Raw genomic sequence first — 262,096 nt, forward strand, 5'->3', positions numbered from 1 at the left:
CAAATATGATTGTGTCCACATACACTGCCATTTAGATTGAAAATGAGGTTGATATGAACATGGTACATGAAACCCCTCATAAATGCTGTTTGCATTGATCATCTGTCCCTATGGAAGTGTTTTCTCTTATTTGTGTTGCTTATTATGATCGATCTGAAATGGTTGAAGAATGGCGGTATATGTTTTGTAGCAATACTGAAGTATTTTGGCTGAGATTTTAAAGGCCACCTAGGAGGTACAGATATATGATTCCCATTGAAATTAATGAGAATTGTGTGTATCAGCCCCTAGGTGGCTTTGAAATCTCATTGTTTTTGCTAAATTTTATATACTTGCAATTCTCTCTGGCAGTTCCTTTCCTTAAATGTATAGTTTGTTTTCTGTTCTGTTTAGTGTTTTAGCTTCTGTGTGTAAAGCCACTTTTGCCCTGCTCCCCCAAGCTGTGCCAGCCGCAGTTGAGGCATTGTACCAGGATTTTTATTTTTTCCTAAATTCCCACACACAACAAACAACCATATACTTATGAAAAGCAAAGTCTGTGCAGGGCAGGGTCAAATAGCTTCACAGGTCTTTGGGGATCACATTCACATCCAAATTAGTTTTCACTTCTCATGTTGGTTCTTACATCTGCTGAATTATTTTTTTCTATTATGGCTTTGGAGAATTTCCATTTACTGTAAGTTACAGACGGTGTTGATGAGGTCACTATTTACTTTGAGTGGCTCCTTTATGGAGTAAAGCTAAGACAATAGCATTCAGTGAGCATTGCATGTAATATGTTATTAAATGAATCGTATCACAGCTGTGTAGAGAGGTAGCTTTAGTAGCCATAGGCTAAAAAGACAGCTGTCTAAGGTTCCACATGGAAGGGAGCACGCTAATATCATTGGAACCAGTGAGGTCACTCAGCAATCGATAAGTCCCAAACCACTTTTCTGTGGTTACAGGGAGTCTGCTTACCATCATTGCTGCATGCAACTGAACAGAAACAGGAACAATATATCGGAGGAGAAGTGATTGAAGGTGTTGGCACCTTTATTAGGGTGTCAATGCAACTAATGCTTGTGCTGCTGACATAAACGTTTCCTGTATTAAATGATAATGGATGAAACTCAAAGGATTTAGAGATTACATTCAGATGAGCACCCCAAAATTTGGATTCTTATCCATTCCAAACCTTGCCCAATCCTCGTTGATGAGGAACTCAGGCTGGCAACCCTTTGAGAACAGGCTTGCATTATGATCTCAGTATATTCCTCAAGTATCAGGGGGTAGCTGTGTTAGTCTGTATCTACAAAAACAACAAGGAGTCTGGTGGCACCTTAAAGACTATTTTTTTTAGTGTATTCTTCAATTCTCTGAGGCCAGGTTTTGGTGGTGGTTGATTTCTGAGATTTTAATTATGTCATAATTATGCTAGAAGGTCATACTTCTTTGGGAAAACAACTCTCTTGCTCACTCACCAACTGAATCAAAGGCAATTCTTAAGGAATAAAGCACTACTGACATTAAGAATGACACAATCTGCTCCTAAATACACAACCCAGATGTGGGAATTAGTCACAGGAAGAATCCCATGCACTGCTACAGAATAGGGACTGAGTGGCTAGGCAGCAGTTCTGCAGAAAAGGACCTAGAGGTTACAGTGGACGAGAAGCTGGATATGAGTCAACAGTGTGCCCTTGTTGCCAAGAAGGCTAACAGTATTTTGGGATGTATAAAAAGGTGCATTGCCAGCAGATTGATGGATGTGATCATTCCTCTCTATTTGGCATTGGTGAGGCCTCCTCTGGAGTACTGGGTCCAGTTTTGGGCCCAACACTACAAGAAGGATGAGGAAAAACTGGAAAGAGTCCAGTGGAGGGCAACAAAAATGATTAGGGGGCTGGAGCACATGACTTATGAGGAGAGGCTGAGGGAGCTGGGATTATTTAGTATGCAGAAGAGAAGAATGAGGGGGGGATTTGATAGCTGCTTTCAACTACCTGAAAGGGGGTTCCAAAGAAGATGGATCTAGACTGTTCTCAGTGGTAGCAGATGACAGAACAAGCAGTAATGGTCTCAAGTTGCAGTGGGAGAGGTTTAGGTTGGATATTAGGAAAAACTTTTTCAGTAGGAGGTGGTGAAGCACTGGAATGGGTTACCTAGGGAGGTGGTGGAATCTCCTTCCTTAGAGGTTTTTAAGGTCAGGCTTGACAGAGCCCTGGCTGGGACGATTTAGTTGGGGATTGGTCCTGCTTTGAGCAGCGGGTTGGACTAGATGACCTCCTGAGGTCCCTTACAACCCTGATGTTCTATGATTCTATGATAATGACATTGAAGGGGATGTTACTGTATTTTTTGCAGATTAAAAAAATGCTAAAGAAAACATATTTCATGCAAACACATCAGTAACTCAAAATAATATTAGGTGTGAATATAGAGCAACACTTAACCTCCCAGTGTTTAGCAATAACATTTCGTTCTTCTAGTAATGAAATAGAGTCACTTTACCTTTCATCCAGCCTTCAGATAGCCAGCCCATCATAAAAATAATCTGCTGTCTTCCTATCAATAGTGGTTTCTATTTTTTGGCTAAAATGAAATTACCAAGCATTCTAATGGAAACTGACCTTAGAAGTGTAAACAAATCTTATTGCAGGAAAAATTATTAAATCTATGTTCCTTTTGCAGTGCGTCTTTGAGAAAGTATTTGAGGCATTTCTAGTAACTTGTTTTTGTTTAATAAAACATATTTTATGGCAAATAGCTATTTGATTAATTCATTTTGGGCATAAGAATTTTTTTGACTAATATAGACTGAACTTATTAAATGGCCTAAGTAAACTTCATCTCCAGCCCTTGCTTCATAAGATTCTGTCAAAAATATGTTGATTTTATAATATTTTCTTTGTGCCCTGCTTGGTGGACTCTTTAGTCAATGTCTAATGCATATGTATACACACAACTCTCAGAAATATATTTACTGATGCACAAATGCATAAGTTCATACCTCTGATTTATGATTTTTGATCACTATGCATTGCTCCTCTGTAAGCATTACTGTGTCTGGTTCAAAATAAGAAAATGGAGTTAGAGATTTAAGTTAGCAGTAATATGAAAATAGAAAGGCAACATTAAATTGTAGCTAGGAACACCAAAACATTCCTAAACTACAATACAAGAAAAAGTGGTATAAACAAGAAAAAACCCCAACTGTAATACTGCATTCATTTGGGGGCAATTTTGCTCAGTAAGAATGTACACATTCTTGGAGAAGCTGAAAAGAAAAAACTTATGGGCCAAATCCTCAGCTGGTATGAATGGAAATACCTCCACTGAACTTAGTTTTAGAGGAACTGGGGGTTATTCTTCAAAGTCAAAAGCCCACCCTATATTCAGCTGATGTGTCATGTCAGTTTCCATAGCCAACAGTACACAAAGGAATGATGTGGCTAACACCATGTCCAACCATCTTTGACTCCCTTAACACAACAGATTATATACCCATTCGCTGCTGAATGGACTAGAGGCAGCCTTTCTGTGTGAGACTGAGCAAGACTCAAACCCACAACTTCCAGGATTATAGCCAAGCAACTGAACTACTCAGCCATCAGACCTCACTGGGGATTAGTTTTACAATCCAAAAATTTGAAAATACAGCTTACTATGAACAGGGATCTTCCTAGGAACAAACTTTGCTGTACTTGCTTCAAATGGTGTCTTTAAATCTGGAAGCATGCTCTTATACATATACACATATGCACAGGCAGATCTGATTACGTAATATGGAAGAAACGTCAACTTGAAATAGCTTCAAGAAAGATATTATAAGCAGGGAGCTTGGTAAACATAACAATAGATGGAAACAATTAAATTTCTGGTTGTACATCTTAATTGTATATCTTGGCAATGTAATACATACCCTTTTCAAAAATATGGCAGTACATGTTCACCTTCAAAGGATACACTTACATGAGCAGAAAATATTATATAGTAATCCTAAATGATTCATGACTTTCATCTGTCATTCAGGTCATGGGATAGAAAGAAAACTGGTGTGTTTAACAAAATTTGGCTACATGGGTAGGAAATGTAGAATAATCATAAATGGAAAGTATTCAAGCTAAAATGTTATTAGTGGAGTATGACAGGAGTCTGTGTTAGGGGTCCAGCTTTGAAATATTTACACAAATATAACTTGTATAGTGATGTGGAAAGCATAGACTTCCAAGTTTGCAGATGACACTTAATTAGTGAGTACAGCAAATAATGAAGTACCACACAGCCGGAAATGAGACATTTGGATGGAATGAAATCTTGACAGGAGAATTAATCTATTATAGCAAATTTTGCAGGAGAAGGCAGAAGAAAGTTTAATTTTTTGAAAATATTAAACTTTCTTGGAAAATAGCAAACCTTTAAATACATCAGCAACTGTTTTTTGCATAGCTTACTGATGTTTCTCAGAGGACTCAGCATTTAAGATGGCAAAGAATTTGCTTCTGATGAATGAGTCACTGCACCAAAATCACTTCACTGCTGCTCATAGGAGCTGTACATTCAGAGTCACTAAAAGGAAGATGGTGAGTGCATTTCAGAGCTGCGCTTGATTAGGTTTTATCCCCTGAATTACTACAGTCTGTGAATGCTGAAAATGAAAAACCCACATTGCAAAAGGACAACAATCAAAAGACATTGCAGCATTGCATGGGATCCACACACAAAGCTAGGTTTGGACTAGAAGACTAGAATCCTCTCTCCCCTCAGTGACGTGCTTGATAGAGGAGGGGGAATTTTTGGAAAATATGTAGTTATTGAAAAAGTAATTATATTTATTTTCTTATATCTGCCTACAAGTTAGGCACCAGGGCAACAGTGCCAATGTCTTTATTCATTCAAATGCCACTGTTTAACAAGAAGATTTTTCATTTAATAACAAGTTTTCAGTAGTTCTAAGACAGCAGCTACCACTGGGAACTCAAAAGAAGAAAAACCACAAAGAGAACACTTACTAGGTAGCGTGACTGGAGGAATTAGACCTCACCTAGAATCCTGTTTGTACTTATGGTATCAACCTGAGATATGGCACATCTTCCCAAAGGCAATGTGCAGTTCTGTAACAAATAGCAACAAGAATAAGCACAATTTTAAACTTAGAGCATGACATTGACTCAGATCAACTCATAACAGTGGCTAAGAACACTGACGCATAAGTATTTGAGCATTGGTACTGGGTGCTTGAGAATTGCTGGTAGATCCAATAGATGATGAAAAATTAGCATGAGCTTAAATGTAAGAAGTTTTTAACAAAAGATCCTGGTCTAGACAGTCAAGGAATGATGTAGTTAACAGTGCCAATAAGGGCCAGTATAGGAAAGATTATGCAGCACAAAAGGTAATGGACATAAGCAGTATTGTAACCGCCCCCCCCCCCCCCGCGGGTGTGGTGTTCTGTCCTATCTAGTGGCACCGAGACCACTGGGGTGGGCGGGGAGAGAGAGCGAGAGATTAATGAGTCTTCTCTATATCCTTAGGTAATAGCCTGTTGGCTTTTAGCTCATGCAGTAGAGTCTCATGCACTAAGCTCTAAAGGTCCCAGGTTTGATCCCACCCACTAACAAGCGGGATCTGTCTGTGTTACAGTGTCACTCGATTTCTTTATATATTCTGATTACAAATCAATTTATGTATATGTATCAGATCAGAAATCTTGTGATTAATCAGTGCATTTGAAGACTCTCAAAGGGCTTGGAATGATCAAGTTAAAAGATAAGCCATGACACATCTTCCGTATGTCCTACTGTGCCACATAAAATCCTATCCTCACATGCATCCTACCCTTCATGTAGTCATAGGCCACAATGTTTTACCTTGGTATCTAATTGCCTAAGAATTTGTCACAACAATATCACTTTACTGTTAAATCTAACTTTACCAGATGAGATCTCCTGTAGTAAAGTGTCTGCAACATTTCATATAACAAACACAAATAATTTATACTTTCTCTTACATTGGGGACATACATTTGCTCTGTTTAGTGACTTTATCTCAACTGCCTTGAGTATTACCCTTTAATGTGAAGTTGCACAGTTGACTGGCAGGTCATTAAGTAGGCTTTTCTTACAACTACAATGTTCTATATTCTTACAATTTATCATGTATTATTCAGAACACGAGTCTGATACTCCTCTAAGTGGTAAATCAGGAGGAAGTCACTTGAAGTCAAAGGATTTGCCCCAGAGTAAACACAAATGAGATGGAGAAATGCGCCACATATTTCCATACATTAGTAAAATATGCATGACATCTTCCATTGTCTTACCTTTATGAGGAATGAGTAAACTGGAAAGGTGAAATCAATCACTGGGCTATAATTATTAACCTTCATCAGGCTAAATGCAAAAAATAAAATAAAATATAAAATAGGGAGGATTAATACTTCATTCCCTCAAGCACCACCATCTGATATTAACTTTATCTTTGGCAGAAGTGGGGAGTTGAGCAACCTTATGTGGGAATACATATAGTGCTGCTTTCCAATAACAAAAACAACAAGGAGTCCTTGTGGCACCTTAGAGACTAACAAATATATTTGGGAATAAGCTTTCATGGGCTAAAACCCACTTCATCAGATGCATGGAGTGGAAAATACAGTAGGGAGGTATAAATACACAGCATATGAAAAGATGGGAGTTGCCTTACCAAGTGGGAGGTCAGTGCTAACGAGCCAATTCAATTAAGGTGGAAGTGGGCTATTCTCAACAGTTGACAAGAAGGGGTGGAAATCACTTTTGTAGTGCTAATGAGGCCAATATAATCAAGGTGGCCCATTTCAAACAGTTAACAAGAAGGTGTGAGTATCAGTAGGGGGAAATTAGTTTTTGTAGTGACCCATCCATTCCTAGTCTTTATTCAGGACTAATTTGATGGTGTCTGTGACGTTGCACCCCATAATGCTTTATAGAAATATGCTAGATATGCCATGTAACATATCTCTGCAAAGGTTATGATCTACTGAATATATTCATCCTATTTGTATGCATGTGTCATTTTTTTTATTCCAAGTTATGAATATTGGCTATGTACTTGTTTGATTTTAAGTAGCCTCAGTAAAGCATTTGGTCAGCTTCTTGAGAAAAGACTATTCTCAGTAAGTGCCCAATCAAGAAACATTTAAACTGACGATGGACTTTCATAGATGCCAGTCCACATCTGAGCTTTCCTGGGAACCATGGCATCGGCCTGTAAAGAACTGAGTCATACATACACATGTGACTTGCCCATGTGACTACAAAACTCCATCTTGTAGCTGTGATGCTGCATAGGAAAACACAGGGGGTTTCCATCCACAAGAGGGAGACTATATAAAGCCCTGGGAAATCCCTCCATTTGTCTTCAGCTGGCACCCCAAGGAGATGCCTGAAAGAAACTGGAACAAAGGACAGTAACTACAGGGATGTGAGTGATTGCTGGAACCAGACTAGGAGGAAGCCTAGTCTGTCAAAGAAGCTTATTGTAACATCTCTGAGGGTGAGATTTACCTGCATTTAGTTTCTTACTGTATTAGGCTTAGACTTGTATGTTTAATTTTATTTTGCTTGGTAATTCACTTTGTTCTGTCTCTTATTACTTGAAACCACTTAGATCCTACTTTTTGTATTTAATAAAATCACTTTTTACTTATTAATTAGCCCAGAGTAAGTATTAATACCTGGGGGGTGGGGGGAAACAACTGTGCATATCTCTCTATCAGTGTTATAGAGGGTGAACAATTTATGAGTTTACCCTGTATAAGCTTTATGCAGGGTAAAATGGATTTATTTGGGGTGTGGACACCATTGGGAGCTGAGTATCTGAGTGCTGGAGACAGGAGCACTTCTTAAGCTGTTTTCAGTTAAACCTGCAGCTGTTGGAGGACGTGGTTCAAACCTGAGTCTGTGTTTTTAGCAGGCAAGCATGTCTGGCTCAAACAAGGCAAAGTACCGAAGTCCCAAGATTCCAGGGAAAACAGGCTCAGAGGTAGTCCTAGCACATCAGGTGGGAGTCCCAAAGGGGCTTCTGTGATCTAACCCATCACAGTGTCCAGTTTGAAAATTAATTCCAGTTCTGCAGTTTCTCATTGGAGTCTGTTTTTGAAGTTTTTTTGTTGAAGAATTGCCACTTTTAAATCTGTTATTGAGTGTCCAGGGAGATTGAAGTGTTCTCCTACTGGTTTTTGAATGTTATCATTCTTGATGTGAGATTTGTGTGTATTTATTCTTTTGCATAGAGACTGTCCAGTATGGCCAATGTACATGGCAGAGGGGCATTGATGGCACATATCACATTGGTATACTAGTCTCTAAGGCACCACAAGGACTCCTCAATGTTTTTGATGATATAGACGATCACGGCTACCACTCTGAAATCTTTCCAATAACACTAATTCTAAAAGACACAGCTGGACCTAACAAATGGCTAAACAAGTCTTTCCCTATGCATATTGTGAAATTTATAATCCTGTGACCAAAAAACACATTTAAAAGATTAAAAACTGGTACTAACAGCAATCTCTCTATTACTGACAGAATAGCCCAAATACTGGTAATTAGATTTGTTCAGCAAGACTTCACAATAAACACACTTTATATTTTCCTTTAATAATATAAGTGCTTATAGTGTATGTCCAGTTTCACATGAGGGATATTGGGGTAAAATCCTAGCCCTATTGAAGTTGATGAGAGTTTTGCTATTGTTTTCAACGGGGCCTAGATTTTACCACAGAAGTGGGATATTTGTTCAATTATCTGATTTTTTTTTCCAGCCAGTAACATTAAGAACAAGCTCAACCACTAGAAACTAAAGTACAAAGTGTATATATTATACAGTCATACACAGCTTAGGAAAACTACTGATGAGTAAAATGTGGATTTATTGTGATCGTCTATAGTTTGGTGAGCGCAAAATATTTTAGTTGGTTGTGCTTCCAGAGGAGTTATTTTTCTAAAATGGTAGAGTGCACCAGTCAGGTTGCAAATGCAACAGTATTCTGACTAGATTATCATAATGGTCCTTTCTGGCCTTAATAGCTATTAATCTAACTCTTGTTTACAAAATTCAGAACAGTCAAGTTCATATTTATTCAAAAAATGTAAACATTAATCATAGGTAGTATACTATTAATGTGGTTATGGAATGAGATACACTCTTATGCTTGGGCATCTTCTGATAAAGACTTAACCTTTAAGCTGTGGAATCTCTTTCCTAAGAACTCCATAGAAAATTTGGCTTTGAAACGCTAAAACAGATGCAAGAACAGTGCACACAGTTGTGATAGCTTGTTTTGTTTTTTCAGTTGAATTAGTATGACCCAAGCCCTATTTAGGGCAAAGCTTCCTTGAATGAACTTGGAAAGGTTTTGGACCCTGTCACGATTCCACTATCTTTTTCCTCCAGTGATTAATGAAAAAAGCCTTTTTTCAGGGTGGAGTATAAGGAGTGTTTTAGAGCTGTATTGGCAACAACCAATTTCCATTTTCTTTCTATTTTGTTCAGCCAGATAACTTCCCCAAGAGAAATTGGACTGAAGAACAAAATGCTAAATGGTATATGCAGTCAATTAAAGTTAGTAATATCAGCCCAACACAGTTGAGGGTAAGAGCCGTACCTTTTTAAAAAAAAAAAGTAGAAGTTTTAATACTGAAATACTAATGGTTTCCTTACTAGTCGATATCTTACCTCCTTCAGTGAACTCTGGATAGAACAGCAGTACCTGCATGGCCTTATGTCACACATCCTCATGTTGCCATGGAGAATTGTGCAGCTCATCTGTACTTCAGGGAGGTTCCACATCTTCTGAGTGCACACAGTATGCTGTCAGTAAAGGCACACAAAGAATTTTTAGTCAGAGACAAACTAGTGGGCTAAAGTAAAATTAGTAAAAAGCTACCACAGATAGGCAGATCCTGATTCACCACCGTGATACTCCACGTTTACACCAGTGTAAGCCCATTGATTTAACAGCATTACACTGGCTTAAAACTGTAGTCATGCAAAGGCCCTAGAGTAGGTTAATAATTAAAAATCTAGGTTTGTGAATGGACTCGTGAATCCAATTCCTGGGCCTGGTATGCTAGTGTTGATTGCTCATGAATATTGGCACAATCAGCAGGTATTTATGAGAAAGTTTGTACATATTTTGCAGATTATAGCATGACTTCTTATTATCCAAAAATTCTTACTGGAGATTTGTTGTTCATTATTCTCTAGTTGAAAAGAGTTTCAATCGTCCTCTCAAGGACCGGGATAAACTATATCATATTAACTCAAAAGGAAACATATGGTCACTCTCACATTGGGTTAATCAGATCTAGAAGTGGATCTAATGGTCTTATCTGATGTAACCCAACAAATCTAGATGATCTTCCAAATGTATTACAAATAGCTTCCTCAACAGATAATGGTTAACCACGTAGAAAAAAAGAGATCACAAAAAGTGTAGTTGGCCAATTTACAGACAATTGTTTTTTAAACAAACCAATACTGGCTCATAAACAGAGGACAAACTCTCATCCAGAGTCTCATCATCTCATGTCTCAATTATTGCAACATCCTTTTCTCTGACCTTGACAAATGAAATCTTACCCTAATCATATCCATTCAGAATGCTGTTGCAATTATTATTCTCCTAGCCCATCTCTTTGATCACATTATCACTCTCTTTGAATCCCTCCGCTGGCTCTCTCCTCTCTATTGCATCAAACATACGTTTCTTGTCTTCACATTCAAGTAGGGTGACCAGATGTCCCAATTTTATAGGGACAGTCCTGATATTCAGGGATTTTTCTTATATAGGTGCCTATTCCCCGCCCCCTCCCTCCCCCAGCACTTCCCTCCCCGCACTCTGTCCTGATTTTTATACTTGCTATCTGGTCTTCCTACATTCAAGGCCATTTATGGCCTATTCTCCCCTACGTATCATCTCTCATTTACTATTGAACTATTGACTCCTGTCTCTGATCAACCCATGAGGCCAGCCTCCATCGTCCACTTGTTAAATTTTCAAACAAGCACCTTCACGCTTTCTCCCATGCTGCCTCTCATGCTTGGGAGGAGCCACCTGTAAACATCTTCAAAACTACCTCATTATCCACTTTCAAATCTCTCCTTAAAACGCTCCCACAATAAACTTGTGGTGTGCTGCCCACAATAAACGTGACAATGGTTCGGCTGCTGATGTGTTGCAAACACTGCCAGTCATGCTGACTGATGTCTCACTGTTTCCTTGTACTCCGCTGTCTACCTGTGTGTATCCATCTGTTCTTTCTTGTCTTATGCTTTTTGTTCTGTGATCATACAGGGCCTAGAACAGTCAATGAGTAGGAGTCCTACATGCTATGGTAATACAAAACAATAAAGATAATAATTAGAATATTTTTCATTACTATTAGTGCTGTTTATTAACAGCAACAATAAAACTACCTCTGATGTGGAGTGCAATCATGACTTGGCTGAAGATTTTCTTCAGGTCTAAGGGTCATTGCATAATTTGAACTTCAAATTGTATGCTGGCACAGGGTTAGGTACACTGTGATTAACAGAGTTCTAAGACTTCTGATGGAGACTTTCAAAATAAGGATAGTTAATTACACAAACAAAAACAAACAGAAGCAGACATAAAAAAAGATTTCCTTTTCAAAGCATGGGGACAGCCATTCAGGCTGACACAGCTGGCAACTTTACTGAGCCCTTGGCCTTGGGAGGCTAGGTTTGTGTATTCTTGAGCTTTGGTCTATCTAATCAAGTCACAGGGCTAGAGGCAAACCCACTAATCAAAGGCAACTGCTTCCTGGTGGTGCCTTTCATCTCCACTCTACACCACAATTCCCCACCCTTTTCCCACAAACCGAAATGATAAATAGGTACCAATGTTGAACAGCTGGGTGGACCAATTCAAGTAAAAAAATTAACAAAATGAACCTTCACCCAAAACTCAGACTGAATCCCAATGGAACCTTTTCTGAGATTTGAAAAACAATGTGGTTTACTTTCTTTCCCTGTTTTTGCAAGGTTCTGCAAACACTTAACTCCAGGTGGGACTTTAAACTGAAAGTACCCATATACCTAAAGAAAGAAGTTTTGTCACTGGAAAGTCTGCCCTAATGAGATGTTCAGGCCAGTTTTTCATAACAAAATACTGTTCTGTAGTTTGGATAACATCCAAAATGTGGGTGCTAGTCACAGGGGAATTCCAAATCTCTTCAGGTGATCACAAACCTTTCTCAAAGGTGATCTGTTTTGAAATGCTCTTTTGGGAATGAACTATCGTTTGATGGTCTCTTGTGCCCTTCATCTGAATCAGCCTCACTGCTGGGAACTTTCTTGATATTGAATGCATGTGCCCATATAAAACAGTGATAGAAAAGTTCATATAAAATTGTAATAGCACCATTTTAAAAAGGGAATTTTAGTGATGGCAGTAAGACTATATTTATACACCTTGCTTACTAAATGAGAAAAATATGAAATTTCTAGTCTTCTGCTTTCCATGAATAATTGGCAACAAATATATATTTTTCTCCTTGTTTAGTGTTTAAATGAAGGTATGTGATAAAAAAAAGGAATTTGTATATGTCCTTGTTTTTATTTAAAAATCAGGAAAATAAACAAATAAAAAACAGTGCTTGGTTGCGTCATATGTTCTCCTGTATTATGAATGCCAACTGAGAAACAACCTGAAATTCAAAAACTGTTGAACCATTGCTGCACCACCTGTATATAAGGAAGACAGGTGAAAGGAGTCAGGCATTCCTTCACTAGCTAAAAGTTATCTTTGAGTTAATCAGATGTGTACAATATTTTCCTTAGCAATAGTAACTAATTTCATGTTGAGGGCACAATGTTATTTTAGTTTGTGTATTTAAAATGGTATTTTTAAAAAATTGTTTATTGGCTCCAAAGTTTTAGACTGATGCAAGCTCCAAAAAGGGCATTTGTGCACATACTTTCTGACTGACAAACAGAGAAAGAGAGAAGAAAAAGGAAGAGAGATGAAGAAAATTGTCCTGATATGGGGAAACGATCATTTTGAGGAAGCTTGCACTATGCCTGCTCATGCTGTAAGCGTTTTGAAGAAGCACTCTGACAGTGGTTAGCATTTAATGGCCTGTGTGGAATGAGTTCAGTGGTCTCAGTTTTGTTCTGAGTGGATCTTGACCCATGTTAATTTCAGGGAAAATACGGAAAGCAGCAGTAAAATTAGATCATCTCATATCTTTTGCTATTAGATTGAATGCATACTCTTACAGTTATAGAATATTTTTCAAAATGTTTACTGAGGACATGCAATCTTAGGAATCAACATCCCCGAAGAGTATGTAAAGACATGTACAAACAGAAAGATGTTTCTAAAATCTTAGCTTAACAAGTGAAGAAGCAAGGAATAGCCAAAGCAAAACTTTGTACTTCAGAGCACATGGAAAATATTAAAAATATTTGTGCACTATGGATATTACAATATGTTCTATAAACAGAGAATTAATCATTGTGTCAATAGAGCAAAGGGATCAAGGGATTTCACAGTACAATGTTTGCTCTCTGTTTACTGATGAACTATTTATAACCAGACAGCAGGGCCAGACTTTTAGGTGAAGCTGTTGTCAGCAAGCAAAGTTATTTAATAAGTCATCTGAGGTTCTGTGATAGAGTGACCAGATGTCCCAATTTTACAGAGACAGTCCCGATATTTGGGGCTTTTTCTTATATAGGTGCCTATTTCCCCCCACCCCCTGTCCTAATTTTTCACACTTTTTATCTGGTCACCCTATTCTGTGACCTCCTGCTACAAAAATAAGTCAGATTAAATTGCATGTCACAAAGAGAGAGAGTTGCAATAATTCTATTAAGCCAGTTAATGCATTGGTAGCTAAATTTGCTGTCTTATGTATCAGTTAACAACTAAGAAGTATTCTGGGTAAGAATGCTGCCCAGGAAAACCACTGCTGCACCACCCAGTATATAAGGAAGACAGTTGAAAGGAGTCAGGCATTCCTTTACTAGGCATTGTAAAGCAATTTCCATAAAGGATATCAAAGACAGAGAAAAATCCCTCACTTTAGCCTTATACAGAAAATTTACTTTTCAGTTTTCTACACTGTATGTCCAATGGAGGAATTAATCTGATCAGCATATCATGATAAAGTGCCATTCTCTAATGTTAGTGCAACAAACTTTTAAATTTTCTTTTTCTGCCTTTAGAATATTTAAGAGTTGGCAGACCCTCAAGAGTGGAAAATAAAATCTGTAATATATGGCTTCAAGCCAAATTCAGTACAATGAACCTCTGCTTTATGCTGACCCACCAATCACCTCCATATTGAGCTGGCACAAATATCCCCTCAAGGCAATTCAGTTTTGTACTGGCTTTCAGCTTCAACAAAACAACACAGAGAGTATGGATGACTTATGGGCTGGGTGTCATATAGCATTCTCAGTACATCAGCCATATTTCATTTAAATCCCCAGTGGAAGTGGATGAGGAATTCCAAACATTCATTTTCAAGTCACCCTAGCTGCTTCATCATGAGATCTGTTGATGAATGGTTAAAGAAAAGCTATAAAATTGATGTTTGTGACCATAAGCATAATACCTTAATTTTGCAGAATTATCTTCCAAAGTTTCAGCCTCATCCTTCCTACCCTCTTGACATGTGGTGGCTTCACAGCAGAGCAGAATACATTTGAATGCAAATCTCTCCCAAAATGCTCTGTTGTTCAAAACACAGGCCAGTCCGTTTCATTTGCATCTGATAGTGAGGAGGACTATCTGGGGAAAACATTGCCATTATGCTTTCATGACAATTTCAGCTTCCAAGCAGACTGATTAAATGTCTGTAAGTTAGCCTGGTTTCAAGTCACCCCATCACTTCCACTAAGTGGAGCAGATTGGTCAGCAGGATGAGAAACTTGATCAGGTACCTTTACCAACTAAAAACTATTGAAAGCTGAGATATGGTTTTATTTCTATTGCATTAGTTGATGTTTTATGTACTGTTATAAAACTCCTCATCAGTAGAAAATACGGACAAATATCAGAAGGGGATATTTAAGTTACACAAGTTTTTTGTTACAAAGAGCAGGCTGCTGAAATGATCATCCAAATGGAGACAAGGTCTTGTCCCTGTTAAGTGGATTTCTCTCTCACATTCTTTTAAGTCAGCTCAGAAAATCAAACTCTACTCTCACTTTCACTGGTGAGCGAGTGCTGTTGAACTGGTGCAATTCAAACCAGAATTTGGCCCATTGCCTCGCTTGATATCTTTGCCTTCCTGCTGTGCTGAGGAGGTCAAGCATTTAACCTCCAGGGTCAGAGATCAGCTAAGACTTGCCCTGGCTTGGCCCAAGTGAACCACAATAACAGCACATTTCCAAAAGTCTTCTCCCTAGCTACCCAGCTACAATGATAATTAACTGGGTACTTGGAGAGGTTTAAAGCCATATAGAAATCTGCACTGTGCCTGAGGAATTTTAATAGAAGCACAGCTGCTTTCAGGAGTCTCATGCTTTGTGTTTCTTCTCTTTAGAATTTGACCATTCCATCCCTCATTGTTTGCTGCCTTTTTTCCCCTTCCATGACACAATATATAAACGGATCTCTGACTTAGAAAAAATGCTTCTTGCAGAAGGAGTAAGTTCTTTAAGGAAAACCATATTTTTCAAAACAGTAGTAGAAGATTTTGTGAAAGGGTCTAATTTAGAACCCTGAGCTTTTTTGGTTATTAATTATACAGAAGCAGCTTCAGTTAATGATTTAATATGATGGTTCAGAGTTTCTGCAGCACGGTGTTTCTGCTCAGCACAACAGAGAGCGGAGGCTGTCAGGGAGCCAGTTAAAATTATCAGAGTGGATCTCCACTGGCCCCAGCATAACTCTCAGAATGGTAGTCCTAACATACACCAGATACCAATGGTCCCTAAAGAGTATACTCTAACCATACCTCCTCTCCTCAAACAACATGAGTCCTATGCTGGGGCCAATTGGCAGGTAGTGCAGGACCTTAGCATTACAGATGATAGCTCATCCACATGGAGAGAGGCAAAGGGCCAGAACACACCGGAATCTATCCTAAAATACTTATTACCCAACTTTCTACCCAGAAGGAATCCCAAAGAAAGGGCTTTGCAAACTCATTTACAAAAGTATGTACAATTATATATACAAAACTATACATAAACTGGCCTCCTCTAAAAATATCTTTACCTTTTCCCACTTCGCAAGAGGTGGTATTCCCACATAAATGTATATTAGTCTGAAGTTCAGGATGGGCAATATTCATTCTGACACCAGTGAGATGGTAAAGGCTCAATCTTACCTGCCAGAAGGACTTATATGAGAGTGTCATATAAGTGGAAAGAGAAGATTTACAGCTCATCTGAATGCCTAGATCACTCTTCTCTTCTTGTCATTTATCTTGCCAACAGGATTACAGGAACTCACATCTCCAAATAATTTCAGAATTGCAATCATACCATATAACATTGGTATGGAAGAAGTTTACTAACATGTTTACATAATTTTAAAATGAATTTAGCAGTAGTAAAAGATTGATAGCTCTGGAAAGTGAAGTCCTCTATTTTTATCCACTGAGCAGGTATAAGCAAAGACAGGGGGTTCTAAAAGCATCACTTACTTAGTGTTATATTGATGTACCTTAACTTTCACCTGAAAGAGCCACTTTTAGGGATGAGAGGATAGTTCAGTCTCCATGTCCAGTCACCACTTCTCCTCTCTGCTGAGACTGCACACAGAGGTGCCACACAGTGTCAGCTTTGTTGGTGGTACTGTGGTATAGTCACTGTTGAATGGGAACTGGAATGTGAGTGCCATCTGTTTTTTTAATAGACCAAACAGCCATGGCAACAGCTTTCATTCATTACTGAGCTGAGGTGGAGTTAAAAGTAAAATCCTTCAGTTATCCAATTAATAATCCCTGACGATATTCAGTGTCCTGTAACAAGCTGCTAGAGCCTATTTAAAATGTTTTTGCTATATTTAAAAAAATTGAAATTATGAAGAGGCAAAAGTTTCTCAGAACCTATAGAAAAGAACTTCAAGTGTTTCTGGATGCTATTTGTTAAATAACAGAAAGAGAAAGCTGGTGCAGAACCTACCCTTGGTCTGGGAATGTATTTGCATATTTTCTGAAAATGTGAACACAATTTCCATTACCCCATCTGCACACAGACCCCATATCTCACCCTTCTTAGCTCCCGCCTGTAGATTTGGAACTTTTCAGCATACCACAGGGCATGGACTTTAGAGAGAAAAGAATGTTTGATGAATAGCCAGTAGCAGCACATCTTACCAGTGTTCTTGCCTCACCAAGTTTGCCAATGAAGGGGGTACTACTTAGACAAGAAACAGTTTGTGCATCTGGCAACACCATCTGGAATCAGTTTTGGTTCAATGAAAATTTTAACATGTTCCATCACTTACTCCAAGTACTCTCCCAGAAAGAAATTGTACAGTTTTTAAACTGGAAGATCCGGGAGGTGTTAATGATGAGGTGCCCACAGTAGGTCAAAAGGAACCAAGAAAATGTGATAGCCTGTGGGGATAGCCTGAACTTCAGCTGGTACCAAGAACAAATTAATGAGATGAGGATGGAAAAATTGAAGAGTGAGCTTATTGACGTTACCAAGGGCACTTTTTGCCATATACTAGCTATGGTTTCAGCAAATTACAATAGCAGCCAATTTAGATAAAAGGATCAGAGGCTGAAATACAGGAGATAGAATTAGGAATAAAGCACAGTCTTAATTGTCTCCCTCTCACCAAGACCACTCCACCCACAACCTTCCAGCAGAGAGCACTGCATACTCTGAAATAGAGAGACATGCTTGGGAGATATTATCATATCTAGGCTGAAAAACATATCAGTTCTCTAACATCTGAAGCATGTTCCTTTAGCACTTAGGGCCCAATGCTGCATCCTTACTCACACTGAACATTACTCTGCAAATAGTCCTGTTGAACTCAGCAGGATTACGCATGGACAGGGAGGCAGAATTAGGCCCTCAGTGAAGCTACAGGATAAACCATAGACTGCTGCTTCCAAAAGGATGAAATAGGATGGTGAGTAAAGTTTTCAAAAGCACCTAAGTGTTTTAGGAGCCTAGGATTATCATCAAAAGTGACATAGGTATTTTGGAGCCAAAGTTCTATTGACTTTCGATGAGAGTTAAGCCTCAAAGTGCTGAAGTCATTTTTGAAAATGAGAGTGAGGATCCTAAATCACTAAATCAAAAGTGATGTCATCATTTAGGAGCTTAAGTCTCATTGGAAGTCAAAAGAAATTAGACTCCTGGGTATGCATGTCACTTTTGAAAATGCGACTCAGGTGCTTTCCAAATTTTTACCCTTTATTTATCGTGTTGCCCACTTTTCACCACCCTTGTCTATATACATTTTTATCTGATTGTCTTGCCACATTAACAAGAGTATACTAATTTGCCAAGGTCAAATTGAAAATAGCACAAAGGTCTTCTGGCAAGGCCACATAAAAGTTACAAAAATTGATATGGTCTAACTCACACATGCAATTCTTACTCATGCAGGTCAGTGCATTGAAGTCACAAGGTGAAGATTATGCAGGATCAGGTTCTAAAAGATTTACCGTATTTGGAGAAATCCATTCCAGCACAGAGCTGAAATGGACAGGGATCTTTTGGCTCTAGATGTGTCAGGGCTATCTAGAGCAGCAGTGATTGTGTTTTTTACCTGTAAGCAGAACCTGTTAAAAAAAATCTGAAAAGTTATTTTAAGTAGGTTCGTTTTTCAGTAATGACCAAGAGTCACTAGCATCTGAGCGCTGTTGGGTCTGGTAAATAAGTCAATAATCTTAGGTCAGCTACTAGCAGACAGGTCTCTGTTTTACATACAAAAACCCCACCCTGTACAGCATGCTTGTAGGCAATTTTAATTAAGACATTGAATGGGCCTAGAAGTGGTCCCTACAAGGACAGGTTAGGCACATCCCTGGCCATTGCTATATCTCTTCTGTGGATTAACAGCATTCAGTTTCTGGGATTTTTATGGAGCCTTTTCATAAATCCTTTTTTTTTTAAATGGCTTCAGAAGTCATCTCCATGCTACACTCTAAGTGCTACACACACCAGTCTCTTATTGTCAAATATACACTAACATATCCACTCTGATAACATTGATATAAAAAAAACAGGAGTAGCTTCTGATGCCTCAAATTACAGAGAATTCTTCCTCTTCTCTTGAGTCACGTAGCTAGCTGCAGTGCATGATCTAGATCAGTACAAGGTAGCAAACTATCCTCTACCTCACCCACCCAAGTTCTAATCTTCAACATTAAATGGATTAAAACCGGTGTGTTTCCAGTGGGGGTATTGCATGGATCAGTTCTTGGCCCTATGCTATTTAACACTTTTATCAGTGACCTGGAAGAAAACAAAATAATCATTGATAAAGTTAGCAGATGACACAAAAATTGGGGGAGTGGTAAATACGAAGAGGACAGTTCACTGTATCAGAGTGATCTGGACCACATTGTAAATTGGGCTCAAGCAAATAATATGCATGTTAATACAGCTAAATGTAAATATATACACCTAGGAACAAAGACTGTAGGCCGTGCTTACAGGATGGAGGACTCTGTCCTGGGAAGATATGACTTTGAAAAAGATTTAGGGGTCGTGATAGATAATCAGCTGAACATGAGATCCCAATGTAACTCTGTGGCCAAAAGAGCTAATGTGATCCTGGGATGCATAAACAGGGGAATCTCATATAGGTGTAAAGAGGTTATTTTACCTCTCTATTTGGCACTAGCATGCCTACTGCTGGAATACTGTGTTCAGTTCTAGTGCCCACAGTTCAAGAAGTATCTTGATAAATTGGAGAGGGTTCAGAGAGGAGCCATGAGAATGATTAAATGACTAGAAATCATATATAGTGATAAATACATTAAGTGCTATAAGTCTAACCTAAGAAAGAGAAGGTTAAGGGATGAATTAACTACAGTTTATCAGTATCTACAGGGGAAACAAATATTTCATAATAGACTTTTCAGTCTAGAAGGGAAAGTTGTAACATGATCCAGTAGCTGGAAGTTGAAGCTTGATAAACTGAGACTGGAAAAAAAGACATAAATGTTTTAACAATGAGTGTAATTAACCACTGGAAAAAGTTATGAACGGTCATGGTGGATTTTCCATCACTGACAATTTTTAAATCAAGATTGGATGTGTTTCTATAAAATATGCTGGAGGAATTATTTTGGGGAAGTCTTCTGGCATGTGTTATACATACAGGAGGTCAGACTAGATGATCACAATGGTCCCTTCTGGCCTGGGAATCGCTGAACCATTTCTTTTTAATGATCTAAAATGAGCATCCATCTAGATTTATAAAAGACAGCTGCCATGTGGACAAGGATTTGGGAATGACAACCTACAGATGGTGTGGTTTATGAAAGATTGATCATATGATGTGACAATCATTGAGAGCATGAATCTTACTACATCTAAATGAAAGGGCTTATTGTACTTGAGGTGCTAAATTTCAAGAATTCCACCATTCCCATCCTCTCAAAAGTCCATGCACTGAAAGTCTCTGAATCACAAAAGATACATAAGCAGATATAAGCTGTTTTGAAAATGCCAAATTTGATACACTTAATGACACAGCTCAGTTTGTTGATGTGTGTGTGAAATCAAAAATTGATCCAAGTTTGAATATAATTAATGGCTTTGGAAGAAAGAGGTGGGAGGGACAATAGGAAGGAATGAGAAGCGTGGAGTTCATTTTTCTACTTTGGGCTATTACCAATAGAAAATGTCATTTCCACAGCACCATCTTGACTCCCCCTATTTATTATTTGAATAAAGTTCTTTAGCAGCCTCTTGCTTTGCAGTTCAGCTTAGGCAGGCTGACTTATGTTTTTGCTGGACAATTTATCAGATAACTCAGTCCATAAAACTAGATCTGCCATTTTAATGTTCCACCAAGACTATGCCAGAAGCTCAGGTAATAAAACCACATACTATCAAGGTAAAAATCAATGGAAACAAATGTGGTTTCACACCCAGACATTACATTCCTTCAGCCTACTTGCTGATCCGTACCCTGCCGTGGTGTTTTCAAGCCCACTCGTCTCCTTCACACATTTCTAACTGTTAAAACATAGCAGAAATCCATTTCCTCCCATTTGTTTTCCTTAATACCAGTCTTTTCACAAACACTGAATTGTCTGTCCTCACTTTCTACACAATCCTTGCTCGCTGTATGGACATTGAACTCAATGGGCCCAATTCTTCTGTGGCAGTTGAGGGCACGCGGCATTTCGCAGGACTGGGCTCAATAGGAGTTTTTCCTAAATAAAGATTAAATGAGTTCAGGATTTGACTCAGTTATAAAAATGCTTGATATCATTCATACTCTACTGGCTGTACTTGTCTATCTTTTTAGTGATATTTCAAAAAGCAAAACAAGTTATGACTGCTGCACATAATTTGACTGAATTTTATATTGTAACCAGAACTATAAAGTAGCATATCTTCCTGTGCAATAGAGGAAATGAGTTGGAAAATGTTTAGCATGGATTGAGTCACATTTTCTAGGACTGGAGCAAGCCAGATTGTGATCTTACTTTGTGCAGTGTGGTGCTGATTCCTTCGCAAAATCATTCACAGAGCAGGTCTGAGGGATGAGAGAAGTGTGGCTGGTAGAATGTGGTGCCCTCTTGGCATGACAGCTGAAGCAATTCAGGACATTCTCTTCTCTTGGGAAAGATGGGAGCAGCCAGAGCCCCATGGTAGCAGAGGAGATGTGAATGGTAGGAATTTCCTGGTGCAGCAAAGGGTGAAGGATATTGAAGGACATTCTCTTCATATAGCTGTTTTTACTTTTCTTTTAGAAGCCTGTAAGACTAGCCATTAATCAGTAAACACAGAGATTATTGGGTCCAGCATAGCCGCAATGGCAATGCTTATATTTGACTAGAGCAAGTCTGAGTTTATATAAATTCTGAACCTGCATGAAGTTTATCTGTGTAAAGATGAGCTCTGAAGTTCATTTGCTAAAGCTGTTGTGTGTGAGTGTTTGTGGTGTGTGTGTGAGAGAGAGAACACAGCCCCTTACACAGTGAGCATACCACCAGTGCGCTTGGCCTGGTCATGTATCTGAAGCAATGGAAAGGCATGTTACATATGACAAAGTCACTGGTGATAAAAACTGGGAAGGAAATAAGAAATCCATAGATTCTGATTATGGAAGCTGAGGATCAGGTACAAGACTGTGGCTGTCTCACTTTACACTCTTCTTTGTGATGTTATGATAATTCTGAAGAGGTAGAGCTGGTTTAATTTTAGAATACCGTATCCCTGGGTTGGGGAAGGGTCTCTCTCCCTCTCTCTGGAAGCTGAAACTGTTTTTTAGAGTGGTTCCAAAGAAAGCAGGTATTTTTCTTGAAGGGTTGAATTTCAGATCTGTCATTTGGGCTAAAGGCAGACAGCCTGATTTTTGGAAGCATGGAGCACCCAGCTCCCATTGACTTGAAATGGAGTTGTGGGTGCTCAACACCCCTGAAAAAACACAACTTTTTTCCCTCTAGCCACTCTGCTCTGAATGACACTATTACTGTAGTGCAAAACTGACAGATGTGTGTGTCTCACCATAAAAAAGAAAATTTGCCTACAAGTACCCCACAGTCATGTCCAACTGGATCATAGGGAAAATCTGTGCCATGTTGGATAGGATTCTGTACCAAATACTGATTTCTTCAATGGCAATCAATGTCAGGAACAGCCCTGAGAACAGAGGGTGAAATCTTGATTATATTGAAATCAATGGCAAAATCCCATAGTCTTCAATGGGCCCAGGATTTCACCCAAAGTTCTTAGAGAATTTAACTTTATATGGTGGCGTTATCCAATTATTGAATTATTTTTGAGACAAATCGCCTTACACTGTTCTAATATATTGGATACGAGAGCATAGTTATCTCCTGGACTCATAGTATTCAATATCAAAGTTCACCAAGCCAGACCCAATCCTAGCCTGGCCTCCAGTTATTTTCCCTTACAGTCCAGATTACCATCAGAGCAAAACAAGACCTCTTTCCATATACAAGTGACTCTCACAAATCTGAGACATCCTCTCCATGAAATATTAAGCAGGCTCAGATGCACAGGAACTGTCTACTATTCTTTGCTTATACATCACCTACCACAATGAGGCCCTGATTATGATTGGGGCCTCTAGGCAACACTATAATACAAATAATAAATATTAATGAGAAGATGATATCTGTGTTATAGGCAATGAGGTTTGCTCTTACAAAGACAGGGAAATGTAATAACACTTCCTACCATTTACAATCTACAACTTCTTTCCACATTGAAACATTTGTATCAATCTTTAACACACTTTGTTCTGTGCATGTGAATGTTCTGTTTCCTATAGTAATTTGTCACTGTACTTCAGTGGGTCACAACTGAGAATACCAAATTTAGGACAAACTGCTGAGCAATAGAGTAGGCACATCCCAAAATGTTGGTGGTTATTCTTCTATAAGATATACCTCACCAGCAACAAAAGTAAACTTCTGTCTCACCACACTGGCTAATAAGAAGTCAGAAATGCAGCCTCCGTAGGTATTCCAGACCCAGATTCAACATCCAGACACTAGACTTAATGATGAGCAGTTATTTAAAACCAGTTTTGTCAACCAAAGGGTTCTTCTGATCCCAAAGGACCAGCCACATACCCAGGTCAATATATAACTCAGATCGTACCCAGTAATCACACTGTTGCCAATCTTTTAGTATCTAATATCTAACCATTTATTTATAAGAGAAGAGAAAGAGGTGAGTTACAATTGGTTAACGAATCAAATAGATACAATAATTGCAAAGTTCTTGTATCAGGTTTGAAGCAGTGATGGCATAAACTGCTGGCTTGTTAAGTCTCTGGTTGCTTCCAAAAGATTGGAAGATCCTCAGTCCTTTGGTTAGAATGCTCCCATTAGTATAAGTCCATAGTCCAGAGATCAGAGCAGGAAAGAGGCAAAATTGAGTTGTTTCAATGTGCCTTTTACAGCTTCTGCTAGGGAAACCCATTGTCTCAGTTTGTGGAAAATTACAGGCACAAGATGGAGTTTGGAGTCACACGAGCAAGTCACATATCCATGCATGTTTTGATGAGTCATAGCAGAGGCCATTACTCATACTCTAGTTAGAACATTCACATGGAAGTCCATCAGGTGTGGCTCGGCTTCTTACATGGTCCACTATGTTCATTAATGGGTCATCAACTTGAATACTCTATTCACAATGTGTTGACCAGACTGGATGCAAATTACCCTGTGGGTGTTACCACAAGAGCAAACACATTTGAAATACAGGTACATAGTCAATATTCATAACTTCAGATACAAAAATGATATACATACAAATTGGATAATCATATTCAGCAAATCATAACTTTTTCGTTGGCACCTTACATGACATACTTTGTACAATATTTATTGCAATTATATAACAGTGGTAGCAACAATGATCTATATGGTCAGATTTTAATCATATAACATCACATAGCTGTTTATATTGTCTCTGGTTACATTTTCTGCTGGCTTTCCAAAGAAGAGCATGGATGCTGGCAAAGGTGTCCTCTGCTCTAGGAAGCCTGAGATCTAAGGACTAATTACAAGGGGCATGCATGGGGATATCCTTTGGAGCCCACTTCACTGCACAGGAGCAGCATGTACTCCCAACTGCAGCATATGAACCAGCCATCAGAAAAAGCTGACATCCCCTCCTTGCTAAAGACAGTGCCCTCTTTGGATCATTATGTGGGACCAACTTGATTGCTGGAGCATTCTCCCAGTATTTCTTGGAACTCTAGGGAGAGATCCTGATCCACTGTTCACACAAGGGGATAGAATCTGGCTATTCTCTCTTTTCACCTTGTCCACCAGGACAGCAGAAGGAAAGGTCTAGCCCTCAGTAGTTAGCTTCCACATCCACCTTGCCTTCTGTTCAAAAGCAGAACCACAAAGTCGACATTGCTTCAGGCTTTTCAGTGCCAGAATTTTCTATTGAAAGTAAAGTTTTCATTGTTTTTAGCCTCTGCTTGAACAGTAAAACAGGTTATATTTGGAAAAGAAAAACTGTTGCTTGGTGTATTTTTCCCTTCTCATCCTGAAGACACTGTTAGTAAATCAAATGGGAAAAGAGTTATCAAAAGGAAATAGACTTTTGATTGAAAAAAGAATGTTGCAAACCCACATTTCATATGTAAATTACATTTTAATGGCATCTACTGTAGCACCATATCTAGACTTAGCAATTTTCTTATAAAGTATAAAACATACTAGTTTCAGGGCTGAAAACAGATACCAATATTTTATTTGAGTCTGAATATATCATATAACGTTTCAGTGTGTAACTGGAAAAAATTATGTAGGCATGCATTCACACATTTTCAAATACATCTGTTTACACATTTTTGCCATAGCACAGAAGAGAAAGGAATAGATGTTTACTTATTCCATACACAATTTGCACTTAAGCTCAAATGTTCAAATGGAGCTATTTAAATTTCACCTGAAACATGTATGCATATATCCGATTGTGCATGAAAACCCCATACTTGCATATGTAAACAGGGATTTACATGCATAAATAGATGCATGCACAGAGTTTGTGGAAGCAATTTATGAGAGACGTGAAAATTTGGGCCTTAATGATTTCAAGGTAGCTTGAGGCTGGAAGGAAGGCAGAACCCATATACATTCATTTTGTGTGTGTTTGTGGAGGTGGGAAGAGGGTTGGGTGTAAGAACTAAACACTTGACTCAGCCTTTGTGAGACACCACGAGGATGAGGTTATAGTTGCTCACATGTATTCTGGCAACACAGGGATTTCACCTCTGGCTCATCTCTATTATGTGTGGAAGGGAGAAATCTAAAATGCTGCAGCTGTGAACTGGAGTTAGAGAATAACATTGATGGTCATTACTGAATTGACCTATGTGACTTCTGGAGTTTATTCACTGCCTAACTATTCATTCCTTTTCCTGTTTAGGTTTCATTATGCTAACCTACAGGAAAGGTATGGAAAGAGCAGACAGTAAAATATAAAATGTAGCTCCCAGTCCTTGTGTCACTACCGTAAACAGAAAAGCAGCTATATTTTTGGTTTTATGAGAGATTTGTTCATAACAATCTATTTTCACCATATATGCATATAACAACTCTTATTAAGAAATTTTGAGCACATGTGAAAGAAACTAGGGTCCCAACCTAAGAAACAAACACTTCTGTACTTTGCTGTTAGTAGACCTATGAGGATAGCAGTCTATGAGCTCATAAAAGAAGAAATTTAAAAACAGAGGGTCAACAGACTCTCAGTCTTTCCTGTTTCCTGCCTAAAAGCTCTCCTATAGGGGCTAACCATTGCCCCTAACTGATTTCCTGGCTTGCTGTAACCTAATTCCTTTGCTCACTCTAGCTGTCATATAAGCTGATGGAGCGGGTTCTCCCACTGGAGTTCTCCCTTGCTTGGTTCTGCACTCCTATGCCAAACTAAACTTTCGTATAGCCTTTCTCAATTTTCCTTACTACTCTCAGTGTTTAGTGAACCCATGAATGCTTGGCGGAGCAACCACTAATTTGACCCCAATTACATTAATATGTAGGCTTGAAAAATTAATGGCTAGTGGGCTGTTTACCTGTTCTTCACCTATTTTTCTCTTTTAGAAGCCTGCCAAGGGTCTGTCATGGACTAAGCTGCTTAGAAGCTGATTTACTGATCAGCAGCTTCTGTTTGGTTCTTCACCATATGCAGGTGATAGAGCCACAAAGTAAGAAAATTAAAATGTTAAAAGTCAAGAATCTTCTTAAAAAAAACAGTCCAGCTCAGTAGTGACCAACAGTTTAGGCCAGCTAATGGCTGTTCAATATCCTTTGTGAAAATAGATGGATGGACAAAATCCAATTCCTAGGTAATACCCTCTACCTACAAACACACACATAACATATTAGTTGGTATGCTCAGCAAGGAGGCCAAGCATTCTATGTGCCTGTAGAATGAACTACCCTTTTATTTGCAGATGTGGTTTCCTCCACAGCAGGGTTTGGACAAACTGTCAGCGCCGTATAAGAAGCTTGCACTGCCACTGTTCATATCATATTTGTGCAGTGTTTTGATCAGGGCCAGCTCCAGGCACCAGCATTCCAAGCAGGTGCTTGGGGCAGCAATCCGCAAGGGGCAGCAGTCCGTGTGTTTTTGCTGCCCCAAGCAGCGCGCCGAATTGCCTCTGCGGAGGGCGGGGGCAGTCCGCATGCCATTAGGGCAGCACGTACGTTTCCACAGTGGCAGCAATTCGGCGGCAGCTTCTGTGTTCAGCTGTCTGCGGCAGCACATCTTCTATCTTCCAGTTGAAGACAGAAGCTGCCACCGAATTGCCGCCGCCGCGGAAACGCACATGCCACCCTAACAGCACACGGACTGCCCCCGCTGTCTGTGGCGGCAATTTGGCGCACTGCTTGGGGCGGCAAAAACAGTAGAGCCGGCCCTGGTTTTGATACAGAATTTCAAATTTGAGGGCTGGCAGTCAAGTACTTTTCACAATTGACTAAATTTACTTTTATTTTTAAAAAAAATCCTTGTAGACTTCCCCTTCCCTGTGGATTTTTTCTGCCAGAGACTTGACCTGGGCCCATAATATATTACATTTCTTAATTTATACAATTAATTTTTTTCATAAATTATAGTGAGGAAACTGTTGTATTTGTCAGTTTAAAAAAATGTTTTTCTTTCACTTTTTAGAAACAGCTTTAGTCCAACATAATTATACCTAGTACTTTCATATGTACATTTTTAAATAAAGCTCCTATACATATGGAGATACTCTGGAATTCAATGGTGTCTCAAATTTTATGTTCAGATAGTATCACACAAACAAATGTCACACAGGTACCAAAACATGAAAAATCATTTTGTGGGTTATCACAGTCACTTGGTACATCTCCAGCTGTAACAAAAATTAGGAAGCAATCCAGCCAATTAATTTGAATAAAAAACTTTCATAGAGATGATTCATTTCCACAAATGCAACATTAGAATACAAACAAAAACAGACCCATGACTATCTCCACATTGCACATGCATATGTACAGATGTGAACGAAATGACAATGTACAGAGACTAATTCTCTTATCAAGATGGCCGTTGTATTCCCATATGTGTACTCCCATACTGACTACTCTGTTAGTGTGCTCAGTATCCTATGGATTGGCAAGATCATCCCAACAAACACTCGAACAAAATAGCCCAGGTTATAGCCGTGAAGAGGCTATTCCTACCTGCAGGAGTAGTGGAACTAGGTATTCTGGGGGTTAGGCAGCACACCCTGGCTTGAAGTAATAATAGCAACCAAATGCATGGCTTCCATCATATAAAGCATTTACAGTTTCATTCAATAGCTTTCAGCACCTCCACCATAAAAGCTATTCCATAGCTCCTATCTATCTGTTTTGCCAAGGCTGAGAAGAGAGATCATAGGAAACGCAAAATCATTACTGGACCCCCAGACCTGGAAAAGGGTGTGGGTTGAGTGAATGGTCAGAGACTGGCCAGTGTGTTAACTGGGGCTGAAAGGTTGGCAGGGAAACACACAAAAAAGCATGTTGCGAGCAGGACAGTATGTTTCTCCCAGAGATGGAGTTTAGTTGGGCCCAGGGGAATTTACACCTTAATCTTTTCTTGCCAGCTTGCGTAAATAAGAGCCATGTATATATAGCTTTTATTATTTTTACCCTTGGCTCCATGGGCTTTGTAGCTTTAGGGGAATAAATAAACAACACTTTCTTTGAAATGCTGTTTTTGAGTCTCTTTAACCAACTCGCTGGTCACAGGTTCCCAGAGTGAAACAGTGCCTGGGACCTGTGACAAGTGCCTGGGGCCTGTCTCATTAGCGTGTTTGGGAAACAGAAGGGCTGCAGGCCAGAAATCCCTTCTAAGGTGGTTGGACTATATGATTCCACCCAGAGTGAGGTGCAGGAAGCCAGGCCTGTCAACTCAGGGGTCCACTTGAGAGAGGGACTAAAAGGGGGGAGTTTGATGCACAATTCATCGTGACAACCTCATTGCCAGAATTGTTTACTATGGTCCAGTTTTAGGGCTAATCATTTATGGCCCTGCAAGCCCACTGATGCAAAGGGACTGCAGAGGTGTCATCACAGGCATGTCATGTTGGTTGACGTCAACACTGGTGCTGACACAGAAAAAGGAAAATCCATCCTAGATTGAATTTTCAGAGCTGGCAGTTAGGGAAAAAAACTTGTAAACTGAGCAGTATTGGTCCACAAATCAATGCAAGATAATACTACCTCACAATGCCATTTTACAGTTATTTTTCAGAGTAGAACCATGTGTTAAAGTATTAGAGACTTATAGAGCCTGAAGCTGAAAGGTGTTGAGCACCTTCACCTCTGTTGAAATCACTGAGAATTAAGTACCTCAGAGAAAGACTTAGTACCTTACAGAATGTGGTCTTATATTTTTATACAGGAAACAGATTGCTGTTAGTCTGAGCAGCTACTAACAGACTTTGTATTACTTACCATAACACTCCCTGGTTATCCAAAAAAATGAAATGATCATATTGAGCCAACTGTATTACAGCTTGAGTGCAAGGATTCAGAGTGCAGGGATTTGCAGGTGCCATTACAGGATGGAGTTCACAAGCTGAGATGGGTCCGGTTGGTGACCATTTGGATTAGGAGTTTTGAAGGCAATAGTCTATCAGAACATAAAGTTTTATAGTAGTAACAGCAGAGCACAGAGATGTAAAGAGGGAGAACACATGTCCTGCTTTGAGCAGGAGGGGGTTGGACTTTAGATGACCTCCTGAGGTCCCTTCCAACTCTGATATTTTATTATCTCTGTACTGTAGCAACAACTTGAGAGTGTGCCCTGTTAACTCAGTAACAGCAGTTGTATTCTGGGCTTATCAACTCCTGGGCCTTCAGTTACAGGATTTATTTCCTACAAAACCTCAGCCTGTGGCCTCAGTGTCTATTTAGCTCAGAACATGGTTATTAAGTTGTAAGCAGAGAGAACTCTTCAGTTACCTTTTAAATACAAAACACCAATACAATACATAGGATCAGACGCTGATCTGACTTTAGCCATACTGAATAGTTCACAGGTAGTCCTAATTAAGTAGTACACCTTGAGGAGTGAGGTACTACTCAGTGTGTGCAAGGGTAGCACAATCAGGCTGTAAAGAACAAGTAAGTGAAAGAAATGATGATTTGCAGACTGAACAACTGTGATAGAATAGTTTATTACCTGCACTCTAAGTTAGGTTGACTGTTTGCAGTAACTGAGCATGTTTTTGTGAAAAGGTGTAGTTTGGTTTTGACTCTGACCCCTCCCCCAGAAATATCTTCTTTTAAAAATGATCGCCCACTCGTCTGGATTGCAGTGGGGAATTCATAAAGGAAAACACCACCTATGGAGAACTGAAAAACTAAAAATTACCCTCTTTGTTTTTTGTTATTGTTGTTTTTAAATGCATTTAGTATCTTTTTCTGAGTGAATTAACTGAAAGCCTATGTGACTTCTCTTTTGCTTTGGGGTGAATTTGGCGTCCATTAGAGTGCTTACTACCTAAACCCAAATGTATCCAGTTACTTACTTTGACAAATGGCTATACCACCTAATTTGTTTTCCTGACTGTACACACTTAAACACTAGCTCTCTGAGTAGAATGCTGGCCTTGTGCCATTTACTCATGTAAAGGCACCAAGACTTTGGGAAATAAATAATCCTAATGATTTTATCAGGCATCCTATGTTACAGCATGTTGAAACCTACAAAAGGAAACTAGATTAATGAGGTTTTTTTTAGCTGGCTGTTTTGAAAATAATGGCAGCGTGAGCCAAGTAAAACGAAGGTCCCATCTGAGAAGACTACATTGATGTAGCCTGTATAGCTGACAACATAGAGCCACTGTTCTGCATAACAAGGCCTTCAGCAAATTACAGCTAACTTATTCCCTCAGAAAATACTGCCCTTTTACGCAACTGGAGAGCCAGGGTTCAACCCTCTGCCTGGCTGCTTTATGCCACTCAGGCAGTGCAAAGTGGCCAGAAAGCTGCTCTAGAAGGTAGCCAGGCCACAAATGGTCACATTACTCCTTGTCCTGCAATAACAGCAGTCAAACAAACAGTAGGTAATAGCCCAGGAGCTAACTTTAAGACTACATCAGACTTTCTTTGGCAATTAAATAATTATGCAAAATACAAGCACATTTTGATACAAAATTCAGTTTGCATTTTCATATAAAACCAATCTAGTCAGCTTAAATACCATAAGAGCTAAGTTACAGTAGTGTAATTCCACTGACTCCAGTTTAAGCGTGACTAGAATCTGACACAGAGAATACAAAACAAAAAAAGAGACAGAGAGGCAGACCCAGGACATTAAAAAAAAAAAAAGAGGATAGCATCACCTTAAGTGTCCTAAATATAGTGAAGGGCCCATTGAAACCTCATGAAAAACTTTAAAAACAATCTTTTCAGAGACAACTGGGCTTATCCGTATTTTCTGCATCTCTTCCCCATTCTACTTTAAAAAAATCTGCATAAGAACAGGATCTGAGAAATTCATCTGTGTGCATTGCTTCTCTTTTAACTGATGTCATAATCCTATGATGACATCATTATTTTTACTGCAATTATTAGTAAATCACAAAGTCTATGGCCTGATTCTTATCTTACTTCTACCAGCTTTGCACAATTGACTTCAGGAATAACTCCACTGTTTTACACTGGTGTACGACAAAACAGTATTGGTAATGTACATTAAGGCAAGCGTGCATTGATGCAGGATGGGGAAACTTAGTGTGCCAATGTCTGTGCCTGTATCTATTCATCCAGGAGTATTTTCATCCTGACACTTCATTCACTTTAAAAAACACAAATAAAAACCTTTATGTAGTTTTAATTCCAGAAAAAAATTCACTAAGTACCACCCTAAAGCTATTTTTGAAAAGTATTTTCTATTCTTTTGCCAGCGAAAGCCTCGGATTCCCAGAGAGACCATGCGAAGAGTTAGAGAGCTAAATTCTGTTTCAGTTACATCAGTGTAAATACAAAATAACTCTGATAAAGTACATTGAATAACACCAGATTTATGCTGGTATAGCTGAGAAAAGAATTTGCTCCATAATCTCTAAGGAGAGCTAAGAAAAAGGTGATACATAAAGCATAGAGATTCATCCAAAAAAAGCTGTTGCAAACTGGGAAATAGCCGTATTATTTTTATGAATATGTTGAGGGTTGTAACAGTGAGGCCCATTGATGCCAATGGGCAAAGGATTCACTGTAATTTACAAGCAACTCCGTATTAGACCTGACAAACTCACTGCACCACTTTCATGGTATTTACGCATGAAGGGGAGCATGTGCCGTCTCTGCTGAAAGCTTGTAGCTTATTGATACTCAAAATCATTGTGTGTGTATGGGTAAGATTTAAGGAATAATATAACTATATTGAAAACGATGGCTTATGATCTTGGAGTAAAACTTAGGCACCAGGAAGTCATATCTCTGTGATGGCCCATTTAGCTGGGAGGGAGTTTACCCCTCTCTAGTGAGCCGGTGATGTAATATAAGGTTCAGTTGTCTGCCCTTGCTCCATCCCAGAACTGTCAATGGAAAACCACCAAAGACAACTGCAAATGATTTGAAGGTAAAAAGGAACATCATAACAGACTGGGAATCACCCTACCTGTCAATGAAAACAAAAGACTGATTCAGTATATCCCAGGGTCGAGAAAGATACTCTGCAGCCTTTCACTGAGGTGAGGTGACAGTTTGTCGAGTGGGGGAGTTTCATGACAGATTGGATTCTGGTTTCTGAGAAGCCAGCCAGTTCTGCAACAAACTGAATTTTGGGATGGAGGGTAGGGAACCTACTTTATTAGATAGGAAAGGTAACTATTCATAAGTGTGGGTTCTAGTTCATATTTTATTATTTTGTTTTGTATTATAACCATTGGTTTCCATCACTCTCAAGTGGAATCTCCATTCTTAAATAAACCTTCTTTTGCTTTATTATAAGTGCTTACTGGTGCTGTGCATCATACAGCAGTTGGGACTTAAGGCAAAGCTAGTAAGCTGGGGTACTCTGCTCCTTTGGGAGCAGAGATTCTGGGATTTCTGTGAGTAGCCAGTGCCAGGGGCTGGGTAGCACAGAGGAATGCTCTAAGGGGACTTGCGTACACCTCATGTTAACCTACAAGGCAAAGATAGGGTACTATAGGCCAAAGTAGAGTCCCTGAATGGCTGAAAGGCTGGTGGTGTTGGGAAGCTAACCGTCAGCTACCACAGGCAGGACTCCCTACTCACAGTCCTGGGTACCCCAAGAACCATCACTCTTTGTGTTTGGTTACAATAGGTCACTTGCTATGGGGTTAGATCAAAATGGGTCATTAAAGAAGCCAAGCAGGAAAGGTAAAACAACGACACAGAAAAGAGGAAACAATGAAAACACTGTTTGAAGTACTGCCTGTCTAGAATGGATTACGTCTCCTAAGGCTAAAGCCTGGGATCAAGGGGCATCCTAAACCTCAAAAACCTCTCAGAAAGGGAGGTGGGTGAGCTCCAAGAGGCTGTCCAGGGTGTGTCAGTGAATAGGGGATGTCTGCTTCTCCCTGCCAAAGGTGGTGTTAGCAGGGCTGAGGGGAACTTACAAAGGTGTAAATATTACCTACGTATGGAGGCCTTTTATTGTTGCTACTCTCTGCTCCTTATGAAAAAATAATGCTTTGTTTTGAAAACACTGTTTCCGGAGCATGGTTAACGTATATAGGATATTGTTAGCCTTTTTCCAGAGGGTATAGCTGGAGAGTCTTGCCCGCATGCTCGGGGTTCAGCTGACCGCCATATTTGGGGTCGGGAAGGAATTTTCCTCCAGGGTAGATTGGCAGTGGCCCTGGAGGTTTTTCGCCTTCCTCCGAAGCATGGGGCAGGGGTCGCTTGCTTAAGGAGTGGGTGGATTGGCTTATGTGGCCTGCATCTTGCAGGAGGTCAGACTAGATGATCATAATGGTCCCTTCTGATCTTGAATTCTATGATTCTATGATTCTATGTATACAGCCACAGGGTCCCAAAGGGAAACTATTACTGGTGTCAAAGCAAGTTGAGTCTGTATTGTTAATGTGGTTGGGAACCAGGGGGGGCTACAGCCCAGAGATCCTGTCTCAAACTTGTAGGACCATGTTGTTTCACCCAGCAAGGTGCAGGAAGCCAAGTTTGTGATCTACACTCCAGGGGGACTGAAGGGGTCTAAGGCATAGTTCATTCTGTAGCCATGACAGGTGGGACTTATGGAGTTCTCTGAAAATGGTCATATTCTGGATTAGACTCATCTCATCTGGAAATTGTTCCAGAAATGAATCCCCTTGATTGAGGATTGAGGTGATTTACTTACACCTCTATATGTTTTGTTGTGAGCTTCATAAACTTCATTTCATCAGAGGCATGCTCCTACCTTGTTCTGTCATAGATAGAGATGTAGCCAATGATATAGCAGGGTTTGACTTGTTGATGCCTTTGAAGCCCAGGTCCAAGACCATGAACTGGCAATGGAAGAGGATTGGGAGCTTGTGGAGAGATCAGAGCACAGGGAATGATTTATGTGTGGGAGGAGAAGATAGTAGGTTGCTGCACTGTGCATGTCAGAGGCTCTGTATTGCTTCCACTCTCAGACCAAATACTGTTCAGTGAATTACAGCAATCCAGACTGGAACCTGATGCTTGGTGTATTAGTAGAATGCCTCATGTTGATGTTAATAGAATCTGGGGAGGGGTCAGGTACTCAGGGCCAGATTTTTAAAGGTATTTAGATGCTTAACTCCCATTGATTTAAATATGAATTAGGTGCCTAAATACATTTAAAAATTTGGCTCTGAAGAAACCCTAAGCACTGAGTTGAGAATATACCTTTTAAAGTCATGAACAAGAACAAATGGAAATACCAATCATATGTTTTTTGCAAGAAACTAACAGAATAAATGACCTTACCCTGGAGATCTTTAAAACAAAACAAAAAAACCCAGTTCTCATTTCATTTCCGTCAATTTGACTATTTTCATACATATATACATATTTTCCCCACACTAATACAGATAAAATTCATTCTTTTAATGCATAATCCTTTCACTAACACTAAGTATTTAATGATGCAACTTAATGAAACTGCACAGAAAAAAATAATTGGGTATACAGCATGGATGTTATAAAGCCAGTTACAGTATGCATGTGACTTCAATGATTTGCCTGAGTATTTAAACCGGAGCGGCCCTTTTTAGGATTAGTTAACATCCTAGGGAAAGGGGAAATCTTATCAATAAAGATCCTCTCATGAATTGACTCTTTTCCCTACTTTCCCTGTGACATTCCCCAGTGCTCATCTCAGACTAATTTCTTTCTGTAGACCCATCACAGAATATTTGTTGGGCTCCTATAATTAGAGGACCACTGACTGGTAAAATTCAGTCATTTATTCAAAGAGAGAACAATTTGTGTTATACCTACCATTTCTCCCTTAGGGAAACATTGATTAGAAAAGGCTGCTTTGTTAGCCAACCTTAACTATACAATATAAACAAGGTAATCAATTTATGTTGTCCTTTTAGTGTATGCAATTAGTACACACTTAACATAATAAAGTGGTAGAACAGTCTGTATAAATAGCTGATGGATTGGTGGATAAGTACGAGATGATATCTTTATTAAACATATATGCAGTAGTTATATGTGCACCTTTTCCCGCTCCCAATGATTCAATTACCTAACAGTATAGAGCACTACTCTATTTCAGTATTCTAATGTAGGTACAATAGATAAGTAGCAGTGTTGACAGTTGAGTATCTATCAGTTGAGTGACTCTATATCTGTGGCCAAGATGATGTATTACTTATGGAAGCATCACCACTGAATTACTCTCGATTCCCATAAATACATGCACTATACTATATTGCCTATAGCAATATCACCTGAAGCTGTGATCTCATCACATCTCAGACTAAGCAGTGGCAGGTGTAGGGAATACTTAGAAGAAAGATTTCCAAATAAAACCACGATACTGCAGGAAGAGATACGGTTGACTCAGGCCTGGTCTACACTCAGGGTGGGGGGGGAAGGACAGAAGGGGAATCAATCTAAGTTACGCAACTTCAGCTACGTGAATAACGTAGCTGAAGTCGACATACTTAGATCTACTTACCACGGTGTCTTCACTACGGTAGGTCGACTGCTGACGCTCCCCCGTCAACTCCGCTTACACTTCTCACTTCAGTGGAGTACTGGAGTCAACTGGAGAGCACTTGGCATTTGATTTATCACATCTTCACTTGACACAATAAATCAACCTCTGCTGGATCGATCCCTCCAGAGGTAAGTATAGACATGCCCTCAGTGACCAGCACTCTTTCCTTTGAGGCACTACTGAACTGATGTATTGTGCTAGCAGGAAGCCTCATTGCTGGAGGACACATGAAGCCTCATTTCTAAGGACACAGGAAGCCATGCACCTGGTCAAATTATACTTAAGGAGCCCATGGCACTTTGCTCAAGAGCAGGATTAGCAACCCTGGTCATGGCTAAATTACAATCTAAATGTCTCCAGCAATTTCAGTTAGGGAAGTCAGTCTCCTCCCTTTTTAAAAATCAATAGTATTAATGGTGCAGAATGCTTGCTGTGTTCCACACCAGAGGTAGCTGCGCTGGAATAGGTAGTAAAGTTAGATTTGTGTAAACAGCCTGTAAATCACATTAAGATGGGTCTCGCTGAAAGATGGAATATATTAGATATGATTAATTAAAAATATACAAAACATTCCAGAATTAGCCACAAATGGGTATGTTTTACTACTGGAAGGCCTAATGTCCTGACCTGACCATATTTCAGTGATCTATGCAGCCATATCAAGGAGAGACCTATGTAAGCATTCATGGTGAGAAGGCAATTTATTCCCCACAACTCCTGTCTCCATCAGCTCTATACTAATGAGAGAAGAAATGCAACAAAGAGAAATGCTGTTCAAGGTGAAATAAAAATCACCTCTTACTGTTAAGTGCAGTATTTTTGGCTGGGTACAAGTAACCTTAATGAATTAGATAAGGGCACATTGAAAATGTACCTGAGTAAAAGCATCTATTCAATTCAAAAGAAGGCAATTGTGAGCTTGTGTCTATGGCCAAAAAGCTAATGTGTAAAGCACATTGTGAATCAGAACAGTTCTGTGCTATACACGGAATGTAAAAAATGCAGCTTACAACTGTGTTAAATTCTTGAGGTATCCAAAAAGATCATTCTAAGCAGAAGCAGTGTTACAGCATCAATAAGAGCCTGTACTGAGCTGATACATCAGCTGAATGACTCAGCAGTCATGTCATTCCATATTAGATGTGCTATCTACTGCAGAAGAGAAAAATCTTTTCAGGTAAATCAGACTGCACTTGTCTCAAATAACCTTCCTTTACTTTTCTGGTATGTCTACTAGAAACTTGACCTCAGCCAGTCAGCAAAGGGACAAAACATCTAGGAGGATTGTTCAGACAACTCACTGTAGTAATGACTGCCATGTAAAATCCTAATGTGGTGTTGTATCAAGCAGGCAAGGTACTAACAAGCTTCAACAGGACTTTATTTTTACAGTGGAAACCTCTTTACCAACCTGCTGCTGCACCCTCTGTAACTCTCACTCTGCCTCCTCAACTCCTCCCCTCTCCTTCCTGTTTCCTCTCCTTTCAGACTCCCAACAGCCAGTGCTCCCAATTCTAATAATTACAAGCACATCTAACCACCACATGTGGGTAGTGGGAGGCTTGTAACCTGGTCATAAAAATTTGCTCTACAATGAAATTTTCCAGAGAAGCCTTCTGACTGGAAGTTAAATCATTTCCACATTATAAATAATAATAAGATGAATTGAGTATATTTAAGCTATACGAATTTGAATGTTAAGTGGCTAGTTCAGGGGATTGGTAATAGGATGTAGAGCTTGTCACCATTATGTTAATAGTTCAAATGTACACAAATCTGGTACAAAGGAAATGTTGATACTGTATGAGAACAGTTTGTTGGCCTCTGTAGAATGAGTTCAGAGGTTACTGTTCAGTTCTCAGTGGGCACATGTTGCTGTGAGGATGCATTATCACCTCAATGATAAAAGAAAGGGGAAATATTATAGGAATACTTCCCAGCTAGAAGGGAGAGAGATGCAGCATTTGACTTTCAAATTGCCATTTAGGGCTGGAACTACTTGTCTCTGACAAATTTAAAGGGCTAGCTACAAGAAACACATGCTGGGAAAGATTCCCATAAAAGTGTGATTCTACAGTAGGAGTTTCAGTACTGACCAGCACACAGTCTTAAAGAAAGATAACTTTGGGCAAGGAATTGAATTCTCCCCTCTCTGAGGACAAGACATTTGGTTGCAAGATAACCCCAGGTTTTCAAGCTATAAACTGGTGTTCGAAATAGCGGTGTCCTTTGGCTGATACAGTATTATGTTTCTCTAATAAAAAGCAAGGCACAATTATGATATCAGCTCCTGCCATGCATCTAGTGTACCACCGCTAATGCAAGCAGTCCCTACCAGTACAACATTTTGTGACTACTCATTAAATCTTTAAAACCACTTTGTGTTGAGTGTGTTCTCACCCTGATGGTGATCACTTTCTACAGATATTATCACAAACCTCTTTATTGGCAGGAGTATTTGAAGAAAGAGGATTTAAAGTGAATTTGAGCAAGTGTTCAGAAAACATGGATTCTGAATATGTAAACTTGAGTACTTACATTTGAAATCTGATTTTTAAGGGTTACAATCATCCAGTTAGGGAATACAGCTATACCATGTGGCTTATGTATCCAAGCAACACAACTCATCATTCAAGCCTTGACTCAGGCAGGCAAGTCTAATTTGAATTTAATGGGTTTGAGTTCCCTGAGGGTGTTGTCTGGAAAAGAAGTGCGAAATTAAGAGCTTAGTCGTGTAGATTTGATTGTAGCTCTGAACACTAAAATTACATTGAAATTTACCAGATTGCACTTATCTGAGGATAATATATTTGTACATCTTCTGGGAAAATTTCTACTGCCTGTGCAGAGAGGCAGTCAGACTAGACTAGATGATCATAGTGGTTTGTTCTGGCCTTAGCGTCTATGAATCTATTTTGAAACCAAAACGCTTTGTGAATCTTTCACAGAAATATAATTACTCTATGTTCTTCAGTGGTTCTAATATGGAAATGGACAAGCCTATTCTTTGCCAACAGCTCAGCAATCCTAAACCTTCATTTGGCTGCATAACAGTTAGAATTTGTTCTTATATATTAATTTCCAAGCATCTCACATAGCTGCAGAGGAGTTTTTGTCAGCAAGTTATTTAACTTTAACTCTGAAGAGCACTTTTGAATACAATATGTGCTCATAACACTAATCATAAAAAGGTGTATTATAAAATACAGCTGACATGAGGGCTCATTGTTTGGCATGCAAAGTGCTTTAATTCAGTAGATGAAACTAATCGGAAATATTTGACTACTATCTTTTATATGCTTGCCTACATAATCAAAAAACAAACAATTAGAGGATATTGTGTCTCAGATAAAACCAGACTTATTTTCACTTCCTTTCTTTGTAAACATTCACATTTGTGACTAACTACAGCTTCATTACTCTCAAAGGTATACTTTTGACGTCTCTTACCTAAAAACATAGTCATGAAGCTTCTGAAAGGTCAGCCAAGGGGAGACAAACTAGGAAAGACAGAATCCACCACATACAAATTCCTAATCTGTTGCAGGAAGTATGAGGTGAGGGAGGGTATGAAATTAACAAAAAACACAGCTAATGTGTTTTTCATGTCATATTGCAAACTACAAAAGATACAAAATGTTTGCAGACAAAAGGCAATGCTCATGGAAGAAATGATTCGGTTACAATGAAAATAAAACAATTCTGGGAAAGTAATAAAACCTTTTGCCAAACAAAGGAGTAATAAATAACCCCACATAAAGAGAAGAATACTATTCAAAGAATGTCAATGGGAAAATTAAAATTGTGATGCCCATTATTAAAATTGTTCTCATGTAAAAAAGTGTCTGCCATAATCTCATATTCATAACATTATCTATTTATTTAGTACTGATTATTGGAAGATAAAGGATACATAGGATTGTGCTTACGAAAATTGTGTGCTTCTAAAGCATCCACAAACAGATAGTCAGGAACACAAAGACTAGATTTGCATGCACAAATGTTCATTTTCCTATATAAATGTTTGAGGTTTTTGTATAAACAAAACATAGTCCTCTACATCCTTATGGGTTGATCTCTTGTGATCCACTTTTCAAAATCTGGCCTGATTTTGTAACCTATTTATATTGTCTTCAAATACCCCTGCTATCCCATCAAATCACAAGGGTCAGCTAGAACTCAGGGAACCTTGGTTCAGATCCCAGCAAGACTGATCCAATCCTCTGACCCTTGTGTGGTGGAAATATGGGGTTCTATGCTTCCTTTCATACGTGGGTATTTTAGATGCAACATTTAAAATAATAGAGGACCTGTTTCTTCTGTGCTGACTTTGATGTTTCCTTGGCATTTTAAAATTAGCAATTTCTCCAGTTTTGTCTTATGCTGTTAATATTCCCCATAGTTGTACAGTATTGCTTTGTACTGGTTGGTTGTCATCCAATGGAGCAGTTTGCATGCAGATACTAATTCTGCAAAAGGATCCCCAATTCCTGATGCTTTCATCCATGTAACATTCTATTATTTTTGTTGATGTCATCAATAGAACATCATGCAGAAGGAATGGTTTGCGCCTGAGAATCTCTTTGCAGGATCAGGGCCATAGTAATGTGCTGAAGGAAGTTTGTGAAGAAAGTTGTGTTATAAATGTAAATTATTCCCTGAGACTGATTTTTGTTGGTTTGTTTCTCTCCTTGTATTCAAATTCACTCTTAAGTTTGTTCCAGGTTCTCCAAGACTCAACCACTTCCTATCATTAGGAGCATAGATGACCATTTTGTAATCTGAAAACCACGGCTCTTCTATTGCCCTTTCCCATAATCTCAAAAGGCAAAGAACATAGTGGCTGCAGTTGGATATAGTGTCTTCTCCTGTACTCTCTACCAAGCAAAATTCGCATTCACAGTGCTTACTAGAACTCAGTGTCACAGAGCTAAGCCTTTCATGGCCGAGCACATGGAAGAATTTTTCTCAAGAACTTTTTCTTCCCAAAAAAGATGTTATGTAAACAAACTTGCCCTGGAATGTTTGGCAGGAATGCATATAGCTTTCATATCCTCACAATAGAAACACTGGACAGATAAAATTTGGTAAGATCTGTGGCTCATATGCTGCAGTGATGGGCACCAGTAAGGAACATGGAGAGACAGACAATATTTTAAATAACAACTGTATGTTATAACTAAAAATGGATCTAAATCAAAACCCTGGAATCAACCTCTGAACCGGTGGCCTATGTAGGTGAGATGATGATTGGAACTCTGTGTGGCTGAAGCACATCTACATAAATAAATTATTTGTAGGGTACAAACATTCTGTCTGAAGAAATTATTTTTTTTTTGATCCATGTGCCTTCTTTGCCTGTTTTAGTCAAATAAACCTTAATGTTCCAATTTAAAATGGGTGTGTGGTCTCATTCCATGGAAAATGTGGCAGGTTTCCTAGCTAGGTCATGACTGATAAAATGTGAATTATATCCAAATCCAATAGAATTGCAGGTCAGATTGTTTTCATTTAGTGTGTACACTTCCCTATAATCAAAAGGGTTCTTTAAAAATAAATAGGACCAGCTGTATTTTTCATCAATACAGATGTGCTGTTGATTGACAGTTACTACTTGATTGGGTTTTTTTAGACCCACATCTAATATGGCTAATAGCATAAATCTATTTTATGTATAGGTGAGATGTACACTGACAAAACTGGGACAGTACCACTACAAAGTGATGCTGAGTACTCACAACAAAAATTGCAAGCCACATAAAATTTATTTTTAAAATCCCTGTTAAATTACAGGTATGTTTATAGCATTGTAAGACTACAAATCCTGACTTGTATTTTCCAAGAGTAATAGCAATAACCAGGGAGCGTATTGTATCAGACTACTTCATAAGATTTAAATGTTAACTTTTTTTGTCTTTTTATTAGCAGCATGTTAACACCTTTTTACTGGTATAATACAGAAAATGCCATCATTAATGATTCCATAAGGATCTGGATAAAGGTTACTGGTGCATAGCCAATTTGAATTATTTCTTTTTGGCTCTATTATTGTACTATGGATTATTCAAATCTAAAGGGCATTTTTTCTGGAATAATTCTATCCCAGAATAACTGTAATATATGTTCGCTATATATTTTATAACTGGACTGGGAGGAAGGGTGGCACAGAGAAGTGGGATTATTCCAGTGTAAAAAAACCCCAAAACAATACAAATACTTATATACATTAGGAAATATTACACACATAAACTGTGTTAAAAGAACATTATTATGGTTACAAAGTCAAACACTCATGTTAAAAAATGCCAGAATAAAAGTTGCCTGCACATATTCAGCATGAACATTTTCAACCCAAACAGTTAGTTTGGCAAAGCTAAAAGCAACTGAAAACAGGGTCTTATAATGGAAAGTGTTAAGTTACCTGAATAATTGGGACAGAGGAAGGAGAGATGAGTCAGGGCAAGAGCCCTGCTGACCTAGAAGGTGAAAGCGAGGTGAAGGGGAGAGGAAGGACAGATTTCCCTGCCCCCTTTTTTCTTTTAACAATTATTTTTTAAACTTGACCTTTCTTCAGTTTCACATCCCCTTTTCTCTCTTAATGGATTTTTTTGGGTCATCTTTATGTAAATATTGAAGTTTTTCTGTGGGGAAAAAAATGGGCAGCTTGGTCAGCATCTTGTTTTTTGGCAACAAATCTTGATCATTCTGAGCCCAGAAGCCAATCAAAACAGAAGGTTTATAGGAGAGAGATTTTCATATTTACATTATAATTATTCAGAAATAACCATAACATGATTATGAAATTCTCTTCACTCTGAGTGGCTGATAGCATCTCAGAGAATGTGTGTTTGTAAATTGTCTTTACAGTTAATGCAAAAAAAATATGATTAATCTGCAGATCGGACAGTGCAATCTGCACAGTTAGGTGTCAGTAACGACAGAATGTCACTGCACTGTGTGTCTCAGACTGCTCCACTTCACTGTAAAATGGGATATACAGCAGGAAGTGCAGTTTATTTTCACGGACATTCATTTCCTAAATTAAAGGGGCATTTGATGTGTTGCCATGTATTTTCCAAACTTCGAAGCTCAAAATGGAGAGTCCATCCCTTTCACAAACTGTATGAGCCATAGGAAATGGAAAAGGTCACCCAGTACAGTACATCTCTGTCTCATAGAAGCTAGTCATATTGTACTAGATTAAATATAGAAAAACAGGCTATCCTCCACTGTCTTGCTGGCCTCATTTGTTTCTTTTCTTCTAAGCCAGGTTGGGGGAAGCAAGCCACAGGAGAGGACCTGCTCAGTGTCATACTGTACTTCCAGTGTCAAGCCATCCTCGACTCTGCATGCCTGGATGACCCCAAAGGAATCTGTTATTGGAACACTCTTGAAAACTGCTTTCTGAGTCTCATCTAAAATCCATTAGCAAATATTACGTTATATATCTCACCTGATATTATGTGGGTTGCTTTGGGTTTTTTTTTTTTGACACTTTTAGTATGTGGCCTCCAAAGTGTTCTCAAACAAAAGGCAAATTCTAGGGTTTGTTTAACTCCCATTAATATCTCTGGAAATTCAGTAAGTGCATTAACAAAACTAAATAGGAAGTAATTTTTTTCACGTTACTGCTTCAATAAACCCCATTGAGACAGAGAGAAAAAAAATAGTGGGAATAGTCAATTTTCAATATAGAAAAAAGGTGTTTGATGTTGTTAAGAGGGTGAGAGGGTGACCAGTGACGTGGCAAGTTTTGAAGATGAGAAAAAATCATGTAGGTTAGTGGAGACTGTAACTTCAGGTAGCCTTAACAAAGCTGGGACAACGGGCAGCACAATGGGGAAATGAATATGGCTGAAATGCTAACAAAAATATGATGAAAAAAGCAAGCACACTGCAAGGAATAATTAAAGCTACTCATACACTCTGCTGGATTCTAAATTAACTGTAACTACTCAGATAAAAGTCTTGGGCATTACCAAGGCATCAGTGAAAACCTTTGCTCAATCTGCAATTGGCTTCTAAAAAGTGAATGAAGATTGAAGTCAACTAATGAATACTGAAAATATGGCCACTTCTTCCCATTGTTCCCAATAGGAGTGAAACCAAATAGCTCTCAGGGAAGATACTAGCTCCCCCTGCTGACAGGAGGCAGAGAGGAATGCTGTGAGGAGCAGCTGAATGAAGGCAGTCTATGGCTTCAGTTCCATTGAGAATTGGAGATGATGGCTATTTTGAGAGAGCTGTTTTAACTGAGGTCAATTTGTAGCCTTAGTCCCATGGCTTATAATATGAAATGGTCATTTGAAAGAGTTTCTTAGTCACTTTCACAGCAAATATTACCATGAATCATAAAAAAATAAAAAGTTACCCATTGCACCACTTTTATTCAAGATTTGGTTTTCTTCCAATTTTTGAGTATATAAACAAAGCCCTAGCTTGGATTCTTAAAGGACCCATTTTAAATGAATTAACACAAACTACTTAAGAGATTTCCTTAAAAACATAGGGCTGGAAGGTATCTCCTAGGTCATCAAGTGCAGTTCCCTGCAATCGCAGGTAACATGTTATATAATTCCTTTCATAAACTTATCAAGCTCCATCTTAAAACCAGTTAGGTTTCTTGCCCCCATGATGCCTATTGGAAGACTGTTTCAGAGCATCACTTCTCTGATGGTTAGAAACCCTGTTCTAATTTCGTGCCTAAATTTACATATGGCCAATTTATATCCATTTATTTTGTGCCAATACTGTTGTTTAGCTAAGATAGCAATCATATCTCTGCTCACCTTTCGCGTCACTAGGCTAAACAAGCTAAGTTCTTTTAGTCCCCTTTTACAAAATAGGCTCTTCATTCCCCTAATCATCCAGGTAGCCCTCCTTTGAACCTGTTCTAACATGAATTCATCTTTCTTGAACATGGTTGACCAGAATTGTACATAGAATTCCATCTTAGGTCTTACCAGTGGCTTGGACAATGTATTAATACTTCCCTACCTCTACTGGAAATGCCTCACCTGATACATTTGAGGATCATGTTTTGCCTTTTTCACAGCCATATCACATTGGTGGCTCACAGTCATCCTGTGATTGAATAGCATGCCCAGGTCTTTTTCCTCTTCTGCCATTTCCAACTATGGGCACCCAGCTATAGAAAAAAAAAAACAACCTTGTCAGAGTGTAGCTGGACCTCTGAAGGGGTCAGTGGCTCAGTCCACAACTGACAGACTCCACAAGGGGGAATGAGAACTCAGGTTCACCTGGGACTAATTAACTCACTGAGTAGCTGGGAGGAAGGCAGGAAAGTACCTGGACATGATAAAAGGAAGCTGCTCCCAGTGGAGCTAGAGCAAAGTGGCTCCTGGGGAGAGGAACATGGGAAGAGAAAGCTTCCAAGGGGAGGGCTTCTCAGGGGGAACCTGCTGAGGGAGCTCACCAGGAAAGGAAACCAAGGAGCCATGATCCCAAGTGAGAGAGGGTCCGAAAGGAAAGAGCACTGAATGCCAAGTCTCAGCAAAATCTGCCCCCCAGGGAAGTACTTCACCAAGTAGCAGGAGAGGCTGCAGATCAGAGGAATTATGTGCTGTTCTGAGGAGGGTTGTTTGTGGTTTGACCTCTGTGAGGACCTTGACCTCTGTGAGGACCTTGACCTCATCCCTTCTATTACTCTAATCCCCAGGGTCATCCAATTGTTCCTCTATAATAATCAGACCCTACTCTGTATTGGCAATGTCTCCCGAGTTAGTGTCTTCATCAAATTTCATTAGCATTCTCCTACTTTTTGTGTCAAGGTCACAAATAAAAATATTTTAAGATTGTTCTTAAGACTTGTAAATCCACAAAATATTAATCATATTATCAAAGAGTAAGTAATTCATAAATAACAAAGTGCTTAAGTGCCAAACTCAAATTCAGCCTTAACTACGAAGCTGCAACTGACACCTCCATAATACAAGAGCAAGGAGACAGTCTATGAACAAGTTTAAAAGTGATACAATACTTTTTACAGATGGCATAATTAACCTGTGATGTGTTGCTACAAGAGATCATTGAGACCAAGAGTCTATTGGGATTCAAAAAAAGCAATAGACATCCACATAGGTAATAAGAACACTCACCATTATATTAGAGGATAAAATATTATAAGGAATATAAACCCCTTCTACTTCAGAGTTTATGCCAACCAGTAAATTACAGATATTGGGAGAAAAGTTGCTGTATGAATAGCTCATTTCATTAAGAGTTATTAAGCTGGGGCAGTGGGGGGGTTACGTTTTGCACCTGCCACTGGCCACTGTGAGAGACAAAACACTGGACTAGAGGGATCAAGTGGGAGCCTCATAGACTGATTTGGTTAATACATTAATGTAATTGCACTACACTTCTTGGAAAAGATCTGTAAGATGTAAGTTTAGCCGCAATTCATATGACGATATAGAAATGCCAGGAGAGATCTCAAAGAGACAAGGTGGGTGAGAATGGGGTAATATCTTTTATTGGACCAACTTCTATTGGTGAGAGACACAAGCTTTTGAGCTCACACAGAGCTCTTCATCAAGAGAGATCTCAGTCAGTTGAGATTTAAAGTAAATGCATAGCAAAACTGGCCTGAAAATCAGTAGTTTAAATCATGTCTACACCAGCAGCAGATATGTTTCTTAAGATTTAATGCAGTACATTGCTATATTTCTACTTATCACATAAACCACATGTTTTATACAGTGATATTGAGTGATGGGTGCAAAAGTATATTTTAATCATGCTGGTGCTGAATTATGTTTAGAAACACCTACATCAGAGCTACCTTTCTCAATAAGGAAAATAAATTGCTCAAAAATGTGACTATTCCAGCAAGCACACTTCTAACCCAAGTACAGGGCAGTGGGATGTAAAAACTTGCTTAAAGTTAAGCATGTATATAGAAACTTTGCTGAATCGATGCCTATGTTGTGTGGGGTGACACCAAAAACTTTACCTCAAACCTTTGAAAAGGACAGACATCTACCCAGCTATATACCAGCTCAACACACACAGCCTAAGTTTCAGGTTTTATGTGGGAAAGCAAATGATAACTTTTGAGCATCAGCTTGCCATCCTCTAACAATCTAGTTAAACCAAATGTTGGTGTTTTTTCAGCAGAACTTATAAAATGGAATCCAATAACTCTTGAGATCTGTGACTGATTATAAATGAAACCAACACAAAACACACAAAATTCCAAGAGTATCGAATCCTGTGGCACCTTATAGACTAACAGACGTTTTGCAGCATGAGCTTTCGTGGGTGAATACCCACTTCTTCGGATGCAAGTGGTGGAAATTTCCAGGGGCAGGTTTATATATGCAAGCAAGAAGCAAGCTAGAGATAACGAGGTTAGTTCAATCAGGGAGGATGAGGCCCTGTTCTAGCAGTTGAGTGAAAACCAAGAGAGGAGAAACTGGTTCTGTAGTTGGCAAGCCATTCACAGTCTTTGTTTAATCCTGAGCTGATGGTGTCAAATTTGCAGATGAACTGCAAAGAGAAACTGCTGAGCTCCAGTTCATCTGCAAATTTGACACCATCAGCTCAGGATTAAACAAAGACTGTGAATGGCTTGCCAACTACAGAACCAGTTTCTCCTCTCTTGGTTTTCACTCAACTGCTAGAACAGGGCCTCATCCTCCCTGATTGAACTAACCTCGTTATCTCTAGCTTGCTTCTTGCTTGCATATATAAACCTGCCCCTGGAAATTTCCACCACTTGCATCCGAAGAAGTGGGTATTCACCCACGAAAGCTCATGCTGCAAAACGTCTGTTAGTCTATAAGGTGCCACAGGATTCTTTGTTGCTTTTACAGATCCAGACTAACACGGCTACCCCTCTGATACAAGAGTATCGAGGGGCTGTGGTAACAAGAGAGATGAATCTGAAAGTTTCAGAGAAAATTTCAATTTCAGGATGAGCTAGGAGGAATAAACATATAGCACACGCCTTGATGAAATCTCCAGTTTAAGTCTTGCCAAATCATATAAATTCTTGGAGAATGGTTTGACCCTGAGTTCTGAAAGTAGACTTGCACACAGATGTATAAACTGTGCACAGACAAGTGTTTTTTGTTAAAGAAATAGAAGTCCTTTCATAAAACTTGGCCCACAAACCTTGTTAATCTGTCTTATATTGTACCCTGTATTTGCAAAAATGATACTACAGTGCATCCTTTCTGCAGAAAGGAGACTAAAGCTATACAAATTCCTTGGATGCTCTGTTGATTTTGTTGAGTTACATCTGAAAAAAAGACAGCAGAAATTCAACTTAAAGGAACATCCCTGCAGATCACATGGTTTTCCTAGTTTCAAGACTCCAAAAAACAAAAAACAAACAAAAAAAAACAGCTCTGATATTTCTGGAAATATTATATTGTGGTCCAGCAGGGAATCTTCGTGATATCACTTGCACTTGAATCTGCAAGGTCCTGTAGTGTCTGCCAGTTGACAGCCTGGCACTACAGACAATTTAATGATTTAGTAAACTCTCCACATTCAGTGTTTAAACTCAAGGTGTGTATGTAGTTCCTGGACACTAACTGCTACTGAGATTCAAACTAAGAGCTTTATGGTCCGAAGGTAACAACTCTACCTAATACAAAAGGGATCCTCCCTGGGGATAAGCCAGCATGAGCTGTGCTATCAAACTTATCTCATTGGGCAGTCTCTCTTTGCATAACTTCCTGATCCCGCCCAGAAAGCACACAAATGCACTGGCAAAGAAATAAGCACAAAAAAGAGGTTTCTTTGTTCTGAGTTGCAGTACAGTTTGACAACAAAGATACTCTTAGCTCACTGAAGCTTAATATTTATGAGGTGGTATTTTTTATTTTCTATATCAATAGTAAACAAACACACCAACCATATGAACAAAAGTGGAAGATTAATGCCAATCCAGAAGCAGGCAAAGATAATGTTTGAGCAGTATCCAAAGTATTATCCAATTGCTACTCTGGAGTGAAACCATTTCCAGAGTTTGATATGGGACAAAGATTTACAGTGTTTTTTACTTAGTTCATGTACCCAGTGCAAAATCCAGGTGCCAGTTACTTGAGGATACATACATCAATTTTCAAATTCTTTGTTGCCCAAATACTTTCTCTCTCCAAAAAGAAATGAGTTTTTGTATTAATAAACACATTTCCTGAGAACAGGAAGTATTTCACCAAATGGTCAAATTGCAGAGAATATGTGAAAACCCACAAGATGTTTTTCAGTCTCGTCAACAGACAACAGATGTAGATGAAAAGATTAAAATAAACTTCAATAAAGTCCTTATTAAGCAAGATGTAGATTTTGTTTTTTAAAATGTCAAATGTTTCAAAACTAAGGGCTTGGCACTGCCCTCAGTATATGTGTAAAATTGTTACCGGAAATGAATATCCTTATTAAAAACACCACAAATTATTCCCAATCTTAATGTAAGACTATAAAAGGGGTAGATTACATGAGGGTTGTTTTCATTTTAATAGAATTGTTACAATACCATTGTAAGCAAGTGCCTTTTCAACCTATTCCCAAAGTCCATACACTGTAGAATAAATATTTTTCCCCTTCTTGGAGCCTGGTTTTAGTAACACTGCAATAAACAAAGTTCAGCTAAGGCCTTTCTTCCAGGCTTGACTGCTCCTAGGGTTCCTACTTCCAGACTGCCTAGCCCGCACCCAGTCACTTTGGCCAGAGACTCACTCCTGTGTGGTTAAAATAAATTGCAACAGGAATGGGAAGCACTCACCATGCCAGCCTAAATGGAGAAGTTATGGGGAAGTGATGCTTACTTAAGCCAGGAAGAGAAGAAAAAGCTCTCTTGCTCTGCTTTAAACAAAAGTAGAAGAGCTGCACCCTAGCCCCATTTACCCTCTCTTCTCACTTAACTTTTGCTCACATCTAGGTGATGTAATGAGACAACTGCTGTTGTGATTCAGCAGAACACACTTAGCTAGTATTTCCCTTGCTGGGAAAAGGCTAACAGGGTAAGGTGTTTTGGGTAGACATTGCCAGCCTGTTACAATGATAGTCCTAGAAATGAAGGCTGAAAGGGTCCTTAAGAGGTCATCTAGTCTAGCCGCCTGTGCTGAGGTAGGACCAAGTACTCCTATGCCATACATGGCAAGTGCTTGTCTAACCTGTTTTTAAAATCTCCAATGATGGGGATATCACAGCCTCCTGTGGAAGCCTATCCCAGAACTACCCTAACAGTTAGAAAACTTTTCCTGTTTTCCTGATATCCTGTTTTCCTGATATCTAACCTAAATCTCCCTGGCTGCAGATTAAGCCCATTACTTCTTGTCCTTCTTCATTGGACATGGAAAACTATAACAGCCCTTAACATATTTGAAGACCATTATCATCCCCATCCCCCACCCAGTCTTCTTAACCAAGGCAAAACTGGCAGCTGCCAGTAGATGACTACATGTTTTCTGAGAGAAGAAAGGAAAGAAATTAGAAGAGAAACTGCTTCTAGAAGTTACAAGTAGAATTTTGTGTGAAATTGGAATCTATTCCTAAATAAAGCCTCAGAAAGGTGAATTCTGCATCTCAGACCTCCTAAGATATATTAGGGGATTTTACCTACAGAATAAAGGAAGGATATGACCTCTAGGTGCACTAAATTACAGAAAAATGCTTTGCACAGACATTTAAATTCACCCCTGTACAGAGAGCTAGCACAAGGTTAGGAGACAGGATGTGGGAAAATGAGAGGCCACCATAAACGAGTGTAAAGCGGAGATGCAAGTTGTTATGCATAATCCCGCTGGACCATTTGCTATGTGAACTAGAATATTTGCCTCAGCTATAGAGCAAATCCTTTCTGCTTTTAACCAATCCTCTGTGATTAATAACAATGAGCCAACATGATAAATTAATTCCTTAACAAAAACCACTGATAGGTCATCTTGAACTCAAAGAGAAAGGACATAGGTTTCTTTGAAAAAAATACCCAAAACTAAGTTTATCACATTTCAACCATTTGGGGGAAACCAAACCAAAATATATTGTCCCTAGCAAACAAACAAAACCTCCATTGTTCACTGTGCTCTATGACTGTCTGCAGCAAGAGGACCTCCCCATGCCTCTCAAATCACCAACCGCAGCAGAAGAAGTCCTGAATCTTCTGAGCAGTGACAGCAGCAAGACCAGCAAGTCACAAAGTGGCAAAATCAAAACAAACACACACACACTAAAACCACCTTTCTCAGAACCAGCATCAGCTGAGACCAACCTTCACCTCTCATGCAGATCTGGGGCGCTTCCTGCATCCCAGTTTCTCTCTGCTGAAACTGTCATGGAATCTTGATACCACTCAAAGCAGCATGTTTGCTCTAGTGTGAGCTGGTCACATGTCTGCCAGGTCTCCCTCCCCTACAATGCAGATGATGGAGGGGGTTATATTTGAAGCTATGGAGGCAGTGTCAGAAGATGAAAGCAAGTATGAGCATATGGGTAGAGCACAATTCTTCCCCTGTATCTTCTCACCCTGAAGTTCTACCCTCTGCCCATCCCTTTTATCTCAATCCCTAAATTGTCTTCCTCTTTCCCTTCTCTGTTTCCCCTGAGTTACCTTGGTACTCACCTGTACTCCTTTCACCCATCCTCTTTTTGCCTTCCCCAACCTTTGCCCCATTTATTCTTCAATTTTCCAATCTAAGACCCCACTTTTCCCTCTTCTTTTCTCCCACTCTCTGCCCCCTTTCTATCTACCAATTTTTTTCCCACTCTGCATTGTGCCTTTATCTTCAATTTGCTGCCCTCCAATCCTTCCACAGGTCTCTCCCTAATGTCTGCTCCTGCCTCTGTTGCCTTTTTTCTCTTGATAGTTTCTGTCCCCTCTTTTTCTTCCTTTCTGTTCCCAGTTTTCAGTTTCTCCTTTACTCTCTTCTGCCTCCATGGTTTCCCTCTATCACTCATTCTCTGTCTCACCATCTGCCTCACAAAGTGATGGATGACAGATTTGAAGTAGTTACCCAGAATAGAACTCCAGGAGTTCATTACAAGGGTCTCTGAAGGAGTCATTAGCTAGGCATCCAGCCACAGGTGTTTTAAAAGCAGTGAAAGATGGTGCCAATCCAGTGTTCTCTTTCTCTGTGGACAGATGATCACATAATAGAACTGATAAGAACTCTTGACACATATATACATTCTCTCTCATTCTGCTGGCTTATTTAAACCAATAGAATTGCAGCAGTTAATTTAACTGGAGAGGAAGGGTGATAATAAGATGAGTTAATTATGATGTCACCTCAAGTCACCTTGGCAAGTACCTCAGCACTTCATTTGTACAGATTGAAAATAGGTATTGGCCTATGTGGGCTGTTGGAGAATCTGAGGACAAGCTCAGACACTAATGCTAGCATTCTGCCCCCAGAGAGCCCTGAGAAAGGAAATTCCCAGCCTTTTGTCTCCAGTATTTCATGGCCTGGTGAGCAATAAATGGGTCCACTGTGGAGCCAAAGTGAGTCCACTGTCAAGTCTAGTTTATGACCTCTACCACATCAGCTGTTCTTGAGCTCCTCTGTGCCAGGCTTTTTAGTGGTTGGAAATTTAAGTATCTTCACTCCCTTTTTTTCCTTCATCCAATATATTGTGCAGAGGCTTCAAAGCTGGGTTGACAAGCCACTAGGTTTCCTCTCAAACTGTACAAGGGCACAAAGCCTATGAATCCATGAATCCATCCCTTAATCTGTCCCTGTGATGCTACATACATGAGGATGAAGCAGGAGGCAATGGGATATGGACAAGATTAAGATGAAGGAGGCTCAAGGGAGGAATAGGGTAGGTGCAACCTTCATACTCACTCCTCCACTACCTGTTTTGAGTCAGAAATCCTCTGAAATTTTATGTGCCAAATGGAGATGTGTGTTCTGAAAAGTCAAATCCTCTCCCATACTCAGTGACTCTTGGATTTTTTTTAATAAGGCCCACATTTATTAATGAATCACAAGGGCGAGAGAGAAAAAAATCTTAGAGAAAAAAACCCTTTGTTTATTCTTCAAATCTATTCCATCACAAAAACACAACATCTAACAGTTAAGGCGGCTCAACTAAAGCAACCACTAACATCAAATCAACAGGAAATCCACACTTAAAATTATGTCAAACACCAATTAACAGAGCAGCCCCCTTCCACACCTGCCAGCTGTCATATTCAGATGCCAATACCACACCAATAAAACCTTAATGTTTTTGTGCTTTATTGTCATCAATGAAAATGAGCATCAATGAAGATATTCTTCATGTGTTTTCCAAGAGCCATTGTTGTTTAGCTGCCTATTGATCTTTGTCATTGAGCATATGATCACTTGAAAATGAATTCAAAACATTTCCTGAATTGCATTTGTATGTCACATCTGGAAGTTTTCATTCACAATTTGTTTAAAGTATAAACACTGATTTGGATAACAAAAATCCTGTAAAGATCATTCAGCTTTGCAAAGATGTTAATTTTACTACTGATGGCCCGCAGCTTTGGCACTCAAGTTTATGGTTTTATGGTAAGTATGAGATATGGTGGGTGAATGTGTTTGTTGTGCTGGGAAAGTTGTGTTGATCTGTGCTTATGTTGTTTTATCCTTGGAGATTTGTGCTGAATTCTGCAGGTGGCGAATGAGGGGTTACACGTGTTTGGAGTTATTGAGTGTGTGGGTGGCTTTTGAAAAACTGTGACAGCTGGGACAAGTAATCCATTATCTGTGAAGTCTCCCTCATACAAGCAATGACACTGTTGCATGCAAATTAGCTGTTACATAAGGATGGTGATTGGCTAAATTAGCTGTGATAGCACAGTGGTCTAGGACTCTTGGAATGGCATAGATACATGCCTAACTGTAGCTGAAGGCCCATGCTGTTGCACGGGTGTAACTCTTAGAGTCAAAATAGCTGTCATCTTTAAAGTGAGACCACAGCAGACTACTAATCCCAGTGATGACTGAACCTAGTGATACCTGAACAAAAAGAGCTCTTAACTATGCTTGTAGCTGTTTCCATCACTTCTCACTGATTCAACAAACATTCTGGGCTTCAGACTGAGATTCAAACAGAGTGACAATTCTGGAATCTTATTATATAGATGAACAGCACAACCCAGCCAAATGACCATATTTGGAAATGTTGTTTAAAATGAACTGAGACTATTAATACAGTTTTGGGGGTAATTTTCAATAAAACTAAAATACTTCAAAAATAGCAGTGTATGGGAGACTGTGTGGCTGAATAGATAACACACTGTGTGGCTGAATAGATAACACACTGGTTCTAACCCTAACCCTAGCCCAGCCACTGGCCTGATGGTTGACCTTGGTCAAGTCACTTCCCCCTCCATGTGTCTCAGTGTCCTTAAAGGTGTTATGGGACACCAATTTTCTCTGATATCTGCTACTATGACACCAGAGACAATTGCTACAGGCATTTCAGGCACTAGGCTCGTCAGGCTATAGCTGTTGGTGGGGTCACCAAAATGTTCACATACTTCAAGCAACAGAGGACTCTAACACACCCTAAGCACCATTTGAAAACAAAATACATGGGAATATTTTGTTTCACAAAAATTCCAAGAGTTCTACTGTTGTCTTGATTTGGGAATGACACAAGACTTCAAAATTCTGGAGTTTCCCATGGGTTTGGAATTCTGATTTTTGACCAGCTCAAACTGATAACAAGAGATGACAGGAGCACAACCATGGGCTCTAGACAGCTGATCCACCACAGCAGCTGAACAGTCCAGTGGAGAAGTAACAGCAAAACAAAGAGTTGAACATCTTACCAGAAAGCCACTGAGATTCAGACATATTGTATGTATTGGTTCGTAGCTACAGTGTTATCACTGCTGTTATAATTTATGTTTTAAGTTTTATTTTATTTTGATTGTTAAAGAAAGAATGAAGACTTAACAGTAGCTTACTGTGGATACTAAAATCAAGTATTGCCAACCCCAAAAGTTCAAAAATCATGAGTCTGACCCCCCAAAATATGAGATTGGCCCAAAAATATATATATATTTTTATAAAAAGAGATATTGTCTCTTTTGATCTTCTTGAGTTTGACCTCCCCCTACCCAGTCCCAGTATGTCTGAGACAATTAGCTCCCAGATTGACTGTGTCAGGTGATTTTGACCCTCACTCCAGGAGCTCTCCCTGGCCCCCTGGTAGTGCAGCACTTCCAGCTTCTCCCCAAATTCCAAAAGTCTAATAAATTAATTCTGTGTCCCCTTACGCCCAACATCTGCCTAACCCCCAACCCACCAATTTAATTAAGCAAACACCAAATAAATTCTGTGCCACCAGCCCCCATTTGTGTTTTGCCCCCAGCCTTATCTCTGCTCCTCCTGCAGATCCAGGGGCTCTTTACCCCTAATTCCTTTCCTGGCCTGGTGTTATGAGGTGAGGGTTGCGGGGAGGAAGAGTCACAAGCAGATTGATCCATTGTTCACAAGAGGGAACAAGGAGCAGGGCCACTCTAAGCTGCTAAGGTCTTTCTGCTCTCACCTGTTCCCTTCCTCCTGTGACAATGGTGTCAACTACTCTTCCTTCCCTACCCAAAACGTCTTTGGGTTTCTGAGTGGTGGGAGGCACTGTCTGACTCCTGCAGCAGCCTTGGTTGACTGCTCTTTCCCAGGAGACAGGCAAGTGGGGAAGGCAGCCAGTCAGAGAGGGTGTTTTCCCCCATAGAGGGCAGAAATTCATTGTGAGATTGGCTCCAGCCCCAGTTGAAATCATTTTACTCATGAAGAAATCACGAGAATTGGAAAGACCAAACTCCTGTCATGTGATACAGTATTGCCCTTTGTCACCCTGACCCAGGTCATGTAACTGAGGATGGGAAATAAAGTCCAGTTTCTTAATTGCACTCCTATGTACCAGGCCTTTATTAAAATCAGTCTGCAGACAACAGGGAGCAAACAAAAAACAACTGCTCCTTGGAGTGGGAGTAATTTTGCATTCACTAAAGAGAACAGAGGGGAAGAAAAATAAAAGCATTGCACGATGGTGTGAGCGGGATTGTTTTTCTGTGCCCTTGACATTCTAAAGTGCTACTATCATCCTCACTCCCAGGACCACTTGTATCATACATATCATTGGAAAGTGAAGCATTATTTGTTGATATTTTTCTTCTTCTATGGTCTGCCTAGCATGTCACTTACTGCCATGGCAACATTATTTACAGGCACAGTTGCCTGCTCCGATGAGTAGTTCTTGTCACTGAGGAATTTAATCCATGAATCCCAATGGAGCTACTTTAAAATGGTATGTGTTCCTGAGTGCATACTGTGAGCGGCTGGCATCCTGGCTCTGTTTTCATGACCGCCTAGTTTTAGAATGAATGTTAGGAGGTCACTTTCTCATGTGAAAATTGTCATCTTCCTTGTTTCTTGACTCAGTATTTCAGTAAAAACATCACAAAACACATGAAGAAACTTTGTATTCTCTACACAAATAACACCTTTCCAACACTCATCTACCACACTTGAAACTAGAAGCACTCTGCATAGTATTTGATCCCTGTGATCTTAAGCATACAGAGGTGTACATTGATATAGGAGTAAGATTTACTGAATGTTTAAGCATGAACACTTGGGGCCAAATATTGCAACCCTTATTCAGTTTGAATGGTACTTCTTCATGAAAAGTCCTGTTTAAATCATTTTATAATGACTGGCTGAAGTCACGGGCTACTTTCATGTGTAACTATTACTCAGATTTAGTACAGGTTGCTGAATTAGACTGTGTAATAGTAGTACTGCTTGGTACTGACTGAGGGGATAGAGTCAAATTAGAAGTTTCAGAGCAAATACAACTGGTCCTACATCACTTCATTTCAAGCCCACTTTAGTATCTGGGCATCAGCTGGCACACACAACAGAAAGTCATGCCTCTCAGACAGGTCCACAGAACCACCATCAACATTTTACATATGCCTGTTGTAGTAATTTAAATGGAATATATAGGCCCAAAGAGCCAAAGGTGGTAACATGACCACAAGACCCTGCCTGAACAGCAGGGGCGTAGCCACGGGTGGGTCTGAGTGGGCTGTGGCCCACCCACTTAGCATCCAGGCCCACCCAAATCAGGGCTGGAGCCTCCCCAATCCACAGGCTGGGATTTCTGACCCCAACTTGCTGTCTGCCAGCCTGGCCACATATCTCTTCTGCCAGTGCTGCATGCTGCTGCCCCAGTCTCTATCCCTAGTGCTAGCCCCCTGGGGGGGGTGCCTCATAGGGGTGGGTCTGGGTGGGGCTAGTGCTGGAGCCAGAGACTAGGGCAGCAGCATGCGGTGCCAGCAGGAAGGGGACACAGCTGGGCTGATAGACACCAAACTGGGGTTGGGAGGGGCAGGCAGAGTTTGAGACCCAGCAGTGCCCCCCTCTGCCCCATGGGCACACCCCACAGCCTGTGCGCCCTGGGTGCCTGTTGAGCAGTAAGGTGGGGTGGGGGAAGGTGGGCTCTCCCATCCCTCCTGCCCCTTCCCCAGTGCACCAGATAGCTCCTGCGCCCCTCCCCTTCCTGTCCCCCATCCCCAGGGCCCTCCATCCCTCCTGACACCCTCCCCTCACCACCCACCAGTCCACTCACCTGAAAGCCAGGGCCCACCCAATTTTCCTGTCCTAGCTGTGTCACTGATGAACAGCGATAAAGGTTGGGGTCTGGTACACAAATAGCTCAGCCTACTTAGTATCATGGCAAACAAACCTTCAAAAATACTTTAAACCTTTTATTAAAGATACAGAAAAGTACAAACAGTTAATACTTTAAATTTGAAATGCTTTAAGTAAGGTGTTCATTTTAATAACATCCCTTGTATCTTTTCCCTTTAGCTGGAAAGGGACTTTGACAGCTTTTGAGGGGTAATAACTATCCTTTGGGGGTCGAGGCAGGGAAGACGTGAGCTGAGATGGGCTGGAGTTGTTATTACTGTTGTTAAAGTCTGATCATGTCTCCTAGAAAACAAAATAAAGACAAACACACACAAGAGGGAAGAGAAAAGAACAGCAAAAAAAATGCAGCTTCTGTCTCTGGTGTTGACTCTCATTTGCAGCTTTACTCTTGGAAAAACACAGGCATAACTCATGGTCTTATCAGCCAGTCTGGGACCTGGCAAACTTCTGCCAGCATTGAACTGTGTAGGGCATTGCATTTAGCTGTCTCTTTCTGGTCACAGGTTTACAGCAATGTTGCAAAATATGCAGTCTTGGCTGGCTAAGCCAGACTCTTTTTAGACAGAAGGAAAAAGGAGAGAAAAGGAAAGATAATAAATAAGGTGGGGAAGGAAAAATACAGGGGGAGGAGGGAGAGGAGGAAGACAAAGGGCAGGTCTTCACTGCCCACCAGATCGGCAAGTAGTGATTGATCTGTCGGGGGTTGATTTATCGTGTCTAGTGCAGATGCAATAAAAATCAATCCCCGATCATGCTCCCCGTTGACTCCGGAACTCCAGCTCGCAAGAGGCGGAAGCGGAGTCAACGGTGGAGTGGCAGCGGCCGACTCGCCGCCGTCCTCACAGCCAGGTAAGTCGACCTAAGATACACTGACTTCAGCTATGCTATTTGCATAGCTGAAGTTGTGTATCTTAGGTCGACCCCCCCCCGCTAGTGTAGACCTGGGACAGGTCTCACATCCCAGGTGGTATTCAGGAATTAGCTGCAGGTGGCAGAGGTGATGATGACACCTGGATCCCTCTCTCTGGCCCGGTTCAGTCAACATCTCTTTCAGGATTAGGACAAAGGTCCAGGATCCTAGTAGATGGTGAGAGTGGCAGCTCTGATGGTGAAGCTCTCTTCTTCCCCTTTTCTGGTTTTCAGTCAGCCAGCATTGCAGTCTGTTAGCTTTGAGACCAAAGTCTCTTTTTCAGGCCCCCCAAAGGGAGTGATGAGTGGAATAACCCATCACCTCATTATTTAGTTCACCAATTAGACCTGATTTCTGACACACCAATTTTTGTTCACTGATTTCTGATCCCACACTTCTCTTGTTTACCAAGAACGATCTTAACACTGTCCTTTTATATGTCAGTAGGCGTTTTTGTTTGGACTAATTCAAGCTTTGTCTTTCTTTTATACCTTTTCCCATCAACATTTGTTATTATAGGTTGTGGTGACATCTTTTATAGTTGAGCTGACATTAGGGTATATTTGTAGGCCCAATTATCACAACAGGCCATGGCACTTTTAAGGCACCAATGAAAAAAGAACAATGAAATGGAATCTTTATCCTTTCCCATCTTCTTGACTCCCACCATATGTGAGAGAGTGATATAATTTAAAGAGACAGTGAAAAAAATTGGTATGAAAAAATATTTGGTTCTGATTTTAGTAAAAAAAAATTATTTCTAAAACAAAGCAACGAAAAAATGTTGATAAAAAGTCAAGTTTATCAAATACTTTATCAAAACAGTTATAAAATAGCTATATTTTTATTTACTGAAAACTGCATTATTTAGTGAAACTCAACTGAAACCATTTACTGAAACCCAACTGAAAAAAATTAGATATTTTTATTGTCTGTTTTAGCTCTGCAAAATGGAAACAATTTTGAATTGTTTCCCAGAGGTGTAGTTGTTGCTATTGTTGGTAGTGAAGGTCTTCCCCCCAACTCCATTTTTGGACTAGCTTTAATTATTTATCAGTTTCACTGACTGTGTTAGAAAATAAACTAAAATATTAGTAGTTCTATAGAATTCTACTAAATCTCTAGGTTACTCTTGTGTCTACGAGATCTTAAGTTAATTGGGAATAAGAAAGATTATAAATAGTAAAGATAGTGGGCATTGTTTAGGCTGAAAAAAAGCCTTGTAACTGAAGTTAAAAGTTAAACAGTATGGTACAGAGAATAAATTAAGTTAAACCAATGATGATTTTTATTTCTTTACAACAAAAATTATTCTGTACCACTTTTATAACCAATTAAAAAGGTCAGATAACTTTCTATTACACAAGTTTCTTGTAAAATGGAATATGCTTTTGACATTTTGTATGTTCTAAATTGCTTGGTACACAGAACAAATTGTTGTCTGATGTAAAATGAGAAACAGGCATCAGAGCAAAGTAAGTTATAGTGGTTTCAATCTTTTATGTTAGACTGGATCTGTAAACAAAGGAAACTAAATTTATTCACCCCAGGTTATGACTTTAAATGACAAGCTCTGTTATTAATGGTAAAGAGTGATTCATCAGTTTTGAATGGCCGCATAATAACAGTACTAGACTAGCGGATAGGAAGATTTTGAAAGGGTCCTGCAGACATGCACTGAAGATTACTTGATACAGAAAGATTAATTAGTATTTTATGAGGAAACTTGACTATTGCAAAGTCATTGAAGTGGATATGACAAGGGTCATTTTAGGAAGTACAGTCTTCAAAGGGAAACTAATGTGAGAAAAAAATGTTTTAATATGGATTTAAAGATGAGCATTTTTTGTGACAAAAAGAATAGTTGGTGAACAAAAATTTCTGAGTTCATAAACTTATGAGTTATATAAACTGACAAAAATTATAGCCATGCTTTTTATCCATGAGTTAAATGTATTGCATATATTTTTGCTTACCCTAATAAACTGGCACTAAAATCAAAGTTTCGGGAAGATAAAAGGGCTAAGCCATTGGTGGGTGGAAGACTGGAAAATGGCCATTCATATTTGATAATGTCTCTGAAGGAACATTATGCCTTGGGGAAATGTTCCAAATTATGCAATCCTAAAATGGTTCCAGTCAGTTCCAGCTATTGACATACCAGTCTGGCACCTTATCAGCCAGTAATTAGGTCTATAAGAAACAGGCCCAACCAGCAAAGTTTGGATGTAGAAACAAATTTCCCCTCTGTTCGTGAGTATTCTCATATGGAGTTTTGGTTAAAAGCTGTGTGGAAATATAAACAGGGAATGAATTACCTCATGGGAAATTTACCTGGACCTGCAGGACCGATTTCCCTAAACAATCATACTCAGGGAGTGTTTATTTACTAAAGAACATTGAGGCCACACACTGCTGACTTTACAGGAAATGTTGGGTTCTGCACAATAGCCTCACGTCTGGTCTGGCAGATGTTTGATAAATACATTTTACTGTTTTGAAAATATTATTTAACTGACACAGTGGCTTATCTTAGGCCTGCTGAGATTTCATTAGTTAGTTCTACAGTTTGGAAAAGGTTCTAAAAATGTGCTGTGTTCCACAGAAGAGGGATCAGGAATTTGAACCTGGCTTTCCCATAGCCCAAGTGAGTGCCCTAAGCACCAGCTATTGGCTATTCTGAGGTCTCTTTCTGTTCAAAATGAAAGCGAGCATTTCTACCCTGGACCAGAGGAAACCTTCCTGGTGAAAGTTTAATCGAAACTAATACATTTCTGTGAAAAGTTTTGGTTTTGTCTAAAGTTTTGTTGAAAAATTTCAAACCAGTTTTATTCATAAGTATTACAAATCTAATATTAAGGGACAAATTCTGCTGTCCCATACATGGCTGTAGAGTAGTGGTTCCCAAACTTATTCTGCCACTTGTGCAGAGAAAGCCCCTGGCAGGCCGGGCCAGTTTGTGTACCTGCCGCATCTGCAGGTTCGGCCGATCACAGCTCCCAGTGGCCGCAGTTCACTGCTCCAGGCCAATGGGAGCTGCTGGAAGTGGTGTGGGCCGAGGGACATACTGGCCGCTGCTTCCAGCAGCTCCCATTGGCCTGGAGCAGCGAACCGCGGCCAGTGTGAGCCGCGATCGGCCAAACCTGCGGATGGGGCAGGTACACAAACCGGCCCGGACCGCCTGGGGTTTTCCCTGCACAAGCGATGGAACAAGTTTGGGAACCACTGCTGTCGAGCGTAGATTGCAAAATGAGCTCTGGTATGTGTATTATAGGTAGCCTATGAATACCAGCACAGCTTAATTAGTAGCACTCACACCTTTGCATCAGAAAGCTGTAGGTCCAATTTTTCATTAAGATTTCTGTTTATAGCTCATTGTGACAGTGTGTGTTCTGCACTGTGAGGAATGCAGACTTCTATTCTCCTCTTATGACTGTTTTTCCATAGACTTCATCTGATTTACTTCTGATTTCCACCAGCATAAATGAGAGGAGACTCAAGTTTGCTATTTTGCACATCAGACATTAAACAGAGATCCCTTCTGCTACTCTCTGTAATGTCTGGCTTGCTGGAAGTTAATGGTCCCATGATGCTCCAAGAATAGATCCCATTTAGGACAGGACGTGAATGCTATCAGTCTAAGAGAAACTTGATGGGGATGATAATTACTCTAATTGGAATTTACCTAGAATAATAGCACTGTAGTTCTTATTTTTATGGATAGGCTCCTTAATGATCACAAGTCTGGGCATTAGTTTTACATCTCATCCAGAAGATGGCTATGATTATTAAGGTCTGATTTTCATTTTTATGTCACTTTTGTTCATTGTGGCTAACATTGCAATTTTTACATATTCACATCAACTTTGCCATATAGCATGATTCTCTCTAAGACCCATTTGCATCATTTTCCAAAGAGGCCTTAAAGTGGGTATCAATGCAATTTATGGACCCTGTAAGGGTCCCTTTACCTGGACGCAGTGTGTAAAGAAGCTTTAATACAACTGAGAATCAGGCTACATGGCGGTGCAATATGATGGACAATGACTGTAGAAAAGTTGCAGTGGTGGACAAAATGAACAAAAATAAATAAATAAAAAATCTGAGAACCATAAGGTAGATGAGACCTCTGCTTTCAAAGAGCCCTGCTTTTTCTTCAGTGTAAGGCAGTGGTATAAAACAGATAGTGATACCAAACTAGTTACACCATATAGTTACAAAATAAAATACACTTGACATGGGTTTTCTATAGTTTTGCTTTAGGGAAATCAGACATTTACAGGGTCTTTTTTTAATCTGTGTAGGTGGTGTAGAATATTTGAGGTGCAAAGTCAAAAGAAAATTGTGCTCTGCTAATAAGAAAACAAAGCACATAAGAACAATACCAAAAAAGATGTAGGTATTGCTGCTTTCCATGTGGTTTTTGGTGCAGAAGTGATTCCAAACTGACTGTTGCTTTCTTTATTTTCTCATCTTGCAAACTGTTCTGTGAGTTAAAAAAAGAGTCTCAGAGGCCAAGAAGAAATCATCTGCAAAGTCCATTTTAATGATGAAATGCAGTGTTGTTTGCTTTCCCCTTGCGTAGGTTCTGCTTCTTTTCGCTAATGTAAACATATCTAGAATGCCATTTCTAACCATCACTGCCTGACTTCTACATTTCAGTTTAAATTCCATGTGTTAATTGAAAGATATCTAAGATGAGCAGCATGCTTGTTATGTCTGCTGGGAGTGAAAATTTGAGTGCTACTGCTCTTGCACAGTCAGTAGAGGTCAGGTCAATATTGCTCCTCCTCAGGCTTTCCTGGAATAGTCTCCCCTAAGAAATCTGCCATCCCTATTATCAGTTTTTATCTCTCCTCATTCCATGTCCCTGATGTCACAACAATCAACTCATCTCTCCGGACATATCTCCTAGGAAAGGCAGAGATGAAATTATTTATCTCTTTATTTAATGTTTTAAAAAACCCATCCGTAGCTCTGGACACTGTACCGTCATTATAAAACATATTACTCGATAGATTAAAAAGCCCTCCTCATCCACCCTAACAAACTGCTTCTCCATCCCAAATTTTAATCATCCCTCTAACCGCCAAAAAACTTGGGAAATAGATAGAGTGACCAGACAGCAAGTGTGAAAAATCAGGACAGGGAATAATAGGTGCCTATATAAGAAAAAGCCCCCAAAATCAGGACTGTCCCTATAAAATCAGGACATCTGGTCACCCTAGAAATAGATGGGTTTTGCAGCATGTCCTGCAGGACTCCAACTCTTTACTAGTCTGTTTCTGCATGTAATCTCTCACTTATGTCAATAGGAAGTTTGTGTGCATGATACCTGCTGGATAGGAGAGGAGTGATGTAAGGCATTCTCCTCCTTCTCCTACAGCTCCTCTAGATGATGGGATCCTTTTTTTAAAGTGAGAAAATCCTGCTGCCACTCACCTTGACCATGGAGTTGTAATTCCTCCTACTTAAACCACAGGCCAATACCACCACACTTCTTTCTTTACTAGGGACATTTTTTATTATTTGCCAGCTACAATCAGTATCAACGGAGGGAAAGGGAAAAATCTAACAGTCCCCCCCCCATCCATTATATTTAGCTTGACCAAGCTTTGCTTTAATGCCAACTCGGCTGCACTTAAGCCTTGTTTACATTTGAAAGTTTTGCTGCTTTAACTATGCCGGTAAAGTAAAAGCGGCAAACTCCCTCTAGAGTAGATGCACTTATACTGGTATAAAAGAGCTTAATAAAGCAAAATAAAGGAAAATAAGATATACTTATATAAAGCACCTTGTACCACTATAACTGCATCTACATTAGGATGTTTACTGGCATAAGTATTTTGGCAAGAAATCCCACCTCTAACCAACATAGCTATGCCAGTAAAACTTAAGTGTAGACCAGGGCTAAGGTGCACTAAATGCCCTTTACAAATGATCTCGGATTAGCTGGAGCAGGCCACTTAGAATAATTAAGCTTTGAACTTTGTTGGTGAGTCAGCCCCCATAGGTATCAGGAGGAAGGATATACAGTCGTTCTAGAGCCAAGTTACATATCGTGGAAATGCACTAAAATGAGAACCAACTAGATTCTACCAGAAAGCCAGAAGATGCAAATCTAAAAGCTTGCTTTTGTCTATGAGGAAACAAAGAATTAACAGTATGTGGTACAGGTGGTCTGACTCTTGTATACACTTTGAAACATGCAAGTAAATGGAAATGAAATAGAATATCAGGGTTGGAAGGGAGCTCATCTAGTCCAACCTGCTGCTCAAAGCAGGACCAAGCCCCAGTTCCCTAAACAGCCCCCTCAAAGATTGAACTCATAACTCTGGGTTTAGCAGGCCAATGCTCAAACCACTGAGCTGTCCCTCCCCCCAGTAAGCACTTAGGCAGAGGCACTGTGATCATTTAGTACAAGCAAGTAGTCAGGAAACCGTTTTGAATAATTTTAGTCTTATAAACCAGTGTATCAAGTGATCCATGTAGGAAGTAAATGACAAAAGTCTAATCTTTTCACATGATTAGAACATGAACCAACACCTACACCTCTGAGATAAGAGAATGTGTTTCTTTCAGGCAATGACCTTTGCAAGATATTACAAAGGGAACCTTATATTTCAGTATGTCACTAAATTCCGGATCTGGATTACTCATGGGATTTATATTGGGATATCCTCAAATCCATCTCAGTTTAGTAGTGATCTAAGGTCATTATCTATCTAAGGGTATGTATACACTCCAGTTATAGGCCCACAGAGTGCCCATGTCAGCTGACTCAGGCTTTCAGGGCTCTGGCAAAGGGGCTTTTTAATTGCAGAGTTGATGTGGGCTTCACTCCCTTAGCCCAAGCGCCCGAGTCAGCTGACACGGGCCAGCTGCAGGTTTTCACTTGCACTGTAGACATACTCTTAAATACTTATTGGCCCCATATCGGATCTGCTTTACAAGCTTTAATGTGTTTATTCTTACAACACTCCTCTGAGGTAGGGAAATATTAGCCTCATTTTACAGATGGAGAACTGAGGCAGAGAGAGACAAAATGATTTGGCCCTTGTCACACAGGAAGTATGTGGTGGAGCAAGGACTTAACCCTGGTCTTTCAAGTCCCAAGTTAGTATCCTAGCCACTAAACCATCCTTTCTTTTATTACAGGACCACCTGAAGGCTGTGATGGCCTATGTTAAAGGAGCTTGGCACTTTCCATCTAATTCCAAATAGACAAATGACTATTTCACAAAAATGATCATTCCATGTGTTTCTGAGGGACATTCTCACAAACCCTATTGTGGTAATCGGGCCTACAAATTTACCCCACTTGTAAGCTCTACTGTAAAAAGTGAATTCAAGTTCATAAGATGTCAAAATAAACTAAAAAACAAATGTTGATGGGAAAAGGTACAGGAAAACTGAATTAGTCCAAACAAATAGGGCTACTGTTATAAGTCAAGGACTGTGTTAAGATCATGCTTGGTAAATAAAAAATATGTGGGGCTGTAAATTAATGAACCAAAATTGGTGGACAAAATAGTGAGAAGATGGGCTATTCTGACCACCATTCACTTTGTGGATTTTTAAAGAAAGGGACTTTAGGGAGAAAAATTGTCTGCTGGAGTGAGTTTCACCATCTTGGCCACCCGCACTGTCTCCTGGGATCTCAGGCCTTCCTCATCCTAATGCTGAGAGACACCCTGACCAGACCAGGCCAGAAAGAGAGACCCAGATGACATTGCCACCTCTACTGGTGCCAACTGAACCCCAAACACCAGCTAAGATTAAACGGGATCAGACTTTAACAGCAACAACAACAGCTGCAGCCCACCTCAACTAAGTTCTCTTGTCCCCAAAAGACCGTTATTACCAACTTTGATACCATCTAAGAGACTGTCAGATGAGGGGGAGTTTCCTTCTAAAAACTCTCCAGCTAAAGGGAAAGGGAACAAGGGATGTTAAAATAAAAGCCTTATTTAATACTTTACCTTTCAAATACTTTAACTGTTTTTCCTTCCTTTCTGTATCTTTAAAGATTAAGAGGATTTTTAATTGTGTTTGTGCCATGGTACTAAGCAGGCTTGGGTCTTTGTATAACAGACGCCAAACCATGTTCAACACTGTTTAATGGTGGACAGTTAGCACTTTTTTGGCCCATATATTTAATCTAAATTAATTAATACAACAATCCTCAGCAGAGAGAGTGAAGACTGAATAAGCTTTGGCCATCAAGCTGATAATCTGCACTATTTATGAATACTAAATTCATTTAAAAGTATCTCTGTACCATTGAAGGCATTGCCAACTATATATTAAATTCATACCTATGTACCAGGCGGGCACAGATCTTATGAATTACTTACAGTGCACTTTGGTCCTATTTTTGAGGAGTGAGTGGGACTGAAATGGTACCTCTAGACTTTGTGTTGCCCCTCTGCATAGAGGTGAATTTCATCCTATCATTTTAGGAAGAAAGCTTTTACAAAATACTTTTGTAAATACATTCCTCAGTACTCAGAGCCTAACTGAAGCTTGTCACATACAATACCTCATTTTGCCCCAAACTACCTAAGAACTACTAAGCCATCACTTTATCAAAAAGCTTTAGCTGGGATCAGCTGGTTAGAAACTGGAAGAAAACAAATTGATTATCAGGCTAGAAGTGGTGCTTTTTTTTCCTACAGAGAAATAATAATTCCCATTTTCAAAGCCATTGTAACTTTACTAGGAATTAAAGACCAACAGAAAGACCATCACAGAGAGTCATTCTTTTGAAATCCCATGTAGAAGCAAACATCCAAAGAAGTGGTTGGGTGCATTGGCTGAAGCAGTTTAACAAGCTTAAATAGAGAAACAGTGAGAGAACTTTTAGATGTGAGCCCAACAGTGACTGCACTTTTAACATCTGGGTCTGGTCCATTGGGCCACTGAATTCTAATGAGCTCAGTATTTCTTCTGAAAGACATGATTAAATCACTCCCATCTAGCCCCTGGAAAGGTATCGGTATGAGCAGGTAGAAATTTGGGATCTAACAAACTGAACAATGGGAAAAAATATTCTCTTGTTTAAGTTTCCCCATGGAGATTAAAAAAATGAAAACTTAAATCCTGGCAGTGTGAGTGCTACTAATTCATCTGTGCTCGTATACATAGGCTACCTATAACTCTAATGAAAAGCAACAAAGAGTCCTGTGGCACCTTATAGACTAACAGATGTATTGGAGCATAAGCTTCCGTGGGTGAATACCCACTTCGTCAGACGCAGCTAAAAGGTGCCACAGGACTCTTTTTTGCAGTTTACAGATCCAGACTAACACCGCTACCCCTCTGATACTTAACTCTAACGAAGTGGAATGAATGTCTAGTCTCATTGTTTTCCAAGTAAACTCAAGTGTATAGTATCTGATGTTTATGCCAATTTTAAAGCCACAAACCATTAAAGATAAATAATTACCTACATTTATTATAGGCACTGTTCATCTTGAAGACTCTTAATTTCACAGCTGAAATACTGCTACATCTGGAGTGGAAGTAAGCAACAAACACCATATTTTGTGGGAGATATAGAGAGAAAGAGAAGGGACATGAATACTTTACCTTATTGATACTAGAGAGGAAATTTCAAGTAGGCAGAATGGTCAAGATCCTCAAATGTGTTTAGGTACCTAATTATAGGAGTTAGGCACAAGTTACCTTTGAGGATCTGGGCCAAATTATCCAGGTTGGAACTTGACCCAAACATTGGGATTAATATTTGTATTGTTGCAAAAAGTACCACTGGACCTTCTAATGATCACAAGCGGTTAGTATCTTATTTCTGCATCTCTCATGAAAGACCTGCAACATCACACTACCTGCCAACACCATGTTGAAACATTGATTCTGACTGATAGAAGAGTGACAAATACAACTCCACTTCCTATAACACCTGGATTTCTTTTTGTGGTCCTTTACACAAGCACTGACCAAGCAGGACCCTGTTTAACTTAAGGTTATTGTTAAAGTTCATATATATTTAAAAGTATCTTTGAAATTTCCTCTCCATCAGCAACACTCATGACTTATGCATGATGCAGCCAAAGCTATCATCATAAGTATGTGTGACATACCATTCCAATGGGAATAAAACTGAAGAAATGCAACTCTCTTTGTAGAGAGGCATCAGGTGGCTTACTTTTCTTTACAGAGGTAGAAAGAGCTCTGTGAGCAGAAATTCAGTGGCTTAGCCTTGGAGACGGGTAGGGGAGACTATTCATGGTTTGAACAAAACCAGATTACAACTTCTTTTTTAAAAAACTCAGTGATGTGGTTTGATTTTGCACATAATGGGATTTTCAGAGACTGAATAACCTGTGTATTAGCCAGTCAGACTTAAGGAATCATTCCATTCTCCTTAGGGCTGTTTCGAAATGTCTTAAAAATTGCACGTCACTAGAGCTTTTATCAGGAAGAGGTTATCATTAATCACAAGAAATTGCATATATAGTTTACTTTAAAATAGTTTCTGTGACTATTATAAATTTAAATCTTAGTCATGCAGTCAGAATTTGATTTATGATGATAAGAAGAGGCAAGTATATTTCTGCTAGCTTATAGGGTGAAAAGCTTTTCTTCATTTACTTCAGTGGGGCAAATTCATACTCAGAAACAAAGGGAAGAGCTGTCAGTGTTGGGAGGTGAGGAATTGGTTGATTAATTAATGTTTAGTATTTTTTATTTAACCTTCAACCTTTCCTTCCCCAAATCCTGCATTTTTCCTTTCAATAAAATCCCTCTTGTAAAATTGTTATTTTTCGGTGTGTCATTCTGTGTGGGGTTTGTGTTGCTGTACTTTATTGTTTTTTGTGTGCAGTGCTTTATACCACTTGCCCATTAGCAGCATAATTCATTTTCCCAAGGGATAGCACCTCGTGTGTCTTGGGCACAGTGAGATGTCACCTTGGGTGGAGTTGGCAGGCATCAGAAAAAAGAACCCAGGAATTGTTGTACTAATTTATATATGGGCCCAAAGAGTCAATGGTGTTAACATAACCCTGTTACTGTCCAACATTAAACAGGGCTGAGGGCTTGCTATTCAGAGACCTAAACTTGCTAAGTATCATGGCAAACACATGGTTAAACATCTTTTTAACCTTTTATTTCAGATATGGGAAAGACGGAAAAACAGTTAAAGCATTTGAAATGTCAAGTATTAAGTAAGGCTTTCATTTTAACACCATTCCTTGTTCTCTTTTCCTTTAACTAGAGAAAGTCTTTATAAAAAAAAAGTTAAAATCCCTTACTTAATAGTCTTTTAGACTTTTGGAGAAAAGAGAATAAGTTAATTGAAATGGGCTGTTGCTGCTGTTAAAATCTGATTCCATTTCCTAGAAAACAAGACAAACACACACACACACACACACACACACACACACACACACACGAGGAAAGAGAAAAGAACAGCAAAGATATAAAATGCAGCTTCTCTCTCTAGTGTTGACTCTCACTTACAACCTCACTGCTGGACAAACACAGACATGGCACATGGTCTGATCAGTCACTTTGAGACATTGGCTGTTTAGGGCATTGCATTGATCTGTCTTTCTGGTCACAGGCTTTTAACAGTGTTGCAAAATACAAGCTTGGCCAGCTAAGTCAGATTCTTATTAGACAGAAGGAAAAAGAAGAGGAAAAAGAAAAAGGTGGGAAAGGAAAAGAATAAGGGTGTGTGTGTGTGTGTGTGTGTGTGTATGTGTGTGTGACAAAGTCTCACATTCCAGGTTTATATCAGTAGGTCTAATTCAGTCTTCCTGTCTCCTTTTAATATCTTTCCCCATCAACATTTATTGTTACAGGTTATTGTGACACTTTATGGACTTTTACTTACTTATTCCAGTTGAACTCTCAATTAGGGTAAATTTGTAGGCCCAATTATCAGAACAGTCTCAACCCATGGAAAAATAAGGGAGAAGCCACTTCAGGAAAAAAGCACTAGGGAGGCGGCTTGAGAGACATCTTGTGGGAGAGGCTACATCCCTCAATTAGTATGGAAATTGGTATCCTTTTTGGGATCTCCTCAGGGATGGCATGTGAGATGGTCTATAAAGTCTGAATACTTCAAATAAATCTGTTCACAAGACATTCTCAGTATTGCCAACATTTTAAGAGGAAACAAAAAACAAAAACAAATAAAACAAATGACAGGGATAACATTTTCCAAAGCTTCTAAGTATTTCAGAAGCTTAAGTCCCACTTTCAGTGACAGTATGTGTGTGTTCAGTGCAAAGTGAAGGTGCATTCGTAGCACAGACAGGTGCCCATACTAGCTTTAAAGTAGCTAGCCCAGGTAACACTCGTAGTGAAGACATGGCAGCACGGGCCGGCTCATCACCCAAGCTCAAGACTGCTGGAAACTCCAAGTACAGGCTGCTAGCCCATGCTGAAGCCACATCTTTGCTACTATTGCTACCCATGCTAGCTAGATTAACACTAACCTGGGTATGCTTACCTGTGTTGCAAGCATATCTTTACTTTCAGTGAAGACATACCCTTAAGCATGAAATCCTTGCGTTATTAAAGTCAATGGCAAGACTCTCATTGACGGTAATAGGCCAGGATTTCACCCTTCAGCTCTCAAGTGACTCAGGGCTTATCTACATCCCAGTGCTCTGTGCAGATCCCGACAGCATTCTCTGAAAGGAACCTAGTGCACTTTAATGTAGTCCTGTTTGAAATTATGTTAATGCAAACTAAAGCACACTGGCAGGGTCTATGTGGGGCAGTTAGAGCACAGCATGTTAGAGCACTTTACCAATCAGATCTCTCAGGTGTGCCTCTGCACTGTGTAGACAAACCCTAAGTCCCATTTTCCAAAGTGACTTAAGGATTTTTGGAAAGTTCACTCTTGTACCTGAAATTGTGAGACCAAAGATAGAAAGGGAAAGATCCAAACGCTGTGCTCCTCATTGACACAGAAGAAATAAAATGCATGAAATCCCATAAAATTGCCTAAACACTGATCCTCATAGCTGTCAATATTAAGTGTTTAAAGATATGGAAAGTCAGGTGTTTTATTATATTTTATGATATCATAGAACCAGATGAAAGAATGAATGTGGCTGGATACACACCGTTATTAGTTTATCTTTGATCTACTTTTCCTATTGAAGAAGAAATTACCTTCTGCAAAAGGCTTCGAAGACTGCACCCCAAATGAGCACCTATTCAGCTCTTGAGAAACACACAGCAGAAACAAGCACTTATGGTCTAGCTGCATTAGGATCTATATGGCTATTGACATGCAACTGGCAACAAACAGTACAATCCTGAAGTGAAGTCAGACAATCTCTCTAAAATGCTATGTAATTTGTTGTGTGGGTGGGTAGGTGTAACATGCTATTGGGGATGTCCAGAGCTGTGAGCCACTGTGTTACCCCTCTGTCTCAGCAAGAGTAAGCTTTGCTGGAGATTAGATTGTGTCAGCTCCCTGCTACACCTGCCTGTCTGCCTCACTGACAAATTCCTCAAGGCTCTCCCTTGCCTCACAGGTAACAATAAGACAACTCCAGATCCTGAGCTCCTCAGAGATGTTTCTCTGCAATGTATAGCTCTTATCACTATTCATTCACAGAAAGATATTATGTTTGCTGCTCTTTTCAAGAATCAGTACATCACAGTTTATTAACTTAATTCACGTAAATACTCCCTTCCCTTCAAGCACAGCACAGAGCTTGTTTGTAATAAAAATAAAAAGTTTTTTTTTAAACAAAAGGACATAGGTCAAGTGATACCAAGTAGCAGGGATAAAAGTAGAAATGGTTACAAACAAATAAAACTGAACACATGCATCTAAAGACTAAAACTTAATCTAGCAAGATACAGTTTTTGTTCAAGATGGTTTCTCTTACCCCCGTCTCCTTTCCAGATTTTACGGGCAATCTGTCCCAGAATCCATCACAGAGATCCAGTCACTTGATTCCTTTGTCTCCTAAGGTGAGAGATAAAGATGGAGTCTCTCTCTGTGCTCCTTAGATCCCGAAAGGATTGTTTTTGTCTTACAAGTAAGGAATGTCTCCTGGGTATTCAGTCTCATGGGTGTCTCTGGGTTGCTGGAGTCATGTTAATTTTCTGTCTCTTGACTTCAAGACCAGGATAACCCTTGCTGGATTAGCTTAATGGCTTTTTCTGATAATATGTAAATTGAAGTAAATTCACATTCCTTTGTCTATCACCTTTACCTAGACTAGGCTGTCTGGTCTTAAACATGTTCTAATAAGATAATACAGATAGAATTAATAATTTACCATATAATGTTAACATGTGCATTTACAATGATATTAATAATCAGTGTGTTATTAGTTTTCAAATGATACCTCACAAGGCACAATTTATACTAATATCTTATGTGTAGGTACAGTAGTGGTTGCCCACCTGGTGTTTTTATTTACAGGCTGTGCTCCCACCACCTTTCCACCATACAAGTAATCCCCTCCTTGCAGTCCACCAGCAGGAGAGAGGGGGGAAGCTATCTCTCTCTGCTTCCCCTCACTGCCTTTCCTCTACTGCAGCTTTCCTCTTTCCAGCTCTTCCCCCCAGCTTCCTTCCCTGGGGGCTCTTATCCAGCCCCAGCCTGATGAGGCAGCAGCTGTTCAAGCTTCCGCAGTCAGGGTCAGGTGGTCTACCCAGCTCCAGGGTCACCCGGGGGGGGGGCAAGTGGGGCAATTTGCCCCAGGCCTCAGGCCCTAGGTCTTTGGCAGCATTTAGGTGGTGGGGGGCCCTTCAGTCGCTCCGGGTCTTTGGCGGCATTTCGGCAGCGGGGGGCCCCTCAGTGCCGCTGAAGACCCTGACCACCGCCGGGTGAGTACAAGCGCCGCAGCTCCCCCGCTTTGCCCTTGGCCACGTGAATCCTCTGGACAGCCCTGCCCAGCTCCAATTCACCTCCCTTAGTTGGAGCTGGAGTGACAGAGGGTTGGCTAAGCAGTTTTCTGCTTAGCACCCTGTCACAGCAGGGTATGAATACAGGGGTGCCAATGGTCACAGTAGGCAAATCTTGAAACTAATTAAGGGCTGATTCAATGCCCATTGAAGTCAATGAAAAGGGACCTGCTCATTTCAATAGGTATGGAATCAGGCTCTTATGGTGAACTGAAACCCTGTACCAGTATGCGCTACAAGAAATTCTGAGAATGGTAACTCAGGGTATTCATTAAAAAGTAGCAGCTCATCAGTGATGCACAATGAACTGGGCATTAAGCATGAAGGCTTACTGATTGATATCAAGGTTTACTGGCTGTCAAGGTGACAATTTTTGAGCAAGTTTTTGAAATATGAGGACCAGGCAATTTATTGCCTGTGAACAATTTACGTAAGGGCTCCAGAATGAAAGGTTTGTTGTTGTTTTTGTTTATCTTTCAGATATCTTGTTTTCACCATACCCAATTCTTCACTGCAAAACTTTAAAGAAAACAACAATGCTTTTTCCTACTGCCTTAGAAGACTATGGACAAATGTATCTAATTAATCATATGTAAGTTAAACAAGGAAATTACAAAGTAAACATGCATGAAAATGTTTCAGAATCTTCATTGATGTAAATTTGGCAATCATGTAATCTTGGGTAATTGCCATTTTAACACTAATTCCATTAACAAACACAGCCTGATGTATTGTACCAAAAAAGAAGATCAAAGAGGCAACCTGAAATGCAGACAGGGCTCAGTAGATTTTCACAGCTCTTTTTAGGCAAGTTCTGATTTTTTTGTGTGCGCGCGCGGGGGGAAGTGGGGAGGGGGTAATTTGGTTTAAACAGAACAAATATGAAACTTGCCTAAAAATAATTATTGAAATCTCCTGCTGTCCTCTGTGTCTCTGTTTATAGTTCTGATCTTCCAGTCCAGATGCACGTCATCTGGATGAGAATATGGTTGTTCTTTGCTTCATTATTTCATAATTAAATTTTGTCACAGATAGAGCATTTTACGATTAATGGTTGATGGTGATTTAGTCATGATTTACATTGGATCAAGTAATTATAAACTATTTTATACTCCATTTCAGATTTTTTTGTTTAAAGGTGAAGTTACCAGTCTCATGGAGACATTAAGACTATAGAAAATGAATGCAGATGGAAATAGAAAGTTTTACCAGTCCATCCTCTCCTGGAATGTCACCTATACTCTCTGATAATCAAATTGCTGAAGAACATTTGATACATCTTTGTGGTCAATGGTAAAACTATTTGTCAGACATTGCATAAGAATACTTGCCTGGGTTATTGATGTGTTCACATCTTAAGATGCTGGACAAATAATATTTTTCCAGCAAAACAGGAAGATCAGTTTCTGGAACACAAATGTGACATCTTGGAAAGTCAAACAAAAGATTACACTGTGTAAAAGTGGTTTGTTTCACCTGAAAAAAGCAGAACTTTGGAAGACAGTAAGTAGAAAAGGGATCTTTGGTGACAAAGCAAAGTAAATTATCTCACCGCTTTCAACAACGTATTTGTAGAAACTGTGTGTTCTCATTTGGGAATTCAGTTAAAACAAAGCAATGATTATATTGGCCCAACTTAAAAATGGTCACATGATGTCTTGTCTTTGTCTCAAATGACTTCCTATGAATGTGCAAGATTACAAGTCCCATTCTGAGAATAACAAGGAGTCCGGTGGCACCTTAAAGACTAACAGATTTATTTGGGAATAAGCTTTCGTGGGTAAAGAAGAAGTGTTTTTTTATCCATGAAAGCTTATGCCCAAATAAATCTGTTAGTCTTTAAGGTGCCACCAGACTCCTTGCTGTTTTTGGGGCTACAGACATTCTGAGGATGTTTTTGAGCTTCAATCTGAATATTAATCATATGTTGATGCTACCTATAATTAATCTTAGCATGATTTTAAGAGTTCCTCAAGAATTCAAAGAATAAATGAGATACAAGCCTGATTCTGCTCCCAGTGAAGTTATTCATGCAACTCACTGGCTTCAAGGAGATTAGGACTTGTGTTTCAATAATTATTTTTGACCGCTCCTTACATGTCCTTGTAAAAAGCTACTCTACATAAGCATAGCGTGATGGACTCAATGTTCAGGGGCAAATCTTATCTCGTCTTCTATTAGTTTAGAGGACCTTCAGGCAGTGCAAGTGCTACAGTCCCTCTCCTCAATGGAGGGGAAGAATATATGGATGTCACAGAGCGGTACACATTCATTTTTTGGTTGTGAAGCCCAGAAGTATGGGGCTTAGTGGTGATTTGGTCACACTGGCAGAGGATCCACTGCTATGCTGTGCTCCAGTCTTATCCCAGCCCCCTCTCAGAGGGCTAATCTAGCCATCAGGTTAGAGCAGCTTCTGCAGAGTGTCTCCTTCTTCTCTCTGAGGCCTGGCAGAAGGATTCCAGCCTCCCGTTCCCCCACGGAGATCTCCATTGCCCAACTGGTCACTAGGGAGAAAATTTGCCCTTAAGAACATTTGCTTTACGGTGCAGTTCATAGCCATAATTATGGATAATCAATGCTTTAGTAAAACAATCCCAGGTGTTGCCTGATCTATTTGTTAGCTATTATTTAGAGTTTGTAATTTAACATTCCACAACAGGGATCATTTGCACCTAGATTGGCCACAGTATTATGGTTAGTGTGGGACTGAGGACCCCAGTGTATCTGGAAGAGACATTCACGCTTAGGGAAAATCTTCTGAATATGGAAAAGTTTTATTAGCACAATCAACAACAGCACAAACAGTCCAATGTAGCAAAGTAGACAGAGACAATACAAGCATCCAGAACTTGCATATTCACATCATCCTTTGCGGGTAGCCTGCAGGAGGTAAGATGACCCATGAGTAGTCCTTGGCCTGCCAGGTTCTGGGAAATTTCCTGGGAGTGCATGGGCTTGAGTGCCAACTTTTATCATAGATTGCACTAATGCCTACTATATATTCAGTAGGGGGTTCAGCCCCTTTTCCTTATCTGTATTTCCTCAACCTACTAACATTGGGGTGCCTTCTGTAAGCCTGGCTTGACATAAATAACTTTACATAAGTAACTTGCCTCACTTCTCAGTAAGAATGATTGGGAAAGTGAATGGAAGTTTAAGTTGTCATAACAAGCAGTATGCTGGAGTCAGGACAGCTAGCTAAGGTCAGCAGGGCCATCCTGGCATTAATAAATAAGCCTAAATATAGGATAAGATAGAGGTCAGTTTGTGTATGGACAGCGCATGGACTGAGCATGCTTTACAGAGATGGGTTCCTAAAAAGTGACCAAGTCAATTCCAAAATGTGTGATATAATGTATAGTAAAGGAAATGTAATGTGTAAGTGTATATAAAGGAAGAGGTTTGATGTGTAACTCTGGATGGGTGGTACTCACCCCTCTATGCTTGAGTCTCATCAACTCAGGGTAGCTTTGGTGTATGTATGAGTAACAAAATCTGGAGAAGAACTGAATTTTTGGGAAGCTGAGTGGAAGGAGGTCTGGGAGGGAATCCCAACACCTTCTTCCATAGCTTACTAGGCCTTTTCCCTCAAACTTATTAGCATATACATAAATTAGTTACTGTGGTATTCTTGTGGTTGGACATCTACTGATGCTCCTAATTTGAATATTTGAAGTTGGTATAAACTGGCACCTGGTGCTTATCTGTCAGCAGTTTAGCAACACTTGCTTATAACATTCTATCTTATAGCATCTTGTAATACAGGGTCATTGCTATCTTGTGACAACTTCTGATCTAGGGTCACTTACTGGTTAGTTGCTTATGTCAAGGCCAGCTTCAAAATAACTCAGAACAAACACCTTTGGAAATTACTGTAATGAATAGGCTGCTCAGTCCTGCTGAGTCCTTTCTGTGATAGCAAAGTTGACCCCTGGAAAAACTCTTTCCTTGGCAGACTTTTTTTTTTAAATGTAAAAGCAGTTCATGCAAATATCAGGAATCAAATAAGTTCAAAAGGCCTTTGGCTTTTTACTTCTTCTTGTTCCTAAGACTATTAGAGCAAGTGTCAGCATATATCCACTGTATATTATAAATCTAATATTATTCCTGGTATCGACAATCATCCACTCTACAGTAAAATTAATCTTTTGTTAAATTCAAATCCCCATCATATCCCAGAGCTCTCCATGTTATGGTGACTAAATTTAACATTACCCATATCTGAAACATAATGTAAATGAAAAGTCCAGCTATAAAAACCACTAGCTATTTACTATAATCTTAACTTGACATAATTGAAACAAACCAAGTAATATCACATCATGAATAATAGTAATATTTATTTACATTGTACTATGAATTTACACTGCCTTTTCCATTAATTTCATAGGCTTTGGATCCGGCCCTTAGACTAGTTATTTACCAGTTACAAACTTTTAGTTATTTTCTTTCATCTTTCATTTGTGAATATACAAATTAACCAGAATGATTTTCCATTCTACATTTTCTCCAGTAGGTGACACTGGCCTTTTCTATGCTCACTACGTCAGCTGAATAAGTATAATAATACTGTAGTAATTATAATTAGCATGTGTTTGCCCATTTTAATCTTCAGAATGCTTTAAGAGTATTAAATAATTAATCTTACTAAAGAAGCACTCCCTTTCTCCAGCTAGTGCTTCCATTTAAAAAACAAATATCTCATTTCTAGAAGGTTTCTTATTTACTTACTATACGCTTCACAATAATGTTCAAACAGACTGTAGACTATTAACCTGAAGAAGAGCTTTGTGTAGCTTGAAAACTTGTCTCTTTCACCAACAGAGGTTGGTCTAATATATTACCTCACATACCTTGTCTCTGTGGAATATTAAGACATTTAATGTACATGGTTTTAGAATTCTTTACTAATTTAGGGTCATACATTGCAGGACTCTGTCATCTGTTTAGCAGCTGTATGTCTTTTTCAGCCTTCCAGCTGATTTGATTCTTTGTTTACTAAACAAGACAATGAGAAACAGTTTTCTTATATACATTAACGTAATTGTTAGGCAATCCAACACATATAACCTAAATTGAAAACAATGACAAATAGTTTGGACCATTTAAAAACAATAGGCTTAATAATATCCACCAGGGAACTCATGAGAAATGTCTAGATCAATCAAAAAATGGCTCCTTCATTACATAGACATGCAAAATGCCACCCAGCTGCCTTCAGAAGGAAGATACTCCACTTTAAATTCATCTTGGTCAATTCTGAAGTCCATATTAGAATAAATCTGTCAGCTTCACTGCTACAGTATTCCAAAACTCTGCTCTCACAGACTGCCCATTGTGAATGATGAGCATGACATAAATGTCTTGATAGAGAAGTTGAAAAAAAAATGGTGTCCATGCTGGAAAGGCACTCCATGGACCAAATCCTCTTGTAAATTATACCAGTGCAACCAACTTGACTTTAATGAGGCTTGTGTAAATGAGCAGAGATATTTGGCCCAGTTTCACAGAACTGTGACCAAGGACAAAACTCTGCTTTCAGGTCTATGTGATTAATCTGTTTTGAAATGTTGTGCTTTCTATATGAACAGATCTCACATTGACATCAGTGGAAGATATGTGCATGTAGAAAGAGCACAACAACAGAGATTAAATCTGCCATGGGGAGCTCATTGGAGAATTTTGCATTTAGTGAAAAATTCTTAGGCAATTGATTAAACACTGTCCATCTAGGTTAGTGGCCCCCACCAATTTCTGCTAACTGCTAGTTTAACTACACCAAGACCTCAGACAGCATAAACAAAAGAGTTGTCTCTCTTCAATTCAATCATGTGAATTATAGCCCATGGCCCTGTGATTGCAACATTGGAGTTTGGTTTGGAGTAGCCCAAACTCCACTGTAGCCACCAGCCATTCATGTCCCTATTCACACAACTGAATGGGAGGTGGGCAGCAGTGGTCCACTGGGCCCCAACAGAGCAGATCACTGTTAAGATAAGGAGTAGATATCTAGAATACCCAAGGCCTTAACAGACTTACTCATGCCAGACTCATATCAGCAATTGGGAAATGTTGGTAGGTACTATTGTAACTGGCACTATGTCCATATCTAAGATGGTAGAAGTATAATTCTAAACAATTGCTTTAAAATTTTCCAATTAATTCTCTATTGTCAAAGCAGTTTGGTACCTGCATTTCTGCAATCTCCCCCTTTGTGTTCAACTCCACTACACTTTGAAGACATACAAAGAAATGTTATTATATTATGTGGGGTCAATCCATAAGCATCACTCTGAGTCAAAAAGGAAATGGGCCTTGGAATTGGACACTGATCCTACTGATGCTTACCAGTATGGGACAATGATGAGGCATTTGATACAAAATAAAATGCTGACTATACCAGACAGATTATTCAAAATGAAAAATTTGTACTCTGCCAGCTGTTGGAGATGTCAGCTAAATTCTTTCCTGAAAACCTCTTTTGTATTCTCATGTGATATGAGAATATTGATTAATTGTGGGACCCAACTCTGGGACCTGTTTCTACTTAACTTTAGATGCCAAATAAACTCTTACAACTAGCTGTGTGCCTTCAGACTGTATGAGAAGACACCTTGCCAAGCTACATATAAGAAAGTATGATCTTAGCCTTGGCTTTGGTTTTAAAAAAAGTGATTTAATGAAGGCTTAAAAAATGGTTAGGATGGGAGGCCAAGAGCACTTATGACAGTTCCATTCTGAATAAACCCAAACTCTTGTGACCTCAGACTTGGAAGATTTTAAATGGGGGCATTAAGATGTTAATCAAAATGAGATGTGATCATATTAATTTTGATACCACATTATGTCTTGACACCATGTCAGAAGATTGCATCCTTCCATGAGATCATCTCCAAAACACAACTCTCAGGAGAGCAATGGCCACCTGGGGAAAAGGCCACCCAAGATGTGCCTGAAGCTTGTCTTTAGAGATAATGGAAGTGCCATTACAGAAGCCTACCTGTACAACTCGGGGAGAAAGTTTAGTGCTTCCTCAAAGCATTGACAGTCTGACTCACATTCCACGGATAGTCTCCAGTGTATAAGCTTTTCTGGGCTATGCAATATCATGTTATATATGGCAATACAGTTGAGATTTAGATGAGGTAATGTTTCCACAGAATTTCAAGTTCTAGCTAGATTGACCTACCCCTATATTTAAGTTACAGAAAATCAAAACCCTATCCCCTCTTGTGGTTTCTTAGAAGACACCTAAAGACTCACAGGCATGCTTGTGGAAAATTACTCTCTGTAACAGACCTCTGGTACAATGGAGACGTGTGTCTTGGCTTTGGCTTCCTTGCAAAATATTAAGTTTGACATAAAATATAATCCCTTACATTCTCACATAGAAATATTAATTCACACAATTCTCTGTTGGGCAAGGTTAGGAGAGAATCATTGTATTGCCTGGTTAAGGGTAATATTAAAGGAACTGGCACATTAAATTGCAAGCCCGTTAGCCAGAATTTGTAATGAAGCAGTAAACTCAGGGGTTGTACCGTACGACTGGAGAATTGCTAACATAGTTCCTATTTTAAGAAAGGGAAAAAATGTGATCTGAGTATCTATAGGCCTGTTAGTTTGACATCTGTAGTATGTAAGGTCTTGGAAAAAATTTTGAAGGAGAAAATAGTTAAGGACATTGAGGTCAATGGTAATTGGGACAAAATACAACATGGTTTCACAAAAGGTAGATCGTGCCAAACCAACCTGATCTCCTTCTTTGAGACGGTAACAGATTTTTTTAGACAAAGGAAATGCAGTGGATCTAATTTACCTTGATTTCAGTAAGGCATTTGATACATAACAGATCCATAACAGAGCAGAGAAGAGACTTGTTTAATTCTCACACACATACCTCATTTATTTATCTTGTAACATCCCTTCCCTCTGGTTTATAATGAAACATATTCAAAGTGTAAACTGTTATTCTCCTTCAAGCAGAACTGAGTTTTAGTTTTGGCACCAAATTTACGGAGAGAAGGCCTCCTCTGAACAGAAAAGGAGTTAATGTGAAAGAATTGTAGGGCCTGCATTGCTGTGAACAGGAATTAAACAGGCATAGGACACTACTACTACAATCTTACTATTTGCCTTTAAGGGCCAGAGACAATTTGTCCATTAACACTATAAACCAGACCCATTAGACCTAATCCTGCAATCCTTATGCATAAAACACTCATATAAACATTGTTTTTTTCTTTTCTTCCAATACTTTATTTGATTAGTTTGACATAAAACATATAAAGAATAAGTGTATTGTTACACAATAACAGCTATGTGAAGAATGGTCACACATACCTAGGCAATGAAAAAATGAAAGGAAAGATGCAGATCTTTTACCAAATACCGAGACTGTGAGTGAATACGTTCCTGGATTCCTCAAGCTTTACCAGTATGTGATGGAAATTACTAAAACTGAGGACAGTGAGGGAATAAATTATGGCTTAGAATTAAACCAAACTATTTAAACCTTAAATCAGTCAACTGGCAAAGAAGACAAAAAGGTATGAAGAGCAAGGAATTCCTGAAGAAAATGAATGGATTTGAAAAGGAGATTTGTACTAGTGGTATGACAAAAAACAAATAATTTTGTCTAGCAAGACTAGACTATTTGAAAGCCCACTTAATGGCCAAGGGGACATGTGTAATTCATTCATCATTTTATTACTTTGGGAGTTATGCTATGTTTCCCATATGGCAGTAAACATGCCACAAGTTAATGTTCTAAGTAGCTCTGAAAATACTCAAGTCCCAGACATATTTTCAGAGCAAATTCCAAATTTGGCTTCTCCATTTAAGAAGATACCAAAGGACATGTGGCTCGGATTATCTCCAGACTGGCTGTGATACCTAGGAGGAGTTCATCTCAGACTCACTAATTCCTTGGTAAACAGGCAATAAGAGAGCAGTAGTTATATTTTTGGAGACCCTGGTTTTGATCCACCTTAAAAAAATGATAATGAGTTTAGCAGTTTTAAAATCAAATGCTTCTGGAAAGATGTCCATAAACAGGTCAGCATGGAAATATTTTCTTGTTGGCTAAACTTCTGCAGCTTTTATTGTAAAAGAGAAAAATATAGGATTGCTCATTTATACCAAAAAAGGACAAGCTTCGAAGTCAGTGTACTCTGATCCCAAAATATACTATTTGTTGAATATAATGTGACAAGCTAAATCATACCCTTGGTTTCTTTTGAAAAAACCTAATAAATTATCACAACATTAGATAGCTTGTTTGATTGGAAGGGTGTAATTTCCAAAGCAGAGTGTGAGGATTTAGATGCTTGATTCTCATTAAAGGAGACATATCCTACTGCTGGATGGATTTGTTGAGATTTTAAGAATAAGCAAAGAATACTGGTATTTAAAACTTTTCTTAATAAGAAAAAGCTTATTATTAGTCTCTGATTGCCCAATGAAAATTAAATTAAAAATGCCAATTTCATATATTTTTTAAAAACATCAAGAGAGAGAATGAGAATGGGAAACCTTGAGAATGCAAAGGGGGGCTAAGGAAAGTATGCAGACAAGCATAGACAACAAGGTCTACCTACTCGGTAGGACAAAAGGTATGGCTTTCTACAGAACATCTCTGCAAGGACAGACCTTCTTGGAAACTAAACTACTGGTTCCTTTGCCTGTACTGGATTCAGTGACAAATCAGCTCAGTCAACTTAGAGCTCCAGCTCCCTTGATCTCTTAGAGTCCACCCCATAGTCCATGTTTCATTTCTAAAAGCCTATGCTGAGAACACATTTCCCCATACAGCCCAGTCATGCCTCTCACCAGGGCAAGTACAAGGGCAGTAAGAATAAGTAGTCCATGAAGACCTTGATTCTAAGATCAAGGAGCCGGAGTGCGGGGGGGGGGGGGGCAAATTGTGGTACCTAATTGACCGGGAAGGTTACAGCCTGCAGGAACACAATTGGGAGCCAGCTGAAAATGTTCATGCTCCTGTCTTGGTTCGGGCCTTCCATAGGAGACACCCTGAGGAACTTGGACCCATGTCACTCACAGGGCACTTCTAGGGGAGGAGGTAATGTCAGGATCCATGGCTCTTGAATCCGGGTCCACAGAAGAAACCATACTCCACCCTCCACCTGGCAGCCTGCTGACAACTGCTTACTTAGGACCCATGAAGCTCAGTCCCAGTTTGAGGCTCTGTCCCTGAGGTCCTATTGGCAGAGTCCCAGAGCAGCTGAGTGGTCCACTGGCCCTACAAAAGCAGGCAGCAGGAACAGGAAGCTGTTCAAACAACTGGGCTCCTCACTGGACTGTGTGATTCCTGGTTCCCTGGCTTGATTTCCTGGTACCTTGATGCCAGCGTGACTCCAGGCATCTTATTCATGGTTCTTATCTCCAGTTTGGCTCTTGCCTCTAGCCTCCTGGTATCCTGAACTCACCAGACTCTGGCTCCCAGCTTGTGGTTTTGATCTCAAGTTTATCTCCTGCTTCTGATCTCCCATTATCCTGACCCAGCTGACTCATGACTGCTGTTTCATGATTGTGGACTCAGGTTCTAACTGCTAGGTCTGGCTTCCCCAGACCCGGCCGTGACAGTGTATGTGAAAGTGCCCAGAGCTTGGGATCTGCACTTATTGTCATTTTACAGATGAAAATAAATCTGTCCAAGGTTAAGGCATCTATCCTCCTGATATGAAAGCACCATTATCTATCTGTAGAAAAGGCCCATCATGGCAAGCAGCAATAAAAGCCCTGCAAATATGATCCCAGTTAACCCTGATTTGGAAAGACCTCTTTATGCCCTTTGTTCTTTCCTTTGAGATTCCCAATAAGAGTGCTAAGGATGGCCATGTTTGATGACAACTTTTTTAATTTGGGCACTTGTCCAATATGAAATGCATTGAGACTCTGTCTCAAGTCTTTTCACATGGGCATACTAACAGCTGACAAGCGGCAATACATTCCATTTCTGAATAACCAGGGCTAGATTCAAGCCAGTAGCCTTCTTTGCAATTCTTGTTGCTTTCAGTCACTTACAATATTTTGGCTGAGGTATGTGTTTTGTGCAAACTCATGTCTTCCATCCGAGCTATTGAAATAGCACAGCAGGAGGTAGAGATGCTGTACATACTTGTGGGGTTTTAGTTATCCTCACATTTTAATTATTTTCACATGATGGTATTTTGTGGGTTTCTTCTTCTCACCAGATTTTAATTTGTTCCCTAGCCTGCTGTAACACAAGTGATACAAACTATTGATAGGCTCTAGCACTGTATGAGCAGAGGTAGGATGATTTTTTTTTTTAGTTTTGCTAATATTTGCTAATTATTTTGTTAATTTCCTGCTAAAACTCTGCCCCAACAGCTGCATTTACTGGTAAAGAAAGAAATGCAGATAGAAGACATCTGATCTGAACTTTCTAACGGTAATTAGCTAATCTGATACCTGTGAGAAGCAGGTCATGTCAGTATTGACTGCAGGTGGCTGCCTACTGTGATATTTCCACTATCAGCAGATCTCTAATATTACTGTAGATTTTTTTTGTGAAGAAAAGAAATAGAGTCCTATATTAGACAAAAGAAATGGAGTATAACAGGCTAGTCAAGTCAATCCCCTCTTCTGTTCATCTCATATCCTGAAGGTAATTAATATCTATTGTGTTTCTAAATCAGACTGCCACCTGTAGCTATGAAGAGACAAAAATCTTTATTATAGAGGCACTATTCTCACTGGCATAACGCTATGTCAATGTTTTCATTGTAAAGCCTCTTAGAGAGGTTAACTGTAAATAAATTAGTTTCAGAATAAAACGACTAGATGTTGTTAAGTTGCTTTCTTTTTAGTTAAGAATGAAAGATATATTTGGCAGTCCTAGATGCTTTTTTATTATTCTATTTAAACTTTAATAAATAGCTTTTTAATGAGATCTTTCAGATCATTAACTCAAGTATACACCAATCACTTTAAGCAGGCTGACCTTTTGTTAGACAATGGTTGCTTCAAAATATGCTAATTACCACTTTTCATACTAGTTTTTTAATCATAAATTTCATATTATGTAGCTATTACAATGCTAATCCATAAAATTCCATTAAATTGAATTGCATTTTATCAGTGGAATAGCTTCACAAAAGTAACACATCACACAAGCAGTACAAGTTAGTATGAATTTGATCTATAGTATAGGCAAAACACATTTGAAAGCTGGCTAGTACACAATTCTTCTTATTATTATTATTCACTCCCTGTGGAGCATAAGGCGCCAACCACTCTCCTCCATTCATTTTGTTCTTGAGCGAGACAGCAGATTTCATCCCACTTCATTCCCATACCTTTCATTTCCTCTTCAATGGTCCTTCGCCACGTCCCCAATGGTCTACCTCTCCTCCTTCTTCCTTGTGGTGTCCATCGTAGGGCAATACGAGGGTGTCTGTCAGCATCCATTCTCAACACATGCCCCAGCCACCTCCATCTTCGTTGTTTGGCTTCATCCACTATATTGTTGATGCCCGTTAATCGGCTCACTTCAACATTGGTGATACGCTGCGGCCAATGTATGTTAAGAATTCGCCTAAGACACCTTCCTTCAAAGCCCCGAAGCCGACTTTCTATCTTCTTGTTGGTCCTCCATGTTTCCACCGCATAGAGCAACACAGAGCAGACATTCGACCTGTAGATCTCTACCTTGGTTTTCATTTGCAAGATGGTTGACCTCCAAATATTCTGAAGTCTATAAAATGCATTTGCTGCAAGACCGATTCTGGTAGATAGCTCCTTCTGAATATTGCCATCAGCCGATATGTAACTACCAAGATATTTGAAGTCGTTCACCTCCTCCAATTCTACATCACATAACACTGTCTTTGTTGCCCATAAACTTTCTTCGTCTTTCTCAATTTTATCTGAAGCTTGCTCAATACAAGATGATGGTCACCACCTACATCTGCACTTCTATTAATACGAACTGCCAAGCATTCCCTGTAATGTTTTGTGGGTCATTTTGGTGACAGTATGAATCCACTAAGAATAATATGCAAACTCCGCATAACACTACATAAAAAATAACATATGAGTTATTTTCTCAATATGCAAACTCAATACCAGCTCCAAGTACATCACTGTTATCAAGAAGTGTTGCATTTTTGTGTGGGTTATTTGTTACTGTTCTCAATACCTATTCAAAATACTGTAATAGCTCTGGATCAAATCATGTGAATATGTATTTATAAGCAAAACTATTGTCCAGCCCCCTTAAATAATAATTCTCTGCTTTTATTACCACCAGTCAGATATTAAATAGAATAGATAGGCCACACTTTATATTAACGGTACTTTTATAAACAGATGTTATAAGCATGTTACAGACATGGTGAGTGTGAGTTATAGATAATTATAAGCCATGTATATAAGTGATCTTTTGGCCTGTTGGGCTCTAAAACAATCTTTAAGAATTGATTAATCATTTGTTCACCTTTCATAAACTATAAATAGGCCCTTAATATAAAGTGTGATCAATAAAAGTCTCAGCTATGGCTGAAGAATATTTTGTGTACATCTGAGAAAGAAGGGTACAAAGTAGCTTTAAGTTAACTTTGTGCTCCCCCAATCCTGGGGCAGTTCAGCACTGAGCTAGTTCTCCAAAGTTTTACTGGCTGCCTATATGAGCCTTTACAGCCACTAGCAATCAGCATGGTAGGAGGATGTCCTGGCCATACCCACCTGCACCAAGCACAGGATGGGGGAGAGGGGGAAAATCAGGGCTGCTAAGAGCGGGTTTGGGCCCCGGTGAAAAAAATTTTTGGGCCCCCCAGCAAGGGCAGACCGCCTAAACAGGGCCGACGAAGCCGGGCCGCAGGTAGGGTGACCAGACAGCAAATGTGAAAAATCGGGACAGGGGATGGGGGGTAGAGGGTAATAGGTGCCTATATAAGAAAAAGACCCAAAAATCAGGACTGTCCCTATAAAATCGGGACATCTGGTCACCCTAGTCCCGGGCCCCCTTCTGGACCACTGGGCCCCGGTAATTTGGACTGGCTTCCCCCCCTCTGGTCAGCCCTGGGCGGGATGGGGGATGGCAGAGTCTCACTACAATGACTTATATGCTGTTCATTGTTCCCCCTAAATCTGAGGGAACCCCCTAGCGGCTGGGTAAGCCAGCACTGGAGCAACTTTGCATCAGTCGCATGGTGTAGGTAGCCCTAGAGTGGTCCAGTATCTGACTTAGTTTTTTTTAGAGTCTTCATAGGTCATGCTTTCTTCATATTGAACATTTTCATTTAGATCTTTAGTTTATAAAACTGCATGGATATAGCCAAACATTTTCCACAGGTATTTGCTTGAATTGAAAAATGAATTTGCTTAACTATTCTTGTGGTCCATTTAGGATTACTTTTTCTGAACTATAAATATTTAAGTATATTGTGTATGCATATCTAATGAGGTGGTCTGAATGCTTTCAGCATCTGACGTATGTGTAGTGGCTCCAGCTAAACTTGATGGGAGTTGAGTGACTTCTGTACCTAGCTCCCTGCAACCTAGTATAACCTGGCCCAAGGTTCCACAAAGCATTTCAAGATAATATTAAAATATTAAGATAATCTTTAATCAATGCTTGGATGGCAGTTCAATGCAATTTTAACATATATTATATATATTTCCTTAATGTCATTCTCCTTTATTAACATTGATACCATCTAAATCTGAATGTGAATACTTGACATACAGTATCAGAGTTAAATGATATGCAGGATTAAAAAGAGTAGCGTGTTTTGACCATGATGAAGACAAGAATTCCTACTTTACAACAAGGAGTTCTCAGAAAACATTTAGATACTTACATAATTAATGTTGCGTGCCATCCATTCAAGAGAAAAATAATTCACACTTATAACCCTAGGCTATTGCAGATTCTTGGATAATGTATAATTCTGCCAGACAAAAACAAAAAAGGCATTAGGCTGTTCCTGTGAAATATGGTATTCACATGTAATCTGAAGCTATACAACTTCAAGTTATGATCTTGTCTGATCTCAAACTAAGTACAGTTGGATTGGGTCAATACTTGGACAGAAGACCTTTAAAGAATACTCACCCACTCCTTGAGGCGGTTAGTTATTCAATAGGTGGCACTCTTCCCTTTGAGTCAGTACTTAATCCATTTCTTAGCATGGTGCTACCAGAATCTGTGCTTCTGGAGGTGTGGTACTTTGGATGAGATGTAAACCCAATGTCCTTCTTTCACCTTATAGTCGTTAGAGATTCCAATTTCATGCTACTTCGGGGGGGGGGGGGGGCACGGGGGAGGAGTAAGAATAGAGATGTTAGACCAGTGTCATGACCATTCCATTCCATTTTCTATTAATTATAGTTTTCCAATCTAAATCCTCCTCACAGTTTTAACTAGTGATGGCATTATTCCCCACTTCTTCTTCTGAACGGTTCTCCAAAGCTCTGCACTGTACTGTGGAACTCCATCATAGCTGTATGTCAGTGGTGGTTGAAGCTATTCCTTTATACATAGTTGAGAAAACACTTTTTTGGTGGAAAAAACTTCTGTAGAGAAAAAGATGTTAACTAATAATCCTCGGCCATATTTATTTTATTTGTGCTTTTCAACATTTATAGAACACCTGCTATTTCTAAAGTCACTCACAGCTATAACTAGCAAACTGAAATGTAAATAGTTACATGGGTCAGTTTCTTGCCTTCCTTCCTCATGATCTGTCAGTAGAAAGAAGAGAAATATGACAAAATACTCTCTCCCTCTAACATGTTTATATCTGCCATTAGCTTTCCAATAGATCCACTGAGCTTTCATTCATAACATGTGCAAGTCTTCATTATATTCATTAGATTATTTGTTGGTTGTTTTTCTTTCACTGTTCACTGCATGAGTTTCCAAACTCATTTCTAAGTTATTTTTGCATTCGCATAGGGTCAAAGAGAACACAAGTAGGAAAACCTCAAGGATATAAAAGGTGAATGACTAAAGATATGACTGCCTGATACAAAGCAAATAGATGACCCCTATATTGAGGCCAAAGTAAGGCATCAGACAAAAATAATATTACATAAAATGGACTTACCAGCAGCTATTTATGACTTTTCTTTTTTGGTGCTAAGCACAACTGCTAGGATTTTTGGAGTGAATGCTCAGGTATTTTCACCTTCAAAGTCTGGTCACTCTTAAGTTAAGCTGATTCAAAGAAAGTGGTGGGAGAGAGGATTCAGGAAAATTGCATCAGTATTTTTTCTTTTTTTAATTTAATCAAAATTTAATAAATAAAAAGAATTCTCCACTTTTGCAATTTTGTGCATACACAAATGGGAGCCTAAAAGAGTTCTTAAGTATATGCCTAACTGTAACTACTGTTTTTCTTATAGAATTTAAGGAGCAATTCAGTAGCTCAGCAATTTTAGAGCCATCATTGACATCATCCCTATCTATTTACCTTAAGTTTATCTATAGCATCCATCAGTGCAGTAGCTAAATCCCCCATTTCATTATTATTGTGCCTTCTTTCTCTTTAATATTTATCTTCTTAACCATGTTGGCTAGTTTTAAGCCATTTTCACCCTTGTCTTATAATGTTAATGTCAAGGGCCCCTCTATCTCCCCCTTTATCTTATGGCTCACCAAATTTGCTGAGTCAAGGTTCCTACACCTGAATCTACTCTACCTCTTCATTATCAGTAATAATTTCCCTAGCCCTGACTGCTCACTCACAAACAGAGAAATGCACAGTGTACCAATCAGCTCTTCATTTCAGTTTCTCACCAGAAAAAACTCAGTATAAATGGTCGGTAATGTTTCAGATGCTATTTGGATAAACAGCCCACTTTTTGTGTGATTATCTACATCAAACCCCTGAGGACTATCCTATTATTAATTCACACACACAAGCTCCAAGGTATTGTGGTTGTCTTTTGCAAACACAGGCCAAGATTTTCAAAAGTGAGTAGTGATTTTGACTGTCCAACTGGACGCCTCAAAGGATTCTCATTTTCATAAGGTGTTGAGCTTCCACCCTCCAAAAATCAGTAGCCTTTAAAGCATCTCAGGTAGGGCACCCAAATACTGAAGCATGCCAATTCTAGTCACTTTTTAAAATTTTGGCCATATTGCATTGTGTTTAATCCAGCTGCTATTTATTCATTAGCAAATTTATGATTCTGTATGGAACAATCAAGAAAGGACTTCTTTCCAATTAGATCTGAATGAAAAGATCTGAAGTAACTTAAGCCTTCGTTATGTTTCAAGTTCAAGGAGCAACTATGATCAATATTTATAAAAAATCGCTATGGCGATGCAAAATCTTGGCATCAAACATATGTTCAGTGGTCACCATTAAAAAGTCATCCTTTGCCAACAATTATGACATGATAATATTTTTCCATCTATCAAATCTATCTATGTTAGGTATTTCTAGGGTACTCAGCACCTAACTATCTAAGCACTATGTGTGACATAACAAAGCAACAAAGAATCCTGTGGCACCTTATAGACTAACAGACGTTCTGCAGCATGAGCTTTCGTGGGTGAATACCCACTTCTTCAGATGCTGAAGAAGTGGGTATTCACCCACGAAAGCTCATGCTGCAGAACGTCTGTTAGTCTATAAGGTGCCACAGGATTCTTTGTTGCTTTTACAGATCCAGACTAACACGGCTACCCCTCTGATACTTGACATAACAAAGTTGTTCATTCATATCCTTCATAAAATTTGGTGTGTAAGACTGGACACAGTTCTCCAGATGAGACAAGTAGAGCAGACAGTTACCTCTTGTATCTTACATCCGACACTTCCGTTAATTTATTCCAGAATGACATTTGCTCACCATTAGCTAACAAAACCACCAAACCAAATTTGACATACACGGGAAGTTCACCTTTGGCCTGAGGACAGGCATATATACAGTATTTCAGCAGAGAGGATCATTTTCTTCTGAAAAGTTATAAGTACCGGTACTTATTATCAGAGGCTTATAATAGAAGTGCTTTCACAACAATTACGAACAAAGAGAAAACAACCTATGCTGATACACCAAACCCGCAGCTGCTGAGATAAATTACATTTCTGGCTCAACGCTCATTGTATACAAAACAGTTTAAGACAACTTTGTGATGATTTTTTTTAAAATTGCTTTTACAATGGTTATGATATGTTGACAGTATGTAGTTTATTTTGAAGAAGGGCAGAAGGAAATGTTCTTTACTTCTGTGTTTATATCTTTGGCCAAGTACTTAATTGCCTATGAAGGATGAGAAATCACTATCTGATGACTGAGAAACACTATACTCTCAACAATCCTCAACAGTATTATAAGAAACACTGGCGAAATAGTTGCTACCCTACGTCAGTTCAAATTTTTCCCAGACCTATGCATAAAACTGAAAATATTTCACATAAAAGTAAATGTGCAATACACTGAGCAGTGCAGTGTTGCTTGTATACAACATAATATCCAATTAATGCTACAGGAGTATATTACAGGCCAGATTTTAAAACTCTGCCACAAGTTTTGAATCCACAATTACTTGAGAGTGCAATTAATGTTACTTTGAAATGTAAGGACCTAGCGGTGCCTAAAGAACAGGTGCCTAGACATTGGAAGTGACGTTAACTGCACCTGCAAATATTTGAAGAAAGTTGTGTCAAAGTATTTGCACCCACAAAGCTACAAGAGCAAAAATAGGTGCTTATTTAAAGACAGATTGAAAATTTGCTCCAATGCCTAAAGCTGAGTGCAATCATTTTAACAAAGCACATATTCAGTGAAAAATCAGTGTCTTAAAATATGGGAAAGAGAACCTACTGATAAGATTAGCTGAAACTCCTGGAAACAAAAACCATGGCATTTCCCACATCCTCAACATAATAATCCATGATCCTTCCACATCAATTTACCAAAAGTTTACTATTCCATCAAACATATGTCAGCAGCTTTCCATTCAACCATGTTTGAATACAATGCATATGGTTGGTGAAGTACCACTTAGCCTCTCCATATCAATTTTAGTTAAATGCTTTACTAGTCATATGAATAACCTTTTCAAGAAGACAATTTTACTGAGAAGGAACTGAAATTGGTGGTCTTCCTGTCTGGTCCAACAACTGGAGAAAGGAGTGTGTTTTACTGTTCTCATCTGAATCCACTGCCTGATAGAAACTAGCATGGCCTGTGAGTTGCAGAGCTTGCTTGGGAATCAGGACCATGAAAAGGCAGTAACACAAGCAGCCACTTGCTTTGATTATGCTTAAGACCAGTCTTAATTTCAGTGGAGGTTATGGTTTTGAGTCACACTACAAGGATAGGCTTGTACAAAAGAATTTTAAAATGTGGGCAGGGAATACATAAATAAACTGCATTACAAAACTACAATGAATCAACTCAAATATAACACATACAATGAGTCAGTCTTTTCAACTATCAGAGTTTAAATTACTTTTCAACTCTAGAACTCTAAACAGAGGAATACCAAACATCTAAGCCCCCAGACATGACAGATCTAACAGAGATAGGATCTAGGAGTCTCAAACTTCAAACATGATTTGGTAGATAGATATGGAGATGTTATTCTGAGATTCTGCACAAGATTGCAAACTCTGCTGATGTATCTCAGTCCCCACAACACTCTATATGTGACAGATGCAATTAATAAGAACTGGGCACCAAAGAGATCTTGATGAATGTGCTGGATTTTACTATACAAAAATGCTGTAGGTGCAGCATATCTCCCACAAGCCATGGAAAGTGAGGGTGGGAATATGAAGGCCCATATAATAATCAGTAAGGTGAAACAATGCAGAAGGGCACTATTGGCTATCTTTAAAGGAGAGGACGTGTAGGCTCATTTCAGAATTATTTTATTTAAATAATATTTTTCTTGAACTAGTTTGAAAGTTCACCTGGAACTTTACTATGGTGCCTATATTATGTTTACTATTCATTCACTTTTCTGGGAAGTCAAAGGGAAAACAACATAAATCAAAGAAAAATATTTGCAAATCAGGCCTTCTATATCCAGGCAAGCCACAGCAACATCACAGTCCTTGCAGGCTTGGCATCGGGACAATGATCCATTTAAAAAACTTTGGCACCCATGATCTTTTATGTTTCTCTACAGGAGGACAGGGTGCCAGCTCTTCTCAAATGAGAGATTGTTATGCCTATTCTTAAGAAGTCATCCCTTGGCAACGTTGCCAGTTATTGCCTTCTTTCTGACATTCTCTTTCTGTTTAAGATTGTTCAGAAGAAACAACTTTGTATCTAGAGTCCACAGATTCCTTGAGCCCTTTAGTCTTCCTTTTTTATCTGAATATGGATTAAAGATAGTGTTATAGCCTCACTTGCCAATGGTTTCTATCTAGCAATATACAAAAGGCTCATGCTGGTTCTTGTAGATCTGCCAGCAGTCTTTCATATTATTGAACTTAAGATTCTGTGGACTCTCTTGTGGACCTTAGCTGGACAGACAGGATTATTCTTAAGTAGATCTATTCTTTACTCCTACATTCTGGACAGAACTGTTGGACAATTGTTTATCTGCCTTAAAGGTTATCTCATGGATTTCCACAAGGATTTATTCCTTTATCCTGCTTGTTCAATGTATATTGTATGGCCATTGGGGAGATAGTGATAACACTTTCGCTGAGATGCCATGAGTATGTGGATGACAGAGCTCTATGTCTCTCTTTCGGTGAGACCTGGTGATGTAATTACTTTGATCTTCTGATGCCTGCCTGAGATTGGGACATAATGAGAGTGAACTGGCTAAAGATCAACCCAGACAAGATAAAGGAGGGATTAATTAAAGCATCAATATATAGATAATATGGTAATAGGTGACTTAACCACATACGATATATCTGGAAGTTATGGTGGGAATGGTATCTGTGCCCTCTATGCAGGCTTTGCCCATCTTTTGTCTAAGAGGTTCACATGATGGGGGTGCTTGTGGACTCAGTTGCTTCTTTTGGCATTAGCAAAAGTGTTTTTTGTCGTCTGTGTCTGGTACATCTATTGAGACAATTTTCTTGGATGTAGTTCTCGCTACAGTTTTCCTTACCTTTGTGACCTCAGTTGCAACAAGGTATAGATAGAGTTTTTCTTGAACACTTGTAGGTTCATCAACTGCAGCTAAGTCAAGAGGTACTTGAGCTGTTGCAGTGGTGGTGCTTAGTCTGCAGGACTATTTTTTGAGGGACACCTACTTCAATCCATCTTTCACCACCTTCAATCTAAGGTCAGAAAACATTATTTTATCAGTGGAATTTTATATTTTAATCACTGTAGGCCTATGTGTAGAACTCTCCTTCCACCTGTTTTCAAATAATACATTGTTTATTAAATATGAAACATTTATTAATTAAAAATAAATATTTAATCCATTTTATATTATTTTATTCTTTTCATTGTACTCGATGTTAAATTGTCTTTACAGTGTGGTAAGGTCCTGGCTGAGGCAATGGTGGTGGTAGGAAAAGAGGAGAGTGTTTTGTAAAATTTATACTGCACCAAATACCCAAGTAAGGACTTTGGAATTTTGCCACAAAGCAAAGTTAGAGGTTGAGTTGAAACTGCCTGAAAATATTATCTATATTATCTAACTCTGAAGGATACCAGGACATCTATATTTCTGGCTATTCCTGTAAAGATTAAACACCTCTCAAGACAGCTAAAGACTTTCTTCCTATAGGTCCTATTACCACCACATGCTCCAAAACTGTCTTTAGTCCAGTTCCTGAAATCCTTTCTCAATCTCGCATATCAACATAACTTTTCCCTTTGTCTTCCTAATAGTCAACAGTAGTAATTCCAACATGTCATAGTTGTGAACCAATTGAAAGATCTAAAGAGAGTTTAATAAAAATGAATTAAAACAGTTCAGCTCAGAGCAAATCTCAAGGGAACATAGGACATCTCACAACACATCAAAGGCAAAGTCACTCAAGGCATCATTTTCAGCTAATTCTTATGTCACTAGCTGGCTGATGTTTTGAATTCAATCAAGAATTCATTTGAGTTCAAGGTACTCATTTGAGGATGCAATGGTTGAAAAATTAATAAGAAATAGAGAATCTTCATTCCATCCAAGAAACACAGCTTTTCACATTAAAAATCATCATTGTGTATGATTTTCCACACCGCTGTAAATGGCAATCTCCTTCTGTGAGGGTGAAATTTGCCCATAGCCTGAAGGCCAGTGCAAGGCCCCTACATCACTGCAGTTCTACTTAAGACCTCAAAATGGGGTATAAATGGAAGTTAAGTGATGCATAGGCCTTGGGCTCTCTCCACACAACGATGAATTTCACCCCAACGCACAGCTACATTAGGATTTCAATTTTAAAAGCAGCAATATCTACAGGCATTTTTAGGAGTGAATATAATGCCCATTAACTACAAACATTCCATCCATCACTACTGACAGTAAGAGGAGAATGTGCCACCTAGAAAACAGATTTTACTGAAAAATGACAGACCATATCTTTTAATTTCAGATGTGTCATCCTCCACCTCAGGTACAACTCTCATTTTTGTACTGTAGACAAATTCCTCTGAGTGCCAGGTGTTCAATGATAGTCATATTCAGTCATGTTGGTTGTTTTCTTAACCTGTGATTGTAACACACTACCTGAAAGGGGTTTTTGAGGTGCTTTATGTGAGATACTATACCGTGAATCACTGACTGATTATAATATCACATGCCATGGTCTGACAGATTTGGGAATCAATTGTTTGTCTTTTGTGTCACTTTAAAATTTACAGAAAGTTTCACATGTGAATTAAAAGTGGAAAGTTTTTCTTTTCTTTTTCTCAGTTGTACCAAAGCACAAAAGCCTTGGCTTTTCAGCTGGCAAAAAGTTCTTAAAGCCTGGATTTCTGTACCCAATTGAACTGGATTTCAGCTGTATCGTTCTTATAAAACTCAAAGGATAAAGTGCAGGATGAAATCCAATGAAACTCATACACATTTAAAGAACAATTGGCAGAGCTCTTGTAAACCACAACTCTATTTAAGGAGCTCAAAACATCAGTGTACTCCTGGTGCATAGTGCTATGACATTTATTTTGCTCTTCAACAAGTAATGGCAAGGATAAACCATAGCTGAATAAGCAACATGTCATACGTGTTGCTATTTCCTCACAACTTTTGCCACAGTCTTACAAATGAATTAAAGACTGATCTGAAGGAATGTGCTGCACAATTGCAAAAATTATGTATGCATCCGAGAAAGCAAAACTACACTAAATTCCACTGTTAGAGCTAAATGTGATAAAGCCCAGTCTTTAGAATGCTCTTTGGGTCAAACTCTGTCTGCTTCTGAGGGTGCATGGAGCCTTCTATTCCTCGTTTCCCCTGCATTAGAGCTGCCCACAACTGTAGTCCCTGTGTTCCCCTGAGTGCTGGGATTGTCCATATTAACATCCATAGGGATATAAACCATCCCAAAACAGTTGAGGAAGAATTAGATTTATGGTCAATCCACACCAGCACTGACATGTTGCTCCCTTTTAGTAGGTAGTCTTTCTGTATTTGCATACTGAACCCTTTCACTGGGGAGCTCCAGGAGGTACTGCATTTCTCTCAGTCATAGTGATTGCTGGCACTCTCTTTAGGACAGTGTAGCTCTAAACCACCCCTAAAGCAAGATGGTAATGTACTACCACATACTGGCAGTAGATAAACCCTGGTCATTTTCTGCTAATTAGAAACGGGAAGTTCAGACAGATCAGGATCTGGACCCTGGCTATGTGAATAGCCTTTATCTCAGTGGTGGGTTGAACCAAAACCCTAGATCTAAACAACTTTTGGAAAAGTTGAATCCAATCCCAAACCTTTCACCTCAGGCCCATCTCTAGTAACAATAAGTCTTGTTTGAAACTTATACTGAACATATTTTCCTCAAACATGTTTAATTAAAAAAAATTCAACTGTTTGCCTACCCTTTTTATGACCTCTTGCTGATAACATTTTTTAAAGTTTTTAAATGATTTAAAAAAGACTATTGCAGAATATTCATGGAAACAATTTTAAATTTGACCATGCAGACCAGAAACCTGCTTCAAAGAGCTACTCTCATCCAATTAAGGAAGAGGAACACTACCATATGAGCTAAGCAGCAATCAAAATCAGCTCACATTTTTAATGTCTAATGATGAATACTTGCAATGAACTGTTCACAAATGAGCTATAGATATAACTAAAAAAATTAAGTATCAAAGGGGTAGCCGTGTTTGTCTGGATCTGTAAAAGCAGCAAAGAGTCCTGTGGCACCTTATAGACTAACAGACGTATTGGAGCATGAGCTTTCGTGGGTGAATACATGCATGCATCCGACGAAGTGGGTATTCACCCACGAAAGCTCATGCTCCAATACGTCTGTTAGTCTATAAGGTGCCACAGGACTCTTTGCTGCTTCTAAAAAAATTATTCACTGAAATTAACTGGTAGGCAAAGTTTGAATAATGAACACATCTGAGAAAATTAATAACTGTTTGCAGACTATTTGCAAACAGAAAAAGAGAATAAACTGAGTCTATGTTTTTATATACATTATTAGCTCAGCTCTAGCAAAAATTCCATAGACATATTGGATAATGGCATAAAAGACTTTTCAATACAGAGGCTCTGTGAGGACATTCTAGAATTCAAATCTCCTGTATGTGGTTACAATTCAAAGGACTGAAGAAAAAGCTTCTCAGTTCTCTGGGGGACTGTGTAATAGTAATTCCTTTTACAAAAAGATGCCACCTGAATTCCTGCTCCGTTGTCTGTCTTCACCTATGTAATTAGCACAGTTTTCCAATAAAGCATCTGGTACTGTACTTCTTTCTGCCTCTGGGTTAGATTGGTTTTTAATTTGCTATGGTCCTTGACCTAAAAAAAGAAAAGAAAAAAGAAAAAGAAATGTGTTAAACAGTCTGAAGAAGTCAATTTAATTATTTTTCTATAAAAATCAGAGACAGACCACAATGTTATGCCACATAAGCAGTAGTATTGTTTCTGCCATTGTTCTTTGATAACAGTTTGCCTGTTTAACATTGTTATTTCAACCATCATGTTTTGAATTTTTCAGAAGAAGAGGGGAAAATGCAATTTACATATATGAACTTTTCACCCCTTTTCTTTTGCATCCTGGACCCTGGCATAAATTGGTGTTGTTAAATATAAGTGGGTTAGTTTGAGAAAACATCTCTGGCAAGAAAGGCAACTGTTTGCTGTTAGGGGTGTGTTTTTTGGGGGTGGGGGTGGGGATTGTTTGTTTTTGAGGCTGCAGGGAAGTGGGATTATGGAAGAAGATAAGGATTTAGGGTTGTCAGCTTGGCAGCACTGGAACCTGAAGTTCCAGATCTAGCCACAGAACAGAACAGTACAAACAGTGGAAACATAGGCTTCCTACATTTGTATTTCCTCAATTCCCCAAACTGTCAGTTTGTCTCAATCCTGATCTGGAGGGACCTCCTCTAGGAGTAGGGTGACCAGATGACAGATGTGAAATATCGGGACGCGGGGGGACGGGGGAGGCAGGGGGTGCCGGTGGAGCAACAAAAAAACAAACAAACCAAGAGCCAGCAGTGGAGGAAAAAAACAAAAACAAAAACAAAAGCAAAAAACAAAACAAACAACAAAAAAAGAGCTGCTGGAGCATAGGAAAAATTGGTGGGGGCTGAGCAGCTCCACGCCCCACTCCCCCGCACCAGCTTGCCTTCGCTCTGCCTCCACCTCCCCTGAGCTGGCTGCCTCATCCTGCTTCTCCACCCTCCCTCCAGCCCTTGCACTGCCATACAGCTGATTAGTGCAAGCTTGGGAGGGAGGGGTGAGGAGGAGGAATGAGGCATGCTTGGGGAAGAGACAGGGCCAGGGCGGGGATTTGGGGAGGAATCCAATAGGGCAGTGAGGGGCGGGGCTGGGGGTGGAGCCAGGGCATGGATTTGGAGAGGGATCCAATGGCGGATGAAGGGGCGGAGTCAGGGCGGGGCCAGAGTGGACTTGGGGCAGGGGGGGTCAGCTCCCTCTGCCTGTGTGCCGGAGGGCAAACTATTGGGACAATTAATGTCCCAACCGAACATCGGTCAGGATGCAGGACAAACAAGTAAATATCGGGACAGTCCCAATAAAATCGGGACGTCTGGTCACCCAATCTAGGAGGTAAAAGGGTAGTTCAATTTTCAGTCCCCCTCTGCTGATACTGCCAACAACCTAGCAAGTAGGGTGGCCAGGTGTCCGGTTTTTGACCGGAATGCCTGGTCAAAAAGAGACCCTGGCGGCTCCAGTCAGTACTGCTGACCGGGGCGTTAAAAGTCCAATCGGCAGAGCAGCAGGCCTAAGGCAGGCTCCCTGCCTGCGTTGGCTCCATGTGGCTCCCGGAAGTCACAGCATGTCCCCCCTCTGGCTCCTAAGCATAGGGGCAGCCATGGGGCTCCAGGTGCTGCCTCCACCCCAAGCGCCAGTTCCTCAGTTCTGTCTGGGAGCCACGGCCAATAGGAGCTGTGGGGGTGCTGCTTGCAGACAGGGCAGTGTGCAGAGCTGCCTGGCTGCACCTCCACATAGGAGCCAGAGGGGGAACATGCCACTGCTTCTGGGAGCCACTTGAGGTAAGCGCCACCCAGAGCCTGCACCCCTGAGCCTCTCCGAAGTCCCAGCCCCTGCCCCAGCCCTCATTCCCTTCCCCCCGACTTTTCAAAGTTCCTTGCCAGATGGTACTGCTGTGTCTCCTCCAGGATTGTGGGGGCCACTATAGCGCAGGCCAGGTCAGAGCTCCTAATTACTGCATTGTCCACACCATCCCTTCTCCCTGCTGTCTAGATAGGAAGCAGCAGCTATGATCTAGGCTGGAACTGAGCATGGAGTAAACCAGGCCCCAATTCCTGCCTTGTGCCAGCCATCCCCGCAACTCCCCAGGATAGGACCAGCATGCCATCTCCCCACCCCCTGCCAGGAAGGGACCAGCCCACTAACACCTTCCCTCCAGCAGTCACGGCCTCAGTGGGGAGGTGGAAGAGGGGATGCTAACACAGCTTTGTCCCTCCCGCCCCCAACATTTTTCTGAAATGATGTCCCCGACTGATAGTGAAGAAACGTAGGGCTTCATGGACATATTACAACATTTTTCAGACTAAAGCCCGACTTTCAAAAGCTTCATAATGTACTATGGTAGTTCTGGCAATTGTGAAGCAAGATGAGATGCTGGGTCAACACTCAAAGGTCCCTTCCGATTCATCATACATTTCACAGAAGTGATATGTTCCAAGGTGTGTGAACAAAATGAAAAAATGGGATCATATTACTTTCATATGGATAGTGACTGGGATTTAATAAAATATATGACAGAGCAAAATATAATACTTTTAATAATAATTAAAAACACTTAGAGTGATATCTGGGATCTTGAACTACTCCCTCCATTTTCTCTTTCAATTGCTGACCTCCACCGAGCTTTGCCACTGTCGGCAGACTATATACAAGTTGAGAGGATAACCACACAGGTAGCAAAGAAGTAATAGAAAGACTAATGGGAGCTGGATCCAAGCTCTATTAGAAACTCAGTTGAAGTTTTGTCTTTGACTTTAGTGGGAGCTGAATTAGATCCTTAAGACACAGAGGCATTATCAATAGTAGCTGAAATGATTGCCAACAAGGTCTCAAGAAAGCACCAGGACTAGACCCAGGATGCAAAAAAACACTGTTAGGCAAACTCAAGATAGACTAGAGTAGCAGGAGTACTTGCAGGTTAGGCTGGAGCAATGTGGAAGAATATTCCAAAGCATCTAGCCATACTGTGCCAGGCAATTGCTTGTGGTGTGAGTTTTTCAGCTGCCTGAATGCTTGGAATCACCCTTGCCTATTTTAAGAACAATAAGATAAAGTCAACACAAATGAATTGCTGACTGGCGTTCTGCTTGACATGCTTCATGGGACGTACTGTTCCCTCTTTCTCAAGTTGTTTTGACATTAGAGTAAGATCATCTCTTGAAATAAGGGAGATGATTGGTGCCAAGGAATGCTAAAGCAATTTGTGTGCTGCGGCGGGAACAGCGATAAATATTCATTAAAGAATTTTCATTTCAAATGATAGTTTTACCATCTTAGCCCCTAATTGAGCAAAGGACCTTGCCTTTTCCTGAATTTTCTACCATAAATATTTGTTAAAAGGCTCCAATAGGTTTGATTTACATATACATGTAATATAAAGCCCTGAATCCCCAAGTTTTTAAAATTCCATCTGGCATTCCTCCCATGCTTTGAGGCAAATACTAGATTGCCAACAGTTAGCTGTGGCAGCTCTTGCTACCTTAGGCATTTACTTGGAAATCCAAGGGATATGTTTCTGCCAAAGAAGGATCTAATGCTATAATCACTGTTAATCATTAGGATATTTTTTTGCCACTGACTTTAGCATTTTCTTTTTAATTAATTTTTACAGTCCTGGTAGATGGGTTGAAGACATGATTTATTTTAAAACAGTGAATCACCACAAACAAAATAATATTCAGGTTCAAACTGGATTGAATGCTTGCAAATAAAGTAGATCAAAGGAATGAGTAATAAATGTACATGGATTATTATTAGAAAAGGGTCAAAGCCATAAAGTTTAAGGGACAAATTATTAGCTGGTATATAGCAGTGTAGCTCCAAATAGCACCATGTCACTTTATACCATTTGAGAATTGGAGGATTAAATATGGACTTCCTTAAAGTCTGAGGTAGGGTCTGTAAACTAGTCTGGATATAAGAAGAACCAACCTGATTTTCATTGAAACTTGAACAAAACTCAGTTATTTTTTAGTTTTAAAAAATGTTTGCTTAACTTGAAAAAAAAAATCTTTGAATGTCTTAACCACCTCTGACTTCCACCAGGATTAAAATACTGAAATACCAGGAGGAAAACATCTATCATGATATTTTCTACTTGGCTGAAGCCAGAAAGTATTTGGGATCTCTTGAGAAATTATGAGATGCTCAACTATTTTTTTCTGAAGTTTAAGAGGTTCAGATATTTGGATACTTACCTGAACTGTACCTTCAAAAATTGTGCGTAATGTCTTTAAACTACAGATATGTGAAAAGCCAACAATGTAATGTTTATGTTAACTGTGGGCAATAGTGTTCTCATTTCCATTCTTGTTTCACTAATGATCCTCATTAAATATGGACATTAGGGTTTGTATATTACTCTTACTTGTGTCCCATTCCTCTGTCTTTTGAATAAGCAATGTTTTATTCTAGTAGTTTTCAACAGAATGCTGATCCATTTTAATAGAAATGTCAAGACATACTAGCTACATCCATGTGTACTGGAGGAACATGCATTGCAAGTCAACTTAATAAGATATCTGCTTTCATGCTGCCGGTTCAATTAATCTCTCTCTCTCTCTCTCTCTCTCTCTCACATACAATGAATGCAATAATTTTAGCCAATGTATTCTCTAAAGAAAGACACTAGAGGCCTAGCTGTCATTGTGTCAGCAAACCCATCGCTCCAGTCTTGCTGTTCTCCAAATAAAACAGTACAGAGTATTTGTACTTGGGCAATTTTAATTAGTGCTGGTGGCAAATTGGCAGCCAGACAACACAGACCCACCAACAGCAAGAATTTTCAGCACAACCCAGCAAAAATTCTCTTCCAGACAGGAAAATATCTCAAGATTCTGATCTCACTGAGAAGAGTTTCAGAGTAGCAGCCTTGGGAGACAGGCCAGTCCTCGCTTACAGACAGCCTCCCAACCTGAAGCAAATACTCACCAGCAACCACAAACCATACAACATAAATACTAACCCAGGAACCTATCCTTGCAACAGAGCCCGATGCCAGCTCTGTCCACATATCTATTCAAGTGACACCATCATAGGACCTAATCACATCAGCCACGCCATCAGGGGCTCATTCACCTGCACATCTACCAACGTGATATATGCCATCATGTGCCAGCAATGCCCCTCTGCCATGTACATTGGCCAAACCAGACAGTCTCTACGCAAAAGAATAAATGGACACAAATCTGACATCAAGAATCATAACATTCAAAAACCAGTGGGAGAACACTTCAACCTCTCTAACCACTCAGTGACAGACTTGAAGGTGGCAATTTTGCAACAAAAAAACTTCAAAAACAGACTCCAAAGGGAGACTGCTGAACTCGAATTAATATGCAAATTAGATACAATTAACTTAGGTTTAAACAGAGACTGGGAATGGTTGGGTCATTACACTAATTGAATCTATTTCCCTATGTTAAGTTCTCCTCACACCTTCTATGGATCATCTCAATTATCACTTCAAAGGTTTTTTTTTCTCCTGCTGACGATAGTTCATCTCAATTGATTGGACTCTTCCAGTTGGTATGCATACTTCCACCTTTTCATGTTCTCTGTATGTATAAGTATCTACTGTCTGTGTGTTCCATTCTATGCATCTGAAGAAGTGAGCTGTAGCCCACGAAAGCTTATGCTGAAGTAAATTTGTTAGTCTCTAAGGTGTCACAAGTACTCCTGTTCTTTTCACTTAGAAGAGTTACTCCTGATTTACATCAGTATAAGTAAAATGAGAACCAGGCCCATTGTGTATAGATTACTTCTATATACAATTTCTTAAATGCTCAAAGATTAGGTCATATTTTTTTCTAACTTAGATGCAAAAAGAATGAACAGAATCACTTTCCTATCCCAGACAAACATGCACAGCTGATAGTCTCAATTGCTTATCTTTACTGGCTCTTAGGAAAGCTTTGGCTTTAATATATTCTGGAAACTTTGAGGGTAAATGTTTCTGAAGTGTTTTTCTGTTTTTTATGAACAGGCCATCTCCACAAATTACAATCAGCTCAACATAGAATGATACCATCACTTGATCAGCAATGCAGGCTCCTCAAACCAATAGGTAAGTCAATGCCTCTGACATGCCAGGGGCAACCAGTTACCACTTCATCTTCCAGACATTGGAATGGAGTCTTCATTCCAAACACCCTACATTAATGAAAAAATAGTTTGTCATGACACACATAATTTCCCAGAAGAACATTTGATCTTTTCACATCAAGAAAAGCTGGGAGAGGGGGAGGAGTGTTGCATGAATGCAATCCCCCCCAAAACTGATCTTGCTAATATGCTCTTTATGAATTAACAGTGAGATCCATCACAAAGATGAATTATAAAGAGTCAGATCACACAATTTCAGTTTATTCAAAGAAGCCTAATACTAGTGTATATTCAAGTGACCTAACAGCTGATCAAACAGAGCTCCAATGCCTATAAAAAGGTATTGCACCTATCTGCATTATATCTAGCAGGAATACTTTAAAAAAAAATTGTGAGGCAAAGTGAAACACTAGATTCAAATCTAATTTTAAAAGCAACAGAGTGACTCCATTTGTATATTTGTATGTTATGTGCTTAATTCAGCCATTCTTTCACCGAGAGACACAATTTATTGCATCTTAGAGGAGATTAGGCCCCTGAAATGGGCCAGTGGTCTTTACACTGCCACCTTCCATCAGGAGTTCTTCTGAGTCAACAACTTTAAGTGGGTGTAGGAGCTCAGATAGCAAATACGGCTTAGAAAATGTTCTATGTTCCCGGGACCCCATGGCCATGCCCCTTCCCATGTCAACCCTGTCCACTTTCTGGGGTATACAAGCTAACTTCACTAGTGGTCTTTCCACAGGTAGAGACCTATGCCTCACTAACACAACCTGGCAAATCCCCATATCTGTGCCTAGCCATAGGACTTTAGTGAGATGGCAAGGAGGTATTTGAGGGCAGAATCTCGACATAGAATCACGACAAATTCAACATTTTCTGACTCTCACCACACTCTTGTCTAGAGTACTGCAACTTTCTCGGATTGTAAGCACAGGAATATACTATGGTATATCAAGCACCATGCTGTGGTAATTTGGGGGCATTAAATGGGGATCACTGTAAATGTTTGATTCATAAAGCTAGAATGATATATACCAATTAACAATTAAGGTAGGGAAACAGTCACTATAAATATTTTTAGCTAGTACACATTATAGGATACACAGTTCTGTCTGTATAGTTAGTATTTCTAACCGTTAGACTCATCAATATACAATAGTGTTGGCTTTGTTAGTTGAAAAACAGCAAAGAATTGATATATAAATAAAATTTACTAAACCTGTATTATGCTACAGTGGTATGATTTGGGGAATTACAGTATGTGTTTTGTATAAATTATGGTCACCGGGACTTGCTAACGATTATAAACTGGTCAGGAGTGTAGGGCTCAGTGCTGTCCCTTGGTAACAGCTCTTGGGTTAGGACATTGCAGTGACACTTCCAAGGGTGGGAGAAGAGTAAGCATGGTGGTGTGCTCACAAAATCTCCATCTGGTGGATGGTTTAGAGAAGTGTTGAAGACACTCAAAGCATTTGTCATCCCTTGTGTGTGTGAGGCTAGATATCACAGTGGTACAGCATGTTCATGGGCAGGAAAAAGGAGGTTCTAGGTCTGTCAGGCTAGAGTGAGGTCATGTATCCTGTAGTTTAGACCACCCATGATTTGAAGCCCCTCTGTTAGGGACACAGAGACACTATTAAAAAACATATCTGACTGTGGAGGTTTTGTGTATGAGGGAAAACCTGTGCTTTGGTGTTTGCCACATCACAGGGGGAAAGAGCAAGTTAACATAAGGCACAATTATTTAAATTAATAAGATTTTAACTTTCTCTCTCTCACCCTCATGAAATACATAGAAGAGACTTAGCTGCCTCAGACATTTGAAGGACGAGTTATGTGCTAATGCATTCTGGAGAAGCCTAATTAAGGCTACAATTTAGTCATGGGTATTTTTAGTAAAAGTGACAGGTCATGGGCAATAAGCAAAAATTCACAGCCTGTGACCTATCCATGACTTATACTATAAATACCCCTAACTAAATCTTGCGGAGGGGTGGGGGGACGCTACTGGGCAGTATGCTGTGGGGGGTCACTGCTGGGGGTGGGGGACAGGGCTGGCCAGTACCAGCAGCAGCAGCTCCGACTGCCCCGGGACCGCTGCTGGAGGCCACCAACAGTGGTTGCTCCTACCACCCCTGGGACCGCTGCTCAGGGGCCCAGGGCTGCCCCAGCGGCTGGCTGCAGTGCCACTCCTGCAGCGGCCAGTGTAGCTGTCCCCTGGGGTCAGCCACTCTGGCCACTGCAGAAGTCATGGAGGTCGCGGAAAGTCACTGAATCTGTGACTTCCACAATCTTCGTGACAGGCAAAGATCCCTAGTTATAATACATTAAGCCCAAAACAGCCTCTCAGTCATATAGTAGAACAACATTTATCAGCTATTGACATGTAGAAGTTCAGTGCAAAAGTGTAACCCCCCTCTCCTCGGATGTGTTTTCATTGATCAATATAATCAATGTCTAACTCAAGGCTGAATTTGGCAACACATAAGACTGTGTGGAAAGTGTGTGAGATAGACACAGGGTGGGGCTGCTCAACATCAGCCTCTTGTCTCAACAAGATTTTGCCACATTAATCCCAGTCCAATAACCCAGTCACTACTGGAGATATAGAGAAGCCCTTTGACTCCATGGGAGTTTCAAAAGGCAAGCTTCTGAGTACATTGAAGCAAAATTGGGGTCAGCCACAGATGTGCTTCCCAGGCTTGGTAGGCCAACTTTAAGTATGAATCAAACATTTGAAACAAGTATTGAGTATATTTTATTTGGATAAAAATTATGTCAAAGCTGACCTGAGGAGACAAATTCTTACCCTTCTTATGAGTGGCCAGTTCCCGTCACTGACTCAGAGCTCTAAGGTGGCACTTTGCTCATCATGATGGAACATGTCACCGATCCTGCCTTATAAGGACAAGCAGAACACAGTGTCAAGTACCAGATGTTTGTATAGATAAGGATAGCACTGCAGTTACGTTAGCTAGGATAAAATTGCAAGAACAATCAAACTTTGTGATCCAGGGCATGCTTTAACCTATAGTGGTAAGGAGAAAGTGTGACTTCCTGCATTTTAAAAACTCAGCAAAAGTAATATCAGACCTGAAGAAGAGCTCCTGTGTAGCTCTTCACCAACAGAAGTTGATCCAATAAAAGATATGACCTCACCCACCTCATCTCTCTAATATGCTGGGACCAACACGGCTACAACAACAGTACAAACAAAAAAATACATGCCAGTTCTCTTTACCCTAGTCTCTTCCCCCAGCTCGTTTCTAACCCCTATCTACAAATTGGAGGCAGCATTTCAGCTCTCTCCTATGGCATGGAGGTGGTGAATGGCTCTCTCTCTCTCTTTCTTACCACCTGCTCCAGAGTACCCAAATGCTCACACACTGCTGGATCTCTTTGCCAGCTTACTGGGCTATTAGCCAGGATACCGGGATTAACAATGCTACTGTTCTCTTGCAAACACTGCCATGGGATAGATGATGCTCACAAGCTGTCAGGAGGGATCTTTGTTCTCCATCTCCTAACTTCCTGACCCTAACAACTAAAAAATGTCTCGGAAGTGAATAAGATCATAGGAATCACCATTAATACATTTCTATCATCTCTACAGATGAACATTTATCTATTCAATACCCCATGGTGTACACTGCAGGATTCTGTTTCTGGATTGATTTTGTATGTCTGGATGACTTGCTGACTTTGAGAGACAATGATAATAATGTTGCTGTCAAGCCCTAAGGCAAATTTCAAGCAACTCCAGTATTTTTCTGATGCAGTTGGCACCATTAAAAAAAAATCACCACAACCCTCTACAATACTGGGAAATCTTGTTTAAATTCCATTAAAATAGATTAGATCTTGCCAATGCAAGTGTTTGATTAATTTTATTAGTATAATAAGAAGAGAGACATTACATTAGACTTGGGAACAACATGGGATAAGTTTTATCCTGCATTGCTTTTGTTAAACATCCAACAAAAATGGGGGGAAGGGATGGAGTAGATTAGTGGCAAAGATTGATAGGCAGGGAAGCATTATGTAAGGCTGCCTATGTTTTGTAATGCTGCTAAGTACTAAACAAAAGAAGAAAACGAGTGATGTTCTGTACAGTGCCTAGCTTAGTGGGGGCTGGCCCATGACTGAGGCTCCTAGACTACAGTAATACAAATAATAATAAAATATATGGCTATAGCAAACACATATGGCCCAGCTATGAAAATAACCTCTTCAGGGCAAAGACCGTGCCATATTTTGTGTTTATAGTGCTCCTAGCACAAACTTGGACGGTAGTGAAAAGCAGTAAGTTTAACAAATAAATAGCCACACCAACATGGATATATTGTCTCACTGTTTTTGATAAGATTCCTATAAATTACGTGTGCTGCTAAAATATAGAACTGGATAACGAATGTGATGAGGATTACAATATCTATTTACAAATAATTGAAGAGGGAATATCAAGAAGAGTGACATACCTGCTTAGAGTAGGAATAACAGGATAAAAGGAACGGTTAGGCTGAATGTCAAGAAAACCGAAGGGACACAGTTAAATGCCCCAGGATCTGAGTTAATTAAAATTAGATTGGCTGGTGAACCCAACACTCCACAATAGGGAATAATCCCTCTTTAGTAGCAGAGTGGTGAGTTTGTGAGTGTAACCCCCTCAGGGTTTAGAGAGGACAGCCCCCTTAAAACCTCTTCCTGAGGCAGAGGACTCTGATCGTGAATGAGCTACTGTAACATGACCATTCTATTAATATGATAGGAGTTTTTAAAGATCTTCCGCAGTTCTGAGGCAGAGGACAGGCTGGTGGTTCCAGGTGAGGGGGAGCAGAGAGGGATGGAGAGCGACAGGTGGGGTGTGTCTGGAGCTCCCAGCAAGAGGGCCTAAAACAAGTAGGCCCTCATATTGCAAAGCAGCGGAGAACCAGCCTGAAGCCCAGGAGGGAGAGCAGCCAAATGGGAACTGTCACCCAGAAACACAGATTAGCTACTGGGCCTACGGGACCTATGCCCAGGGGCCCCAGCCAACCAGGGACCCCTGGAGCCCCAGGCATGCAGGGAAAGCAGAAGCCAGGGGGCTGCAGGGGAAGCCCCCCATTCCCCCCAACCCTGTCCCTGGCAGAAGCTGGGGGGGGGTGTAGCAAGGGAAGCCCCAGCACTGGGACCCCTGCTGTGGCCCCGGGACGGAAGGAGCTCTCAATATCTGCCACAGCCTCAGGACTGGGAGAGCTCTCACCCTACAGTAGGGGCAGGGCCGGTGCAAGGAAGTTTCCCACCCGGGGAGACTCGTGGCAGCTAACCCTGCCTGGGGAGACTCCCCCTGCCCGCCGCGGCAGCTAACCCTGCCTGGGGAGCCCACCCCAGCTCACCTCAGCTCCACCTCCTCCGCTGAGCATGCCGGCGCCGCTCTAATTCTCCTCCCCTCCCAGGCTTGCGGTGCCAATTGGAGGAGACTTAGAGTGGGGTCTGAGTGCTCAGCAGAGGAGGCAGAGTGGAGGTGATCTGGGGCGGTGAGTGGTTCCCCTGTGCGCCCCCTCCCCCGTTACTGCGGGCAGCCCTCACCCCCCCCGCCCCAGCTCACCTTCACTCCACCTCCTCGCCTGAGTGGGCTTTTAGGTGCCCCCAACCACTAGGCGCCCACCTAGTTTGCCTAAATGGTTGCACCCGCCCTGAGTAGGGGGACAGAGCTTCTCGGGTCTTGGGGCTGCAGTGGGGGAGAAAAATGGGGGGGGACCCTGGGTGCAACAGGGGCAGGGGCCCAGGGAAGGAGCAGAAAGGGGTGGGGCCATGGGTGGTCACATGTGGAAGGGGTGGGGAGGACTTGCTCTGTCCTAGGGCCCCAAGAAACCTTAATCAGCTTCTGCAGAAATGTATGGGGCTGTGAATATTGGGGCTTGTGACCTTGCATTGGGAATAAGGAGGGAGGTTGTAGCTAGGTAAATGGGGTGGTTATCTACTGGGTGGGTTTACAGAGGGCAGCAGAAGACGGCATCAGAGGGGTTTGTTGGGGAAAGTTTTCCTGGGGCTGAAGACGACCAGGAGCACCCAGGACTCACTACTGGAGTGGAACTTGGCCCAGGATTCCTGAACTCAGAATCTAAACACATTGCTAAGTGTTTACCCTTTCATACTGTGGTACCAATGGGCCTGTGGGTCCCTGTATTGGATATAACCTTGTTTTACTGCTCCCCCTATCTTCTCCCCCTGTTGTTTTTCTGCATTCATCCCTCTAAATACATTTTCCCCTGTCCTATATTCGTTCTATTATTCTCCAGTGTGTGTGTTTTTACTCCACGGGGTTTGAAACAGGTGCCCCCAGGGTGGAAAACCATTTCCTTGCTGTGTTTCTGGGCACAGTTTTTCATGGCTGGACCCACCCCACACAGTGGACTCCATCTTGGCCAGGAGGGCACTATAGTTACATGACATTAGGGGGAGGAGTTACCAGGTGGCGCTATTACAGATGTCTTTGATACTGGAATCCAGTTTAGTTCAGATAGTACGGATTGGGATTGAGAGGGGCATATTGCTCTCTCTTGAGCCCGAAAATTAACACAATGGCTCTGTTCAGCAGTTCTAGGAAACCCCCTCCCCACCCCCAGGGCATCCTTGTGGAGTTTTGTCTCACTTCTCCATGTTATTTCCAGGGGAAGGGGTATCTAGGCTGAAGTTTGTAATATATTTTAGATTACAAGGGTTTAAAACAGCCACTGCAAATACGCTCAGGAAGGCTGAGGTGGGATCAGATTTAAATATCTAATCCCGGACTGTCCTTTTTCACCTGATTTGACCTTCTACTTACTTGCAAAGCTTTAGTAAACTCCAAACTATTTTGTGGATTTTGAATGCCTTCTAAAAAATCCTTAGAGATTTACTTTTCCAAACCTGCCATGTAATTTTCATCAGCTTTCTTCATATTATGTTGGATTACACGTTGTCTCTTGGGCCACATTTACTCTTTTCATGTAGAAATAAAAGAACAAGCTAAAGTCCCAGCAAGCACTGCTCAACCAGGCAAAACTCCAAGTGAAGCCAAATTTTGCCCTGACTTAAAATCCTGGTAGCCCTGCTGGCTTCTGGGGATTGCACAGGTTACCTGTCATTGAAGAATTTGTCCCAATATGTTTGGTTTCAGTGCTGTTCATCTCACTTTCATAAGCATCAAATTCATACAACAGGGAGACAGAAAAATGTTTACAAATTCTCCTTCCCCCCATCCCCGAGACAGAGAGAAGGAAAACCAATGTAGAAAGCTAGCCAGAATTACTAGGTAAAAGGAAGTATTTTTAAATATTTCAGTTCAGTGACTGGATCTGTGATGACATAGCTGATGTGTTATGGGACTCTGATCATAAATCAGCTACTACAACATGACCATTCTATTAATATGATAAGAGGTTTTAAACATCTTCTGCAGGCAGTTCATTAGCAAAACTGATTAATAACATGGCAAGACTACTATGACATGATGGAAACTTAGTAATTCTCTATAAAGGAAATGTATTATTACTATGATTCATTTAACTCCCTGAGCAATAGTCATTCTTAATTTCCATTATCCATCTGCCCAATCCCCAATATCAGATATTTACACAAAAACTTTACATTCCTAATACACTACTGCCGGTAATGGCTTACAATAGGACACTGTAATGTACTCTGTGGGATGGAAGGAGCCATATATGCAAAAAAACTCAAAATATTCAGCCTGCATTTTTCAAGGCATTTTTTTGCACGACTTTATAGCATGCACATTCGTTTAAACACTAAAACAGGCAAAATGAAGGATAAAACAAAAGTAAACAAGAGAGACCAGTAATGTTACTATATGTCACACCTTATACAGTGATTTAAAAATAGTAATCTGAAACAAAAAATCAGTGCAGAGAAAAGTGGGAGTGAGCCATACTCCCTCCTGCACCCAACTACTTAGCCTGAATGCTCCTTTTCCAGCCTTGCACAGGACTGTATTCTCGAGGGCCATTTTAGCTGGCTTTGTAACCAACAGCTGTAATAGGACCACAGGAAAGCCCAGATTTAGGCCCAAAGAATTTCTAATTTTCTTAAATGCTGGCTCATCACTTTCTCTCACTAGTGAAAAAAAGTTGTCAAAAATTCCTGGGATTTTAAGATAGGAATATTCATCATCTTCAGAAGTGTCACTTTTCATTCCTATTAGTATTTCTATCATCATCTGTCTTCTTTTGTCACAGACCACCAATGAGTGTATAGTGGCAATGCATTTCCTCAGCATAGTCATGGCTGTGTCTGGCTTTATCCTTTTTTTTTTCTTTTCTTTTTTGGGCAAGTCTGCAACTCTGGCCTTTAGCTGACTTCAAGGAAATATTAAGATCCATCACACTGTTGCTACTAGGGAGGCACTCTGTTTGAGGGGTTGCAGGGAAATGGGAACATACTTGCAACACATGGTGGTTCTGTCCAGGAATTACATGGTTTTGGAGGAAATTAGTGAAGAGATTCGTCTTATGACATAATGTCAGCTTTCTAGTGATCTCCTGACCTGTTTACTTAATGATCCAGTAAAGGATCTACATTTTAAACAGAATGACAAATTAATCTCATTTTTATTGTTAGCAGCAAGACTCTGTATTGCACATTACTGGAAAATGTGACACCCCCTCCCCTCTTGTGGAATTGTGGTATAGTAACATTTGGACTGTTCTTGTAATGGAAAAGCTTTCACACCAAGTATTACACAAGAGAAGCGCCAAAAGAGGATAGATATTTAGAAATGTGGTCACCCTTTTTACTGAACTCAGAGGAAGAGGGCTACCTAGCCAGAAAGCCAGAATCCTTAGCCATGTTCTTTGAATATTAACTTCATCCTGAATAAGTAATGTATGATGTAGTATGTTTAATAATAAAAAATTATGGAAACTGAACTCCCTGAAGATGAAATCATGGCTTTTGGAGGTGTATACATCACAAGTGTATAATGGGTGCATTCAAGAGAAGCCTCTCTTACTATGCTATCCTTTGGTGATGGATCAAGTAGGTGACTGGGCTAATAGATGGTAAAAACAGTTCAGTGTAAACAAATGAAAAATAATTAGTCTTAGAGTAACAAGCAATGCACCCAATTCTAATCCAGCTGACAATTAACATACTAAAGCATTTACACAAGGTTTATCCAAACCAGCCTATTAAATGGTTTAGGAGATCTTCAGATTTTCCCATGCACATTTTCTCGTGCACACTCTAGAGAATTTTAAGTGATATGATGTTATCTGTAAACATACTTACTGCTAATCAGATTACTCATTTCTGGATAGAGAGGCCAAGTCTGTAAATTTAGAAACCATGATCAATTCCAAAAACTCCGTTTCCCTTTAGGCAATATACAGTTTCCTTTCTCATAAATGAAAACTTTTTATGTGACCCGACAAACGTGTAATAGGTTTAAGTAGTTATATTTTACTTTGGTTCTGCTAAATGCAGAATGACCAAATTGCTGTCTGACATACTCCAGTTCTGTAGAGAGGAGCTATTCTGCTCTCATATACATTTTCTCATTTACTTATAAGAAGTTAGTAAAACAAATGCTCTTGAGGTAACACTGGTGTTGAAACTTTTTCTATTTTGCATTGAGAACATTTTCCAAAGGGTCAGATCGAGTTCATTTACCTTGAAAAACCACACAACTGATATGTGCCACAGCTGCTGACCGCATTCTAATGAGGCATGATTTTATTTTAACTTGGCTGTAGGGTTTGCTTCTGAAAAGAGTTGGAATCTCTGTTGGTTCGATTCTGTGCACTGTGGTCCAGTGCTTAGCACAGGGGACTGAGAATTAGCACCCCTAGGTTCTCTTCTCCCAAGTACCAGTGACTTCCTATGTGAACTTACATAAGTCACTTACAGCCTGTTTTTAAGATGTGCTGAGCACCTGCAGCTCCCATTGACTTCATTGTAGCTATGGAAACTTGGGACTCCTGAAAACTCAGGCTATTGACCTCTCTGTTCTTCAGTATCTGCATCTGGAAAATGGGGATACCAATATGTACCTGTCATAATGTGCACAAATTATAAGAGATTTTGCTTGACAAATATGATAAATTATTTTAAATAAGGCTGAAAATGAGGGGAATAGGATGTGTTAAGCAATAAGGGTGGCTTGTGCTAAGTATGAACCTGTTAGTAACTATTGTGTGCCTCGGTGTTAATGTGAAATGCAGTAAGCTAACTAGTACCTAGAAGGTTTCTATTGATATACAGCTGTAACAAATAAATGGATGTAATCTAAACACTTAGTTTTTAGAATCAGTTTCTTTTAAAATTTGATTCTTAAATACCAAATGATTGTACTTAAAAAAGCAATTTATTGTGGGAAGAAAAATAAAATCCTGCTTTAATCTGTCATATTGTGTGAACAGTAAATACCATTTCCAGTAAAAGCCCAGAGTCCCAGGGGTGGGAGGGGAGGATATTAATTCAAATTGTCATATTCCTTGAGTTAAGTTTAACTTGTCCATGAAAGGATTCTGGAATGATTAGGTAGCTGTAGAGCCAATAAAACCACAAAAGCTCTTAAATGATTCTCATAAAGCTTCACAAATCATATGTTTGCTTGATTTGAATCCAGTAAATCACTTTTTTTAATCTAACACATTGTTTTCCTTGCCTAGTGGCTTTAGGGTGACCAGACAGCAAATGCGAAAAATCGAGACAGGGAGTCGGGGGTAATAGGAGCTTATATAAGAAAAAGACCCCAAAATTGGGACTGTTCCTATAAAATCAGGACATCTTGTCACCCTAAGTGGCTTTATACTCTACTGCAATACACACTCCTGCAAATCACATGGATATGGCCGTTTGAACCAAATAAGATCCTTTTAATCTGCCTCTCTGTAATTAGTCAACAACTTATTTTTGTAGGTTTCTTTCTTTCTTGAGAAATGTTTTTTGGCTTGAATCTTGCATCGAGGCTCTGCTGACCTATTATTTTTTAAGCCTAATGGTTACCAAGAAATGTAGTGTAGAAGATAAGCCCCGATCCTGCAACCGAAATCAACAAAGCTCTGTGCAAGTATAGCAGTCTACCCATATTTTTTCAGCTGTAAAACCAAAATCATAGATTTTATAGTCTTTTCTTCCTTATTTTTAACACTATGCAGTGCCATTTGCTTCCTGATCTTAATAGCAGATTGATTAAGATTCTAAAGCTCACACAAAGAAAACTGATGAGTGGTTTACAACAGGAAATCTTCAGAATTTCTCATACAGTTTTCTAGTAAAGGCTCTAGAGAATTTTGACTGATTTGATGTTATCTGTAAACATACTTACCACAGATTGGATTACTCATTTGTGGAGACACAGGCCAAATCTGCAAATCTAAAAAAAATGCATGAATAATTTAAAAACTTTTCATTTTAGCTTTTGAACAGTTTTGTATCTTTAAAACAAACATTTTATAGACTATTAAAACTGTGTGCCTTAAATTTTCTCTTAGCACACTAAGTATTTCTGTATAAGCACATTGATTGTCTCTTCGTTAATATATTCCATTCATTATACAGTGTATAAAAGTTTAAATATCATACATTTTACACTAGTTTAAATGCTGTACTGGGCAATCTGGAAGATACATTTTTGATGAACTCCTAGGGACCTAATTTAACCACTTTTTATTCAGAAACATATACATCACATAGGACAAGTACATAAGATTTTTGAATAGGGTCATTTTAATTGGGTCCACAATGACTCTTCATATACTTCCAAATTGTGCTAGAAGAGAATCTGCCTGAAACAAGGAACGATGGCCTATTTTCATCAGCAAGTCTAACTTCTATGGTCAATCCAAACTCAGACCTTAGCTATAGATATAACTGTGGTTGTGGACCAAGAAAAACAGGCAGATCTGGTCTGTTTTTTTCAAGTGAATTATTTCAGAGGTATTTTAGGTTTAGTTTGTTAATTTAAAACAACCCTTTCCAAGTGTTTTTAGGCTTCTCTGATCAAATAGATTCTGACATAGGTTAATACTTTTTCATGTACAAAACAAGGAACACATTAGCTCCCTTAATCTCTTCTCTTTGTGGCCTGAACTTGCTCACTCAGAAGTCAGGGAGAGTGGCCCAATATAAATCTAACACCTATTATTCTTGCTATTCTCTGTGCTTGCTCAAATGTCTTCTTGCTGTTGATTGCAGTATTTCAGGTGCAGTCTCAAAAAAGACATAATGCCTCTCTATGTACTTTGGGCGGGCAGAGGCTTGGTTCCTCTGCCAAATTGCAAACTTATACTTTGTTGTTCATAATCACACCTGTGTTAAAGTACTCCTGCTTTCTAGGTTTCTCCGTTCCATTGACTATCTTAGTTTTAGTGCTAACTTGTACTTTGTCAAATATTACTCTTATTTCTCTCCCCTTCCTATATTCATTTGTATTTAAGTATTTTTATTTTCGTTAAGTTTGTCAAAACTGGTAAAAATATTATGGCAACCATTACTCAAAAAAATTGAATAATTACAGTACAAAATAACAATCAATGCACAACACAGCAAACAAAGCAGGGAAATGCAGATACATCTGGACTATTCTCCTCCCCACACTACCATAAAGACTTTTCTCAATATTCTTTTCTTAGCTTATGTGGTAGCAATTGCCATGTCTTTTGACGTTTTAATTGGCATCTTAATGTTCACAAACTGTGGAGTAAGAATGGTTCTGAAGATAGCACTGTTATCCCAAATGTTATCTATACTGATAGATGTTTCTCCTTGCCCGTCACAACTCCTGCAAATATCATCAACACTTTGTCCACATTTTAATAACAAACTACATTAACATGTAGCACTTTTATAGCCCTTTAATCCTGCAAATGCTTAAACATGTGTGACTTTACTCAGGCAAGTTGTTCTACTGATCTCTAAGTGTCTACACATGGATAAAAAAACCTGAGGTTGGCCTGGCTCAGCTGACTTGCGTTCCCAGGGGTCAGGCTGCAGGGTTGAAAACTTGCTGTGTAGATGTTTGGGCTTGGGCTTGGACTTGGGCTGGATCTTGAGGCCTGGGGCCCTGTGAGGGTGGACAGCCCAAGCCTAAATGTTTACATGCAGGGCTGGCTCTAGCTTTTTTGCTGCCCCAAGCAGTGGGGAAAAAAAAAAAAAGATACAGCCCCAATTGGCGGTACTTCGGCGGCAGCTCAGCCACGCTGTTTAATTCTTCAGTGGCAACTCAGCAGCGGGTCCTTCACTCCGAGAGGGACTGAGGGACCTGCCGCTGAATTGCCGCCGAAGACCCGGACATGCCGCCCCTTTCCATTTCCCGCCCCAAGCACCTGCTTCCTTCACTGGTGCCTGGAGCCAGCCCTGTTTACATGGTGATTTTTAACCCCGCAGCCTGATCCCTGTGAGCCACTGTGACCATGCTGCCGGTCTCTTATCCCTGTGTAGACATACTCTAAGAGACTACTCATGCGTGTAAAGCTATGTATGTGCTTAAGTACTGACAAGATTAGACCTAAAAGATGGTAAGTATTATTATTTTAATTTTACAGCTAGGTAAACCGAGCCACAGAGAGAGTGGGTGACATACCCAAGAGCACACAGCTGTCTAGCCAATTGTGAAGATGAAAATGGAACACAAGCCTCCTGACTCTCGGCTCATTGCCCTATCCAGTGGGCTACACTGCCTCATCATTTCTCTTATTAAATGTATATGCAGGGATTCAATAGCTAAAGTCTCCTATCCAAAGCATGTTTCTGTTTCCTTTTGTTCAGAATTCAGATTCATTTTGTAGATTTAGAAAGTAAACACTGAATCTTCCTGAGACAAGCTCAGCTATTCTGATTCCTGCCTCTCCTATTTCTATCCATTGTATAAATGCCTTTGTATTATTGTCTCTGTTCCTGCTGGCATTTGCAATATTTCTAAGTGACTTGCTAGCAATCATTTAATGTAGGATTTACTAGTAGGAGTGATGTGTTTTTACTCTTAGCTATGCCCTATTTCAGAATCCAGTTTATCCAAAGGGGGGGGGGGTTGATTTCTTTTTTGTCAGTGGGTGACACTACCCTGCTTTTCTTTAAAAACAGCAAAGGTCCCTCAAAGGATCAGTGCTCTAGGACTCCCTTCAAAATTGTCATCTTTGACTCGGGGTCTATTTGTTTTGTTTTTCAAAAGAATAATGAAGTGGAAATGTATTTCTGCTTGTGACTAGTGGATTGACAGCCCTGAAGAATTACAGCCATTATTTAGCCAAGGAATGGTATATCACATGAATCGGCAATGCCAATTTACTTTACATTCTCTTACCAATATGTCTTAACCCTGACATGGAGGCTAGTAGGCAGTTCAGTCTCCAGACTGACTTAATCCTTGGCCTCTCTGCTGAATCAGCCAACAAACATGACAGCTGAAACATAGATCAGAGGACAGGCTGATGAGCCATCTCACTTGTGTCCCTCACTCAAAGATGAACTAGAATATCTTGTTTGTTGCACACACTGCAAGTCTGAATTCTTAAGGAACAAAAATCTGGCCTTGTGGACAATGGAGAACTAGCTTTCCTCTCCCAGATGACTCTACAGCTGTTAGCCAGAGAGGGGTTTTGTTTGAAGTTGGGAGCTTCTATGACAGACTGACCTCCCACAGAATGAGGTCTGAAATATTTGGATTACGTAACCCACAAAGCTATAAATATTTTCTGCTGGACTGGGCCACAAAATCATTTCTCCAGCATTCTCCAGTGAGCCTATTACTTTCTTGGGCTGGCTACCAAGGGCCAATTAAGCAGTTAATATCATTAGAGATGTTTCTTACTGTCAGTTCCTGGAGTTGAGCTCTCCAGGGCTGGTGACAGCTTTCTCTGTATGCAGCTCTCATTTTTGGAACTTGCAATCCTGGGCTTTCTGCCAGAGCACAACTTTATTGATCTTCAGAACACAACATAAATCAGCACGGTCGATTTATTTTCACTCATGGCCATTTGATGAATTTTATATTTAGTCCTATAGCATTTAAAGTAGCTTCTGTGTTGCCCAATGAGGGTAACATTTTATTATTTGTAAGCTTTTAAAATACTTAAATATTTCACAGCAATTAATTAAAAATTAATAAATGAAATTATTGGATGCACAAACAGAGGTATCTCTAGTTCAGTAGAGAGGTTATTTTACCTCTATTTGGCACTGGGGTGATTGCTGCTAGAATATTGTGTCCAGTTCTGGCATCCACTGTTCAAGAAAGATGTTGATAAATTGGAGTGGGTTCAGAGAAGAGCCATTAGAATGATTAAAGGATTAGGAAACATGCCTTACACTGATAGACTCAAGTTATATTAAAAAAAGAAGGGTTAGGGGTGAATTGATTACAGTCTATAAATATCTACCTGAGGAACAAATATTTAGTAATGGACCCAGTCTAGCAGAGAAAGGTATAATGCTAGCCAATGTCTGGAAGTCAAAGGTAGACAAATTCAGACTGGAAATAAGGCATGCTTTTTAACTGTAAGAGTAGTTACTGAGTGTTGTGGTGGATTCTCCATCATTGACAATTTTTCAAGATTAGATGTTTTTATAAAAGATGTGCTGCAGGAATTATTTTGAGGAAGTTCTCTGGCCCATATTATAGAAGAAGTCAGACTGGATGATCACAATCTTGGAATCTATGAATAAAATAAATAAGTAAACCTGATTCTTGTTATCAAAGTTACTCAATGTTCACAATATGGAGCTTTGAAAACACCTCTTGAACAGCAGAGAGCACATCAAGATTCTACACGTAAAGCAGGCAAAGCTCTCAGAAACCAACTGGATCAGCATTACAGTGTCTAGCAGATAAACTTTTAAAGTTATAAATACAGATTCTTTTTGCTGAGAGTTCAACCGCATTACAGCATGAGCAACACCTTCTCTCTGTAAGGGATCAGGTCTTGGGCAGTCTTGCCTAGCAGTCACACCTGGGCTGATGCCCACAAGTCAAGGATGGCTACAAGCCAGGAGTTAAGACGCAGGGGTCAGCATAATCGCTAGAGCCGGGATGTAGTTCTCAGACTGGAAATAGGAGGCCAGAGTCAAGGTCACAGCGAGGCTGGGTCAGAGGCCAAAGATCAGAGATAGTTACACCAGTTGGCAAGAGTCAGGGTCAGAAGCAGGCTGGGGTTAGGGACTGGAGATCAGAAAACAAGGTGAGGTCTGGAGTAACAGCAAGCCAAAAATCTGTATGGCTGCCTAGATAACTGCCTGGGGTACTCTCCAGTGTTAAATAGTGAGCATAGACAAATCAGAAGGCCACAGGGTGCTGTCAATCTGGACCCTTTTGGCAATACTTCCTAAGGCTCCTAATCTCCACAGTGCTGCTTGGAGGGGACACTGCATGAGTTCCTGGTGGTAATGTTGGACTGTCAGCTCTCCCACGCTCTGCACACCAAGGTTTTGGTCCCATAGATCTTCACACCAAGAGCAGTCTATTTTTTGTCAAGATATAGTCAAGGTCCAGACTCCAGAGAATATAATTTGAAAAACAACAACATTAATAAGTAGATAAAAAGATTTTGGGGTCCATTCAAAAGTGTCTGGCAGTCTGGACTTGGCCCGCAGTCCGCTTAGTGACTACCCCTGCCTAACACTATCTCCTCAAAGCTGATAGAAATGATGGTAGACAGTCTGAAAATTACATGTAGATAGTAGAATTCCTTGCCAAGAGTCTTTCATCAGGTGTTCATCCTGAATTGGTGCAGTATTTGAGTAAATCCAGCTCAGTGCTGTATTAACTTATTAAAGCAGAATCTTTGTAAATGGGATTTGGATGTTTTTTTGGCTACAAATAATGAGGCCTGCCGTGGGAGAGCACAGACACATTTATTAAAATAAAGCCTTTGCATTGAACCCCTTTAGATTTTCTTGTAAGAGACCTCAGTAGAACAGCCAAAAGTATGCGTCAATAGTCTGGCTCAGTTTCATAAATATACAGTAGGCTGCTGACCTAATCTGTAGGCCTGTTCTGTGGTATTCAGACAGATGTGAGGAGATGGGACCTGATTCGAATGAAAAAATGAAAAAAAAAAAAGGTTACTAATCTTCTCGTAACTGTTGTTCTTCAAGATGTGTTGCTCATGTCCATCCAATTAGGTGTGCGTGTGCTGCATGCATGACAGCCAGAAGATTTTTCCCCAACAGTATCCATAGGGTTAGCCTGAGTGCCCCCAGGGGTCGCGCCTTCATGATGCTCGATATAGGGCCCTGCCGACTCTCCACCCCCTCAGTTCCTTCTTGCCAGCTACTCTGACGGAGTGGTAGGAGGGTGAGTATTGGAATGGACATGAGCAACACATCTCGAAGAACAACAGTTACAAGAAGGTCAGTAACCATTTTTTCTTTTCATGATTGCCTCCAAAATGTAGGTTTGGAAATCACCTAATTGGAATTGACATGAGCAGAGTCGGAGCTTAAATGTTCGCTGATTGAAGCTTTGCTCTCCGAAAGGCTGCATCGTCTCTGGCCTGCTGGGTAATGGCATAATGCAATGTGAATGGTATGAATGGAGGATCCCGTCAATGCTCTGCATATTTCCTGGTTTGGAACATGTGCCTGCCGCTGATGAAGCCTATGCCCTGGTGGAGGGCACTATCAGTGGAGGGGCAGGTACCTTCACCAGGTCATAGCATTCCTAGATGCAGGACGTGATACATGATGAAATCCTTTGGGAGGAGACCTGGAGCCCTTTCATTCTGTCCACTACTGTGGTGAACAAGTGAATGGACTTCGGGAACGGTTTGATTCGCTCAATGTAAAAGGCTAACGCCCAGTGAATGCCTAGCGAGTGAAGTCTTTGTTTCATTCTGTTTGCATGCAACTTAGGGTAGAAAACTGGGAGAAAGATATCCTGGTTGACATGAAACTGGGAGACAACCTTAGGGAGGAATGCTGGATGGGGTCTGAGCTGAACCCTGTCCTTGTAGAACACAGTCTAGAGAGGCTATGATGTTAGGGCCTTGAGCTCAGACACCCTCCTGGCTGAGGTTATCGCTACCAGAAATGCCACCTTGTACGAGAGGTAGAGCAGAGAGCATGTTTCCAGCGGTTCAAAGGGCGGCCTACGTCAGCCTGGAATGGACCAGATTGAGGTCCCAGGCCAGGACCGGCTGTCGGACAGCTAGATATAGCCTGTCAAGACCTTTCAGGAAGCGGCTGACCATAGGGTTGGGAAAGACCAACTGGTCCTCTGTGCCTGGATGGAAGGCAGAGATGGTGACCAAGTGAACCTTTATTGATGGCATGGACAACTGTAGCGGGGTGGTTACCCGCTCCTGCCCTTTTGGGGCTTTAAAACAGCCCTGGGAAGGGGCTTTAGGCTGGGCTGATTGGGGAAGTGGCTGCAGCTGGGGCCACACCCCAAGCTGAGCAACAGGGCCTTATAAGAAGGCCAGGGAAGCCAGAAGCCAAGAGAGTCTCTCTCTGCATTCAGAGGGAGATGGGCCTGGCTGCAGGGAGCTAGACTAGGTACCTGAGTGGAGCAGGGCTGGGGAAAGGCAAAGGAGCGGGGGAGCTCCAGCCTGGAAAGCCCCAGGCTGCTGCCTAGCAGAGGGCTAACAGGTACTGGGGGTTGCAGAGGCAGCCCAGGGGTAGGCCAAAGCAGCAGGTCCAAACCCTCCTTGCCAGTGATGAATAGGCTGATACTGCAGTCTGCCCCAGGACGTGGGGCTAGACAATGACTGGCAGTAGCCCTACACTGAGGCAAGGTGGGGATAGAGGGTGGGGGTTCCCTGGGGAGGGGAGACTCTGAGAGAAAGGGGTTACTGCCAGGGGGCAGCACCCCATGTAAAAGGGCACCGGGATCCAGGGAGGGACTTGGGGTCAGAGAACAGGCGGATCACTGGGCTGCAGAGGGCGCTCCATGCTGGAAACCGAGCTAATTCCCCGGGATCACCAGCAGGAGGTGCCGCAGGGGTGAGTCCGACCCGTTTACAACAACCCTTGCTGCTTATGATGGAGAAGGTAGTCCAGTATAAGGAGAATAGTCACAAGCATTGGAGACAGACAGTGTTTCGCCGACCAGATTGAAAATCTCTTTCATTTGGCCAGGTCGGTAGCCCTGGTGACGAGTTTCCTACTGACAAGGAGGACTTTTTTGACTGGATCCAAACAGGAGAGCTCCATTGGGTTCAGCCATGGAGCTTCCACACCGTGAGGTACAACAACTTGAGTTCTGGGTGGTGGAGACGGATGTGATCCTGAATTATTAACTCCATGAAGAGCGGCAAGGGGACCGGGGCTTCCACAGACATTTCCAGGAGAGATGTGTACCAATGCTGTTGGGGCCAGGCTGGTGCTATCAATATCACTGAAGCTTTTTCCCCTGGATCTTGAGGAGCACCTTCTGAACAAGAGGGATGGGTGGGAATGCATATAGGAGACAGCGTCCCCATGGGAGGAGGAAAGTATCCATGATGGAGCCTGGGCTGTGATTCAGGAAGGAGCAAAACTGTTGGCTCTTACCATTGCATCGTAGTGAACAGATCTATCACTGCCAAGAAAACGTGCTTGCCAAGGCAAGAGCTATGGGACATTCCAGCTAACCATCACTAGTGATAAGAAGGAACTGAGGAAGTGGTGGGTCAGCAGGGCCCTGTATTGAGCACCATGAAGGCACAACCCCAGAGGGTGCCCAACCTGACCCTATGGATACTGCTAGGGGAAAAATCTTCTGGCTGTCGTGCATGCGACATGTGCACACCTAATTGGAATTGACATGAGCAATCACTCAAAGAAGAACACAATCAGGTAAGAGTTCCCTTCAGTTTATGAACTGCAGCTCAAGACTATGGCAGGGAGATAGCTACAATGTCTTAATGCACTTTCTGTTGACGACGCTGGTTAAAATACCAAGTAAGATTATACAAATTAAATGAGTTTTGTGATCTCAGTTTAGTTTCCAGTGCAATCTAGTCCTAATCAGAAAGCCAACATGCAGTTTGGCAAAATTTAAGACAAATGTCTATCTCATATCATATAGGACCATAGACCTCCACAGCAGGCATTTTACAGGTGAGTAAGGAGGTGTGTTGTTGAAGGTGTGTAGCAGAAATATCCACAAAGTTCTACATTCTTCTTCTTTTCCAAATATTAAAATTTACACACACTCACACACATGTAATTTTCAAACAAAGAAGTGCCATACACTTGATGCATTTTTTTGCCACAAATATAAAATGAAATTGAAACTATTTGTACTCAAAGAAATGCTAGTTGGAGAATACCTAATCCAAAACTGTAACAAACTGCATTCATCCCATCACAACTTGAAATCTTGTGGACACAAGAGTGCCAATTAGTACCATGGTGTAATATAAACAACAGTAGGGCCTCAATTTCCCCCAATGATAATCAGCATGAAGAGAATGAGGGGTTCACCAGAAAGCCTTCATCCAGACTCCCTGGAAGGGGTGATGGTGCCACAGAAGTTCTTACCCCTTCCACTCAAGAGGTAAGAGATCCATGAGCAGCAGGAATTCTGCAGGGCACAATTCCCACCTTGGAATTTAACTACAGTACATCCTTTTGGAATTTTGGCACTACAATGCAATTTGGAGGCTTAACCTAACTCTTTTTCTTGCTGGACGGCAGTTATTTGTTTCTACTCTTTGAAAAGTAAGCAAAACATGAATATTAACAGGAGCAAAATCCTCCTATCAGATCTACAGGTGGGTCTCCCCAAGAAGAGGCTTTCACTGTTAATGAGACAAAAAAAATCTCCTTTATTGTCTTATCAGACAGGGTAACCAATAGTGATTACACATGGACATTTGGACAAGTACTCCTTTTCGTCCATTTTTATTTGCTGAAAGGCAAAACTATATGCATTAATCAAATAAATGACTGACAGTAAAGCTTTTTAGTTACTGAAACAAAGTAAAATAAATGTTATTTTACTACAATATCATCAAACTAAAAACTTGGTTAGAAGCTAGGTCATGTTCCCTTAGGGTTGCACTTTGCTATTTACTGTGCTCTGGGTTCACCAGACTCAGAACAGGATGTCCAAAAGGGGTGGAATTTTCAAAAACACATACATGATTTTGGAGCACAAGTCCCTTTGAAAGTCAACAGGAGTTGTGCTCCCAAGTCACTTAGGTGCTGTTGTAAACCCCAGCCAAGTCCCACACTACACCTATTTACCACTTTAGTCCAACTTAAGACTTCAAAATAGGGGCTGAAGGGGATTTAAATGGTGCATTGGCTTTGGGTAGATCCTTTGCCATGGGGTGAATTTCACCAATAATGATGAATTAATGGCTGGTTTCCACAAAACCAATCATCACTGGGCATGGTGCAGTTAAAGGAAGACTACAGAACAACTTCCTCAGCTAACCTCACCTTAGTTATCCAAGATGTGGGGTTACACTATACTTTCAAATATCCATTATTCAGCTGTTATTAATTAACTGATTGTTCTTATTTTACTTAAAATGAATTTTTAAAAATGGAAGTTAGTAAACTTTTGCCATTTGTCAGAAATAATACATTTCAAAACATGGAAAGAACCAATAAAACATATACATAATCCAATAAATGAAACATTTTTTCTAATACAAACTACTTGTAGAATAGACAATTACTTTACAATTAAGAATTACTATTTTGGTGTAATTTAAAATGTTTTTATTTAGGAAATCCACAGACTTGAACCCCTCCCATATGTGGGGATGACCAAATCACTAGTGAACTATGCATTAGCACCAAAATTCACCTTTGTTCAGAGGGCTGCTGAAAGGTCTCTGAACTACGTATGGCCCAATTAAGCCTTCACAACAAGACTTAAGAGAGAGACAGGGTTTTTGCTGGCCCCCTGCCCAAGGATGTCTTTCACTCCTACATCTTTAGTTCTGCAAAATATCTAATGCTAAGTCAACCTTTACTCAAAGTCAAAAATAAGAGCAGAAAATGGTTCAACATGAATTGTTCTCGTGACAAGGCCCGGGGCACAGAAACAAGCATTCTAAGTGTAATGGATTCTTACTGTGATCTCATGGCCCTTTTCACATCCCACTCCATTAATGTGAACCAGTCTCAATTTATGGTTGTTGTTCAGTGATGAGTATGATGTGACAGGCCCAGATGTTTAAAGCTATTGCAGCAATTCACAGAGTTTAAGTAATAAATTACAATAAAAGGCCATTTTATTTCAATTTATAGTGGATTTGGCTCTGTCAAAAGTATGGAATTTTTAACTGAGGCGCATAATACAGGAAATGTGTGATTTAGGGAACATTAAAAGTGAATCAGTTTAGGGCTGACAACACAGTGGTAGAGTTTAAATTCCTCACATCTTTTAATCAAACGTCTCGGTATTGTCTCATTCAGTATCATTGCATTAAGTCTGCTTGGTCTTGAAACAATTATAAGCAAAATTCTTTGGAAACAATGCAGTGGCTAAGAAGTGACAAAAGGGCCAAATTTTGCTCTCACATCAATATAAATCTGCAGCAATTCTATTGATTTCACTGGCATGACTGTGTTGCAGATTTACGCTGCTGTCCATTAAGTATTTCAGTTCATAAAGAGGTTAATTATTCATCTTATAGGCGTCCATCCCAGGCACTGGTGCCCATACTATACCCAAACAAAATTTCATATAAATATCGAATAGTAACTGTAATGCTGTCTGCAGTGACTCAAGAGCATGAGTAACAACCTCAGGGCAGACAGTTAGGAAGCAAGGCATAGGCCCCAAAATAGTTGTGAGTTCTAGACTTAGATTTCACCAACCAATTATCAAGCATAAACTCTTCAGGCGCTATAACAGCCTTAACATGGAATCACAGACAGTCCCCTTGACTACTCCAATCTATCTCATCACCCAGCTGAGTATACCTTTGTGATAGATGGTCCCTTTCACCAAGAATCACAGCAATATTCAGGTTATTCTCAATCCCAAAGGACCAGTCACTTACCCCAGGTCAATTACACCTTAGAGCTCATGCCAAAGACAATGCTTGCAGCCAAACCTATAATAAACTATATAAATATGTATTAAATAGAAAAAGGAAATTAGTTATTTTACAAGGCTAAAGCAGGTATGCATATATACACAAATAAGTTACAATTAAATTTCAAAAGGTAATAGAAGCTTCTATAATCAGCAAGCACTATACATCTTTATTAGGGCTAATCCAGGCTAAACAGCTGGGGATCTCTGGCTTATTCCTAGAAACACTTTGTCCCCCAGAGTCCCAACAGCATAGGGATACCAAATTCCTTTTGTTTGTGGTTTTTAATCTCCCTAATGGCGTGTGCACAGAGCTGCAAAGTCAGCTGATGGGGGGAGTCCACTTGCATCTTCATGGGGAGGAGAGCAGAACAACAAAAGTCTTTAGTCCTCTTGTTGATGGTACATAGTGAAATTCCAGTTGCAATGACCCACGATAGTCCATCTGGTGTTGAGTGACCATTGCTTTTAGGAAGGGCATAACACTTTATATTGAAGATCAACCCTTCACACTAATTAATGTCTCTCCTGTCCGGTGATTTACACAGTCACAGAGGTTCACAATACAACCACTCAAATATTACCTGACAATATGGGATACAGATGTTATAAGTGAGATTAATGTGTGTAGCAACTCACGATCATTCAATAAAATCTAAACACTAGACACATTCTTATAATTCTGGTACCTATTTTAACAATACCAACCCACAGATGAGCCATACTAATTCCAGCCATGTATTTGTCCATGTTCAATTGAGACATGGGGGTCTTGGCATTAGCCGGTACCTGGTCTGCCAGCATCACAGTAATATAGGCTTCTTATCTCTCTGCAAGTAAGGAACTCAGTGAGAAAGTCCTCCAAGCCCAACACCACAGTCCTTTGGATAGTCTTATCTTCAGTTGCCTAGAAGAAAAGAGTATGTGGGAGATTAATAAATCTGGGCTTTGGCAGATCAATGGGGAAGCGAACTCCAGAGTCCAGGGTCTTAATAGATAGCAGGAAGCTGCTCAAAGGCACTATGTATAAAGGGGTTTCAGCTCAACCACTGCTCTTGCCTCTTTCCCCTGGCCATGCTGCCATACTTGCAGGTTTCCAGGTCTAAAACCAGTTTGGGTTTTAAAGGGTAAAAGCAATGCCTTGAAGTCCACCCAGAAATTCAAATGGCCTGAAGCTCTGAGAGCACAATTTGGCCAAAGAACTTTAAACAAGCAGGAAATTTACATTTACATGCAGCTAACCAATATATTATATCAAATAAAGATCCCAGAAAGATGATCCACACAAATAGACATTAGTCAATGCTTACCTTTTCTTGAAAACATATACACTTTACCTAAGCTGGCTGTTAGAAATAAGATCTCACTGAAATGCCTGAGCCACATGGATGCCAGGGTATAAGAGGTATGTATAACTATTACAAAGAGGAAATCTATATGTCTATATAATGATCAGGTGCATTGGTTTTCAGGTCTCTACCAATTTAGCCTTTCCTCATTCACTGCAGACAAAGGATCACCTTACAGTTTTATCCTTGAGCTGAGATGGTTAATACCACTCTTTCACAAACCTGTTTATATTATTCCTCCATCAGTTGGAGAAGGTGATTATTACAGAGTGAGACAAGACTTTTCCCATTATCTTCAGAACCAGGCTTCCTATCTCCTGAGAAAACTCCACCCCTGATAGCATGCCCCCTGCCCTCTGACACACTTCTTGTGAAATGGTATCTGCTCCTGTTCTCTGCCCTCTATGTGACTAAGATGTATATTACAGCCAGTGGATGTCTCTTCAACAATAACCAATTGTAAAATAGCAAACCTACTCTTTCTTTCTAGGCTGGAAATTGAATTAAATTTTAAAAGCACTGGTGCATGAGGCCTTTATGAAAATTCTTTGGGACTATCTAGAAGAGTGTTTATTCTAGTCCAGCTGAATATCAAGTTGCTTATGACTACAGGGATAATCTAGTTAACCAAAATCACAGACTTCTCCCTCATTGCCATTCTCTCATTCCTTTGCAAGAGATTTGAACCTCAGCCCAGAGAGCAGTTTAGAAAGTAAGAGAGTGTGTTTGGGATCTAAAAGTATCCTTTAGGGCAGATTGCAGTTTGTTCTCAGGATAGCACAAATGTCTTAATCATCAATTGTATCCTCTTCCCCTGTGTAATTGCATAATTTTATTGGATATTCTAAGAAATGTGTGGTATTTAGTGATGTATACAATCTGTAAGTCATTTATCTTTTTGTATTTGTATTATTTCTTTATGCAATTAATACAAAATTTAACCACAAAAAGCCTGTCTTAATATTTTTTCTTTCTCAAAAAGATGTGCAGATGTAAAATGACCAGCTGTATTCGTATTACTGTTTCTGAAATACTATAGACATTTTATTTATTTGCAAGGGGCCCATACTTTAGGGCTGCATGCATGATATTATGCCATTATGTTGCATCAGGAAAAACACTTGGAGAGTTTTGAAATACTAAAAAACAGAAGCAAATCAAATTTTAATACTGACCACATATTGTACAGGACATTTCACTTAAATGAGATGTACTCATTTGGAATGTCGCTGTATTAGGCTGTCTTCCCATGAACACATCTAGCCTAATGATAATTAATGATAATGTCTGCTGCTTAGCTGGGGCAGAATTAATCTAAAGTCTGCATCACATGAGAGTATTTGGCCAGGATGATGTAATTAAGGGTACGTCTACACTACCCGCCGGATCGGCGGGTAGCAATCTATCTATCGGGGATCGATTTATCGCGTGCAGTGTAGATGCAATAAATCAATCCCTGATCACTCTCCCATTGACTGTTGAACTCCAGCTCGGCGAGAGGCACTAGCAAAGTCGACGGGGGAGCAGCGGCCATCGATCCCGTGCCGCGAGGACGCGAAGTAAGTGATTCTAAGTCGATCTAAGATACGTCGACTTCAGCTACGCTATTCTCATAGCTGAAGTTGCGTATCTTAGATCGATTCCCCCCCGCCCAGTGTAGACCAGGCCTTAGTCAGTGTTTCCCAGAGGGTTGTGGGTTATAAGAGAACCTCCAGAGATGGGCACAAAATTACAATAACCAGAGTCTACGACTCTCCCCAATCCAAAAGTGCTCCTGTAGCTGTAGGTAAAGCAGCAGGTAGCTCCTTGAAAGCTACCAGCCTTAGCTGCTGCTCCCACAGGGCCCCTAAAGCAGTTTGCTACAAGAGCAGCTGGCACATTCAGTTCTAGAGGCTCAGCATCAGCCAAAAGTCTAAACATCTTTCTTTTGGTCCCATGGCATTCATCTAGCAACATGCAATGCAACCCTCCACCCTCTACCAGCATGTAGATCTTCAGCTGAATAGGGAAGAAAAAGAAAAAGAAAGAGAAACTGTGCCTGGGAATAATGTAAGAGACCATAAATGAGTGGTGCCCACTTACTGATCCATCTCAAAGAGGGCACCACTACAAAAAGTTTGGGAACCTCTAGGTTAAATTCTGTAAAAATATGCATTTAAAAGTCTGAACTTCTGTAAAGAAAAAAAAAGAACTAGATAAATTCATGGAGGATCGGTCCATCAATGGCTATTAGCCAGGATGGGCAGGGATGGTGTCTCTAGCCTCTATTTGCCAGAAGCTGGGAATGGGCGACAGGGGATGGATCACTAGGTGATTACCTGTTCTGTTCATTCCCTCTGGGGTATCTGGCATTGGCCATTATCAGAAGACAGAATATTGGGCTGGATGGACCTTTCATCTGACCCAGTATGGCCATTCTTATGTTTATTATAGAAGTTGTTTCAGTTAGAAATGTATATTGGCACCCCTGTTCTCACTTCCTACTCCTGGGCAGCCTGGCTCCATAAGAGCCACACTACCAGGCTTTCCCTGGTATTGGAGGCAGACGAGGTTATAGAAAAATTACCTGAGGGTGCATTAACTTTTTTGAAGATTTGCTACTAAGCACCAGCAAGTGGAGCAATGCTTTACCTCACCTCCCATTCTGTCTCTTTCCCAACCTACTGATTCCCATCCTCTTCTCATGGTACCATGGAAGTAGCTGGCCCACCATATATTAATGCAGAGATCATCGAAGGAGTGTGAACAGGGTTCCTTCTGCAAGCAAATGATTTCTCCGGTGGCATTATTACTCTTTAGTGTTCTTAATAGTACTCCTTATGTATCCTGTTTGGTAACAGCAGTATTATTATTTGACGCAATCCGTTTAAAATTTCAAAAACAAATAAAAAGGAATGTAAAATATTCTGAAACAAACTGTAGTAACTGGTTGTAAATCAATTGTGTTTGACCTTTGAGGGTGAAATATGTAAAATGAATAAGGGAGTTTAACTGCTAAGGCTTCTGCAGATGAAGATAATAAAGTTAGAACTTTTCAAGTGCCATCTGTCATGATGCCTTCAGAAGCTCTTAAGCAGGGATCATCCAAGAGACATAGTGCTTACTGCTGTCAGTCAGCTACCAAGGACGTGATGCAGTATAAGAATGAAGGACGAACATCTATATTTTATGGTCCTTATGGAAAAGTCTGGCAGAATTCAATAGGGAAAAAAACACCATGATTAAACAGAAGTGTAATAGTGTTCTATAAAAATTACGCTGCCCATCTATGGAATTTCATAGAGAAAGATTGTCTTTTTACAGGATTATTTTTAAATCAGTGTACAACATTTTATAAAAGGGATATAATTGTTTAAGGAATTCCATAGGATTTTTTTTTTAATTTCATCATCATAAGGGTACATTTTAGGAACTATTTAAATGGGACGTTCTCTTGGCAGAGAGGTGGGTGCGGTGGGGGAAGGGGGAGTGATCTTAATTTTGTAGCAACCTACTATGCATTACAAGCCAGATTGTGCCTGCCTTCTGCATCCCCATCACCCAGATGTGTAATGGAGGACGATGTCACAAGGAGATTCCTGTCTCTTTTGCCCTCACACAAGGAGAGTTTGGGGAGCTCAAAGACTCTCCAGGGCTATCGCCACTAGAAGCCCTAACTTTTGCAAAGGGAGCACGGAGGAAGTAGTCACTAAGATTGTTGCTGCTCTTGCTTTTTATACTGAATGAATCCCCGCTCAGAACCAGGAGTCTTCTGCTCTGTGTCATCATGCCATTGATCTTAGCAACTTGGTTTTTGTTTTAAGGGGGCCCTCTACTTATTGTCTTCAGTTGATTTCATGGTTATGGGTGTATTTTCAGTTAGGTGCAGTCACATCCTCCCAGATCGCAGGCACAAATTTGAATATTCACAAGTTTCACTACTTTATTTCCACTTGCAGTCTAGTAACTACACCTCTACCTCAATATAACGCTGTCCTTGGGAGCCAAAAAATCTTACCGCATTATAGGTGAAACCGCATTATAGTAAACTTGCTTTGATCCACCGGAGTGCGCAGCCCTGCCCCCTCAGAGCACTGCTTTACCGTGTTATATCAGGTCACGTTATATCGAGGTAGAGGTGTAATAATGCAACTCCTCAGATTTGAATTTTGGGGTGAAAAATGTATCTCCAAACAGAACAACCAATTTTTGAAAGTTTAATCCTGTGTCTCCTGATTTGAGCACCATCATTTTGTTTCACTGTTTTTTTTCTAAACTCATTTGAATCCTCTATGATTTTATATCCCTCTCCTTTTAAGGAGACTAGTGTTGTTATTTAAAGACTTTGCCATTTCACTTTTGCACATCTTATTCAAAATGTGTCACTATTTTGACCATATAAAATAATTCAGTTTCTCATATGATAAAATAAGGAAAAAAAATCCATTTACGATCAACTAATACCATTAAGATAGCTTTTTGAGATGCCAGCTCCATGAATGTTATTCTCAGATAGAAATGGGCTAATATAAACAGTAGATACTTTTATTATGCTACCTTTAATATCTCTTGCTGAAAACAGTTTGCCACTGGGTCAAATGCTGCAAGTGCTTCCTTAGTCAAAGATCACTGGGAGTCTTACCTGTGTAAAGATTGCAGAGGTTTGCTCAGAATAAGCTAAAAATGTATGTAAAAAAAACAACTGATGTATGACTTTTTAAGGGTGATGAAGTTGCATGTGGCACATGGAGGGCATTTCTAGAGACACGTGCTCTGTACATTTGCCAATCAGATGGCTCAAATCATCTCTCAAAATTCCAATCAGTTTATAATAATTTTCTACCAGTACAGTTGGAAAAGTTAAGACGATCTAACTGAATACAACTTCCTTGTTGTTTGGAGAAGGGCTGTAGGTGCCGTGTTTGCCAACTCTTGCAGCTCCACAGGAAAGGCTACAACTGAAGGTTTTTGGAGGGTTTTGGTTGTTTTTTTTAAATACAGAATTGTGGTGGTTTCCTCACTGCCTACTCCTCCCCTGTCATTTCTTATTAGCTAGTCACTCAAAGCAACTCTTATTAATTTTCTCTTTCTCTCACTTTGCCACACAACCCCACTCCCCCCCACCCCTTTTTACAAGGTTTGGAAGGAGAGGGACTATTGGTTACAGCTGTCTTTTTTGTCTTAAGTATCCACCCAGAGAGTCCCTTTTTTGTGAGCTCCTCCATGCCAGAACATCTCAAACATTTGCTTAGAATAAGTGTCACCACTCAGTCCTTCAAAGAGTTTTAACAACTGCCAGTGAAATTCAAGACTATTTGCAAGATGGAGACATTTACTGGAAAACAGGAAATGATTAATAAAATATTGCTGGATATGATTAAATAGATTTCCAATCCTAATCAAGAAAATGTAGAGAGTGTTAGATCCTCCTTAGATTATGCATGTTTGTGCATCATAAACTTTCCCTTCCTAAAACATGACCTTTTCATTGACTTTTTTCTGGATGGGGTCAATAGTAAAACAGAATTTCATAATCTGTGACTATACTTACACATGTTTCTATTTATCGCTATTTGAGGCCAATGAGGTGAACAGGATGTCTTGACATTATTTTCTTTGATCAAGCAATTGTGCAAAATTTATATATTTTTTTCAATTTGAATTTTTTTTCCTACTTCCATATTCTGTATCAGATATGTAAAAGCAAGTAATTCCAGAAAAAGCAATGAAGTTGCAGCAGTGTAAATGTAGTGTGCAGTATTGCCAATCCCAATCATTCAAACATGAGTGAGGCCACAAAAATCATGGCTTAAAATAATGAGAATTTTAAAAATAATATAATTTGGTTTCTTTACATTTGTCTTCTAGTTTTGGAGCCAAAACGACTCATTTCATTTTCAAGCTTGCCTCTGAAACCACAAGGGCTAGAAACTAAATATGAATGCTTAGATTCTCAGATAATCATAGGATTACAGAATCTGGGGCGCTAAGAAAAATACCAAGTATCATGAGTAGAGATGGTCAGGAGATGCCAGGAGGAATTTCTGAAGAAATTTTGATTTTTCATTGAACAAAATCAAAAATCCCAAAACTGAAGCCAAAAACCATACATTGTTGGCCAAAAAACAAATATATTTGGTTTTCAGACAAAAATTTGTTTTTGCATTTGCTGCTGAAAATTTTCTAAGAAAGCAGACTCTTGACACAAAAATTTTCATTCGAAAATCTAAAAATGTCCAAAAAAGTTTAAATGGAAAATTATTAATAAGCCTTCATCTCAAGACAAGAGATAAAATCATAAGAGAGCTGGCAATACCAAGTGTGATGAGAGTGATAGAATTATGCCCATGATGGGTGTGGGTGTTTTCAAAAGGGTGATGACTCACTCTAGGTAGGGATGTGGCTAGAACTCTCAATTATTCTCGCAAGTCTCTAGGGTTTTTTGTGTTTGTTTTTTTAAAGAACATGGAATATTACCTGGTGGAGATATAAACAGACATGTGAAGGTGGAATGACATCAGAGGTAAGATATATTTCTGTTTCCCTCACAATACATCGGCTTACAAAATTTGGTCATAGGTATCTAAAAGTAGAAAATGTCACAGGTATGTTTTATTTTGCTAATTCTGGGTATTTTTAAATTAAATGCTACTGTTAATATTGAAATATGTATATAACCTTCGGAATTTTCCTTTAAGAGGAACTATACGTGCATATCACCAGCAGAAAGGACACTTGGACTAGGTATCTATAGAGCTTGGTTTTATAAAGTTAAGTCACTTTTAGTTATTGTGAGTTAAAGTGCTCCACCACTTTTCACCACCCCAGTACAAATAATTTTTAAACATACCTTGCATTGTGTGTATGCACTGAATGTCTCTAGATTCACACTCTTTTTAAGCCTATTTAAAAACATGCCAAATATTTATTTCCTCTATTTCAAAAGCTAAGGTATAGTTTGCTCTCTCCTGTGGTACAGTCTTCATTTTGGGAACCAGGCATTCTGAACCTATGTATGGAATCAGACAAGGAAGTGAATTCATAGCAGAAGCTCAGCAGAGGAAGCTGACTACTTCTATTCATTCTTCATTGCTGTTTTCTTATTAAAGATAACTGAGTAGGAAGTAGCAAACCAATAGACTGTACCAGATTAGTTATAGTTCTGCACCAGTGAACAGCAAAGATAGAGATGGGACAACAATAAGGACAAGGGACGCACTTCTGATCTCAATAAAGTCAATGAATTTATACCAGTGTATATAAAACTGGTGTAAATGAGATTAGATCATGCCCTAGATCATCAAAACTGTGTGCATATAAGTACAGAATACATAGCTGTGCCTAATTTGCATGTCCAATTACAGTAACAGAGTATGCAAATATCCAGTTACAGTATGTGTCTAACTGTTCATTTACATATGCATTTCCTACAATTGTACAAGTAGCACAAGCAGGGAGAAATAGCTGAGCCCTTCCCTGTGCCCAGGGCCGGCTCCAGTTTTTTTGCCACCCCAAGTGGTGAGACAAAACAAAAACAAACAAACAAGCAAGCAAGCTAAAGCCATGATCGCACTTCGACAATCGCACTTCTACTGCACCGCTTCATTCTTCGTCGGCAATTCAGTGGCCGGTCCTTCTGAGGGACCCGCCGCTGAATTGCCACTGAAGACCCAGACATGCCGCCCCTTTCCATTGGCCGCCCCAATCACCTGCTTCCTTCGCTGGTGCCTGGAGCTGGCACTGCCTGTGCCTCAACCCCATTCTGGATGGATCCATTAGAGATGAGAGGATTGTTCGAAGCTTGATGCCCATTCAGTCCTTGGCTCTTCTGCGGAGACTGCCAGCAAACATGCCAATTACAATAGTGGTTTTTGTTTTTCAGTTTGGACAGCTGTCCACTGAGAGCTGGACTGAGATGAAATTCATTTCACATAGCTCACCAACCAGCCACCAGTTGACACTAGATCACCTGTGCAGGCTTGCAACCAAATGACAACGATAAGAAAAACTTATATCCCAAACCACAACAGATTTCTTCAGACTGGATGCAGATTTGTTGGACTAATCTGAGAGTTTCATCCCTGGGCAATTCTCTTTGGCCTTCCTTTCCATTTTCTGGATCCCATCCATCTTACCATCTGTTTTCAAGGCTTTCTTTGCAAAGAATTCTGTCAGCTCCTTGCCCAGTTTACTTACAGTACCTGCTCTTTTTCTTTCTGCGCTTTGAGGATTTTGTCTCGTTTTGCTACATTGAATGATCTCTCACTCTCCCACTCCCTACCTCACCCCCTCAGCTAGTTTATATGGGCCCTGAGCAGCCACGTAGGAGCAAAAGAACAAGCAGTTAGGTTCAGCAATCCAGACACACCAGGGAACATAGAGACTGCTTGCTCCTACTCTTTAGGGGAGCTGTTCTCTGAAAAGAGAATTCAAAGGGGCTAGGAAAACTGGGAGCCCAGAGGAGAAAGGAGGAAGGGGGTGCAGATTGCCCAATCCATGTGTATGAAGATGGCCCAGATCGAGGTGCCATCTCTCAACCTGTGTGTGCAAGGAGCAGCACCTGCCCGAAGCACAGTTCCTCTAGTACTCTTTCTAGAGCAATGCAGATACACACTGCTTCATGCTCAGGGCAGTGACATTTTTTTTCCATCTAAAATGTTTGTGAAACAATGTTCCATGTTTTTCATCCAGCTCTGGTGGCTGGTTGTGGATCAGTGAAGAATCACTAAAAATTACACTCTGTAATTATCTATTAAAGAAGACCATTAATCACGAGCTCTATTGGACAATTATTATTGGTGCCCCTTTGGCCAGAGTGGTTAGGAGGAGAAATCGATGATACTAGTGAGGTGCATTTTTGGTGTAATCTTGTTTACAAAAAAATGCACACAAAGATCTGTTTGTTGGAACATGTAGAAACAAACCAACAGCTGGCATTTTCCTTGCTCAAAAATCCACAAGTCTGCCATTCCAGTGAGCTCTATGCCCAAGAAGCTCTGATGCTTGGCTTCCTCTCAGGGTCAGTCACACAAATGCTTCTGCTGGCTTTCTGCCTCTCCCAGACACAAGCGGCAACTAATACCCTAGCCCCTGACCTTGCAACCAGGGAAAATCCTGGGTTAGCTCTGTTCAGGCCTTGCCATGCGGCTTAGTGCCTTGGGGGAAGCATTCACTGTCTACATCTCTTTCACTACAGAAAGTGTCTTGATCCTGGAAGAATGTTTTAATTGGCTTTAATGAAGTCTGTGACTGTCTTTGGATAAAAGATCCCCATGATAGCAGCCATTGGCACCTTCCAACATAACGTTACTCTTTATTTGTGTGCAACTGGCACCCACAATGTGCTGGTTGCAGTCATCTACCCTGAAGAGCGTACAGTCTATATAAGCAAATGTGGAAGCAAAGAATAAAAATAAATATGGATTGATTTGTATGTATGTGTGTACACATTTTATAAATGTTTTGAAAAAGTAAATACACATCAGCTATAACCCATAATTATGAGGCTCCATTTAAAACTCCCCAAAAGATGTTCCTATAAACTCCACTCCAAACTATTGAGGGGGGGGATGAATCTCATAAGGCTCAAGTGACTGGTTCTCATAAAATTTGTGTGCTGTCTCCTGAATTTACAAAACTGGGCTAAAGATCTCGAGTATACTTTCTATTGCTTCCTGTCAGGCCACAAATACCACCAGAATCAGCTTGCCTTGTGAAATTTCACCAGTTTCGAAGGACAAAGGTACATGCAAAATAGACACAGGTCAATAGAAGAGTTCACCACTCATCAAAATTCAAAAAGAGTGGTGTGACAGGGCAGCTCCTCTTTTTAAGGAACAAGCAGCTCATAGACCTTCTTCTGTTAAGCACCTCATGTGATTTATTTCAGTTTCCTTCCCCACCCCCTTTATAAACTTGTGTAGCCCCATATTTACACTAACACAGAATCCTTAGCTCTCTTGGCCATGGCAGGGGGAAGGAATGGAAGGGATCTTCTCCCAGAAGATCTCTCTAGGCTTTGCCTCTGAAAGTGTCTCTCACACTTTGCAGTTCCTTCCTATGTCTTTTTCTTTCTGCTTAATGAGCTAATTAGCCTCTTCCCTCTCTCTTCAACCCAACCCAATCCATCAATTAGGCAAAGCTCTTCTTAATCAGGTCTATTCTAGAGCAATTAGAGTTGCTGTGAACAGAGCCCTGAATCAGCTACTGTTGCGCACCACTCTGTCCCAGGTGGCCATTGAGTTGTTTGGGGTTTTTTGGAGGAGGGGAGGTGGATCCCTCGCCCCTTTGATTAGACCAGGGATCGTCAACTTTCGACACGCAGCCCATCAGGGAAATCCGCTGGCGGGCCGGGACGGTTTGTTTACCTGCAGTGTCCGCAGGTTTGGCCGATCACAGCTATGCCTGGCTACAGTTCACCATTACAGGCCAATGGGGTTGTGGGAAGCGACGTAGACTGAGGAATGTGCTGGCTGCTGCTTCCCGCAGCCTCCATTGCCCTGAAACAGCAAACCATGGCCAGTGGGGGCTCCGATTGGCAGGGGCGGCTCTCCGAATTCCGCCGCCCCAAGCAGGGCAGCACGCCGCTCGCACTGCCGGGCGCTGGTCCTGCGCCTCCGCGGGACCTCCCGCAGACGTGCCGCTGGTCCCGTGCCTACGGTGGAGCTTCCGCAGGCATGCCTGCGGGAGGTCCACACGAGCCACGGGACCAGCGCACCCGCCGCAGTCATGCCTGCGGGAGGTCCGGTCCTCCCGCGGCTCCATTGGACCTCCCGCAGGCATGACTGCGGAAGGTCCGCCGGACCCGTCTGCCGCCCTCCAGTTAAAATGCCGCCCCACGCGCGCGCTTGGCGCGCTGGGGTCTGGAGCCGGCCCTGCCGATTGGCCAAACCTGTGGACGCTGCAGGTAAACAAACCATCCTGGCCAGCCAGCGGATTTCCCTGACAGACCACATGCCAAAGGCTGCTGATCCCTGGATTAGACATTATTAGTAAAGACAGATGGAAATGCGCATACAGCAATGAGTAAGTGTCTGGGTTAAAGAGTGGAAAGTCTAAGAAATGAGCAGTCTCTGTTCTTTTCGGCTGACACATACTAATTGCAAATGTTTTAAATCAGTTGACATGCTATTTGTGGAATTTACAAACAAAAATTTACAAACATTATTTGAAGCTTACTTCCAGTAATACTAATAGCTATTGTGTTACCACATGTGACCTACTTGAATGAGTTCTGGCTTGGAGTGTGAAATAACTCTGTTTTGATAGAGGCACCTGGCATGCCAAAAGTAAACTAGTTGAACATCTAAAAGAAACTACTACCCTGAAGTCTTGCATATGACCCAGATCAGACATGTTCTGGTCAGTCTAAGCCCTGGTCTACACTACAAGTTTAGGTCTAATTTAGCAGTGTTAGATTGATTTAACCCTGCACCCGTCCACACGACAAAGCCATTTTTGTCGACTTAAAGGGCTCTTAAAATCCATTTCTGTACTCCTCCCTGACAAGGGGATTAGTGCTGAAATCAACCCTGCTGGGTTGAATTTGGGGTAGCGTGGATGGAATTTGACGGTATTGGCCTCTGGGAGCTATCCCAAAGTGCTCCATTGTGACTGCTCTGGACAGAACTCTCAACTCAGATGCACTGGCCAGGTAGACAGGAGAAGCCCCGCGAACTTTTGAATTTCATTTCCTGTTTGACCAGCATAGCGAGCTGATCAGCACAGGTGACCATGGAGTCCCAGAATCACAAAAGAGCTCCAGCATGGACTGAATGGGAGGTACAGCATCTGATCGCTGTATGGGGAGATAAATCTGTGCTATCTGAACTCTGTTCCAAAAGACGAAATGCTGGAATATTTGAAAAACATCTCCAAGGGCATGAAGGACAGAGGTTATAACAGGGATCCGCAGCAGTGCTGCGTGAAGCCTTCCAAAGAACCAGAGAGGCAAACGGACGCTCCAGGTCAGAGCCCCAGACATGCCGCTTCTATGATGAGCTGCATGCCATCCTAGGGTGTGCCCCTACAACTACCCCACCCCTGTGCTTCCCTCCTCCTCCACCCATCCCGGGCTACCTTGGCAGTTTTCCCCCCATTTGTGTGATTAATTAATAAAGAATGCATTAATTTGAAACAACAATGACTTTATTGCCTCTGCAAGCGAAGATCAAAGGGGGAGGGGAGGGCGGTTGGCTTACAGGGAAGTAGAGTGAACCAAGGGGGTGGGTTTTCATCAAAGAGAAACAAACAGAACTTTCACATCGTAGCCTGGCCAGTCATGAAACTGGTTTTCAAAACTTCTCTGATGCACAGCATGCCCTGTGGTGCTCTTCTAACCACCCTGGTGTCTGGCTGCGTGTAATCAGCACCCAGGAGATTTGCCTCTACCTCCTATCCTGCCATTAACGTCTCTCCCTTACTCTCACAGATATTGTGGAGCATACAGCAAGCAGTAATAATGATGGAAATATTGGTTTTGCTGAGGTCTAACCAAGTCAGTAAACTGTGCTAGCGAGCTTTTAAATGTCCAAAGGCACATTCTACCACCATTATGCACTCGCTCAGCCTATAGTTGAACTGCTCCTTGGCTTCATGAGCCATGGGAGCAAGGCCCAGGCTGGGGTAGGTGCGACCATGTGGTGCTGCCGACTGGGAGAGCAGCCTGAGGCAGAAGCCTCCAGCTGGCATGATATTCCAGGCAGGACTGAATCTCCATTAGACAAAACTTAAAGAAGAGAATGACCTGGAGTCATTCCCATTTTTGTCCAGGCGCCCCCGACTGACCTAACCAAGGTCGGCCAGGAGCACCCGTGGGATGACGACAATGGCTAGCAGTCGTATTGCACCGTCTGCTGTCCGCAAGGCAAGGGGATGCTGCTGTGTAGCACTGCAGTACTGTGTCTGCTAGCAGCACCCAGGAGACATATGGTGACAGTGAGCTGAGTGGGCTCCATGCTTGCTGTGGTATGTCGTCTGCACGGGTAACCCAGGAAAAAAGATGAGAAACGATGTTTTGCCGTTGCTTTCATGGGGGAGGGGCCTGACGACATGTACCCAGAACCACCTGCGACAATGTTTTTGCCCCATCGGGCATTGGGAGCTCAACCCAGAATTCCAATGGGCGGCGGAGACTCCGGGAACTGTGGGATAGCTACCACAGTGCAACGCTCCAAAATTCGATGCTAGCCTCGGTACTGTGGACGCACACTGCTGACTTTATGGGCTTAGTGGGGACACACACAGTTGACTGTATCAAATTGATTTCTAAAAAATCAACTTCTATTAAATTGACCTAATTTCGTAGTGTAGACATACCTTAAGAGAGGTGAAGGGAGCTAACTATAAGAAGAGATGTTTGAGGCTGAAAGCACACCAAAAAAATGGTGTTTCTCAGAAGTTCCTTCCTACATAAAGTTAGGAATTAATGATAAAAAGGTGTTCAGATGTAAGGGTTGGGGTTTAGCCATGTCTGATTAATCTCAGAACAGACAACAATATTTACACAAACTTCACCTCATGACACCTGACCATTAAAGCTCATGCTCCAGTGATAGCACAGTGGTGGCAGGAGAGTGTAAGCAACATAGGGATGCTGCCAACCAACTTCTTCCCACACTCCATGGATGAGCTCCTAAAAGTCAGAGGTCTTTCCAGCTTTCTTCTGTCCTGTGTGGCCAGCCTCCTTCTGGCACTGGCAGACTGGGGATGACCTTCAACAATGTGGCCCTTTTCAGAGTAGCACTGTAATGCAAATGCCGCATACAAAATTATCACATAACATCATTATGTCCCAAGAATGGATGTACAGAACTCAGACTATTCAGACTTAGTTCTGCCAATAAGAACCTGCTCCCAGTTAGGGATTTTCCCTCAAACCTTTCACTCAGTCCTAGTTAAAATGTAGCATTGTCATAATTCAACTGTTTTGTTCACTTAGTTTGTTACTTATTCATAACTAAAGCTGTGATTTAGTCTCAGAGGTCACAGGTTTCGTGACTTCCAAAGACCTTCGTGACTTCAGCCAGCCGTGGTCAGCAGGGAGGGACTCCCCGGCACTCCTGGCCACTGTGGGTGGTGGGGAGGACCCCTGCAGCTCCCAGCCCCCATGGGTGGGAGAGGGCCCTGGAGCTCCCAGCCCACCAGCAGATGCCCAGGCTCCCCATTGCTCATGGGTAATTTTAGTAAAATTACCGGACTGGTCACAGGCTTCCGTTAATTTTTCTTTATTTCCCGTGACCGGTCCGTGACTTTTCCTAAAAATACCCATGACAAAAATCTTAGCCTTACTCATAACTAAAGCCACAGACAATGCCAAGTCTGAAGACACTCTCCAACAGAGCCGTAAAGGTCTGACTCTTGATGATGTGTACATCCACTCTCTGTCATTCTGTTCATATTTGCATACATACACAAAGATATGGGGAAATCAGATTATCTGAATCATTAGCATGCTGGAACAGCAAAAAGGACAACACCACACTAAATCTGTCATCACATGCCATACTAGGTCAGTGCTAAGCCATAGGTGAATAGCTGCAGAAGAGACAGATTTCAGTTTGATTACTCAATCACTTTGGCAGCGAGGGCTCTGGCTGAAATAAGGTTGTTTCAGAAGACAACTATATAATTGGTTTTTTAAAGAGGTAGCTGCTGCACAATTCACAAGGGAATAACGCAAAGATCAAAAGGGTAACTCACCCTTTAGCCGGTCACAGGCCCTACTATTTCTCCATTACAAACTGAAGACTGGTATTCTGTACTATTGTCCACAGCAGAAATCTTGCATAGGAAGTTGGATCTTTTGCACACAAATATTTACAAGAACAAAGACTAGCTGAAACAAATATTTGTTAGCTTACCAGTTTTATTTAAATTACTGGGGCTAGTTCATGTTCGGAATCAATTTCCACTTGTGGTAAAGATAATAATTAAAACAATCTGACCTTCTCTGGATTTCCCTAATTAAAGTAAACTTTGGCAGAAGATAAAATCTAATGGTGTCACATAGTGGCTGCTTAAGTAGTAGTGTGGACACAAACAGGTAATCATGAGAGAGCATCTAAAATGAACCACTCACAATAATCTGTGATGTTGTTGGGCATATTTGCAAGGAAAATAAGAGACAGAAAACCCATTCCATGTCAGCTACAAAACCATTGCACTGGGGGGAAATTTCCAACATAAGTTGTCTTTCTATAGACTGCCAGATAAAAACATTTGTTATTTGAAGGGCTGGGATCCTATCTAAAATACAAAACCAGCTTCCCCTCCTCTGTCACAGTGGGCCTGGGACACACTGGGTTGCTTATAGACCACTACCTCGTATTACAATGTTGCTTATACACCGCTACCTCAATATAATGCCACCCGATATAACGCACATTCGGATATAACGCAGTAAAGCAGTGTTCCGGGGGGCTGGGGCTGCGCACTTCAGCGGATCAAAGCAAGTTCAATATAATACAGTTTCACCTATAACACGGTAAGATTGTTTGGCTCCCAAGGACAGCGTTATATCGGGATACAGGTGTATCAGTACATAATACTTTTAAAGCATTGAGGCATATAAGATTGTGCCTGTGAAAAAACACTCTCCTAAACTGTCATCAGTGACATTGACCTTCCACTAGCTTGGTGTAGTTTTTATTCAGCTTAATAATGAAACTTTCCTTGAGGAAATTTATAAAACCAGTAAACAATGGAATGGAAATCCCCCGTATGATTGAAATTTCAAAGGGTGATGAATTGTGTAAGGCAGGATTTTTGTTTTTGTTTTTGGAAGTGTCTGAAAATGAATAACCAGTACGAATCCTCTGATCTGTGGAACTGTGGCTAGAGGAAAGAGAACCTTGTAGTTAAGGCACAGAACTAGAAGTCAGGAGATCTGGATTCTGTTTCTGACTTTTCTATAGTCACTAGGTGACATAAGACAAATAATCTTTTTCTATTTCAGTTTTCCAAGTGGGAAATGGGTTAATAATTTCCTGCCTCACAAGGACGCTGCAGTTTAACACAATGCAATATTCAGACTACAAAGATAGGTACCATAGAAATGCCATTTCATTAATTAACATTTATAGTAAACATTAACTTGTTGCAATTTCCTGCTATGATACAAAAGTGTACCTTAATGGATACTGCATGTAACAATTAATACACCTCACTAGTATCATTGATTTCTCCTCCTAACCACTCTGGCCAGGTGGGATGGGGATATTAACACACTTGTAAAGGGTTGGCAGGTGTTCTTCCTCAGGAAAATTTTTGAAGATACCTGCTACTTAGTGCAATGTGGTACATTTTAAAGGCAAACAACTCAAACTGCACTTAAGAAGCCAAAGCATGCCTTTTCTACGTGGGACACACCTAGTCACATTACTGGAAATAAATAATAAGCTAGTGATAATAGTCTCTCCCTGAATGGTTATGTAGTATCCAGAAGGGGTAGGGATGGACAGACTCTACCAGGATAAGGGAAATTCTCCCTCTCCTCCTCTTTCTCCCTGATGCACCATTTCAATCCGAATACCAGTTACATGGTCATTGCTCTCAAGATGTGTCCTTGTTACCTCAGAGTGAACTCACATGTGGTGAAGGAGCGGAAGAATGAAGAGCCGAGGAGCGGTTCTGAAAACATCTTCTTTCTGCATCACCTTTGATAAAGGTTTTGTATCTTCAATATGTACAGGAAGGGGAAGTTTTCAAACTGTCCAGTAGAATAAATTGCACAGGGCTAATATGAGAAAGCTATTAATGCATTCAGAGCAAGCCATTAGTGAAGACACCATTTCTTTTGCGATTTCTTTAAAGGCCACACCAGTACTGGGGCTCTTCCATCAGAAGATAGGTCTTTGGTTAAGACAGGGCATCCATACTAGAAATTCTCACTAGTTCTTCTTCTCTCTGTATAATTCCAGCTTCTTTCTGTTGCTTCTCTAGTGCCATTGTTTATGCACAAGGCTGGAGGAAGGAGTGTGATACAGCAAGAAAAGTGGTGCTGAAACTGTGTAATTTACAAAGTAAAGAATTTCCCTTAACAATGAAGAATGATGGTTATGACCCTGCTCACTGAAGTAGGAAAGGAGGATTCATGATCACTAGTGTGTGCAGTCTCACAGATCATCAGTACATTGTTCAGAGATAGGTAGCGCCTCTCATGGAAAGGGTTAGCAGAATTATGGAGATGAAAAATGCTGCCTTTATCTTTATATTACATAATAAAATCCTACACCAATTGCTATTTAAGCAAGAATTGGTCAATAATGTTGCTCCAGAACCTTCAAATCTATTTTCAATTTGGAGAAAATAAGCCTGGGAATATTTTTATCAATTTATCTCGGTCTCTGCATCCTCCTCATTCCTTAGCCTAAAATGTGTTGTCACCTTGAGCAAGTCACTTAATTTCTGTATCTCTGTTTCCTACTCTGAAAAATCAGCATAAGAACACTTGCCTAGCTTGGTATTTTGAGATCAATGGATAAAAGAGTAAAATTATAGATGGTGTTTGACAAAAAGACAATTTCTAATTCTACATGTTTTTTTTAAAAAGTGTGTCTATGTTGAGGAAATTTTGTTTTAAAAAACACTAAAAACATTTTTGATGTTGACATATCCCCATTTCAACATTTCCAGATCAGAATGTTATGATTTTTGTTTCAAAAGGACTTTTTTAAATGAAATGTTTTAAGTTTAAAAAGGTCAAAATTAGAATGAAAGGTTTTGATTTTTATCAAAATGAATCATTTTGATTGACCCTAAATTAATTGTTTTGTAGGAAATTTTGAAACATTTTGGTTTTGTTCAGCCTCAAAATGAGGAAAAATTTTCAAAAATTGTGGAATTTCTTGTGAAATGGAAAAGCCATTTCCTGCCCAGCTCTAAGTATGTGCCAATTATTACTACTACTGCCTGGCTCACTTCAGTCTCCTGAATTTATCCTTATAAATGTTCTCCTCTTTGCATGTTTTAACTGTAGTATAAAATAGGCTATCCATTATGAATTTTTAGCATACATGCCCTGTTTGACAGGCATTAGCTTGACTGAGTTTAGCTGGTGTCTGATACACTAAATCTTTCTGTTTGGCAGCATAGCCAGCATGCCTACAATTCCTTATTGTTTGGCTTCTTATAGGTGATAATAGAGCTGGCATTCAATTTCCTTCCCCGAATGATTTCAGTGAAACTTAAAAAAAGGCTGGTTGAAACTCCCCGTATTATATAACATTCTTAGTTTCAGTGTGCACAGAAGTGTGTTCTTGTTAAATACCTTATCTCTGGATTTGTATTAATAATTAAATGAGTCATGCTGGGCATCAGACATTGGTGTGTTTAAACATGGTACACACTGAGGATTTTTTCCACAGAACAGAGTTTAATCTCTCTGCGAAGTCCATGTCAACACATTAACTTGATTATCACTTGGGTGGCCCTTAATTTACTTTGGATGTGGCCCTGATGCACTTGTGTTTGTAGGCAATCAAACATTACATTGAAAACTGAAGAGATGATCACAAGCAGATTGCATTAACCACTACAAAAATTAACCTGGACAGGTAAACTGTAAGTTAAGACTGAAAAACCATGGTATCAATAGTTAATAAATCAGGGCTCAATCCTGCAAGGTGCTTAGCACTCAGATCCCAGTCCATCAAAATACTGAACTATGTGCTTAACTTTAAGTCCATCAGTAGTTCCATGGACTTGAATGGGACTGTTCACATGCTTCAGTGTGCGTGTGTCATGCAGGGGGTGCTAGGCAGCCTGGGGTCGGGTTAGGGTGCCGGGGTGCTAGGCCTGCCTGGGGTGGAGTTAGGGGAGGTAGCAGGGGGCCTGGCGATGGCAATGGGGGTTGGGCCCAAACTCACCGGCAGGAAGTATGTGTTGTATTTGTTTTTCTTGCTTGGCCTCAGGGAGCTCAGCCTCGGTCTCCAGCAGCAGCAGCGACCCCAGCCCTCCCTACTCCGCTCCGCTCCGCCTCGGTGGCTCCTGGCGACACCTGCCACCGCACTAGCTGCCAGCATCCTAGTGCCGCCAGAACACACCAGGGCCAGGCTGAACCCATCCATATCCCTTCCAGCCCAGACCTCTCCCCTTTTCCGGGACCTCCCAGCACAGGGGGCACCTCAGTCCTAGCACAGGTGCCACTCTGTGACTCTCCATCGTCCCTGGCCCCCCAGCACTGGTGTCCCCTCCCCACACCAGATTTCACCTGTATAAAAATGATCAGGGGGCCCATACAGGCTGATTTGTCCCAGGCCCCGCACCCCCTTAGGGACAACCCTGGATACAGTTATCTTTGCAGTGTGTGTGTGTGTGTGTATTGTATATTATCTCTATATCTATCCTGTGGTACGAATATTAGTAAATAACCATGACAGACAAATACATCCATCACAGTGAAATTTCTCAGTGTGAGTGGATCTAAAACAATATATTAGAAGGTTGAAAAAACATATAAAGTTTGTGCAGAGACGCTTACTCTTAAAGAATCAAGGAAAGAGTGAGAGCAAACAATCTGGTACAGGATGCAAAAATAACAGATGTCATGCATCCGACAAAGTGGGTATTCACCCATGAAAGCTCATGCTCCAAAACGTCTGTTAGTCTATAAGGTGCCACAGGACTCTCTGCTGCTTTTACAGATCCAGACTAACACAGCTACCCCTCTGAGACTATTCTGAAAAACTATCTTCAAAATTAATTTTAAAATATGTATTACATAGCAAAACATCAGACACCTATGGGTTTGTGTTGCTCTTGTTCATTTTAATTAATGGAAGTTGTGTGTGTAATCCAGGTGCATTGAGCTGCAACTATCATGATTTGACGTTCAGGAAGGTCAGATTTGGAGCGAGATATATAGATATATTATTGCTTTTTTTAAGTTACATTTGAAAGCAGAAAATATTTCAAACTCCAGAGCAGTTCACTGGAACATTAAAAAAAAACAAATCATTGCCAGGTATTTCAGCATGATGAGACAAGGATAAGGCATGCTTTGTCCAACATCTTAATATATTATTTCTGTTATAAGATTTTACCATGAAATAGAACGTATTATGAGGCTTTGCTAACAGAGAAATATTGAAAACATCAATGGTTCATCCACTACTTAAAGAAAGTCTTCCAAACATGCGGACTGTGGATTCAGTTGTCCCATGATTGTCTGTTTTTAGTCATTTCCATTAGTTTCAATGGGATCTATGCACATGAATCAAAGTCCACTATATTCACACCTATTTATGCACTTGCTTTCTCTGCAAAGTTAAGTGTTTCACTGTTATAATATACTGAAGTCCTTGATTCAACTTCAAGATGGATCACAAGTCATCTTAAATTCACTTCTACAAGCCATAAGTTGTGAAAAAAAACTGTTGTTGCAGAAAGGGTATTTAATAGCACCTATCTAGCACTATTCAAACATGGAGCTCAATGCAAATTTAAAAGCTAGGTAAGTAACACTGTGTATTTTAAATATAAGAAATCTGGACCACAGAGAAGTTAAGAGATTTTACCCAAGATAACAGAACAAGTCCATGGCACAGCTGAGACTAAAATCCCAGATCTCCCACATTTCAGTATCAAAATATTCAAACTTTACTTGGCTATCTAAATCTAACTCCATATTTCCATTCCAAAAAGAGTAACCTAATTTTCAGAGGTGCTGAGTGACTGTAGCTCCCATTAGTTCAAAGAAAAAAAATAGAAACAATCAGGCCACTTACTTGGAAATTTAATTAGGATTTTAGCTGCCTATTGTTAAAACACATTGGCCTTGTTTTCTCCCCCAAAGAAAAGTCCAGTACATTACTAGTTCAGTGATCTTGGTCCATTTTATACTGCTGTCCACAAGAGGAAAAATGCAGCTGCATCAGAATGCAAACTGACCTCAGACAAACAGCTTATTCTAAAGATGTTTGTTTAGTTTAAAGCTGCCTGGGCCAACTAGCACATTTAGACTCATCCCCATAACCCAGGCCCATGGCTGTAGGTGTAGAAAGTGCCAAATGGACATCTATGCAAATAAATACACATCTACCAGTACGACATAGCTACCCCTAGATAAAGATCTATGAAGAACACAGCTTAAAAGTTGCTGTGAAATAAAGCATAAGGTTGTGAAAAAGCAAACTGCTATTCCATTGCTTGCAGTTAATTTCAACTGTTTCTTTAGAAGCCCAGCTGTGTTACAACAAACAAACCAGTAGTAATTTTTAATACCGATACACGTCTGATTTCGTTATGTAGACTGTAGTGGATGCATAGCTCTTTTAAAAGCATATTAAAAATTCTTGGCACACCGATGTAAACATTTTGCAAGGGAAAAAATATCAATATGAGCAAGCCTTTGGGTCTTATTTGAACTTCTCTTCCACACTCCCATGATTCCCCTTCCCTCTTTTCCAGATTGAAAGAAGTAGTTATTTGGACTAGTCTAAAAAGTGTGTTATCTTAAAACAGACATTTTCCAACAGTATTTCTTATTAAGTAGTTCACACGAACACTTCAACAACTGCATTTGAAGGCAAGTACTCCGTACATATATATAAATGCAAGTATGCATGTGCTTACATGTATTGCTGATGACTCCTGGAGAAAAATATGATCAATATTGCTAGCATGCTAATTATTAGAGTTTAAGCAATCATATTATTGAACGTAACTGCCATGCTCCCAACACTGCTATACACTGAGTTTATTGTAGACAAATTTCTTATGCTGGAAGGGAGAAGGTATAGCTGGTCTAAATAAGTATTTTCCATTTTTATTGATCAGATCATACCATGGATTTTTAAGCAGCACTCTTGTTTAAATTAATGGGGGATTCCAACAAGGGCTGCTTCTTAAAAATTCACAGCACTACATGGTTCTACGATTCAATAACAACAGTAATAGCTTACATTTTATAATGTCTTTCATCCCAAAGAATTAAAGTACTAGGGACCCCATTCTTAAGTCCTTATGCAGAAAGAAGTATTGAAGTAAAGGGGCTAGATTCGCAAAGGGACTTTGGTGCCTAATTGTCACTTTAGGCCCCAAGTCCCAGATGTAGGTGCCTCTGTTATTCACAACCCTCCTGCTCAGCTTCTGCCTAAACTCACTCAGCAGATGTGTTTTTGCTGTAAAAGTTCCCCAGACACCTATGTTTCTGCCTCGAGGTATGTGCATTGCTGCCTCACTCTAAGGGTATGTCTACACTACGGGATTATTCCGATTTTACAGAAACTGTTTTTTTAAAACAGATTATATAAAGTCGAGTGCACGCGGCCACACTAAGCACATTAATTCGGTAGTGTGCGTCCATGTACCGAGGCTAGCGTCGATTTCCAGAGCGTTGCACTGTGAGTAGCTATCCCATAGCTATCCCATAGTTCCTGCAGTCTCCCCCACCCATTGGAATTCTGGGTTGAGATCACAATGCATGATGGAGCAAAAACAGTGTTGCGAGTGATTCTGGGTAAATGTCGTCACTCAATCCTTCCTCCGTGAAAGCAACGGCAGACAATCATTTCGCACCCTTTTTCTCTGGATTGCCCTGGCAGACGCCATATCATGGTAACCATGGAGCCCGTTTAGCCTTTTTTCACCGTCACCGTATGTGTACTGGATGCTGCTGACAGACGTGGTACTGCAGTGCTACACAGCAGCATTCATTTGCCTTTGCAAGGTAGCAGAGATGGTTACCAGCCCTATTGCACCGTCTGCTGCTTTGGAAATTGGCGATGATGGTTACCAGTCATATTGTACCGTCTGCTGCTGTCATGGGTGCTCCTGGCTGGCCTCGCTGAGGTCGGCCAGGGGCGCATGGACAAAAATGGGAATGACTTCCCAGGTCATTCCTTTCTTTATGTTTTGTCTAAAAATAGAGTCAGTCCTGCCTAGAATATGGGACAAGTCTACTAGAGAACCAGAGAGCACAGCTGCTCCGGGTCAGAGCCCCAGATATCCTGCAGAAATGATGAGCTACGTACCATTCTAGGGGGTTCCCCTGCAACAACCCCACCCGTTGCTTCCCTCCTCCCCCAACCCTCCTGGGCTACTGTGGCAGTGTCCCCCCATTTGTGTGATGAAGTAATAAAGAATGCAGGAATAAGAAACACTGACTTTTTAGTGAGATAAAATGAGGAGGAGGCAGCCTCCAGCTGCTATGATATTCCAGGCAGGACATCTCCATTACTCATTAAAGGGGGGGGAGAGGAGCACAGCCTCCCACTGCTATGATAGTCCAGAATCTCCATTAGATATGAAAGGGAGAGTGGGGAGAGGAGCTCAGCCTCCAGCTGCTACAATGAGGACGGTTACCAGCCCTATTGCACCATCTGCCAGGACTGAATCTCCAGGACACAAAGCTTAAAGAAGGGAATGACCGGGAGTCATTCCCATTTTTGCCCAGGCGCCCCCGGCCGACCTCACTGAGGCCCGCCAGGAGCACTCACAGGATGATGACGAGGAAGGCTATCAGTCATATTTTACCGTACCGTCTGCCACCGGGGAGGGGAGAGGAGAGGATGCTGCTGTTTAGCGCTGCAGCACTCCGTCTACCAGCAGCATCCAGTAGACATATGGTGACATTGAAAAGAGGCGAGAAACAATTTTTTTCCCTTTTCTTTGAGGGGAGGGAGGTGGGGGGGGTAAATTGACGACATAGTCCCTGAACCACTGGCGACAATGTTTTTGACCCTTCAGGCATTGGGAGCTCAGTCAAGAATGCAAATGCTTTTCGGAGACTGCAGGAACTGTGGGATAGCTCGAGTCCTCAGTCCCCCTCCCTCCCTCCATGAGTGTCCATTTGATTCTTTGGCTTTCCATTACACTTGTCACACAGCACTGTGTTGAGTCCCTGCTGTGGCCTCTGTCTATCATAGCCTGGAGATTTTTTCAAATGCTTTGGCATTTTGTCTTCTGGAACAGAGCTCTGATAGAACAGATTTGTCTCCCCATACAGCGATCAGATCCAGTATCTCCCGTACGGTCCATGCTGGAGCTCTTTTTGGATTTGGGACTGCATGGCCACCCGTGCTGATCAGCGCTCCATGCTGGGCAAACAGGAAATGAAATTCAAAAGTTCGCGGGGCTTTTCCTGTCTACCTGGCCAGTGCATCCGAGTTCAGATTGCTTTCCAGAGTGGTCACAATGGTGCACTGTGGGATACCGCCCGGAGGCCAATACCATCGAATTGCGGCCACACTAACCCTAATCTGACATGGCAATACCGATTTCAGCGCTACTCCCCTCATCGGGGAGGAGTACAGAAATCGGTTTTAAGAGCCCTTTATATCGATATAAAGGGATTCGTTGTGTGGATGGGTGCAGGGTTAAATCGGTTTAACGCTGCTAAATTCAGTAAAACGCATAGTGTAGACCAGGCCTAAGTGTATGGACACCTTAGACCCAGTGCATTTCACAAACTGGAAGAAGATAGGCATTCCTCTCCTAACTCAGATGCAGGGCCCAGTCTGCTAGGCATGCTCTGAACATACTAACACCACACAAAAGTCTGGAGTCAGAGAAAGCGAGCATGAGCAGGAGAATGATTCCATAGTCTGATGGTTAAAGCGCTAAGCCAAAATGCGGGAAACCCAGCATCTAGTCTCCTGCTCCCAATGACTCTCTCATGTTTAACCAAACTAGAACAGCTTAAACAGAAGAGACTGAGGAACCCCACATCAGAATATCACATAACTGAGTGGTTACAGCACTCCAGTGGGAGGTGGCAGCTCCTTGTTCAAATCCGTTCTCCCCCTGAGGCAACAGGGGAACTTGGATTGGGGGAGTCTCTCAACTTCCAGGTAAGTACCCTAATCACTGGGCTAAAAGTTGAGTGAAGTCCTTGTCCTCCTCTTCCCTCTGCCCCCCTCCCCACCAGCTTCTTGCAAGAAACACGTTAGGCGCTTAACTCCAAGAGAGGGTTCACAGGTGAGAATCCCAAGCAGAAATTAGGATCTCCCTCCAGTCCAGAGTTAAGGCATCAAACTCCCTGAGAGGAGCAGGAGCAGGATTTAGGGCACACCCCTCTCCTTGGCATCTCCCATTAGCTAACTTAGGTGGCTCCCCATCTAGTGTACTGGCTTTTGTGGATCCCATTCTTAGGCACCTATCTTCCGCCATTCATTGTAGAGGGAGCAGGAGCACCCAAATCAAGCTTTGTGAATCCCAGTGATTATCTAGGGGCCTGAAAGTTAGATGTTGTGACAGTGAGCATCACAATGCTTAAATCTGCTTAAAATTTGTTAATCTAGCCCAATGGCAATTGCCAATACAAGGTCTGCATGATCCAGATCCTCTCCACCACTTTCATATGCACACAATCACAGGAATAATTTCACCACCACTAAACTGCTGCCACTTCTGAGGTGGAATGTGGCATACGATTAAAAGTTCACAGGAATACCGCAAAGTAGTTTAGAAAGGGAATTAAAATAGTGCATCTAATTGAAATTGCAGGACGGATTTTAGACAGGTAAAATACAGTTAAATATTTTCATAATTGAAATTTGGTGAGAACAATAGTGTTAGCATCTTTACTCTTGCAAAAAGTGGCATGGATCTACACTGACAAGTAGCCAGCACTGTAATTTAATCCTAAATAGGAAATTCGATGGTTATAAATATCTTAAATCTTTTAGTACAGATATCAGAATTTAATATCGCAAGCTCTTCAGATCACATCCAATAAACTGACTGTAAGCTGTCATCCTGGAGACAATGCTTCCCCCTTCCCCACCACCCTCCTTGAATTTGATCAAAGCCATTTGAGTTCTAGAGTAAAAAAATGCCCATCCTAAAGAAATTGATTTGTGTAAGGCCTTTTACCATTAGTTAAATCCCTGCATATTGAGATTACCGATATATTTTACAGTAATGGTATAAGACACTATCTTACAACAAGGTGACCAGTGTTTTTAGACCAATAAGAAAATTATGATGTTATTTTTAGGTGGGAAAAAATACATCCAATGATATAAACAGAAAATGGCAGAATACTTGTAGGAATACTTTATATCCGACAGGGAAATGAGAAATGCCCGAACAACTTATTGACTTTACAGTTTTCAGATTATTCATTAAAAAAATACTTTCTTAGGAAATAGTTAAGGTTGCAGCAATGGAGCCTACTTAACACCCAGATAATATATCATCATCTTCACAGAATTATTAAACATGACCTCAAAAGTCTGAAATGAGCAGTAAAGGGCTACAGACACATCTCTCTAAGTTATTTAAGCACTCTGCCTTTCCCTGTCCCCCATGTCCTCAACATACCTCTACTGGTCCCCCAGAGTCTGCTCATTCACACTCTACACTTTGGAGGTCCTTGCACTTCCTTCGCAAACAGCCCAGTATCCTATCCCTCCCACAGTTCCCCCATTTTTTGACCAGGAGACCTGACTCCATTTCACCCCTCTCTGTGCCCAATATCTTATGACCTTCCTGGTTTCCTACCTTCCGCCTTGGCCGTCTCCCAGATTGCTATCCCTCTGAATTTTTCCCTGTTTGTCTACCAACAAATCAATGGCTTCCCAAAACATTTTGCTTAGCCCAAAAGCTGGAGTCAGAAGGAGGTCAGTTTACATCTATAAATATTTATATTTATCAACAATGATCTTTATACACTTAAAAACAACCCTTTATAGGAAAAAGACACTTCTCAGCACAGCCAGCAAAACAAAACATATCTGGGGTTTCTAGGTCAAGTCATTTTGGAGATATCATGAGCCAAACTTTAGAATAACTTTTAAAAGTAAACTATGGGCTACATTTTCAAAACCCCATAACTTTAAACCTGAGGAGTCTGATTAGTTACAAAACTTCTCAGAGTAGCGTTTTCCTGGGATGATATGAGGAATTCAAAATTGCTTATAATAGGGCGCTACGATTAGCCTTAACCATAGAATCTTCCAAGGATCTTGTGGCTTTGGCACTGCATTGGGACCCAGGAGATCTGGGTGCAATTCCCAGCTCTGCTATAGATTTCCTATGTGTCCATAAGCGAGTCACTTATTCGCTGTGTTTTAGCCTCACCCCACCACATGTACCATCTATAAAATGGGGGAAATGAGATTTCTTTTGTCAATCCTGTCTTTTTATTGCTGGGGCAGGGGCTGTGTTTGTACAATGCCTACCACCAGAAACGCTGACTTCCCCAGTTCCCGGGGAGTGCTTGAGCCCCGCTCTGCCCCAGGGCCCGCCCCCACTCCACTCCTTCCTCCAGCCCCCACCTCCACCCCTTCCCACTCCTCCCCCCTCCAGTGCTTTCTGCATGCCGCTGAACAGCTGGGAGGCGCTGGGAGGGAGAGGGAGGAGCTGATCAGCAGGGCTGCCAGTGGGTGCTGAGCACCCACTATTTTTTTCCCATGGGTGCTCCAGGCTAGAGCCCCCATGGAATCAGCACCTATGCCTAGCACAATGAGGACCAATGTCAACTGAGGCCTCTAGCTGCTACTCTATAGTTATTCATATTTCAGAAACCGTCATTGATCCAAAATTTCACCAGATAACACTATAAACATTCATAATGTGACTAATCATATTATGAGTTTAATATTATCTATAACACTATGACTGTTTAATATTGTTAGAGCCAGTAATGCTGCCTATTATGAATGTTGTCCAAAACTTCCCATTATAAGACCTTGTTTTCAGTTGCTTATAACTTTGCCAAACTTTAACCATTTGAGCTGAAACCTTCCATGGTAGGTGTTTGCCTCAGGCTGAAGTTTTCTGGGCAAGTTTACTGTTCCTGTGAAAATTTGCCCAAATTAGACTACGTTATAAGCTTCTGGAAAAATCTCAGTTCTCACATGTTCAGTAGAGACTTGTAAGAGCTTGGCAGCTAAATTCTCTGAAGTCCATCAGCGCTTGAGCACAATCTGTCCTCTCACAGCTTTTACGTTTTGACTAGACTGTGTCTGACTCAGCATGCTCCATCCAGGGTCTGCAGGATTAGAGCCAGACTCTTCCCCAAATTGCTCCTTTTAGCAGCCAGATTCAATGAGTTGGCATTTTCCAGCAGAAGTCTGTTTCCTGACTGTCTCTAATGACAAAGCATATGCATAAGGGGGCCAAATTAAGGTTGCACAGGCATTTCCTAATGTTTGAGTGCTCACTTTTGCAAACTTCAGAAGTAAACGGCAACAAAATTGGGGCTGCCCATGCTTGGATCCCACCAGGCTGAACGGTTTACTTTTCCCAAGGCTGAATGCCAAGGATCAAATGGGATCCTAAACCTTAAATATGTTCATCTTGGTAAGGAGTGGGAGCAAGTGAGATGTCAGCAGCTGGATACGAGCCGCTAGCAGACAGAGAGACACAGGAACTGCAGCACACAGGCTTTCCCTCCAAGCCCAGAGATGGGAGTAAGCTGGATCTACCTGAGCTATGGCTAGAAAGGTTAATCTTAGATAATGAAATATATATATATATGTGTCTTGTTTTAACCTGTTTTCCTAAATGCGGTGTTCTTTTTGGCAAATAAAGGCTACTTTGTTTTGAAGAAGCTGGTTTTGAGTTACTTCAATCAGCTGCAGTCACAGGTCCCTGGAGGTAACCGGCCTAAATATGCCAAACTCAGGAGGTGCTGTCAGGTTAACACTGTCAATTAAGAGGGGGTCTGCAGCCCAGAGATCCTATCTCAGGGTAGGTTTACACGTATGGTGGCTTGTAGAGTACAGTGACTGCACACCCGGCTAGCATGGGTATAAACAGTAGTATAGACAGTGAGGCACTACTTAGGCAAGTAGAGTACAGACACACTAGAACCCTAGGGTATATATCCTACATGGCTCTCTACATGACCAAGCAGTGACTCCTTCATCTCCATTGCTATTTTTAGCAGTGTGGCCTCCCCACTGCAGTGAAAGACTCCAGAGCTTTTCTCCACTGCCTCAGATTTCCTTGCCATGTGTAGCATGGTAGGAGACTGCCTTTCAGTGTGGTGTGTAGCTACACTTATCCTGCATATGTCCACAAGTGTAGACAAGACCTTAGAGTGGTTCCATGCAGAGGAGTTGTCTGTCTCTTGAGGGGTGCCCACAAGCATGACTGAAAGCAGTCTAAAGCACACCACACCCTAACCCATGACACTAGGACGAGGTATTTCAAAAATATCATAAGCCAAAAAAGCAGTAAAGAAACTTCAGAAGTAAACTGCAACAATTTTTTCAAAGCACCATGGATGTGTTGAAGTCAATGGGAATTTTGCCATTGATTTCAGTGGAGCCAGGAATTCACCCCATAATTTTACGACTCTGCCTGATTTTTATCTATGGAGCAATTACTCCACTCCACAGTAATCCTGTGCTTCGCTTCTTATGTCATTAACATTCTGAATGTTTGATTAGAGGAGGTAATAGATTTTTTATGTCATACCTAGCACTCCGACTTTTCAAGATCCCTTGAAAACAAAAGAGACGCGAGTTTTAGAAGATCCCAGAACTTGGGCTGCAGAAATAAATCTGCTTTGTGCTGACATATTTTCAGAGAGCTGTTGTACCACTTGTAGTCAAAATTTCTGTATCTTCATTAAAAGGCTTTAGCAAAACCTATATTTACCAAACCAACTTATGCTTTGGGGTAAAATTCACCCATGCTGCGGATGGCCAGCACTAGACCCACACTACTTATTCAGGAGGGATGACAGGTGACTCAAGTATTCATAGGTGCCTTCATTCCCTGCACACGGTGCCTCAGCTGAGGTAGGTTGAAATGGCAAGACAAGGGAGTGGCTGCAAGATCTATATTTTTACCCATAACTTTATTAATCTATGCCACTGGTGCAAAAGAGCTGTAGCTGCTCTTCTCTCACGTCAACCAGAACAAGAGTTGCTGGGGCTGTACTACAGACCAGCACCTTAGCTCCAAGTTATGGTGAGCACTTTGATCCCCCCGCCCCCCATTACGCCACTCACAGAAGCACTAACTGCTTGATTTTTATGTGAGTAAAGTGGACTTTACTCTGAGGATTAACAGCTAAATTAACTGGAACACTGGTAGTCTGTAAGGATAGTATCATGACTTGTTGCTTGTAGGTACAGTACTCGCCATCACCGTTATATTGTGATTTTGTTGGCACCAGGCTAGGATTTTAGATTAAATACAGACTGATTTATGGTTCAATGGCTTGACTATTTCATGCTTGTTTGCACTGAGAAGAACTGAAGGTAACCTGTTAAGAGTGTTATGAGAAACGGACAGAAGAAAATATCTTTGTTCTTCTGATCATTGTTTAGAAAGAAAAAAATCTTGCAATACTGTATAAAGAATCATTGTGCCTCAGAGTGGTGTTAAGCAACAAGAAACGAATACCTGAACTATTGCCAGTTACTCACTGAAAGGAACTAGTGGCTAGAAAAGATAGGCTATTCTGCTCATTTGGAAAATGACCGGTGAGCTTAGCCTATCTCCTTCTCATGCTGTTCTCCAGATGCATACATAATAAATTATACATTGTCTGGGGGAATAGGCTGCATTATATCACAATAATGAATTTGGGCCTACCCCACCAACATCTTCTTGAATTTTTTCCCTTTCTTCCTACCTATCACAGTATAATGAAAAGTGAACATCAGTTTTGGACCTCAATTCAGAAAAGCACTTAAAAACATTCTTCACTTTAAGCCTGTACTTAAGTGGTTTGCTGAGCTAAGGTGGTCTTAAGTGACAGTTGCCAACTTTCTGACTGCAGAAAACCAAACACCCTTGCCCCACCCCCTGCCCTGCCCCTTCTCTGAGGCCCCACCCAACATTCACTCAATCTCCCCCACCCACATCATTTGCTCTCCCACACCCTCACTCATTCATTTTCACCAGGCTTGGGTAAGGGGTTGGGGTGTGGGAATCGGTATTGGCTCCAGGGTGGGGCCAGAAATGAGGGGTTCAGGGTGTGGGAGGGGGCTCCAGGCTGGGGCAGGGGGTTGGGGTGCAGAGGGGAGTGGGGGCTCCAGCTGGGGGTGTGGGGCTAGGGTTGAGGGGCTTGGGGTGCAGGAAGGGGCTCTGGGCTGTTGCCAAGGAGTTCAGCATGCAGGAGGGGGTGCAGGCGCTGGGGCTAGGGATGAGGGGTTTGGGGTGCAGGAAGGGGCTCTGGGCTGTTGCCAAGGGGTTCAGCATGAAGGAGGGTGTGCGGACTCTGGGAGAGAGTTTGGGTGTGGGAAGGGGCACAGGGCTGGGGCAGACAGTTGGGGTGCAGGAGGGGGTCCATGTTCTGGGAAGGAGTTTGGGGGCAGGACAGGGTTCAGAGCTGTGGTAGGGATGCAGGAGGGGGTTCAGGGTGCAGGCTCCAGGCAGCGCTTAGCTCAGGCAGCTCCCAGAAGCAGCAGACATTTCCCTGTAGCTCCTAGGTGAAGGCACGGCTGGGTGGATCTGCACACTGCCCCTGTCCGCAGGCACCACCTCCACCGCGGTTCCCGGGACCCTAGGATCTGGATATGCCAGCCACTTCTGGGAGCTGCATGGAGCCAGGGAGCCTGCCTTAGCCCCACTGCGCTGCTGACTGGACTTTTAATGGCCCAGTCAGCAGTGCTGATCGGAGCCAACCAGGCATTCCAATCGAAAACTGGACGCCTGGCAACCCTGGTGTACTTAACGTCCATTAAAACCGTATGACTTAAGCATGTGCTTAAGTGCTTGGATCTCTGGAAGCTGGGTTTCAAATTCATTAATGACTTTTTTCTGTTATAAAAGAGGAGTTTATAAGCCCTGTACATTTTCTTTGGAAAAATATTGTTTAAAATGAAAGTATTCCTTGGTGAGGCTTCTGCATGTACCAAGAGCCTCAGAAAAGAGCTGCATTCTAAATCGCTGGTTTGGCCCAAGTACTGGCACGAGAGCTCAGAGCACAGCACAGTGTTTTCAACCAGACATTTTTTCCATTAATAAGTAGCACAGCTAAAAATTCTCCTGAGCCAGGGGAAGGCTGGAATACTGGATTATAACAGGTAGTGTGTCCCAGGTAAAGAATCTGATGGAAATTTGAGATTATCTGTAGGTGCTGGAATTTAAAGGAAGGAATATTCTTTGTAGAGTGAAGAATTGTGGGAAAACTGCCTTAAGGGATAAGAGCCCAGATCTCTTTAAATACCACATAGGAGAAAGAGGTAATGCAAGAAGGTTGTGATAAAATGGAGTAAGGAGATATATAATAGGATTCTTTCTTCAATCTTCTGCATCATCCAGGGGATTATTTCTGAGTCCAAGATCCTCAGAAGTATTTAGGTGCCTATCGAAATCAATGGAAATCAGGCACATCTACTGAAGGCTATGTGCTTTCACAGTAGTCACTCCTAATTTAAGATGAAGAATATTAATAACTGGGAATGATGCACAAGATGGAAAGAGTCTGGCTGGGCTCTCAGAGCCAAGGATTAATCAACTGGCTTTTAGGAAGAAAAACAAAACACCACAATACCACACACATTTGTAAACTGAGCACATTTGAAATCACTGGTGCACAACAAACATGGGACCCCATGACACTGTTTTTACATAATCACTTTTCAAAGTAGAACCTGTGAGATCGGACAAAGGGATACGAGTTTATCTGAATGAATTTTGTTTAAAAATACTTAAAACAATAGAGTATTAAAAATAGTAATTTCACCTTTGATTAAACACATACGTTTTTAGGAAAGGTTCATTTTGCTCATGATTTTTTTTTTTACCTTTTGTTATTGTCAATTGTTATTTTCAGCAGATTTACTCTGTATCAGGAACAAGAGTAGAATCCTCAGAACCACAACCAGATATTCTTTCTAGTCACTATACAATAGCTAATGAAAAATATGTATCCCGCGGGTGTCTGAGTGCAGTCTCTTACTAATAATTCTGTCATTATAATACCCTTGAAATTAGTCAGGACAGAGAGTTGTATTGAGAAATAGTCTAACACCTTCACTCCTGTTTTTGTATAGTCTGTGTAATTCCTACTGTCTGATGAATCATCCTACTCTGAGTCTGGAAGGAAGACAGAAAATCCAAGGGAGTGAATCGTTTTATCTTTAAAATTAGGCACTTGTAGGTAACCAAACTGATTGTCTAGCACCAGAGCTGGTTTCCCCTCCTCTTGCCATGCATTTTCCTCAGCCACTCCCTTGTTCTGGATCAATGAGGCTTGGCAGGGCTCACGAACAAGTTGCTTGGGAGCTATGCCAAGTCTGGCCAATTTGCCAGGAGTAGTAAGGGATACATGAAGGAACCCAGCTGTAATCCTAGACAAATCAGTGTGGGCATTTTCTAATCTTACAATAAACAGTATCCTCCTGGATTATTCTCCCTTCCTTCCAGACTGGAAGCAGGAGGATTCATCAGATTACAGAGAGAGGAGCGAGACCCCTGTGATATTTGTGGATGCATTTTGGGGGGCACAGCTGCAAGGCATATCCATTGAGGCAGCTTACCCACAATTCTTCAATCTTATCTTCTTCACATATACTGACAGCTACAGAAAATACTCTTGTGGTGAAATAAATTCATCTGACAGCCCAGGAAACAGAAATCCTCTATTCCCAGAACAGGAGCAGCACAAGCAATGGCTGCACAAGCTTCTCAAGAAGGTACCTGAATCCTGACATGTCAAGAGACCATCTTTAGAAAGTGAGCTAGCCTCTATCCCCTACATTATTTGATTTTTAACACCTCTGCTGAACTCAGAGCAGTGGTTTGATTTCAGAGGTTTCTGAGCTATGACAAGTATCATTAAGTCAGAGAGTTAGTGGCTGGTGAGTGATATACAGCAGGACACAGCTCTAATCCTAGATAAATCATTCAGAGTATATAGCTACATTGTAAAAAATAATTAATTACCCTCTCCCCCTAGGTTATTCTCTCTTCTGTCCAGCGAGACAGCAAGATGAGTCATCAAATAAAGCAGAATTTACTCAGACTACATAAAACGTGTAAATCTCATTGGAATATTTCTCAAGGCATTTCTTTATCCCAGATAGGAAGAAGGTATGATCCAATGACAAAGTACATATGATCCAATAGAGCAACTGAAAATTTTTTAGCTGAATCAGAACACAATGTCATGCTTTGATGTTGGGAGTAGAGTCCGACCCTCCCAGGGGCATTCTCTGCATTCCACCTTCCAGGCAACCACTCCCATTGCCCTTCCCTGTGCAATCCATAGGAGAAAAGACTGAAGAGATTGGGACTACGTCATTTACTATATTCACCTCCTCTGTATAGACATAAAAAATTATTAATAGCACAGGGAAAGCAAAGTAGGCACTTCTGGAAATTAGGGCTGTCAAAAAGATTAATCGTGATTAATCGTGTGATTAATTGCACTGTTAAATAATAGAATACCATTATTTAAATATTTTTGGATGTTTTCTACATTTTCAAATATATTGATTTCAATTACAACAAAAAATATAAAGTGTACAGTGCTCACTTTATATTTATTTTTTATTATAAATATTTGCACTGTAAAAAACAAAAGAAATAGTATAGTGCAATTCACCAAATAGGACTGTAGTGCAATCTCTTTATCATGAAAGTTGAACTTACAAATGTAGAATTATGTACAAAATAAACTGCATTCAAAAATAAAACAATGTATTGTAACACTTTTAGAGCCTGCAAGTCCATTCAGTCCTCCTCCTTGTTCAGCCAATCGCTCAGACAAACAAGTTTTTTTTACATTTGCAGGAGATAATGCTGCCTGCTTCTTGTTTAAAATGTCACATGAAAGTGAGAACAGGGATTTGCATGGCACTGTTATAGCCAGTGTCACAAGATATTTACGTTCCAGATTTGCTAAAGATTCATATGTCCCTTCATGCTTCAACCACCATTCCAGAGGACATGCGTCCATGCTGATGATGGGTTCTACTCGATAACAGTCCAAAGCAGTGTGGACAGATGCATGTTCATTTTCATTATCCGAGTCAGATGCCACCAGCAGAAGGTTGATTTTCTTTTTTGGTCATTCGGGTTTAGTAGTTTCTGCATTGGAGTGTTGCTCTTTTATGACTTCTGAAAGCATGCTCCTGATAAGATTTTGGAAGGAACTTGAGATTCTTAAATGTTGGGTCAAGTGCTGTAGCTATCTTTAGAAATCTCACATTGGTACCTTCTTTGTGTTTTGTCAAATCTGCAGTGAAAATGTTCTTAAAACGAACCACATGTGCTGGGTCATCATCCCAGACTGCTATAACATGAAATATATGGCAAAATGTGGGTAAAACAGAGAAGGAGACATACAATTCTCCCCCAAGGAGTTCAGTCACAAATTTAATTTTTGGATGGAAGCATATCCTCTGGAATGGTGGCCGAAGCACAAAGGAGCAAACAAACGTTTAGCATATCTGGCATGTAAATACCTGGCAATGCCAGCTAAAAAGGTAGGAGCAGATTGGGAGAAGTGATTATTCCCCTCTATTCAGTCTAACAGTGGCAGTAGGATTTGCCACTGGGTCAGTGGGGATCCTGACTGCAACACGCTGACCTATGCCCAGGCAGTGCTGCAGCCAGACTAGGGTCGGCTACCCCTGGGCCACTTCCTACCTCCCCCTCGGGGTGTACCTGGTCCTGTAGAGGGTTGTCCACATCGTCCAGGTAGAAGGCCTGTGGTAGTGCTGGCAGCTCCTCTGCGGTCAAGTCAACGTACGGCTCTAGCCAGGGGTGGCTCTAGGGATTTTGCTGCCTCAAGCATGGCAGGCAGGCTGCCGCAGGCGGTTTGCCTGCAGAGGGTCCGCTGGTCCTGCAGCTTCGGCGGCCGCCTGCGGGAGGTCCTCCAAAGCCGCGGGACTAGCGGACTCTCCGCAGGCACGCCTGCGGGAGATCCACCGAAACCGCGGGACCAGCAGACCCTCCGCAGGCAAGCCGCCGGAGGCAGCCTGCCTGCCGCCCTCATGGCGCCGGCAGGGCGCCCCCCACAGCTTGCCGCCCCAAGCACGCGCTTGGCGTGCTGGGGCCTGGAGCTGCCCCTGGCTCTGGCCAGTCCTCAGCCCCCAAGGGCTGGCAGCAGTCTCCCAGCTTGGGAGCAAGCAGGAGGCATCTGGCTCCACCGGCAGCTGCAGCCCAACTGAGCTTTCAGACCTGCCTTTTATACTTCTTGTCCCACCCACTGACTCTGGTGGGAGGGCTGAGCACAGCCTGGCTCTGCCCACCAGGGCTCAGTGAGGGGTTTCTCCCACTCTAGGTCCATAGGAGGCCAGTCCACCCCACTGCAGTCATCAATAAGTATAAATGTGCAATTGTGGAGACCTTCTAGTCAAAGGAATGTCAAGCAATTAGAGTATTATTCCAAATAGGCTATATATCAAAAGTTTATTTATATGATTGTGCAACCAGGAAGAAAATGCCATTTCTTTTTTTTAAGTGGGTCCTCGGAGTTATGGCTTCCAGAAGGGTATGTTTATTCATCCAAGAGTATGGTGACCTTAGCAATTGTCTCATCACATGTTGATAGATCATTTACTCAACATCTCAAAACTAGAGCAACTACTTAAAGAAAGGTACAGTATCCAATAAAACCAAGTAATTTTACACAACCATGAATGGCATGGGATAAAAAAAAAGATTATGTATTTTACTTGAATTTCATTTTCTCAGCTTTGAGTGTGACTATGTCTCACATTCTCTAAAACTAAACACAAGAATGTACTTTGAGACATAAGAGGCTGATGGTTTTAATAATCTACTATTGACCCTTTCACTTCTAAATCACTTGCTCATCTTTCGACTGCATCAGTAGTGACTAGTAATCATCTGATGGCAGTTGCAATAAACAGGTGAAATTAGTTGGTGGATAAAGTCCACTCAGTGCATAAGGATCCACCTCAGAAAAGCCACTACTCACATTTGTAAAAGCAGCAAAGAGTCCTGTGGCACCTGTGCCACAGGACTCTTTGCTGCTTTTACAGATCCAGACTAACACGGCTACCCCTCTGATACTTGACACTCACACTTGGCATCTTTTTAAACAGATGCAGGTGGTATGACCCTCCAGCTCATAATTCAGAGTTTAAGGCCAGAAGGGACCATTAGATCAACCAGTCTGACTCCCGGTCTAGAACAAGCCATTACATTTCACCCAGCGCTTGTCTATGCAAGCATTTAGTGGCAAGCTGAGGTGTGAATCTACCCCCGAGTCAGGGCTGGCTCCAGACCCCAGCGCGCCAAGCAGGTGCGTGGGGCGGCATTGTCCCGGCAGGGCGGCATTTGGCTCTGGTGGACCTTCCGCAGTCATGCCTGCGGGAGGCCCACCAGAGCTCCGGGACGAGCGGACCTACCGCAGGCATGACTGCGGAGGGTCCCCTCTTCCCGCGGCTCGCTGAGCTCCGCAGGCGCGCGGCTGCGGCGGGTGCGCTGGTCCCGCGGCTCGGACGGAGCTCCCGCGGGTATGCCTGCGGATGCTCCATCGGAGCCGCGGAACCAGCGCACCCGCCGCAGACACTTCTGCCCCGGCCGCGGGACCGGGGAAGGGCGGCGAGCGTGCCGCCCTGCTTGGGGCGGCATAATTTCTAGAGCCGCCCCTGCCCCGAGTAGTTGCTGCACACTAAATGTCTGTGTGGAGCCTGCTGATGCACATTAACAGTTAGTGAATACACTTCGATCTGGTCCCATTTCAAAAAGGACTAGAACAAAACTATAAATGCACATCAGCAGGGTCCACATGGACAATTCATGTGCAGCAAGCTAGTGCTGGATAGATTCGCACTCCAGCTTGCCACTAATTAACTGTTCACATAGACAAGCCCCAGTTACACTTTACTGACTGCAATAACTTGTGTTTGACTAAACCATATCTTCAGAAAAGGAATCCAGTCTTGATTTGAAGACACCAGGGAGAATACACCACTTCCCTTGTCAGTTTGTTCCAATGGTGAATCACCATTCAGTTATGTTGCTGGGGCAGAGCGACAAACATCTCTGTTAGAAAAACAGAGGACTTGAGTTTCCAGAGTTCTGCTAACCTGGCACATTTAATCAGCACTGTTAAAAAATAAAGCCACCGTCATGTAAATAAAATTTTCTCTTACATTTTTGACCTAGGTAAATATTTTCCAAATATTTAAGAATCTTTTAACTTTTTTCAAATCATTCTATAAAATGGAACAGAGCACCAAAGGCTGCACAGCTAATCAACAGAAGCCTGTTTAAAATGTAACTTGAAAACTTTAGATGACTTTTAGGCCGTGACCTATGTCATTCAGAGTGCTGTGTGTGAATGTGCCAAAGAGGCCTGGGCAGCTAAGGAGCAAGAGAAACACTGAGTATCCTTCTCCAGAGTGGTCATCATACATCATGATTGTATAAAATGCTAACATTGGAACATTTGGCTCTTTTAAGGCACCTGTTGAAGTGTCTGGAATTTGGTGTTTCCCCATCTACTTTTTGGCCTTCGATGTCTTAGATCTAAAACAGGTGAAAGAATCTGAACTATTTCTTGATTTGTTAGTTTTATTTCTTGATCTGAGGATTCTCCCTCACCCCCCCCCCCCAAGCTGACTGATTTTTTTTACCTTTTTTTTTCCTGGGCTTTGTGCCCACCAGCAAGTCAGAAGAACTCTTTCAGTGTTGATTTAAAAACCAAGGACATTCACATTCTGAAATCAATAGGTAATTGATTCCAGGAGAGCATTCCTCCTTGGTAGAGTCTTAAGACTAGCGATCAGAAGAGAAAGAGTGTGTGTTGTTATAGGTGAGGCTGGTGGCCCAACACTTCCCTTTTTTCAGTTACTTATAACTTTGCCAGACTAACTGTTTGGGCTGAAATTTTCCGTGCCAGGTGTCTGCCTCAGGCTAAATTTTTGGGGAAACTTCAGCCAAAAAGGGTTCGGCCATTTCTGAGACTGAGGCTAGGAAATGATACATTGTTTTCTCCATTTAAAAAATTTCTGGGAACCTTTACTATGGAGCAGGAATTTGAAATTTGGCAGCTGGATGGCCTTTGTGTGAGCAATATGCCTTTTGCCATCCTGCAAAAATCTTCCCAAATTTGACCTTCGAAAAATGGCCTTTCACACATAATCAGTAGAGACGACTTAGTATTTAGCAGCTAAATTCCACAAAGATTCCATCCACTGAACATGTTCCAGCCTGGAGCTAGGACTTTCTCTGCAATGGTTGCTCTGAGCTGCTGCATGCCAAGGCTGGGCACTGGAACTGAATGCAGGAATACTTTCTCTCCTGTGATCTATATCCTTCCCCTCTTGCTGGACCCAGGCAATGTGAAGGAGGAAAGTGCCTGATTTAAATGCAGAAGGATCAAGAGACAGACCAATGGGAAAAGGAGCCTGGAGATGGTAGAGAGAGTGAAAATGGGACAGGAGTTTGGGGTGGGAAGAGACTAAGACTAGGTGGGCCAGGAGACAGGGAGGGAAATGGGAGTGATGGTGGACAGAGAGCCAGTGGCAGGGAGAGGGGAGAGTGGGATTGAATGGGGAGCCAGGTGGGGAGAAGGAGACTGGCTGGGCAAGGAAATTAGAAACCGTAGGGTGTAGGGAGACAGAGGTGCAGGGAAGGGAGGCAGTTCTGATGAGGAGCCAGTGAGCAGCAGGAGAGCTGGGACTGTCTGGGCAAAGAGATCGGGGATGTGGAGAATTAGATTGGACTAGCAGCCAAGGGAGGGTAACTGAGACTGGAACCCTGTGGGACTGGATACTGTGTGTGGGGGGTGCAACTGAAGGATGGGTGAAGAAGAGAAAGATTGGATGAGGAACAGTGGGTGGGTACTTGGCCTGGTTGGGCAAAGGGACTGGGAGATGGGGAGACCCCAGCTCGCTAGGAAAGGAGCCTGGGACTTAGAACAAGAAACCTGAGTGGTTGAGATTGAGACAGTTTGGAGAGGATGGACAGAAGGGGTCACACTTGGAGTAGAACAGGCAGAAGAGTCTGTGCACAGTGGAACATACACCCATCGATGCCTGGAATGGAACCCAGAATTCCTGAGCATTAACATTCCTCTGCTGACAGCCAATATCTGTGAAACCCACTTGGAAAGTGTTGCATTCCTCTAATGCTGGTCCAGATAAAGGATGAAATTACTGTTTTCATTAACCTCTGAGGACAGGACAAGATGTAATGGGCTTAAATAGTGGAAAAAGGAGGTTTGGGTTGGACATTAGGAAAAACCTCCTAACTGTCAGGGTGGTTAAGCACTGGAACAAATTGCCGGAGGAGGTTGTGAGATCTCCATCATTGGAAGTTTTTAAGCCCAGGTTAGACAAACATCTGTCAGGAATGATGTAGTTATTACATAGCCCTGCTCTGAGTGCAGGGGACTAGACTAGTTGATCTTTCGAGGTCCCTTCCAGTCCTACACTTCTATCAGTTACTCCATTAGCAAAAGTCAATTGGCAGAGGACTGTGTGGTACATATAAAAGTTCCAGTCCTGCTGACACCCACACGGTTCTTCAACATGATGCTATATAATGGCATTTCTTGTTTTTCAGTGAGGCGCTGTGTGTGTCTTTGTGTGTAATTTCCTAGTTTATTTAAAAAAAGCAATGTTTCTTTAAAAAACAATGACAAGACAAAACAAAATACTGAATAAGGGCACTTGAAAACTAGAATTCCATTTTGAAAAAAAAATTGAGGCTTTGACATTAGTTTTCATTCTGCATTGGAACAGAATTCAGACCACTCAAAAATATTTTATGGAAAAAAGATAGAGAGAGCGAGCCAGTGAGAGCCAAAACAGCCAATTGCCCAGTGATTAGGGCCCTCCCTCAAGATGTGGGAGAGCCAGGATCGTGGCCTCGCTCAGCTCCAGGCAATGCAGGGACTTGAATCTGAGGGCATGTCTAAATATACAGTGCTGCAGCAGTGCAGCTGCGTCACTGCTGAACATCTGGTGAAGATGCTCTATGCTGATGGGAGAGAGTTCTCCCATCAGCATAATAAAACTACCTCCACACTGGGGTTTAAGTTGGTGTAACTTATGTTGCTCTGAGGGTGGTTTATTCACACTGCTGAGCAACGTAAGTTCTGCAGACATAAGCTGTAGCACAGACATAGATGTGGGAACTCAGGCTAAGAGTTTTGACCCGACTTTCAATCCTGAACCCGAAAACTTTTCCTAATGAAAGTTTTGTCAAAGCCAACATGTATCTGCAAACAGTTTTGGTTTCAACAACTCAGCATTTTCAGATAAAAAAAAAATCCATCAGAAAATTCCTGACCAGCTCTAATACTCACTAGCTGTTCATTAAGTGTGCACTGAATGAGGCACAGGTTCTGGGGGCAAAAATAATATGTGATCATGTAATTAAAGACTATCATAGTAGATACATATGATACTGCCCAGGCAACCTTAATTTTGGCATCTACCTTTTGAGTGCTTGACTTTGCACTGTTGATCATGTTCTTTTAATGTACTATTTTTAATGTAATATACAGTATAAAGCCACAATATTAACCTTTTTAGGGATTATGAATGAGAAGCTGTATCACCTTTACATTTTCAGGAAATAATTTAAAAAAAAAAGAATATTTAATAGTGATGGTAAAAAGATGGCAAAGAAAAGGTTATGTGTGTAATCAGCAATAAAGAATGTGTTTATAATATTAATATTAATAGGAACCAAGAGACATCCATTTCCTCAGAAATAAATTAACCATTAGCCACAGACACGAATGTTGGCCCTTCAAAGAATCCATGGTTTTAGTATGTCAAAATAATCCACAGTGATCTGGAAAAATATGATCTTGAGGGTGAGGAAATATTCCTCAAAGAATAATATTAATCAATACTGCATAAGGAAATGGTCTGTAAAGAAGGCAAGAAAGGGGCTGGTTTTTTACACTGAAAATAATTCATTTTTGGCAAGCCTCACCAGATGTGCATCAATAAGAGCAATAAATGGTGTGGGGTTTCATGTGCACCCAGGGAAAATTATGGACAAGAGTTGTAGGTCTGATATGATAATGATGGAAAAGCAAGTTACTATGTTTAGAAATCACAGAAATCCTGGGAAATAATTTTACCAAACATCAGACATCAATCGGTATAAGGTTATCAACTGCAGAGAGATAGTGTGAGGATTTCAGTATTCTCTCTGTGGATGGATATGGAGCACATAGCAAAAATTTAACATCTGCTCAAGAAATTCTTACAGCAGTTACTGACTTCACTCTTTATCTTGTAGCAAACTGCAGCATTATTACCTGGGAATATTTCACAGAAGCCATGTCAGCCAACAGTCTATATTTTAACAAAGAACACGCTAGGGGTATTTTCATTTAAAATTGTGTTCTATGTGTCCATAAATGAGTTTTGATACAATGTACATTGAATTTTAAATTGATATGCAATTGACTTTTTGATCATGCTAGAGCTAAAATATGGTCTGATTTTAACACATTTACACTTTTATAGCACTTTTCATCCAGAGATAAAGTGCTTTACGAACATTAATTACATAAACATTTCAGCACTCCTTTGAGATAGGAATTATTATTATAACCATTTACAGATGAAGAAACTGAGGCACAGAAAGTTTAAGTGATTAACCCAAAGTTGCACAGTGAGTCAGTGAGAGAGTATGGGGTTGTGGGTTGTATTTCCCAGGCCTGTGCTCTAACTACAAGACTGTAAAATAGTGACAGTGCATGCTAGAGCTCCTCCTTAGTGTTTCTGAGAGCTCATTAGAGAACAGATTTTCCTCTCCATGGAAAATTTCAGTGAAACCAAAACTTTTCAGTGATCTTTTCCATGATACTTTTGATGATGAAGAATCAAAAAAACCAATTAGCCTTGAGTGACAAATTTCAATTTGAAAAATCAAGCATTTCTATTTGGAAATGCTGCCACGGTGTCTGATGAGAGTTGTAGTTCAAGTGCCTTGTGCTTTCATTCTCCTTTATGGCCCAGGACTACATCTTCCATGATGCACATTGGTCTCTCTTTTTGTGTGCCACTATATTACAACTCCCATGATGCAGTCTGCTAGTGAACCTGGGCCCACAGAGGAGAATGGAGACAGGAGGCACACAAAGTACAACTCCCATATTAGATTCCAAAACTGTTGAAGTAAAGTGTGTCAACTGAATCGAGGTGAGCCTCAGGACTAACTCAAACAGCATATAGAATAATGAGCATCCTTGAAGCTAGGCTATTTTTTTTTTTTTTTTTTTACTGTCTGGGCCTGAGGATTTACAAAGACAAAGAAACCCCAAGATGAGTGCCTGAAGGGGGAACCTCCAGGGGGTAAGAGACAATAGTCTGTAACTGCATAAAAAAATAAAAAGAGGAGACCAGATTTTATCCTTCACCAAGGAGAGATGCTGACAGTGTGATTGTCCCATGAAAAGAGGGTCACAGCCCGCCTGGAAGTAAAGCTCTGGTGAGCAATACTTTAGACATGAAAGTATCTTGTTAATTAAGTTGAGGCTCTAGAATAATATATTGAGATATACCTATCTCATAGAACTGGAAGGGATCCTGAGTCCAGCCCCCTGCCTTCACTAGCAGAACCAAGTACTGATTTTGCCTCAGATCCCTAAGGGCTCCCTCAAGGATTGAACTCACAACCCTGAGTTTAGGGGGGGCCAAAGCACAAGCCATTGAGCTATCCTTTATTTTATAAGTTAGCATTATGTTTCCAATGTTTCTACTTGCTATTACTTGATCACTGTGTTTTATTAAATAAACCTACATTGAATTTCACTATAAACATCTCTAAGTGCTGCATGTTAAGCAGAGCAGTGATCTGAGGTGGAACTGATGAGCTGGGTGTACTGCTCCTTTGGGAGCAGTGAATCTGCGAATAACATGAGTTGTCAGTGGATCAGGCATTGGACACTCCAGGGGGACGTTCGGAGATTGGAGCTCGCCTATTGCTAACCTGTAGAGAGACTGTATGCCTAGCAGCAAATGCTTGTGTTGCCCATGGACTGCCCCTCCCTAGGAGGCAAAGGCAAAGGCGCCCTCACACTAAGGGCAGTTGGAAATGAGGTGCTTCACAACCCTGGCGCCCCCTGGAAGCATCACACAGCAGCCCTACGGTTTTTATTTCCAACATACCAATTTTCTGTATGTAAGCATTCAGACTGAATAAAAGGTGCACTTCTAGGGCTCCCAAGGCACTTTTAGCATGAGGCCAAAATGTTTTATTTTGTATTAAATGTAATTTATAGCTAAAAATAAGCAACTCTGCCAGCCTTTGTATTTACTGGCTTTTATAGACACCATTATAATATTACCTATAGCCACTCAGAAGGCATCACTGTATTCTGTAAATGTGCTGCCAACCAAGTCTGGACTGTAAATACTAAAATTTCACCAAAACAGAGACAATTTCCTAATGTACATAATACTTCTTGGTGATTCAATCATACATAAACTGACAACACCACTTCCTAATCTAGAATTACCCTCCTATCCCCTTAAAGAATTGAACAACCTGTGAGGCAGGAAACTTCCTTGAATCAGAAGCCTCGGTTCTGACCTCACACCACATGCAAATCAGGAATAACACCCCTATAATTAATAGAGTTCTAAAAGTCATTAGTGAGTGCAGGTTCCTAGGGGTTTACTTAGATTGCCCTGGTTATTGCAAAGGCTTCAGAGCCTCAGGTAAATTAACCCCAACCATGGAAAAAGCACACTGTGACTATCATACTTGGAACTTGAGGACTGCTGGGTGTGAGAGGGGAGAGAACACAAACCAAGGCATTTGCTTTTCTAGAGCACCTTCTTTCATGAGCAGCAAATTCCTCTCTCACGAACCTTCTTTGAACAACTTCATGTATCCAAAGCCATAGAGACCTCTCTTGGGATTTATGTAACTAACTTGAGTAAAACTTTATGGTTATAAAATAAAAGCAATAACCCCAGCTGGATACAGCAGATTGATTCAAAATTCAGTATTGACTTTAAAACCACGTACGGGTCTAAAGCCATTTTATTATGGTGTTCTAGGGCTATTCCTGCCAAACCCAACCTCCCTTCTATCTTTTAAAAAAGAAAAGCAAAAATATATCCCTTCTTTTGGCCTGAGTTTTCTCAGGCTTAGTATAAGGGTGTGGTTAGTCCTCAGGGAGCACTGGCTGATTGACATGAGGATGTGTCACATTGTCACAAATAAGAATAAGGGAAAATCATAGCAGAAATTTAAAAAAATAAAACTTACCAGCTAGAGGAGAGGAAGATGTAACCTACAGCCGTCAGAAGCAAAATGGCCACTTAAGGGCTGGCCTGCTTCTCCCTCCCACATTTAAAGGACCAGCTACAAAACAAGCATGCTGGAAAAGGTTTTTGTAAGAGTGTGCAGTGACAAGAGAGAGTGTTCCTGCTGATTACAGAGAAAGTAGTTTGCACAGAAGAAGGTGAATTCCGACCTTTCTGCAGGCCAGAGATTTACATAGAAGCCAGGGCTACAACCAGAATTTTCCTGAGGAGGCCCAGAGCTCTCCCTTCCATGCCTGGTGCCCTCCCTTATGTCCCTATTGTGCCTCTAGTGGAAACTGTCCTGAGGTTTTTCTGAGTTAGAACCTGAGATGTTTGAGATACAGTAACTCCTCACTTAAAGTCATCCCAGTTAACGTTGTTTTGTTGTTATGTTGCTGATCAATTAGAGAACATACTTGTTTAAACCTGTGCAATGCTCCCTTATAATGTTGTTTGGCAGCCGCCTGCTTTTTCCCTGTGTGGCAGCTGCCCAGCAGGCTATCAATTGCCAGCAGTTCAGCTGTCCCTCCCTTCACTGCCATGTGCTGTTCCTGCCCTCTGCCTTGGAGCTGCTCCCAGGAGCCTCCTGCTTGCTGTGCAGGGGTGTGGGAGGGGAAGAGGGGTACTAATGTCAGGGTGTCCCCAGTGATGAGCTGCCAAATTTTTAACAACCGGTTCCCTCCTCCCTCCAAAATTTTAACAACGGGTTCCCTCCTTCCCCCCCCTCCGGGGGGGGGGGGGTCGTGCACCATCCAACCCCTCATGTTCCTTGACACACACACTCCGAGACCCCTGACCCATCCCCCCCTTCCCTGTCCCCTGACTGCCCCTTGCCACCACCCAACCCCTCCTCTCATTCTCAGTGGCCCCCCAGAACCTCTACCCCATACAACTACCCCTTCTCTCTGTCCCTGAGTGCCCCCACCACCTCATCCAACCCTGCTCTTTCCTGACTGCTCCCCGGGACCCTTGCCCCCATTCAATCCCCCTGTTCCCTGCCCTCTGACTGCCCTGACCCCTATCCACCCCCCCACAACCCACCCTCTCCCTGCCCCCTTACCACACTGCCTGGGGACCGGGTCCACTCTGCCAGGACCACGACCGGCGCCGCGGGGCCCAACTCCCCGAGCCCGTCCGGACCAGAGCAGGCACCGCTCAGCGGCAGCCGCTCGGCCCGACTCCCGGGCGGCACGAGGCCGAGCCGCTCGGCGGCAGCCGCTCGGCCCGACTCCCGGGCCGGCACGGGCTCAACGCCGGCGGCAGCCGCTCGGCCCGACTCCCTGGGCCGGCACCGGGGCCCAGCCGCTCGGCGGCAGCCGCTCGGCCGGACTCCCCGGGCCGGCACCGGGGCCCAGCCACTCGGCCCGACTCCCCGGGCCGGCACCGGGGCCGAGCCGCTCGGCGGCAGCCGCGGGGCTCGACTCCCCGGGCCGGCACTGGGCTGGAGGGAGACGCGGTCTGGGACCGGGAGCTGCTGAGCCAGCCGCACCTCCCCTCCCCCTCCGCGCCCCAGCTTACCTGCCTCCATGCTGCTTGTTCAGGCTTCCCGCGAACATCTGAGAAGGGGGCGGAGCAGGAGAGGAGCGGGAAGTGAGTTTGGGCCGGAACTTTTGTTAAATTTAGCAGCCCTTAACAACCGGTTCTAAAATGGCTGCTAAATTTAACAACAGGTTCGCGCGAACCCGTGCAAACCGGCTGCAGCTCACCCCTGGGTGTCCCCCTGCCCCCTGCTCCTGCCTCCCACTTACCCCATCTCCATAGAGCAGTGGGGGGCCATGACAAGGTTCAGGACGGAGGGAGCTTGCTAGCAGCAGCTGCTGTCTCAACTTGCTGATCTACTTAAAAAGGCAATGAACTTCGAGTGGCATCAGCGTACTTAAAGGGGCAATGCACATCTCTCTCTATCTCTCTTACACACAGGATGTGTGTTTCTGTCTCTATCTGCATGCTGTCTCCCCTCCCTCCATTTGTGCTGTCTTGTAGAGTATGAGGCTACATTAACAACAATGTATTAACGCTTGAGGGCTCAGCCGAGTGCTAGTTCATCATTCAGCACTAAAGCATTCCCTGGGAAATATTGCACCCTCTAACTCCACCACCTCAACCAATCTTCACGGCTGTGTACAGTATTAAATTGTTTGTTTAAAATGTATACTGTGTGTATGTATATATAATGTCTTTTGTCTGGTGGAAAAAAATTCCCTGGAACCTAACACCCCCCCCCCCCCATTTACATTAATTCTTATGGGAAAATTGAATTTGCTTAACATCATTTCGCTTAAAGTTGCATTTTTTCAGGAACATAACTACAACATTAAGCAAGGTGTTACTGTAGTTGTGTCCTTATGTTTTCCTTTGAGATTATGCCACTAATTAGTCTTTGGCGTGCACAGGTGTAACTCCATTGACTTCAAGGGAATTATACCTGATTTATGCTCCGTGACTTATAATGAAATTTACTTTGTGGACATTAGATGGCTGAATCCCCATTGTGAAGTATTCAGATCCAGATGACGTGTGTTGAAGTTGTCCTTAATGATCATTAAGGTATGAGAGCAAACACACTTTATTATTAACTATATTGGTATTAATAATTAATCGCAGTCCTCAAGTCGCATTACACTTCACCCATTTTCTAAGTACCTGCCCATAGTAGTGCTGGATGTTTTTAAAAAATTCTTTACTGTAATGCCAGCCTTTCAGATAAGGCTGACAGGAGGAGAGGTGAAGCCATTGATGGCTTCCTGCCATTGCATTTCTACATATCCCAGAGTTATCTCTGAGAAATATAATTCTTCAACCTATCATTACCTCAATAACTGCACCAAAATAATGCAGGTTTTCTCAAAATCTAAAATCATCAACACATGGCATCCAAAATACCCCTGTGGAAGAGTAAAATGTGGGACTGTCAATAGGACAGTGAAAGGACTCAGCTGGCAAATCTTTTAATCCATATAATCCTCCTCAAAACCAGCAGATGTTATGTAAATTTGAGAGATTATAGCAAAAAAATGGTGAAGATTGGCCAAACCTCATCTACTCTGTCAGTGGGCCAGTCCTGGCTCCATAAATTAAGCCAAAAAAGAAGGTGATGCAGGAGGGTGAAAGACAGGAGACATATAATTAGAGCTGGTCAAAAGAGAGCCAGTCTTTCATGAATTTTTTGGGGGAAAATAATTTCATTTTTTAAATTAAAAACTGAAAAGTAACACTGGGGGTTTAAACATCTTTTTTATTTAAAAAAATTGGATTTTCATTTAAAACTGGAAATTTTCAACCAGTGTGAAATGTTTCTGGAAACCATTAACATTTTTGTCAAAAAGACACATTTTGTAAAAATGTTTTGATGAAAAAAACATTTAAGATTTCTACTTCTGGTTGCCACCTGGATTACATCCAGTAAATAAGTAGCCAATAAAGTACACATAAGAACACATTGGTAATGCAGACTTTTGCCAGGAGAGCAATGGATGGTTCACATTGTGTCTAGTATTGTTAATCTGGCACACAGCTATCAGTTTTTGTGGGGTTTACAGAATTTATGCAAGGGTTATAAAGCTTCATCTTAGAGGATGAGTTTGTTTCAGTGGTATTTCTCTGACAGTGTTCCAGTATTGTTGGTACTTCCATTGTTATTTTAGTCTACACCTATTACATTATGTTTTCCACTTAGAGAATTCTATTGCATGCTATCAAACCTGATAGCTTGCAACATATTTTAGCATACATTTCTGTTTATGCTTTTTCATGCACAAGGGTATTATATAGCTCTTTATCCTTTGTTGTAAACACGCAGTATCTATGTAGTTAAATGCCAAATGCTTGCTATTTTATTAGAACCAGTGTCATTTCTACTTATAGAATTTTCGTAAAATGAGATAGAAAGTCTTGATACTTGGTACTATATGTGAAGGACCTTTTGACTTCCAATATTTACTGATAGATGGATTGTCACATGAAAAACATCCTGGCATTCTCTTCCCTCCCACCTGAAGAATATATTCTTCTTCAGCTCCTTGACCCAGGGGCGGCATGCCGCGGGGGGCACTCTGCCGGTCGCGGGAACAGCGGACCCTCCGCAGGCACGTCTGTGGGAGGTCCACTGGAGCCGCGGGACCGGCGACCAGCACAGCACCCCCCGCGGCGTGCCACTGTGCTTGGGGCAGCGAAATGGCTAGAGCCACCCCTGCCTTGAGCTCTTCTTGACACCTTTATGACAATTCAATATCCTCCTGTAGCAAGACATGTATGCTTGTCCTTTGCTCTTAAAGCTCATACTGATTAGTGGTCAAGCACTCTGAAGAGCGCACTTTTGTTTCATTTCTATACTTTTAATGCAGTGAGTAGATTCCTTACTATGATTTTTATTACAGTGGTACCTAGAGACCCCATTCTTAGTATCTAGCAAGCCAACACCATTTGCACACAATGATGCAAATTGAAACAGGGCACAGGGCACTATTAGTGCAGCTTGCATATTTTATGTTAAATAATGCATGTCAAATCAATCCAGTTTAAAACCTGGACGAACCCTTAGATGATAGATTCTACTATAATTTCTCTCTGAATTCAAGTTATTCTCCCAATCTCCCCCATGCTGAGATTTTGAAAATTGCATGGAAGGAAAACCCTCTAATTCTAAACTGTCCTTCAGATCTAAATAGTAAAATAGTAGCATTAATAAAATGTAGTAGTCAAAAACATTTACCACCCCTCTGCCTAACTCCTCACTCTGCTTTATGGATGTTCCAAGACTTTTTAGACTGTATATGCCACGATTATTGCAGATGGACTTGGAATCTTTATGAGTTTATCTGTCTGACAATTGGTTTCACCTACACAATTCCACTATATTTCTGAAGACACCTGTTATGGAATTCAGGTGCCAGTGCATAGGAGTTAGGATATAAGATAACCAATGTAGCGACAGATACAATTGATGGCTTGAGAGCTGGTCCACTTATCTGTGACGATGTAACTGAACACCTTTCAGCTGACTTCTTCTACAAACCGATTTGTATATATGTCTTCGAGGAGATGAGCATTTGGGGGGGGGGTTTCCCAATTTTTTCAAAAGTGCCCAACAAAACAGAGGAATGAGGGGCATGGGGTGGAAAATCACAATCTACAGAAGAAGTTTAGCTCCAGCAACTATTCTCTCTCTTCACTTACCATTATCTGAGCACAGTATTCAGCATCAAACAATAGAATGGGTCAGTCAGCATCTTTATTTAAAAGACCACAAATCAGAACTTCACTCAGCAGAAGCAAATATGGATGCAGATTTTGAACGGCTCAGAGTCCTGAGTTCTTTGTACATACAGTTTTGGTTTCATAGTGCCAACTATGGAGCTTTGATCCTGATCTTCATTTGGATTCCAAAGTCCCTCCCAAAATTAGATATCAGCCTGGATCCACACACTATCACAAATTAAAGAAAAATGCCTATAAAAATATAAGATCAGGAAGCTGAAGCATTAGACCCACTCTCTTCTGCTAGGATCCATGTAGAATCAAATCTGATTTTATTCAGCCCAGCAGCCTGTCTATTTGGAGGCATTTCTTCTATTACTAAGGTGGTCTGTTAGTTTGATCAATCACTTTGAATGGCAGGCATCAGTGACAATATCCAGAAGTAACACAAATATCAGGGTGAGCCATGAGAAAAAAAATCTGGGTGGGTAGCACATCTGCTTTCCTGGGCTAGATCTGCAGCTGCAACAGGGATAGGCAGTATAGCTTCATAGAAGAGGACTGCAAAGGTGGCTTAAAGTGCCCAACCCTAGTCCCAAAGGGATTTTATGGCAGAGTGGGATTGCTGGTGCACAGCCATGCCTCCTTTCTCTAAGGCCTCAATACCAACTCCAGAGAAGGGGTTGGCATAGTGTCTATGGCATCTTTGTCTAACCTGAGGATCTTTCTACGTGGGATGACTCTCCTGTGGCCAGCTAAATGGGTTTTAAAATAGCTCCACCAGTGCAAAGATAAGATGTCCTGACACATGGGAGGATTTGGACCACACTACTCTGCTCTACAACACTTCACCCTTCACTCAAGTTTGGTGGACGTCAGCTATTGCATAGAATTGTGTGAAACTCAGCATTTTTGTTTTCCAGGAGAAACATTCTTTTCATTCCCCTCCCTGTAGCATTGCACTTGCTGCATATCACTTTGAGCCCAGGCTTCCCATGAATTCCAAATCCAAGATGTAAATCAGGCAAAACTGCATTTGTTTTGAGGGTTTTTTTGCAAGTTTTAATACTATTCCAATGTAAAATCATAAGTTGGCCCTCATTCATGGCAAGGGTCTTGAGCTTTCCCAAAACTTTCAGCAAACCCGGGAGAAGCTTTGAGCTTGTAATAAAACCTGAAGCCAATTGAGTTTCACTTGATTTCAGATGCCTCTAGTAAATATTCTTCACATCTCTGATGCAGCAAAGAGCTTCTCAAGCACAAGAAATTTTTCTTTGTGCAGAATGTGGTCTCTATAATCTTATGAGACAAGTACCTCTGAGCCAACTGAATGTGTTAACAGACAGCAAACTAGCCATATAATCCCCCTTTCTTATATTCTCCTTATTTGGAAGTGCAGGAATTTTTCTCAACCTGTTGGCCATCAATTTAAATTTGTAAGTGAAAAACAAATAGGATGACGTAGGTCCAGGGCTGACCTGATGTTACTTTGGTTGGATTTTGCTTTCACAATCTGCTTGTGCTTAGTATTATTGTAGCTATTTCCAAATTTAGGCTTATGGAACTAATGTATTCCCAATAATATTCACTGAAGCCCTGCCAAGGACTCTGCACACTAGACAGCACAATGTTAAAAACTATAGTCATCTTATTTATTGTTCATTTAAGAAACCACAACATTTCATCATGGGCAAGAAAAAGCATTCAACAAATAAAGTTTACTGACAATTTACATTTTCTGTTAGCCAGAAAGTTTGTTGATGCCTTTCTAGACACATGGATAGTCACAGTACGACACTATCACATAGCTGCTAGCTATGACAATGTACATGCTTTCAAATTCCATAACACATCTATGTATCCTTGCACACATCCACATGTGTGGTAATGGTAGTGCTATGCATGTGGTGAATTGCAAAGCCATGTAATGTACTATATTTATATGGCTTTGACCACTTCATCCTCTTTCTGGAAAGAAATCTATTTCCCCTGGAACTACTAACATTCCAAACCTCTGAGCAGTTTCAAACCACCACTGTTTTGTTTTTTTTTAAATATCCCAGCCTGCCAAAAATGCAATATTTTGGAGGGAAATTTCATATTTGGGGGAAGGAAGAAAACATTGTCCAGATGCCCATGATGGGTATCATTTTCGCACCAGTGACAGGCTTAAGGTCCACTGTTTTGTAACTTTAGAAACAGGAGATCCAGATCATTGAAGCAGGACCAAAAAAACCATCCTTGTAGCCTCGGAAGGACCAAAGACAATCTCTTTAAATTCCGTATGACATTTTTATGTGTAAAAAATCCATTTTAAAGGTCAGATGTTTTAGGTTTATTGATCAAGATTTTTTTTAAAACCATGTTCCTAAATTCAGATGTCTATATCTATATTTAGGCACTGTAACCATTTCTGCTCACAGTTGTAGTACCTTCTTGCATCAGGAGTCAGTATTACACAGATTAGCATCTCTAATACCTCTCTGGCTGCTTCCTCTGCACTGCACCAGCTTGTCCTTTGTGTTCTGTAACTTAGAGGACTTTTTTAACCTCTGGAAGGGGGCTGAACTGCAAATGTCTTGGCCAGAGGTCTAAGTCCAAAGCTAAACATCCAAATAACAATTCTTCCACCCCTCTCGAGCGCTACTGAAGCTCTTTCTTAAGGGCCTCCCCAAGTCTTTCATAATTCTTCTCTCTTGCTTCTTATCTAGCAGGCATTCCCCCTGCCAGGGACTCTGGCAGCTTCCCCTAGGGATCTCCCTACTCCTTGTATCCCCTACCTCAGGCTTATCCTACTTCTGGTGAGTCCTCCTACCTGACTTCCCACCTGTCCGAGTCCTAGCTCAGGGCTCTAAATCTGGAGCAACCCACAATTAGAAACTCTCTTTTAGAATGACATGGCATTGGAAAATATTTCATTTACGCTTTGGTCTCAGTATAGTTGAAAGCTATTAGGAAAGGAAATATCATGACAGCTCCTGTTCACATAGTATTACTTAAACCAATACATTTAACATTGCAAACTATGATGTAAGGGAGGAGTCTGCAGAAAAGATGAATATGTGAAAAAGAATTTTGGCAAGGCCCTGCTGCTGGAAAACCCTTCTGACAGAGCTTGAGGAGAGAAACAGACTTCAGTAGCAGGACAAATGAGAGAGGATGTTTTGCCACACAACACATTGTGCAAGCCTAGTGAGGAAAATAGGTGAGAATAGGAAATGTCTTTTAGGATAATTACTACTTTCATAATGAGAGGAAAAAAATAGACTCCATTAGGGCCTCTTGTTCCAGGTAGACATGTGAATCCATTGCCTGACTGTCAAGATAAGCAAAGACAAGGAAAGAAAAGCAAAACAAGGATACACTAGGTTGGAGTAGTGGACACCACTGTAGCCTGGCATGCAAAGAATTTGGAAACAATAGGCCACTGTGAAAAGTAGTCCTGCATAGAACAGGAAGATCTTAATTAAGCCTCATCCTAGTAAGATAAACACTGGAGCACCAGCATGGTGATCTTCAGCTTGGTGAGGCCTGATGATACCTGCACAAGAGCTTCCTAGAGATAACAATGCAAAGAGGGTCAGCTGGAGATCATGGGACAAAGCAGCTTATGGCAGAATGGACATTGACTCCTCCCTTGAGCAAAGGATGAAGAAGCTGAAGTAATAGGAGGGAAGAATCTTCCAGAAAAGGGTGCATCAAGTTCAAGCAGAAGTGATGAACTGGGATCAGATCTCTGAGGAACAAGAGTTGACAGGAGAATGACATCAAAAACATTGCCTTCAAAAGTGGGCAACTCAGCCCAGCATAGTACAATAGTAGAGCAGCAGGAAGATAGCATTTTTTGAAAGGAAAGGAAAAGAAATATGAAACATTCTTTTTAAAAACAGCATGAGATAAGTTGCAGAGAAGGTGGTGGGGTGAGAAGAGAAAGAGGAAAAGAAAAGCAAGACGAAACATTTAATACACTGAAATGAAAACATGCAAAACTTTTGTTTGCATTTATTCCAGATGTCCCTATGACATTCAAAATCATCCAAGGAAAATATACAATAGAGACAAATTCAGCTATGAAGACAAATTCCAAAATCAGAAGGAAACACTCAGCACTGATTACATCCCCACTAGGAAATGGTTGACTTCTTAATAACTGCTGCAAGGCAGGCATGAAGGGTAGAATCCACACAGAGACTTAGGTATTCCAACACAGAGCTCCATGGCACCTAACTAAGCACCTAGCGGGGAAAAAATCACAGGAATGTGCTTCACAAAAGCCAGCATGTCAAGCAAGGAGGGCTGCCTAAGTTAGCCAATGAGAGACACCAATGTGCTAAGGTCCAGATGTAGGTACCTGAGTCTAGGATGCAGGGAGGTAACTAGCTCTGCTAGCACTCCACAAACAGGAACCCCTCTCCTGGTGTAGGGACCTATGTAGTTTCTTGTGGGAACGAGTTAGGTGTCTGCTTCATTACACACAAAATGGCAGGAGCAGCCATAGCTTTGTACCTTTTTAGCCCAGTGGTTTGAGCACTCACCTAGGAGGCTGGAGACCCAGGTTCAGTTCCTGCCCCCAGCAGATGGGGAAGAAAGAATGAGGTCTCTATTCTCTCAAGAGAGTGCTCTAACCACTGAGCTACAGGATATTCTGATGTAGGATGCCCCCAATCTTTCCTATTGAAGCTGTTCTATTGAACGTAGGTTTCCCACCCCCCAGGTGAGTGCTCTAACCATTGAGTTAAAAATTATAAGGTGGGCACCACCACCTCCTCTAGCCAGCTTTTGAATGGGGCCCAATCCAATAGATGTGCTCATATAACACCTACCAGATCAGGCTCCTTGGGCAAGTTAGGTAGCCAAACACCTATCTTCCCTAGTTTGTGAATTGCTCTGGGGCTTAGGCAGGAGATAGGCATTCAGACACCTAGAGTGAAGCAGCAATGTGTCTGCCCAGAGGCAAAAAACCTAGGTACCTAGGGAATTTTTATTTTGAAAAACTCAGGCACTGAGGGAATTTAGGTGCCTACAGGGTTCAGTGGGAGTTTTGTGAATCACAATGGGAGACTTAAGCACTTAAAGCCACATTTAGATCTCTAAGCAGCACTGTGGATTCTACCTTCAGAGCCTCTTTCAAAGTCCAGTGAAGTAAATGGAAACTCCCACAACTTCAGTAGGCTTTGGAAGAGGTCCAAAGATCCAAACAGGGGACCATGACAGGTGATCCATTGACTATGCTAGGTCCACAGTTACTGCCTCCCAATGCAGAGGGGAGGACAGAGGCAGCTACTGAGCAGGAGATGTTTCTGTAGGCCAAAGATACAAGGCCTTTACTGATAACTGAGGACCCACAACTCCATCTGAAATCAGTGGCTGCAGCAGGTGTTCAGACCCTTTGAAAATCAGGACCTAAGGCCCAGATCCTCAAAGGTATGGGAGTCAAGTGACTAACTAGCTTTGAAGAGCTAGGCCAGTGGTGGGCAACCTGTGGCCCACACACAGCTCGTCAGGGTAATCAGCTGGCGGGCCGCAAGACAGTGTTTACATTGATTGTCCAGAGGCACGGCCACTCGCAGCTCCCAGTGGTTGTGGTTCGCCATTCCCGGCCAATGGGAGCTGCAGGAAGTGGCGCAGGCTGCAGGGACATGCTGGCTGCCACTTCTCGCAGCTCCCATTGGCCGGGAATGACAAACTGTGGCCACTGGGAGCTGCAGGCGGCCATGCCTGTGGACGGTCAATGTAAACACTGTCCCGTGGCCCGCTAGTGGATTACCATGATGGGCTGCGTGCACCCCGCAGGTTGCCCACCACTGAGCTAGGCCCAAGTCTTTTTCTGAAGCCAGTGACTGGGCACTAAAGAGGTAAAATTGCAATAATATTTTGTAGTGAACTAGACATTGTAAGTATTAAAAACAGTAAAACAGATAATCTAATAAGACTAAAGTTATTCCTTTTTGTGGTATTATCATATGAAAACAAACATGCATTTATGAGCAATGAACCCTCAAGAAATTGGAATAAAAACAGTGAAATAATGGGCCAAACCCTGAAGAACTTAGCCTGTCCTGAGGCAAAACTTCTAACAGACTTAATTATAAATTATTTAAATTCCATTGGAGAGTTCAAGCAAATACCTAAATCCTGGAGCTAGAGCAAAACAGTATTTTGGATAATTTTAGTCTGAGAGAAAGAGTCCAATAATAACAGAGAAGGGCCATTATTTTGTTAAGAGCTGCTTTTTATTATTGTTTCAGATTTCTTCACTCAGAATTGTAGAGTATGTCGCTTTTTTACCTGTTAAAGTCTTCAACTTCTCCATTGAAGGCCGAGGGAGCTGTGATGCACAGCTTAGGGCATAACTTGCCCTTAGAGCTGTTCCCTCAAAATAGAAAAATCAGAGCAAGCTATCTATCTAAAGTACTTGCCTGGCCTCCATTGATATAACATCTAAGCACCTTGCAATCTTCAATGCACTTAACCCTCACAGAACTCCTGTGAGGCAGAGAAGTGCTATTATCTCCATTTTACGAATGAGAAACAGGCAGACATAGACTAAGGGCCAGATTTTTAAAGGTATTTCGGTGCCTAAATGCAGAGCTTTTCTAACCCATGTGTAATGGTTCAAAGAACAGATCTGGAATGTGGAGCACTTGAGAGCTCTTCATAGAACTATCTTGGCGCCTTCACTGCAGAGGTAAGTCAGGTAATCAGTCCCTGGGTATAAACAACCACCTTGCAAAGCCATACCTGGGTTACTGTGTCCTCATTGGTGCTGCACTCACCTGAGTGTATTGCTAGGACCTCTGGAGACATATTCCATGGTTCTCTGTGCTGCACTTTTTCAGTGAATTATGGGAGAACTTGTTTGTTCTTCTGGGCATATGGGGGGATTGTGGAGGACTATGAGCAATCAAGTGATTTATCCTGCATCCTCACTGTGGGTGGGTGATCAGCTCAAGTGAAAGGGGTACCTGAGCTCCAGCCTATACCCCAAGCTGGGTCAGCTAGCTCAGGTTCAAAGTACCACTAAACTTGGGTAAGAGGGTTTGTATGTGGATGGGAGGGAGTATAGGAGTAATACCTGAGCCCATGTTAACTCTGCAGTGAAGACAGAGCAGAGCTATCTGTACCCAAATTAACTCTTCTCAAGTGAGAGTGGTTACACTTCAAAATAACCCTCAAGTGCCACAGAATGATGATATTAACACTAACTCAGGCAAGAACTAATACCCCCAGATATTTGCCAACTGAAGTTAAAAGTACCATCCCACTCAACTTAAGAGTTTGTGTGTGTGGAGGAGACTTGAGTGAAGTTAGCACTAGAGAGAAGACAAGTCATGAAGAGGAAGCGCATGTTACTGTTGAGATAGAAGCTGGTAGTAGTAACACCAGCACAAATTGAACAATTGTTGCTGTTTGTTTTCAGAAGGGACTTTTGTCTCTTGAATGAATATTTTGTATTGTAATATGGGTTCTGTTTCTTTATTTTGAAAGTATGGCCACCTTATCTATACTATTATAAAGTCATATTTCTCCTCTTTCCCGTGTGTCCAATGGTAGATGTGTGAGAGGAAAATTCCATAGAATTTAATAAAAAATTAGACCTTTTTATAGGTGTTTTGAGCCATCCTATAGAACTTAATAGAGAATTATGTCCTTTCTGTAGAATTGTATATACAGTGCAGAAAATATTGATTGAAGACATTCACATTAAGTTTATAGGAGTTATTGTACAAATTAGAGTCCAAAGTCTTTAGAAGCACTGCAGGAAAATCTTGTTACTGCAGTTGATTATATCTGAATTATTTCCCACTAGCCATAACATTTTTTTACCCAATAATACAACTTCTTAAGGGTTCAGGATGGCAAAGGTAATAAATGTAAACGAAATCTAGGAAATTAAGAGCAAAACAGGAGACTGTCTTGAACCTACAAATTCCAGGAAATCCAAAGCTAAGGCTGTTAGTCTACTAACATACACAAGCACTCATCAACAGCATGAATTAAGTATAGTCATCCACATTCCGTCATCCTTATCTCTGACTTTTGTGGATTTTTGTTAGTTTCATTTGGACTTTTTAGTGCTTTTTAGACTTGAGAGTTTATTTTTGTTTAAAGAAAAGAAAAACTACTCTCTTTTTGTCTAGACAATGTTGTCTTTAACCAAAGCTTCTGCTGAAATAATAGTAGCTGATGGAGAAGAAATGCTGAAATTGGCTTTGTGTAGTGCTTCTGATATTTGTCTTTAGGCTGGAAGTAAGCTAAAGGAAACCAAAATATAACAGATGTATCAATTACTTCCCAAGGTGTTTAATCAGGGCCCAGTGTTGCCTTTTGCCCAGAACTGAGGCAAACTGGTTCTGCTAGTCAGGAAGAATTGCCAAGTGAAGTTGAAAAAGACCCCATATGATTTTTCTAAATCAAAGCAGCATGTCTAGTTTTTGTGGCTCTCAGAGTATGTCACTTGATAGGCTGCTGTAGACCTTGCTGTTCAAAAATGTACTGTGGGAAGATTGCACTAATTTAATCTTCTATTTGATATGGTTTGGGGCTAGAGTGGCTCTTGGTTATGAGAAGGAAATGCTTCCTTAATACCACCTACAGAGTTACAGTTTCCGCAAACTGAAACTGTTTCCCTTTCATGGCGCCCTTTTTTTTTTTTTTTTTTGGTAGCATGAATGTTCCTACTGTAGAACCAACTTTTCCATGTCAATTTAAATATTGCTGCATAAGTGGCAACCATGAAAATCTAAAGATAGTTCCTTTTGGGTAGAGGCTTTGAAATAAAAAGATCAGTTGCCATTTCTTTAAAAGACATCAAAACAATGCACAATTTTAAAGGAAAATTAGCTCATTTTCTTCTCCATAGTTGTCAGCTGCAGATAATGAAGGCCCAGGTTCTCTGGTGTGGCCAACCTATGTTCTGTGTAAGACTGGGGAGTGATGGTGGGGCAAGGTGGCTTTAATTCATCTTTGAGCTCTGTCAATCTTGAAATTAGACGAAGGTTTCTAACCATTAGAGGAGTGAAGTTCTGGAACAGCCTTCCAAGGGGAGTAGTGGGGGCAAAAGACATATCTGGCTTTAAGTTGATACGTTTATGGAGGGGATGGTATGATGGGATAGCCTAATTCTGGCAATTCTGACTGGGGGCTTGATCCATAATGGCTGCTCTAACTTACACTTTATTACCAATGGGCTCAAGGGCCCCCTATGGCACCAAGAACCACTGGGGCAGGGGGCAATGGTGTAGGCATACTTAATTTAAAGCAATTTTTTATTAAATTAAATTTAAATCTCAGTGCTCCACATTGCCTTTTTAATCAATATTTCCAGCTAAGCACCATGCCACACAAAAGTGACCATAAAGATAAAAGGCCAAAGGAAGGTTCAGAGAAGAGCCACAAAAATTATGAAAGGATTGGAAAACATGCTGTACAGTGACAGACTCCAGGAGCAAACAAAGAGAAGGTTAAATGGAGACTTGATCACAGTCTAAAAGTACCTACACAGCGAATAAAAATTTGATAATGGACTCTTTGGTCAAGAAGAAAAAGGAATAAAGATCCAATGGTAGGATTTTGGAAGCTAGAAAAATTCAGACTGCTAATGATACACATTTTTAACAGTGTGAGTAATTAACCATTGGAACAACATACCAAGGGCTGTGGAGGATTCTGCATCAATGGCAACTTTTAAATCTAGATTGGATGTTTTCCTAAAGCAGATGTTCTAGTTCAGGCAGGAGTTAATTCAGGAAAGTTCTAGACCTATGTTATAGAGGAGGTCAGGCTAAATGATCACAGTAGTCTCTTTTGCCTTTATAATCTATCAAAATTGTCAATCTTGGGTGCTTAAAGTTAGGCACATAAAGCCCTATTTAATCACCAAAATATAAGTGGCCCAAGTTTCAAAGATGCTGAGCATCCATAAACCCCAGTGATTTCAGTTGGCCTTGTGGTGTGCTCAGTGTCTTTGAAAATCAGGACATTTCTACGGAGGTGCTTAAATATGGATTAAGGTGCCTAACTTTAGGTACATGGAGTTGTTGTAGCCATGGTGGTGCCAGGATATTAGAGGGAGTATGGGTGAGGTAATATCTGTCACTGGACCAACTTCTGTTGGTGAGAGAGACAAGCTTTCGATTTTACACAGAGCTCTTTGTCTGTGTAAGCGCCAAAGCTTGCCCCTCCCACCTATAGAAGTCGGTCCAATAAATTATATTACTTCACCCAATGTGTCTCTCTAACTTTAGGTACCTACTTTTGAAAATCTTGGCCAAGATTAACATATTATTCACACAATTTGAGTCCCTTAATTAAAGCAGTAAGGGGTTGATATCCAATACAGAGAGAATTCTAATGCATGTGGAAACAAAAGATCTACATAATTTTATAGCAAAATAGAATAGGGATTTAAATAAGTAAATACAACGCCCCTCCCGCCACTGCCCTTGTGGCTACAAAGGTCCCCTTGGCAACTGACCCTGCCCAATAAGTCCAATGTGTGAGCCTGATCTAACTCCATTACAGTCACTGAACAGACTCCCATGGACTTCAAGGGGAGTTGGTTAGGGTTCTAAATCCAGAGCTCAGAGCCTTAGCAGAAATACCACTGTGGGTTGTTGGGGAAGGGGGGTTAAGATTTTTATTGTGAAATGTTCCTTTGGTCTTATAAAAAGGAAAATGCTTTGCATTTTTTTTCTTTTAAAAGAACAGGTCCCAGACTTTTGGAAGCAGTCCCTGTGCGTCACAGGAACAGAAGACTGAAAAGTACCCCTTTATGAATCAAACATGTTCAGCCTCACAGTGTGATGTACATGTCGGCACATCAGATGCACTATTTTGGGTGTTCCAAGGGCAATTTGAGATCAGACATGGTCTTGGCAAGGTTTGCAGATCATGTCTCAGCCTGACCTGAAACGTCAACCTCACAGAGCTGGAGCAGCAGCGTTAAAGTTTCTCATGTCAATGAGCAGCAACCTTAATACAGAGATTCAAACACATCAAAGAATTCTTTGACTGGAAGTTGAGGAGACTCCCCTCTCCCAAGTAAAGGGGAGTGGGGAGAGAGAGAGACAACCTATTTGCTGTGTTAGCTTTAACAGTCACACACTGTTTGTGGATGGGGGTTATCTTGTGTCCACACTCTCTGATCTAAGCTCTAATGTTTGCTTACAGAGACTGTAAAGCAGGCGGGCTGGAGAGCAGGAATGTTTCACAGCATTACATGTGGTCTCCTCTATAAAGGGGCCTTTGATATGATTTTTGAGGGGGAAAAAAATCACCTGTAACTGCCACATCAGGAGAGGCCTATTTACAGGGAAAGATCTACCTCCATTTGGAGGGGGCTGAGTGACCATTTGAATGTATATTTTCCCTTCGGGGCTTTAATGGAGAGGGGAAAATAAACCACAAAGTGTATTATAGCTTGGGCTGAATCATTTATACAGGTGGTGGCCCAGTGCATAAAATCCAACACTATAAGCCATTTACTCACACAGTGTTTCCCAGAAACTTTTTCCTTTCTTCAACCCACCTTGGATGGCATCTGGGATTTTGTTACCTATAATTTGAAAGAAAAATAACCTCCAAAAAGTCTGGCATAAACAAGATCTAATACTTAATGTAAATCTCACCAAAAGAAATCACTTTTTACCTAAATAAATAAATAAATAGAACCTGCAAAGTACTTGGTTTGTTTTAAAAAGTATCCGCCTCCTTTGCTCTTCTGTACTTTTTTTAAAAAGTTAACCCTTCCAAAGGCAAAATATACCTTATCTGTAGCAGATAAATGTTGTGGCTACCGTGACTCCTTTTACAGTCTAATGGACACTGATTTCCAAAATGCAGGGAAAGCAAAGGCTGAGAAGTGCCCCTTTATGAAATCACACACAGTCAGCCTCAGAGTGCGACACACATGTCAGCCCAGTAGAAGCACAAGAGGGGTCCCTTTATGCAAAAAAACCAAAACACTGAGTGTCACACATGAATCTTTGTCTTCCTCTTTCCCCTCAGAGGAACCACAAAGCTTTCTGCAGTACTGCCCATAACCACCCCAGAGCTGGAGAGAGGTGAAGCAGGTTTTGGCTCCCGCAGTAAGTTTAAAAAAAAAGTGAGTACTCGGCAGGCAGATGGGGATAGTGGGCTTTGTTGTGTTATGTGGGGAGGAATCTTTGCATCTGTGGATTTGCTTCCATCTTCTCAGCTCTTATCCAAGCCATCAGTCAGAAGGTGTCTTTGAAAGCTTGGCCCATTCACCTTGTCCTTGACTGTCTGCTAGGAAGGACATCTGGGAGCACAGCTTGTGCTGACATCACTGTGCCCCAGCTGCCACATACTGCAGTTGGGGGTAGGAGCTATCTCAATGCACTAGAGCACCCCCGCCCTTCCCTGAAGTGGTAGAGGTTTGGCTGCCACATCAGTGCTATGTGGCCACCCTCAAAGTGGGGCAGAGGGCATCCCCCTTCTGGGATCTGCAGTTGCAAGGCTGTGTGCCAAGCCTGTGTCAGAGCCGGGTTTTGGGTATGTACTAAATGTATTATGGTAGCACCCAAAAGCTCCAATCAGGCTCTCATTTGTACATAATCTCATTTCTCTGTGTCAGGTCACAACAGCTTTGCATACCTACATATCCATTCTGATGTGCGTCTAAGCGCATATGCTCTTTATTAATGATGAGATATTAATTGGTTACTGCTGTTTGCTAATCTAGGATTTCTCTGTTATTTTAACTAGTCACTTCATGAGATTTTTAAGGGCATTTTTAATTTGCATCATTTAGATTAAATGTCTCTCTATTATGAGAAAATGTTAATGTCACTTCAGTGTCAGTCTGTTGTATTTAAATACGAGTCAAGGGTTCTTTGCCTATAATTCCCCATATCCCTGTATCTTACAAAAGTTTTCTTGCCAATTAAAAGTTGCTTTGAGGAAAAAAAATAACCTGAATGAGCCCAGTGCTGGTGTGTGGTTTCTAGCACTGCAGTGAACATTTGGATGGGGAGTAAAGGGGGTTAAAATATGGTTTTACTTATAGCAATTTAACAAAATAATTTATTAAAATGTTTTAATTACAAGTATTTTTTTATAAAATCCCCTCAATATCCTAACTCCGGGGGCTATTCCATCCAACGGTGTCCTCTTTCAAGTGCTGTGTAGGCAGAGGTGTGTGATTTGGATAAGGGGTACATCACTGTTAGAGTGACATTTAACAATGTCCAAGAGCATGTAAGAAACTACATGACTTCTCTGTACTTGAGTGGTCTTGAAAGAGGTCTCCCTTGTGTTGTATTTGTTATGGTCCAAAGGCCAGTCACTAGAGCCCAGTCAGAGTAGTGGGTTATATCTTGAGGTTCTCCCTAGGGGACAATTTTGGAATAAGAAATCATCCACCTCCTGTAGACCAGTTGCAGAACTGCTCAGCAGCTGCATCCCTGAGCATCCCCACCCCACCCAGTCACAAAACACCCTCGTCTCCCACTAGGTGCTGGGCTCTGCACCACACACAGTGTACACACATCTGTACAGACCATCATATCTTGCTTGCCCTTCCCCCTCCCTATGTGGTTCCTCTGGACCTCATAAGAAGGGTTAAGAATTCCCCTTGAATGACCATATGGCCTGTTTAGTGCCAGGTGCACATGTCTGAGTGTAAGCTCTCTGGGCCAAGAACCATACTTTTGGCCTGCGTTTGCACAGTGCCTAACACAATGGGGTCTGGTCCATGATTAGGGCATCTATGCTCTGCCACAATACAAATAAATAATGTATTTGAAAGGTATGAAATGGTGATTGTTCTTTCCCTTTGTGACCTCAATTAGTAAAATGTAACTGTAATATGAACCAGACGTTTTGTTCTCCATAAAACAAATGCCCCAAAGGACTAAGCAAAGTGGAATTCTGTAACATTTCTGACTCCGTCAGTGATATTAAATGGACAGGAGCCAATTGTGTTTCTCTCTTCCTTTCAAAAAAGTTTTGGTCAGATTTGCCAAGAAAACAGTTTAATTTTGTGTTATTCATCCTATTAACATTCCAGCCTCTGGTAGGGAATGTGATCCCTTAGGGGTACCAAATTATACCTGCCCTCAAAGACAAAGACCTGGGAACTGAGTAGTCTGTCTCAACGTAAGTTGTTCAAAGAGTAGCATTGAACTTTTTGTAGAAAGTTGGTTAGGGGACCAGAGCCTCATGAGGTGTTAATCAGAGCAACTCCACTGAGGCCAAATTATACCCATTTGCAGCAGCTGAGGATCTGACCCAGGCTTTTCAAAGCGTCATCGGTTATTATGGTGCTGTCTCCAAAAATGTTAATTTATTTCACATTCTCAGCCATAACTTGGCAGGTCTGACTAATACAGAGCATGGAAGTGATATCCTTTCCTTTCAGTTTCATGTAATAGCTGTTTTGCTGCAATTTTTTCCATTTGCGTATATCTATTTATCACATTTTGATACCTCTCCCTTCACCACAGTGCCAGAGCATCTACTATCCTAGACAAGCTATACCTCACTCATAGAAGGAACCAAAATAATGTCCTTCAAGATCAGATAATCTCACAGTTTGCCCATGCTGAGAAGTGACATTTTCATTTAGATAATTGTGAAAAATGTTTCCCACAAGCCAGATAAGCCTTGAGATTTTCAAAAAGTCATGTACACCAGGATGCTATTTCCAAGTTCTAAAATGTATTTTGTTGGGTTCACTGGGCTCCTCTATTTCTGAAATAAGGACTGAGTTGGTGGTGCTGTGGGAGGAACAGAACTGGACTGGGACTCAGGTCACCTGAGTCTTGTTTACAGATTTAGTGCATGTCCTTGACCAAGTCACTTAACTTCTCTTTATCTCAGCTTCCCCTGCTGCCTAATGAAGATAATGATCCACCCCTACCTCCAGGGGTGCCATGAGACCAGACTGTTATTAGTCATGGCACTGGTAGGATGCAAGGAGCCTTTTCCCTATTGTGCAGTTTGCACAAGAGGACAGTCACAGTTGCAGTCCCTGCATTTAGGTGAGAGCAGGGTCTGTTTCCTCTTATGGGCCCCTGGGGGCATTCATCACCACCCAAAGAGAAGGGACTATAGTACCAACCCCTGTGCTAAGTACCCCTGGAGTGGCAGTGTGGTCTAGATAACCTCTGTGCACTCAGGAATGGGGAGAGAGATTGTGCTTCCCTGAGGCACCACCTTATAGGTTCTCCCTTGTCTGTATCACCCCTTAGTCGGGGTGTGCCCTAAAGCACAACTAGCCTTGACTGGTTATGAGGCATTCTGGTACTATGGCGATGAGTGTCATAGATATACCTCCACATAAATAGAGCAATCCAAGCACAGCCAGTGGCCTATTCATTAAAATGATATTGTTCATGGTAATATGCAGACTGCCCTCTATAAAGACTTCAAGAGCTCTAGATGGAAAGTGGGACTGGCTGGCTAACACCCGACAGCGAATGTAAAGTAAGAGGGCCAAGCTTGGAATTTCATTGGTAGTTTTACTGTGAGGTCTGGTTCTGCCTCAGTTTCTATCATTCACTAAAATAACAGAAAGACTAAGCCAAGAACTCCCTGAAGGTTCTTCAATGATCCTTTTTATGGTGCGAGGCTGTACAGTGGGTCTGCTGCCCAGAATGCATGCTGTACTAGTAAGAACCAGCCACAATTTCAGTCTAATCCCAAAAGCCTCTGAGCATTCATATCTCGCACTGAAATCAATGGAGTTGAGGCACTCAGCACCATGCGCTATCAGACTCAGCGAGAACTTCAGGGATTCAGTATGCAGCATGAGCCGAGTGTTAGACTCCTTTTCCCTTTGGAATGAAAAACCAACACCAGAGCTTCTCCAGCCAATGCTATTTTTTACCACCACGCAGCACATAGAACTTCTTTAACAAGACGCCAATAATCATTGCCAGTTACCTTTTCCTAACAAACTGCTCGGGAATTAGACTTCCCAAAAGGTTCTGTTTCGAAGCACAATGGGGTTTGGAACAGATTTTTCACACTCCTCATTCTCGTTCCCATCCTCTCTTTGATTCTGCAGCATGGATTGTTGATGTTGTTTTAAGTGTGTTAGCTGACATCTGAAGAAGCACTGTTCCCTTAGGAGAAAAGGACACTGTGACCAGATATTAATTGTAAACACGTTTTTTAAAATGTGTTCCTCAGAGGTCCACAAAGACTTTGAAGTAACAAAGTCTATGGTAATTTTCATTAGTGCCTTTCCTTCCCCTCACTCCCCCAGCATTAAAACTATAATTGTAGCCAGGAAGTCAGCTGTCATAAAGATTCCAGTGGCTCTACATAGGTTAGTCCATCTACTTTCCAACAAACACATTTAATAAGATTAATATAGTTACAAAAAATAGCAATGTCATTAATACCAACTCACTTATTGCCTCATTTTACAATCTTTAACAACACAACTATTTTTCAAAGACAGGTAGGTATCATCACCTCCCCATTTTACAGGTAGGCAAACAGACACAGAGAGATTAAGTGATTTCCTCAACATGGCAAGGGAGAAAGGAATTGTATGCAACCTGTGACCCTGACCTTTAACATCTATCACTTGTGTGGGTCTTGCTAGAATTTAAAGGGATTTGAAACAACAGTGGGCCAAATTGTGGCTATTAATAACAATACAGGGAAAGTGGCATAATCCCTTAAACCATCAAAAGGACAGATATAGAGACTGAAAAAGGAGTTGGTTTTGTGTCTGCCCATATTCAATCTGAAAGCAAATATACATTTAGCTCTCTTCTGCATTCTGCTCCTGCTAGGAGCAGGAATAATTTCCACACAGTGCACAGGAATGACTGCTTGGTTCAGGCAGTGACATATGTAAATTCAGTTAAACACAGGGGCTATAAGTACTTCCCCCTGCTATGTCCCTTGTAGCCCTCATCACTTGCAGAGGTTTGTGACTTTCCATAGGAAGCAGAAACAGGGCAGCCAGCAGCCACAGCACGCTCCTGCTGCACCCCACAAGATTTTGATGTGTATGTACGCTCATTGCCAGCCAGAATTTGGCCCTTTGGCTGTAAGTTTTTTATTTGTTGAGCACTGACCTGTTGCTCACAACATTCAGAACCAAAAAGGAGTCACAGTCCCTACACCAAGGACTTTACAGCCAAAGAAGTAAAGCACATTCGTTAACAAAACCGAGGAAGCACCGCTCACCGGAGGCATGCCGCAGATTTTTTTAATGAACCCTCACAGATCAGGAGGCAGTGGCTATGTCTGGCCAGCTGGGTGAGAAATGTATCTGTCAAAGGAAATTAAAGGAGTGCATGAGTGGAGCTCACTTGGCTAGGATGAGAAAAATGTTCCAATTATGAATGTTAATGTGAAAGAAGGCACAGAGATGGGAGCGGGGTCTGGGGTATCAGCAAAGCTAAGTGAGGGAATTTGTGAGAGTAAACAGGGATGAGGTTGATCACGCAGGTGGCAGCAGAGTTTTGCAGAGCTTAGAAAGTTCATGGTCTAGAAGGCAATAAGACACACATGTACTTTAACCTTTAGCATATAATACTGGTAGAGTTCAAATTCCGCTCAAGGACAAATGTCTGGGTTTGGGTTCTCCAGAAACAGATACTTCCATAAAAAGCTATTAAACCATTTTTCCATGGAGATTTGGGAAGAGGGAGTGGGAAGTACATTTTAAACTCCTAATCCAAGTTTGTTTTGTGCAGCATTTCTTTTATTTGAAAGAAAACATATGCCAGACAAAATCAAATATTATTCAACCACAAAGCCAAAATAGTTGACGTCCAGCCCTCTGTGCCTGTCTTCCATTCTAATGGTCATCTTTAAATATGAATATAGTTTAAATAGTCTTGCTTTTTTGAATGCAGAGTGGAATCCTTTGTACAGGAATGTAGGAGACCAAGGTGTTCTGGTTAGTTCCAAAAGGATAATTCACAAAGGAAACAGAAGACTGTTCTCTTAGAAGGAAAGTTAAAAAGAAGAAAAGCCCATTGTATCCGTTAAGAAGCATAGTCCCTGAACAAACCTATAAATAATAATACCAAAAGGCATTTTAGTTCAACTTTGCATATTTCCAATTGGATCATGGAAAACACTTTCTATTTTCGTCCAATAAAAAAGAATGATATTAAATACGGCTCCAGGAAAAGTGTCAGATTTTGTTTCTATTAAAAGATGAAAAATCTATATTTACCTTAGAGTTTTCTTTCCATTTTCCAATATCCTACTCATTCTAGAATTAATAATACCCTCTGCACAGGAAGGATTACAATATGTGTAGAATGATACTTGCCAGCCAACTTAACAAAAATATAACCTTTTGGAAATGTTAACAGCTCTATAACAGTTATTCTAACCTTTTGTTCCTCTTTGATACAACAACATACTTTCCTTTTTTACATAAAGCAGCACAGATAAATTCATCCAGCTTCTGTGTTACATAAACTAGTTGTAGGGAGGTAGATTTTCTGAGGCTAGTAACAGCATGGAATCCAGATGAATTTTCTGCCTTGCTTAGTACCTGCCACATTGTCAGTACTAGAACTTTCTCTCAATAATGCTCATAAAGACTTCAGTCCTGTAAAGCTCTTAAGCATGTGCATAATCTTACACACATCAGTAGTCCCATTTACTTTACTGAGACTATCCACATGCATAAAGTTATACACTTTTTTGTAAATTTTTATATAAATATTACAAGAATATACACTTATAAAACTTTCCTTTTGTTTTCAATAATATTTCTAAATCTAAAAGAGATGGTGGCACAATACCTATACAGTAATAGGAGATAGACACAAACCTATATGGAAGGAACAAGTGTATGCTATTCATTTTGAAATAATTTATTGTCATTACCTATTTCTTTTCAAACTGGTCCACATTCTGCATTCTTGCTGAGACTTGCTCCATTAGAAGGCTGACTCTGGTCAAGTTGAGAGTGTATAGTTCTTTGTGGTCCTGCTGGGTTTGTCCATCTTATTGGGATTACTTTTGGATTGGGGCCAAAGGGACTGTTGGCTAGCATCAAAGCAGAGAGACAGAGAGTCAGGACCAGTTGGCTCTGCTCTTAGGCCTGGTCTACACTGCGGGGGGTTGGGGGGACGGCGAGGTTGATCTAAGATATGCAACTTCAGCTATGAGAATAGCGTAGCTGAAGTCGACGTATCTTAGATCGACTTACCTCCTGTCCTCACGGCGCGGGATCAACAGCAGCAACTCCCCCATCGACTCCGCTTCCGGCTCTCGCCCTGGTGGAGTTCTGGAGTTGACAGCAGAGCGTTCGGGGGTTGATTTATCATGTCTAGATGAGACACGATAAATTGATCCCCGATAGATCGATCGCTACCCGCCGATCCGGCTGGTAGTGTGAACATACCCTTAGTTCTACCCTGACTTATGTAACCTTAGGCAAGTTGCAAACCTCAGTGTATTGATTTGTAAAATGGGGATAACAACTCTTGTTGCAAAATTTAATGACTCAGTATTTGAAATCACACTGAGAATCTTTGATAGAAAGTCATTAGTATTAGCCTTGAGGAAATGGAGTGCAGAGAAGTGAAATAACTTGCCCAAGGTCGTATAGTCTATAGCAGAGTTTAGCCAAGCATAGAATCCCGGTTTCCTGATACCCAGTCTTGTGCCATAGCTACAAAAACTTTCTGCCAGCTATGGTACCTGTGGCCCTGCTTCACTGGAAAGCCTCCCATTAATTTAAATAGAATTTGAATCAAGCGCTATTGTCTTTTATCATTGCTTAGAGTGGCTTATTTCAGATAGAGGAAAAATAAGTGAAAATTTTTATACAGGTGAAATTGTGAGCTTGGGTTTCTTTTATATAGTTCTTGAAAATATTTAGTCATTACAATTACTGAGAAAGCTAGTAGAATGTATAAACAGCTGAATATGAGAGAGGGTCCTTGTGTCATTTTATATTTTTTCTACAACCTTTGAGTTGTTTCTATTTTAAAAGTAGACTGTTAAAGATCCTTTTCTTCTAAATATTGGTACTTCATGGAATATGTTTTTTTTAATTAGATATTCTCTATTCAAAACCAATTTTGCATTTACATTAAAGGCCAGATTCTGCCATCCTTACTTAGAGTGAGCAGTACCTTATTCCTCAAGTAGTTCTAACAATTTCTGTGGAACTAGATCTGGAGAAAAACACTGCTGAAACAGAGTAAAGGTAACAACTTCAGGCAGATTTCTGATAAGGGCATTTAAGCAGTAGAAATACCCCTGGGCCAACTTTTGGCTGCCCGTTGTGCATGGTTGTCCATTAGGGCCTGGGTTCTGCAGACATGTAACACACAAGTGAGTTTGCACATGTAAGTAGCCCTGCAGAGCTGTGTGTGTAGAGTCAGGGCCTAGAAAACCTGAAGGCTCAAGATGAGCAGAGAGTGGATTTTTTTTTTGCTGTGATTCTGGCTCCCCACAAAGTCTGTGGAATGGCCACTTTGCAGGACTATTGTGATAGTGTTTACAGATGAATATTCCAGGGCATGGCCTGGAGGTCAGTCTACATGTTTGGGCACACAGGGTCTGTGAGCTGGCAATGGGAACAATGCACCCAACCATGCATAGATTATTTATGTGGAACTTTGAAAATTTGTTTTTAAATCTACCATTCCATTAGCGATTTTCTTTTTAAAAGCAGAGCAAGAACCACATTTATTCTTAGGCTTAGAGTAACACAATGTCCTCCTGAGCTCTCTGTGTTGGCTCTACAGCACTAATTAACTGCTGAACCAATATAGAACAGTGCAGCTATTACTGGCAATGCTGGAATAGAGAGAGAGAGAGAGAGAGAGATAGGGCTAGATTCACAAAGGGCCTTTGGCACTATAGGCACCTAAATCCCAGAATCATGTCCCGTTAGGGTACACACAACCCCTGCTCAGCTTCCCCCAAATCCTTTAAGGTATCTAAACTCACTTGGCACCTAAATTTTTGTAGTAAAAGTTCCTTAAGTACCTGTGTGTCAACCCCAAGCCAGATGTCTGGATGCCTAAGCCCCAGAGCAATTCACAACCCAGGAGAAGATAAGTATTCCTCTGCCTAAGTAGCTGGTAGGGACTGACCTAGTAAGTGTGCTGAGAGCTCGCCTACCAGATCAGGCCCTTATAGGCAAGCTTATGTATGTTGGGAGGGGGGCCTGGGATGGGCAGAGGAGGAGGAAGACCTCCGCCATCCACATCTAAGTTCTAGCACAGTAGTATCTGGGAGGTGGGAGACCCAGAATCCAGTCTCTCTGCTTCAATGAATTTTTTTAATTGTTTATCCACAATGGACAACCTTAAGCCTAAACTGCCTGAGTCCAGGAGAAAGTTTCTCATCTGTGGATTGCTAACCAGACATAGGCACCTCACTGGTGCCCAGACTCAGGTGCCTATTTCCAAAAGCATCACCACACCTACTTTCTTTGTGAAGCGAGCCCATGTTGTAATCACAAGATAAAAAATCCATAAGATATTGTTAAACAAAGCCATCTTCATTAACCATCAACTGTACTCAAAGAAAATGGGAGAATAATCAAAGAGTGACAAATAAAAAAGTAATTAAAGAAAAATATGTTCATGCTTCTAAATAACTGAAGAATAGGGACCATTATAAAGTGCAGAAGACTCTTGAAAGTTAAGAGGAACTTTTGCACAATATAAGCAAGTATATATAAAGAATTTAAAACATCATAGAAAGGGAAAGGTGAACAATGATGAAGAGATCTACAAAGTGGTTATAAAGCAATATATGAATATACATCAGGAACACTGCAAGTGGCTTATGAGAGATGCTTACATTTCCCTTATTTTCCTTGGCCAACTGGACTTGAATCAGTTTGGATTGTTCAGATATTCCTGATAGTGTCATGAATTTCTACAAGGTTCAATTGATAATAACTACATAGCTGTGTGATCTTCTTGGGCCCAGAAATCAGCTGGAAGTCTCATGAGGACCAGCTCTCTGAAGAGATTTGCATCATTATCATATTTGCTTCTGGGAGAAAACCACTCCTTATAGAAGAGACCTAGAGATTTTTTTAAAATGCAAAAACAACCACTTTTCTGTAGCTTTTTTAAGCCAAACTACAAAACTCTCAGATATAATTGTCCATTGAATTCTCTAGACATAATTTGCCATTCAGTTCTTTAGACCCTAAAACCAATTTCTTCAAAACCTTTTTGGTTTCATCCCTATTGAATACTATAGGACATTTCCATAAATGAGGAAACAGATATGCAGGAAAATGGAGTAAAAAAAAAAAAAAGAATAACCTTATGTCTCTAAAAGTTATGGGCTCAGAACTGGTATGAGCTGGAGGTGAAAGTCTGAGTTGGTTCTTAATTTGCCCATCACCATTTTACACCCTACTAGCTGCATGAAAATTTCCCCCACCGCTTGCTTACTGCAGAGTTAGCAGTAGCTCTGTAACTTACACAATGAAGCGAGATGTTTCTAATCAATTCTTGGTAGCCTTTGGTTTAGGGAGATTTGGAAATGATGCACTTTTTCACTCTGGTACACTGACACAATGCGCCCCGTAGCCATGATTTAATGTTTAATTTAGATTTGACAAAACAGATGATTGGACTGTAGCATTCTCCAGACCTGGACACAGTGGAATTGGAAGAGTGAACTAAGTTCAATTTATGGGTTAATATTTTTATGTATTTTTCAAAAGATTACAATTTCTAAGTTATAGAAGAATGTCCCCATTTGGGAAAAAAAAGTTTTAGTAACAGAGAAAGAGCTTTTGATATTTCAGCCTACTATTCATTGTCAGTTTAGTTTTTCAAGTGAATTTTGTTGCCCATTAAAAAGGTTGCTAGATGAGAAGACTGGAGACTCAAAGGCCCATCCACAGATCATGGGGCTCCCCAGGTGGCTCAGGGCCATATATGCAGAGGTCCTTTGCATCCAAATGAACTCCTTAAGAGTGTCCCTCTTAACTGTGGTCCCCAGCAAGGATAAGGCTCCACACAAAAACTTAACACAGTTTCTGGTGGTATTACTGTCCTCTTCAGTTCATGCTGGGTAATGGATGTGTACATGGCTAGCCCACATTTTCTGTGGTCTCCCTATTTATGAATTGCTGCACTAACAGAAAGAATCTTCTCTGGGGTCTGACATAAGGGGAGAAAACCTCCACAAAAGTGGTTGATTCCTCCTTTCCCCAGGGAGAGAGATCCATCCATAGACAGTGTCCGTTTGCATGTGGATCCCAGGGGCATGATCTTCTCACTATTCTACAACAATACCATCCACACCAGCAATATAAAAAGGTGGTTAGAACATAGATGTCCCTAACCCTGGCAGAGGTGTGTATTTGTGAATAGTTAAATGTGAAATATGGGCAGACTCTATGGTAAATCCATTATTCCACAAAACAATCTATCACAGGCAGTAGCAGTGCAAGCTTGCCCTAGCTACCACACCATTGGCCTGACTGAAGCCAATGGAGAGGCTCCCATTGAATCAGGCAGGCCCCTTTTATTTTAACCCAAGTTAGAAGGACCAGCTCTAGGGGTGAAAAGGTAGTTCACTGTCCAGGCAAATACTGTATTTGTCCTTGCTGAGGCTGAAAAGAGTGCAGATTTTATAATATAGACATTTGTGCCTCAAGAACAGGATAGAGAACAGTAATTTATTTCACTTAGACTACCAAAGAGATTTCAGAAGATAAACATTTTCGGTCACAACTCCTAAATCTCATCTCAGATAATGGGGGGAAAGAGCTATGCAGAGAACATTCCCAGAATCTGTAGGTTTACTTTCATGGACAAAAATATCTATCTGGGGATTCCAAATCAAAAGCCTTTTCACATATACTCTGTTGTGCAATATTTGTTTAAAATGTTAGGGTAATGCAGAACATATGTAGAGAGACTACTTACATAACATTTCCCTCTGAGTCTGTGTTCTGTATTGTATGGCTTCTAGAAATAGCTTAAATTAATCTTAGAGAAAGAGTATATTCATCTTTCAGAGTACAGAATGTACTGGATAGATTACCAAATTCTGCTGCATCATTGTGTCCTCATCACAGTCCACATCCCATACTAACATGCAACTGATAAAGGGATGAACTTTTTAATATGATTCCCTCACTGGAAAATTCCAACTTTTCTATATCATAGAAAATATAAACAATGTAGCATAAAAAAGGGACCTTGGTGATCATAATTCTTTCTTTGTTAAAAGACTTATGAGGTCAGTTAAGGCCAAATCAGCTTTTAAACTTGAATCTGCAAGTCTCTGTGTGCACATTTTTATGTGCATTTATTTTTATACAATTCACAGATGAGTAAAGACTTATCAATGCAAGAAAGCATCTGCAGATCAGGCCCTTAGTTATGATAGCATTGTGTAAAACAATCTTGTGAGCAATTGACAGAGATCAAATCAATAAAACATTTCACTGGTGCTTCTAAATTACGTTGTAGAGCTCCTTGTTCTTATGTTTTAGTAACATCCAAGTAACTACGTAACTAAGTTTTTTTTTTTACTTCTTTTTCTATTCAGCTCAAGTTCTTATACTATGCCTGCTGCCATGGTATCGGAGCTCATAAGAACATAACAACCACTATACTGGGTCAGGCCAAAAGTCCATCTAGCCCAGTATCTTGTCTTCCAACAGTGGCCAATGCCAGGTGCCCCAGAGGGAATGAACAGAACACGTAATCACCAAGTGATACATCCTGTCACCCGTTCCCAGCTTCTGGCAAACAGAGCTAGGGGACACCATGCCATTGTAAAAAGCATTGAGTTATTTTGGCAAAATAAGATAAAGCAGAATGAGTATAGCTGAGAGGAACTGAGCTAGAGTCTATCCCTCCTTATGTATCATCAGCAAAATCAGTTACTAAATTCCAATCATGTAAACCTGTGTGATCCCACAGAAGGGTGGCATGGGTGACATTGAAGGGGGAAGAACATGAAGAAAATGGGCTTGGACAAATGTGAGGTAGTGATGCTCTCAGAGCCAGAAGTTTGGATACTTAAAACGTCTAAATAATTTGAGGAATCTTTCTTAGAGTTCAAATTTAAACCTATAAAAACAAACTGGGGACAAATGCAGAGTGATTTATATTGTGCAACTCAGAAAGCTGGCCTAGGATCTAAAGCCATGGCTTTATTATGCATTACCATGCGTATGATCCAAGTTAGAATCTCAAACACATCCCAACTACCACAAGTTTGTTTCCGGGCTGATAAGGATGGGAGATGATTCAATTCCTGGGGAAGATTTCGGGTGTTTGCTGGCCACTTGAGGTGATGAGATGACACTCACAAAAGCTTTAATACCATCCTCTTAGTGTGGACAAAGGGGAAGCAAAGAGCAGACAATCATTAAAGTATTAATAGAAACAGCACAATTCCTTGGTAGGGATGATAGGTGTATATATTGAAATATAAACAGTGGGATAAACTGAAACAAAAGGAAAATAAAATAAAGATGACAGTCCCTGACATGCCACAGACCTCCCTTGGGGAAGCCTCTGGCAAGCTGCAGTCTAGCCTAATGTCCTCAGGTGAGCTACCAAAAAACATTTTGAGGCAGTTGCAGGGAGTCCAGCCCATCTTCCTTTCAAGGGCTCAGACCATCTATGGTCATATGAGCAAGCTCTGTCCTCAGCCAGGCTCCCTCCTAGGAGCTGAGGAATAGAGGTTTGTACTCCTTCCAGGCCTGCCTTCCTTGGGGGTCTGACAGGATCCATCACTCACCTGCGTCCAGTTCTCCATGCCTGGGCAGCACAGTTCTAGACATGGGAAACTCAGCCCATTGAGATCTGCAGGAGTCTACTTCTTCTGGGGCTCTCGCCATTCTCAAAAGTGGCAAAGAAAAGAAAAACTAACCAATGGAAGCCAGCAAATGCTGCTGTTTCTCATTAGATTGATTTATGTGACAAATGGTATTTGTGGTACTCAACCAGTTTCATAGCTAGTTGAATAACATTCATCAAATGAATTCAGTAAAGAGCAGTATGCATCAGATAATTTATTTGATGACTAAATATTTCAGATGTTCAGTCGGCTATAATACCAGCACATATGCAAGTATCTCCCCTTGTTTAAATATAATTTTTAAAGACTGAATTTATGCCCCTACTTTTTCAGTTGCTGAGTTAAGTATAAATAGAGATACTCAGAGCCTGATCTTCATTTAAAGTAAATTGTCATTGCTCTAAGGCAATTTAAGCCAAATGAGAATATGTCCCTCTTACTTAACCATTGTGTAATTCACGGCCCATCTGGACTGGGCTTTGCTTGTCAAACTGCCAGCATTGCTCCTTGGCTGAATTGATCCTCTGTTTACCTTCCAGGTTCTCTTATCTGTGCAAATATTATTCAGTGTCGTCTTCATTCACTATCCTTAAAATTCCTACAATGTGTGTAGCTTTTTGGGAGGAGGGGTGATATAAGTTTGAAAGGGGCAGATCCTGAGATCTTTGTCTTCATTTCAAGTATGCTGAAAATGTTCCGTTTTGTTAACTACAAGCTGAACACAGCCTTCTGTAACCTGTCAGACATCTGTTTATCAGAGTCCAGTCAAGACATAGATTTTCAGGGTGACCAGTAAAATTTAATTGTTTACACAGCCTGAAAACTACATTAAGACAGCAAGAATTAAAGTAAGGCTGACAGCATTACTGTAGGGTACCTGAAGGAGTTACAGTTCATATGAAAATAAAAAAGATCACACCAAATATGCCAATACCTTACCTCCTTTGGCAAATGGGCATTGAGATTTGAAACAGTTCTGACTATGTTTCATTTTACATTTACCACACTGAAACTGACAATACTTTCTAGGAAATTATAGAGAAAAAAGCTAAAGAAACCTTTTCACATATGTTCAGTCACATATGGAATAGTTCTATAGAATTTTATAGAACATAACATCTCCATATGTTTTTAATCATTATATAGAATTTTAGAGAATGCCATCCCTGTTATAGAATTCTATAAATGTGTTCAAAGGCAAATAGAAAGGCGATCACGCTAGTAAGTTCTGTACAGCCTGGTTGATTTCATCCCTCTTACATTCTATTGGAATTTTACAAGTGGGGTAAGAAAAAAAAGACACTTTAAAGTGCATCCAGTGTGAGATTTGAAGATAATAAACTTCACCACATGCAGGATGCTCATGTTGCTATCAGGGCCCAAATGCTTCTGCTGAAGTTTTTATAAAAACTTGCTTTTTGATATTAAGCCCTTATGGGCTGGCTAAAGTCTGGTTTGCAAACACTGGGTTAAATTCAAATACTGCTTTATACCCTGCTGAAGTCAATAGGAATACATGGGATGTAAACCTGGAAAGAATAGACCTATTCTTAATGCATGGCTCAACCACCTTCACTACAAACTTGCCTTCACCCCAGACCTTTCCAGGGGTTTTACTATGATTGTAACGTATGTTCATACTGTAACATTTCACTACAGCTAATCTAGGTTTGCTCTCCAATCCTGGGAGTTGCTGCAAGACATTTTCACACCATAAAAGCCATTTTAGGGCCACATTTTATCATAGTTCTGCATCACATATTCTAATGAAGCCTTAGTTGGTAGCCCTTCTCCCTCATTCTACTCTCTCACTTCCTTTCCTTTCCAGGCACCAATTCTTCATTCCATACCACAGTAAGTAGTATTGACTCTTAATATACATCCTAAAGGTATACCCTGTCCCCCTCCCCCCTTTGTCTAAAAAGCAAGCCAAAGTTTTAACTTAATTCTCCGGTAATGGTTTCTCACCCATAGGCAGGCATACACATGCTGATCCAATCCTTTTTTTCCCAAGAATGCTGTCCAATCAATTGTTTCTGTAAATTATTAGTAGTATACAATGGTATAGTAAACACATTCAAAAGAAAAACTTCTGCTTACAATAAGATACATATATTCCTGCGGGTATTATGGTTGCCTAAAACAGGAAATCCCACGATGGTGAAAAGATGGACTTCATTAGGAAGCTTTTAAGCATTAAGGACCAAAGGCAGGAATTTTTGCCTCCAGGGTTACAATGCAGTTAAGACTTGGAAACAATTCAGAGAATTCCAACTGTTCCTTGCAAACTGTGAGGGATGGTTTGTGCCCAGTAACTCCATGTGAAGTGTCTAAACCAAGGACCACTTTGGGTGGTCTTCTCTCTAACAACTGCTCTTAGGTAGCAGTTCAGTGCATTCCTTTAAAGAGACAGGGGAAGGGGACTTGCTTGTATTCCTGGCCAGTGGAGTAGTTTAGACAGTGAAGGAATTCCACATGGCTGAAGCCAGGGCAAGCAGGAGGAGGGAGGAAATATTTTATGCTCCTGTCAGTAAAGTGGATTCCTTTACTGACATTTTTTGAACTCTTGCCATTCATGAACAGTGAGTTTCATTGCAGAGCTGGCGTTACTTATTTCTGAGAGTTTCCATAAAGGAAAACACTCCTGGGTGTTTTCCCCTCCACTTTTCATTGCTCAGATGTAGACAATAGATTTCCATTCCACACAGGCATGAATGCAGGTTTGCGTGCATGCCCGTGTGCCGCCCCCACCCCCCTCCCACACACACACACACACACGCAAGTTTTAGGATGCCAGCTTTTCATTAAGAAGTCTTTATCAGATTCACTTTTATGTTGCCCAGTGGCTTCAAAGGCAACTGCACACACCTAAAGGCAGAATTTGACCCTTAACTGAAACTTTATTTGACTTAACAGCTGTCAATCAACCAAGACCCAAATGCAGCAAAAAGTCCCTCCAAAAATAATAAATAGTATTAATAATGTCAGAAAGACCAACATTCTGCGGGATTTATTTATTTAGGGTAAATAATGTATCTTAGTTTCACTATTCAGGATATCTGATAGCAAGAATTTATAGTATCGAAAGGGAGATTATATAGACTTTCCATGATATTGATGCTTATTTGAGGCTAAAATGAGGGAGGCCTCTTGCAATAAGGAAGTTAAAACATGTTATACCTGCTTCCCCCTCCCCCTTTAAAAAAAGCCCTCATGGCTGTGAAGTAAGCATTAGGTTAGGGCTAGGGGGAAAAAAAAACACAATTAAACTTGGAACTTGTTGCCTATGGTTGAATAGTAATAAAAGCCCCAGATGCAAACAATGCAAAAGTAGACTGTTTATTAGTTTATAAACAATAGTCAGTGGTATAATGAAAGTGTTTTTCCAAAACTACAATAAAAATCAGTCTACTTTATTTCCTTTAGCTTTCAGGAGTAGAAGATAATTCAGTTGATAGTTTACTGACACTCATGGCTCTCCACACCATGCCACAGAAGGCAAAGACTATTAATGCAATTTCTGCTCCTGTATCATACTGTACAACCAGTATACTCTGATATTACCAGAATAGGCTGCCAGGGATGGGAGGTTCAAACTTCCATATAACAAACTCAGTGGAAGGTTTCTCCTGACAAATAGCAAACTTCTACGGTATTGTGCCATGAAGGGCTTCTGAGAACTATGCATTGATCTTAGACAATGCAAAACATCCTTTACATCATCTTTAGTTTGTATTTGGGGCACAAGATTCAGCAGTCTGATGGAAATTTAAAGAAAAACCATTATAGGCCTTAGTTTTCATTCTGTTACACCCATTTTATGCTAATGTGGGGCTCTTAGTGTAATAGTGTGGAGAATCGATCCCTTTTTACTTAAAAAGTAAACTCATTAGTTATACTCATTTCATCCACACAATCCTATTTGGCATGAGTGCTAAATCTTGCCTACCATCTTTATAAATGAGAAAAAGTTAAGATGAACTGAAGCCAGCCATCAGCTTCTAGACAATATACTAAATACAACAGAAAATGGAGAATACCATGGCATCTTGTTTGAATTTCTGAAACCATTCTCTACTCTGACTGCATTACTCCAGTTTTATGTCACTGAAACACACCACTGACGTCATTACATCAATGGAGTTACACTAATGTACAAATGGAGCAAGGCAGCACAGAGTCAGGAAAAGTCTCCAAGTCATCTATTTCACAAGGTAATTGTTTTAAGGTGCAATGGTGTATGTGAAGTATTGGAAACATCATTAGTATTTCTAAAAGATCTTTAAAAAGTGACATATTCTGGGTTTGGTTATCTCTGATCTTGCTTGGTCAGTTGTTTCTGAGCTTTCTTAGCACATTTGTAGACTCTGATAGACATGATACTAACTGCAGTGTCTGTCTCATGCTTAATGTCTAAATCCGCTTGGAAGAGTTTATGGAGACAGATTAAGTGTTCATCAAAGAGCGTGATGAGCCACCATTACTTTACTAACCTCCTTTCACAAAGCACTTCTTGGAATATTGAAAAAAATCAAGCAGTGGAGTTGTAAGACCATGCACAAAGCTGTGAAAAAATTATGTTGACTTTCGGGAAATGCCTAAGCAAAGAGTAAAACAGTTATCACATAAAAGGGATGGGTTGGATGTTGGAAAGAATGTCTTCCATTAATCACAGTCTCAGGTTACTACAGGTCATGGAAGATTCAGTGCATGTGTTAGCCTTTTATTTAAAAAAGGAATAGAAAAGTATGATTTTTCTATGTAGGAAAAATAATGCTCCGCAAATTAAAATTTCCTCCTGTTAAAACTTGTGTCTGTATCTAACTATATCTTTGGTATTTTTTAAACAAATCTCATTGATTGAAACTTAATCAAGTGACCAAATCTAAGCACTTGCTTGTTATTATGGATGGGAGGTGATTGCCACCTTTCAGTCAGGATATATGTAAAGAAGCTTAAACAATAGCAGTAGTATCCAAAGCAGGCACGTGGAAAGTTTGAGTAAAAGCTGAAACATGGGGCCCAAGGGGTTATCCCATGGCACTGATAGCAAATGCAGGGCTAGGTGATTTTTTTTGGTGGAATCAATTTTCTCTATGTGAGAGAAAAGGATCCAGGGGAGACAGAAGCAGCCAGAAAGCCAAGTAGACAGTAATAAAAGTGCTGGTAACATGGCCTTGAGAGAAAGCTGAGAGAGAAAGCATTTGGGGCACAGAGTGCAGGCTAGAAAGGCAGGTTTGGAACAACAGGCAAAGGAACAGTCTCCTGAGGTTTGACTCCTACCGTGTTCAGGACAACAGGACTTCATACATAATGTTAGTAACTTACTTGGCTCCATCATCAATTTCTTCTAGCGGAAACAACCTGTAGGGCCCCAAACTTTGGTTAGCCACTAGGCTCAAAAGGAGTAACATGCTATTGTATTCAAGTGCAATCATCAAGATGGAATGCTATCACTGACATCTGAAGTGGCACCATGGGCAATGGAATCAGGTTGGCACAGGTAACTGGAAAACCAGGCACCAGGAAATAAAATGAGGGTGCTCCAGCCATGAGGATCTATTTAAAGGGTAGCCCCTACATCTCCCACAGGGAAAATGAGCCAGCACCAAGGTCCCTCTTTTGGAAAGAGAATTAGCCTTGAAGCCCTGGCCCTTTTTTTCCAAAAGACAAATTACTGGTCTAGGGAGAGGGAATATAAAGTGATGGGGAAAGAAAAGTCAGTCCAATAACCTGTCCATTTCCTCTAAGATGGCTTCTGGCAATTAGGGAGGGTCCATAGATAGTTTCTCTTTCCTAAAGACCATGCCTTCACCTTACCACAAAGGCTTTTCTTGCCTGAGGAGAAGAAAGTCCTGGAATCCGGCCAATGACCCTTGAGGGCTGATCTTGCCAGAAGGAGAGAAGACCCCACAGCCTTTCCCCAAAATGTAACTTAGTGTTATAATTGTGGGAGGGGGGGATGTAAGTGGTGGTAGTGGAAAATTCTTGTATACAAATGAATACACACCACTGTTCTAGGAATAGTTATGTTACATATGCACAGATCATCCTGACAGCAAGGTCATTGAAATCCAAGTCCTTGCTACAAATCGTGGAAAATTATCTTTCAGGTGTCATACTCTTCACCTAGAAGTTCACCTATTACTGTTCATGTATAAGGAATCCCCAACATCTCTCTCTAACTGACTTTTCTAAGTTTTGGCATGGCACATTAAACACAGATGAATCATTACAGTTTCAGTTAAATCCAGACATGAGGGATTTTCTTGTTGTTGACAAAAAGGCTAAAATGAGTCAGTCTTTATACGCAGTACAAGAAAAAAAATGTTGCGATAGTTCATTATTTTTTATGCTAAGGTTTCTTGAGTTCATGCTGTCTCCCCAGCAGTATTTTAGCCACCTCGGGTAGAGAGGGTGTTTTTAATTGCAACTGTAATAGATACACACACACACAAGAATTCAAACATTCAGTAAAGAAAAAAATATCCTATTAAACAAGACTGGAAACAAAGCATACCAGTTTTACACTGGAATAACTTCAGATTTATGCTAGTGTAATATCACTGAAATCTGGAGTAACAGAGGTGAACCAGGTCACACATCAGTGAAATTGCACACTGCTGAATGAATGAATGAATGATATGTAAATACACAGGGGAAAAGAAATGGAGTCTAGTAATGTGGCTATTTACTTGGAAGAATGTACTTGTAACTACTTGATGTCCAAGAACAGAGTGACATCTACTTAAGCTTTTACATCTTCTTAGTCATAAAGTAGCTGATCACCCTTAACCAATCTACATCCCCCAGACCGGTGGACTAATCTGCTTGTAATTCTTAAAAGTTTCATATGTATTTTTAAGCACAGCTTCTACTGATAATTTACAGTTTTATTTCCTAACATTGGGTCAGCTTCTCAGCTGGTGTGACTCACCATAGCACCACCGACTTCAATGGAGCTATGCTGTTTAACACCAACTGAAGATCTAGTCCAAAATTGTTTGATTTCATTTGAATTGCAAGGGGACAAAATCCCCTCCGTTGCACTAGTGCAAGGCCATGGAAGCCAATAGGGGTGTACCTGCATAAAACAGAAGAGAATTTGAACCTTTCTATTCAGTGACATTACTGCAACTGTGTTAGGCCCTGATTCAAGAACGCACTGAAGCACATGCATTACTCTAAACATATGCTGAAGACCCATTGACTTCAACAAGACTTGAGCACCTGCTTAAGTGCTGTCCCGAATCGGTGTTTCCCGAATCAAGGCCTTAGTGCAGAAGGACAAAGAACACAGTAAAAGCACTAAAGGTTTCTTGGCCCCGGTCTACACTACAAACTTATGTTGGAATAACTATGTCGCTCGGGGGTGTGGAAAATCCTCACCCAAGTGACACAGTTATACCAGCCTGACTCCCAGTGTAGACAGCACTATGTCAGTGGGAGACCTTCTCCTGTCAACATAACTGCCACCTCTCAGGAAGACAGAGTATGCACACCAATGGGAGAAACTCTCCCGTCGGCGTAGGTAGCATCTTCATGAAGTGCTCCCGCAGCTGCTGCAGCGCTGTAAGTGTAGACAAGCCCTTGAACTTGTTACTGCAGCATTTGGTGGGAGAGAACTTGTCCATGAGGCACTGCTATTTCTTCAATTGGTCTGTCCACTTGGCTTCATTTCCACCAAGACAGACCGTGAATCTCTGACTGTGTGTTTTCTCTTTTCCCTTCGGAAGTACTGTTGCTTAGGAATTATGATGGACATGGCCACTGTAAACATGTGCAGTGCATTTTACCCTTGAAAAGCCAGCACCCTCTAGTGATAGATGGGAAAGCTCCTCCAAGCACTTCTCCCAGTCTGGGAAGGGTTTTCAACTGCTATTATCTGAATTTTTACGCTTGTAATTTTGTATTAATGTCATGTTCATGTAAGGTTCTGGATTCCCAACACTGGAGGCTGAAGGGCTCTACAGGGACAGCGTGGGCAGCAGCAGTGCAGCTTTCCCCTACAATCTCTCAGCATGACCCTCGCCCCAGAGCAGAGACTTGCCTCTAGGGGTGAGAGCATAGGTCAGCATCTATTTCCTCATCAGCCTCTCTCCTGAGACTGACAATGAGAATGGCAATTAGTTCCAGCTGAGATTGTGGACTTAGAACAAGAATGAGGCCATCTGTTTATTAGCTTTCTTTTTGTAAGAGCTTCTAAAATGAGGTGACTTCAACAAGATGAAGTTTAATTCATTTAGGAAAAAGAAACAACACACCACAGACACTAGCTACAAATGACAGGGCTGCCATCAGACCATTTTTATTCTCTCATTGTACTTGCCATCTCTTCATTCATTGGTCATTCCCAATCCAGCACAACAGCTGTAATATCAGATTATAGATGCATGAATTCACTCGAGAGATGTACATTTAGGGATAGGCCAGGGGTTCTCAAACTGGAGGTCAGGACCCCTCAGGGGTCATTAGGTTATTATATAGGGGGTCATGCGCTGTCATGACCCCCTATATAATAAAAAAGTATGTTTAATTTATAAGGGGGGGGTCACACTCAGAGGCTTGCTACATGGGGATCACAAGTAAAAAAGTTTGAGAACCACTGGGATAGGCTATAAGCAGCTCTAATGGGGACATATTTCTAAATATTTTTAATTTAAATTATGCTACTAAACTCTTTTGTTACCTCAGTACTGATGATTTACAGATTTCAGAGGAAGCCTACTATCAGCCAAGGCATGATTGCACAACCAAAGCATCAGGCCAATTGTTTGCAGGACAAACTACAGATGTCATTTGGGAATGCTCAGAAAGTTGCTTTTATATATATATATAAAAAGACAGGCATTCTGCTTCCAGCGGAACCATGTCCTTATATGTAGCAGCGTGGGCAGTGACTTCCTATGACATGCAGCAGAGTTACACAAATGGTGTTCCTTTAACTTACCAAATTTGACAGGCTACTGCCTGTTCTTTGATGGAAGGAATGTCATTGCACACGTTCTGTGCTGTTCCCAATGATGACCCTGATCAAAATTTCCACCTGAAAGGGAATAAAACTGTAGAACGTGCTGTAGTAAAACAATAACGGGGGCAGAGGGAGGGGGAAATTGAGTAAGAGCCAATAGTTATCAGCTCTCTTGGAGACAATTCCTAATCCTTATGCCTTGTTCTGCATTACAGCCATTTACTTTGTAGCTGTAAGAGCTTGAAAACTGTGTGTGTTCTTAAATTCACATTCAGGTCTCTCCTCTGATCTTTTGCTCTTTGGTATGCACTTACACAATTGATATATGCAGCTCAATGCCCATATATTCTGTCTCTTGAATAAGCCATATGGAGAATACAGGAGAGTTAAAGCTCAGAAGGAATTTTAAAAACTGCTTATTGTATTGATTTCAATTTTTTGCAAGGGAAGGAGAGTGGAATAGAAATAGAAAGCCATAGAAAAATGTAAACAAATAATTTAAAAAATCTTCAAAATGTCTTAAGTTTTATAGTGTGCTTATCATCATGGTAACCAAGAATCTTCATAGTATCTCAGAACCTTCTAATGTTATAAGTATTGGGAATAATTTGGATAATAAGTTCCAATGAATTACAGTTCTAGGAAAGAAAGTTATTTCAAAACAACCTGCATATGCTGAATAGTAATCTATAGTGTCTATTGAATAGTGACAACTGCTTTCTATTCTTACACAGAAAAATAGATATCCCTACCGATATTATATTTTAATAAGAAAGTACTGATTCTAAATCATTTACCATACTACAGGTGGATGGGCTTGACGAGTAATTATTGACCTGTGCAGCTTTTCTGGAATTATTTCTGTTTTATTAATTAAATCAGCAGTGCAGCTGAGCTGAACCTGTGAGAGACATTCTGGTATTAGCCTTACGTATGAGAAATAAAATGTTAAATTCCATTAATGGAAATTCACAAAGGAATGCATCACCATGGAAATCTTCACTAGGAAGGTTACCACATCATAACCATCTCAAACCTGTGACTATTTACCTGGTAGTTCCCCCTCCTCTTTCTTCCAGTTTGTTTTTCCTCCTACTAGCTTTCTTTCCAAGCCCCCCTCTCTCTCCAATCTTCTATTCTGCCTCTTTAAGATCTTGCCCCGCCCTTCTCTCTTTTCCAAATATCATGCCTAATGATTGGATAAGGTACATTTACATCCCCCCCAAAATGGCAAGTGCAGTCCTTGAAATAGTGTGTCAATCCTCAGCTGGTGGAAATTTAGCTACTCTGATTTCCACCAGCAAACAATCTGGCCAATTGACTAATCCTCTTGGTTAAACTGCTGCTTTGTATTATTTGTGTTGCCCTGGTACTCTTCTCCTGCAAAACCGGAAGCATAAAACCAAACTAATGCCCATAGTACTGTAATTATGTTTAATTTGAGCTTTTCCATTCAAAGGAGACCTTTTCAATTCAAAGAACACTAAAACCATGAAGGGAGGTAGAGGTGAATCAAATCAGCAGCATATGTGAATTTCTGAATGAATGTTGTCTTGTGTAGGCACAGTTCAATAAATTGCTTCTGCAAGTCTGCTGAAGCTTAATAGAAACTTTAAAAAATTAGACAAGAAATATCTATCTGATGATAAATTTCCAAAGGAAGGAAGGGGAGGAAATGGTCAATGACACGCACTTTGAATCAAAGCAGGTGATTCTACAAATACATGTGCCAAACTTATGTCCTTATATTGATCAGATGCAAATGAAAAAATAGCAACACTCAATGTATCAAAAAGTTAGATACTATTGCTACAATTCTGATTTCTACTCTTGATGCATCTGCTGCTGGTTCAGTTTCGTAAGTGAAAGAATTTCAAGGGTGAAGGGCAAATTCAACTGTCCCTATAACTCTAGGTAAAAACAGAACAGCTGTTGCAGACGGAACTAATAATATTACAACTAATGTTACTTCATGGGGCTCAGGTACTGAGAAAGGATACCACAAGCCAGCATATTTTTCTTTGTTTGTTCATTTGTTTTTAAAACTTTGCAAAGATAATTGATGAACAGAAAACAATAGCTGGGTGTTTGGGTGTTACTGAAGCATCTGCAACTATGTCACTTGAAATTTTACTCTCAAAATCTATTTGTACCCTCTTGACTATTAATACTGTAATGTAGGCTGAAAACTGGCTACAGGGCTAACCTAAACAAAGGGGTCATGGATATTCCATGGGTAGAACATGAGGTAAATTGCAAAATAAACTATTCATGGTAAAATTATTTGCCCATTTCTAATTCCAATCTATAAAGCCTTATGGTTCAAGTTTGCCTCTTGTTGCATATTTGAGACAATTGGCCAGATCCTCACCCATCTATCAGTGAATCATTTCAACAGTAGAAGCCATTTGGACATTTCCACTAATAGCCATTGGATTTGAATTCTAGAGGACTGGGAGCAGAATTTACTCTATGGACGGTCCCTCAAATCTGGAATTTGCTTCTCTTTTTGATTTGGCAAGCTAGGTTAGTTGACCTTCAAGAACAGGACAAGTCGATCTAGTCAAAAAAATGCAATTATTTTTCCACGGGGAATTTTTGAACATTTTCATTAAAAAAAATTCCTGTGAAATTTGATGTTATAAAAAATCTAATCAAAAACCAAAACAATCTGAAAACCAAAAACCAAGTTTTTTTAAATCAGAAAAAAACCCAAAAGATTATAAAAATACCCAAAAATATTTACTGAAAAGTTTTTTTTCCTTTTTTTTTTTGGACAAAGATGGAAAACTTTGACCAAAATGAACATTTTCAGTTTAGTCAAAAAAATCATTTTTCCATCTAAAAATTTTTTTTTTAATTACTATGAGATTAACTTTGAGACTTAGGTATTTAATCAGATTTTTGCCTGAAGGTGGGTGATGTGTCTATGTTTGAGAAAAGTGTTTGATACTTTTATGGTTGTGTTTTAAATGTACATATGCTCAGAGGCTTCTGGTGAACCGGTTTGTGTTAGGCTACCCAGAGAACCCATAGTATTCTACCAGGTTACAGTCCAAAGGAGGCCATTGACTCAGAGAAGGACCCCACGGATAAACACAATTACTACTTGCAGCCAGATATGTTAGGAGCTTGTTTTTAGAAAAGGACAGATCCCCCTACAATGAATGTCATGGAGAAATAAAGTATGAGAAATCCATTCAATGGGAAAATGTGAGAGCTTTACATTAGGCTCAAGTACATTTCATAATCTATGGTTACCAATTTTGGAATTTGCACAAAATAAATACAAAGCTAATGATAAGAGGTTGAACAAACACAAGTATGTCTTTTAAAGATAACAAATACAGGTTATGAATAAGATTTGGTAATGCTTGTATAGAAAGTTCATGTGTGTCAATAATGACTTTTTTTAAGTCACTGTAGGCATTCAATTCCCCACCTTTCACTTAATCCCATATCTTGACTTTGTCTACATTTTTTAAGTCAATTTTCCCTAGAAAGATTTCAGGGTTCCAGCTCCCTGCTAGTGTGACTATTGGATTGTAGGAGGTCTCTTCAGCAAAATTGGGGTTTATAGGAGAGCTAAGTCACATTTATTCTTGTAACCAAGAACATTTGTGTTTTGTCCTTACCAAGTTCTCATCGCTTCCCCCTGACCCTTACCCTGTAACAACAAAGGTACGTTAATAAATGTCTAGCAGGATAAAACTATCATTAAAATGAGGTGTCATGGGGGCTTGCTATTTTGCTTTTTAAAAAACCAAAAAGGGCTAAATAGGAAAAAGGAAGGTCACACACCACACAGGAAAGAGTGTGACATGGAAAATCCAAGCACTTCCCAGAAAGGATGAGAAAGTAGTGTTGTAAGGCAGGAATTTTTCTGAAAGCAATCCTGTCATGTTTATGATGTCTGTCCATCCTATGGGTAGCTGAAGTCTGTATCCGGGAGGAAGTGCATGAGATGGAAAATTGAAGCTGAAGAACTTGAATAAAAGTTGCCATAGCATTTGGGAAAACATGTAAATGTTGTCAGCCTGAGGTCACTAGGAAGATGATAGAAGGGCTGGTAGTTACAAGTTGAAGGTGAAGACCAAAAACCTTTTATGGAGTATATACTCTTGGGGAGGTGGAGGGACAGAAATAACCATAGAACTGATCCAAAAACTGATTAAAGCCAATGGGAGACTTCCCATGAACTTTAATACGTTTTAGATAAGGCCCCATGCCATAAATATCATCTCACAAACTTAATTAGATTGTATTTTTTGCCCCTAGAGCATCCTTCCTCTTCTACCTTATTATTTAACTTTCATAGCTGCATGATCTATTAGTGGTAAATTGCATTAATTCTTGTTTGTGCACATTTTTGTAAGACGATGATTAACGTGCTTGTATGCCCCTCAGAGTGCACCATTCTGTGGTACATTCACTCCTTTTGTTTTGTTTTTTTAAACACATTCTCTGTTTCAGCAGAGATAAATTATAAATTTTGTTATAATCATCCAACTTAATCCCCTGAGTTCATTGTCTGGGCTTGAGGGTAAAGGAAAGTAGGAATTTCCAAAACAGATAAATATGAAGTACTCAGACTCAGACTGTAATGCCAGAGGGGACCATCATGATCACAAGCTGACCTCCTTACACACTTGTGGGTCACAGAACCTTGCACACCCACTCCTGTAATAGACCCCTAACCTCTGGCTGAGTTATTGAAATCTTCAAATCATGATTTAAAGACTTCAAGTTACAGAGTATCCACCATTTACACTAGTTTAAACCTGCAAGTGATCCATGACCCATGCTGCAAAGGAAGGCAAAAAGCCTCCAGGGTTTCTACCAACCTGACCCAGGGGAAAATTCCTTCCTGACCCCAAATGTTGTGATCAATTAGACTCGGAGCATGTGGGCAAGACCCAACAGTCACACACCTGGGAAAGAATTCTCTCTAGTAACTCAGAGCCCTCCTCATCTAGTGTCCCATCACCAGCCATTGGGGATATTTGCTGCTGGCAGTCACAGATCGGCTACATGCCATTGTAGGCAGTCTCATCATACCACCCCCTCCATAAATGTACCAAGCTCAGTCTTGAAGCCAGTTAGGTTTTTTGCTCCCCTTGGAAGGCTGCTCCAGAACTTTACTCCTGTGATGGTTAGAAACCTTCACCTAATTACAAGCCTAAACTTATTGATGGCCAGTTTATATCCATTTGTTCTTGTTTCCACATTGGCGCTTAACTTAAATAATTCCTCTCCCTCCCTGGTATTTATCCCTCTCATGTATTTATACAGAGCAATCATATCTCCCCTCAGCCTTCTTTTGGTTAGGCTAAACAAGCCAAGCTCTTTGAGTCTCCTCTGATAAGGTAGGTTTTCCATTCCCCGATCATCCTAGTAGCACTTCTCTGCACCTGTTCCAGTTTGAATTTATCTTTCTTAATCATGGGGGACCAGAATTTAAAGAACTGCACACAGTATTCCAGATGAGGTCCCACTAGTGCCTTGTATAATGATACTAATGCTTCCTGGTCTCTACTGGAAATACCTCACCTGATGCATCCTAGGATTCCATTAGGCTTTTTCAGTCACATCACATTGGCGGCTCATAGTTTTATAGACTTTAAGGTCAGAAGGGATCATCATTATCATCTGGTCTGACCTCCTGCACATTGCAGGCCACAGAACCTCACCCACTCCTGAAATAGACCCCTAACCTCTGGCGGAGTTACTGAAATCTTCAAATCAAGTCATCCTGTGATCATCGAATACAGTAGGCCTTTCTCCTCATCTGTTGCTTCCAACTAATAAGTCCCCAGCTTATAGCAAAAATTCTTGCTGTTAGTCCCCATATGCATGACCTTGTACTTTGCACTATTAAATTTCATGCCATTTCTATTTCTCCAGTTTTCAAGGTCATCCAGATCTTCTTGTATGATATTCCAGTCCTCCTCCATAGTGGCTATACCTCCCAAATTTCTGTCATCTGCAAATTTTATTAACAAACTCCAACTTTTTGTGCCAAGGTCAATAATAAAAATGTTAAAATTAAATAGGTCCCAAGACCAATCCCTAAGGAATTCCACTAGTAACCTACCTCCAGCCTGTCAGTTCACCTTTCAGTATAACCCATTGTTGTCTTCCTTTAACAAGTTCATTATCCAGCTTTCAATTCTCATATTAATCCCCATCTTCTCCAATTTTAACTAATAATTTCCCATGTGGAACTGTATCAAATACCTTAGATACAATCTACCTGGATCTCTAAAAAAATCAATTATCTTCTCAAAGGAGATTAGATTGGTCTGGCACCATGTTGTATTTTATCCCAACTACCATTTTACTTCTATATCCTCAACAATTTTCTCTTTCAAAATTCATTCCACTTCACAGAATTGTAGATCCCAGGCTCCAGCTTGTATCTGGAAGTCTACCCAACAATGAACCAGCCCCACAGCCCTAACTGGCTGGCACGGGCCAGCCACAGGTGTATAGTTGCTGTGTGCGTAGACATACCCTGTGTGACTTGAAAGCTTGTCTCTCACACTAATAGCAGTTGGCCCCGTAAAAGATATTACCTCACCCACCTTATCTCTTCATCATCAGACTGGCATCTATCTTGTGGATCTGAACACCCACAGTTAAATATCCTGCTAAGTGGTTATTCAGGCTGATGCACTGTAATAAAGGAAGCCATATCAATGCTTCAGTCTGTTTAATCACCTGCAAATATTGCATCTTTCTCTTTAAACAGGAGCAGTTTATATAGAGGATTGCAAAATGACTGATGCAAAACGAGCCTCAAACTAGAAGGAGGATGTGGTGGTGTGGCATACTGGCACCTCCCTCCAGTATGTATGATCAAAGTTGGAGTATCTGCACCATCCACTGGGAATGGCATCTTACTTTGACCACTCAAGTGAGGAAAAGTACTTGTAAGTTAAACTTAAAAGAATACCACTACCTTTCCGCCCCCCCCCCCCCCCAATTTGATTCCTGTCCAAAAAAATACAATTCTGATAATATGGAAAAAAAGAAACCCAAAATTTAATGACACTTATTTCTTTTCTAAATCTAGGGGTTTGTTTGTTTGACCCAACTTTATTTACAGATAATGTGAATGCCAAAGGAATTAGCTCATGTGTACTAAAAATATAGTGCAGCGATTAATGTTGGGAGGGTGTTGTGTCACATCCTGCCCCACTGTGCTTGTTCTGTTACAGTATTTCCTTCTTTCTTGCCACTAAAAGGTGCAAGATAGAGAATAGGTGAAACAGAAGGGAGATCAGAATCAAGTTCACAGTCCAGAGATGCTAGCCAGGTGGAATAGCCCTGCTCGTCTATCACATTAGACACTGTCCAAACCCCTAAGACTCCACAAGGTACAAGAAAGTTTCAGAATTTGGTTGAACCTGTTTATGTTGTCCACACTCATATCACGCCTGCATCTAAGAAAATTCAGTGCTGTTAAGTGCTGCATGCAAAGAGCTGCATATAAAAATCTATTTTGCAGTTCACAACAAGAAGTTGTATTGGTCCTATAAAACCCAGGAACTGTGCTGCATATTCTTCAGTGCCACCTGCTGACACTATCTGACTATTCACCCCCACACACCCTACCTCTCTTTTACAGAGCACTCACATAACAGATGTCCCGTAACTATGTCCCTAGAACCCATTTAATGGTGAAGTTGCAAGGCATTTATACCTATCTGTGTCTTATTTGGGGTAGTATAGAAGAAGCTCACCTGTTGGTCAGAAGCTATGGGACAAGAGTACCTTATACACCTAACCCAGGTTTCCTGTGGTCATGTCATCCCACTCTGTAGATGACATCTGAGTGCAACAGGGAGTTGATACTACAGTGGAGCATCCCTTGTGTAACCCAACTTTTTATGCCAGAGAGCTCCTGGTAGTAAGGGGAAGGGCTACCTCCCTGATGTCCATCTTGGGAGAAGTCCAGAGGTGGCAGAAGCTTGCTTTGGCAGAGGAAACATAGATCAGCCCCTACAATATTTCCATTCTGGGGGCACTAGCCCCCAGTTCCACCTCCCCTGGAGAAGCCTCTCTATCGGATGACATGAAGAGAGGCTTATGGAGAGGCTTTTGTGCCCAGAGAGCCCTGGTTCCATTCCCAAAGGTGACTCAGGTAAAGGCATTGTTACATACATATCACACACATCACTGAAGCACAAATGTAAATTCTCTCTCCCACTTAAAGCTTAAACCTGGTAGCTACTATCACCACAAGGAGGATACTGACAGCAAAAAAGCAGCTGAGTCTAGGTCATTTTAAATACTCTACTTTTACACCTCATCCCTATAATGTGGCCCTGTGTTGCAGGTTTTCACCCAACTAGAGGGAGCTCTGCCTTGTTACTCACAGACCCTAGGAAAAGCTCACATACGTGTTAGGCAAGTATTGTTTAAAATTGGGAGGTTGCCTTAGAGAGTAAAGGACAAAAGGCTGAGGTCAATTGGATGAGGAGCTGTAGATCCTAAATTAAAATGGAAGGCCCTCTCACAACCAAGCTTCCTTCCCGTCTTAAACTCAGTTTGGCCTCCTATGTCTGCCTAGTCTTGAGTGGGCGAGTTTTTTTAGCTTGCTCTTTTTACTGGTGCAGTAATTACCTGCAGATGAGCCTAGCCACATTTCCCACAGGGCTCAGCTCCCTGGCAATCCCTGCAATAAGGGCAGACAGCTGTGATAGCTTCTCTACTCTGCTTGTTAACTGTCTCCTTGCCACCAACTGCATGCCATCTATAGGCCCTGTCACACTCAATACGCAACAACAATGTCCTAGAGGCAGTAGCTCATAAGCAATCCTCAATATTTATGAAATGCTGCAATTTCAAATGCATTTGACACAGAGAAGCCTCCTTAAATTGGCCTGGTTTCGCTGTTCTGTCTTGCCAGGCTTGGGGTATTTAAGATAAAATAAATATGAGCAAAACAAATGCAAGCCACTAATGAATGCAAAATGGACCAGAGGATAAAAAGGAGAAAGGACTTTGAAAACCAAGGCCCATGTGTGCCATCTGTTCTGAATTCATTGTGTTATTAAAGCCATGGGAAAATGCCATTTTCCTCAGTCAGGAGGATTAAAGGGGCGCTGGGGTAGAATAAGGGGATGATTCAAAGGGTTTCTTCTTCTAAGAGGGATTTCTAAATGCATTTGCATCCATACCTGTGGGACAGTCTCTTGTTTGTTTTCCCTAAAGGATTTAATGCATTATGGATATTGACATATGGTACAGTCATCCCACTTTTTAGGCACTGCATATTTTTAACATTCAACAGGATAGAGGTTTATCTCCTGGATTGCTTATGTTTAGCTTCAGTCTCTTGCTTGGCTACTATATAGTACAATGGAGATGTGTTTATTTGCCCACTGGGTGACATGCAATTTTGCTACAGTCCATAAGTTTAAGCTATACTAAACAATGGAACGAGAAGTGAACCCATCATGCAAACAACCATGATCTGGTTGTATTTTGTGATGTCTGGCAAGACAATATGTGCTATTTTGGCAATGCCTCTGAAAATGCTCTGGTAAAGATCTTTTTTTGTTATTATACATTTGCAAAGCACACTTTCCCTTTGCAATAATCTCTCCTGATTAAACCTAAATAAATTGATATTTTGGAATTCTTGGGCCAGCTCGTCAGTCAACTTTTGTCAATTGGCATAGCTCCATTGACTTCAGTGCCAAGTACCTAGTGCAAATCGCTGAGTACCATTAACTCAGGTCAAAGAGCAGTCAGCCAGCACCGTCCATAGTGACAAGACACCAGTTCAGCGTACAGGTGAAAAGAGATAGCTTTGGGAAACATAGTAATGGAGGGGTAGCCGTGTTAGTCTGGATCTGTAAAACACAACAGAGAGTCAGACGCATGACGAAGTGGGTATTCACCCATGAAAGCTTATGTTCCAATACATCTGTTAGTCTTAAAGGTGCCACAGGACTCTCTGTTGCTTTTTTGGGAAACATAGGCACCTTGAAAGACCTATATTTTTCACATGCCTTTCCTACCTGTTCTCTTTCAATCCATTTTCTCATCTCTCCCATCCTTTTGCTCTCCCTCTCCTCTGCTTGTTCCTTTTTCACATCCTTCTCTTTCTCACTAGCCACTCAGCAATCAAAATTAATATAGGATCAGAATCTTGAATGACAGGGATAGCTCTTGTCTAACCCCTGCATCAAGTAGAGAAAATTCCCCTTCTTTATTCTCCCTATAACCTTGCCTACTTTTGTTTTGAACATATGTTGTACCTTAACTATCTCAGCAGACAGGTCCTTTTACAGTGTGATTTTTGTTGATGATAGTAAGGATTCCATCTTAGGCTATTCAGACGAAGAACCAAATCCTGTTACAATTGAATGGGAAAGTCCTCAAACACTCTGCCAATATCATTTTTATAAATGAGAGAATAAATCTTTGTTCAGAACACAGGTGCTATCTTCCCAATGCAACATAATATTTTTTCCTTATCCAGCAAGTTCCCTCCCCCAATCTGTCTGATGAAGTGTCACAGATAATTGACTGTTCATCTACTGCCGACCTTTTTATCTATTTACACTAGTGCTCACAGAATCTTGAAGGGAAGTTATGTGCCCTATTTGAAGGAGCGGCTCTAATGTCACTCCTTCCATCTACCAGGCACAGGGGATATGCCCAGGGCATCCCTAGTGGCTGGTGGCAGCCAGTGCAGGTTAGAGATGCCCTGAGGCTATACTACAAGATCATGTGATTTTGGTGACCAATCACACAGCTTGCATGATGAATGGCAAATAAATACTTGTTATAAGCCATTCACTAGCAATCCATAGTCCATTTGTTCACATAAAGAGCCAGATCCTCAGCTGATCAGCGGTGAAACTCCACTGGCATCTCCATTTGGAATGTGGAATTGAACAAATACAAATTAATTAATTCAGAAAAAAAGCTAATTAATTCAGAAAAATACACAGTTTGTTTAGACAGTTCGTAAACAGGAAAAAGGAGCTGGATCTGTGGAATAAATAGTTCAGTTTGGACACTTCAACCAGCTGTACTCATGATGAAATAGTGAGCAGAAGAGCAAAATCCTTAGTATTGCTGTCTATAGTCACCATTGTCAGTTACTATAACATATCAATCTAACCACATGTGACTTGGTAAGATGTTATGTTCTCCACCCTCTCCAGTCCCAAGTTTTATTTATATTCCATATCAGGCTAGACCATCAGATCAATGTTTAGAACTGTTTATATAACTCGGGTGAATGAACTGAGAGATAATATTATGGTAATGAAAATGAATCAAGTATCTCTAGAAAGTGGATTTGGCTCTTGCGACAGTCTTTTCTACTGATGCAGGTGTCTAAAGGAAGGGGAAGGGAAAGATGTCAACTTTTGGTGCAAAAAAACCCCAACCCAAACTTTTTAATAGGCTTTGCACCAAAACTGAATGTCATTCTCATTCAAATAGCAGCTCACATTTAAGCTCTTTGGGGTAGGGACTGTCTTTTTGTTCTGTGTTTATACAGTATGCAGCTCAATGGGGTTCTGATTATGACTGAGGATCCTAGGAACTATCGCAAATACATATAACAAATCTCCCAAATAAATTACCCTCAATGTTGCCAACTTTTGCAATTTTTCACAAGTCTCACAATATTAGGTGTTATTCTTAAAGCCTCAACTCCAGGAGTCATGTGTTTTCCTGAGAATCTCAGCTTTCATTTTCAAAAAGTAAGTTTCAGTCTTTCAAGCTTTTCTCCACAACCATGAAATGCGACTTGAGTGCACCCTCAAACCAAATAAAAAGAACCCAGTGTGTATTTTAAAAAAAACAAACACAAAAACACACCATCATTATTTTAACCCAATCTCATGATTTTTGAGCATTTTGGGTACATACAGCCCACAGCAGCAAGCCTTCCAGCCAAGGTCAAGATATTCAGTTTTGCAGAACTCACATCAGTGCTCTAAAAACTGCTGTGTAGACAGTGCTTTGAAGCAACAGCCTGGAGTTGGACATCCCACTCCCACCCTCAATCATCAGAGGCTGAGCCACAACTTCAAAGTGCTGTCTACATAGCTATTTTTAGAGTGCTAGTGTGGGCCCACAAACCTGAGTCTGTTCACCCAGGCTGTATAGACAGGCCTTTAGTGTTGGCAGTATTGTACCCTACTCTTCAAATACTACATTCCAGCTGAAAATAGTCATTTAATGCTGGGTATTGGACTAAATGAGATGAGAAATGCATATTGAATGCCTATTTGATTCCTCCCTCTCCCTCCCCAGTGACTTCTCAGTGGTTTTTTTTCCAGGATTGTTTCAAGAGCATGAACTTTTTGGGTCAGGGATCAATTTTTATTATATCTGTATTACAGTTTGTGGGAGAGAAGAGCCCTCCAAATTTGTAGGTGCGGATTTGCAGGTGGGTAATTCTGGCCCAAATTCAGTTCTCAGTTAGGTGTGTATGAAGTAAATGGTATTTGTTTTAACAAATGATGGCAAAATTTGATCCTTAATCTGACTAGTTATATTAGTGATAAAATATACTGACATACCGTGTACGTCATATACATTAGACAAGTAATTATTCCAATCTTCTGCTAACCCATCATAAAATAAGTACTTCAACACAATAAAAGTATCCCAACTAAGCTTTGTAAACTGGGGTAAAGGTTGCTCTCATCTGCTCTTAGGAATTACAGACAACAGAAAATCATTAACCAGCAGGCAACTGAAAAACATTAACCAATATGAGGCTAAAAATATTTACAAAGTCTTGGTAGATTTTGGAGGGAATGTTTAAAGCCTGCAGTGAAAGTTTGACAAAGATTAATTAAGCTCCTGGGTTGTATAACAAATAAAGAACAGATATTCAGCACAGTATTCAATGACTTACTGTACTGTCTTCTTAACATGAAGGGAAAGTGTCATTTTGTGTAGGTAGCAACTCTAATAGAACCGGTCTTGTATTTCTTGCAGTACCATGATCTATGTTCCGCAACCCTATCACACTTGAGGGAATACAATGGTCAGAGCCCGGCACCAATATATTCAGTGCCAAAAGTTTGCTCCAAAAACATATCAGAAATGTATAAATACATTTTTAATATATTGGAGAAATATTTGATCATGTCAGTAAAATCTCAGCTGTGATTATTGAAAATTGGTATATTAATTTAAGGTGCTATTCTCCCCAGCTCCTCTCTCTTAGCTAGTATGTCACCTTTTTCTGTCTGACTTTATATCTTTGCAAAATTTTGGGATTGTTTTCAGACAGGATTATGGGCTGGAAAAGCAATGTTATATTTTTGTAAATCCTCAATGAAATGGAAAATTATCCAGCAGTTTGGGTTCTCGATATTCAATATCATCCTGTAAAATGGTAATTTCCTGTTTAAAAAATAAACTGTTTGTACTTCTTTGCATCCCTAAAGATTCAAAACAAATTTCCTCCTGAGGTGATTGTTTAAACTGCAGCTATCACCAGTCAGAACAAAAACATACAGGATTTCAGGAATCCTGTTCTCCTTTGTACCTGATCTGTGTTAAAAAAATAAACAGATAGTAAATTGAAATATAGCAGTTTTTATTATTTCCCGATTGTATCATCATATATGTTCCTACAAGGAGAGTCTTGTTATTTTTAATGTTGCAAAGTTATTCCACACTTACAAAAACAGCTGTATGGAACCATTAGAATTCAATTTAAATGGGCAAAAGTTTGGAAATTCTCAGTTAAGGTTGTTTATATTCTCTCTTATAAATATATTTGAAAGCTAACACTTAAAAACTGAACTCTAACTTGGTCCACATTTTTCAGAAATAGATACTGATTTAATTATCCCGCTTTTGAGACAATTTGGGCCTGATTTTCAGAAGTGCTAATCTCCCACAATTTCCATTAAAATGAGTTGGACTTTCAGTGGTCAGCATCTTTGAGAAAAAGGCCCAACATATCAAACACATAGGCACTCAAAATCCATGGCTACTTTTGAGATGTAATTGCACATTCAGAATACTATCCAGCAAAGGATCTCACCTGGGTCTCTGTCCAAAAACATGCAGTCAGGACTAAGGGAAGGAGAAGAGAAAGCACTGCTATTTAGAATAAGTATAAAAGATTAACATTTGTCACAGTTGCAAGGCTGGGGAAGTAGAGAGTAGGGGGAAAAGCCAGGGTAGAGAGACCTGAACACCGTAATATCTGATTGACTTATAGGGACAAGAGGGGCAGGGACAATTTGATCTCCCAGAACATTCAAACTGTCAGCAGAAGCAGCTATTGGAATGCCTTGTCTTTACTTGGGCCAACATCTTCTGCGAACTTGCAAAGCGTGCAAGAAAGTTATTGAATATTCTTCTTATGTTGTATACTTACTACTGTAAACATATTTACTGCTGTAACATAAGAGGCCCAAAGTGAGAGTGTGGCCCTGTTATGTTAGGCACTGAACAAACACCGTGAGAGATACAGTCTCTAGCCCTGAAGAATTTACTATAAAAATAGAGAAGACAAACCTCAGGAAGGAAAACAGACACAGAGAAGTGACTTGGTCAAGGGCACACAGCAGGACAGCAGCAGAACTGGAAATAGAATCCGGATCTCCTCAGTCCTAATCCAGTGTCTGTTCACTGGACCATGCTACCTCTAACAACTACAGTAGAACCTCAGAGTTATGAACACCAAAGTTATGAACTGACCAGTCAACCACACACCTCATTTGGAACTGGAAGTATGCAATCAGATAGCAGAGACAAAAACAGAATAAAAGCAAATACAGTACAGTACTATGTTAAACTATTGAAAAAAAAGTGGGTGGGGGGTAAAAAAAAGATTTGACAAGGTAAGGAAACATTTTTGTGCTTGTTTCATTTAAATTAAAATGGTTAAAAGCAGCATTTTTCTTCTGCATAGTAAAGTTTCAAAGTTGTATTAAGTCAATGTTCACTTGCAAACTTCTGAAAGAACAACCATAACAACATTTTATTCAGAGTTATGTACAACCTCTGTTTCTGGAGGTGTTCATAACTTTGAGATTCTACTGTATCAGCAAGTGCACAGCATAAGAAGCTGTTAACACAGGGGTGGGCAAACTTTTTGGCCTGAGGGCCACATCTGGGTGGGGAAATTGTATGCAGGGCCATGAATGTAGGGCTGGGGCAGGGGATTCAGGTGTGGGAGGAAGTGCGGGAGCGGGCTCAGAGCAGGGGGTTACGGGGCTCAGGGTGCAGGAGGAGTTTGGGGTGTGGGCTCCAGGCTCCAGGGATCCCTGCCTGCCCTGGCCCCACACTATTCCCGGAAGTGGCCGGCATGTCCAGCAGTGCCTCCTGGGGATGGAGTGGGGCAATGAAAATGATTAGGAAACTGGCGCACATGACTTACAAGGAGAGGCTGAGGGAACTGGGTTTATTTAGTCTGCAGAAGAGAAGAGTGAGTGAGGATTTGATAGCAGCCTTCAACTACCTGAAGGTGGGTTCCAAAGAGGATGGAGTTCTATCATCTGCCACCACTGAAAACAGCCTAAGGAGCAATGGTCTCCAGTTGTAGTGGGGGAGGTCTAGGTTGGGTATTAGGAAAAGTTATTGTGGCGTTGCACTCCATATGTTTTATGGAAATATGCTTATGAGTGTGAATATGATGTAATTGAAATATGCTTTATGCAAAAGGTCTCTTGTAAGGTATCATAACAAAGGTTATAACCTACTGAATATATTCCTCCTATTTGTATGTATGTATCATTCTTGTGTCTGAAGCTAGAAATATGAAGTATAATTCTAAGGGGGTGGAACAGAAAAAAGGAGGCTGCCAGTCATGAGAACACCCCTGCTTTCTACCTAAGGGTAGGTTTACACTTACCTTCCGGGTCGACGCGGTGAGTTCGACTTCTCGGAGTTCGAACTATCGCGTCTGATCTAGATGCGATAGTTCGAACTCCGGAAGCGCTGCGGTCGACTCCGGTACTCCACCACTGCAAACGGCGGTGGCGGAGTCGACGGGGGAGCCGCGGAGTTCAACCCCGCCACGTCTGGACGGGTGAGTAGGTCGAACTAGGGTACTTCGAATTCAGCTATGCTATTCACGTAGCTGAATTTCCGTACCCTAGTTCGACCCCCCTTCTTAGTGTAGACCAGGCCTAAGATGCCTGTTGGAAGTAACAAGAACTGTACCAGGGGAAAGGATTGGGCCCAGACTAGGAAGGAGTCTAGTCTGTGAAAGAAGTTTATTGGAACATCTCGGAGGGTGAGATTTTACCTGTAATCAGTTTCATAATGTATTAGCCTTAGATTTGCATGTTTTTGTTTTATTTTGCTTTTGACTTACTTCGTTCTGTCAATTACTTGAAACCACTTAAACCCTACTTTTTATACTTAATAAAAATCACTTTTGTTTATTAATGAATCTAGAGTAAGTGATTAATACCTGGGGGAGCAAATCGCTGTGCATCTCTATCAGTGTTATTGAGGATGGACAATTTATGAGTTTACCCTGTATAAGCTTTATACAGAGTAAAATGGATTTATTTTTGGTTTGGATCCCATTGGGTGTTTGATGTCTGGGTGCTGGAGATAGGTGATCTGCTGAGCAGTTTTTGGTTAAAGTCTGTAGCTTTGGGGGCGTGGACCAGACCTGGGTCTGTGTTGCAGCAGGCTAGCATGTCTGGCTCAACTAGGCAAGGTTCTGGAGTCCCAAGCTGGCAGGGAAAACGGGCTCAGAGGTAATTTCAGCATGTCAGGTGACAGTCCCAAGGGGGTCTCTGTGATGGAACCCATCACAACTATTTCACTAGGAGGGTGGTGAAACACTGGAATGGGTTACCTAGGGAGGTGGTGGAATCTCCCTCCTTACGAGTTTTTTAAGGTTTGGCTTGACAAAGCCCTGGCTGGGATGATTTAGTTGGGGTTGATCCTGCTTTGAGCAGGGGGTTGGACTAGATGACCTCCTGAGGTCTCTTCCAACCCTAATCTTCTTTAATTCTGTTTCTCCATTTTACTCACTCCATAAATGCTTGACAAGTGCTGAGAGCTGAGCTGTTATTAAGGGACTACTGTTGCTTGTTATCTCTAATTTTCAGATGCAGTACAGGCTAGTGCTCTATTCCCCACACTGCTCATTGGTATCAGGCAGGACAGAGAGTAATAAGAGAATTAACTGAGGGACAACACTAGGCCAGCAGCTTGCAAGTATGCAGTACTAACATGGCACCAAAGGACTGGACCCCTGCAGTCCAAAGGGTTAAAGAAAGAAAGAGAAAAGTAAACTTTCTAGCTCCCTTAAAGGAAAAAAAGGATTACACAAAGAAGAATTAATTGTATTAGGGACACGTCTTGCTATGCTGCATTTAGCATCAGCGAGGGCCTCACAGATCTGAACCTTAAACATTAGATGGCAGGAAACACGGACAGAAAAACAAAGCATGTTTTTGTAGATCCGTGTGGGATGAATACACACATGTAAAGAAATTAACCACCAGAAGATCCATGGAAGCCAAAAAAAGAGCTATCTGTAAAGGACGAGCCATGTAGGAAAGCGTGCGGAGCAGAAAGCAGAGAACACTAAAGCAGTGTGGCAAGCATCTCACACAGCCGCACATGTGACGAGCCACATGAAAGAGACTTAGGGTTCTCTGCAGTCCAAACTATAAATACCAAACAAAACCAGGACAAGCATGAGCAAGCCAGTGGCAATGAACACACATTACAGATATGCTGGTGGCAGGCAAATATTGTAAATATGCATTAGAAGTGGAAACTCAGTGTCAACACAGAGGAGAATTGAATCCTAATACTGGTTGCATGCTACCCTGACCCCGAGCTAGCAAATGATCACCTTTCCCTCTCAGGATACCCTCCCAATTTTCCCTTCGGAGGCAACAGATGGCTCTTTGGGCATTTGCAGGGGGCATGAGCATTTGCATGGAAACCCAGGGCCTCCATATCTTTCCCGTTGTCTGTCTCTTTCTCTTGGCAGCACAGCTTCCTCAGGAAGCACAATGCCCAGAGCCCCTTCCAGCAACAGCACTGAAAACATCCTCTTAATCAGGGACCTCAACCACACAGGAAAAGCCGCTGCTGATCAGCTCAGCAAAGCTTTGCATTTTCTTGCCAAAATTTGCTACCCTCTCACTACACACTTTAGGGCAATCTATGCCCAATTTTCTACAGCTGTTTACAACTTATGGATGAATCTCCATAGAATCAGCATGAGTAAAGCATTCCAAAATTCAGCTGCTTACTTTATAAATCCAGACTTATACACTTGAACCTTCAGCTCAGATCAGCACACCATGTGTAAGATCTTTGTGGTAGTGTCTATAGCTGGTTGTTAGGAGTCCCAAAAACACGCTGTTGTTGGTTCCTAATAAATACAATGAGATGGTAATACCTTTTGTAGAGCTGGAAGTCTTGGAAAAGTCAAAACCGTCTTGCTACATTTGCAGCTCTTCCTAGTTTCAGTTGGGCTAGAATTACTACCCAAACAGATATTTTCATGTAGTTCTGTACTTATGTTACTTTAAGTTAAAACCCCAAAGGGCAAACTTAAACAGTTATCCAAACTTGTAGAAACCTGAAAACCAGTTCCCATTTTAAAGTTAAGTGTTGTGGTTACTGTTTTTTATCTGAACCTGTTCAACCAACCCAAGTCCCTATTATTATTCTAGTTCTGATGTTATTACTCAGAGAAAACACCCATTGAAATCAATGGGAGTTTTTCCATCAATAAGGACCTAACACAAGCTTCTGGAATACAGCTAAATATATAAATAAAACCTGTAAGCCCCACTTTGAGTTTTCCAGCTCCTGGGACACTGCCCTGAACCCCTAGGGCAACATTTCTCAAATGTGGCCATCATTGCCATATGCGGCCACTAGGGGGATTTTCTTGTGGCCACAGCCTCCTGGGAGGTGATAGGGGGAGTGGGAAAAGCAGCAGCCCCTCCCTCAGGGCCACCAGCTGTGGCTGGGCTCTGCCTTTCCCCCCTACCTTGACACACAAAAAGCTGGAGGAGCAGGCAGCCAGTGAATTCCCCACCTTCCTGGAGGCAGAGAGGTCGGGCTTCTGCCCTGGGGTGACTGGAGGCAGGCTCCAGCCACGGGACTTCAGGCTCCAATCCCCAGCTATGCAGTGGAAGGCTCTGGCCCTGAGCTCATCCCCCACGTCACTGCTGGCCCCCACTGCCTCCCCCAGTGCCCTATCACCCCCTGACCCTCACTGCCTCTGTACCCACCTCCCCATTCAGGACTTAATTTGTCCTCGGGTTTGTCGGGGCTGAGTAAGTCTGCTGTGAAAAGTGATATCTGTATGTTAATCTCACTTTTCACAGCAGACTTAGTAGCTAGCAAGTCTTTTACAAACAAACAAACAAACAAACAAATAAATAGCAACCAAAAGAAGCAAAAGAAACAAGAAAAAAAAAAGACAACATGCAAAGCACCTTATTTGTGTTTCTATTCTGTTTAGGTCCAGTAAAGCATAGAGACAACTGTACATTATTTTTATTATTGAGTCTGCAAAAAACACTCTACATAAATAAATTACAATGATTTGGACATGTATATGTGCATATTTATTTGTTTTTCCCCAAGGATAATTAAGTATTTTAGGAAACATTGTCAGAGTGGCCAACAGCAAAAAAATTGTTGTGAGACCCCCTGCCCTAGGGGTATGTCACGCTGCAGCTGGGAGGCTCTCTCCTCCAGGTCCACAGACTTGTGCTAGTGTAAGCCTTGCTAGCACACTCAGGGCAGGTCTACACTTAAAAACACTGCACCAGCGTACCTGCACCGCTGTACACTTCAGTGAAGACGCTACTACACTGACGGGAGAGAGCTGCTCCCACCAGCGTAGTTAATCCACCTCTGAAAAGTGAACATTAAGAAGGTGCCATTCATTCCTCAGTAGACCTGCTTTGGGGGCACATTCATTGTCCTTTCTGTTTACGTTGCCAATGCTATATAAAAACAAAACCCCACCTTTCTTTGAAACCAAAGAGACGGGATACATCCCCTTCAAAAATATTCCAGTATTCCACAACTATGCTTGTCCCATCCTCCTTTCCTTGTGTTTGTGGTTATTGCAGGACCTGTATTAATAATACCTGCTTTACACACTTATACCAATGTGTGCCACAATAATTCTCCCTCCCTATTCTGCACACACACACACAGACACACACACACTGCAGTCCATCTTACTGAGTGGCGACACTGCTGGTTCCACTTTTATGTCCTCCCCACTCTATTTTTCTGTCTCTTCTCCAACAGCTACTGACAGTCTTGAACAAGGTCCAAGAAGTGCCCAGAAGTGGTGAGCATTTGCTCCTTCTCCAAGTCCACACACGTTGGCTGTGACCATACACATTGCCTGACGTGTCAAAGGTGTACATGGGTTCCATGCTTTGGGCACTGTTACGCATCCAGCTTCTCAGAACAGGGATGTTCTAGGGCAGTCACCAGGCTGGGAGTTGTGGTTCTTTGAGGAGCACCACAAAATTGTTACAGATACAGAAAGCCGCATGCAAGGCATGGTCCAAAATTCAAAGCAGCTACCTGTACTGGCTGGAGGTAGTTTCTGATCTGGAAGCAGGGAGTAGCTAAGCAGACACAACAAAGGAGTAATTTTGGGAAGGTGCTGGGGGACTATCAGCACCTGAGTGGACTCTAGCTGTGCCCACACAGCACATAGTAGCTTGAGTTGCAGCAGCACTTGAACTTCAGCTTATACCCAATGATGGGCCAGCTATCTCAAGGTGAGAGCACCACCCCACGCTCAGGCTAGAGATTTTTAGGTGTGGATGGGAGTCAGGTTAGTGACAACGTTCAAGTTAGACCTTGAGTTAACTTTGCCATGAAGACAAACCCTTTGACACACAGAGATACGTAGTTCTAGTTCCATCCAGTAGAGGGCAGGGATAAAACACATGCACTAGTTCATTATAGCTGCTAGCTAGATGCAATATGTCCTTGAGCCCCTGGAGTTTTCAGGAATTCAAATTCCACTTCTCACACTAAATCCAGAGCCACCTAGTGAAACAACTTTTGTCACTATGCTAAACACACCATGGCCCCTTGGGATAGAACTCAGGTCCTCCTGCTCCAAAAGACACAGACCCCACCCATCAAAATGAAAATTCAGTTAGCATACATATATTAGGGCTGGCACGCCATTAATTGTGCTGGTAAACAATAGAATACCATTTATTTAAATATTTTTGGATGTTTACTACATTTTCAAATATATTAATTTCAATTACAACACAGAATACAAAGCGCACAGTGCTCACTTAATTTTTTTTGTTACAAATATCTGCACCGTAAAAAACAAAAAAATGTATTTTTCAATTCACCTCATACAAGTACTGTAGTGTGAACTCTTCATCATAAAAGTTGAACTTACAAATGTAGAATTATGTACAAAAAGACTGCATTCAAAAATAAAACAATGTAAAAAACTTTAGAGCCTACAAATCCACTCAGTCCTACTTCTTGGTCAGCCAATCATTTAGACAAACAAGGTTGGTTACAATTTGTAAGAGATAATGCTGCCTGCTTCTTGTTTACAATATTACCTGAAAGTGAGAACAGGCATTCACATGGCAATGTTGTAGCTGGCGTTGTGAGATATTTACCTGCCAGATGCATTAAAGATTCATATGTCCTTTCATGCTTCAACCACCACTCCAGAGGACATGCTTCCATGCTGATTATGGGTTCTGCTTGATAATGCAAAGCAGTGTGGATCAACAGATGTTCATTTTCATCATCGAAGTCAGATGCCACCAGCAGAAGGTTAATTTTATTTTTTGGTGGTTTGAGTTCTGTAGTTTCCGCATCAGTGTTGCTCTTTTAAGACTTCTGAAAGCATGCTCCACCCCTCGTCCCTCTCAGATTTTGGACGACACTTCAGATTCTTAAACCTTGGGTTGAATGATGTAGCTATTTTTAGAAATCTCACATTGGTACCTTCTTTGTGTTTTGTTATATCTGCTGTGAAAGTGTTCTTAAAACGAACATGTACTGGGTCATCATCTGAGACTGCTATAACATGAAATATATGCAGAATGTGGGTAAAACAGAACAGGCGACATACAATTCTTCCCCCAAGGAGTTCAGTCACAAATTTAATTAACGCTTTTTTTTTTTTCAAATGAGCATCATCAGCAAGGAAGCATGTCCTCTGGAATGGTGGCCGAAGCATGAAGGAGCATACGAATGTTTAGCATATCTGGCATGTAAATACCTTGCAATGCCAGCTACAAAAATGCCATGCATATGCCTATTCTCACTTTCAGGTGACATTGTAAATAAGAAGCAGGCAGCAGTATCTCCCATCAATATAAACAAACTTGTTTGTCTTAGTGATTGGCAGAATAAGAAGTAGGACTGAGGGCATGGTTACACTTGCAGATGTAGAGAGCTGTGAGTTAAACCGGCCCTCAAAGAGCTCAATAGGGAAAGTGCTGCAGTGTGTTCATACTGTCAGATTCAAGCGCACTGGCGTGGCCATATCAGCAGCTCTTGCAACGCCACAGAGAGCAGAGCATTGTGGTAGCTATCCCAACATTCAAGTGACTGCAATGTGCTTTTCAAATAGGGGGGTGGAGTGTGACAGGGAGTGTATTGTGTGTATGTGGGGAGAGAAAGAGTGAGTTTTGTGGGGGTTGAGAGCATGTCAGCATGCTGTCTTGTAAGTTCAGATAGCAGCAGACCCACCTCTCTCACACACACTCACAGCAAGCAGCGTTCCACAGTAATGGTTGCTTTGTCACAGAGCAGATAAGAATGCCGGTTATCAGAAATGGAGCTTAGAAACGGGATATCCACATTCCTACAGCCAAATTCAAAACAATGACAAGAGTGGCCACTTGACTTAAGGAGATTATGGGACGTTTCCAGAGGCCGATCACAGCGCAGTAATGCAACTCCTCGTTCACACTGACACCCAGGCATTTCAGCCGAGGTGCAGCAAGTGTTACGCTTCTCATGGAGGTGGATTACCAGGAGCACTCCAGCTGCAGAGTCCAGGCGCTCTAAGTGCCTTGCCACTGTGGACAGGTTGGGAGTTAGGGTGCCTGGGGCTGCTTTAATGCGCTCTAACTTGCAAGTGTAGCCAAGCCCTGAGTGGACTTATAGGCTCTAAAGTTTTACACCGTTTTGTTTTTGAGAGAAGTTATGTAACCAAAAATAATCTGCATTTGTAAATTACACTTTCAAATTAAAGAGAGATTGTACTACAGTACTTGTATGAGGTTAATTGAAAAATACTATTTCGTTTATCATTTTTACAGTGCATGTATTTGTAATAAAAAATAATAATATAAAGTGAGCACTGTGCACTTTGCATTCTGTGTTGTAATTGAAATCAATATTGAAAATGTAAAAAAAATATTTAATAAATTTCAATTGTTATAAGTGCGATTAATCGTGATTTTTTAAAGTTAATTGTGATTGACAGCCCTAATATATATATGTGTGTGTGTGTGCGTGCGCGCACGCAATATGTATTTATATATACACCCACACACCCTACCATTTAAAATGAGTTGTGCACTGCTGGTAAAGAAAGAGTGTCCATTGTATATGCAGATACCATCACACATGTTCTGGGACAATTTAAAAAAAAAATCCAAAACTAGAGAAATAATTGAAAGAAAGCAAATAATTGGTTGATAATATTCTGCAGTGAAACAATAACCATTTTCATTGTCAGGAATCCCCTTTCATGAAGGGGACAAGGGATCTCAGTTTTCCATTAATGAAATAGCATTTTTCAGAACTAATACTATACTATATTGCCAAGCCTCTGCCTGACCCAGGTTTTGAGGAAGATTTGATCTGCATTTTTGAGAGACTTAAATATTTCTGAATTGTTATTTCCAAAATATTCATTTCTCAAACCAATCACCACAATTTCAAAGCATATGCCATCTGTATTCCCTCAAAATATTCAGGGCTTATCAAGGTTCCAGGCACTGGTGTTTGGATCAAGAATGAAAAGCTCTTAGTAAATTTTCCAATTCTTATATTTTGTCTGATTGAACAAGTTAGATGCCATCATGTTGGCAGGGCCTGACAAAATATAATCTAGAATACTTAAGGAACTAGCTGTAGAGATCTGAGCTATTAGCTATTATCTTTGAGAACTTGTACCAAATGGGAATGATCCCAGAGGACTGGAAAAGGGCAAATATAGTACCCATCAATAAAAAGGGGAATGAGGACAACCTAGGGAATTATAGACCAGTCATCTTAACTTCCGTACTCAAAGATAATGGAACAAGTAATCAAAAACAATCAAGCAATTTGTGAGCACCTAGAAGATAAAGGTGATAAGTAACAGTCAACATGGATTTCTCAAGAACAAATCATATCAAACCAACCTAATATCTTCCTTTGACGGGGTAACAAGCTTTATGGATGGGGCGGAGGGAAGTGGTAGATGTGATTTATCTCAATTTTAGTAGGCTTTTGATACTGTTGCACATAATATTCTCAGAAACCAGGCAAATATTGCCTAGATAAACCTACTATAAGATGGGTGCACAACTATTTGGAAAACTATACTCAAAGTAGTTATGAAGGGTTAGCAGTCAAGCTGGAAGGGTAAACTGAATGGGGTCCCTCAGGGATCTGTCCTGGGTCCAATTCTATTCAATATCTTCATAAATGATTTGGATAATGGCATACAGGGTATATTTATAAAGTTTGATACCAAGCTGGGAGGGTTTGCAAGCACTTTAGAGGACAGGATTAGAATTCAAAACAATCTTGACAAACCAAATAAATGGTCTGAAATAAATAGGATAATATTCAATAAGGACAAAATGCAAAGTACTCTATTTAGGAAGGTATAATCAATTGCACAGCTATGAAATGACTACCTAGGAAGGAGTACTACAGAAAAGGATCTAGGGGTTATAGTGTATGGGTAAACAATGTGATACTGTTTAAAACACACACACACACACACACACACGCAAGCAAGATTCTGGGATGTATTAGCAGGAGTTTTGTAGGCAAGACACAAGAAGTAATTCTTCTGCTTCACTCTGCACTGATAAGGCCTCAACTGGAGTATTGTGTCCAGTTCTGGGCATCAAACTTCAGGAAAGGTGTGGACAAATTGAAGAGTCCAGAGGAGAGCAACAAAGAAGATTAAAGGTCTAGAAAATGACCCACAAGGAAAGATTGAAAAAAAATGAGGTTTGTTTAGTCTGGAGAAGAGAAGACTGAGGGGGACATAACAGTCTTCAAGTACGTAAAAAAAAAAGAGATGGTTATAACGAGGAGGGTGATAAATTGTTCTCCTTATCCACTGAGGACAGGACAAGAAGTTAAGGGCTTAAATTGCAGCAAGGAAGATTTAGATTAGACGTTAGGGAAAACTTCCTAATTTACGTAAGAGTAGTTAAACAATGGAACAAATTAGCTAGGGAGGTTGTGGAATCTCTGTCATTGTCTAACCTGTTCTTAAAAACCTCCAGATACCTGTCAAGGATGGTCTAGAAGAGGATACTTAATCCTGCTTCAGTGCAGGGGACTGGACGTACCAAGGTCCCTTCCAGTTCTACATTTCTGTGATTCAGCTAACTCACCACATTTGTGCAGTCATTTGTTTTGCCCTTAAGCATCATAATCTTTCACAAGATTAGATTCCAAGCTACAGCACATAAGCATCTGGGGAATGACCACCATCACCTATGTTTGCTTTTTTCATATAAAGTAGTAAAGAAATTATAGAAGTCCCCTTTCTTAGGATTTGTTGATAAAACCCCATCCAACTTTCATCTTGTCAAACTCCTGAAAAAGTGAATGGACTTCTGCATTTAGAATCTGAACAAAAAAAGTTTTCACTGAACATAGTCTGTAGATGCCATCGCCCCAAGTCTGGAAAGCAACCCTGTTCAGGACAGCACTTAAGAATACGCTCAAGTCCCAGTATAGGGGACCAAGCAGAGACCAGGATCCGGCCCACTGTACGATTTAAAATAATTACAGCTAAAAAAAGAGCTAAGAAGAGGGCTGCAGAAATGCAGAGGTTATTTATAATATACTTCTGTAGATAAGAAAAAGAAATGAGTCAGTGTGATACAACAGGATGGAATTTAGTCCAGCTGTGCGTGTCTCTTCTGGCAACCCCAGATAAGCAATATTGGGAAAGTATGTTAGGAAAAACAGACGACAATAAATATCACTATCGTTAATAAAATCCAAACCCTGGCAGTCCTTGGAGTATTTTGTCTGCTACCATAGATCTCACACATGGCCATTATTTCACAATGATCTTAAGCATTCAAATGCAGAAGTGAAAAGTTGGATTACGAACGCTTGGTTTCATTGTTCAGTTACCCAAGATACTATTGTCATGTTTTCCTGTATTACTTTTTCCCCCACATGCATTAAGTAACATCTTATGTTTGCAGTTTACCTTAAACTAAACCCCAAAAATCTCAGGATTGAAAGTCCAGGAAAGGGAAGTGCCAATATAATTTTCCCCAGAATAGCCCCTAACATCAGAATTCCATAATTGTGTACGCATAGACTGGGCATGTCAGCTTTGCAGCACCATCTCGGAATGCAAACATTTTCACAAACTTTCCAACTCTGCTTGACTGCTCTCTGAACATCTGTCTAAAGAAGATAATTCACATCAAGATTATGGGAGAAACTAAGGAAAATATTTTTTGTTGTGGAGCTAAAGAAAGCACAACATATTTGGGAAAAGCATGTCACTCATTTAGTTAAATCAGTATTCAACTCTTAAAAAATACTATTTACTGAACATTTTACAAAAGGAAAAAACAAACAGCTTCCCCTAAATTTAGCACTGAAAATGACACATTCTCATGTGGAAAGAAAGAGATTTTATCCCTTTATCAGATATTGGGCATTTCTTCCTTTATCTGAAATTTACCCTTTCATCACATTAGATGCGGACCCTAAAAGTTCAGCATATTTTCCTCTACACTTTCTTATTAAGCTTCCCCTTCAGGAATATCTATTTGTGTTTATCACTTTAGGAAGCTTGGAGGGATGGCCACCACAATACAGGAGCTTTTAAAAAGGATCTACATTGGGAATTTTGAAAATTCCCAGCCACTCTAACCATATATGTTGATTGTCCCCAGTTGTCAGCCTAAGAGGGGGATTCAGCACATTAGCTTAAAACTGACATTTCCCTATCCTTTTCCTTTAGATCTATCCTGGGATCTGTGCAAAAAAGAAAAAAAAAAAGAAGCAAATCATGTGATTGGAGACAGTATCCTAATACACGTGCACACAGGCAACCTTAATCCTGATGTTTCCTAACTTTTAAGTGTTTTATTTTGTAACCGTATCATGATTACATACAAAAAACTGTTTAAAACAGCACATAGACTGCATGGGTATGGGTATGCCTCTATGTATGACTATGCCTACACTGCAGCTGGAAGCAGGTCTCCCAGCCCAGGCAGGTAGATATTACCTCTGCTTGAGCTAGTATGCTAAAAATAACAGTGTGGACACTGTGACAGAGGTTGCAGCATACCTAGCCACCCAAGTATGGCCCCAAGGGGGCAGACAGGGTTGTGCTTGGGCAACTAGCCTGTGCTGCAGCGTCCACATTGCTCGAGCTAGCGTGTCTGTCTACCCAGGCTGAGAGTCATGCTCCCAGCTTCAGGGTGAATATAACCTATATCATGATCTGCCATGCTTGCAATCCAGTCTGTCTTGAGAATAAATTGCTGAAGAAGAGGACCATACCGTGTCAATTCAGAGAAGGACAGAATCCTGTTGCAATAATGGCATGCTTCTGTCAGGAAAAAAAATAAATAAAGAGCTATCCCTAATGTCTTGTTGCTGCAGTAGACAGAGACCATTCAGTGAGATATCACAAATAATTGCTCTAAGAAGAGCTAATAAAAACTCTTTCAATAGCTAACATTTCTACAATGAAACTAGAGATCTCTCAACTCCAAAGAGCAAAGTGTTCACATTTTCATTTCAATAAACTACATCTGTATCCAGAACACTTGAATAAAATACATAAATAATTGTAGGCTTAGTAGATAAGCAAGAACTAGACATTCCCTCACCGTAACCGTTTGTCCCTGAAACACACAACCTAGACGAGAACCCTGACAAAGTGCAGTAAGGACCACCAAATTAACTGCCACCGAGTCAATGGATTTCGGCCTTTTTTCCCCCCCTGTATGTCTGTACATAACTCTCCCTGCCCCTCCTCCTTCTCTTAAAATTCTGCCTACTTTCTATGTAGCTACACAAATAAAAATAGAAGCATCTGTGCACTGGATGTGCACAGCTGTATTGTATGTGTGGCAGTACTGGTCCAGATGCAGAACATGCCACATGCTAGTTACTTAGGTTGGGTTTAAGGGGGGGGATTAAGAAGGGGAAAGGGAAGAGTCCACAAAACCCTAAGAAGCTTTTTATTTTTTTTCACGGTTTCACCTAAAAACCTTTGTGGGTAAGTCCCAGTTTTAGGCTTTAGTGTGATCCATAAGACTCCCACCAAACCCTGTACCCAGTTTTCAGGGTAAAAGCTCTCTCAAACACCTATGTTTCTGTCTCTGGGCTTGTGCACTGCTGCCTCACTAAGGCATCCAGATGTCTATCTCCCATCTAAGCCCCAGATTCACAAGCCGGGGAAGACAGGGCCTCCTCTAGAAGCAGCAAAGAATCCTGTGGCACCTTATAAACTAACAGATGTTTTGTAACACCCACTTCTTCGGATGCAAGCAGTGGAAATTTCCAGGGGCAGGTGCCACAGGATTCTTTGCTGCTTCTACAGAACCAGACTAACACGGCTACCCCTCTGATACAGGGCCTCCTCTGCCTATGTCACATATGGGACCCAATCTGGTAAGCGTCCTCAGAGGACACTTAGCAGATCAGGTCCCATTCAAATTCTGGTAGTGATGCCTAGCCCAGTGGTTAGATCATTCATCTGGGAGACTCAGATTCAATTCCCTGCCAGAGTGGGGGAAGGGATTTAAACAGGGGCCACCCACTTCTCAGGAGAGCATTCTAACCACTGAGCTATGGGGATGTTAAAGGTGTTCCCCTGTAGATAAATACTGAAAGAGTCATTGGACTGGAGAGGGAGAATGACTCTGTAGTCTAGTCATGTTAACTAGTGTTAGACCCAAGTCCGGTACCCCTGTTCCAGTCACTCGTTCATTATTTATCCACAGTGGAACACCTTCTAAAGGAAAGATGGAGGGGGACCCACATCAGAATATTGCCTTGCTCTGTGGTTAAAGCACTCACCTGCAAGGATTTGAACAGCGTCTCCCACAGACAGAGGAAGAAATTGAACCTGGGTTTCCCATATCCCAGGTGAGTGCTCTAACTACTGGGCTAAAATGTATAAAGGTAGTCGCCATGGGCACCAACACCACCTCTTTCTCTGGCCATTTTGTGTGGAGCAAGGCAGGTGCCTAATTCATTCCCACAAGAAGCAACTTAGCCACCTGACTCCTGGAGGCAGATTCCCAGTCTTCAAACAGCTCAGACATAGGTGCCTATCGCCAAGAAATGGATGGTGCTTAGAACATACCCCTTTCATCAGCATCTCCTGTTAGCTAATTTAGGCAGCTCCCTAACTATCATGTTGATTTTTGTGGCTCATACTTGAAAGTGCTTGTCTATCCCAGTTCATTTTATAGGGAATGCAGGTGCCTAATTCAGGCTTTGTGAATTGCAGTGTTGGGCCTATGATTTTTAGTCACCTGAAACTTAGGTGCCTCAACACTAAGCATTACAATGCCTATGTCCCTTTGTGGATCCAGGCCTATACTTTTACTAGACTTCAACCTGGTCACTAAATTGCACCTATGGTTTTGCATGTTACATTTTTTGCAGTCACAAATTCAGTTTTTTGCATATACAAATAATATGTGCTCATGCATATAGGTTAATTCCACCTACCTGAGTTTTATGTGCTGATGGTATTTGTACATCCAAATGCATGGTTCTGTGCACAGAGCTATAGCTATAAGTGATAAATTGTGAGTGCCAATTTATTGACCACTTTTCAAACCTTGGCTCTATCAGTGTAAAAGAACAAAAATGTTTCCAATACCTAAACCAGGGATTCTTAAACTGGGGGTCATGAGATTATTACATGGGTGTGGTTGTGAACTGACAGCCTCCACCCCAAACCCCGCTTTGCCTCCAGCATTTATAATGGGGTTAAATATAAAAAAAGTGTTTTTAATTTATAAGGTCACACTCAGAGGCTTGCTATGTGAAAGGGGGCACCAGTACAGAAGTTTGAGAACCACTGACCTAAACAGAATTTAAAAGAATGTAACATATTAAACTATCCTCCAGCCCCACCCCATTCTTAGTCTAAGCATGGGGATCTCAGTCAATGAGACAGACAGGAAAGAACAGATTTACAAAAAGATACATTTTGTAAAAATAGGTAAAACCACAGCTGAGCATTGTTTATTTACAAATTGTTTTGAGTCTTACAAGATATGCTCCATTTGACTAGCCTTTCTGAGGCAGCTACAGAGGTTTTGGTGGTAATCAGTTTTTTAAAGGAGTACAGGCACTGAAACCATATCAGTTACCTACATCCTAGATGTCTAGTTGGCAGCCGGTATCAAGCGGAGTGCTCCAAGGTTCGGTCCTGGAGCTGGTTTTGTTCAACATCTTTATTAATGATCTGGATGATGGGATGAATTGCACCCTCAGCAAGTTTGCAGATGTCACTAAGCTAGGGGGAGAAGTTGATATGCTGGAGGGTAGGGATAGGGTCCTGAGTGACCTAGACAAAAAAGGATTGGGCCAAAAGAAAGGCTGATGAGGTTCAATAAGGACAAGTGCAGAGTCCTGCACTTAGGAAGGAAGAATCCCATGCACTGCTACAGGCTGGGGACTGACGGGCTAAGCAGCAGTTCTGCAGAAAAAGACCTGGGGATTACAGTGGATGAGAAGCTGGATATGAGTCAGCAGTGTGCCCTTGTTGCCAAGAAGACCAATGGCATAGTGGGCTGTATTAGTAGGAGCATTGCCAGCAGATCGAGGGAAGTGATTTCCCCCCTCTATTCGGCACTGGTGAGGCCACATCTTGAGTACTGTGTCCAGTTTTGGGCCCCCCACTACAGAAGGGATATGGACAAACTGGAGAGAGTCCAGCAAAGGGCAACAAAAATAATTAGGAGGCTGGGACACATAACTTATGAGGAGAGGCTGAGGAAACTGAGGTTATTTAGTCTGCAGAAGAGAAGAGTGAGGGTGGATTTGATAGCAGCCTTCGGCTACCTGAAGGGGGGTTCCACAGAAGATGGAGCTAGGCTGTTCTCAGTGGTGGCAGATGACAGAACAAGAAGCAATGGTCTCAAGTTGCAGTGGGGGAGATCTAGGTTGGATATTAGGAAACACTATTTCACTAGGAGGGTGGTGAAGCACTGGAATGGATTACCTAGGGAGGTGGTAGAATCTCCTTCCTTAGAAGTTTTTAAGGCCCAGCTTGACAAAGCCCTGGCTGGGATGATTTAGTTGGTGTTGGTCCTGCTTTGAGCAGGGGGTTGGACTAGATGACCTCCTGAGGTCTCTTCTAACCCTAATATTCTATGATCCACACTGCCCTAATTCTTTGCTGAAATTAGATTGCTGTCATATAGCAAACAAAATGATCAATTAGAGCCAGGTCACTGCAGAATAAGTGAAGTTGGCTGAAGCCAAAAAGAAACAGTTCCAATTTCTCTGAATTTATAAATGCATGTGATATCTCATGAAGGAAATAAAACTATGAAAAACATTCTATAAATAATAAATTCTGCTTATACTTCAAAAATTCTCTGGGGGAGTTTTTCTCACTCATCATTTATTACTGATATATTGTCATGAAAAACAGGACCTTTATTATTAGAAGCCCATCTGTTCTTGCTTCTTATTCCCCACACATGAAATCCACCCTAGGCAGAGATCCAGTGCAAGACCTAGCCACTGCATAAGTCTGTTAAAATAGTGTGTAAGTGGATAGTTCTTGTGCTGGTCCTAAATGTCTACCTTCCGGTAAGGGCATACGCTACTTATCTGCAGCTGAGGGGGGTATTCCATGCCTGTATATAAGCAGAATCCACTGGGTCAAATCCACATTTGGTGTAAATCAGTTTTGTTCTATTGAAGTCAATGGAGCTTTGCAGATTTATATTACAAACAAAAACAAACTCAATAAAGGACAAGATAGAATCTTTATAATGCAAGAGGACTACAGTGTAAATGCAATATTTCCTGTGCAGTAACATTAGCTAAATTTAAGTGAAATAAGACCATTTTTAGCTATTGTACTTAGAATTCTGCATCTGAGTGTAATTACAAGTGAACATATAATGTTCTTGTAAATCTCACAGGATCTGTATTTGCTTATTTATGCATTCTTACCTTTTTAAGAAAAAGAGTTTGAGTGACGCAGAATCTGTGTCACCAAAACATTTGGGCCAGACTCTTAGCTAGCGTAATTCATCATAGTGCCAGTGCAGCACATAACAGAGACCCTCTCGTTTCAGAATTTGCAGGGGGGCATGTTTTTAGGCTATTTTTCTGTTTTTCCTCTCCGCTTTCTTCTTGATCAGGCTACACCACTGACTTCAATTTACATCAGCTGAGGCTCCTACTTTCTTGCATAGGCTACTGCAAATTAATCTCACGTTAAGGGAAAGATGTAAGTTGCAATGGGTGCAACAGCTGACAGCCCCCTGAATTATCCAAGGCAAACTACCCAACATGCCTTTCACTTGCAGCATTGTACCAGAACTTTGATGGATTACCCATTGCTGTTGCATTCCTTAGCCCATGCATTCTTCACAGACTATTGTCACAGAAGGGGCTGTGACATCACCTATCTTTATGAGGTGTTCCAGTGTACTCACGGTAGCATATACAGCTTTTCATTTGATTGAAAAACCAAATAAATAGTCTGGCCAAGAGTGGTCCTTTAAACTTTGTTTGCTGAACTGACATACATATTTGGAAACAAAAAAACCTAAAAAGAATGTGTTTTCTATTGCCCCAGTCAGACCTTTAGTGTTAGCATATTGGAATTCTTAAACCAGAGACTGTCTTTTTTTTTTTTTTTTTTTTTTTTTTGTGTGCTTTAGAACACTGTCCCTTTTGAAAGAAACAAGTCAGGGATTTAGAAGAGGCAGTTTAGCATTGTAAAATTCACTGAGGAAGTGGTGTTTGTCTCTGCACTTCCCCAAAGGTTTTTTATGATTGTGTCATGAATAACCACAAGTGCTTTGCCTTGACATCCATTACATCCTTACTCTTTAGGAGGCTCCAAATAATTGGTATACTCCCAGTCTTTGAGGTTTCCATACAGAATGACCATTCTTCTTCTCTTATTATGTTGTCCTCTCCATTATATTATTTCCAAGCTACAGTAAGAATGCTCAAATCTCTAAAAACCCTAAAAGAAATAAAAGAACAAATACTGCATATTTGCTGTATCATCTCTTAAAATCCTAACAGATGAGAGATGGGCCTCAGCCGAAAAGGCCCAGCTCTGAGCTTTCCCAAACAATGAGCAGATTCAGTTCTCAGCTCAGTTCTCACTGTTCTCAGCTCAGATCTGCTGAGAAGAGGAGAATCATTTAACAGAGGAAAAGTTGATGTATTTGAGTCTAATTGAGCGTGTGAAAATCTGGAAGAGAAAGAGAATGCGTACTGGCTTACTCGGCCCATTCTCAGAGGTTCTTGTAGAGGGGACTAAGACATTTGCAATAACCCTGTACAGTACAAAATTACATCTCCTCCCAATAGGCCAAGAGTCCACTTCAAATTAGGGCCTGAACAGCCATCTTTAGAATGGAGCCATGACTACAATCTTATTTCTGCCATTTGATGAAGTCAGGTGTACCTCTCAGAGGAAAGTGTTGTTCATAATTAAAGGACTATCAAATGTCTTTTTATTAATAGGGTGACCAGAGGTCCCATTGTATCGGGACTGTCCTGATATTTACTTGTTTGTCCCGCGTCTCGACCGATGTTTGGTAGGGACGTGAATTGTCCCGATATTTTGCCCTCTGGTGCACAGGCAGAGGGGGCTCATGCTCCCCTGCCCCGCACTAACTCCACCCCTCCCTCCCCCATTGGATCCCTCCCCAAATCCCTGCCCTGGACCTGCCCCCCAGCCCCATCCCCTCACTGCCCTATTGAATTCCTCCCTAAATCCCCACCCTGGCCCCACCTCTTCCCCAAGCACACTGCATTCCTCCTCCTCTCCCCTCCCTCCCAGGCTTGCACTAATCAGCTGTATGGCGGCGCAAGCTCTGGAGGGAAGGGGAGAAGCAGGACACGGCAGCCAGCTCAGGGGAGGTGGAGGCAGAGCAAAGGTAAGGTGGTGCGTGGGGGCGGGGCGTGGGGCTGCTAGTGGGTGCTCAGCCCCCACCAATTTTTCCTATTCTCCAGCGGCTCTTGGGGTTTTTTGTTTGTTTTTTTGTTGCTCCACCAGCACCCCCCTCACCCTGATATATTTCACGTCTCTCATCTGGTCACTCTATTTTATTAAACACTGCCTGTGCTTATTAAGAGGTTCCATATGTGAGATTCACAAAGCCCTTGTTGGACAGAAGTCGCTATTGTGGAAGACAGAGAGATGGTTTTATAGTTTTCATGATTAACAATCATATCCTGTGTCATAGAAAATTGCTAGCATTGATTGCTTTGTTGTGGGAGAAAGAAAGGGGCTGGGTCAGGATGGCTCAGGGAGCTGATGATGAAATCTAGAGACTTTCACATCAGCAGGTGAAATTCCACCCGTTCTGAAAGCAATTTCTGGCCCCAAAGATTAATTCCATTGAATAATACTGAGCTCCTGTAACAAAGGCTCTCCTTTCCTCCAGGATTTGAAAGCTGAAGGACTGTAGTTCACTGAGTCCAAACCACCTAGGGCAAGTGCTCACTAGAGTTAAGAAAATAGTGGGAAATTTTTTCACCAAACATTCAAATTTTAAAAAACAAAAAGTGTCGTTTCTACCATTTTCTTGGCCTTGGTGCATCCTGAGCAGTCAAGCTTTACTAGCAGGAATAATCACCAAAAATGAAGATAAAGCTCCGATGGTTCACCTGTTTGCTGAATGCATATTTTGACTTGTACGTCTAATTTCCAAGCTGGAAAATCACAGTGGGTTGGTTAGTTACAAGACGTTCAGTCAGGGACTATAAATGGTCCGGGATGACTGGAAACAGGCTACTGTAGTGCCCACCTTTAAAAAAAGGGAAGGAGGAGGCTCCGGGAAACTACAGGCCAGCCTCACCTCAGTCCCTGGAAAAATCATGGAGCAGGTCCTCAAGGAATCAATTTTGAAGCACTTAGAGGAGAGGAAAGTGATCAGGAACAGTCAGCATGGATTCACCAAGGGCAAGTCATGCCTGACTAACCTAATTGCCTTCTATGATGAGATAACTGGCTCTGTGGATGAGGGGAAAAGCAGTGGACATGTTATTCCTTGACTTTAGCAAAGCTTTTGATACGGTCTCCCACAGTATTCTTGCCAGCAAGTTAAAGAAGTATGGGCTGGATGAATGGACTATAAGGTGGATAGAAAGCTGAATAGATCATCAGGCTCAATGGGTAGTGATCAATGGCTCCATGTCTAGTTGGCAGCCGGTATCAAGCAGAGTGCCCCAAGGGTCAGTCCTTGGGCTGGTTTTGTTCAATATCTTCATTAATGACCTGGAGAATGGCATGGATTGCCCCCTCAGCAAGTTTGCAGATGACACTAAACTGGGAGGAGTGGTAGATATGCTGGAGGGTAGGGATAGGATACAGATGGACCTAGACAAATTAGAGGATTGGGCCAAAAGAAATCTGATGAGATTCAACAAGGACAAGTGCAGAGTCCTGCACTTAGGACGGAAGAATCCCATGCACTGCTACAGACTAGGGACCGAGTGACTAGGCAATAGTTCTGCAGAAAAGGACGTAGGGGTTACAGTGGACAAGAAGCGGACAAGAAGGTGGATATGAGTCAGCAGTGTGCCCTTGTTGCCAAGAAGGCTAACGACATTTTGGGCTGTATAAGTAGGAGCATTGCCAGCAGATCGAGGAATGTGATCATTCCCCTCTATTTCTGGAGTACTGTGTCCAGTTTTGGGCCCCTACACACAAGATGTGGAAAAAAAGGAAAAAGGGTCCAGTGAGAGCAAAAAAAAAATTAGGGGGGAGGAACACATGATTTTTTAGAAGAGGGAGAGGGAACTGGGGATTATTTATTTAAGAGAAGAAAAGAAGAGGGAGGAGATATATTCTGACCTGAAGGGGGTTCCAAAGAGGGATGATCTAGACTGTTCTCAGTGGTACCAGATGACAGAACAAGGAGTTGCAGTGGGGGGGGGTTAGGTTGGATATTAAAAAAACTTTTTTTAGTAGGGTGTGTGAGCACTGAATGGAATACCTAGGGAGGGGGTAGAATCTCCTTCCTTAGAGGTTTTTTTGGTGGCTTGCTTGAAGCCCTGGCTGGAACGATTTATTGGGATTGGTCCTGGCTTTGAGGGGGGTTGGGGGGGGACTAGATGGCCCCCCCCTTCTCCTCCTATTCTATTAAATGTGTTGTGTGTGTGTTGTGCTTCATGCACCGCAACCACCAATTGTGAATATTCACTGTGGATAGAATTCACTCCACCCACAGTAAGTGCTAAATCAGGCTAAATCAGGCCTCTGTTGAGAGAGTTTACTCTTGTACTTTGTGATACTGATTTGATTGCTTTGTTGCCCTATTGGTATGGATAAATATGAAGATATGATAAGATGTCCTTATTAGCAAAGAAACACAAAACACACAAAACACAAAAAAGGAAAAAAAGCAAATCTTCTCTTATTCTTCTCTCTTCTTCTTCATTGAAAACTGGAAGGAAACCTGAGGCTGACTAAATGCTTCTTAAAGATTACTTGTATATTATATTAGCTATTTGTTCATTTAAATGTTTTTAAATGCCGGAGACAAATTCTGCCCTCTGATGTGTGGCTACACCTGCCATGTAAGTCAGTAGAAATTCCCTAAACCTATCCTGTAGTTTCCTATGTTGAAATGCAGTATCTTCCTTAGTATTAAAATACTGTGTGACAAACCCTGGGATTTCTCTAGTCATCTTTCAGTTGAAGACATGGTTATGGCTGGCACAAGTGCATCCCCAGCAAATAGGAGTTCTTGAAGACTCATGCAATTTATAAGCAGGAGTCATTGTTAATCAGTAGACCTTTTGGCATTGTAATGACTTGAATATACAGGAACGTATTGAGATGGGAAAAGGTCTGGCATTTATCAGTTTAATATTACTTTAGGAACTTTTCATAAGCTTCTAGGTCCCAGTTGTCCTTAAAGAACTCTTAATGACAGTGCTACTATCCCTTTCTTGGCAACTTAACTTAACGCAGAGGTTGGGATTGAAGTTACAAATGCCAGAGATGATCATGGGAAATATTTACATGCCACATTAATAATTTAAAAAAAAATAGCTAACAAGCCAGACCTTGCAACAGAAAAACAAACAGTTACTATGGTAATTAGAACAATCTTAAATGTGGAATTAGGTTGTTTTTACCCTCTGCCCCACTGAACTAGCAGTGCTATGATCTACCAGGACTGGAAATCAAACCCAGGTTTCCCACGTGGCAGGACAGACCAGTAATGAACAGGCCATGAGACTAGCATCTGCTACACAAACATCCCAGTGACCTACAATATAAGGAATGGGATTCAAACCCAAGGTTCCCCCACAGAACACTAATGACCTGCCTGTTGTTACATTTGAGCCTCTCACTCAGAGCTCTGAGGATTCTGAACCATTATATTCTTTGCTTCTCTTCTCTCACACACAGTCTCATGTCAAGAGGCCCATCTTTCTAGCAGGGGAGGGCTGGACGTAGCTTTCCTCCTGAGCCCATATAGCATTGCTGCTGAATTGGCCAGAGGGCTTGCTGCAGACTGACAAGAAGCTGAGTGCACCGCCAGCTTGGGAGCAAAATGCAGCATGTTGAATATCAATTCCCCCAACTCCCGTATGGTAGCATAGGGCTAGGTCAGCTGCTAAAATTGGTTTTCCACTGGATATCAGATTGCTGTAGCTCTTTACAGATGAAGGAATGTTAAGAAGGTAAACAAACTAATAGCATTCCTTTATTATGCTGTTCTGTCCTTCAGGAGAAACCAAAACAAAATAGCCTTGTTTAGTTCAAAACCATCTGACTTTTCCAATAGCATTTATCTTGCCAATTTCAGCAACTGTGTGCTAGTTCAAAACAGCTTCAGCTCAAATTCTGGAGACCATCGTTGGCTGAGCAGCAGCCTGTAAAATTTGCTGTCAGTCTTTCATTTTTCTAAAAGAAATGATGTCAAACTAGCCATATATCTATACCATTAACTGACATTCATCTAGGTCCTTTCTGAAGTGATCACAAAGCATTTTACAAACAAACAGATATATCAACATGCAGGGATCACTCCATTAATCTGTGAAATTCAGATGCCGTGCTGAAACCTCACACTGCTTAACTGTGCATAGCAACAGTATTTACTAAAGTTTAGGGTACAAAGTGAAGAATAATGTATCCAACTGAAGTTTAGATTTTTTGGTAGGCAGTGTATATACACCTCTACCCAAATATAACGTTGTCCTCGGGAGCCAAAAAATCTTACCGCGTTATTAGTGAAACCGCGTTATATCGAACTTGCTTTGATCCGCCGGAGTGCGCAGCCCCAGGACGCCCCCTGAGCACTGCTTTACTGTGTTATATCCAAATTTGTGTTATATCGGAGTAGAGGTGTAATTAGCCATGATGAGCTTTGGACAGGACATCAAGGTTAACCACCCCTCTTTTATGAACTGTAGCACAAGGTATTTAATGACCACAAAGGCTCAGGTCTATGACTGTATTTCAAATTCAAACAATGGCCTCTCCTGCAGAAGCATGCCTTTTAGCACTAGTCTGCCATATGGCTTTAACACAGTCTCTTTACTGAACCACTACTATATTTTCCTGATGTACCTATAGTTCCAAAGGTAACTATGACAACTCCTCATCCAGTGCTCAAAGTGGTTTGACAATTAGTGTAGGTAGGGTAAAACTATGTTCAGCAATTTGCAGACAGAGTCCATGACTGAGACCATATTCCATTATTTTCTAGGTGTAGATGGCGCCTGTATGCTGTTCTCTCCAAGTAGACAGTATGTGTGAACTTCAGTTGACACAATAAGCCAGTCATTCTGTAAAGTTTGACTCTATGTTATGAAAGTGAGTATAAAGCTGTATGACACTTCGCTGGTTTTCCAAACAGTGCATAATTGATTGGAAAACTGTTCCCAGACAGTAGTTATCAATGGTTCACAATTAAGTGGGGTCCTGCAGGGATCAATTCTGGATCCGGTTCTGTTCAATATCTTCATCAATTATATAGATAATGACATAGACAGTACACTTATAAAGTTTGCAGACAATACCAAGCTAGGAGAGGTTGCTAGTGCTTTGGAGGATAGGATTAAAGTTATCTGGAAAAAGTGGAGAAATGGCCTGAAGTAAATAGGATGACATTCAGTAAAGGACAAATGCAAAGTACTCCACTTAGCAAGAAACAATCAGTTGCACACATACAAAATGGGAAATAACTGCCTAGGAAGGAGTACTGCAGGAGGGGACTTGGGGGTCATAGTGGATCACAAGGCTAAATATGAGTCAACACTGTTGCAAAATAAAAAAGCAAACGTAATTCTGGAATGTTTTAGCAGTAGTGTTGTAAGCAAGACACGAGAAGTAATTATTCCGCTCTACTCTGTGTCCAGTTCTGGGCCACATTTCAGGAAAGATATGGACAAATTGGAGAAAAAGTCCAGAGAAGAGTAACAAAAGTGGTTAAAAGTCTAGAAAACATGACCTATCAGGGAAGATTGAAAAAACTGGGTTTGTTTAATCTGGAGAAGAGAAGACTGAGGGGAGACATAACAGTTTTCAAGTACATAAAAGGTTTGTAACAAGGAGGAGGGAGGTAAATTGTTCTGATTAACCTCTGAGGATAGGACAAGAAGCAATGGGCTTAAATTGCAACAATGATTGTTTAGGTTGGACATTAGAAAAATTTCCTAACTGTCAGGGTAGTTAAGTACTGGAATAGATTGCCTAGAAAGGTTGTGGAATCTCTGCCATTGGAGATTTTTAAGAGCAGGTTACACAAACACGTCAGGGATGGTCTAGATAATACTTAGTCCTGGAAAGAGTGCAGGGGACTTGACTAAATTATCTCTCGAGGTCCCGTCAGTCCTACCAATCTATGATTGTAAGACTGATTTTGATACTCCCCAACAAAATTCCACAAAACAGGTCTTTTATGCCTGAAATTTTGCTTGTTTCCTCAGTCAGAGAAGTCTCTTGGCTTATTTGTTTATTTTGCAGCATTTGAGGTGGATCCAAACGAGCCACGTGAGGTAGCCATTATGTTAAAAAGTTGTGTATTTCACTTTCTGAAGTTTTCTAACTTGGTCTAGGAATGCTCTATTTGTTGTATACACTAAGCATTCCAGAAAACTAATCCCTCTTTAAGGAAGTTGTAAACTCCAGACTGAGACACCTGTGTAGTTTAGCTTATTAAAATAAAAAATGAATGATTTCAACTCTGGGAAAGAGCAGCATGTGTGTGTAATAATATCTGCCCTGTACCTTGGGGGGGGAGGTGAGGGGGGAGTTATCTCCTGCCCTTTGGGGGATGAACTCAATGATCTAAGTCTTTACCATCTGTAACTACTATGACTCTTTAGTGCTGAGAAATTCATGTGTGCTATTTTGCTGTCATACGCAGAAAAATTAAACAAATATGTTTAAACAATTCTGGGGCCAAGGGCTTGTGAACGCTTGCTGAAGCCTTTCAAGACCCCATTCTCCTTGGGAAGGTCTCTTCCATGACATAATGAGAAAAACTTTCCTCTCTCTGGTGCATAAATCAGTGCTAATTAAATTATACTGTTATCTACATAGAAGAGCATTATTTATACACAAGACTTTGCACAGATTTCTTGTACCACTAAAAGCAGTAAGTTCTTCCATTTGGCAATGAAAATCTTCACTCAAGTGAAGTATAAATTCAACATTTGAACACAAAGCTACAAGTGAAATACATGTTTAGCTCAATCCTGCTTGAAATGGCAAGACATTTCAAAATGTTGCATGCCATGCATAGAGAAACCAGAGAACTTCCCTGAGTCTATTCTGATGAACAGCACCCATGCCTGATCCATGCTATGTTAAAATAGCTCTCCTGTTAGCTGGTGCCTTGGGTGTGCTGCTTAAATATGGTATTCAAGCCTGCAGAACAAAAGTTATGAATTTCTGGAGCTCTGTTCAAATGAGAGCAATTTTTCTCAGTGATGAGATGTAGGTTTGACAGAAGGGTGGGAAGGAAAACAATCAAGATGGGACAATGATATGTACAGTTTTCCTTGAAAGCCTATTTTATAATAAACAAATCGATTCATGAGAGGTCATAACTCTGGTATAGAAGTATTCATGATGTGACATCTCAGAATAACTGATGCTGCAGGATTGAAATATGACCATTTACATCGATATTGCCATGGTTATATAATTACATGGCATACTTTGTACAAGATTTGTTGCAAGATGTCAATGGAAAAGTTATCATTTGCTACAAAAGATTATCCTGTTTAAATCCATTTATCAATATTGTATCTGAAGTTATGAATATTAGCTATATATCTATATCTCAAATGTGTTTGTTACTAGAGCAACACCCACAAGGTAGTTTACATCCAGTCTTGCCAGCCCATTGTGAATGGACTATTCAAGATTGATAGCCCAGTAAGGACACTTCACTCTAACAATGGGCCATAGAAGAAACGCATCCCACCCAGTAAGCCTTCTTGTGGATGCCTCAGCACAAATATGGGCAATGGCTGCCTCTGTGAGTCAAAGCATATAAGGACATGTGATATGCTCATGTGACCAGGAAATTTGAGCCAGGAAATTTCCAGGCACGTGGCAAAGGGTATAAAAGACCCCTGAGATACCGCAAGTTTTCCTCTTTCCTGACTGATTCTCTGGACGGTGGCTTTACAACTAAAAGGAGCATTCTGAACCATGGACTGAAGACCTTCCAATCTTTGGAAGTTACCAGAGAGACTTTACAACCAGCAGTCTATATCATCATTGCTACAAACCTGATATAAAGACTTTGCAATTATTTGTATGTACATGATCTATTAACCATTATTAACTCTCTTTTTCCTTTCTTAAAAAAACCTTTATTTTTAGTCACTGAAGGGTTGGCATTAGTGTGCTTATTAGGTAAGTTCTGAGTTATATATTGACTGGTCTCTGTGGCTAATCTCATGGGATTAGAAGAACCCTATATTTGATTAAACTGGTTTTCAGTAATCACCCATCATAAAGTCCAGAGTCTGGGTTGTGATACAAGGTCTAGAATGCCTAAGGAGATTGCAACTTAGACTTCTTGTTAATTAATGTGGCAAGACAGAAGTTCACTTTTGTTACTGGCTTGGTATAATCTAACGATAGAGTAACCTCCAGTCTGGGGTGAGTCTGCCCTATTTCTCAGCAGTTTGTCCTGATTCTGGCATCCTCAGCTGTTACCCACTGAGGCACAGTGACAATAACATATGCTATGGGGAGTGGCAATTTATGCCACTGCTGGAGCATTAGTCAGGTCAAAAATATTACACAAGAAGCAGAGCATGTGGAAATCCCAGTCCCAGCCTCACCTACTAGTTATTACGGCGAAATAGAGTGAGGGAGCTAGACAGGACAGTGATGAAAGAAAGAATAGAAGTGTAACAGCTGGAGAGATAGAATGGGCCAAACACCCCTGGCTTCATACTGTCAACTTGGGACCAATTTGCCCTCCCCTTCACCCTGGCAGCTCTGTGAATGTTACTGGAAGCCAGGGCTGCAGTAGTTTCCCAGAGGGAGAGAGAGGGCAGGAGATTTAGAGGTGCTGGGGGTGAGAACTCATTTAAATAAGAACTTCCACACCCATCAGAAGCTCCATAAGTCCCAACCCTGTAGCAGGTGAAGAGCACTTCTGCAGAATTATCCTGAAGGTCAGTTCAGTGCACAGCCAGAGTGTGTAGAAGTAGGGAGGCTGCAAACCTCCTCCCCCATATTAAAAAAAAATTAATTTAAGACTATCTAAAGTATTCTCAGTGTGACATTGAAGTTCCTGAATGAAATTCAGGCTTGAAGAATTCATTCTGAATGAGATTGTGCTGTCTAGATCTTCCTGAGAAGTGATAATGGCTTAGTACACACTTACTTCTCTAGTCCACTTAAAATTACAGTAGACAGGGTCATTGGACATGGATTTTCGCACTGAGGACTGGATGTATTGCACTGATGGCTGATACACCATTTAAGAGTAACAGATGCATTCTATAGGTTGAAGGACAAGATCAAAAAAATTGATGAGTGCAACCCAAAGTGAAGGAAACCATGAAGGAGGACTGTCATCCTACAAACCAGAAGGTTTAAGGGTAACGCAATGGTGTGTACCGAGCATAGCCAATCTTTTGTGGGGAGAAGGTTATTTAATGATTTGTTATGCTCCCGTCACAGTAGCCCATAAGCACCACATAGGTTAAAGGAAAATGAGCTAATAAATCAAGCCATTTGCAACTGATAATATAACCAGCTCACATGCTCAGTAAATAATCTACTACTCAAGTACAAGCTACAACTCTCTTCCTAAACAGGAAATGAGGGCAAATGCCTCTTGCTATCACAGATTGCAAGGAACCCAGCATTTGAGGACTGGGGCTGAGAACAGTTGATGATTGAGAAGAGGAAAGCTGTGTGTAACAAGGAAGATGATGTGGAAGTAGAACAGAAGAAAGAGGGAATAGATTCTCCCTGAGATATTGGGTACACTGGCTGTAAGAAGCACTCGGATTTATCCATTAAAAAGGGTCTTTAGGCCACATTCGGCTTTCAGTTGCACAGGTGTAAATCCAGAGTTGGCCCGCACTCACTGGCAGCGGCCGCATCCCTCCACTTCCCAGCACCGGTGAGTGCGGAGGGCGTCCTTTCCCCAACCTCCCCGCACTCACTGGATTTATACTGGTGTAAAGTTAAAATTTGACCCTCTGGATGTAGTATATTTTTTTTGTTTACAAGACCCTGGCTGCAGAAACCCTTATTTGTCTTCACTTGGAAGTCTAGTTTTCCCATTTGACTTTGGCCACTACATCTGAGGTTTGTTTATAAGAGGTGGTTGGTGAGTGCAGGCCAGCTCACTAAGGTAGCTCAATGGGATAAGGTGTCCTGATTCCTTCCTGGATATACTTAATCTTTATCTGAAGCACCCAGCATTTTACACCTATTGCTCAGTTATCTGTTGCCTTGACAGGAAGAAAAAGATTAGCAGGTTTTATTTTTTATTGAAATAAAACACATCAGCTAGTTGCTGGAGATAAAAATGCTAATCCTGTGGAGGGAAATATCAAATGAGCAAGACATGAATCAAGCCAATTACATACAAGATCATACAAGTGCAGGAGGAGACAGAACTCTGGTATTCTGTATAGTAGTCAAGCCTTTTCTGAGTGTTTAATACCAAACAAACAAACCAACAACCCACCAACCTTTTGCTTTCTGATTCCCTATCCTGTAATAGTGACTCCAAAAACATGGAGTATAATCCTATATTCCTTGCAACTCTTTTTGCCTTAATTTTGCATAAAGACATTGGCTGAGACCCATTATTTTGCAATTGCCAGATGCATGAAAGCTCCCAGCATGGAAGCTCATGCTCCCAGCTTCAGTTTGTTCAGCTTTTCTCAATTGCTCAAAAACAAGACAGCGTTGGTAAACAACCACACTGCAAATGGAACATGTTCACAAGTTCTTGCTGTTAAGTCCTTGCACTTACTCAACAATGAAAGGAACTGAGTATCCGACTCATTTATTGAAAGTGTGACTTTATTTCATTTAAAGAAAAGACCTGCATACTCAATGCTTTTTAGTTTTCCCAAAGAAGGAGATCGTTAACAGCATCTTTACTCCACATACATTGGACAAAGCACACTAACGGATATTGTTTGGGACAGTGGTCTTGGCCCAAAGCCCAGTTAAGACTACTCCTGAACTTGGGGAAACTTCAGATCTGAACTTCATCGTTTACCCCCATTTCCCAAACAAATGGGTCCTTTAAGCATGTGTATACTCCAGGAAATGGATGAATGATTCACAGCTACATAGCTATATTGTACCAGCTGAAACAAATGCACAGTGGTTTTTTGATCCATCAGATGTGAAAGTGAGGAATCACTTAGGAAACTCTAATAGAATACAGGCTTGATTAAAAGCACATTGAAGTCAATGGGAGTTTTTCTGCTGTAATCAGTGAGCCTTGAATCAGGATGTAGAATAATGAATCCCCATTCCTAAGCAAGGCCTGCAGCAAACATTATTCAGGCTGACATCCCATTACTGAGATTCTTTGGAGAATCCCAATGCATCCTGTACTGCTACTACTCCAACAAAAGTTCCAAGAATGCACAGGGCTCTTACTATTCTTAGTGATAGTCTTCTGCTTCTCGGTTGCTTTTACATTTTTCAGGTCTCTTTAATCATGTCATTTGGGTTTAAAAGGTTCTAAGTCATTTCACAATTTTGTCTCAAAGATTATCCAACACACAAAATAAATGCTCAAATGGGTTACATGAGGAACCAGGAGAAAAACTGTGACAAAGAAACAAAATTCACCATGCAGTGATCTCCAGAGCACAATCATTGTCAACATATTCTAACAACAACTTGGAGAGTGTTCTTTAAGACGATCCTTTTAGCCAATGCCCACTCACGACTGGAGAATTTAGAGCTTGTTACAAACTAGCCAAGGGGTCTGTGGTCATGGTCACACCTAAATAACTACCCAGAAAAATTTTACACTGGGATGAGCTATGGCATATGGAATAGGTTTGGTTTTAGTAAAATGTAGACGTAGGAATAAAAATTGAGTACATAACTGGAAAATGTTTTAGCCTTATCACGGAGGAACTAGTACCATTCCACTGTCTGACAATGATGTGCAGAAATGAAGCATGGGGTTCTTACCTATGATTACCAGTTTGATGCTTTAGAAGTGGGCCCTAGTTGTGAATTCAAATGAATCATAGAATCATAGAATCTCAGGGTTGGAAGGGACCTCAGGAGGTCATCTAGTCCAACCCCCTGCTCAAAGCAGGACCAAACCCAACTAAATCATCCCAGCCAGGGCTTTGTCAAGCCTGACCTTAAAAACCTCTAAGGAAGGAGATTCCACCATCTCCCTAGGTAACCCATTCCAGTTCTTCACCACCCTACTAAGGAAAAAGTTTTTCCTAATGTCCAACCTAAACCTCCCCCTCTGCAACTTGAGACCATTACTCCTTGTTCTGTCATCTTCTACCACTGAGAACAGTCTAGATCCGTCCTCTTTGGAACCCCCTTTCAGGTAGTTGAAAGCAGCTATCAAATCCCCCCTCATTCTTCTCTTCTGCAGACTAAACAATCCCAGTTCCCTCAGCCTCCCCTCATAAGTCATGTGCTCCAGCCCCCTAATCATTTTTGTTGCCCTCCGCTGGACTCTCTCCAATTTATTCACATCCTTCTTGTAGTGTGGGGCCCAAAACTGGACACAGTACTCCGGATGAGGCCTCACCAGTGCTGAGAAGAGGGGAATGATCACATCCCTCGATCTGCTGGAAATGCCCCTACTTATACAACCCAAAATGCCATTAGCCTTCTTGGCAACAGGGGCACACTTGTTTAGGAAATCAGGAAATCCATTTACTGATTATAACTCCCTGGGAAGCAATTTACAATTAGGACACACAGGAGCAACAGAAAAGATCCTGGCCCTTACCTCCATTCCTTTGGCATGGCTCTGGCAGTGCCAAGGGGATGGAGAACTGTACCAAAATGGTAGGCAGGATTCTTCTGTCCCCAGGAGAATCCTCAGTGATTTAAATCACCAGTGATGCCCCTACAATATAAGGGTAGGGAGCAGGGGAAAAGGGAGTGGACTGCTGTCACTAGCATAATTTAGAGTGGCACTAAGCTGCTCTAAATTATACCAGGGTCTGTTTTCTCTCTTAACTAGCTCCAGGATTGGGGGAAGATGGCTTAAAGCCTTATTTTCCCCTGTTCTCAAGGCCCTGCACCAAGCACCACATGGACAGACACAGAGATTAGGCCCAATGTCTTCACTTAATGGGGATGATAGTTGTATCAAGTGGGATATGTGATGGTGACTAACGAGTGCGTATCTCACTCTAGGGAGGTTCTGTCCATTTGCTCCTCTAGCAACAGCCCTCAGTCACTCGCCAGCTAATATATCTGCAGAAAGTGTTTCACCACTGCCTGTCCCTGGCTGTTCATTTGATCTTTCATGCCAGTTACAGAGGTTGGGCCATCATGACTTGTGACATGCATGCGCCTCTGCTGTTTGCACTGAGCAGACAGCAGGATCAATTTCTCCTACTGTGCCTCCTTGATACCCCCAGTCCATGCCCAGTAACATGAAGCTCACCAGTCAGTGCCATCACTATTAGTATTGTTTCTCTTAAATGGGAATGCCATTTAATAGGGACAAATGGGCATAAACCAGAGTGACCGCTGACTGGGATAATCCTCAACTGCCTGGTTCATGCACCTTTGTGGCCTCTTTGTGCCACTGGAACAGTGCAAAGGGGATGGCACTAGGGCCAATGATCTGGCCCACAGAATTGGGTCTCTCCTTCCAGCTCTGTCTTTAGCTATAACATCCTCCCAGGAAGACCCAGAGATTCAAAGTTTTATTTTAATTGGTGAAGGCTTTTGCCAAAACCCTTTAACATGAAAATTGTGTGTCATATGCCAACGAGAAGAAGAAAAACCAAGCCCAGAAATCTCAGAATGGGGGCAGAATGAGTGACTAATCAGACAGCCATATTCATTATTAGAAACAGATAAATGCCGACATTAATGAACTTTAACTT

At 41.0% G+C, this 262,096-nt stretch overlaps 2 long non-coding RNA genes across 3 annotated transcripts; one reads left to right on the plus strand and one right to left on the minus strand.

Moving 5' to 3' along the window:
• The first annotated feature begins 52,886 nt into the window (after positions 1-52,886).
• LOC120402945 lies at positions 52,887-118,426 on the plus strand. Of its 2 annotated transcripts, none has more exons than XR_005597379.1 (4): positions 52,887-53,130; positions 74,305-74,416; positions 104,640-104,720; positions 118,291-118,426. It is a non-coding gene; the product is annotated as an uncharacterized LOC120402945 (long non-coding RNA). The 2 variants fall into 2 exon arrangements; XR_005597378.1 differs by lacking the exon at positions 52,887-53,130 and adding an exon at positions 54,829-55,145.
• LOC120402944 lies at positions 86,603-174,179 on the minus strand. The gene is made up of 12 exons (XR_005597377.1): positions 174,131-174,179; positions 128,511-128,628; positions 116,073-116,120; positions 114,648-114,765; positions 107,571-107,659; positions 98,594-98,719; positions 94,904-95,075; positions 89,919-90,028; positions 89,225-89,341; positions 88,925-89,104; positions 88,671-88,760; positions 86,603-86,883 (listed from the first exon to the last, which is right to left on the minus strand). It is a non-coding gene; the product is annotated as an uncharacterized LOC120402944 (long non-coding RNA).
• Between the last annotated feature and the right edge of the window lie 87,917 nt (positions 174,180-262,096).

The sequence above is a fragment of the Mauremys reevesii genome, linkage group 4 (genome assembly GCF_016161935.1).
Source record: "Mauremys reevesii isolate NIE-2019 linkage group 4, ASM1616193v1, whole genome shotgun sequence".
Lineage (NCBI taxonomy): Eukaryota > Metazoa > Chordata > Testudines > Geoemydidae > Mauremys > Mauremys reevesii.